The 243,793-nt window shown below is 42.4% G+C and overlaps 1 protein-coding gene across 6 annotated transcripts; it reads right to left on the bottom strand.

Annotated features, from left to right (window-relative positions):
* Nucleotides 1–729: 729 nt before the first annotated feature.
* On the bottom strand, nucleotides 730–159,205 carry LOC140481305 (protocadherin Fat 4-like). 6 transcript variants are annotated; one of them, XM_072577269.1, is made up of 16 exons: nucleotides 158,840–159,205; nucleotides 144,736–144,967; nucleotides 137,298–137,645; nucleotides 117,112–118,022; nucleotides 109,795–109,969; nucleotides 89,874–90,054; nucleotides 85,592–85,842; nucleotides 77,888–82,240; nucleotides 76,094–76,201; nucleotides 68,133–68,440; nucleotides 51,110–51,195; nucleotides 50,795–50,974; nucleotides 30,165–30,289; nucleotides 26,144–26,355; nucleotides 22,468–22,726; nucleotides 730–8,132 (listed from the first exon to the last, which is right to left on the bottom strand). In XM_072577269.1, exons 1-16 carry the CDS (start codon nucleotides 158,897–158,899, stop codon nucleotides 6,385–6,387), a joined length of 9,537 nt encoding a protein of 3,178 aa, XP_072433370.1. In that variant the 5' UTR covers nucleotides 158,900–159,205; the 3' UTR covers nucleotides 730–6,384. The 6 variants fall into 6 exon arrangements, with proteins under 6 accessions (XP_072433370.1, XP_072433371.1, XP_072433373.1 ...); XM_072577270.1 differs by having other exon boundaries at nucleotides 26,144–26,349; XM_072577272.1 differs by having other exon boundaries at nucleotides 77,888–81,859.
* Between the last annotated feature and the right edge of the window lie 84,588 nt (nucleotides 159,206–243,793).

Genomic DNA, 243,793 nt, shown 5'->3' with positions numbered 1-243,793 from the left:
TTGTTTCAAGAATGTGGCTAACACTGACATTAAGGTTGGCTAGTTGGCAGCTGTATTTTTTACTAAATCTATGTGATGTTAAGGAATTTGCTAAGTCTATTGGCATAGCCAGCCAGGTACACAGTTGGATGTTGTCCTCTGTGATGAAAATGAAAGCAGTCACCTTGCTCTGCTTTGAAATTAGACAATTAAGAGCTTTTTGTCACCAGACTAGGAACATGAAAGGCACCCTGTAGTAAGTATCCCGCTCCAACAATTTTGTCACTTTATTATTTTGATGACGACAAAAATGTACTTATTGTAAATCAGGCAGCTGGAACCTATTTTGTGCATGACTACCTTTCATTAAAATTGTCAGCTGATATGGCTGATTACAGAACAACACCAATGGCTTGCTTTCTGTTCAAAAGTCTGTCAGATAACAATGCTGCTCCTCAAAATACTCCAGGCAGTGCAGTCATGTCTATATATAAATCCCAGTTTCAATGCAGTTATCTGTTCTTGCAGGAGAAAGTGAGGACTGCAGATGCTGGACATCAGAGCTTAAAAATGTGTTGCTGGAAAAGTGCAGCAGGTCAGGCAGCATCAAAGGAGCAGGAGAATCGACGTTTCGGGCATAAGCCCTTCTTCAGGCTGAAGAAGGGCTTATGCCCGAAACGTCGATTCTCCTGCTCCTTGCATGCTGCCTGACCTGCTGCGCTTTTCCAGCAACACATTTTTAAGCTCTGTTCTTGCAGTTGACTTTAACGAAGCAGGTCAAGATGTTCAATGTAAGAATTCATTTTCATGGAAAAAAAAATCATTTATTAAAAGCCAACAACACATTATGCTATTAAATCAGCAGAAGATAATCAATGTAGATCAGTGTTTACACTAACGAGAGAATAGCCCCTTCAGGTGGAACCTTGTTTCTTTTTGGAGGCAGGCCTAAAAGTGAGAGATACTGCTCAGGGGTAGGTAGAAGGGATGTTCTGTCTCTGTTGGGATCTTCCTGACTCCAGCTTCTGGGTGCATATTCCAAAAGTACTGAGACAGCCCTTCACCCCCTGTGACACAGGAGCATTATTTATCACTGCTCGTCATCCACAAAAACCCCTCATGTTGTCAGGGATACAGCAAAATGGCAGCCCATTTTAAGAATGCCTCTCTAGAAGCTCTCCTCACGGTTGTCTTTTATAGAATCCCTACAGCGTGGAAACAGGCCATTTGGCCCAATAAGTCCACACCAACCCTCTGAAGGGTAACCCACCCAGTGTCTTTAGACAGTGGGAGGAAACCGGAGCAAACCCACGGACAACGTGCAAACTCCACACAGGCAGTCTGTCTGAGGCTGGAATTGAACCCAGGTACCTAGCACTGTGAGGCAGCATGGAGAGATGGGAAGCTTTTTTTCTGAATGGATGGCAACAGGAGGCCATTCTCACTGACCAAGGCAGCTTGGATAGAGCTGTCTCCTGAGTCAAATGGCCAGGGCTGCCCAATAGAACCTGGCTCCAGTGTCTCAGGAGGATAAATGGACTCTACGGGGGTATGTCCCACTGCCTACTCAATGCTTATGAGTGTGAGTTTGGTATAAGATTGTTACTGTGGAAGACAACTACACACAAAATTGGATGCCAGTTATCTCCATCAGATATCGTACATGCAACCAATATCTGTCACTTCATTACAGCTACCAATGTTGCACTCCTTTTACCACAGTGGGTCTGCCTCTCACACATCTGCCAGTGTTCATCATTAAAATATAAAAAGAGTGATAACACTTGGGAGCTCACACACCAGCAGCTCACTGACCTTTCATCACAACAACAATGTATACATTGCTAGCTTGTATGGGCCAAGGGCACAACTACAAAAATCTTGGGATGAAGATCTCACAGATGCCTCAGACATAAATCTATCATATTATACTTTGTTGTTTTTCATTAACAGTAGATCTTTGCTGGCACAGAACCAGGTATCATTCAATAATGCTCATAGACAATCACAGTATACGATTGACATCTTTATCTGTGGTGATCAGTGCAAGCACAGGGCTCATGCACCCATATTACTGACTCTTAATGCTAGCCCTTTGCAGGCGAAGAACATGCAAAAAAAAAGAGAAGGCCACTCGGCCCTTTGGGCCTTCTCCACCATTTTATAAGATCATGGCTGATCTGATTTTAATCTCAACTCTAACTTGCAGCATATCCCTAGTAACCTTTCACCTTCTTGGTAATCAAGAATCTATCTACCACTGCCTTAGAAATATTCCAAAGACTCAAACACTCTGAAAAAAAAGTTCCTCATTTCTGTTTTAAACATGTTTCCTCTTATTTTTAAGGTATAACAACTAGTTCTAGATTCTCTCACAACAGGAAACATCCTTTAAACATAACACACGGTCAAGTCCCCTCGGGATCTTATATTTAATTAAAGTCACCTCTGACTCTTCTAAATTCCAGAGGACACAGGCCTAGTCTGTCTTCCTTTCTTCATTAGGAGTTCCGACCACGCATGACATAATGCTCATGACTTTCTATAGGGAGAAGACTACCCATGCTAGCAGAAGAACAAGGGGAACATGAGATGAAGGATAATGGCAATCCACAGTCATGTAGTGAGAAATCCTCTAATCAGCTACTGCTACCAATATTTTAATGAAACCTTAGTTAAGGCTGGGGCAGCCTCAGGGTCCCACTTGTGAACCAGGACCAAAACATAAGGAGAGACCCAGCCCAGACTCATGTCTACCAGACTTTCAAACCACACCTTTAAGGAACAATCCCATCGCTCAGAGGATGCACCTTCAGGACCTTCCTCCCTACCTTTTACCAAAAAAGAGTCATCTATTTAGAGTAGGCTCAGAGTTGCATTCTGGTGAGCACAGCACTGACATGAGCCCGCAGCCAGAGGAGGAACTCTGGCACTTGGAGGACTGCTAGTGAACAGGCCCTTTCTGAGCCCAGTCAAGATGATGAACCTCTGGTCTTGGCTATTAAGGAACTGATGGTGTTGCAGAGGCAAAACAAAAGGGAAAGGTCTGACAGATGTGCCAGTGATCACACGCAGACTGGAGCAAAGAAGATAGGAGTCTATGCAAGTTGACTCTGACGTTGTGAGTCTCGCATCCAAGTGCCTTGTTGATGACCAGCATGGACAGTCAGGCCCAGCAGAACACTCAATATCTGCAGGATATATACAGGGAATACCACTCCATTTCTCAAGCCATGAAGGTATTTATACACCGGCAATGGCGGGTGGCTGAAGGAAGAGAACTCCCTACAGGGGCTCCATCCTCTCAAGGGGAAGCAGTGCCAATGAGCACTGATGGGGTACAGGAGCATCAAACTGGAACCCAGGATTTTCATCTCAAGATAGTGCAGAGGTACCCTGTGACACCACCTCCCTTCTGACAGGATTCAACAACTCCGTCAGTTTAGGCTGAGGAGGTTGTAGCTGCTTATGTGCAGGAAACCCATAGCAGGCCAGAGACTGCTAGGCCCAAACCGCCAGAATTATCAGATGAAGGCTGGCAAAGCAGCCAGCAGGTTTGCTCAAATATAGTCGTAGCTTCAAAGGTGGCAAAGGATCTAGTGGTAGGAGGAGGATTGAATAACATTGATTTCACTTTGGATGTATGTTTTACAACTTTATGTAGAAGGTGGGACTTGATACAAATATAGTCCCTTTATAAAGCAGTCTTGTGGTTTCTTGCAATCTATTAAAGTTTCTATGTTTTTCATGGAGATGACCCAGGGAGCACTGATGTCAGTCAGTGTAAAGGGTTCAGAGGTAATCATTCACTGCTGCCCTCCGGGAGGAGCTCAACCTCGAGAAAGCAGGAACATGATCGATGTTTGGCTTCTGGGAGTCAGTCAGCACTGTCCATACTCTTGACACCTCTGTAGTATATGAATGATCCTTGCAACTGAGGTTTGAATCATATAACAGCAGGCCACAAGTAATCCTGACTAAATCCATTCTGATGCTTTGTCCAGAAAACTGAATAGGAGGTAATTGCGCCAAGGGAGCAAATTAACTTAAAAGTAACGGCATAGTATCTGAATATTTTAAAGGTATAATCCAAGAATTTTCTTGAGAAAATGCTCTGTGCCATAATTTGCCCATATTCAGATTGCCTATTTTAGTCAATGCAAAGCCATTTGCTCTCAAATCCCTTGGCTATCAGGTTCTCTCAGGATTTTCTGCCTCAGCTCAGCACTACTCTGGCTTTTTCAGTGTTCTCCTTATCTACACTGGCTCCCTCAGCATCTCAATTAGACTCTCCTTCTTTCTCATTTAAGGAGACAAGTGGATTCATCTTCCCCACTACCTTCTTCCAAATTCTCCCCATGTTGTAGAATGAGGTTGTGCAAAATGCAGCAATCAAGCATCATGCTGGAGACCCTAATTGATGAATACTGGAGTACTCCTCCTGAACAATGCTCATCTTCAGAAGATGAATTGTCTGTTCAATGATGGCCCTGATGAATATATAGGATGTAAATGACTCCCTAGTACCTGGAAGAACTCAACAGTGACTCCAAATGCAAAAGCTCAGACACCTTGGTTTTCTGACTCCATGGTGAAATAGATAAACTGTATGACTTCCTTGTAAATGGCATCTGTGAACTCACGAATAAACTCATGGGCTGCCAATTGGCAGATACTACACATCACTAGTTGCAATTTCAAAGGAGCTGGTTAGTAGCAAGTTCAATCCTGCTGTGAAATTTGAGGCATAGTGCTGCTGCCCAGGTGTAGATCTGTCTGCTGGAGATGGTAGATGATGGTGATAGTATCCCTAGTCCTGTCAAAGTACCTGTCTCACTCTCTTCACTCATGCAAGTAGCTATAACCCCTCTGGTAGACCATCTCTTAAAAAGACCATTTGACAGAGATGAAAAGCCAGTTTCCCCACTTCAGGTACTGTCTGTTCATGCACATCAATGGCCCCCTGAGCCTCATGTCAATGGTTCTGTTGGCACTGAGTAACTCCTCATTCTTCTCCTCTTTTGTCTCAACCTCAACAATGCTAGCAGTGCTGCTGGCTTAAGTTGGTCAAACATCTGGCATGGAGGCACTGATCTGTGAAGAAATATCAGGAATGAAAGGTTTGTTTTCAGTTTAAAATCTTGACCTTATCAGACTACTCAAGTATTGAATGGTCTTACAAACATCTTTAAATGGCAATATTCATCCCCCATGACCCATGACTGACTTTCCTCTTTGTTACTCTGCCATACATGAGGTTGTGGTAATAATTTTGATCCTTACATTGCATTCCATGCAGCAATTGGCTTAATCAGACTCTTGGTGGCTTTCATTAACTCCCACCACACAGCCCAACAACCTTATACTGTAATCTACAGCCTGAAAAATTGGTTACATCCCATGTCCTCAACTTTCAAATACATCACCTTGATGTAGAAACAGAAGAATTTGATACACATACCCTCTAATTATTTACCATAATAGGTAGTATATATCAGACAAAACAAGATACTATTTATACCACTACATAATCAAAGGAGCTCACAAATATCCAATCTCACACTTCTGTCTCAGCTTATCCTGGCAACAACTGCTCCTTTTGATTCCCATTCTAATTTACCATAGGGCATTGGTGGTGTACAACAGGAAATTCCAGTTTGGATGCATAATTGCTTTTGGCATTTTGCCTCCACAGTCGAGAACTTGCTGCTAATTGCTTATGAGTAGGTGACAATTCCCTCCTTTATCAATAGGGGTGTTCCAGGATCACCTTTATCGTTCAGTCTGAGCCTATCATTGTATGCTATTGTCACATAGAAGGAGAAGGACAGGCAGTAGGGATGATAATCACATCATTATAAACAAGCTGGCACTTAGCGGGTGGATTACAGGAAAGGTCAATCCTTGTTAGAAAATTTAGTAAGATTCATTTCAGGAAATGGCAAATTGGCAGAAAAGGCTTCAACCCCCAAGCTGTTGATCAGGGGAAATACTTCACCTGATATTACACTGGAAAGTAAATCCACTGAAAATGATACACTTTTTAAAGTCTTATTCACATTGTTGACAAAATGGCACTTTTCTTATGGTAATAGAATCCATAACTTGACTGCCTATTTATCGCTTTGCTGAGATGGAAGGAGACGAGATAATAAGTAAATATCCTAAACAGTGAAAGCTGTTTAAATTTTGTAATAGAGCAAATAACAATGGAATATGAGGTAATCGGTTTTAACTTGCAAACTATGAAATGTTACTGTTCTTTCACACACAAAACCTATGCACAAAGCCATATTAAAAAAGATTGTGAAATTTTCAATGAACAGAACATTGCTAGTAAATGCAGCCATGAGAAGCACTAAAAAATATAGAAATTGCTCCATAAAATGATTTAGAAATAAAGTCTCACAAAAATTCTTCATGCTCACTCCCTCCAGCAGTGGAAAATTGATTTTCACTCCCTGGTTCACTTGGAAGCTCAGCAAGGTCCTTGAATATCTCAACATATATTTCAAATCTTGGTCCCCAGTTTAAAATATCACCCCAGTTGTGTGTTTTATTAACAGGGGAATCATCACACGGTTGCATGTTGTTATCTGAATCCTCCTCAGTAACAATTTCAGTCCCTATTAAACATGTGTCGGACGCATACCATTTTTCATGTCCTTCTAATCCAATCTCTCTTTCGTTTAACATCTTTTCATCCTCAACAATATTTCTCTTTGAATCTTGTTGAGCATATTTGTGCACAGATGAACGACTGCATGCTGGAAGTTCCCTTTCATAGTTATACTCTGAACAAGTAAAAGAACTATGGGAATCACTATCAGATGAAGTGTCTGTGGAAGGAAGGATCCCTGGATGGTTTTTCTGGGCTGACGGTCTTTGTGGAATTTGTGACAGTGAAATTATTTGATTAGTGTTCTCTACCACTTTATGAATTGTTGGTGCATTCAATCTTTTTATCTCTTCCACAGACAGACCAAGTGGAAGTCTCTCAACTATCTGGATCATTCTCCTGCTGGGTCTAGAGCTGGACATTAATATTGATGCAGCTGGTAAGCTTTCAATTTGATCATCTCCACAAAAAGCCAAGTTATCAATACCTCCTTTGCTTGATTTCTTGCTGTCAAAATGGCCATGTTGGAAATGGTCTGTTTCATAGTCAGTCAAATAAAGATCATTTATTAAATGCTTTCGCTCTGTAAATAAGACTGATGAAGGAAACCATTCTGATGAGCACATTTGAGTTAACTGTTGATTTGTAAATCCATTTCTTGGTCCTGGATTGTGACCTACAGCACTTTGTTGACTTGCAAGACATTGGATGTTTCTTTGATTCACAAAAGCCACAAATGGTTGAGATTTATTCTGCATGCTTCCATGTAGAATTGCCTTATTATAATGATCATTGTTGGCCTGGATCTGCCTGTGGTACTTAATTACATCAAAATCTGAAGAAGTCAAACTGGTTGCATTATCAATGTCATTGACCTCTAAGTCATAACCTTGACCATTGCTTTTCTTATTCTGCTCCATGCTTGTGGCAGTAATATATGTTTCATCTATGATATGGTAACTGTTTTCTGCCTTGAGGATATCTGGCTGCTTTCCTGCATTGTCAAGATCATTATCAACATCATCATTATGACCATCAGACATTTTCTCAGTAACTGCTTGGACAGATGCAATTATTTTTGTTCTCTTACTTTTCAAAGTAATATACAGACATTTGATGAACAAAGCTATCAGAGGTATTACTGCTAGAGTAGCAAGTATGATTACTGCTATGCTCCATTGTGGCAATTGAATATTGCCTTTCTGACAGGCTGCATGGTCAATAATTGTTGGTGTGCAGAATTCAGTAAAATCTTGTTTGCAAATGCAGTGATATGTGCCATCTGAGGAAGGAAGACATGTACTATCATGCTTACATGGGTCAGAAAAACAGGAAACTAGAAGACACTCATATGCAAGCCATAAATCAATGCCTTTCATTCCAGTTGGACAGGGGTTGTTTAAGCAGACATTAGGCCCTCTGCATTCAATCTGTACTGAGCTGTCTCTTGGCCGTACTTCAACTAAATCATTTGATCCGGTAAATGGCATCACATGATTATTGAATTTGAATATTTTGATGCATCCTTTAAAACCTAGAATGAAAGGAAAGTAAGTCAATAAATTGTACAGCTCATGGCAAATCAAGAATTGTGCCAAATTTCCATAGGTTTAGCTTATTGTTGTAATTCAGTTAAAGTTGGCAGCATTCATAAGAAATAAGTCACTCAACTTTGACCAAATATAATTCTTAAGAGGAATGATGATTTACTGTCTTGTTTGTGGTTCGTTCTAGATTACAGAACTCACTTCTGGCACATTCCTGGGACATGTGATATGTACTTACTCTAAGGTCAATTCAAATAATGTGCATTTTCGACTGTTTAGTTGTCATCACGTACCTCGTATTGTCCTATCAACCTTTGAGCTAAGTGTTTCACTCAAATGAATAACTAATCTGAATTGATCAGACTACATGGTGGTGACCCAATCTTACTGTGTAAACCTACGTTTGTGTAGAAAATACTGTTGTGAATCTCATAAAAATGAGAATATATGAGCCCATAAACTAATGTCCCAAGCATGATGTGGATTTGATTAACACACATTTGTTGTCATTAAAGAGATTGCTGGAAGGGAAAGAGGGTATGTAATCACAAATGCCATCAAATCAAGCAGTAAGGCAATTAAAGAATTAATCTTACCCAGATGGAGCAGGTATTAAGGGAGCAATTACATTTGCAAATTCAGTTTTCATTCAGATGTAAATAGACTCAAATATTCCTTACATAGTCTAGGTTTTTACTAAATACACAGAGCTACATTCAGTGTTCCATAAACTTTGCATAAGAATGCAGCAGAGAAAGAAAAAGCAATCAGGCAGCACAGTTGACTTATCGTTAGCTCTTGTGGTTTCCCCACATAATGGATGTACAGTAATATCATAGGCTCAGAAACCTGACTATGAGAACTGTTTTAAAGAGGCTGTAGTTTGGCAAGAAGACCACCAAATAATAAATTTCAGTTTAACAAGGATCTTGACCAGATGGGCCCATGGGCTGAGAAGTGGCAGATGGAGTTTTATTTGGATAAATGCAAGGTGCCTGCATTTTGGGAGTGTTGCTGAACAAAGAGACCTTGGAGTGCAGTTTCATAGCTCCTTGAAAGTGGAGTCGCAGGTAGACAGGATAGTAAAGAAGGCATTTGGTGTGCTTTCTTTTATTGGTCAGAGTATTGAGTACAGGAGTTGGGAGGTCATGTTACGGCTGTACAGGACATTGGTTAGCCACTGTTGGAATATTGCATGCAATTCTGGTCTCCTTCCTATCTGAAAGATGTTGTGAAACTTGAAAGGGTTCAGAAAAGATTTACAAGGATGTTGCCAGGGTTGGAAGATTTGAGCTATAAGGAGGTTGAATAGGCTGGGGCTGTTTTCCCTGGAGCGTCGGAGCCCGAGGGGTGGCCTTATAGAGGTTTACAAAATTATGAGGGGCATGGATAGGATAAATAGACAAAGTCTTTTCCCTGGGGTAGGGGAGTCCAGAACTAGAGGGCATAGGTTTAGGGTGAGAGGGGAAAGATATAAAAGAGACCTAAGGGGCAACTTTTTCACTCAGTGGGTGGTATGGGTATGGAATGAGCTGCCAGAGGAAGTGGTGGAGGCTGGTACAATTGCAACATTTAAGAGGCATTTGGATGGGTATATGAATAGGAAGGGTTTGGAGGGATATGGGCCAGATGCTGGCATGTGGGACTAGATTGGGTTGGGATATCTGGTCAGCATGGGTCTGTTTCCATTCTGTACATCTCTATGACTCTATGACTCAATTGCCAAAGTAAAACTAAAAGCTCATGAATGTTCTGAGGAAAGTTCACCAGCCTGAAATGTAAATGGACACCATGTCCACAGACATTGGCAACCCATCACCAATCTTGACCCTTTCTGAACTATTGTAGGTGGTGTCCTCATGGAATCAAACAAAGATTGAAGTATAGAATCCCTACGGTGTGGAAACAGGCCATTTTGCCGAACAAGTCCACACCAACCCTTCAAAGAGTAACCCACCCAGACCCATTCACCTACCTTATTACTCTACATTTCCCCCTGACTAATGCATCTAGCCTACGCATCCCCGAACACTATGGACTTGGAGGAACCCAGGGACCTGGAGGAAACCCACACAGACACAGGGAGAAAGTGCAAACTCCACATAGACAGTCGCCTAAGGCTGAAATTGAATCCCAGTCCCTGGCGCTGTGAGGTAGCAGTGCTAACTGCTGAGCCACTGTGCTGCCCTTTAGGTATAAGGGAGACAGAAATGGGTGGCACTGCTGTTACTGTGTGTATAGGTGGGAAGATGTCTCGAGTGAGTAAGTAAGCAGTGCAGAGGGCATGCAGTGTTACTGAGGTAGGGATAATGTAGCTGAGAACTAAATTCGGGAAGATGTTGCAGGCAGTAGTGAGAGTGGTCAGACATGGATATGAGGGGAGATGGGTACAGGAGCAAAAAGATAATGAAAGTGAGGTATTGGAGAAGTTGATGGTACTTATGCTCATGGACCGGAGAAGGTCATTGACCTTCTTTTTCCATTGCAGTGCATTCCTCCAGATGGCTAGGAATACTTTAACTGAGGTGGCAACTTGGGCCAGGCTGGCATGGCATGCCGTCATGGTGCCTGCTGCTGGTTCTGTTTCTGCACCAACCCCTTCACTAGGATTTCTAGGACCCTGCACATGGGTACCAAGTTCTCACTGTCTGCTATGTCTGAGGTAAATCTTAGGAACCACACTGGACAGCTCTGGATTAATGGTGTTGGTCTGGGTGTACAATGGACTTTTAAAGATGGTATAGGCACAAGGAATTCTAAAATATCTGCTGAAAGGTAACTTATTGTGGGAACAGCATGTGGTAAAATTGGGCCAGAATCAGTCAATGCAATGTGTTTGGTAAGATAATGCAGGAGAATTTGTCACATTTTGTACAACAAACCCTCCAAAAAAAGCTCAACACAACTCAGACTTAGCTCAAAAAAGTAAGATTCAGCTCTTCATATTCATTGGAGATTTCATTGAGCACTTGAAATTCTTAAGAGCTTTGGAAGAGTGATTAAGCAAAGATTATTTTTTCTGGCTTAGCTTCAGTGGAGATGGCTGAAATCAGAAATGATGGGGACATCAGGTACAATCCTCACTCAGACCTAAGTAATCTGACTGATTGATACCTCTGTCTGGTCTTCATCTCCACCATTGAGTCATCAAGTCATGGAGTCATACAGCATGGAAAAAGGCCCTGCGGTCCAACCAGTCTATGCTAACCATAATCCCAAACTAAACTAGTCCCACCTGCCTGGGCATAGTCCATATCCCTCTAAATATTTTTTATTCATGTACTTATCTAAAAGTCTTTTTTTAAAAATATATTTTTATTGGTAAATAGATTTTATTAATATTACAACAAATAGAAAACAATACTATTCAAAACAGTACAAAGAAAGAACACCAAAAGAAAATTTTAAAAACCCAAACCACCCTCGTGTACAAATGTATAAGTATGTATACAAAAAAAACAAAATAAATAAATAATAACTAACAACAAACTAATAGATAGTAATAATACAGCTCAGCCAAACAAAACACTAACTCTCAAATATCAAGAGAATTAATTTTCACCTATTCATACATTTGCAGTTCCTCCTCTCTGGATATTGGACTCATAAAGTACAATTGTTATGGCTACATAAAAGCCCTTATTATTGTGGCAGACAAATCTGTGTCCAGGTAGTCCAAAAAGGGCCGCCATGTCTTATAGAAATTCTCAGTTTTGTGGTGGACCATACTTGTGAAAAAACCCAAGAGGATATGCTCAAAAACAATCTTGCGCCAACGCAACAGGCCTGGGGGATTTTCAGATACCCAACCTAATAAGATATTCTTTCTTGTGCAGCAAGAGAGAATGTTAAAAAGTTTTTTTCTTATGTGCATTTATAGGGAATGCACTGGGCAGGCCAAGAAGAAGGGAGATTGGGTCCTTTTCCACCCCTTACACCCAAACTCCCCATCACTGCACCCGCCACAGTGCTCCAGTATGTTTGAAGCCTATCACAGGACTAGAGACAATGGGTAAGAGTGCCCATACCAACCTTACACTTGGGACATGCTGAAGATACCCTGGTCTAAATTTTGACAAACAATCCAGAGCCAAGTGGACCTTGTTGAGAATCTTCAACTATAAAGCATGGGTCCTATTGCCAATTAATATCTTTCTTATGTTTTCCAAAATATCTTCTCATGCCTCTGAGGAGACCTCAACACCTAGCTCTCTCTCCCACACTGCAGAGTCGATCAAACTCATCTGAAGAGGCACCACCCAATTGATGATATAAAGTGCTGACAGAAAGTGTACTCTTAGCTCTGAGCACCCTCCTCTCTCTGTCAGATTTGTAGGGATCAATCAAAAGTTTAGTCTTTTTTTGAATACAATCCTTAACTCGAAGAAAACAAAAGAGGGCCCTGTGAGATGGCTCGTATTTCTGTGCTAACTGATCAAAGGACGTCATTGTGTCTCCCTCAATTAATCGCCCATGCAAGACACACCCCTAGCTGCCCAATGCTTAAATCCTGAAACTATCATCTATCATCTCCAGTTGAAAACCTAAAGGTGTGAAAGAAGATGTTTTGCCAATATTGTCTTCCCTCTGCCGAATTGCCCTCTATGCTTTAACAGTATTGATAATTATTGGTATATGGCAATTTTCCCTAACTGTCCTCATTTTGTCCAAAAACAGCAAGCTAGTAAGGGGGCACCTTGGCTGAGAGGTTTCGATATCTAACCATATTGAAAGAGGGTTCCCACAGGCCCAATCACTCACGTAAGATAAAAGCAAGCTTAGTTGATAGTTTTTAATGTCCGGAAGGTCCACTCCCCCCAGTATGTGAGGCAATTGCAGTTTAGCTAATTTAATAAGGGGCCGCTTACCATGCCAAACAAAAGAGCTGAACCAGCAGTTCAGTCTCCTGAACATTTACTTATCGAAAATCTGGGGAGCATCGCATAGGGTACAACAAACGGGGGGAAGAATATTCATCTTAATAAACGCTATCCGACCTAACCATGAGACTGGAAGTGCCTCCCACTTTTGAAGGTCTTGTTTGATTTTGTATTAGCTTTAAACAACTGATCAAGAACTAGAGTGATGAATATGCCCAAATACACAAAACCCCCTTGTGACCACCTAAATGGGAATCAAAATTCACTCTTAAGACCTAGTACCTTCGTAATATCATCCATAGGCATAGCTTCTGATTTTGCAAAATTAATTTTGTACCCCAAAATGGTGCCAAACGAGCTGATGCATTGTATCAGGCGAGGCACCAAAACTGCTGGATTTGACAAAAAAATGAGGACATCTTCCGCGTACAACGGAATAGTATGTAATTTTGACCCCACTTCTGGAGTCGATATATTAGGATTCTTATGAATGGCCTCCACCAACAGTTCAATCACCGATGTAAAAAGCAATGGCAAAAGGGGACAGCCCTGCCGGCTGCCCCTAAAAATGTTAACATTGCTTGATCATACTCCATTGTGATGACCGTAGCAAGAGGGCCACAGTAGAGAACCTTTAACCATCTTATAAAGACTTCATCCAAGCCAAACCACTCCAGAGTATAAAAAGATAGAGCCACTCAACTCGGTCAAATGCCTTCTCTGCATCTAGAGAAATCACCAATCCCTGTATTGCCTGTTGTTGACATACTTGAGTTACATTAAATGACCCATTATGAAGTCCATCTGGTCTTCTTTAACAATAGAAGGTAACAGTCTCCAGCCTTAATGCAAGAGTCTTAGAGAGGATTTTAATGTCCACATTTGAATGTAAAATGGGCCTTTAAGAAGAACAGTCCTCTGGGACTTTCCCTTTTTTTTGGAATAAGCAAAATATTGGCCTCTCTTAGAGATGGCGAGAGACAATCATGGCTGCACTCTGAAGCTGCTTCACAGCCTCCTGCACCTCTTGCTCTGATAAGGGGGCATTGAGAAAAGACTCTTGTTCAGGGATCACACACAGGAGCTCCAGGTCCTTGAAAAAGGACTCCATCTTGGCCTGCCCTTCCTCACAACCCTCAGATATAATTCAAAGTAAAATCTCCTCATTTTGTCCAAAAACAGCAAGCTAGTAAGGGGGCACCTTTTTGGAATCACATTAGGTTCCCAGATCCTTCCCTAATCGATGAAATAGCTTGAGGGGCACTCCTTTTCCTGACGAGATATGCTAGATACTTGCCGACTTGTCACCATGCTCATATAACCTTTGTTTGCAAAAATAAACTCCTTCTTTGCTGTCTGCGTGAGCACGGAATTCAATGCAGACCACAGCGCTGTAATCTGCTGTAGCTTGGTCAATGAGAGTCTGTCAAAATAAGCCTTTTTGGCTGCCTTCAACTGTGCTTCAAGGAGACGTTGCTGCTCACCCTTCTGCCACTTCCTACTAACTAACCCTCTTAGAGAAGTACTCCACAAACTTATTATCCTTCAGGATAAAGGGATCCATTCGCCAGTGGCCCACTATAGTATCTTTAATGTTAACCAACAGGTACACTGGAGATGGTAATATTACCAATCGTACAAGATGCCACCAAGTCCAGGGTTGCCACGGGGGTCAGAAAAAAAAATCAATCCTGGTGTGACATCTGTGTGGATCGGAAAAAAATGTAAAATCCCAGATTGTAGAGTGAAGATGCCTCCAGATGTCTACCAACCCTAACTCCACACACAGGTCCACTAATTGGGGCAGCTTGGTGGCTCAGTGGTTAGCACTGCTATCTCACAGCAGCTTCTGCCACAACGACTCTGTGCTCTACCTCGTCCATCCTTTTCTCCAGGTCTCCCAGCTGCTGTTCATGCTTCTGCAGCATGATCGAGATTGGAGCCAGCTTCTCCTCTATCTGCTTGCGCAACATCTCACGAGATGTTGTGAGCTCCTTTGCCAGGAGTGGTGAGAAATTGAGCCTAAGGGCCCGACCTTGGATGTACCTCCTCCCTTCTTCAGCATCCCTGGATGGCGAAAACCGAGGTAAGTTGCTCTCTGACCATGTCCTGGGACTCCACGACCTTTCCAGAGGCCCAGGATACCACAGTGGTCCATGTAGGGTGGGTTAGGACTTCGTCCCACTTGCGATGTGGTGCGGAGCTCTGCAATGCAATCTTCCTATATTACCGCCATCTTGGATCCCTCTAAATGTCTTTTAAATGTTTAAATGTCCACCACTTCCTCTGGAAGTTCATTCCACACAGGAACCTCTCTCTGTTTAAAGAAAATTGCCCCTCATGTCTTTTTACAATCTTTTTCCTCTTACCTGAAAAATATGCCCCCTAGTCTAGAAAGCCCCCCACCCTAGGGAAAAGACAATGGCCATTCACCTTATCTATACCTCTCATGGTTTTATAAACCTCTATAAGGTCACCTCTCAACCTCCTATACTTCAGTGAAAAAATTCCCAGCCTATCCAGCCTCTCCTTATAAGTCAAACCTTCCATTCCAGGCAACGTCCTGGTAAATCTCTTCTGAACCCTCTCCAGCTTAATAATGTCTTTCCTATAACAGAGCAACCAGAACAAGACAAAGTATTCCAGAAGAGGCCCCACCATCATCCTGTACAACCTTAACATAATGTCCTATCACTTATACGCAAAGGTTTGAGCAATGAAGGCTAGCATGCTAAATGTCTTCTTAAGCACCCTATCTATACGTGATGCAAATTTCAAAGAATTTTGTACCTCAACCATTAGGTCTCTCAGTCCTAGAATACTTCCCAAGGCCCTACTTTCAATTGTATAAGTCCTGCCTTTGTTTGTTTTACCAAAATTCAATACCTCACATTTATCCAAATTAAACTCCACCTGCCACTCCTCAGGCCATTGACCCAATTGGTCAAGATTTTTTGAAATCTTAGATAATCTTCTTCACTGTCCACTATACCACCAGTCTTAGTGTCATCTACAAACTTACTAAACATGCTTTTTCTATCCGTATCTAAATCATTTATTTAATTGACAAGCAAAAGTGGAATCAGCACCGATCCCTATGGAACACGCTGGTCACAGGCCTCCAGTCTGAAAAACAACTCTCCACCATTGTTGTGTCTCCTGCTGTCAAGTCAATTTTGCATCCAATTGGCAAGCTCACCCTGGATCTGATCTGAACAAACTTAATTAATTAGTCTACCATGTGGAACCTTGTCAAAGGCTTGGTTCATTGTAGTTGTGGTACATATTATCAATGGATTAGGTCAAAGTCATGCAATTCTTTACCTAGCATTCCCATGAGATCACAATCAAAGGAGTACTCTGATTCGAGGAGAAGGACCACCACTAAGTTCTTAGGGCACAAAGGATGAGCAGTGAAGTGCAGTTTCAACCTTGTTACCAACATCCAAAAGCAAAGAAATTAACATAATACATAGAGATTATATGCCTCCTGTTCTAAGACTGTGCAGAACAGCTTGTATCTCTCAACTAGTACAGTTAATTCCAAAGTAATTTTACAAAGTAAACTGTTGGCTTGGATTTTCCAATTCTCTGTGAGATATTTAACTGCTTTGCTAATTGCAGATCACAGCTGAATTAGAGGATTAATGCTGTGACCTTTCCACTGGCACTCTGTATAGGAGGGAAGGAGCATACTGAAGTGGAACAACTAAAGTTAGTAACATTGCGTGTAAAGTACAATTAATAAATTCTGTTTGAAACCCACTGTTGGTACCTGCACAGCACCAGCAGGAATTGCAATGCCATAGTTATAAATCTTGTATTAGTTTCTCAATTTTGTGATATTTTAAATTTGTAATCTTATGTGTTTTTTTAAATTAGCCTCTTTTTCTCAGTGTCAAAAAGTGTGGTGGTGGAAAAGCACAGCCGGTCAGGGAGCACCTGAGGAGCAGGAGAATCGACGTTTCAAGCAAAAGCTCTTTGTGATGAAGAGCTCAACTCTTTTTCATTAGGGAGAGTTTATGCTCGAAATGTCAACTGTCCTGCTCCTCAGATGCTGCCTGACTGGCTGTGCTTTTCCACCACCACACTTTTTGACTCTGATCTCCACCTTCTGCAGTCCTCACTTTTTCCTACTCTTTTTCTTAGTGCCTCAGTTGAACATTATTGTAAAAATTTAATAATTTTAGATTTCTGTAAGTAGAAATGTAAATGTGCAAGATTGTTTCAAACCAGATAAATGTTATAGTTCTTTGTGTTTTCTGTTGACTCTGGGACATACAGAACACTTTCTTCTTAAAAACAAAAATGTATGTGTCAAAAAGGGCAATTCAGATACTGTATAAGTAGATTTGTCTATAAGAGGGCTTTCAAAAGCTGCTAATTCAGCACGTCTGCATGAGTTCCTTAAGAATAATAAAGCGTAGCAGAAAGGAGACACATGATTTAGTTATGCATGTTTCCCTGGATTCACTTAATACCCATCTTCTGAAAAGTATGCATCTTCATCCCTTTTTTAAGTGTTGCCTTGGACTATTGAGTTTTACACATAAAGAAGCAAAACCATATTTTCAGCCTTTTATAACAAGTAGGTATTTCATTTAGATATTTTCAACACTTGGGCAGTTACTTCATCAAATATACAAGCACCTTGACAAAATAAAAATTAAATCTATAGCATTTTAATGATTTGTTTCACTGTTTTGCTTGCCTCTTTACTTTAGTACCTACATTTGTAACCCTGAGAGTGATAAATATAGCATGGAAGAAAAGGAATAATTTTACCAGCATTCCAAAATAATATTAAGTGTTTGTGTACCTCAGTGTCAGGTATTTATTCACAAAAAAATTGTGAAAAAAATGCTGTGAAGCACCCTAATGTCATATATTCCAATGATTGCTTGACTATTAGAATCAGTGTTACAGCTCCCCTTTTGTATCACCCAGCATGCATTTCGAAGTCCTCGTGCAGTTGTGGTACAGTGTGGTTACAACATTTCTTTAGCACATGATATAAATATAGAATTCAAAGAGCAGAGGAATAAGCTTCTTTACAGTGATATAACCATATCCATTAAGCAGTCTACACTTAAGCATTTATTTATTTCCAACTAAAATAATAAAGGTTTTGGGTCTGAAATATTAATACTAATTAATTACTTAATTTATAGTTGAAGATGTTTGCATAAGGTAGAGCTGTGAGCTATGATCTGTTTCTCACTTGTTGAGTGCATATGCTTAGCTTTCCATGTTAACCCATAAATGGATCATAGCACTTGAATCCACACATTTTGATTCTCTGACCTGAATGTTGCAAATATTTTCTGTTATTGTTTAAAATTTCCAGCATCTGCAGTTCTTTTTACTTTCTCTTGTCACATATATTGTTTAAATCACATAATCATTTCATAGTTAAAATGTGACAAGTTAGACTTTAACTTTTGAATGTGTAAGTGGCAGTGATTCCTGGAATGTCCATGCATATTTTCACTTTTATTTTGCCTTTACTAAATAACACAATATCATGTCATATATTAGAGAATAAATGCTACTTTTAGGAGTCAGACACTACCTTAAATTCCTACAATGTTTATAAACTGCTCAAACATTCCTTTCATCACATATTTTAAAGTGCACCTATCTACACCTATCTATTTCCATCAATCCATTTTCACATTCTTCTCATTACTGTTGTTATAATCCACCATCGAACTTCCTAAGAAGATGACAGTGGTTTAATTGTGTTAGTTACTCCAGTAGCAATAGATAATTCACAAGATTTTCATAACATAAAGCTAAGTAGTTTCCATTTTCAAAATAGTGGGAATATTCTATCACAAAGACTTCCCGAGAGATTATTGCTTATATTGACTTGAAATGCTTTATTTCTCATGCACAAGAGGAATGTAAGTCTTAATTACTGATCATTTTGTCATTTCAAACTGTGATATTTCAAGATAGACCCCTAATAGTCAGAGGAAAATTAAAAAACAAATTTAAGGGATCTCAGTTATCTGTAAGTGTAATAGGATGGTTTTGACAGGGGATTTTAATTTTCCAAACACAGTCTGGGACTGCCATAGTGTTAAGGGTTTAGATGGAGATGAAATAACTGTGAAGTGTGTACAAGAAAATTTTCTGCTTTAGTGTGTGGATGTACCTACTAGTGAAGGTGCAAAACCTGACCTACTCTTGGGAAATAAGGTGACTGAGGTGTCAGTGGGGGAGCACTTTGGGGCCAATGACTGTAATTCTATTACTTTTAAAATAGTGATGGAAAAGGATAGACCAGATCTAAAAGTTGAAGTTCTAAATTGAAGGAAGGCTAATTTTGACAGTATTAGACAGGATAGAATGAGTGAATCCTTAGAAGAGTATAAAGAAAGTAGGAGTATACTTAAGAGGGAAATCAGGAGGGCAAAAAGGGGACATGAGATAGCTTTGGCAAACAGACTTAAGGAGAATCCAAAGGGTTTTTGCAAATACATTAAGGACAAAAGGGTAACTAGGGAGAGAATAGGGCCCCTCAAAGATCAGCAAGGCGGCCTTTGTGTGGAGCTGCAGGAGGTGGGACAGATACTAAATGAGTATTTTGCATCAGTATTTACTGTGGAAAAGGACATGAAAGATATAGAATGTAGGGAAATACATGGTGGCATCTTAAAAAATGTCCATATTACAGAGGAGGAAGTGCTAGATGCCTTGAAACACATAAAAGTGAATAAATCCTTAGGACCTGATCAGGTGTACCCTAGAAATTTGTGGGAAGCTAGGGAGGTGATTGCAGGGCCTCTTACTGAGATATTTATTTCATCAATAGTCACAGGTGAGGTGTCGGAAGACTGGAGGTTGGCTAACGTGGTGTTACTTTTTAAGAAAGGTGGTAAGGACAAGCCAGGGAACTATAGACCAGTGAGCTTGACATCGGTGGTGGGCAAGTTGTTGGAGCGAATCATGACAGACAGGATGTACATGTATTTGGAAAAGACAAGGACTGATTAGGGATAGAGAACGTGGCTTTATGCGTGGGAAATCATGTCTCACAAACTTGATTGAGTTTTTTGAAGATGTAACAAAAAGGATTGATGAGGGCAAAGTGGTAGATGTAATCTATATGGACCTCAGTAAGGCGTTCAACAAGGCTCCCTATGGGAGACTGGTGAGCAAGGTTAGATCCATGGGATACAGGGAGAACTAGCCATTTGGATACAGAACTGGCTCAATGGTAGAAGACAGAGGGTGGTGGTGGAGAGTTGTTTTTCAGACTGGAGGCCTGTGACCAGTGGAGTGCCACAGGATCGGTGCTGGGTCCACTACATTTCGTTATTTTATATAAATGATTTGGATGTGAGCAGAAGAGGTTTAGTTAGTAAGTTTGCAGATGACACCAAAATTGGAGGTGTAGTGGACAGCAAAGAAGGTTACCTCAGATTACAATGGAATCTTGATCAGATGGGCCAATGGGCTGGGAAGTGGCAGATGGAATTTAATTTAAATAAATGTGAGGTGCTCCATTTTGGGAAAGCAAATCTTAACAGGACTTATGCACTTAATGCTAAGGTCCTAGGGGGTGTTGCTGAACAAAGAGACCTTGGAGTGCAGCCGCAGGTAGGTATGATAGTGGTGAAGGCGTTTGGTATGCTTTCCTTTATTGGTCAGAGTATTAAGTACAGGAGTTGGGAGGTCATGTTGCGGCTCTACAGGACATTTGTTAGGCCACTGTTGGAATATTGCGAGCAATTCTGGTCTCTTTCCTATTGGAAAAATGTTGTGAAACTTGAAAGGGTAGAAAAGATTTACAAGGATGTTGCCAGGGTTGGAAGATTTGAGCTATAGGGAGAGTTTGATTAGGTTGGGGCTTTTTTCCCTGGAACGTCGGAGGCTGAGGGGTGACTTTGTAGAGGTTCATAAAATTATGAGGGGCATGGATAAGATAAATAGACAAAGTCTTTTCCCTGGGGTGGGGGTGAGGGGTCCAGAACTAGAGGGCATAGGTTTAAGGTGAGAGGGGAAAGATATAAAAGAGACCTAAGGGGCAACTTATTCACTCAGAGGGTGGTGCGTGAATGGAATGAGCTGCCAGAGGAAGTGGTGGAGGCTGGTACAATTGCAACATTTAAAAGGCATTTGGATGGGTATATGAATAGGAAGGGTGTGGAAGGATATGGGCCAGGTGCTGGCAGGTGGGATTAGATTGGGTTGGGATATCTGGTCAGCATGGACGGATTGGACTGAAGGGTCTGTTTCCATGCTGTACACCTCTATGACTCTATGACTCTAAGTGAAGCAGTACATCCATATTTCATCCATATTTTCTTTTCTTTTCCACACATTCTCCTGTATTTTCTGTCTTTTTTTCTAACACCATCTCCCCACATGCTGCCACTGCACAAGAGATTACCTGTTAAAGTTTTGACATCACTAATGTGCTTGGACATGCTTTCTCTGCCTCAATGATAAAAAACTACAGCTGATCCAAAATTTGCCCACATGCACAAAGTTCGTGATTTCCATCTATCATATGCCCTCCAAGTTCCATTGGCTCCCCTTTCCCTACCAATTCAAAATTCTTGTACTCACTTTCAAATCAATCCCTGATGTTATCTTCCCCTATCTTATGGATTCTGGTTGATCCATCCCTCCTCCTATACTAGCTTTCTCTTTTCCTCAATTCCAGTTAGTTCAGCCATTACATTATCACTGTCAATGTCCTGATCTCATTTTCTGTCTCCCTCCCTACTTTTGAAATCTTTTGCCTTTTGCTTCTCCCCAAATCTCTGAGTTTTGACTTGCTCAAGTTAAGCACTTTGAAAAATCTTAGCATGTGAAGAGCACAGGATTTACAGCATAAAAACCAGGCTTTTAGACCAATTAATGCACGTTGGTGTTCAGTGCTTCACAGGTACCACCTGACTTAATCTGCCAGTGTTAACTTGACCTAATTCAGTCGTCCATCACATGTGTGGAAATGTAATGGTTGGTTTTGTGCTGCAAATAGCGTTCATTGTACATTTGAACAGGTACTTTGTTTTCTATTTGACAATAGATCATAGAGTATGCAGATCATCTTACAGTCATAATCAATTGATATGTAAAAGTCAAACATGCCTCTTAATTTACTTTTTGAGCTTCCAGCTCGTCCATTTTGCAGACAAATAATATGATACAATGCACATCATTAAAGCAGTCTTCTTAACTTGCTATTACACTCATTAATAGTAATTAAAACAATGTGGCTTTTCAAAATAAAACTCCCTATACATATAATGCAAATATATACTTAATTCTCCCAGTAAGGGAGATGCAAGATCTCACAAATAACAAGTTAAGTTATTCTATGTGAGTATTGCTTTTTAGGAAAAGGACTTAAGTTGTTTTGTTGTTGACATCATACGTAGTTTATTAAAAAAAAATCCATTGCATTATATCAACAACACTTTACCTTGTTCATTTGGATTACCAAACTGCAGTAACGGTGCCTGTCCCAAAGATAAGGTGGAGATCTCAATCCCACCCACCCGCTGAGTGGGATGCGTGATGCTTTTGATGTGTTTTTTGTCAAGCATCAGTGTAGTGACTGAGTCATTACTCTCCATTTTGAAAGTATGCCATTTGCTATCAGAAATGGAGATATTCAAACGGTGCTTAATGTAGCCGACTGAGCTAGCATCGGAAATGTAGTTTATCCGCCCCTCCATAATCTGAAAATAAAAGGCAACATTAAATTTCAAGTGTCTTTAGTTTTGTTTTTAATAGTAGAACTTTTTTTGTGTCTCAGTATGTTACCATAAGAAGTAATTAATGCCAATTAAACTCCTTCAGATAATGGAGCACACCCCTCTGAGTTCATTGCTTTTCTGGTTCATGACTGGAAAATGGAAGTACTCTCATTTACTTTTAATTTTAGTTTCTGAAGAGTTCTGAAGAAGAGACACTCATCTTCCGCCTAGGAACCCTCCAACCACAAGGGATGAACTCAGATTTCTCCAGTTTCCTCATTTCCCCTCCCCCCACCTTGTCTCAGTCAAATCCCTTGAACTCAGCACCGCCTTCCTAACCTGCAATCTTCTTCCTGACCTCTCCGCCCCCACCCCACTCCGGCCTATCACCCTCACCTTGACCTCCTTCCACCTATCGCATTTCCAACGCCCCTCCCCCAAGTCCCTCCTCCCTACCTTTTATCTTAGCCTGCTGGACACACTTTCCTCATTCCTGAAGAAGGGCTTATGCCCGAAACGTCGATTCTCCTGTTCCTTGGATGCTGCCTGACCTGCTGCGCTTTTCCAGCAACACATTTTCAGCTCACATCAGACTTGAAAGTTAACCTTACTCCTCTCTCCACAGGTACTGCCAGACATGCTGAGTTGTTCAGCATTTTCTCTGTGTTTGTTACTCACTGATACAATGATCCCCAGGTCAGAGGTCAGACATCCTGTGGTCATAGATGAAGTCTACTGCTGTTTGAAGTCCTTGCTCTCTGACTGGAAGGCAAGCCTTTCAAGCAGGCTGACTTTCAGACAAAGAGCCTAACAAGGAAGAAAAGGCACACACACTGGAGATACAATCCCACAGCAGGCAAAGGAAACCAGATATAACTTCTTATCTACAAAACAGTTAATATCTAGACACAAATTCCAGTTTTTGGCCACTTGAAGCTGCCTGATCCAACTGGATACTTTAACGTTTATGACTAACAGACTTTTTTGAATCTCATCATCGCAGTGAACAACAAAAGATATGGTTTAAACACATTGGAAAATACAGGTGTGGTGAAGTGTTGCTTTAACTGTATAGAAGGAGAAGAAAGTGAGGACTGCAGATGCTGGAGATCAGAGCCGAAAATGTGTTGCTGGAAAAGCGCAGCAGGTCAGGCAGCATCCAAGGAGCAGGAGAATCGACGTTTCGGGCATGAGCCCTTCTTCAGGATCCTGATTCCTGAAGAAGGGCTCATGCCCGAAACGTCGATTCTCCTGCTCCTTGGATGCTGCCTGACCTGCTGCGCTTTTCCAGCAATACATTTTTGGCCCTTAACTGTATAGAATCTTGGATATGCTTACCTGGAGTACTGTGTTGAGTTTTAATCTCTCCTTACTTCAAGAAAATATTTTTACCATTAAGGGAATACAACAAGGGTTCACCAGAATTGTTCCAGTGATCCTATCCTGCGAAGAGGGAATGGGAAAACTGGACTTGCATTCTCTAGAATTTCAAAGATTGAGAGGTAATCTCATTGAAACCCACGCAATATTTTAAGGGACAGACAGGGTAGATGCAAGTAGGATCTACTAGACTCCCCAACCAGAACACATAATTTTAAAATAAGAATTGAGTTGAGGAAAATTTGTTTCTTTTCACTCAGAGGGTTATGAATCTTTGGAATTCTCTACCCCAGAGGGCCATGGATGCTTTCAGGATGTCTAAAGTAGAGGTTGATGGATATTTGGTTATCAATGGGAATTGTGTGGGTAAAAAGGATTGAAATGTCTGTTCAGTCATGACGGTGTTAAATAGTGGAGCAAGCTGGATGAGCTGAATGGCCCACTTCTGCTTCTATGTTCCTATATTCCAAACAAAAAAATCAAATCTTCACAATAAATAAAACAAATGAAGACTCACAGGTTTCATTAAAGTGTAACAAAAATAACAAATGCAGGTTTCAGCAGCAATTGGCCTGAGGCAAATAAAGGTGAAAGCACCATACTATAGGGTTGCTGTCTCTTTAGGGAGAAGGACTCGTGGTGGTTTACCTGAGGATCACCATGCCTCAGGTGAGGGATGAGCTTGAGAAGGATAGTACTTCACAGTAATCTCAGCTGGTGCAGGAACTGAGCCCACGCTGCACGTGTTATTCTCCATTGCAAACCAACTGAGCTAACTGACCCCTTAATTTCGAGATAGGACCAATGAGCGCATTAAGCTGAATAGGTATGCAGCTAAGGCAGCCTGAAGGTATTACACAGTCCTTCCCCTGGAACTCAGTACAGGTTGACATTGGATGTCAAGCTTCATATCACAGGGAATGGGGTGGAATCTGTGGTAACAGAGTTTAGATGGTGGTGGGGACATGGCAATGGCTTAATTCTTGTGAATACCTAATATTGTCTCAACCAGGACTGGAGGTCAGATAAACAGTCTGACTACATTAAAGCATTGGAGGAGTTGTTTGAGATGGTGGTGAGGTAGAATCAGATGTCAGTTGTGTACATGCAGAACCCGAGATTATAAGTTGGATCGTGTCTCTCAGTGGTTGCATCTGAATGAGAAACAGGAAGGGTCAAGGCCAGATCTTTAGAAATCCAGAGGTTGTGTTGCATGGGCAAAGGGCAGCTATTACAGATGATTCAGTAGCTATAGTGAGATCAGGAACTTCAAATCTTTGTCATCATTTTGAAGTCTGAAGCAAGCACTATGCATCCATCACTCATTGTTCCTGACCCCAGTCCCCCAATGCTTCTAATATAAACATTTTTGATGTTCGAATTCTGTCATGCCCTCATCTTTAAGACTATTAGAAATAGTAACAGGTGTAGGCCATTTGCCCCCTCCAGTCTGCTCCCCTATTCAATGGGATCATGGCTGTTCTTACTTTCTCACCTTCTGTTTCATAACACTTGATTTCTATCCTGATCAAGAATCCATCTACTTACCCATCTTTGTAAATTCTTCCAGCACTACAATCTTTCCTGCAGGATTATCCAAATCTTTTTCAACACATAAGTTTTGTCTTCCATCATCTAAACCCCATACTCTGGAAACGCTTTCTAGACTTTATCAAATCCCTCTCTTTACTTAAGACTTTCCTCTAAACCCGCCTCTTTGATCAAGCCTTTTGTTCTCACTCCAAACTCTACTTCTTTCATTATGGTTGTGCCTCTGATGTGACATAAATGTAAGTCATTGTTGTTGTTATGCATTTGGAACAAATGTGACACCAGATTGTTAAACTAAATTATGTTAAAAAGGCTTTTAGACATGGATGCAGCTGAGAAGGATTATGTTGTAATTCATTAATAGCACTTAGTACACGTAATGTGAGTTCATCAGCAATGAAAATCTCTGAAGGAAATTATTTATTATTTAGTTAATTTTATTGATTACAATATGAAAAGCAAATTTACCTTGACTGTGGTATAATTTATACTTCCTTGTATATGAAGCAGTATTCCTTCTGATGAGTCTGTTCTGAACTGTATTTCAATGCTCACGCTGTCTTTATCTTCTTTTTGGTTTTGTTTTCTCTTTATGTGGTTATTTAATAGTTGATCACGTTTATAACTTTCTTTGATGAAATAATCAAGATGAAATTGTCCATTGAAATTTATTGCTGTATCTGGGGAAATAGATATTCCCCAGTAAGATAACAAATAGTTAAATGCATCATAAGTGGGCATATAGCCATAATGACAAACACCCCAGCAAAAATCATACTCTCTCAAAATCAAAGAGTACACACATTAACACAGATTTGATGCTCAGGTCACATTTTCTAGTTATCTTTGGGTCCTTATGTCACTTTTCCAGGACGTAGAAATGTACATCCACACTCTAGCTGCTTGCATTCCTGTGGTGTCAATGTTTGCTTAGTAAACCCCCAGACTTATACAAACTAACCTCCTGTTTCTGAGACTTGCCTGTGCAGTTTACAGTCCCTACTGCCCATATATTGTCAAAACATCTACCAGTGAACTACAGGCGTAACCATCTGTATTCACGCTCTGCAACCCATCGTGTCTGTCCCATGCTTTTCCTTGAAAGGTAACAACATATTATTGTTATCACCACTCTCCCCACTTCTTATAAACTTGCTGTTTGCTACAAGTTTGTTGATGTCTATACCAAATAATTACATATGCTGGTATTTATAAAACAAGAGGGACAATGGAATGCAAAATAAAGAGGCTACGCTTCAGTTTTACAGGACGTCAATGAGATTGTATCTACAAGATTCTTGACAGTATTGATCTCTGAAAGGAGGTGGCTTCGCTTCTGAGGAACTCTGGGTGTTCTGGTGGCTCAGTGGTTAGCACTGTTGCCTCACAGCGCTAAGGACCTCGCTTTGATTCCATCGTCAGGTGACTGTGTGGAGTTTGCATGTTCTCCCCGTGTCTGCGTGAGTTTCCTCCTGATGCTCCAGTTTCCTCCCACAATCCAAAGACATGTGGGTTAGGTGGTTTGGCCATGCTAAATTGCCCATAGTGTCCAGGGATGTGCAGGTTAGGTGGATTAACCATGGAAAATTCAGGGGGATGGGTCTGCGTGTTGCTCTTTGGAGGGTTAGTGTGGACTTGAAAGGTTGAATAGCCTGCTTCCACACTGTAGGGATTCTACGTTGCACAGGCTAAGCCTGTGTCCACATCAGTTTAGAAGAGTAAGAGGTGACTTGATTGAAACATAAAATATTCCATGCAATCTTGGCAGGTTGGATGTGGAAAGGAAGTTTCCTATAGAGGGAGAAATGAGAGGAAGAGTCCCTATTTAAATGTAAGGGGTCACCCATTTAAGACAGAGATAAGGAGAAATGTTCTCTCATTGAAGATCATGAATCTCTGGAATGCTCTTCATCTAAAGGCAGTGAAAGCAGAGTTGATGAATATTTTTAATGCAGTGGTACATGGATGCTATTAAACAAAGTGGTGAAAGGTTATTGAGGATAGATGGGAATGCAAAGTAATCGGATCAGCCATGACCTTACTGAATGTCAGAACAGGCACCATGAGCCAAGTATTGCTTCTAATTCCTACATTTGTGTGGAAATAAGTTAAAGAATTTTTAAAACAATGAAATGCTTCCAAGCAAATATCTTACCCATTTCCATTGCTCTCTCAGCTCATTTACAACTGGATCCTATCATATTTCTTGTGTTAAATGGTAAATGACACAGATTAATTGCAGTGGATTAAATTTACTTGCAAGCCCATACAGGTTTAACAGCTCAAATTACAATTTACCATTACAAATAACTAAGAGTGAAATCTCCTTCCTCAATACTTCTGCTGGACTGCACATGGCAGTTGTCATTCTGGTCCTTGTCTCATTAGCATATCCAGTTCATAAGGCAACACAGCTTTTAAAGCAGTTATGCAACAAAGCCGTTATTGATGACTTGTCACTTCCAGACTCGGCTGTTCCAATAGTCCCTGGTTGGATTCCCATTTTCAGCTTTCTGCAAATTTCAGCTCATCTGAAGTTCAGCTGTGTTGATGGGGTCACCAATTTCATACTTGCTGGTTTGCATTGACTTCTTCTTGTTTATTTGTCCATGGGATATAGGTATCCCTGGTGAGGTCAGCATTTATTGCCATCACAAGTTGTCCTTAAGGAGGTGATTGTGAGCTGCTGCCATTTGGTATGGAATGCAATGATATTAGGAAGGAAATCCAAGGATTAAGCTCTTTTGTGCTCCACTGTGAGCCACTTGAATGTAATAATTTAAAGTTGTGTTGCCAAAGCTACATGGCATTCCAAATTTCATGACGTCAGGAATGTATTTTGAGATTTTGCAGTCAAGATATATCTAGTACCTATCTAATCCTGAATTCAGCTTCACAAGGACATGAAATAGCAGTGACTGATGAATAACCAAACCTAAATCCTAAATTGCTACCGCACAGTGGTTCATGCATTATTTCCCCATGTTCTTTGTGTCAGATTTAAACTGCTTTGAAAACCATTAAGGCCCAATATACTAAATTAACTAATGAACTGAAAGGTAGCACTTTAAGGAGGACTGTAACAAGAACAACTTCCAGAGGAAGCTTACCCTTACAGTAAATGGTTAGCTCAGTTGATCAGGTAGCTAGTTTGAAATGCAGAGTTATGCCAAAAGCATGGGTTCAATTCATACGTTATCCAATGTTACCATAAAGAACTCTCCCCTCACCTGGGGCATCGTGACCCTCAGGTTAAACTGTCAATGGTTCTGTGTGCGTGTGTGTCTGCCTGTCTCTCTCTCTCTCTCTGATGAGAAAAGAGCCCTATGCTCTGATAAGTCTATGGTGCTTTTACTTTTAAGAAATTTCTCAAGAAAAGGATTGCTAAGTCATTTCAAAAGGCAGTGAAGAGTTAACCACATTAGACCAGGTTAGGGCAGCAGATTTACTTCACTCAAGGACTTCAATGACCCAGATAAGCTTTCACAGCAATTGTTTTATGGCCACCCTTAGACTAATGTTTAATTTCAGTGTTATTTGTTGAAATCACATTTCATCATCTGTTGTGGTAGAATATAGGTGGGCTTTCTAATCCAGTGATAACACCACTGATCCATATCAGGACAAGCATTGGTTATTGTAAGATGCAGTTGGTTAAGTACTGTTGGAATTGGTGCTCAGTGTATGTAAATAGCTTGCACAAAGAAATTAAATGCAAGTTGAACAAAACTGCAGGCCATACTGAAGGTGGGAGTACGAGAAATCAACATAATCTGATGAAGCAGCTGATTACAAATGAAATTGACAGTGAGCTGAATTATGGTGGAGAAAATTTAGTGCTTTATTCTGGACATTGGAAAATCATTAAGAGTCCAGTTGTTTTCATAGGCAATGTGTTACTTAGACTGACTTATTTAGGCATCCAGCATTTTGCACCAACTGTGCAAAAACAAGGATCTCCTGAGCACTTAACTAGGCTTGCAAATATATTGCAGTTCTACTTGAAGCAATGCTGAATCTGAGTATTTTGGAACTGCCTCCTGAATTGTAACATCAGAAAGACTTCAGAACCAGAGCTGGTCATTTTTAACTTAATCTGCTTGGTGGGAAATTGAGAGTAACATCGATTGGTATGTACAATTAGTGGGAAAACTGAATGTTCCTTTATTTTCTGCTTTGGGTTAAATTGAAGTTGCCCCTTCCCTATGTTAATTTTGCATTAGTGTGAATATGGCAACATAATTGGCCATCGAAAATCTAATTTAGTCAATAAAACTCATGTCTACCACTTATACAGCTTAAACAAATACCTAGATGTCTCTCACCATTATCCAACTTACCACAAGGTACTAAGATTGAACTGTTTTGAAAAAAAAGGTGAATGGTATGCATTAATATGCTATCATAGTGAATGCATAATGGATATTATTTGTCATCACAACATGCTGTTTATAGCAACTACTGTTGCAATAATTTGAAAAACAGATACCTTTTTCACAGTGGGGTCCAGTAAAACCTTCTGGGCACTGGCATAAGTAGTAAGACCAACGATCAAGGCAAATTCCACCATTGAGGCATGTTTTGGCTTGACACATTCTGCCCAAACGAGGACAACTATAGGGATATAGAAACATTGAAAATCTGAAGGCTGGAAAAATTCATCAATCAAGCTTTTCTCACTGCTGATGCATTTCTTGAGATAATGTGTAATTTGGCCTGTACAAGATGAAAACCACTTACCTTCCAACCAACCTTAACAAACTATTTGAAAAAACTAACCATCTTCTCAGTGAACTCATACTTATTCCAGCCTGCCTGGAATTAATTATCTTCAGTTTACGGTCAGGTTTCCTTCTTCTACAATCCTGTCCCAAATTAGGTAACTCTGACTCATTTCTACATCTCTCTATTATTTCAAATACCTCAGTCAGAACCCTCTTCAATTGTCTTCTGTCCAAGAAGACCTCCAGGTTGACCTCCGGGAGGGGGGCAGGCATGGGCGCCAGTTGGCCGTTGGACAGTCTTTTGGGTTCAGAGGGGCAGCACGGTGGCACAGTGGTTAGCACTGCTGCCTCACAGCGCCAGAGACCCGGTTCAATTCCCGCCTTGGGCAACTGTCTGTGTGGTGTTTGCACATTCTCCCCGTGTCTATGTGGGTTTCCTCCGGGTGCTCTGGTTTCCACCCACAGTCCAAAGATGTGCAGGTGAATTGGCCATGCTAAATTGCCTGTAGTGTTAGGTGAAGGGGTAAATGTAGGGGAATGGGTCTGGGTGGGTTGCTTTTCGGAGGGTCGGTGTGGACTTGTTGGGCCGAAGGGCCTGTTTGCACACTGTATGTAATCTAAAAATCTAAAAAAAAAATTCCAATACTGGGACTGATGTATTTTATTCCCCTGTTCTCATCATTCTGGTAGGTCTCCTCTATACCTTTCCAGGTCTGTTATATACCACGCCAGTGAAAGTTCCAGGCAGCATGCAAGACGCTATATGCTGATTGATGTGGACTTCATAACTTCTACACTTTGTATCATTTTTATACCCACCAGCAATTCAATTTATTTGTTAACAACACTCTTAACTCGATGTTTGGAGCTTCTATTTTAACTTAACTTAACCTTCATCTTATATTTGAGGTGATGATACCAACACTTTATGAAAATGTTGAAGAGTTGGTCCAAGGCACTTGATGCTGCAATGCACCATACATCAGAACATTCCATCCAGGGCACTCAGTATGTACACAAACCCTCCACTATCCATTGACCAACTACAAGTTATTCCTTCTGTATATATTGGTATTGCCTACCAATTTTCTGAAAAAGACAACTGAAAGTTTGTCTAAAAGTCTAATAAAACAAATTTACTTTGTTCTCTCTATCTAGATCCCCAGGTATTAGTTTCAACAGGGACCATTTGTAAATTCATGTTGACTCTTACCAGTGCATTTACTGCTGAAAATTTCTGAGGTTCAGCAAGTTCTTACATGTCCTGAGGGATTTAGCAGAAAGCTGCAGATCTACAATTAGTGAGTTTACCCAATCAAATCAAAGGATCAAAAGCTGAGAGAAAAGCACTTGTGCTTTTTCAATAAGCTGCCTGTTGTGTATAAGGAGACACTGGTGGCCCTGTGGTCTTGGAGATCTCAACCTTTTCCTCTTTAATTGATAGTTGATTCCAGAAATTTTCCTCATAATGATATGAGACAAGCTAATCTTTACTGGATCCTTTTGCATTGTCCATAGTTCAGGGACCATAGCTTGTCTAACAAATTCCAGGATACATTTTGCCAGGAGTCCACTAACACACCCTTAAGTTCTCAAAGAACCTTTGGATGAGTTCCATCCAATCCAAATTCTTTACTGAGGAATGTGCAGAGATTGGCAGGAGTAGTGGAGGTGACATGGATGACAAAAGCAAGAGCCAAGGGATGATTGACTGGCATCATAACTCTTTGTAAGATCTTTGTAAGTGTGGTAGGATTACTGAAACTTTGGCATCCCTGCCAACACCAATGAAAGGCAGCATCATATAAAGACCATATTGACAAATACTAACAGTTTGAGGTGAGAAGCAATCAGCTCCATGCCTTACGCAGCCTATGAGACTTTGGATTTGTGAATTGTAGTCTGTGGTTAACAATTAAAGATTTCCTGTGATTACTTCTGCTTCATAGAGGTGACTGTCTTTCATCAGTAATGATCAATGATATGGTCAAGATTGCTTGTGACTAGGATTTGTATGCCACATCATTGCTCACATGCAGGATTCGCTGATTACCTGTACTGCAATTGATATAATTACCTGTTGAAGGGCATTACTCACAACTAGAGTCACATTCTCAAACAGGAAAAATACACTAACTCTGCCCATTCCTGACATGGTGGCAGCCATTTTCAACTTCCATTGCCAATTTGCAATTCAGATGAGGTTGGAAGAAACACAGATCATACCTGACACAGTAAGTTGCAGGGTCAGCCTGCTAATATAGGTGACTCCTTCTAAATCTTCCTGTTCCTTTCGTACTTTGGACTCACTGTTGGCCCCACCAGTTCTGAATCTTCACATGTTCCTAACCAACTCTTCCACTTAAATTTTCATCTCCAAAAATGATCCTTTAGTCCTAGGTCTCCAGCTTAGCCACGCCAACCATTGTAATACACTGTCCCTGTGTTAAACTCAGGGTGGTTGTGACCATCGATGACCCCTTCCTCCTACAGTAACCCATGTCTACCAAAACATAATCATCAAAATAAATTGAGTGCAGGAGAAGGGATGTGTTGCTGCGATTATACAGGGCCTTGGTGAGACCATACCTGGAATATTGTATGCAGTTTTGATCTCCTTACCTGAGTGAGGATACTCGTGCCCTACAGAAAATGCAGCAAAGGTTTACCAGACTAATTCTTAGAATGGTAGACTGATGTATGAGGAGAGGTTCAAAAGTTAGAATTCTATTCGCTGGAGTTCAGGAAAATCAGGGGGGGAATTCTCAAAAGAACTATAACAATTTAACAGGATAGATGCAGGAACAATGATGGGCGACTCCAGAACCAAAGGTTCAGCAAATGGGACTGAGATGAGGAGAAATTTCTTCACTCAGCGAGTCGTAAGCCTGTGGATAGCAGCCAAGGCTAAAACAAGAAATGATTTCAAGGAATTGGCTATAGAAATCAAAGGTTATGGGGGAAAAGCAGGAACAGGATGATCATAATGAATGGCAGAGCAGGCTTTCAGCGCCTACACCTTTTTCTATTTTCTAAGTAGTCGATATAGTCTATCTGCTACCCTTATATGTTGAATCATCCAGTCACAATTTTTACCCTTTCTGCATCCAACACACTGCCTCCAATCCCTCAAAATGATTTTCCAGGGTTCCCTACACAATGGTAGCCCCTGAAAACCCACCTTGATTTACCCTGACTGACTTGGAAGGACAGCTCTGACTGATAAATGAACAGATCCCTGTCTGATCTCTGCACCACTCTTACTGTAATCCTCAGACAGGTTACACAATACCTGCAGGACTGACTGGGGCTCACTCCCTGGGACTGTAATGTTATGGAACCCCGTGAAGCTGGCCACTCCATTCAGCCAGCTGACTATGTTCCTGGCCCTGTTCTGAGATCAGCGGTCTCAATGACTGACCATGTCGGGACCTCCTGACTGGTAATGGATCCCCATGAGTTCGCTGACAATTACCCTCTTTAAGCTTTGAGCTGTAGCCATTTGGTTGATGTACATGCAAGGTGTTTGTCACGTTATCACACTGATATGTACTGTAAGGTTACTTAGGAGAAAGTGAGGACTGCAGATGCTGGAGATTAGAGTCGAGAGTGTGTTGCTGGCAAATCACAGCAGGTCAGGCAGCATCCGAGGAGCAGGAGAATAGATGTTTTGGGCATAAGCCCTTCATATGGCTTATCCCAGAAATGTTGATTCTCCTGCTCCTCAGATGCTGCCTGACCTGCTGTGCTTTTCCAGAAACACACTCTTGACTCTGTAAGGTGATGTAGCAAGGTGCTGTACAGCAAAACAGCCGACTCTTAATTGATCACTGCTGACAACTCAGACAAGCTGCTAAAAGGCAAAACAAGACAGAAACACTGTCAGCTATAAGTATTGAATGAGGCAGCAAAGTCCTAAAAAGTGAGGCCGAGATACTGTGAGCATCTAAATAAGCATGAAGTGACTGAGTGCTAAGAGAGCAAGTGGCAAAGTCTGAAGTGAAATCTGTCCCTGCACAAAGTGGCCTGGCAGCAGCATTTCATTAAAAAGTGTCAGTGCGTTGTCACAAAGCATTAAGGCGCATAATGGTATTCTCAGTGATTCAGAAGTTTGCTGTGAAAATGTGGTTAGACTTATATATGTTCAAATCCAACCTCTGAGGATGGAGGGACTTCAGTCAGTCACTCCCCATGGAGGGTGCCCGAAGATGTTGAGAACTGTTGCCCCAGATAGAAACCCAGGGGAGCAAGCTGAGTTGGCATTGCAAGGCATCCATCCTGACTTTCATTATCGGGTTTGTCTCCAACGCATTGGAGGGTAGCAAACTACATCCATAATAATGAGATGTTAATGCATGCAAATGGGTCTCTCACCACTCAATAGTGACATTTCCTGTTTAAAATGGACTTGCAAACATTCTCGATGTTGAGAATCTCATTTTTCTAATCTGGCCACATATTTCCCAACTGAATCACAATTGTCCATGTCATTCAGGGGCTGCAAGAATACTGCCCTCTTTGTTTTCTGCACAACATCATTTCCTACCTATCTTTGTACTATTAGCAAATCTAATACCATTAGTTCCAGTCTCTTCACTACACATTGACATATCTTGAAAATAATAACACAGATCCCTCTGGTAAACCACTCATCACATCTTGCCATCCAAAGACAACCAATTTATGCATACTCTCTATAATTATTAGCCAACCAATTCACAATCCATGCTAATATGTTAACCCCTACAGCAGGAAGCCTTATTATATGGAGTAACTTTTGATGCCGCACCTTGTCAAATGCCTTCTGGGAACTTAAACACACTACATCCACCTTCACCTACATTGCTTGTTATCTCCTCAAAAAACTCCAATAAGTTTTGATTTCTCTTTGATTTCTCTTTCACAACAACATGTTGACTCTGCCTAATTGCGTTAGTTTTGTTAATTAGCCTGATGTAACCTCCTTAGTAATAGCTATCAGCATTTTCGCTATGACAGATGTTTATCTAATAGGCCTGTGCCAGTGCCAAGGATCCCAGAACATCCATGAGTAATGAATACATGCGGCTATGGAAATTGGGAGAACTGGGTAAGTATTAGATAAAAGCCACACAACAGGGGTGTTTTTAGGTAGTTATTGAGTTGAATTTGGGATCAAAAAGTGTGAGAAAGCTCACTGTACCCTCCATGAAATATGACAAAAATTACATTTTTCTAAAACATGGTAAGATTGAGCCCAATACATCTAGCTCAGCAGTCACTTCGAGTCATAGAGATGTACAGCATGGAAACAGACCCTTCAGTCCAATCCGTCCATGCCGACCAGATATCCCAACCCAATCTAGTTCCACCTGCCAGCACCTGGTCTATATCCCTCCAAACCCTTCCTATTCATATACTCATCCAAATGCTTTTTAAATGTTGCAAATTGTACCAGCCTCCACCACTTCCTCTGGCAGCTCATTCCATACACGTACCACCTTCTGCGTGAAAAAGTTGCCCCTTAGGTCTCTTTTATATCTTTCCCCTCTCACCCTAAACCTATGTCCTCTAGTTCTGGACTCCCTGACCCCAGGGAAAAGACTTTGTCTATTTATCCTATCCATGCCCCTCATAGTTTTGTAAACCTCTATAAGGTCAGCCCTCAGCCTCTGATGCTCCAGGGAAAACAGCCCCAGCCTGTTCAGCCTCTCCCCATAGCTCAAATGCTCCAACCCTGACAGCATCCTTGTAAATCTTTTCTGAACCTTTCAAGTTTCACAACATCTTTCCGAAAGGAAGGAGACCAGAATTGCACGCAATATTCCAACAGTGGCCTAACTGATGTCCTGTATAGCCACACCATTCTTTCAACTCCCTGAAGGGAAGCCCATCAGGGCCATGGGACTTGTCAGATTTTTGTTCTAATATTTTTATTGGTGCTTTTACCTGGTGATTGAAATGGTTTCAAGTTCCTTGCTCTCTTCCACAATCTGACTCTGGAAGTTATAATTATATCTTCTGCAGTGATTCTATGCAAAATATCTGCTTAATTTATCTACTATTTCCCAATTTTCTGACCAATTCACAAGACACTCACACATGAGGATCAATGCTCACTTTGTTTACTCTTTTCCTTTTTAAATACCTGTCGAAATTCTTACTATCTGTTTTATATATTTCCAACCAGCTTTCTCTCGGTCTAATTTACCCTTCCTTATTAATCTTTTATTTATTCTTTGCTGTTCTTTGTATTTTGGGGAATGGATCTGAAATAGCATAAAAGTCATCAAGGTTCGCAAATGTCATGCTTGAAGCAGGAAGTCAATAATTGGAGAGTGGGCCTTTTCCTTCAGTAGTCGAAGATGCTCTCAAGAAAAGTTAATAGAAAGCAATGGAAGCAGGTAGAGATCAATGCCACTGATGTATTCTAGAGGACCTGGATGTAGTTACTGATTCAAAGCCATAACCGAGTAATTGAGGTTGGCACTTTGTATGGGCCTGGGGAGTGCCACATTGTCAATGTGGTTTCTTTTTGGATGAAAATCTCTCAATTAGATGTAAAAAAAAATCACATATCTCTTTTTGAAGAAGTGCCTGACCTGGTAAACATTTGTCCCTCAACACAGCCCTTCAATCATTTGGGCCTTTTCTGTCCTCGTACCATGTATTCTTTATTGCTGGACTGCTGCAGGAAGTCAGTATCATGACAGCTGCCTGGAAAATTGCCAGTACCCATGAATCATTTCAGGACAGTAAGGAAGAATTTTGCAGTTCGTGAAGGGGTCAGCCTTGTTGACAGGAACTCTGATGACCACATCTGAGAATGGGATGACACCCTGCAATTCTGGGAACGCTATAATGGTTGCAAAGTCTCTCGCTTGTTTCCAGGGAACATGAGGAAATCATTCCGTTGTGAAAGAATGTGTCTGTGACCAGCTTGATACAGTTGCACACTGCAGGCTGACTAGTGCTGTGTTTACTTCCGGGTGAAACTTGAAATAACCTTGATGTACAACAATCCAGGGCTGTGTGGTACATAGCATATTACAGTTTGGTACAGACCTACTGCAACAATTGCCACTACACTGCTCCTCAGTTTGGTGTGTACTTAGATTTTCTGAGCCGGCAAGGCCATCCTAATACAAGATTTCTCTGACTAGATTATTTGCAGGACCATATGCTACTCTTGGAGGTCCAGCCCACCTGTTGTTCCTGTTCCGCCACATTCTGAAACTAACAAAGGATGGCTGTTTTACAGCAGCAGGAGTACAGCCTTGAGTTTGGAATATGGTTAGTTCATCAAAAATACAAAAAGGGAAACTCAAGTTGGGGACAACGGTTAAGACACACATCAATGATCTGAGTTTTCCTTTCTTCTGTTCAATGTCCTTTTAAACTGCAAAGAAAATATTAATTTCTCATGCATAGCCAGCAATAAGCATTCAATATATGAAATCTGATTTCGGTAAACACACTGGGCGTCTACGTTTGGCTCCAATTCAAAATGGATCTGGGTGGATCAGTCAATGTTTTTGGGGCTGTGTATCACGTGAAATCTTACCCAGCTGACATTTTCCTTATTACTAAAAACATGAATGTCTAATGTTGCCTTGCACCTAAATGTTTGCAATGACGCATTGTTATCTTTAGACAGTCATGGATTAACAATCAACAAATTGGAAAATGCCCAACAAATTTGTAAATAGGCTCCAACAAACCTCTAATTATTAATAACATCGCTCATCACAATATTAGATGGACCAAATGGTTCTTTGTAAAAAATACATTGGTTTAACAAGTCATTATATGAGGATATCATTGGTAGGGCCAACATTCATTGCCTATTCCTGATTGCCCCAGAAGTGACAGAAAGCTGTTTCTCGAATCCTCATGCTTATCCATGTGCTGTAGGTACAGTCAGGATATTAGCTAGGCCACCTTTGGAATACTGTGCTCAGTCTGGTCTCCTTGCTATATGAAAGATGTTGTTAAACTTGAAAGGGTTTGCAAAGATGTTGCCAGGATTGGAGAGTTTGAGCTGTCGGGAGAGGCTGAATATGCTGCGGCTATTTCCCCCGGAGGCTGACGGGTGACCTTATCAAGGTTTATAAAATCATGAGGGGCGTGGTCTATTCCCAGCTCTAGTCCAAAACTAGAGGGCATAGCTTTGAGGTGAGTGGGGAAAGAAATAAAAATGACCCAAGGGGTAACATTTTCACACAGAGGGTGGTGCATGTATGGAATGAGCTGCCAGAGGAAGTGGTGGAGGCTGGTACAATTATAACATTTAAAAGGCATTTGGATTTGCATATGATTAGGAAGGGTTTAGAGGGATATGGGCCAAGTGTTGGCAAATGAGACCAGATTAATTTAGGATATCCGGTCCATATGGATGAATTGGACCGAACGGTCTATTTCTGTGCTGTACCACTCTATGAATCTGTGACTCATTGTGCTTCCAATAGCAGTTTAATACAACTGAGTATTTTGCTGGGTCACCTCCAAGTGTGGTTAAGATTAAACCATGTTGGTGTAGGCCTGGTCATACTGTTGGATGGCAGATTTTCAGCCCTGAAAAAACTATAGTGAATGTGCAATCCAGTCATTTCATGACCATTACTACTGAGATTAGCTTTTCATTCTAGCTTTATAAATTCCACCAGTTGCCATAGGGGGATTTGAGCTCATGCTTACTGAAAATCAGTGCAGACCTTGGATTTTCTACTGTGCTCTTTCTTCCTCCCTTCAGAATGCAGTAGCAAAGGGCAGGATTTTTTTAACCATTTGATTCCACCCCTAACCCAAATGATTCCCCTAAATCAGAAGGCACTGAATATTCATTGCAGGATCCAGATGAAATTTCTGGCCTGCCCAGTCCTGAAGAGAGTGCTGCTGTGAGATTTAAATGGTAGGAGGATGCAGAAAATCAAGAAAGCTGCAGCAGTTCTCAGAAAGAAATTGAAGCCTGCATTGTTGCGTAAATGACAGCCTACATGGATGGATAAATGGCCATCTCCCTCCATTCTATCACCTTGCCATTGCTATTGTTTTGCCTCAGGTCAACTCCTTCTTTCAGACAGTCATCCAGGATAATGACAAATCTGATCTTGTGCAAAGGAAATGGACCAGACCACTATGGTCACATCCTTGCAAAAATATTTGTACGTGATTCGTGGGATAGGGAAGCCAGTCACAGTCTCAGTGAATTGGTCGCACTGTCTGATTTGACTTCATTATACACAGCTATTCCAAACTATTCTGGGAGGTAGCTCACAAGTGAATCTAGTCTTAAAGTTCAAACAATAGGTAATTCAACTTCATAAACTGGACAGTAGATTGGCTCAGTGATCAGCACAGCTGCTTCACAGTGCCAGGGACCCATGTTTGACGTTACCCTTGGGTGACTGTCTCCCCTTCTCTCCGTGTCTGCGTGGGTTTCCTCTGAGTGCTCTGGTTTCCTCCCACAGTCCAAAGATGTGCAGGTTAGATGGATTAACCAGAGGAAATGCTGGGTCACAAGAATTGGATAGGAGGGTGGGTTTGGATGGGATTCCCTTCAGAGGGTCAGGGTGGACTTGATGGGCCGAATAGAGGGATGCTATGCCAAAAACCACCAGCGTTCAGGATTGTTTCATGCATTCCTAAGATGATGTTTTATGTCTAGATGCAAGAGTAATCCCATTTTTAGAAATGCAGTAATGATAATGTTTTCCTGATCCATACTTAAAAGTTATGGAAAGTTTCCTCAGAGGTAATATAACTTACACATATGATAACCTAGCCAGAACATCAATTAGTCCTCTGCCAATTAATTTATAATGGCTGAGTCCATACATCTGGTTTAAAACTGCAAGTAATGTGAAACGCTGAGAGCATATATAAAAACCCTGAGCTAAATAAAGATTACAATGTTTAAAAAATTATTTGTTACATCATCTAGACTGCAGCATGCACATGTCTCATTAACAAAAGCAGTCTGATGGAACATGATCCAGTTCCTTTGTGACAAAGCAGCATTTTCAGTTTATATTCACAGCATAATGAATGGCAGAGAATATGCAGGCTTTTATCAGTCTATAATTAGTTAGCTATTTGTGAGCAAGTAATATTTCTTCAATTAGCAACAAATCTTTTCTTGTTGCTGGAGGTCTCAGAAAAAAGTAATGGATCATTTCAAAGCTATTAGAGACTGTTTCATTGTTTAAGCTCGAGCAATTTCACATCTCTGTGTAATATTTGTTTAGGCTTATTGATTCGGGAGGATGATGTTCTCTTGAAACAGGCTTGGTACACTAAGAATTAAATTGAAAGTTAGATGTTAAAATTTGATACATTAGACAGGAAAAATGATAAAACCGAATTTTAATTATAGACTTCATTTTTTTCAGCACTGGGAAAATATTTGTTTGTTGCATATGCCATGGTCATATTAATCTTTACATCTGGTGAAAAAAATTATTTTTAAAGTCAGTTCTCATCAATGAATGGGATATCAAACAATGTTACAATCTGGCACAGGAAGTGTTTGGCATATTCTTATTTTCGTTGCTGTCAAATGACCTTCAGTTCATACGCAGAAGGAATCTATTTGCACGTCAGAACTGACAGAAATCTGTTCATTTTTGCATATCTGAGGTCCTAGACAAAGGTGTACCAATTTTTCACCAAAGCATTGCTCAATGACACAAATGCTGCCCTAGCATTCCATACCAAGGAACACCTTCAGCAGTAAGTGGATAGAGTCTCTCAGGCCTATAAAGAGTTTGGTTTGATCAACAATGTCTTGAAGACAAATGTTATTTTTGAGGATGTTCCCATATTGCCATCTCTTAGCATTGACAAAGTGGTGCTAGAGGTTGTTGATAGAACATAGAACATAGAACAATGCCCTCGAGGTTGTGCCAGCCTTTATCTTACTCTAAGATCAGACTAATCTATGTACCCTTCATTGTACTATCTTCCATGTGCCTATTCAAGAGTCGCTTAAGTGTCCCTAATGTATCTGACTCTACTACCACTTCTGGTATGGCTTGACATATCTAGCCTCCACTATCACAAGCAAGGTATCTCTCATTTGATGCTGGAATCAGCACACACATTGAAAAACTGCAGCTGTTCTTTGAAAAGTGAGTTATAGAGTGTGGACTGACAGCAATCTGACTGAGAGCAGCAAACTTCAGGTCTTCAAGTCTGTCTTCTCAGTGGACTCCTTTACATATTGACAATCTGTACAACATCTGCTATGGAGAAGAAAAAGCTGAACAGTTTCCACCGTTGCTGTTTCACACAAATCCTGGGCAATTCTTAGTGGGACAAGGTTACCAACACACATGTCCTGGAGCATGTGAATTCCATCAACGTACACAAATACTGTTCCGCCACATTCATTTACCAGATTACAGCTGGATACTCAAAAATGTTTTGCATGGTAAACTGGCCACTTGGTCAGTTGCTGAACATCCGTACCTCTGTTTACAAGGACACCTGCAAATGAGATGTGAAGTTGATGAACATTGACACAGAGAAGTGGGGGATGCTGCCAGAAGGTGATGACCTCTGGAGACTCACTGTTCAAAGAGGCATTGGAAGACGAAAGGAGAAACAGAAAGCTCCGTTGTCGAAGAAGAGGGCCCAGAGAAAACAGAGGCCAAAAAATCGTGCACTGCATTTATAGCCCAGTGCCATCATCTGTAGCAAGTGCGGCTGAAACTGCCATGTTAGATCAGGCCTCCTGTGTTTCTCACAGAGATGACCTCCAAGGCACAATCTGTTGTCTGATCAGAGCAAACTCTGCCAAGGACACTGAGCACAGAGTTGATATTGTAATATTAAAATTTGATACATTAGGGATTTGAAATGTTAAAACAGTGCTTTAATTATAAATTCAATTTTCTTCCACCCTATAATTATATTTGTTTGCTACATTTGTAATTAGTTGTGTTAATATTTACATTAAATTGTGGTTAGAGTGAGCCCAAAGTGTCAGTGAGGGAGGTCCCCTGGCATCCGCAGTATCGAGAGCAGGAAGCCCAAGATTTTCCGGTCAGTGGTGCCAAAGTGGAGGAGACTGAGCCCATGCAGAGAGTACACTTAAAGGCTGTTGAATTTTTACCTTTATTCTTTTATTTTTCCACTTAATACTAGGAAGGACTCAAATATAAATTTTTAACTTTATTTCTTTATTTTTCTATATTAACAACAACAGTAATGCTTTAACTTTTAACTTTGTTTCTCAATGTTACTATTTGTACCTAAACTTTGTACCCAGGTACCTTTGTACCTAAGATGACTCTGTGTATAGCAACAAAACACACTTCTCGCTTTACTCCGGAGACAATAAAGTTTAAATCAAATCAAATAAAGTGTTCAAAGTTTGTTTTCATCAACGAACACCCCCCACCCCCACCCCCTTTTTGGAAGTGGACCTAATAAAGGATCCAACATTGCACAACCCAACAGTCAGTGACTTTTTTTATTAATTCATGGGATGCAGCCAGCATTTATTGCCTATTCCTAGAGGGCAGTTAAGAATCAACAACATGTAGGCAAGATCAGGACAGCCGTTTCCTTTCCTAAACGGCATTAGTAAGCCAGATGGTAAATGAATGTGGCGGAGCAGTATTTGTGTACGCTGATGGAATTCACATGGGATTTGAACCCAGGTCCTTCACCATTACCTGAGTCTCTGGACCTACAACTAGGCCATCACCTACTCAGTAAGATGGAATTTTCTTCATTTTGATCTTGGTTGTGCCATATATGCACATGGCCTTTAAATGAGTTCTCCATTAACGACTCCATGTGCTATGCTGGGTACAACATGCGAATCTGCCAGCTACTAGTCTGTGGTGCATCTGCCAGCTGCAAGCACAGAGATTAGTTGGGTTGTTGTGATGTTTGCTTTGTAACTTGTAATTTGTTTAACTTTGTGTTAAATAAACCAACCCACAGAGTTAATCAACCCCTGATGAGCAACTGATTATTAGATTTTTATCATTAACATCCTACTACATTTTGGAGAAGTAAAAGGATACAATAGGAACTTTGTACCGAGTTCAGAGCAGAGTGACTTGACACATTGAGCAAGGATGAAGAGATATAAAGATCTATATCATTATATGTTAAAATATGGACATCAGTACCACACAGACCTGCCTGGACATGATCCCAAGATCAAAGCAAATGTTAAAGAGAAGGGACTTTTACCCTCACACAAGATGAGGGAGGATCAAAAAGACAGCTCTGGTACTTCACAGCTGTGTGAAAGCAGACAAAAAGGTTATTGTACTGTTCGTAGATATGCAGATTGTGAAGATATTCAAAACCCAAGGAAGGACAAAGAGGTTATTGACAAAAACAAATCAAAAAGGGAGGAGACAGTCTTGCATGCTTGACCCAGAAAGATTATGTCAAAAGAAGAAGAAAAAGCAAGACTCGAAGAGTTGCTTGGAGGAAATGTAAGCTTGTGGACATATACCCGGAGATGAAATTTTATGATAATTTTTCAGCATTATTCCCATTGAGTGCCAAGTATATAACTAAAATGTTATAGTTTCATATATTTAGGACCAAGTTTTCTAACCTGGTACAAATTATGTGTAAAAGGTTAAGAACTACTGCAAACACACCTGAGGTGTAAAAATGCTCAGAAATTTTGACGCAATTCATTGCATCATTTGTCATAGATCCAGGTACAAGAGTAAAAAGCACATTAAAGATGATGCTGGATAATTGTGTGTAAGTGAAATTATCACAACAGAAAGCTGGTCTCACAATAGGGAAGTGGTTAGGGTGAGAGAGGAACCGAGCTTCTGAAAGTATTTAATTAGGGTGTAGGTTTGCTCGCTGAGTTGAAGATTTGATATCCAGACGTTTCATTACCTGGCTAGGTAACATCATCAGTGGCGACCTCCAAGTGAAGCGAAGCTGTTGTCTCCTGCTTTCTATTTATGTATTTGTCCTGGATGGGGGTTCCTGGGGTTTGTGGTGATGTCATTTCCTGTTCGCTTCGCTTCACTTGGAGGTTGCCACTGATGATGTTACCTAGCCAGGTAATGAAACGTCTGGATATCAAACCTACAGCTCAACGAGCAAACCTACACCCTAAACCTCAACCTGAGCTACAAACCTTCACAAGCCTTGCAAAAAAGTGTTTAATTAGGCCAAACCACATCTCAAATTACTGATAATCTTTGCCAAGATTGACACAGCAGAGCATTGACAAATGCAAATGAAGGCAAAGGAAATTTCATGTGTTGCTAGAGGCTTCTATAGGAAAATTCTATCTATTGGTGCGCCGGCCTCATAATGCCAGCTCACAGCAGCTATTGTCAATGACTTGTATTGTCCATATTTATTGCCACATAAAGTATGGATGTGTCTGTATCATTTGATTTTTAGCTTACTGGCAGGAATGGCGTCAGGCTTGGGTAAAAATCACTCTAGTATGCCTTCTTCCATGTCAGCTGTAAGGAGTTTGGAGCTCCTCTAACTTTAAGATCATTCAAGCCTACATGGATTATCTGCAACACTAGGTTGCTGTTGCAATGTATAATAACTTACAATTTAAATAGTGCATGGAATATTAAAAGGAGCAAGGCTGAATGGTAGCAGTCCTGCCTCTGAGGTGGGAGGTACAGTGTTTAAACATTTCTGCTGGCTTTTCTGATAAGTGCAGTCCAGAGCTCCAACTACAAGTTGAAATCCATTTACTTATTTGGTGGCTATCAGTGGACCTTAGTCAGTGGGCAATCCTTAAAATTCCCCTGCCATATAGAACAAACAATCCAACTGGTTCATGTAAAGATAATTCCCACCATGGAAGGAGTGACCATTTCAGGTTTTTAATCAGTCCTCAGTACCTCACATGATTCTTGAAGGGAAGGTCTGAAGTGACAAAAACAAAATCTGGAAGCGCTTCATAGTCATGTGAGAAAAAACGCTGATGTCAAGTCAAAACCAAAGAATGAGGAAGAGTGACCAAAAGCTTGATATGGAAATTGTGTCTTTAAAAAATTATGACATTTTTCACAAAAACAGAATCATAGAATCCCTGGTGTGCATAAAGAGGTCATTCGGCCCATTTGAGTCTGCACTGACCCTCCAAAGAGCATCCCACCCTATCCCCCTAATCCCACATTTCCCATGGCTAACCCAACTGGCCTGCACATCCCTGCACATTATGGAGAATTTAGCTTGGCCAATCCACCTAACCTGCACATCTTTGGACCGCAGCAGGAAACCAGAGCACCTGGCGGAAACCCACGCAGACACGGGCAGAACAGTGACATCTTGTGGTCTTTGCTGAGGACAACAGTGAAGCAGTGCACTGTTGTGAATAATTGTGAATAATTTGTGAATATGTACAACTCATATTTCTTAATGTCTGCAACTTTCTAGGCTCTTTATCAATTGATAATGACAATTAATGTGACATTCTAAACTATGGTTAACCTTGCCCTATCTCTCCCTTGTCCGTGACCCCATCACGACCTGACAGGCCAAAATCAAATGCACTGTCCTTGCCCTCATTGCCTCTGGTGATCTCTCCTCCACTGCCTCCAAACTCATAGTCCCCCAGCCCCGCACTGCCCGGTTCTACCTGCTCCCCAAGATCTACAAGCCCGATCAATTGTCTCCGCATGCTCCTGCCCCAACGAACTCATCTCGTCAGTCCTCAACTCCACCCTCTCCCCCTTAGTTCAGGCATTTCCCAACTACATCCATGATTCCAACCATGCTCTCCATCTCTACAGCAACTTCCAGTTTCCCAGCCCCCAGCCCCCAGCCCCCAGCCCCCAGCGCTTTATTTTTACTATGGACGTGTGTTCTTTATACACGTCCATATCCCACAAGGATGGCCTCCAGACCTTCTGTTTCTTCCTCTCCAATAGACCCATCCAATCCCCCTCCATCAATATCCTCCTCTGCCTCGCTAAACTGGTCCTCAACTTCCTCTAAATCCTCCCATTTCCTCCAAATCAAAGAAGTTGCCATGGGCACCCAGATGGGCCCAGCTACACCTGCTTCTTTGTTGGCGATATCGAACAGTCCCTTTTCAGTACCTACACAGGCACTGCACCCCAACTCTTCTTCTGTTACATTGATAACTTCATCGGTGCTGCATCCTGCACTCAGGCTGAATGTGTGCAGTTCATCGACTCCGCCCACAACTTCCACCCACCCTCAAATTCACTTGGTCCATCTTGGACACCTCCCTCCCCTTTCTTGACCTCACTGGCAACAGTCTACAGATGGATGTTTATTGCTAACTGCACAGAATCCCACAACTACCTGGACTACACCTTCTCCCACCCAGTATCCTTCAACAACTCCAACCCATTCCCCCAATTCCTCCGCCTCCACCACATCTGCTCGGACAAGGAGACATTCCACTCTCAAGCATCCCAGATGTCCATCAGTTTTGAGCAACGCGCTTTTCCTACCCCTCGTCTTCTAGATAGCCCTCCACTACACCACCTCCATTCCTCGATCTACTGCTGTAACACCCCCAATGCAATAAAGACAGAGGGCCCTTGTCCTCACCTACAACCCCACCAGTCTCCACATCCAATGCATCATCCTTAAACACCTCCGCCAGCTCCACCTAGACCCCACCACCAAGAGCATCTTCCCCTACCTACTCTTCTCTGCCTTCTGCAAGGACCATTCCCTTCGACAGTCCTCGGTTCCGCCACTCTCCCCAACAACACCCCCGCACCCCCAGGTACCTTCCCCAGCACCCAGCTAAGATGTAAAACCTGCTGGCACACTTACCCCCCTCACCTCCATCTTGGGCCCCAAACAGTCCTTCCAGGTGAGACAGAGGTTCACCTGCGTCTCTTCCAACTTAGTTTACTACATCAGGTGCTCCCAATGTGGTCTTCTCTGCATCAGGGAGATCAAACGTAAACTTAGGGAACAGTTCACCGAGCATCGCAGCTGGGCCCGCAGAGGCCAACCAGACCTCCCAATCACTGCCAATTTCAATTCCCCCAACCATTTCCTTTCCGACATGACCATCCTTGGCCTCCTCCATTGCCAAAACGAGCCATAGCGCAAATTGGGGGAACAATGCCTCATACCCCGCCTGAGCAGCCTACAGCTCAGAAGACTCAACATTGAATTTCAAATCACCTCCCCATCCCATGACTCCCTTCCCAGCCCCTCACCCTCCCTTCCACTGCTCCCTGCCACCAACTGGATTCATTATTCCCAATGACCAACCAGATCATACCCTCTACCTGTCTTCACCTATCCCCACTTCACCACCCTGCCCTCACCACCCCTTTATCTGAAGCACTCCCCCACTCCCACCCCAGTCCTGAAGAATGTTTACACCCGAAACGATGACTTCTCCACCTTCCAGTGCTGCCTGGCCTGCTGTGTTCTTCCAGCCTCCTGCCTGTCTATTTTGCATTCTAAACTATGGCAGCCTAGAAAATTCAATAAGCAGGGTTATAGATTACTCCCCACATCCACAAACATTCACTCCCTCCATCACCAACGCTTAGTAGCAGCAGTGTATACAATCTACAAGATGCACTGCAGAATCCACCAAGGCTCCTTAGACAACAGCTTCCACAACCACCACCACTACCAGGGCAGCAGATTCATGGGAATGTCACCATCTTCAAGTTCCCCTCCAAGTCACTCACCATCAGTTTTGGACACAGCTCCTTTAGTATTGCTGTGTCAAATTCCTGCAACTCACTCCCTAACAACTTTTTCAGTCTACCTACAATAAACATACTGCAGCAGTTGAAGAAGACAGCTCACCACTACCTTCTCAAGAGGAACTAACGATGGCTCAGGCAGTGACACACACTTCCCATGAATAAAATAAACATTTGTGACCATGACGTCCAATGATATCAAAGGCTCTCTTGGCTTTACTGAGCACCGGCCAGGCCAGAGCCTTTCTGTTCATTAGAATTAAGAGTCCAGAACTACAGGGCATAGGTTTAGGGTGAGAGGGGAAAGATATAAAAGAGACCCAAGGGCAATTTTTTCACATAGAGGGTGGGACGGGTATGGAATGAGCTGCCGGAGGAAGTGGTGGAGGCTGGTACTTGCAACATTTAAGAGGCATTTGGATGGGTATATGAATAGGAAGGGTTTGGAGGGATATGGGCTGGGTGCTGGCAGGTGGGACTAGATTGGGTTGGGATATCTGGTCAGTGTGGACAGGTTGGACCGAAGGGTTTGTTTCCATGCTGTACACCTCTATGACTCTAAGAAATTTAAAACAAATAAAAATAATAGAGGGCATATTATTGAGATAGAATATTTAAGCAATTTGAGACATGATTAATTGTAAGTGTAACAAGATCAGAAGGAACTGAATACTTCAATATTCCAAAACTTCCACCACTTCAATTTGTCGTGGACTAATTGAAACAGGCTGATTGTGATGATTAGTCAAGGATTGCATTGTGTCATTGCCCATATGGTAGAAAGTGAACTAACTGAATCTTGGTTGCAATTTTTCACCCAGCCCCTCCCATGTTTTTTATGAAAGATAGCAAGAGAAAGGAAATGAACGGGAACGGACATTTAAGAAATGTAGAAGTAATGATTAAAATGTTTGTTTAATTTTCAAGCATTTATTTTAAGTCTGATACACGATACTATTTATTTCTGAGTTTATCTAAATGATTATAATATGTATTATAAAGAATAATTTATCTATATTTTAATATCATGTTTTGAGTGTTTGAAATGGAGCTCAGAATTTGCTGAGCTCTATTTTCTGTAATCAATCTAAGATTTAAAAAGAGAAAATATTAAACCTATTTATTGACAAATTGATTTGTTGCATTTTATAGTATATCATATAATTTAAGATGTGAAGACATACAAATGTGTTTCTTATTAATAAATTGACACGTGGGTCAATATTTTCCCCTTCAGTTATCACTTATCTACTGTAGACTATTCACAGAGAAAACAAAATGCTCTGAGCTACACATATTTTCATGATAATATCCATTGAGGCTCCAATGGAATTAGCTAAAGAGCATATCAAGTGGAAACAGTTATGTTATATGTTTTCTTATCTGTTTGTCTAGAATATTTCAATTTGATATTCTAATATAAAGGGGATAGTATAGTAGTGATATTTCTGAACTAATCATTCTGTAGTCCCTGCTCTGGGAACCTGGTTTCAAAACCTATCTGTGGCTGGTGAAATTTAAATTCAATTAAGAAAATCTGCAATTGGAAGTTAGTCTTGGTAGTGATCAGGAAGCTATTATTGTTGTGCCGATAAAACATGGACTATCAATTTTCAACCTCCATCACCTGATTTTAATACCCAAGATTTTCATCAACAAAAATGTTTTTAGAAAGGAAGAGGTATAGGCTAAACTTGGTGCAAACTTGGTGATCAGAGGCAAGCTCTCAAAAAAGCAATATGGAATAAATAAAATCATTTGAATAGAAATTAGCATTTTATCTAAACATATTGAAACTATTCAACTGAGGTACACTTCAAGAAACTCACATTTTCTGTTTTATTTTACAATTACATGAGTAGTTAGACATATTGTCATAAGAGAGTTTCCTACAATGATACAATTTAGATGACAATGAAGCCTGACTCAAGAATACACAAATGAATCATATTTCAGAAGATACTTGGTAGCACAACATAGTCTTGGGCTTAGTAACAGGTGAAATTTCTCTTTTCTTCATTCAAGAAAATCTTGTGATTCACCCATTAATATCAGCTAGTTCTAGATTTTTAGCGAAGAGTAAAAGAGGTATGTGAAAAAAAAGAATTAAAAATATTTGTGACAAAATGGCTAAAAATAGGCCAGTCAATTTGCCTCATTATAAAAATCCCAGATAGTTTCGTAATTTCCTTTTGGGAAGTAAATCTGCTCTCATGATATAATTTGGACAAAATGTGACTTCAAATTCTCAGTAATATGATTAGCATTTGACTGACCTCTGAAATGACCACGGTTTATTCTAATGCACCCACCCAAAATGAATTTTGATGTTCATTTACATTGATCGTGTAGATTTCTTTCTCCATTTTGTTATGGGAGAAATCTAGTCTTCATGTAACACGTGCTTACACTAAATATGATTCAGTTCAAGGGAATTGGTGGTGCATGCCTCATCTGCTTCATATAGTGAGCTGAAAGACATCACTTAGTTTCTCCATGTTGATAAGGGTAGTCGACATGATAAAAATAAATGCACAATTTATCAGAATATATAGATTGTGTATATAGATTTCAGAAAATATTCACCACAATACGTGAACGGCTCATTCAATTATTATTTAAAATGCTGGCAAAAGCTACCAGTGGTTAAGTAACTCTCTAACATATATCTCTAGTAAGATAAAATAAGAGCTTGATTCTCTGTATCATTATTAACATGACACAGCAGTATTATGTACCTGGTTAAGATGTTGTTTGAAGACAGTACCTCAGCAAATTTAACGGGAATATTGTTCAGTCTAAACTCCTTAATGCAACCGATGAAGTCATGTGATTTTGCTTGATCTGGACGAAGGAGTATGGGTTCAATCAATTTGATTCCTCCAAATACCATTCTGTTTTTCTCCAGGTCCAGAGTTCTAAGAGTAAGATGAATTGAGAGTATTAGTTTATTGAATTTTCTTTGAAACAAAAAGTATGATTTTACTTTTGAAAGGCTACTTGAACAGAACAAAAAATATTTATTCAGCACAAAGCCTGATATTCATTGATACCTCTCCGTGCCTATGCCTGGGGTGCTTACAAAGCAGAACTGTGCTGGCTGATCATTGGTGCAATTATCCACTGTCAGGGATCCAACCTGCAAGTGTAGCCAAAAAAACAAGCTGGTTGTAGCTCATTTCAAGAACAATACCAATGAAGCAAGAATCTTACCACACCACCACCACCACCCCCTCATCCCACACACCCAGACACAGAAATCCTTCTCTTCTGATTTACAGTCTGCTTTTGTTCTTTGTTATAAATGTTTAGAACATTCTGGCCTAAATTTTAAGAGACTGTGCTGTGAGCAAAATGTTGACAGATATTATTTATAAAATGTTTCTTTGTGGCCTTTAATTTTCCACAATTGGCCTTTTTGACTGAGACTGGCAACCTTTTTTTGCTGTGGGTTCATGGCCATTAAATCAAGACAGCAATATTCGACATCCACAGAGTTACAAGGCGTTCATATCCCAGCAAGCCGGTTAGATTGCAGTTCAAGCCCAAAAGTAAAACCCTGTGTTGCTACTTTTTAAGCTTCCTTTTTGAAATAATTCCAGAGAGGCCGGAAACCTGTCCTCTCAGTGACCAGTGACCCTTTATTTACACGTTGCCACACCTAGCCACTGATCCAGCTCTGTCAGAACCAGCTCTTAGAATCACTGACACTTCTGTTTATATCTGTCAGCCAGGGCTCCCTGATTGAACCAGATGAACAGCTCCAATAAGGGAACTCAAATTCCATGAGTTCTATCTTCCTGACCTCATTACAATTACTACATCTCCCCCCCTTCTAAATCCAATGACAGAGGGTAGTTCCTGTTTTGTAGCACCTCCTGGGGCATTTGAGCACTGGGTATGGTTCCTCCTGCTCTGCCTGTGATATGGGCAGCGTATAACACACAGTAGCTCACCTCTTGCGTGCAGAGCATCTCAGAAGAAACTTAATCTCCTCTTCAGGTGGCAAAGGCATCAGGGTTGTGACATCTGCCATGGCTATCTCAGATTTTGAGATATCTTTAACCCTTGATGGAGAGGAAGAACCCACAGGCTCCAGAAAGGCTGTTGAGGAACTGGACACATTTTGCTCCCACAGTGATTGTGAGTTTGTAGTTTTGATATGGTCCACTTGCTTATTCAGAACCGTCACACCTACTCAAACCTGACCTCACATCGACCATGCCTCTTACCCATGCAGGGCCATTCCCATAATTCCTTTCCCAAACCTTGCCCCCAAAGTAAACGGTCGCTCTCGCTTGGTGGCGTCTTGTGTCCAGGATTGATATTCCTGGTACCGTTTCACCCTCTTTCCCAGGTCCAGGATTTAACCTGGTATAGAGTCTTCTCCGCATTAACAATTCTGCTGAAGCCATCCCGATGGATGCATGAGGATATATTGGTACAAACCTTTATGGGTATTAATTGCAATATATTTCTGGGAATCCTCAGCTAATTGCAATTGTATGTACACATGGCTCATATCCAGCTGTGAGAAGGACAGCCCCTTGCCAGCTTTGTGCATTAATCCTGTATTTGAGGAATTGGGTATTTATCCAGCTGTAAAAGGTGGTTTAACACTTGTTTAAAATCCCCACAAAGGTAAATTGACCTTTTGGACTTCACAATTGGTATGATTGGTGCTGCCTATTTCACAAACTGAACTGGTTTGACAATTCCTGCACTTTCCAGCCTTCTGATTTCTGCGTCTACTTTTGCCAGTAAGGCAAATGGCACTGGGCAGGTCTTGCAGAATCATGGAATCGCTTCCTTGTCAACATGCAACATGGTCTTGGCCTTTTAGTTAGTCCCTAGACCATCCTTAAAATATTCTGAGTACTTAATAATTAGGATTTCAGTCTGGCAGCCATTTTCTATTCGAAAAATATTGAGCCAATCTAGGTGAATCTTTCTCAGCCAATTTTGACTCAGTGTCATTTACCCGTAAAAAATAACACTTTCTAGCCACATACTGGGCTCGGTCTTTGACAGCAGAATCGAATGAGTTAAACATCCCAAATAACAGTATGCTGCCAGAAATGCTCACTCCAACAGAACGACAACAGTTGTGAAAAGATTTCTTCAGAAGTGTGCTTTTCTCTCATTGCCACTGAAATAACTCCGCATCACCAAGTCATGTTTTATTTACACGGGCAGAGTCCTTGACATTGATCCCACTCCCTCAGAGCCAGCTCTCAGAGTAAACAGAACCTCTGACACTCCTGTTTATATCTGTCAACCAGAGCTCCCTAATTGGAGCTGTTAACCTAGTCCAATTAAAGAACTCTATGAGGTCCAATTGGCTAACCTCATTACAATCACTATACGATTGGTTCAAATGTTTTTCCTTCATTCATGGTGCACCTAATCAGAGTCTTGTTTAAAAACAAGAAAACTCTAGCTGAGCCCATTCTAAAATAGTAATGAAATATTTTGCAGTGGAAAACCCCATTTCTATTTCATTCCATTTCTACCTCTGCAGCTCAAAGCTGATTCAGATGCACTTATAAACAACAAATATTAGCAAAACACATAGGTCTCAAAAGTAAACTTCCCTGAAAAATGTGAAATTTGATTTGCAATAGTATAGTCTTTTCAAAATTAATTTCCTTTTCACTTAATGCTAAGTAATTTATCTGTTTGTTAGCAATGTGATTATTAGAGTCATAGAGATGTACAGCATGGAAACAGACCCTTCGGTCCAACCTGTCCATGCTGACCAGATATCCCAACCCAATCTAGTCCCACCTGCCAGCACCCAGCCCATATCCCTCCAAACCTTTCCTATTCATGTACACAGCAAAATGCATTTTAAATGTTGCAATTGTACCAGCCTCCACCACTTCCTCTGGCAGCTCATTCCATACACGTACCACCCTATGTGTGAAAAATTGCCCCATAGGTCTCTTTTATATCTTTCCCCTCTCACCCTAAACCTATGCCTTCTAGTTCAGGACTCCCCAACCCCAGGGAAAAGACTTTGCCTATCTACCCTATCCAGACCCCTCATAAATTTGTAAACCTCTATATGGTCCGTCCTCAGCCTCCAACGCTGCAGGGAAAACAGTCCCAGCCTGTTCAGCCTTTCCCTATAGCTCAAATCCTCCAACCCTGGCAACATCCTCGTAAATTCTTTCTGAACCCTTTCAAGTTTCACAACATCTTTCCAATAGGAAGGAGACCAGAATTGCACACAACATTCCAACAGTGGCCTAACCAATGTCCTGTACAGCTGCAACATGACCTCCCAACTCCTGTACTCAATACTATGACCAAAAGCATACCAATACTATGACCAATACTATAAAGAAAAGCATACCAAACGCCTTCTTCATTATCCTATCTACCTGCGACTCCACTTTCAAGGAGCTATGAACCTGCACTCCAAGGTCTCTTTGTTCAGCAACACTCCCGAGGATCTTACCATTAAGTGTATAAGTCCTGCTAAGATTTGCTTTCCCAAAATGCTAACCTCCCATTTATCTGAATTAAACTCCACCTGCCACATCTCAGTCCATTGGCCCATCTGATCAAGATCCTGTTGCAATCTGAGGTAGCCCTCTTTGCTGTCCACTGCACCTCCAATTTTGGTGTCATCGGCAAACTTATTAACTGTACCTCTTATGCCCGCATCCAAATCATTTATGTAAATGACCACAAGGACCAAGCACCTCAGTTTTCTTAAGATTTACTGAGTTAAACATAAACCATCTCAGCTGAGCAGAATAAGGAGTATGACTAAATTACCAATAAGATACCAACAGTTAGGAGAAAGTGAGGATTGCAAATGCTGGAGACCAGAGTTGAAAAATGTGGTGCTGGAAAAACACAGCAGGCCAGGCAGCATCCGAAAAGCAGGAGAATCGACTTATCGGGCAGAAAGAAGGGCTTATGCCCGAAACGTCGATTCTCCTGCTCCTCGGATGCTGCCTGGCCTGCTGTGTTTTTCCAGCACCACATTTTTCAACTCAGATACCAACAGTTACCAATTACAAAATTACCAACAGTTGTGTAGTTGGCTTATCATTAAGCTCTTATGCCTTGCTGTAGGCTAATTAAGTTTGCGCACTCCATTAAATATGTAGTTTTCTCTGAAATAAGGACTATTCAAAAGTGCAATATTGCAACTAATCAGATAATGATGTTTGTGGATTTTCTCATTAGGAATGTGATTATCACCATCTATATAAGTTCCTGATGGTTACTTAGAAACAGACCAGAAGAGATTCTTAGCTTGTGCCACATTTCTTTTTGCTGCTATTACCAAGGTAACGAGGGACAGCAGCTGTCAAGAGGTGATATAGAGGCTGCAAAGGCACAAAGATGCCAAATATTTGGCAGATTTGATTATATTATCAGGGATAAGTGTACATTTGTAATTTGGCATGTATACTAAAAAGACCATATACCATTTAAATAAATATATATTGCAAAACTTAGTGGTACAGAGGGATGTTGTATCATGCTATATGAATCACAGAAAGTTAGCATGCTCTCACAGCAAGTGATTAGAAAGGCAAGTAGAATGTTGCCATTTCTTGCAAGGAGAATAGAATACAGAAGTAGGGAAGTTTTATTGCAGATGAGACAACATCTGGAATACTATGTAGTTTGGGTCTTCCTATCTGAGAAAGAATATAATTGCATTAGAAGCAGTTTGGAGAAGGTTTGCCTGACTCAGTTCTGATTTGAATGTTTAACTTATGAGGACAGATTGAGCTGTATCTGTTGGCATTTAGAAGAATGTGAGGTAATCTTGTTGATTCCTGAGGGGAATTGGAAGGGTGGATGCTGAAAGGATCTCCTCCCTTCTGGAGGAGATTAGGACTAGAGGTCACAGGTTAAAAATAAAAGAATTTCCTTTGAAGACAGAGAAAAGAATTCTTCTTCTGTCATAGCTAGGATGTAAAATTCACTGTCTCATAGGGGAGACTTGTAACTTAATTTATTCAAGGCTGTATTAGGTAGTTTTTGTTAGACAAGGGAATCGATGATAATGGGGAGCATAGGCAGGAAATTGCAAGTGAATCCACAACGAGGGTCAGCCATGACTTTATTGGGTCAGAAGTCACATGACACCAGGTTATAGTCCAAGAGATTTATTTGAAATCACAAGCTTTCAGAGTGCTGCTCTTCACTTCAGCCAGTGAAGGAGCAGAGCTCCAAAAGCTTGTGATTTTAAATAAACCTCTTGGACTATATTCTGGTGTCATGTGACTTCTGACATTGTCCACCCCAGTCCAACACTGGCATCTCCACAGCATGGATGTTATTGAGTGACTGAGCAGGTTTGAAATGCTGACTGGTCTACACTTGCTCAGGTGTTCCTTTGTTTCTATTCCTAAATCCTACATGTTTCTATGATCTTATTGCTTCCCATTATTGCAACTGTATTCTTATAAGAGCTGTACATTTTTGAGATGTGAAACTTTAAGAATATTGGGATGTTCTTCAATTTAATTTTCTAGCAGGAAACACTTAAAATTAATTTCATTTTTCTGCTGCAGGCTCATTTCAGTGCAGAACTGTATCAAGATAAGAGAGTGAAGGAATTATAAGGAGTGAAAGCCTTTCAGATTTGATATAGACATACTTATATCAAAACTGGTAGTGGGTGGCACTGTGGTTTGCACTGTTGCCTCACAGCACCAGGGACTCACTCTGTTTCCACCATTGGGCGACTCTCTGTGTGTAGTTATCTTCATTCTCCCTGTGTATGTGTGGGTTTCCTCCCATAGTCTAAAGATATGCAGGTTAAGTGGATTGGCTGAGTTAAATTGCCCATATTATCCAGGATGTGCAGGCTATGTGGATAAGCCATGGGAAATGTATGGATAGGATAGTAGGGTGGGTCTGAGTAGGATGTTCTTTGGAGGGTCGGTGTGACCTTGATGGACTGAGTGGCCTGCTTTTCTCCACACTGTAGGGTTGCTATTTCCTTCTATAAGTTAAGTTTGAGCATGTTGCATGATGCTCTGCAACATCTCCCTGAAGAATTTTCCATATCAGGATGACTCACTCTTGGATTTTTCCTTGGCTTGTGCAGCACTGTAATTGGTCACAAAGGAGAATCTCAAGGTGAATTATGCGCAAATTTTCCCTCCATGTTGAGATGTGTTTGGTCTCCACTTAACACTTTCCTTAGAGACTGGGGATTCATTGTGTGAGGAATCACTATAGTGAACTCCTGTTCGACTATTCCACTTCTCAGAACATTGATGCTTTAAGCTACTTCATCATCACTCTATTTCATAGCCATTACCTTGTTAACATTTTGGATTCATTGTTAGATTTCAAGAAGTTGAAACAGCCTCGTAAATATAACTGCATTTTACAGTGATTAAAAATATTGCTACATCATGTGATTAATACAGTGCACAGTTGTCTACCAAAATCATTTAAAAAGACCAAATCTCATGTGATTATGTGAGCTCAGTCTTGTGATCCAGTGGAGACTCATTGAATGTGATTACAAACTCTGTTATGCACAAAGCAGAACTAACATGATGTCATGCACATACAGAAATACCGTAAAAATATGTATAGAGGATATCAAAAGCCTAAAACCTGAAAATCAATGCAATTTAACTCAAACTACAGCAAAATGCAGGAATGATAAATATGTGGAAATGTTTGCATAATAGGAATAAAGTTTTGTGCAATTTATACCAGGCCTGCTTCTTGTTAAACATATACAAAACCTAGAGGCATGTCACATGAGCAGTTCTGTTTCCTGTCTGCAGTACAAGCAGTAATGTGGTCAGTATCATCATGATAACTATCCAGTCTTTATTAACCTTAGTGGATTGTGTTAAACCTGATAAGTACTGAAAACAGATTTTACTAGCTCCCTATGTTGTCTTTGTAAAAATACAACAAAATGAATAATTGCTGTTAAAGGCGTATTTTACAAGAAAATTATAATACCATTCATTGTTTTACAAAGAGAAACATTATAAACCTTTCTGTCGATCGAAATGGCCATGAACTGGCATAAAATTCTATGTGGAGAAAAGTATACCTTGGTGACAATTATAGAGTCACACAGCATGGAAATAGACCCTTCAGTCCAACCTGTCCATGCCATCCAGAATCCCAAACTAAACTTGTCCCACCTACCTGTATCTATGAATATCCCTCCAAACATTTCTTATTCACATACTTATCTAAATGCCTTTGAAACATTGTAACTGTACCTGCATCCATCACTTCCTCTGGCAGTTCATTCCTCATACACACCACCCTCTGTTTAAAAATATTGCCTCCATGTATTTTTTAAATCTTTCTCCTCTCACCTTAAAAATATGCCCCCTAGTCTTGTAATGTCCCGCTCTAGGGCAAAGATACCTGTTATTCACCTTAACTATTCCCCTCATTATTTTATAAACTTCTGCAAGGTCACCCCTCAACCTCCTATGCTCCAGTGAAATAAGTCCCAGCCCGTCCAACCTCTCCTCATAAGTCAAATCGTCCATTGCCAGCAACATCCTGGTAAATTTCTTCTGAACCTCTCCATCTTAATAATCTTCCTATAACAGGGCAACCAAAACTGGACACAGTACTTCAAAAGAAAGGAGGAGGACATGCCCCAATCTACATCAACCGAGCTGAGGTGGAGAGGGTCGAGAGCGTCAAGTTCCTAGGAGTAATGATAACTGACAATCTATCTTGGACCTCCCATGTAGATGTGATGGTCAGGAAGGCACAACAATGCCTCTTCTTCCTCAGGCTTAGGGAGTTCAGCTTGTCCATAAGGGCTCTCACCACCTTTTACAGATGCACGATAGAAAGCATACTGTCTGGGTTCATAACAGCCTGGTACAACAACTGCTCTGCCCAGGGCAGTAAGAAACTACAGAGAGTTGTATGCACAGCCCAGACCATCACGGAAGCTAAACTCCCTTCTATTCTCCATTTACACTTCTCATTGTTTTAGAAAGGCTGCCAACATCACCAAAGACCCTTCCCACCCTCGTAGTACTCACTTTTAATCTCTTTCATCAGGCAGAAGATACAGAAGCTTGAATACATACACCAACAGTTTCAAGAGTAACTTCTTCCCTGCAGTTTATTAGACAGCTGAATGGACCTCTCTAACTTCATATGATGTTGATTTTGCTTTGTAGTTGTAACCTTGTATGCCTCACTCTGTCTAAGCACCCTATGATCTGTACGTCCTTGTTTGCTATATCCTTGTCTGTATTGCTCGCAAGACAAAGCTTTTCACTGTACTTAGGTACAAGTGACTGCAATATATCATATCAAATCAAAAGAAGCCTCATCAACCTCCTGTATAACCTTAACATAACATCACAACTCCTATACTCAAAAGTATGAGCAATGACAACAAATGTGCTAAAAACATTCTTAGCCACCCTATTTTTAAGTGTTGCAAACTTCAAAGAACTATGTACCTGAATTCCTAGGTCTCTCAGTTCTACAAAACTACCCAAGGCCCTACTTTTAATTGTAAAAGTCCTGGCCTTGTTTGTTTTACCAAAATGCAATACCTCACATTTATCCAAATTAAATTCCCTCTGCCATTCCTCCACCTATTGACCCAATTGATCAAGATCTCTTTGCAATCTTAGGTAACCTTCTTCTCTGTCCACCACACCACCAATCCCAGTGTCATCTGTAAACTTACTAACCAAGCCTTCTGTATTCTCATCTAAATCATTGATATAAATGACAAACAAAAGTGGGCCCAGCACCAATCCCTGTGGAACACCACTGGTCACAGGCCTCCAATTATCTCGGCCACTTGAAGCTTTCAGTCTGTGGGAAGACTGTAAGTAATCAAATGCTTGTACCACCTGCATGCCCATCTTCTGCTGTCTTTCCGATTGGTATCTTGGTGGGTTATGTATCTCTTAAATGCACAAGTATAGTTCCAACATCATGGAAACAGTCTTGGCATATTCATCTACTCAACTGAATTCTCTGTGAGAACTCATGCAAGACAGGAAAAGGCAAGTCAGGATTGAAGATGAAGGTGTATTTTGTAAAGATGGTAATTTAAACAACAGGGGACAACTGTCTGTACTTCTCCATAATAAAAAAAGACAATGGCATGACGGGCTCTTGTGGCACAATACAAGTGTCACTACCTCTGAGTTAAGAGGCCTATGTTCAAGTCTCACCAGCTCTAGAGTTCTTTCATAACACATCTCAACAGGTTGCTTAAAAATCTAATGTTTCTGACTGGGTGGATTAGCCCATGAAACCAGGTGGGTAGGCAGTTAAATATCATCCAGGAATTTTACCAACAAGGCTCCATTCTCTTCCTCTAATCTTCCATGTGAACCTCCCCACCTAACCAGACCGGAAGGCTGCATGCTGTAAAACGGTGGGGTCTTTCTTTGAATTTTCATGCTGGGCTCTGATGACATCACTGTGCCTGACTGCTACTTTGAGGGGGATAAAATGCTATGGATTGCCTGACAGGTGAACTGCATCCAAAAGAGACAGCAACAGGTCAGGCCAGAGTAAGTAACAGCATATATCATGAACATGTGACATAAATTAGACCCTGATCGCTGTTTTCAGACAGACCTAGGTGTAGCATATGTCTTATCGTTTTTAACAGTTTTACTGACCTGAAAGCTGAATTGGTATTAATTAGTAGGGCAGAAAATTAACTTAGTAATTGCAGTTTGATATGAGTCATTAACTCTCTAGAAAAGTGGACAGAGTTTGCAAGAACACACAATAAGGAAAGTAACAGGGTGAGGTAAGGACTGAGCACATTGAGAAATGAACCCTAATGAGGAATTCAGTACATGGGACATGGGAAAGAGGTACTCCTTTTTTATCAGCCTCCAGTAGTTTGTCTTTTTTTTTTGGCCTCTAGGCTAGGGATTGTTGCTGTTATAAATAGGTATTGTTTCAGCCGTGTAAAGTAATAACTCATTGACCAATGAAAGACAAGGACAGCAAATTTCTTTCCCAAAAGGACATAAGAGAACTATGTGGGCTTTTAATGACAATGGCTACATTGTTGCCATTAGACTAGTTTTTTTAAGCCCCAAAATTTTATTGAATTCAAATTTTAACCAACTACCATGGCAACATTTGAACCCATGTACCTAGAGCATGATGTTCTAGATAAGCTGGTGACCTTACCATTCCTTCACCATCAGCCCTTAAGCCCTGCCACAAGGATGAATTTCTTCATTCAAAGATTTGTAAATCTTTGACATTGTCTACCCTAGCATTTTGTGGAATCTCCATCATTGTTTTTATTTCATGCTGAGATAGATAGGGATTTTTGCTTCTCAGGGATATGAGGAGCACTGGAAAGTGGAGTTGATATCCAGGATTAGACATGATAATGAGGCTTAAGACCAGCGGTATGCCACAAGGATTGGAGCTGGGTCCACTGCTTTTGGTCATTTATATCAATAACTTGGATGCAAATATAGGCTGTATGGTTAGTAACTTTGCAAAAGACACCAAAATTGGAGGAGTAGTGACAGCCAAGAAGGTTATGTCAGATTACAACGGGATGTTGATCAGATGGGCTGATGAGCCAAGGAGAGGCAGATGGAGTTTAATTTAGGTAAATGAGAAGTGTTGCTGACAACGAGATCTTGGAGTGCAGATTCATAGGTCCTTGAAAATTGGGTCACAGGGAGACAGGATAGTGAAGAAGGCATTTGATATGATTGCTTTTATTGGTCAGTGCATTGTGTATAGGAGTTGGGAGGTAATGTCGTGACTGTACAGGACATTGGTTAGGCCACTTTTGGAATACTGTGTTTATTTGTGGTCTCCCTGCTGTAGGAAGGATGTTGTGCAGTTTGAAAGGGTTCGGAAAAGATTTATAAGGATGTTGCCAGGGTTGGAGGGTTTGACCTACAGGGAGAGGCTGAATAGGCTGGGGCTGTTTACCCTGGAGCTTCAGAGGCTGAGGGGTGACCTTATAGAGGTTTATAACATCATGAGGGGCATGGATATGGTGAACAGCTAAGATCTTTTCCCCAGGGTAGGGGAGTCCAAAATTAGAGGGCATAGGCTTAAGGTGAGGGAAAAGTTTAAAAGTGCAGCATTTTCATGCAGAGAGTGGTGCATGTATGGAATGACCTGCCAGAGGAAGTGGTGGAGACTGGTACAATTACAACATTTAAAAGGCATCTGGATAAGTACAGGAACAGAAAGGGTTTAGAGTGCTATGGGCCAAATGCTGGCAAATGGGACTCGATTAATTTAGGATACCTGGTTGGCATGGCTGAGTTTGACCAAAGGATCTGTTTTGTGCTGTACATCTCTATGACTCAATGACTGTATGATCATATTGAATGTCGGGATAGGTTGGATGGCCCACACAGCTCTACTGCCATTGCTATTTCTTGGTTCCTTGGAAGAAGGTAAGTTTTAACTTATTTTTGTGCAGACAAGAGGAACTGAACTGTAAACAGGATGGCTGAAATGTCCTCCTCCAATTGCCTGCTGACTGCTCTTTCAGTTGAACAATACCAGCTTGATGTGAATAAGAAGGGCTTATGCCTGAAATGTCGATCCTTTGATGCTGCCTGACCTGCTGCGCTTTTCCAGCAACACATTTTTCAGCTTGATGTGAAGCCAGGCAACTGCATTGAGATGTTGCTGTTAATTCAGACCTCAGAATATTGCTGGCTTCTTGCTCTAGAGCAGTTGGTAAGTTAGCGTACTCCTCTAGGCAGCTATCAAAAATTAAAACCTGACATTTTGTTGTAACACATTTGATTCGCTCTGCAAAAATATCAATTGAGATTGAGATATGAACCTGCAAAATCAGTGAATTGGAAAAGACCAACTGCAATACTTTATTCTCATGTTTCAGCATACAATTTAAACCTGACTGTAAACATTCTGTTTTTATTTGGCTCAGGAGTTAACTTGTAACCCGTAACAACATTCCTGTTCTGACAATCTGAAAAATGACCCTAATCACTTTGTGCTTAGAAAGGCCAAGTTTTCTCAGTGAGGGCATGGTTGAGATTTGCACAGTGATACATGTCACTGATCAGATAATGCCATAAATAACAGTCCAGTAATTACTGGTCTTGAGTATCCCATTGACAGGATTTTATTTACTAAAGAAAACCTGAGGTTCTGGTCTGTTTGTGTTAAATTACATGATGTCAGACAGTGCGGTAGTGGGGCAGAAAAACTAGTCTGGATTGACTCACCTCCTTACACCTCAGATTAGTTAATCAATTCCCAGATTCTCCTCCTTCCTTAACCAGAGGCAAATTGAATATCTTTAGGGTTGCATTGCTCCCTGGTTGGCATGTAGTGTGTTGGTTGATTGGAACTGTGTCAGCTCTCTGAGGTAGTATTAGAAGAAAGATTTTCCTTAAGATGTGGTTGATACTTGCAAGCCATTATTTGAACCAGACACATTAAGATTCAACTGCATTGCATAGGACTGACTGTAACATATGTAGACCAGAAGAAGTAAGACTCGTAAGTTAGCTTCCCTGAAGGATGCTAGTGAGCCCAATTGAGTTTTTACAATAATCTCACGGCTTTCATAACCATTTTCTGGCACTTGGGTCAAAATTTAAAAATTCTTTGATACATGAGGTAGGTCTGAAAATCTCCAGGCCATTGCTGAAGATTACTGACTCGCTGTGGCTCATTAATTAGAACTGGGGAAACACAACTGGAAGCAAGAATTCTTTAAGCAGCTTCATGAAAACTCCTCTAAAAAGTTGGGTAGCTCAAATATGATAATGGAAGTCACCATTGTTAATAAATTGCACATATTCAAAAATATCTAAGATTTTAGATTAGATTACTTACAGTGTGGAAACAGGCCCTTTGGCCCAACAAGTCCACACCGACCCATAACCCACCCATTCCCCTACATTTACCCCTTTTACCTAACACTATGGGCAATTTAGCATGGCCAATTCACCTGACGTGCACATCTTTGGACTGTGGGAGGAAACCGGAGCACCCGGAGAAAACCCACGCAGACACAGGGAGAACGTGCAAACTCCACACAGTCAGTCACCTGAGTCGGGAATTGAACCCAGGTCTCTGGCACTGTGAGGCAGCAGTGCTAACCACTGTGCCACCGTATTTGGCATGTGTTAGATTGTATTTTAAAGAGAGGTTACACACTTCTTATCAGGAAAATAAAAATTCTTCCTATGAGGATTTTTCTATCTAGATCCAAAAAGAAGAGAACTAAAACCCAAAGTTTGGAAAGCTAGAACAAAATACAAAGTTGTGGGAATTACACACCATATCAACACAATAACTGTGAATGCAACACTAGCTAAAGTTGCAGCATTAATAGGTGCTGTCTTGCAGTGAAAATGAGTACATGATGCATGTGCACACTTGTGATGCTGGTCATACAAGACACTATTTTAGTGAGAGCATTAGTATGGCCACAGTGCACCTGCACATAAAGTGTGCTGAGTAAGCAGTTTGTGATGTCTATTAAAGTGCAAAACACTGACTGGATTCCAGCAGTGCCATGTCCAACCTGAACACTCCAACCAATCTTTGCTCATAACCGCACACAGTTTAACATCCATTCAACAGCAGGAAGGACTACCCACAACCACTATTTCAAGGAATCATCAACCACTTTGAGGTCAATTGTTTATTAATGTCTCCAGGTTAATGCTGAGTTTCTAGAAGTGTTTGGCAGTAATGTGATACTTAAAATGACTTGAAGTCTGCAGGCAGTGTTGTGGCAAGTAATCAAAGCCTTGTTTGTGACTTGAAAGACTCTGATCAAATTCACTTTCTCCCTCTCATGGGTGCTATAGGACCATAAGATATGGCAGCAGAACTACGCCATTTGGTCTACTCTGTCTGGTCCATTATTCATACTCTGATATGTTTCTCAGCCCCATTCTCCTGCCTTCTCCCCATAAGATTTGATTCCCTTATTAATGAAGAACCTCTGCTTGTGGGTGCTGTGATTTCTATTCTCCTTGACCTGGCCAACTCTGAGTGAACAGAACCCCTGACACTCCTGTTTATCTCTGTCAGCCAGGGCCCACTGATTGGACCAGATTAACAGCCCCACTCAAGGAACTCATTCTATGAGGTCCACCTGGCTGACCTTGTTCCAATCAGTGCAGTGTTGTCTACTTTTGCCATACTTTTCAACACCTCTTCTCAATCCTTTTGCACCCTTTTTAAATATAAGTGCTTTCTCACTACCCCATGACTGAGTTGAGCATTTTCACCTCCTCCTACCTGTTTAAAATAGATCTGTTTGTTCAATATTAAATATATCAAATGCTTCTCAGAGAAAACCAGCTCTTGAATTCATGCAGAGGAGGATAAACTATTTGAACAGTGAGGAAGAGAATAAGGTTAGGGAGAAAGACACACACCTAAGGACCATATCCAGCCAGGGGCTATAGGAAACAATTTCCAACCTCAACATCAACGATGCACAATCAGATGTTCCCACTTTTTAAACAGGACACAACTGAAATATGCCACTTCTTGCAGATAGAACACCAGCCACAGCGCAGGTCTGGGACAGCTGTGAAAATGACCATGACCATAAATGTTGACATATAAGATCCTTTCAACCTGCGCTTGAAGATATTTGCAAAATCTATTTGCAGTGACTTTTGCTTATGTGCGACCTTATCCTGCAATGGACAAGGAAGTATGTCAGTGAGAGTGGTCCGGTGTATTTGGGTGATGTGGCTGCCATGGTTAAATAACTGGCAGTATATCTAAGTGTGTGATGTGGATGTGAGCTTGCAGCAGTGATAAGCACAGTGATGGTTTGTTGAAGCAATGACTGTGAGGTATAAATTATGTTTGATAGTTAAGTGAAGTTAAGGTGGTGAATTAAGAAGTGCGTGAGGTTACAAATTCAATTGCAAGGATAGGGATTTTTAAGGTAAATTTACAGACCTTGACCAATTATATGGGATCATCAAACTTCTTGTGACACTGTATATTCTTGGATACTTGCTTTAACTTTTCAGATTTTTCCAAAGGCCTCTTTGCCTTCTGTGGTTAGGGCATCTGTCCTCATCATGCACCTCCTGCACCAAGACCTCTATTAATGCATTAGACAGCCTGGGACTATGCTCTCAGAGTCTAATCCCATTACTCACAGTTTCTCCTTCTCATAATGTCTTGGCCAGCAAATTCTAGCATCTGTTCCAGGATGCAACTTTCCTTGAAGAGATGCAGGCTGTCTTTGAGTGGTTCTTACCTTGCACCTCTGCTGATTTGTACGGCCATATTTAAGACTGGGCTACAGGCACCAGTCATGTGAACCAACAGACAGCATTATGTTTCCTTGTTACCCACATCACAAACAATGATCCTGCACCCATTTTCAGGGATATCCCAACTTTTCGCTTAGTATCTCCTGCAGGTCTACCTGTAACCCAGCTTGTAGAAATTCAGATCTTTGTTACTTTCCCATACTTTAGACCGTTTCTACCTACTCCTCTTCATTTGATTTTCTCTTTGGTATTTGGAACAATCTGCAGAGGCCAGTATCACGTTACCAAATTACCCTTTAAACACACGCACAATACTTAATACTGGTCTGACGTCGTCAGAGCCAGCTCTCAGAGTGAACGGAACCCCTGACACTCCTGTTTATCTCTGTCAGCCAGGGCTCACTGATTGGATCAGATTAACAGCCCCACTCAAGAAACTCATTCTATGAGGTCAACCTGGCTGACCTTGTTCTATTCAGGGCAGTGTTGTCTATTTTTGCCATACTTTTCACCACCTTTTCTCAATCCTTTTGCACCCTTTTTAATATAAGTGCTTTCTCACTACCCCATAACTGAGTTGAGCATTTTCACCTCCTCCTGCCTGTTTTTAAAAAAAATCTGTTTGTTCAATATTAAATATATCAAATGCTTCTCAGAGAAAGCCAGCTCTTGAATTCATGAAACCTAAAGCTTGCGTCAGTTCTATGATAAATATAGCTCTTGGTTTCACTGTGAATCACAATAGAATTTAAAGTGAAAATTCAGATTAATTTGGCTTTGAGATATTGAATTCCTCATCCACTGGAGAACAAGAATCTCACCAGACTTTACGTCAATCTTTCTGAACTTTGTGGACATCTTTTATTAGAGTGTTGAAATGCTCAAGGGAATAACTTCACCAACAGGAATAAGATCATGGTTGAAAGTAATTTTCCACTGTCTTCATTTGACATGAGCTGTTTGTACTTTTCCAAAATTCGAGAAATACAAAAGATGACATTGGTCCTCACCAAATTTTAAATAGTTTTGACTAAACATCAATAAATTGGAATGTGAAATCAGAAACTGAGAAAAGAGGCTTTTTTTTTCTGTTTCCAACATTTCCCTTACATTGATGGTTTAAATCTTTTGCAATACATTGATTCATTTTGATGAAAGTCATCATGGTAGCACATATGGCTGCAGGAAATAGAGAACAGGTCAGTTCCAAAGATCAGGAGCAGGCAGGATGTGGAGTAAATTTAAAATTTATAGGGAAAGCAGAAAGGTGTAGAGAATCTAAAAACAAAATGAAATAATTTATCAGTATATCTTAAATGGAAAATTAAAAATTTAAAGTTGAGAATTCACATAAGCAAGGTGAAAAAGCTCTCAGACTCAAATCTTGGAGAAACAGAGTCCGAGAGATATACAGCACGGAAACATACCCTTCGGTCCAATTTGTCCATGCTGATCAGATATTCCAATCTAATCTCGTCCCACCTGCCAGCACCCGGCCAATATCCTTCCAAACCCTTCCTATTCATATCCATCCAGATGCCTTTTAAATGTTGCAATCGTACTAGCCTCCACCACTTCCTCTGGCAGCTCATGCACATTTTGTTCACAAATGTGCTCCATAGTGAAATTTTAAATTACAATTTATATCGAAAAAAATCCATTAGAAGTGTACATCTGGAAATTTATAATGAGGAAAATAGTTTCAAAGATAGGACATTAACTTGAGGATAGTCAGTCATGAGATTCATACTGGAAGCAAGTACAAAGGTAACCTTTTTTTAAATATGATAAAGTTGATAGATTTATTAGTTCATAAAAATGTTCTTACCTTCCCTGTTCTTGTTGCAAAAATCTTGTGAAACTCTCCATCTGCTACATATTGATCAGTTACCAGCTGAACAATTCCACTTCCAAGATTATAAGAAAACTCAATTTTACCATTTATTATTTCCAGTGCAAGAAATTCACCGTCTGCACCTTCTTTGTTGTCGTAGTTATATAAGAGCAGGGAATTTTCTCTTATTGTGGCAAGTTCCACATAAATGATATTGTTTGTAGGATCAAGAGAAGGAAGTTCCATGTAGGAGAGCTCTTCAAATCCAAGGCTGCTACCATCGCATTCATTCCCACTTGTTCCTGTATGGGAATAGATGGGATAACATATTGGGAAAGTTACACAGAAGGATAATGCAATACAATTAGAGTCATAGAGATTAGAGTCACAGCACGGAAACAGACTCTCTGGTCCAACTCGTCCATGTCCTAACTTAATCTAGTCCCATTTGCCAGCATTTGGCCCATATCCTTCTTAACCCTTCCTATTCATATCCCCATCCAGATGCCTTTTAAATGATGTAATTGTACTAGCCTCCACCATTTGCTCTGGCAGCTCATTCCATACATGCACCAACCTCTGCATGAAAACGTTGCCCCTTTGGTCCCTTTTAATCCTTTCATTTCTCACCCTAAACTCTAGTTTAGAGTCCTCTAGTTCTGGACTCCCCCACCCCAGAGAAAAAAATCTTCTCTATTTATCCTGTCCATGCCCCTCATGATTTTATAAATCTCTATAAGGTCACACCTCAACCTCCAACGCTCCAGGGATAACAGCCCCAGACTATTAAACCTCTCCCTCTAGCTCAAATCCACCAACCCTGGCAACATCCTTGTAATTCTTTTCTGAACCCTTTCAAGTTTCACAACCCTTTCAAGTTTCCGATAGGAAGGTGACCAGAATTGCATGCAATGATATTTACATTGGCAGTGGCAAATGTTTATATTGAGGTATTAGAAACATGAGTCATAGAGTCATACTGCATGGAAATAGACCATTGGGTCCAACCAGTCCATGCCGACCATGTTCCAAAACTAAACTTGTCCTACCTGCTTGCGTTTGGCTCAGTTTCCTATTCACTACTTATCCAAATATCTTTTAAGTATAGTATCCACTACTCCCACTGGCAATTCATACCACATACCAATCACTCTCTGTGTAAAAGGTTCCCTTTTGTGTCCTTTTAAATCTTTCTCCTCTCACCTTAAAAATATGCCCTCTAGCTTTGACATCCCCCACCTTACGGAAAAGACTTCTGCTATTCACCTTATCTATGTCTCTCATGATTTTACAGACTTCAGTAAAGTCATCCCTCAACATCCCACACTCCAGTGAAAGAAATGCCAGCCCATCCAGCCTATTTGTGTAACTCAAACCCTCCATTCGCAGCAACGTTCTGGTCAATCTTTTCTGAACCCTCTCACGTTAAATAATATCCTTCTTATAACAGGTGACCAGAGCTACACACAGTACTCCAGAAGAGGCCTCAGCAACATCCTATACAACCTCAACATGACCCAACTTGTAAAGGCTAATTGGTTTATATGGCTGGCTACTACAGCCACTAAATATCTCAAATATTAACCGAAAGAATTGCAGATGCTGTAAATCAGAAACAAAGACAGTTATTGCTGGAAAAGCTCAGCAGGTCAGACAGCATCTGTAGGGAGAAATCAGAGTTAACATTTCAGTTTAAGTAACCCTTTGTCCGAATATTCTGAAGAACGGTTACTCGATACAAAACATTAAATCTGATTTCTCTCCAAGGGTGGTGCCAGACCTGCTGAGCTTTTCTTGAAATTTCTGTTTTATCTCTTAAATATTTTACACCAACAACTAAAGATCTTGAATTCTATCATTCATAAACATACGTGCATAAATATATTATGATGTTTTTACAGTCCCATTCAAGTTGCGGAAATCTTGAAAAACTGTCAATATGTGATGAGCTTAGAGCATGGATCAGGTGCTATGATGTTGTGGCCATAACAGAGACATGGGTTTCTCACAGGGGCAGGAATGGTTGCTGGATGTTCCAGGGTTTAAAACATTTAAAAAGAATAGGGAAGGGGAAAAGAGGAGGGGGTGTAGCACTGCTAATCAGAGAGGGTATCACAGCGACATAGGTTATCATTGTCGAGGAGAGTCTGCCTACTGAGTCAGTATGGGTGGAAATTAGGAACAGTAAGGGAGCAGTCTCCTCATTAGGCGTTTACTATAGGCCCCCCAATAGCAACAGGGAGATTGAAAAAAGCATAGGACAGCAGATTTTGGAAAAGTGTGAATGTAGTAGGGTTGTTGTAATGGGTGACTTTAACTTTCCCAATATTGATTGGAACCTCCTTTGAGCAGATGGTTTGGAAGGAGCAGTTTTTGAAAGGTGTGTTCAGGAGGGTTTCCTAACGCAGAACATTGACAGGTCGACGAGGGGACAGACCATTTTGGATTTGGTGCTCTGCAATGAGCCGGGACAGGTGTCAAATCTTGTGGTGGGAGAGCATTTTGGTGATAATGACTACAACTGCCTCACATTCTACATAGCTATGGAGAAGGAGCGAAGCAGGCACAATGGGAGGATATTTAATTGGGGAAAAGGAAACTATGATACTATCAGACGTGTATTGGGAAGCATGGACTGGGAGCAATTGTTCCATGGAAAGGGCACTATAGACATGCGGAGACTGTTTAAGGAACAGTTGTTGTGAGTGATGCATAAATGTGTTCCTGAGACAGGTCAAGAAGGGGTAAGGTAAAGGAACCTTGGATGACGAGAGCGGAGGAGCTTCTCGTCAAAAGAAAGAAGGCAGCTTACGTAAGGTGGAGGAAGCAAGGGTCTTGCTCAGCTCTAGAGGATTACAGGCAGGCGAGGAAGGAGCTCAAAAATGGTCTGAGGAGAGCCAGGAGGGGGCACGAAAAAGGCTTGGCAGGAAGGATTAGGGAGAATCCAAAGGCATTTTACACGTATGTGAGGAATAAGAGAATGATTAAAGAAAGAGTAGGGCTGATCAGGGGTAGCATAGGGAACTTGTGTGTGGAGTCTGAGGAGGTAGGGGAAGCCCTAAATGAGTTTTTTGCTTCTGTCTTTACAAAAGAAAAGGACCTTGTAGTGAATGAAACCATTGAGGAGCAGGTAAGCAGGCTGGAACAGATAGAGATTGAGGAAGCTGATGTGTTGAAAATTTTGACAAACATTAAGATTGACAAGCCGACAGGGCCAGACCAGATTTGTCCTCGGCAGCTTTGGGAGACAAGAAATGTGATTGCTTCACCGCTTGCGAAGATCTTTGCATCCTCGCTGTCCACCGGAGTCATACCTGAGGACTGGAGGGAGGCAAATGTAATTCCTCTCTTTAAGAAAGGAAATAGGGAAATCTCCGGCAATTGCAGACTAGTCAGTCTCACGTCTGTCGTCTGCAAGGTGTTAGAAAAGATTCGGAGGAATAGGATTTATGAGCATCTGGAAGAGCATGGCTTGATTAAAGGCGGCCAGCATGGCTTTGTGAAGGGCAGGTCATGCCTCACAAATCTTATTGAGTTCTTTGAGGATATTACTAGACAAGTTGATGAGGGTCAAGTAGTGGATGTTGTGTATATGGACTTCAGTAAGGCATTTGATAATGTTCCCCATGGTAGGTTCGTTTAGAAGGTCAGGAGGAATGGGATACAGGGAAATTTAGCTGTCTGGATACAGAATGGGCTGGTCGACAGAAGACAGCGAGTGGTAGTGGAAGGAAAATATTCTGCCTGGAAGTCAGTGGTGAGTGGTGTTCCACAGGGCTCTGTTCTTGGGCCTCTACTCTTGTAATTTTTATTAATGACTCAGATGAAGAGATTGAAGGATGGGTCAGCAAGTTTGCAGACTACACAAAGGTTGGAGGTGTCGTTGATAGTATAGAGGGCTGTTGTAGGCTGCAGCGGGACATTGACAGGATGCAGAGATGGGCTGAGAGGTGGCGGGTGGCGTTCAACCTGGATAAATGCGAAGTGATTCATTTTGAAAGGTTGAACTTGAAAGTTGAGTACAGGATTAAAGACAGGATTCTTGGCAGTGTGGAGGAACAGAGGGATCTTGGTGTGCAGGTACATAGATCCCTTAAAATGGCCACCCAAGTGAACAGGGTTGTTAAGAAAGCATCTGGTATTTTGGCTTTCATTAACAGGGGGTTTGAGTTTAAGAGCCGTGAGATCTTGTTGCAGCTCTATAAAACTTTGGTTACACCGCACTTGGAATATTGTGTCCAGTTCTGGTCGCCCTATTATAGGAAAGATGTGGATGCTTTGGCAAGGGTTCAGAGGAGATTTACCAGGATGCTGTCTGGAATGGAGGGCTTATATTACGAAGAGAGGTTGACTGAGCTTGGACTTTTTTCATTGGAAAAAAGAAGGAAGAGAGGGGACCTAATTGAGGTGTACAAGATAATGAGAGGCATAGATAGAGTTGATAGCCAGAGACTTTTTCCCGGGGCAGAAATTGTTAACATGAGGGGTCATAGTTTTAAGCTGTTTGGCGGAAAGTATAGAGGGGATGTCAGAGGCAGGTTCTTTACACAGAGAGTTGTGAGAGCATGGAATACATTGCCAGCAACAGTTGTGGAAGCAAGGTCATTGGGGATATTTAAGAGACACTGGACATGCATATGATCACAGAAATTTGAGAGTTTGTACATTAGGTTTACCTTACATGAGGATCAATGGTCAGCACAACATCGTGGGGTGAAGGGCCTGTTCTGTACTGTACTGTTCTATGTTCTATGTTATTTTCTTATCAGTAATATTACAATGGAACTGGCTGTTGTATAATACAACTTAATATGTTTACAGAGTGGGCTGTACTGTACCAGGACTGGAAGCTAGTAAAATAAATTCTCTGTATCAAAAATATATAGATCTACTGCTGTTCAACAGTGGGTCAACATGGAGTTTAAGTAGATATATCTTTCACTTGATGTACCACTTCAAAATCAATCAAACATTCAATATGTTCATCAATCAAATGTCTCAGGAACTTTAGTACATGTAGATCAGATAGGGTGAAGAATGTGTTAGATGTTTGCTCATTATTAGAGAGTTCAAATCCAGCTCCTATGGATAGGAAGAGACAAAAAACTGCAGATGCTGGAATCCAAAGTAGACAAGTAGGAGGCTGGAAGAACACAGCAAGCCAGGCAGCATCAGGAGGTGGAGAAGGCAACATTTTGGGTGTACGGTGAGTCCTATTACAATGCTGGAAGCATCTTGCACCATCTTTTATGCTTTTTCATCTGTGGTGAGGTGAGATTCTCGCTAAACAGTAGTGAGATGCCAATTGGCAAGGATTAATAATTATTAAATGCCTTGTTCACAGCACCATTTCATCCCTTAATTTTCAGACTTCCAACTTACCAAACCCATCACCAAGCACAATGTTAGGAAAACTCAACAAGGAAATCAGAGCAAGCACCAGTGAATTTGATTCACTACTTACTCTGAATGACACTAGGCACCAATATTTCAGGGGATGCTCCATGGGCACCAGTCAAATATACCACCACGTTCAAGGAATTGGCATTCAACATGTGCCATCTTCTAAGAATCCTTATGGCACATCTCCAATCCATTGCAGGATGCTTTTGTACATCAATGCTACACCTTGGGCTGCACTGGCAATTCTCATTGTAATGCTGCAGCAAGGACACTGTGTGCTCAGTCACACACACCCAGCTTGCGGACTGAACCAGGCTGCATTACTGGGCTCTTCATTCACTGCCATAGCACTCACTCACGCTGAGCCTACCTGAGCATTCCAGCCTTACCTTGTCTTGCCATTTTGTTCTTTGTCCCCTCAGCCAGGATTACCACGTGCATACTACAGCTGTCTTGCCATGTCATTTAGCGCAGATGCAAAGCCCAGAAGCTTGTCATATTTGTCAGCAATCCTCAGTCAAATCTGGGGAGATAGCCTATGCTCAGGGGATCCCAGTCGAGAGTGTAGTGTTGGTAAAGCACAGCAGGTCAGGCAGCATCTGAGGAGCAGGAGAATCAACGTTTTGGGATAAGCCTTTCATCAGGAATTCCTGATGAAGGACTTATGCCTGAAAAGTCGATTCTCCTGCTCCTCAGATGCTGGCTGACCTGCTGTGCTTTTTCAGCACCACACTCTCGACTCTGATCTCCAGCATCTGCAGTCCTCACTTTCTCCTCAGGGGATCCCAGCACAGTAGGTATGGGAGCCTCCCATACCAGTCCAGATCCCGCTCGGGGCAGTCAGAGTCAGGAACTTACCCTCAAAAGAGGAGAGGAGCCAAAGGATAGGCAGCCTACCACCTGTCAAGAGCCTTTCTGTCCTGCTGTGGGCTTTCTGCCCAGAATGAGAGAGAGGCAGGTATTCTGGGAGATGAACGTAGATGGCAAAGCTGTTATTGTTGATGCAGGTGGGTAGATGTCCCAAGCATGTGAGTAGGCAGTATACAGTATGCAGGGTTAGAAGTGTTGGTGGTTGGTGTGAGTGAGAGTGGGTGAGGGACATACTGCAAGCAATAGTGAGAGTGTTAGGACATGAACCTTTGTTGGAGTTGGGTACAGAGCAGAGAGAGAATGAGTGTGGAGTATCAGACAGAAGATGGCAACACTTAATCTATCAGAGTGGCCATTGACTTTTCTCCCATAGTGCTGGGAATTCCTGCATAGGACTTATACTGCTTTAACCTGGTGGCAAAGGCAGACCAGGCTGGCATGGTCTGATCTCATGGCAGCTATTGCTGGTGTTGAGGTAAGAGGAAGTCCCATGTTTGCACCACCCTGTCCAGTAGGATTTCCAAGACCTTGCCCATAAGTAGGGTACCAATTTTCCCCTGTCTGCCATCTCTGGGGCAAACATCAGCAACTGCTCAGGGCAGCTCTGGACTAACAGTCCTTGTCCGGGTTCACACTAGGCATTTAATGATAACACAGGCACAACAGATTGTTGGTGAGTTCTGGAATATTCAATGAGTAGTGACTCTTCCTGGGAATGGTGCGTGGTAAGACGGGGTAGAAATCAATTTTAATTTTAACTTATTCATTTTTTGTGGGATTTGGATGTGGCTGGCTGGCCAGCATTTATTGCCCATTCCTCATTGCCCTTGAGAAGGTGGCTGTGCGCTGTCTTCTTAAACCAATGCAGGCCGCCTGCTGGGTTGATCCACAGTGCCATTAGGTATGGAATTTTGACCCAGTGACAGTGAAGAAATGACGATATATTTCCAAGCCAGAATGGTGACTGGCTTGGAGGGGAACTTGAAGGTGATACTATTCTCATATAACTGCTGCTTTTGTCCTTCTAGATGAAAGTGGTCATGTGTTTAGAGGGTGCTGTCTGCGGATCTTTGGTGAATTTCTGCAGTGCATCTTGTAGATAGTACACACAGCTGCTACTGAGCATTGGTGGTGGAGGGAGTGGATGCTTGTGGATGCAGTGCAATCAAGGGGGCTGCTTTGTCCTGGATGGTGTCAAGCTTTTATAGGAAGATGCTATAGGATTGGGGTAGATCTTTAATGAAGTGAGTTTGATCAGGTGCAGCAAGAAAACGTCATGGTGAGGCACCATCCAAGAGACTCAACATAATGAGGACCTAGCCAAAAATATTCAGCCCTATGTGATTGACTTTTCATGACTTCAGGACAGCTAAGGGTGAACAATTAGTTCTATTTTACCAGTGTTACTATGTTACATGATATAACAAAGAACATTTTACTGAAAATGTGTTTGGGGGATCTGTATCCATTTCTGAATAATCAAAATGTACACCACTCTCAGGCAGGAAGTGGAAAAAATGTTTTCTGGAGTTAATTCTAGTCTGTGAGCTAGAAGAAACATAATGGGTTGAATGGTCTTTCTCCATACTGTGTGATTCTCTGATAATGTTACTTTTGATAGCATCTACACTCATCAATATACAATTCAGAAGAAGATAATTGTGATGTAAGAGAGAACTTACTGAATGGGCAGCTACAATTGTATTCAGTGGGAAGGTTGACACAGGATCCATGGTTCAAGTGACCATGTGACATTGCACAGTAGTTCACAATAGTTTGACACAAATTACCTGTAACAAAACCTCATTTTATTATTGATGTAGCATGATATAGTCTACTTTTTCTAAAATAACTTTAACATGTTCATGATAATACAATATTGAAAATAAACATTCTGGATCCTGCAAAATTATTGTAAAACATTCATGTCAGCTATGTGGGAGATGTAAGGTAAAAGTTCATGCCAATTAATCATCAAACTGAGAATTACTGCTCAGGGTTACAGCAGTTGAGTGAAAGTGGAAGGAAACCCAGAAAATGGATGGCAGTCAGAACACTTCTTTTAGAATTCATAGCAAGTGTCTGAACAGTAACAGAAAAATCTATCTTCTCAAGTGGGGAATTGCATTTATGAAGAAAGAGAGTTTAAAGAGTTTTCTTTTAAAGGAGAGATTGATAATGGCTTGTAAGGCTAAACAGAAAATATTGACTAACATTAGGACTAGGAAGGCAAAATGATTGATCAGATTGACTTTCTGAGAATATTAAGAAACTCAGATATTGTTATAATGAACTTTCTTGAAGGCTGAGGACATAAGGGAGTGAAAGTTTAGAAAGACAGGATGATGCCAATAAAGTGATTGGGAGATAAGCCAAAGGCTGAGGCCAGAGAAAGGAATAAAGTCAAATGGACTGACCTGTGTATATGGTGACTAACTTGATAAAGAAGGAATCAGTTGGCCTCACACACTTGATCCTGAATTCTCAGTGAGGCTAGTGGGTGTCTGAAAATTTTCATGGCTCAGTCAATATGCCTCAGAGGAAAGTGCCCACAAGAAGGAATTTCATTGTTGAATGATGGGTCAGGCTTCTGTCAGGCCTGTTGTCCCTAGAATTAAGTTGGAGGAGCCACAAGGGCTGCTGTGGGTGCAGGTGAGTTCTTTAAAAGATCTGCTCTAATTCTGTTGGACTTCATTCCAGTTCAATAAACGTTACATCCTCTCAACATCACCACCCCTCCCAACCCCCACTAGCTCATCAAGCTCCCTGATGCCATCACATGCCCCCATCCACCACCCTTCTGACTATTAACATTCCCCATGCCAGGCTATGGGGAATGCCAGGCTACACTCCATCCCTCTTCACGTCAAGCGATGGCATTCCCATCCCATCAACCACTATATACATTTCGTAGAGTCAGGGGATTCTATAGTGACTGTAGGATGTATTTTTTAAAAAGTTTTTTAAAAAATTGTTAATTGACTTTCCACATTCCATAAAAAATAAACTCGTTTTCATTACAGCCAAATAAAATATCTATCGGTAATAACTTAAAACTTTTTAACCTTGCATAAATAAACTTGTGAGGATAACTGAATCAAACAGGGGTTCAAGTATTTCAACTGAATAATGGATTTCAGGGTGCTCAGGCAAGAATATATAATGAGATATAGTATAGGCTGAGGAAGTGATCTGAGATAATCAACACAACTGTCTGTATTTGAACATATTAGTAATGTATCTATATTAGTCACAATAGAATTACATTACACATGCAAGAAAGCAGAATGAAAACACTTAATTTCAAAAAAGCAGTTTTGAATATACTTCCATTATGGTCAAAGCATGAACTTACCATTGTGGAAATGTATATTCAATAAACAAATTTAACGTATTACACAATAAAGCCAGTAAATATTCTCTATATTATTAGCTTTGGTTGTCTTTTAAAAAGTTTTAGTTATTGTGATTATTACCTGTATAACTTGGAGGACATTTACATAGAAAGGCTCTAGGTAAATTCAGGCAAGTCAATCCATTCTGGCACAGGTTTTGTTGGCATTCACTTCTATCTGCTCCACAAAGGGGACCAGGTTTATCTTCAGGACAAGGGCAAGAGAAAATTCCTGGATAGTTCAGACAGGTTCCATAGCTGCTACATGGGGCAGCCTGACATTCATCAATGTCCAATTCACACAACTGACCAATATATCCATTTGGACAGATACAGTTAAAAGGTTCCATTAGACTGTGACTCAGAAAATTGACAGAGGAACTTTCTAGAAGTAAGGTGTCTATATTGACACTGATTTGCTTTGTACAGACAGCATCATGGTGACAAGGATTTGTTGCACATGGATCATAAGTAACTGCAGAAATTGTGATTCCAGTGTGAGTTCTCAGCCATTGTTTATGAGTGGTGAAAATATCTATTAGAGTACTTCGAGATAGAGTCTGCCCATTGCTCTTTTCAATAGCTGCCAACAAGAGGACATGCCTACTCATGGGCATCATTCCGAAAACATAGAGTTTTGTGTTATTTTTGCGTATGAGGTCATCGACAGTCTTTACAAAATGCAAATACTTTTTGTCCAAAAACTCTCTAATGGAGACTCTGACCAGAAGAAGAACACTATTGTCAATTGTAACATTATTAAAATGTTTGTATTTTATATAAATATTGCTGGACACAGGACTATGAAAACCATTGTTTGCCCGGACTGTAAGATTGAAGTCCTTTTCGAAAAGCTGTTTTCCAGATTGCAGTTCACAGGTGTCTGTTGTGATAGTGAAATGGGTGGTAGAATTGGTTACTATGCTGCAGTTGAATATATTTGACACATCCAGATCCTCTGACATTACATTACCTACCTTTCCACCAGGGAAATATTTGCCATAATAATTGATTTGAATATAAAGGTTTCTCGGCTGAGAAACATTGTCATTTTGATCTAGTACAAGGACATGAAAAATGCTCACTGAAGACATAGATGGAATTCCAGAATCATGCACAATTATAGGCAGATACAACTCACTGATGATTTCCCTTTCAATCATTTTCTGAGTTGACAAAACACCAGCTGGAGACAATGTAACAAAACTACTGGCGTTACTGTTATCTGCTAGCTGGTACCTGAATGGCCCTTGATTGGGGAGTGAATCTAGATCCGTAGCATTCAGGTAAATAAGTTGCGTACCAGGCGGTTGATTCTCCATTATGTATCCTTCAGTGTTAACAAGAATAGGGCCATTGTCATTCACATCATCAACTATGATCATCAGTTGTGCATTCCCTGTTGCTGGGCTGGTCCCTCTACCAAAAGCAGTAATGGTCAAGTTATAAAATGGCGTGGTCTCCCGATCAAGTGAAGATGCAATAAACACTTCACCTGTTTGAGAATTCACAGAAAATGAATTATTTTTGTTTCCATCTTTAATTTGAATCTCAAACTGTTTCCATTCTGGAATAGTGCCAGAGTTATCCGCCATCAGAGATATGACTGAAGTGCCAACGAGTGAATCTTCTCTCACATGTGTCTGATAGATGGCAGATTTAAAAATGAGGGCATTACTATCTTCGAGAATAGTAATATTAATTAGTGCTTCATCCACATCAAAACCACTTATGCTTCCAATATTCTTAGCAAGCACTTGAAGAAGAACATGACTACCTCTGTTTTGTTTCATGTTCCCAGAGACAACTACCTCCCCAGTGTTCATATCGATCTGAAAGCCTCTGTCTTTGCTTTTTCCTATAAGTAAATAGTTAACAATGCCATCAAAACCAAGATCGCAATCAGTTGCAGTCACACAGCCTACAATAGTTCCATTGAGTGCATTCTCTGAAACAGAAAAATTATACAATGTTTTAGCAAATTGAGGGATGTATTCATTCACACCTGTAACATTAACATACACTTTAGCCAGACTGAACTTACTGCTGTCATGAGTGTTAAATGCTCTGACCGTTACTTCATAAAACTGATGCAGCTCAAAATTTAAAATCTCTTGCACAGTAATTATTCCAAACTGTGGATCTATAAAAAATTCAGGGTGTCCACCCTCTATAATGTAATTTATCTCAGCATGGATTCCAGAGTCATTGTCTGTGGCATTAACTTTAAAGACTGTAGTACCACAGGGTGAGTTCTCTGCCACAGTTGCAAAAAATACCTGGCTAAAAAATACTGGAGGATTGTCATTAGCATCTTTGACTTGTATAATAACATTAACAGAACCAGTCTTTGACATCCATCCACCATCTTCAGCATTAATCTGAAGAATGTAAACAGAATCCATTTCAAAATCCAAACTTCTCAGTAAAGTGAGCAATCCAGTTGTGTTTTCAATAGAAAAATATGCTCCATCATTGCCAGCTACTATTGAGTACATGATTTGGCCATTTACCCCTTGGTCATTGTCAGAGGCAGTAAGATTATCTATAACTGAACCAGCAGACCAGTCCTCAGGAATGAAATAACTCAGTTGCTGTGAGAAAAATTGTGGGGCAAATCTATTTTCTTCAGTGACTATAAAGTTGACTATTGTACTAGAAGAAAGGGATGGTGTGCCTTTATCATGTGCTGTTATTGATACAGTGAAAACTTTGTTCAGACTTGAAGCTAAAGAGTTTGCAATGAAAATCCAGCCACTATCTTGCTCAATGCCAAATAGAAATGAATCATTGTTTCCAGTGATATAATATTCTAGTTCTCCATTTGAATATGAGTCTTCATCAACTGCAGTTAGTTTAATCACTTTGGTGCCAAACTCCAAATTCACAGGAACTGGAGTTAACTGTCTATGTGGTAAAAATATAGGGGGATGATCATTGCGAGCTATGATAGTAATTGTTACAGTTGTCTCACTGAGATTTGGTGGCTCACCAAGGTCTGAGGCAGTTAGAGTAAAATTAATTTTGTTCCAGTCAGCACTAGGGTTATCTAAGATTTTAAATGGAATGAGTTGCTTCGTGAAAATCTCACCAGTAGTTGCATTCACTCTGAAGAATTCATGTGGAGGCTGAAGCAAGTAGAAAATGTTTCCATTGCTTTCCAAATCAGGGTCAGTGGCAGATACTTGCAGAACAAACATTTCTTTCTCCTTAGGTTCTGGAATGGTTAAACTGTAAAATGGCTCAGTAAACTGTGGTACATTGTCATTTGTATCAATGACGAATATGGTGACATCTGTGTTTACATCCCATGCTGAATCATTGGCATGTACTCGTACAATGTACCAATCTGTTGTCTCTCTGTCCAATAACCTTGTCACAATCAAATCTCCGGTGCTTTGATTCACACCAAATGGCAGACTTGCAGTCTTACCTGGAATACTGTATGTACTAATTGCATTCATACCAATATCGTCATCGGTAGTTGTAATCCGTACAATGGTAAAGCCAACTGGAGCGTTTTCAAGAACATGCGCAAGGAAGATTTGGGAAAACCGAGGAGCATTGTCATTTTTGTCAAGAACAGAAATAATGACTGTTGCCGTGCCTGTTTTGGTGTTGCTTCCTTGGTCTTTTGCTTTAACTATTAAAGTATATAATGCCATCCGTTCTCTATCCAACATCTGAACGGTTCTTATGACTCCACTGGAACTATTGATCTTAAATGCATCATTAACATTTCCAGCAACAATACTATATTCTATGAATCCATTCAGACCAGAATCCATATCAGCTGCAGACACGTTGCAAACATCACAGGCTGGAACATTCTCATATACTTCACATCTGTAGATACTCTGTTTGAATTCAGGAAAATTATCATTTACATCTGTAATATTTATGTCTATTCTGGCATAAGAAGAAAATGGTGGTGAACCTGAATTCCTGGCTTCAATCCAGAGCTGGTAATATTTTACAATCTCAAAATCCAGTGTGTTTTTTATCTTCAATTCTCCTGTTAGTTGGTCCATTTGAAACACATCTCCAAAGTTGCCTGCCGCAAGATAAAAGAGAATAGGTCTAATTTTTCCTTTCACGTTGTCAAAGGCACTGACCTTAGAAATCACAGTATTGACTGCTTGATCTTCAGGATAGACATGCATTTTGTTATCCACGAAGAATTGTGGGAAGTCATTGGTACTTTGAAACCGCACTGTAAGAGTTGTACTGTCCATTTTTGGATTGTCTCCTCCATCAATTACATTAACAATTACTGTAATGTCCATTAATCCTTTCAATATCTGTTTTGCAAAAATCACACCCCTAACTGGATCAATAGCAAACTTGTTTGCATTTGGGCCATACAAGGAAAAGCTCAGGTCAGCATTTATTCCTGTATCTCTATCTTTTGTTGTTACGGCGTAAACAAATGAACCTGTGGGAATAGTTAAACACAGTGATTCATTAAAAATATATCCATAAAAGCTGCTTTTTGTCATTTGAAATGTGTGCATTGCTAGCAAGGTCTGCATTTATTGTCCAATCCTAATTGACCTTGGGATGGATGGCTTAGAGGGCAATGAAAAGTCAAAAACATGGCGGCTGAAGCCACTTGTAGGTCAGGCAATAGATTTCCTTGGCTGAAGGAGTACAGGACATCCTCCCATGAAGGAAGGATATTCATAAACCATGTGGGTGGCTCCAATAATCCTGTACTTACATGATTTGTCCTCTCTTTTTATTTATTTGGGGCCAAGGGCATTGCTGACCATTACAGCATTTATTGTCCATCCCTATAGTCAATCACATTTGCTGTGGGTCCAGACCCAAGTCTTATGGAATCCCTACAGTGTGGAAGCAGGCTATTCCGCCATCAAGTCCGCACCAACCCTCCAAAGGGCACTCCACCCAGATCCACACCTCTACCCTATTCCCCGTAACCTTTCATTTCCTATGGCTTACCCACCCAGCCTGCATATCCCTGGACACTATATGGGCAATTAGCATTGCCTTAAATAGTTAAGTAAAGGACACTTTAGATGCTCTCCTTGCTATTCTACCGAATTTGTGAAGGGATCGGGGGAAAGATGCCTCCTATTTGGTTCCTAATGCCCCACACAAGGCCGTGCCGATGAAATGGTAGGCCACCTCTCCCCCCACCCCAACGACCCCTACCATTCTCTCACTCCCTTCAAACCCTCCCTGAGGCCTCTCTGACTGGCCCTGGCTTGGCTGCCCTACATGACTGAACTCTGGGGCCACCATGGCTTTTCCAGATGATGACCTCCTACACTACTAGCAGTAGCCATTATTTGTCACTCTGAGCACCCTAGGGATTCCAACAGCAGGAAGGGAAGTGCCTGATTGGAGTCCAATCCCAACCAGGCTTCTGGAAGTGGCCATGGTGGTGCTGCTACCAGCTGACTTAGCCATTGAATTCATACCCAAGTGTTTGAAACACTTATTTAGTGCATTGTATTACTAGTCTGGCAAATTTACCGCTAACACCCTCATATGTGTTTTACAATCAGTTTCAGTTTTACAATCAGTTTATTTCCCTGCCCTACATTCCTGCAGATAATGATTGATAAGCTATCATTCGACTTCAAACATATCATCCGAAATGTTCAATGATTGCTGCATTCAAGATTTCTACTGCCCTTACTACGTACCAAAACTTTGAGGCTTGGTCAATTACTTCTGTAACCCTTTCTGGATTATTTAGAGACTTGCCGTAACTCTAAATGGTCATGCTCTAAAGATTTCAAGATTAGGAGCAGAATTTCTCATGCCCCTTATAAAGTCTTTGATGTAAGAGGGATCTGACTGTGAACTTTGGGGTTTCTTGCCCTGGCTTATCTTAGAGAGGTCAAACTCATTGGCAGCTATGGGATCCACCTGGAGTTCCCAACAGGGATTGTGGGTTGGAACTAAAAATCTGTAGACAACATTTTTCCTGCAATCTTTAATCTGGACCTCGTCATAATTGTTTTTTTTAGAATAATTTTTTAAAAAATTTCTCAGTTATAATGTCCAATGAAAATTCTGAGGGAAGGAGGTGACCAACATATGCTTTTAACCTGGTAATGACATTCAAGTCATCAAATCTCACCCCGGCACCGTGAACTTTAGTCGATGGGTGACAGAGTTTGGATTTCATCACTATTACAGTAAGAGAGGAAAAGAAACATCATACATCAGACAAATTTCTTAGCAATTGAAATTACTGACTGAAGTAAATGATAATGCAGGAAGCAATGCTATTCAGTTCAACTTCTTCAGAAAGTTCAGGATGGGTTGCCTTTCTAATGAAGCCTTTTTTTTCACAACTTCTCTTTTCAATTTTCTGTTGCTCACATATCAAGTTATGAATAACATTGCCTATGACTGTGATTATAATACATTTCTACCAGTCCTCCTTGACTTCTCCATAGCCTCCAATATGACCAAACATTTTTTTATCCAGCAATATCTTTTCTCCATTATTCTTCCCTGTGGAACTTTTTTCACTTGTCTACATTCTTAATTGTCACACTGTAGCCAAAACCCTACTTTAAAAACTGCTTCTCTTCCTAGCTGTAAACTGCCACATCCAGCGAGTTCAATTTTATGCCTTTTTGTTCCTCATCTACTTGATGTCCTTTAATGATGTTATTCAAAATTATGAAGGTCAGCTTCTGCATGTACACTGATGACCAATGACAATCACTGGCTCTATCCTATCAGAGGTTCTGACTAACATACCTTTCTGGACAAACCCAACATCCTTCAGCTAATCTTTGGGAACAATGATGTATTGCTTTTGGTTGTTGCCATGAGCTCATTCCCTCACCATAGATTGCCAGCTTCCCTGGCTATTGTTTCACCTTTCCCAGATGGTTTGAGATCTATTTGGCCTTGAGCTGTGCTTTCGTCCCAATATCTGATATCACAAAGGGAGAATGGGTGCTCTGGTTTCCTCCCACAGTCCAAAAATGTGCAGGTTAGATGAATTGGCCATGCTAAATTGCCCGGAGTGTTAGGTGAAGGGGTAAATGTAGGGGAATGGATCTGGGTGGGTTGCGCTTCGGCGGGTCGGTGTGGACTTGTTGGGCCAAAGGGCCTGTTTCCACACTGTAAATAATCTAATCTAATCTAAACACTTCTATCTACATAATATTTTTTCCTCCTCAGTCCATCCATTGTCATTGGCGTCTCATACTCTGACGGCTTGGTTCTCCTATTTGTCCCTTACCCTTTGACATATCAAATTCTGTTCACCCATCAATCTCATTCTTGTTAATCTAGGTCAGTATTCAATCTACGCATGTTTCAAATTCAAAATTGGCATCCTTGTCTTTAATTCCTCCATAATCTCAGTAATTTTCACTAGTCTTAAACTGCTACCAAATTCTCTGATCCTCCTCCTCTGACCTTTTGTAGCATTCACCTACCCCAGCACCCTGACCACACCACACCCACCAAATTTACTCACCTAGTTCCTGATCTTTGGAAATTCCTACCCTTTATTGCTTTGCCTCTTCACTGTTCTCTCCTCCGTTAAGAAACATTTTATACCTAGCTTTGTGATTTCTATCTTGGGTTAGCATTCATTTCAAACTGTGCCCTTAAGAAGCCTTAAAATGTTTATTTCTTCAAGTCCAAGTTGTCGTTCTCAATTACTTTTTGAGAAGAGATTAATATTGCAAAATCATATGTAGCATCACTAGGAATGATAAAAGACTGCAATTTGGTTAAAAAAAAGTCCTGTTTGATATGAATATGGAAATATATTTCAGAAACTTACCCTCATTTAGAATTGCAGGGACATTTGCGACATATGGATCATTCAGGAACTCGGGTGGCTCATCATTTACATCCTCTACTATGACCAACACTAAGGTTGAACTGGACAATGGCTCCATGTGATTTTTGTCAGTAGCTAGTACAATCAGTGTATAACTTGTCTGGATTTCCCTGTCCAAAGTAGAAGTAGTAACAATTTCTCCACTGATTGGGTCAATAGAGAATGGAGACTCTCCAAAATCCATTGAGTAGCTAAGAATGAAAAGAGCACAATTGGAATCATTTAGTTGTAGCACTTACAAGTCACAATAGCTTTTCTGTAAGTCTTCAGTATAAGTCACACTTTCACACAACTTTATATTCTGTGGGGAGCCATCACTGTGGCATCACTGTTTCATGATTGCTACAGTCCAACAGAATTCTGAATTAGTGTAGGCATTGTAAACATCTCTGATTGAGACCTTGACCATTGAAGGTTAAGGTGTGGATTGAAAGACCTACAGCAGCTTAAAGGGTCAGAGATCCTGGAATTGTTTAAGCTGCAGGAACCTTTATGATTGCTTTCTCCCTGCAGTGAAGCATAGCTTTTAGGGGGAAGACGCTCTACTTTGCGGATTCAAACCGCTACTTCAGGATGTTAGGCCAAGTTTTGTATCTGACAAAAGAAACAAAGGTCACTAGCAGAGAGGAATTACAAGACCATAAGATAAAGGAGCAGAAGCAGGCCTTTCAGCCTGCTCTGTCATTCAATGAGATCATAGCTGAGCTAAAACTCCTCAACTCCACCTTCATGCCTTTTCCCTACAACACTTGATTCCTTTACTGATTCAAATACTGCCGATCTCAGCCTTAAATATGCATAACGACCCAGCCTGTATAGCATTCTGGGGCAAAGGATTCCACAATATAACAACCCACTGAGAGAAGAAATTCCTCCCCATTTTTGTCTTAAAAGGATGAATACCATTTGAGTTTCTCCCACATAACAACTCGGTTAAGAGTTAGGTTAAAAGTAAATGATACCCAAGAAGAAAACAACAGACTCAAAACAGCTGGAAGGATTATAAAACCTTGCCAACCTAGAAATACATTTCTGCCTTCTGAGGCAGATCAAATGGAAATCTGATGAAACATCTTGTTTGCCTTTAGCTGCCCCAGACACTCCACTGGCCAGTGGAGAAGGCAATCAAAATAGGATGAAGAAAATAGAGGGTAGAATTCCAATAGAATGGAACTCCTGCTCACTGTGAAATCACATCAAATTGTTTAATTGGGAAAGGAAAACTCAGATTATCAGGACTTCAGAGCCTTTATGTAAAATATGTCAATGCACAGCGAAAGCAGTTTATATTTATGGACAACACATAGTGTAGATACAGTAAAAGAACTGCAGATGCTGGAAATCTGAAACAAAAATGGAAATTGCTGTAGAAATTCAGCAGATCTGGCAGCATCCGTGGAGAGAAAGCAGAGTTAATGTTTCAAGTCAAATGACCCATCTTCAGAACACATTGTTTAGATTTCACTATAACAACACTTTATAACACAATGAACAATGCAATGTCATAACTTTATCTACAAAGCATAATGATACATTTCATTACAGGAACTATAAAGTTTTATCAATATAAATTAGCCGGGGAAATGATAGCATAGTGGTAATGTCAGGGGACTAGGAAACTAAAGACCTAGGTTAATGTTCTGGATACATGGGTTCACATTCCACTATGATATATGGAATCATACAGAGCAAAAGAGGCCCTTCAGCCCAGCAAGGCTGCACTTTCCAGCATTTGACCTATAGCCTTGAATGTTATACTGATAATATTAAAATTCAATTAATAAATCTGGAATTGTAATCATTGAACTAGTCTCGATGATGGTGACCCATTATAACTTTTTATTTAAAAACAAACACCTAATTCACTAATGTCCTTTAGAAAGGGACTACTGCTGTATTACCTGGCCTACATATGACCCCAGACATGTAATGATTGACTGTTAACTGTGTTCTGAAATGGTTTTGCAAGAGTTCAAGGACAATGCAAGACAGGCAACAAGTTCTAGCCTAGCCTTGCCAGTGATGGCCACATTCCACAATGGAACTAAATAAAATCAACAATCAGCAAGTAGCTTGCAAGTTGAAGGTTCAATGCAAAATTGAATCAATTGACTGAACTAAAAAAATAGACAAGTTGTAAGTGTGTATGCTGTTGAAGAAGGATGTGTGTATGTGTGTCCAATTATTAGTAATGAATGAAGAAATATCTTTAAAATTATATAAATTTGTCAGTTTTGAACAAAACAGCAATGAAAATTCAACTTCTCAACCAACTGAAAGAGATTAATGGTGAGATGTGGGCAGTTACAACAGTTCAGTTAAGAGAAAAATGATAGAAATGAATTTATTAAAACAGTTTCCTAAATCTCAGGCATTCTTACAAATGCAACGTATATTATTAAGCATTAGTCAAAGATTGGTGAAGGGTTTTTGAGTGACTGCATTGAACTAAGTAGAATATACAGCACAGAAACCATTCAGACCACCTGGTCTCGGCCAGGCTTTCTGTTCCAGCAAGCTTCTTTGTATCCTTCTTTGCCAAATACTGTCAGTACTAACTTCTATTATTTTCACTTTCATGTCATCTCAAACATTTATGTAAAATCAGTGTGCAGCTAAAACAGTTTGTATGCATGGACAACACAGTTTGAATGTCTCTATAATGAAAGGTAAAGGTAAAGTCGCCATGGATCCAGAAGATCATGCTCTCTCGTTAGAGAGAGAGAGAAAGAAAGAGAGAGAGAGAGAGAAAGAACTACTATTGTTTTGAACTGAGGGTGCACAAGCCTCAGGTGAGGGGTGAGGTTGAGAAGAGGGAACCTTCATTGTAGAGTCATAGAGTCATAGATTCCTATAGTGTGGAATCTGACCTAGTCCCACATGCCAGCATTTAACCCATATTACTCTAAACCCTTCCTCCTCATACATGAACCCAGATGACTCTTAAATGTTGTAATTGTATCCACCTCCACCACTTCCTCTGGCAGCTTGCTCCATACATGCACCGCCCTCTGTGTGAAAAAGTTACTCCTCAGGTCCTTTGTAAATATTTCCCCACGCCTTAAACCCATGCCGTCTTGTTTTGTACTCCACGTTCATTATAAGTGTATAATGTAATTAATAGTGGACTGTTATTATTTTACCTAGGAAATATAAGTTTCTTCTCACCTACGAAGTAGGTTTCTTTCTAAACGTTGCTTTCTAAATAACCATCTTTCCGAAGAAGCCCAGAACTATTGAAGTGAAACAACTTGATGAGATTCATGAAAATCTCAAAATAGCCTCTGCATTAGATTTGTGAATAAGACATATAAGTAATCCTATATGTTACTTGTACTTTAGACTGATGTAGATGGGATCAGGAAACTTCAATGATTTAAATATGAAACTAATGTTATGTTTTAACAGTTTTAAGGTGATATAATGTTTGCTTTGAACACATAAACGTTAATTCTTGAGGAGAAACCCTGGACAGTATTCTCTCTTATGTTTCATAACCCCCAAATACAGGGAGGAGTTAATCATCTCCCTTCTGAATTAATCAATTAGTGGGAAGATGGTGGGCTTGCATTCCAAATAAGGATGGAAGGTAGCTACTCAAGCCTGGTGAGTCATTAGGAGGCCATGAAACATTGAAGACATTTGTTTAAATTCTAGTGAGACAGGGTTCAAGTCCCACCTGTTCCTGAAATGTGTATTGATAAATTGAGGGGGAGTGGCTCTTCCAAAGGGATTCCTCTGGCCACAGCTGAGGCCAGGCAGGCTGTGAAACGTGCCTCAAATGGGGAACTGGCAGCCAACTACAACTTCCAGACTGCCTCTGACAAGAGGCCTCATTTGAGCTTCACTACAGGAAGTGTAGTACACTTTAATTACTGGTGGGTGACTCCACTAACTCCTATCCTGCCTTCAGCAAAAAAAAAGGCCAGGAGGCAGGATGGAGCTACCAAACTAGCCACTGCTGAGCAGTGTGCAACTTCATGTCCTCCTGCCTCTGTGCTCTCCCCCCATTAGAGTGGGGAGATTGGCTAAAAAAAATCCTGCCCCATTTTCCATTAAACAGAAAATAAGCATCTTCTTTTCAATTATTGTAGTTAATATTAGCAAGCAAACAAATAGATGGAAAAATGAAGCAAGTCCTTGTGAAAGCACAGATCTTAACAAATTTATTATCTTCCAGGTGGTTCTGTGTGTTGTTTAGCGAATCTGTATGCCATCATACCTGACTTGCCCATTCCCTCCAGCATCTGGATCGACCGCATGGACAGTTAAAACCTTGAAGCCAATGGGGGCAGCTTCACTGACTGTGACACTGCATTGACGTTGGTCAAAAAGAGGAGTGTTATCGTTGAGATCATCAACAATTATTCTGATTGTTCCAGATCCAGTAAGTGGTGGATCACCTAGAAAAACAAAGGAAACCTGAAGGTTACAATCCATTATTCCATTACTGATATTGAGTCATTAACATACATATTTTTCTTTTTTTGAACTCCTCTCAAAATTTGTTCTCATAGAGTCATAGAGATGTACAGCACGGAAACAGACCTTTCGGTCCAACCTGTCCATGCCGACCAGATATCCCAACCCAATCTAGTCCCACCTGCCAGCACCCATCCCACATCCCTCCAAACCCTTCCTATTCATATACCCATCCAGATGCCTTTTAAATGTTGCAATTGTACTAGCTTCCACCACTTCCTCTGTCAGCCCATTCCACACACGCACCACCCTCTGTGTGAAAAAGTTGCCCCTTAGGTCTCTTTTACATCTTTCTCCTCTCACCTTAAACCTATGCCCTCTAGTTCTGGACCCCCCCCCCCCCCCCCCCAGGGAAAAGACTTTGTCTATTTACCCTATCCATGCCCCTCATGATTGTATAAACCTCTATAACGTCACCCCTCAACCTTCAACACTCCAGGGATAACAGCCCCAACCCAATCAACCTCTCTCTATAGCTCAAATTCTCCAACCCTGGCAACATTCTTGTAAATCTTTTCTGAACCCTTTCAAGTTTCACAACATCCTTCCGATAGGAAGGAGACCAAAATTGCATGCAATATTCCAAAAGTGGCCTACTGAATGTCCTATACAGCCACAACATGATCTCCCAACTCCTGTACTCAATACTCTGACCAATAAAGGAAAGCATATCAAATGCCTTCTCAGTAACAATTGCCTTTACTAGCCCTCTTTAAACAGCAGATGGAATTCTAGCACTCTGAGCAACTGATACTGAAGTAATGGAGATATGTGTTCAAGTCAGGATGGTGTGTGACGTGAAGGGGAAATGGAGATTGTTATATTCTCTCAACATTGTACCTTTCATCCTATTTGGTATTTGAGATTAGGGAGGTGGGAGCTTATCGTGATATAAACCAGGTGACTAGTGGGACTGCCTCTTAAAAATGATACCTCCTTCACAACATACCAAAACCGGGATAGATATTGAATCTGACAATGGTGACAGCAATTAACTGAACTATTCTGACCTGGATATAGAAACAGACTTAACATTTTGAGCACACTGACCCCTCTGCTTTTTCTCTACAAATGCTGCCAGATCTGCTGAGTTTCCCCAACAATTCTGTTTACATATTTTTTTCTTTTTCGTTAAAACTTTACTAGGAGAAAGTGAGGACTGCAGATGCTGGAGATCAGAGCTGAAAATGTGTTGCTGGAAAAGCGCAACAGGTCAGGCAGCATCCAAAACTTAAAACTTTACCCCATACTACTGCCTAGCTGTGGTAGTGCTTATTTTTCCACAGCGCCCATGTTGTGTGTGCAGGTGTGAGACAGATGAAAGATGACAGCTGTACAAATCTTTATTCAATTTCCACCACCAGGAAGAAAGGAAACACCAGGGTGGCCAATGACAAGCACTGCCCTTCACATCAAAAGGCAATGCTGTGTGATCAGAAAAAGTGAAAGGGAGGGCAGGGGTTAAATCAAAATGGAGTTGGAGGGGGAAATAAAGTACTCCACTCCCTGCTGTGCCCAGCTCTCCCTGAACAACTCAAGGGACACCCGGGCTTGGACGTAGCTGCGGAAAAGGAGTAGGCAATCGGCCATAATGACCCTCTCTATAGCCTGCTGCCTGGACCTGTTTATGGCCAGTTTGGCCATGCTCAGGAGCAGACCTACAAACAATTCTGTTTATATTTGTCACAGCCAATTATCACTCCATCAGTCTACTCTTGATCATCAGTAAAGTGGTGTAAAGTGTTGACAACAGTGCTATCAAGCACATGCTCAACAATAACCTGCTCACTGACCCTCAGTTTATGCTCCACCAGGGCTACACAGCTCCTGATCGCATTACAGCTTTAGTTCATGGAGAAGAGCTGAATTCCATAGGGGAGGAGAGAGTGACTGCTCTAGACAATGAGGCTACATTTGATCAGACATGGCAACAAAGACCCCCTAACAAAACTGGAGTCAATTGGAATGGGGAAAATCTCTCTGCTTGGAGTCATACCTGGCACAAAACAAAATACTTCTGGTTGTAGAGGTCAGTCAACTCAGCTCCTGGATATCTCTGCAAGAGTTCCTCAAGGTAGTGGTTTAGGTAGAACCATCTCCAGATGCTTCATCAATGACCTTCCCTCCATTATACGGAGAGAAGTGGGGATGTTCGCTGATGATTGTATAATGTTCAGAACAATTCATGATTCTTCAGATATTGAAGCAGTCCATGTCCAAATGCAATAAGACCTGGACAATCTCCCATCATGGGCTGAAACCTGACAAGTAACATCTATTACACACAAATGCCAGAAATGGCCATCTCCATTAAAAGAGAACTTAACCTCCACCCCTTGACATTCAACGGCATCACCATCACTGAATCCCACAGTCTCCACATCCTTGGGGTTACCATTGAGCAGAAACTGTACAGGACTCATCCTATACATAGTGCGGCTACAAGAGCTGGTCAAAGGCTCTGAATCCTGCAGCAAGTAACTCACCTCCTGACTCCCCAAAGCCTGTCCATCATCTACAAGGCACAAGTCAGGAGCATGTTGGAGTACTCACCATATTCCAGATGAGTGCAGCTCCAACAACACTCAAGAAGTTTGAGACCATGAGGATAAAGCAGCTGGCTTGATTGGCACCATATCCACAAGCATCCATTCCCTCCACCACTGATGTTCAGTGGCAGCAGTGTGTAATATCGACAAGATACATTCACCAAAGATCTTTAAAGACCTCCTTCCAAACCCATGACCACTTACATCCAGAAGGACAAGAGCAGCAGACACACAGGAACAGCACCACCTGCAAGTTCCCCTCCAAGCCACTCATTATCTTGACTTGGAAATATATTGCCATTTCTTCAGTGTTGCTGGTTCAAAGTCCTGGAATTCTTTCCCTTACAATATTGTATAAGTCTACCTACAGCTCATGGACTGTAGTGGTTCAGGAAGGCAGCTCACCATCTTCTCAAGGGCAACTAGGGAAGGGTAATAAATATTGGGCCAGCCTGTGATGCCTATGTCCTATAAATGAATAAAAAAATTACTATGCAACTTTCAATCTTATCAAAGGGAGTAGTCAGCGTAGACAGTGAGTATTCTAAAATGTGGAGTGAGTACTCGGCAACTTCTGCTTACCACTTGCTGCAAAGGACCTCCATGGCTACCAGGCACCAACAACTCTCAGCATGCTCTCTGGGCACTGGACACACAAACTCCACATCCATGGATTTGATAAGCTGTAAGAACCTTCTTGGCACATATCTGATCTATGTACAGGGCACTTCTACATTTGTGTAATGCACTTCAGTCTGCACCAGCAACTAGAATTGTAATGCAGCAACAAGGACTGTTTGCACTCTGGACCACACTGCATCTCCAGCCTGGTTGCTGACTTACTCTGAGGCTACTTGGATGCTTACAACATTCTGGGTCTTATATTGCCCTGCCTTATCTTTTAGTGCTTTGCCCACTCAGCCAGACATACCTGTGCACACACAAAGCCATGATTGTTGTAGTTGTCAGTAGTCCTCAGTCAAATGAAGGACGATAGTGTTCAGTCAAGACACAGTAAGTGAAAAGCAGCCCATGATACCAATCTCGGGGCTGAGACACAATCAGTCAGATTCTCCATGTAGTCAGTGTTAGGATCATGTCGACTTAAGGGGTAAGGAGCAGAATGTCAGGCAGCTCTCCTACCCGTTTTGATCCTTTCTGTCCTATTGTGGAAATGAGAGAGAGAGAGAGATATTAAGAGTGATAAAAGTGAGTGGTACAGCTATTTGTCCAGGTGAGGTGTTCCAAGTGATAAACGCACAGAGGGTACGGTAAGCAGTGTGGGATGTTGGTGTGGATGCGAGCAAGTGAGGGACACATGGGCAAAAGTGAAAGTGGTAGAGCATGAACTTTGGAGGGAGGTGGGTATCCAGCGGTGCAGTTCTGGACTCACAGAGCTTGTCTGGGTGCACAACAGATCATTGGTGCCAGTACCAGTGATGCTGGTCAATTCTGACATATCCTGACAGTGGCAGGTTGTTCTGGGCATGTCACATAGTAACACAGGGCTAGAATTCTTCAAGAGAGATGCTATAGGGGGGTTGGGGGGGTGGAGGGGGAATGGGGGGTGGTGGACCTGGTTATGAAGCATGTTTGGTAAGATATGATGACAAATTGGATAGGCCTTACAGTGAGAATCTCCTAAAACCCAACAAAACTAACACTATGCCAAGATGGTGGCATATTCCATTTCTAATTTGATGCCAAGATGATCTTTCTTTGTTCCTTTAAACCGTTAAGCATTTGTAGTATTTTAGTTGGATTTCAAAGGTAGACGGTCTCACAAATCACTGATTTTTACATAGTCTCCCAGTTCTTTCTTCAGCTATTGTCTCTAATATATTCCTCATCATTCATCCTGTTTCTTCTGATGTTCATGAATATTTTACTTTCCCTCAAAGTTGTGCTCAAAGCAGTATAACATTATTCATATCAGATAATGTAACAGGCCTAGCTCATTGTTCATGATGGATGGGAGGAGATCAGAGAGAATTAACTCTAAAGAACCTGAAACATGACCTCAATGTGCTTCTGACATTTATGTGTTTGGAGGAAGCGAATGGTGTGAATGTTCTGTCTTGGAGAGATGGGATACGTCATGAGCATATCTAAATCAATCTCAAACCATTAGACAGGGAGTTTGATTTTGATGTTATCATTGCTAACTCAGTTACACTAGACTACCTGCTTGCTATAATAGTAGAACAGCCTGTAATAGTCAGAGCTGGGAAATAACCAATGAATCAGATCTTCAATCCTATCATATCCAGTTGTGAATGGTGGTGGACGATTAAACAACGAACAGGAGGTGGGCGCTGCATAAATATTCCCATCTTCAAATATGCAGGAGGTCAGGATATCAGTGTCAAATACAAAGCTGAAGCTTTTGAATTCCTCCTCAGCCAGGATAACCAAGTTGATGATCTATCTTGACTTCTTTCTGAGGTTCCCAGCATTCAGAATGCTCGGGTTCAGCCAATTCACTTCACTCCATATGATATTGAGAAGCAGCTAAAGACAATGGGCACTGAAAAGATTAGGGGCCATAACAACATCTTGGTGATAGTCCTGAAGAACCGTGTGGCAGAATCAGCTGTACATCTTGCCAATTGATACCAGTACAGCTGCAATGCAGGCATCTACCCACCATTGTGGAAAAGAGACACATGTGAGCATCACTGGTTAGGCTAGTCTTATTCCCCATCCTTAATTGGTCAGAGGGCAGTTACAAATCATCCACATTGCTCTGAGTCTGGAGTCACATGTAGGCCACACCAGGTAAAGGTTGGCAGTTGCCATCTCTGAAGGATAATAATGAACAGATGGGTTTTTCCTGATGATCAACAACAGTTTCATGGTCATCATTAGACTCTTAATTCCAGATTGTCATTGAATGTAAGTTCTACCATCGACATGACTGGATTTGAATTCAAGTTGCCAGAACATTGCCTAGGTCTTTGGATTAGTAGGTCAAGCCATATCCAACCTAACTAGTTGCAGCACAAGCAAAGTGATGGATAATGTCATTGATAGTGCTATCAAGCAATGCTATCAACCCACCCATTGATTCTCAGTTTGGGTTCCAACAAAGCCACATAGCTCCTGGCCGCATTATCACCTTAATCCAAACATGGACAAAAACACTCAACTCCAGAGGTGAGATAATAATGACTGCCCTTGATATTGAGATAACATTTGATCGCATATCATCATAGACCCAGCGAAACTGGAGTCAATGGGAATAGGGGGGATATCTCTCTACCAGATGGAGTTATTCTTGGCAAAGAAGAAGAACATCAATCATCTTAGCTCCTGGACATCATTGCAAGATTTCCTCAAGGAAATTTCCTCGGCTCAACTGCCTTTAGTTGCTTGTTGCAACTTTCTAATAGCGTTGTGGGTCAGCCTGCACAACATGGGCTGCTGCAATTCAAGAAGACAGCTCACTACCACATTCTCAGTGGCAAAAAGGATGTGCAATAAATGCTGGCCCAGCTCACAATGCCCAATCCCAATTAATCATCAGTAAAAAAGTTTCACAGGGTTAGGAAAACTAGACAGTAAAAGGGAGCTGTGAATTAATGATCTTTACAACATTTTTCATGGGTCTGGGGGAACAGGAGTGCTCGCTCCAGCTCCTCGAGCAAACCATTTGACTCCCTTTGGCCCATTGTGACCTCTCATTAGCCTCTATTGTTTGGTGTCCTCTGCTCTAAGCTGATTTGAAGGCTGTCCTCATGCCAGTTGCTGGTGACTGACCAGGGTGGGAAACTGAATGAAAATCTCATACCAAGTTTTTGTGTTAAATTTGGGCAGAACTGCCACACTATAATCTTGCCACGTTTGTAAATTGGTTTTCCCTGTGAGCTGTTCCTATCAGATTCTAAATTGTGTAATTTATCTGAACAAAAGAATTCAAATGCCATCCGTTAAAGTGAGTAAGCCACTCCTGCTCTCAATTCATGTGTTTGTGTTGTGGGATAGAGAGGAAAGTGAAGATCACATTAAATGGTGGATCAGGCTAGAAGGAATAAAAGACCTCCTGTTCCTGATTTGTTTTTTTTTGTAAGTATGCTCATATGAATGGCTTTTTGGTGGAAAAAAATACACTTTCTTGTGAGGACAAAGTGTAGTTTATGTAACCAAATCAAGGAATGACATATGAATCAGGGTCAAAATGAGAATTCTTTGCTATTGTAAGCGACCAAAATAGTCATTTTATGTAGCCATACACATGGACAAGTACAGCACAAATCACTGTTGAGTAGAAACCTTGTTTATGATCCTGGAGAACAAAAATGGCCAAAGAAATGTACTCCTTTAAGTTTTTACTGGACTGAGAATCCTTTGATATTTTTCCTGCATATCTTATTTAACATCACAGTAAATTCAACCAACATTAGCAGTTTTCCATTTGTAGCATTATTTTCCTTTTTAACTACTCTAAAGTTAAAAGTATTACTCATAAATTTACTCACAAATGTTATCAGGGGTTTAATAAAATTATCTTTGACACAAGTAACATAAGGAGATGTTTTTCAGTTATATAGGACGTTGATAAGACAATATCTTGAATAACATGTGCCGCCTAGGGAAGGAAGGGAGTGCATTGGAGGCAGTTCAGAAGAGGTTTACCTGATTACTACCTGGAACCAGCAGGTTGCTTTATAGGATTGGATAGGCTGAGCCCATTCCCACTGGAGTTTGAGACAATAAAACTGAAGCTGCTGGAATCCAAAGTAGACCAGCAGGAGGCTGGAAGAATGCAGCAAGCCGTGGTGGCATCAGGAGGTGGAGAAGTCGGCTACTAGAGTTTAGCAAAGTGATATGTGATTGAACTGTATAGGATTGTGATTGGGCTTGACAAAGTGCACCTAGAACTAGGAAGGACTGCTTTATAATGAGGGGCTGCCCTTTCAGGACAGAAATGGGGAAAATTTGTTTCTCTTAGAGAATTATGTGACTTTGGAGTTCTCTGCCTAGGAAAGTAGTGGGGGCTGGTCATTGAACATTTTTAAGAAAGAGATCAATATATTCGTAGGGTTCACCAGTTATTGGGGTAGATAGAAATGTGGAATTTGAAACACAAATACATCAGTAATGATTGTAATGAGTAGCCTTGTTACAATCTGAAGTCCCCAGCTGCTTCAAGAAAACCACCGTCATCCTGGTGCCAAAGAAAGCATATGCAACTTTTCTCAAGGACTACTGCCCGTGAATCTGACCTCCATAATTATGCAGTGCTTCAGGAGGTTAGTCATTGCTCACATTAATTCTCACCTCCCAGCCTGCCTCGATCCCTTGCAATTTGCTATCGGCACATCAGATCCACGGCAGACACCATTTCCCCAACCTTACGCTCATCCTGGAACATCTGGATAATAAGGATACCTATGGCAGGCTTCTATTTAATGACTACAGCTCCTGCTTCAACACTACAATCCCACCCAGACTAATCTCCATACTCTGAGACTAGGTCTCTGCTCCACCCTCTGCAACTGGATCCTCAGCTTTCTGACCCACAAACCACAAACAGTGAAGATAGACAACATCACCTCCTCCACGACAATCCTCAACACTGGTGCCCTGCAAGGATACATACTCTGCCCCCTACTGTATACTCATGGCTGAGCGGCCAAATTTTGCCCAAACTCCATCTACAAGTTCACTGATGACACCATCGTTGTCGGACGGATATCAAACAATGATGAGACCAAATACAGGAAGAAGATAGAATGCTTGGTTACATGATGCAAAGATAACAATCTCTCCTTCAATGCCAGCAAAACAAAAGAGCTGATTATCGACTTCGGGAAGCAAGGAGGAGGGCATGCCCCTGTGTATGTCATAGGAGCTGAGGTTGAAGTGGTCAAGAATGTCAAGTTCATGGAGTGATGATCACAAACAATCTGTCCTGGACCACCGACCTTGATACCTCTCCTTCCTCAGGAGGCTAAGGAAACTCAGCATGTCCATAAGGACCCTCACCAACCTTTACAGGCGCACCATAGAAAGCATGCTGTCTGGTTGCATCATGGCTTGGTACACCAACTGCTCTGCCCAGGACTGTTAGAAGACTGCACAAAATTGTGAACACAGCCCAGTCCATCACACAAACCAACCTTCCATCTATTGACTCCATCTACACACCTCGTTGCCCCAGAAAGGCAACCAATGCCACCGAAGACCCCTCCCACACTAGTTATGATCTCTTCCAACCTCTTCTGTCAGGTAGAAGGTGCAAAAGCTTAAACACACAAAACAACACATTCAGGAATAGCTTCTTCTCCCCCGTTATTAGACTTCTGAATCAGCCTCTCAAATTTCAAATCTAATGTGGGTCTTGATTTTTGTGCACTTTCTCTGCAGCCATAACTTTATATTCCTCACTCTGTTCAGTCACCCTATGAATGTTGTATGATATGGTCTGCCTGTACTGGACGCAAACCAAAACTTTTCACTGTACCTAGGTACATGTGACTATAATACATCAAATCAAACCAAATCAAAAGTGGCGCAGGCTTGGGGTGGCTGAATGATCCAGTTGGATGAGAATTTTGTATATTTGCAGTCTGAAGCTGAGCAAATGCCTTGTCAAAGATATGAGTTTAAGGAATCTGTGACAAAGCTGCTCCTTTAACAAAGTTATGCTGTCCTTGGTTTTTTTCAGAGGGGTTGTAAACAACACAAGTTCCAAAGGGTTTGACTTTTGATGGGTTTTAGGGCCAATTTGATAATAAGTAACAGATACTGCCTCAGGCAGAAAGCTTTCAAGTTAAAAAAACACGTGTATAATGACAGGGGAGTGGCCAGTTCACCCTGCTCAGCTATTCTCTGGTTTGGTTTGGTTTTAGCAGTAATAGTGAAGAAAAGCTGCTGGAAGCAAGCTCAGGCTGGTCCTCTCTCTCTGACTTTATTCCTGTAGGAACTTGTGTTTGATTTTACCTTTTGTGACAAGGGGTGTTTATGGGGATTATTGTAAGTATTTTGGAACAGCATTATTAAGTCGGCATAGTCTGTTGGGTTTTCGGAAAGGATACGTTATTCAGTATTCTGTTTTCAGTTCTTTGCTTTTCATTCAGTAATCTTATAAATAAATTCTGATTTGTTTAAAACAAAGTGGTTTGACCAGCTGGTTCTCTATAGGAATATTCACTGCTTAAAACAACTAGCAAATTTCGGGTCTAGGCTATCCTTCTTGAAATGTTTTGAGGGGGTTGGCCTGGTCCATAACAAGCCTTTTAAAGGAGATACGAGAGACAGTGAAGAGTAGGCAGAGAATTCCAGAGCTGTTGGCACAAAAAGCTGTAGGGATGGCAACCAACAGTGAAGTGATTAAAATTGGGTTGTGTACAAGAGGCCAGATTCAGAATATGGTAATATCTTTGCGCAGTTGGAGGGTCATGTAGAGATAGAAAGAAGTGGGTTCAGGCAGAGACTTAAAAACAAGGATAAAAAATTTACAATAGAGGTGTTGTTCAGTCAGGAACCAATGGAGGTATTGCAATTGCTATTTGATCACTACATTTCTTTCTGCACTGCAACCATGTTTAAAGAACAAGCATTCCTGAGATGATTGCCACAGCTATTTCTACATGCTGTTTTCAGAACATGTTCCTGGGGATCCTCCTGCCCTGCAGGCACATGCCCTTTCTCCTCTATTCCACCTCCTCCACCAAGACCTCCAAGCATTCTCAGGAAACCTTGATGCACATTCTCCAGCATGTTCAGCATTTTCTTTTCATCCTTTTACAAGAGATATTCTGACATTGTGCATATTCCAGCCACCATATTCCTACACTTAAAAAGGCACTGGCTTTTAAAGAAGAGGTAGGCAGTCATCTATTCCCAGGATGCAGGTGTCACTGGCTGGGACAGCATTTATTGCCCATCCCTAGTTGCCTTTGCAAAGGTGATGAGCAGATGCCTTTTTGAACTGCTGCAGTCCATTTTCTGCAGGTACATTACAATGCCATTAGAGAGGGTGTTCCAGGGTTTTGACGCAGTAATGGTGAAGCAACAGCGATATACTTCCAAGTCAGGATGTTGCACGGCTTGGAGGGGAACTTGCAGATGGTGGTCTTCCCAAGAATCTCCTGCCCTCACCCTTCTAGATGGTGCCGGGCATGGGTCAGAAAGGTGCACTTACTCTTACAGAGCACAAAAGATCATTGACTTTTTTTGTGCACTGTTTTGCAAAACATCACGCCTGCACACTGCACTGACTTAGGTTGCTATCTTGGGCTATGCTGGCTCAGTCAGTGGTGAGGCCTCTTTTGCCAGTCAGCAGGATATAACTGTGCCCTCCTCTCACCATTCCATCCACGAACATTTCAAGGTTCCTGTCACCAACAGAGGGAGGATTCTGGGTAATCCAAGATGGAGGAGGGGAAAAATTTCTGGCTGAAAGAGCTGCTCCTTTTTTTTAAGGTATTTTAGGCGTTGGAGGTGATTTCCTTGAATTCCAGGAGCAACAATTACTGTTTTATATGCTGTTGCATTGTTTTGGAACTTAGGAAAAACAAAGTCAAAACAACAGCAGTTTAAAAGGGAGAAGAGCAGACAAAGGAAGCACATGGTGAGGACAGTGCAGGAGAGAGAGAGAGAGAGAACCTGCACAGCTACTGCCTTTGCTGTTTGAATTTGTGTATCACTGGACATCGGAGTGCATCTGGGAAAATTAACAAACAGTGAAATTCACAACTAATCTTGGAGGAACTGTTGGGCAAAGTTCACATCACAGAATCAGATAAGTTAATTGTTGTTTTAAGTCTGTCCAAGAGAAAGGCTGCAGTAGAGAGTGTAGTGGATTCTTTTTTGATTATATGTTTTTGGAGATAAGTCTCTTGATTAAATTTAAAATATAAGCCAAAGCTATTAATTTAACCTGGAGCAGTGTTTGTAGAGAAAATTTTCTGGGTCTGTAGATTATGAAGGAGCAAAAATGGCCTTTGCAGTGATATGTACTTCTTGTCAGATGTGGGAGTTTAAAGAAAGTTTAAGGGTTATTGCGGATTATATCTGCGATAAATGCTGTTGGATGCGAATCTTATCAGATCGAGTGGATCAGTAGGAGAGACAGATAGAAGCGATGAGGAAATTGCAACTGCAACAGTATGTGATGGATGGCAGTTATAGGAAGTGGGGGGGAGTCTCAGATACAGTTACATAGATGGGTTACCTCCAGGAAGGGTGAGAGAGGTAGGCACCTAGGGCAGGAGTCTTTTGTGGATATACCCATTTCAAACAGGTATGCTATTTTGGAAAATGTAGGGGGTGATGGATTCTCAGGGGAACGTAGCACGAACAGCCAAGTTTCTGGTATTGAGACTGGCTCTGATGCAACGAGGGGTACGTCGGCTTCCAAGAGATCAATTGTGTTAGAGGATTCTGTAGTCAGAGGTACAGACAGACATTTCTATGGCCAGCAGAGAAAAAGCAGAATGGTGTGTAGTTTCCCTGGTGCCAGGATCAAGGATGTCTCAGAGAAGGTGCAGAATGTTCTCACGTGGGAGAAGGGTCATTGTCCAAATTGGAACCAATGATATAGGAAGGGAAAAGGTTGAGATTCTGAAGGGAGATTACAGAGAGTTAGGCAGAAATTTAAAAAGGAGGTCCTCAAGGGTAGTAATATCTCAATTACTCCCAGTGCTATGAGCTAGTGAGGGCAGGAATAGGAGGATAGAGCAGATGAATTCGTGGCTGAGGAGCTGGTGTATGGGAGAAGGATTCACATTTTTGGATCATTGGAATCTCTTTTGGGGTAGAAGTGACCAATACAAGAAGGACAGATTGCACCTAAATTGGAAGGGGACTATTATACTGGCAGGGAAATTTGCTAGAACAGCTTGGGAGTATTTAAACTAGTAAGGTGGGGCGGTGGGACCCAGGGAGATATTAAGGAAAGAGATCGATCTGAGACGGGTACAGCTGAGAACAGAAGTGAGTCAAACAGTCAGGGCAGCCAGGGACAAAGTAGGACTAATAAATTAAACTGCATTTATTTCAATGCAAAGGGCCTAACAGGGAAGGCAGATGAACTCAGGACATGGTTAGGAACATGGGACTGGGGTATCATAGCAATTACAGAAGCATGGCTCAAGGATGGGCAGGACTGGCAGATTAATGTTCCAGGATACAATGCTACAGGAAGGATAGAAAGGGAGGCAAGAGAGGAGGGGGAGTGGCATTTTTGATAAGGGACAGCATTACAGCTGTGCTGAGGGAAGATATTTCCGGAAATATATCCAGGGAAATTATTTAGGTGGAACTGAGAAATAAGAAAGGGATGATCACATTATTGGGATTGTATTATAGACCCCCCAATAGTCAGAGGGAAATTGAGAAACAAACTTGTCAGGAGATCTCAGCTATCTGTAAGAATAATAGGGTGGTAATGATCGGGGATTTTAACTTTCCAAACATAGACTGGGATTGCTGTAGTGTTAAAGGTTTAGATGGAGAGGAATTTGTTAAGTGTGTACAAGACAATTTTCTGATTCAGTATGTGGATGTATCAACTAGAGAAGGTGCAAAACCTGACCTACTCTTGGGAAATAAGGCAGGGCAGGTGACTGAGGTGTCAGTGGGGGAGCACTTTGGGGCCAGCGACCATGATTCTATTTGTTTTAAAATAGTGATGGAAAAGGATAGAACAGATCTAAAAGTTGAAGTTCTAAATTGGAGAAAGACCAATTTTGACGGTATTAGGCAAGAACTTTCGAAAGCTGATTGGAGGCAAATGTTCGTAGGTAAAGGGACGGCTGGAAAATGGGAAGCCTTCAGAAATGAGATAACAAGAATTCAGAGAAAGTATATTCCTGTCAGGGTGAAAGGGAAGGCTGGTAGGTATAGGGAATGCTGGATGACTAAAGAAATAGAGGGTTTGGTTAAGAAAAAGAAGGAAGCATATGTCAGGTACAGATAGGATAGATCAAGTTAATCCATAGAAGAGTATAAAGAAAGTAGGAGTATACTTTAGAGGGAAATCAGGATGGCAAAACGGGGACATGAGATAGCTTTGGCAAATAGAATTAAGGAGAATCCAAAGGGTTTTTACAAATATATTAAGGACAAAAGGGTAACTAGGGAGAGAATAGGGCCCCTCAAAGATCAGCAAGATGACCTTTGTGTGGAGCCACAGAAACTGGGGGAGATACTAAATGAATAATTTGCATCAGTATTTACTGTGGAAAAGGATATGGAAGATATAGACTATAAGGAAATAGATGGTGACATCTTGCAAAATGTCCAGATTACAGAGGAGGAAGTGCTGGATGTCTTGAAACAGTTAAAAGTGGATAAATCCCCAGGACCTGATAACCCTGAGAACCCTGTGGGAAGCTAGAGAAGTGATTGCTGAGCCTCTTGCTGAGATATTTGTATCATCGATAGTCACAGGTGAGGTGCCGGAAGACTGGAGGTTGGCAAACGTGATGCCACTGTTTAAGAAGGGTGGTAAAGACAAGCCAGGGAACTATAGACCGGTGAGCCTGATCTTGGTGGTCGGAAAGTTGTTGGAGGAAATCCTGAGGAACAGGATTTACATGTATTTGGAAAGGCAAGGACTGATTCGGGATAGTCAACATGGCTTTGTGTGTGGGAAATCATGTCTCACAAACTTGATTGAGTTTTTGAAGAAGTAACAAAGAGCATTGATGAAGGAAGAGCAGTAGATGTGATCTATATGGACTTCAGTAAGGCGTCCGACAAGGTTCCCCATGGGAGACTGATTAGCAAGGTTAGATCTCATGGAATACAGGGAGAACTAGCCATTTGGTAAGAACTGGCTCAAAGGTAGAAGACAGAGGGTGGTGGTGGAGGGTTGTTTTTCAGACTGGAGGCCTGTGACCAGTGGAGTGCCACATGGATCAGTGCTGGGTCCTCTACTTTTTGTCATTTACATAATTGATTTGGATGCGAGCATAAGAGGTACAGTTAGTAAGTTTGCAGATGACACCAAAACTGGAGGTGTAGTGGACAGCGTAGAGGGTTACCTCAGATTGCAACAGGATCTGTACCAGATGGGCCAATGGGCTGAGAAATGGCAGATGGAGTTTAATTCAGATAAATGTGAGGTGCCGCATTTTGGGAAAGCAAATCTTAGCAGGACTTATACACTTAATGGTACGTTCTGAGGGAGTGTTGCATAACAAAGAGACCTTGGAGAGCAGGTTCATAGCTCCTTGAAAGTGGAGTTGCAGGTAGATAGGATAGTGAAGAAGGCGTTTGGTGTGCTTTCCTTTATTGGTCAGAGTATAGAGTACAGGAGTTGGGAGGTCATGTTGCGGCTGTACAGGACATTGGTTAGGCCACTGTTGGAATACTGCATGCAATTCTGGCCTCCTTCCTATCGGAAAAATGTTGTGAAACTTGAAAGGGTTCAGAAAAGATTCACAAGGATGTTGCCAGGGTTGGAGGATCTGAGCTACAGGGAAAGGCTGAACAGGCTGGGGCTCTTTTCCCTGGAGCGTCGGAGGCTGAGGGGTGACCTTATGGAGGTTTACAAAATTATGAGGGGCATGGATAGGATAAATAGACAAAGTCTTTTCCCTGGGGTGGGGGAGTCCAGAACTAGAGGGCATAGTTTTAGGTTGAGAGGGGAAAGATATAAAAGAGACCTAAGGGGCAACGTTTTCACACAGATGGTGGTACGTGTATGGAATGAGCCGCCAGAGGATGTGGTGGAGGCTGGTACAATTGCAATATTTAAGAGGCATTTGGATGGGTATATGAATAGGAAGGGTTTGGGGGAGATATGGGCCGGGTGCTGGTAGGTTCGGACTACATTGGGTTGGGATATTTGGTTGGCATGGGCGGGTTGGACTGAAGGGTCTGTTTCCATGCTGTACATCTCTATGACTCTATGACTCACTTATCATTCTGGGCTATTACCTTGTGGGTAACAGTGCAGAACCACAACGTGAAGGGCAATTCCTGGCTTGCAAGCTGTCGAGCTGCAGTTTAAAGATAAAGTGTAAACATGGCAATATCCCTGAAGCAGCAGACTGTTCTGTCTGTCCTGTCACATGATTCCACCAGACAAGGCACAGTGGAAGCTGGGTACATAATTACGCTGATGAAAAACGGAAGATTTAACAAGAAATGTGTCCATGACCCATGGTGGATTGATCATCATGAATCCCATTGGAGAATAAAAAACTTTGCCTAAAAATGGGAAACTTCATGCTGTAGTCTAAAAATTTTACATTCTAAAAACAGCATTCAGGAATAAAATTAGGGAAGAGTTCATCAAAATATTTTCGAAAGTTTGGAACTATCTTCCAACAAATGGTAGTTGATGCTAGATGCTTATGAACAAATGTTCCAACATTTTCTGTCACTACACTGCCTGAAGCTTGGTGAGATCATAGAGGCATATTGCTCCCATTATGTGGGGGTATTTTGGTGAGACTTACACAACTGTTCCATAAAACAAGATGCTTCTATATCAATGCATAGTGCTACTTACTCTATTGCCCTCTGGCTTATCGTTTATAATTAAATTTTAAACCTGAGAATGATTGATCTTTGTTATCCAAAGTTATTAAGAGATATGAGGTGAAGTCAGCTGAAACATTATCTCATAAAACAGTGAAACAAGCTCAAGGGGTTGACATATTCTTATGGCCTATGTTCTTATGGAGCCAGTGAGTAACACAAAGAACATTGGCTCATGCAGTAGTCAGGGAGGAAGTGAGCACTGCAGATGCTGGAGATCAGAGTTGAAGAATGTGGTGCTGGAAAAGCACAGACGGTCAGGCAGCAACCGAGGAACAGGAAAGTCAATGTTTTGAGCATAAGCCTGATGAAGAGCTTATGCTCAAAATGTCAATTCTCCTGCTCCTTGGATGCTGCCTGACTAGCCATGGTTTTTCAGCACCACACTCTTCGACTCATGCAGCAGTCAGTTAAAACGGCAGCAGCTCAATCCTGACTTGCTCTTGCATTACAAGAAATGGACATGAGTTAATTGAACAGTCTGATTTTTGAGCCTATTTGGTGTTGATGATGCTGGGGAAGTGTCATTCAATTTCACCCCTCTGCATGGAATTTGAAAACATTACTAACACCGGTAGATTTGTCAGGAATTGTTCTGAGGTTACATTTCAGAACCGCTTTGAAAATAAAGTGAAGCCGAACGCTGTGATAGAGCATTAAGTGCAAGTGTTCACCCTGAAAGCAAACACTTTAGATCCATTATCACAGCATATCCTTAATGCAATGCACTTAAGACCCCAACATCGGTATCTGCTTTCCTGATGAAATTTCCCTCACCCATGAAATTGTATTTAATGCAAATTTTAATGTACTTGGTTGCAAGTGAAATGGTTTTCAACATATTAAACTTTCCTAATGATGCTTTGTAGGACTGTTTCTATTTGCTTCCATTAATTACTTTGAAAGGATGTACATATTTGCTGATTAGGGATTTCAAAGTTATTCCATTTAACTGGGTAATTAATTATTATAGTTTTGGAGTTAATCACATTCATATTAAAAATGTTCAAGAGGCAGCTCATAAGTGCCCATGTGAAAATCATTGGACATTTTCTCCTTTTTGAGTTGCTACAAACTGCATGAAGGATTAAAACAATATCCATCATAACTTAAAAGATCAGCAAACTAACCTCATTTCTCAGCCCCTTCATAATGAACCAGCCTGCCCATAAACTCACGTAAATCAAATTACTCATTGGTACCACGGGACAGCTGATGTGTGTGAGACCCAATCCCAACAAGAATCAACACAAAAGGGATGGGGTCAATCTTATAAAAAGGGGTAAAAATAGGAATTAAATATTTGGCTTAGGGCAGGAGGCTGCACAGTACATTAATGCAGCAAAAAGCTGCTTCATGGAATATGACCTTAAGACATAGGTGCACAGGTAGGTCATTGATCCCAACAAGTCTGCTCTGCCATTCAATGAGATCGTTACTGATATAATAATCCTTCACGCCCCTTTCCTGCCTGTTTCCCATATAACCTTTGATTCCCTTACTAATTAAAAATCTCTTGAATATACCCACATTTTCAACTGGGCCATTGTTACCACCTTCTAATTTGGTAAAGACAGAAACAAAGTACTGTTTAGATACCTCTGTCATACACTTTGTTTCAGTGAGTAGCTTACCTTGCTTATTCCTTATGAGCCCCACTCTATCCTTCACTAACCTTTTATGTTAATATGCTGGCACATGGTGACAATGTTGTAGACACTGCTAGACAGCAAGGTGTTTGCCCCTTGACTGAGGACTGCTGACCAGCCTGGCAAGGTGTCTCTTTTGGTGACTGTGCTAAATGGCACCATAAGACAAGGCAAAGCAAGTCAAGACAGGGATACTGACAACATCCAGGTAAGCAATATGTGAACGAGTATTAACAGAGCAAAAGAGCAATGCTGAGATACAACCTGGATTAATCCTTCAGCTGGGCACATCTGTATGCAGAAAGTGTCACCACAGACGCCTTTCACTTTGATCACATTAAGTTCTCACCGGGTCTTCCACTGTTGGTGTTTCTTGACTGTTGTCAGGCTCTGAGTTGGCAGCAAGAATCTCACTGTACATTGCAATCAAACCCTAATTCAGGAAAATAGGTGAGGACTGAGGCATAGACAGAGGAATGGGTGAAGTTACCAAAACACAAAACTACTTCTTCAAGAAGGAAAAGAAAGACAGTGAGTTTATTGGCTGTAAACAGTTTTGCATCTGTGTCCTCTACATCTGTGAGGTGGAGATACCAGTGTTGCTCTGGGGTGGACAAGGTCAGCAGTCACACAGCACTAGGTTAGAGTCCAACAGGTTTATTTGAAATCACAAGCTTTTGGAGAGCTGTCCGTTCACCTGACGAAGGGGCTGTGCTCTGAAAGCTTATGATTTCAAATTAACCTGTTGGACTATAACCTGGTGTCATATGACTTCTGACATCTATACTTGTAGCAGTCTGGTGATGAGATAACGATCAGTCAGCAAACACAATTCTGATTTAGAATTTGATGACAAAGAAATTATTGACTTGTCCTAAGTATGGGTCAGAAATCTATTCCAAGAACACTGATATTCTCAAGCCTTATTAATACTTTCAACACTACAAAGAGGTTTGACCAAAAACCTCTTCATCTCTCTAGCCCTCTAATCAATGTATGGCAGTGTTCCAATGGCATAGTCAAAAGTTATCTTCATAAATTCAATTTCCATTGCAATGCAATTCAACTCTGAATATGAGTGTCTATAGCTTCCAATAATGTGGCTTTGTGTTTTAATGCAGAACAGCGGGGCTCATTTTAATTAGTCTGATACACACAAGTATGCTATGCTTCAGTTGAGAGGCTGTGATTTCCGTTGACACCTCGTACAGCAAGACATCGTCTAACACACCTAAATTGCTGGGTGTCCATGCAAGTACCATCTCTTGCTGACTGGTCAGTTGCAACAGCTGCACAAACTCACCAACAATGAAGAAAAGAAGCCACACTTTAAATTGACCGTCAGAAAACAGACGTCCCGAGCTGTCAGTCTGCACTGGAAACATGTGGGAAACCTTGCCCAGAAGACTCGAAGGGGGAGCCAGTCATCAAAATTAGGGGCGACATGGTGGCTCAGTGGTTAGCACTGCTGCCTCACAGCACTAGGGACCCGGGTTCGATTCCAATCTCGGGCGACTGTCTGTGTGGAGTTTGCACATTCTCCCTGTGTCCTCCGGGTGGTCCGGTTTCCTCCCACAATCCAAAAATATGCACGTGAGGTGAATTGGCCATGCTAAATTGCTCATAGTGTGAGGCACATTAATCAGGGATAAATATGGGGAGTGCATCACTCTTTGGAGGGTCAGTGTGGACTTGTTGAGCTGAGGGGCCTGTTTCCATACTGTAGGGAATCTAATCTAAAATGGTTGGGCTGTTTAGAATATCCAAACTGTGGTGGTAGTAAAAATTTTGTAAACAATTAAACTGTAATTGCTGATCCATTCTGCCTTGGTGAGAGATGTAAGATGGAGTGATAAAAACTATCTCGTTGGGTGAATGGAGTAAAAAATATATTAGATATTTTTGATTGCAGAAATCATAAATCCTTGCTTTTAAGCGATTTTGTTAAGTAGTTTTCTATTACCTGCATCTGTGGCAGTCACCACCAGCATATATTCTGCTCGAATCTCTCTATCTAGACTCTGCACGAGGCTGAGACTTCCATTTGCTGAGATTGAGAATTTGCCATCTTCATTTCCAAGGTTAATCTGGTAGGTCAGCTTACTGTTGGAACCCAGATCATCATCACGTCCCAGTACCTGGGAAACACAGCAGGGTCAGACCAAGTAACTGTCTCCAATAACAATGTTTCAGAAGTGTTTCTGCACCATGTCAATGCATTTATCCTGAAAGTCCACTGCTTATAATATTTCATTGAATGTTTGAAGTGTTTTGTCATTTCTATCTACAGTTCAATCAGAGAATGATTTGTGTTAAAATATCAACTTCCAAACGAATTGATGCAAATGTCATAGTATTTTGACAGGTCTAAGACTCCTTTATAGTGAATTGTTTTTGTTACACTGTTACACAGACTTTATCTAATTTGATACTGAATACATATTGTGTTGATTTAAGTCACAGTCTACATTCTTGAGTAATCTCATTGTGACAAAAATGGCAAATCACCCTTAAGACTCTTCCATGTCACCTAACAAAAATAACAAGAAGCAATTCAACAACTGTATGTCTCTTTACAAATGGAATTCAGACTTTATGAACGGAGTTCTCAAAGGTATGAAAACTATTATAAATGCCTTTTGGAAATGGCTGCATGTTCACTAGCAGAGGATGGATAATAGTAACAAAAACAGAAATTGCTGGAAAAGGTCTGGCAGTGTCTGTAGAGAGAAATCAGTGTTAAAGTTTCGGGTCCAATAACCCTTCTTCAGAACTGATGGTAGCTAGGAAAAGGATGGTTTTTATACAGAAGATGATAGGTGGAGATAGAGGCCAAGGAGAGAGAAAATCAGTTGGACAGATGAAGGAGTGAGGCTTAAATATCTAGGAGAAAGAATAGCGCTATTAGTCTGGAGAATTGTGTGTGGTAGCAGTCTGGCAATGACAAAGCCTGGTGTGTTGGAGTGGGTGAAAATATGGGGAAAGGTGCTCAAGCCCTAAAATTGTTGAATTCGATATTCAGTCCAGAAGGCTGCAAGGTTCCCAAGTGGAAAATGAGGTGTTGTTCTTCCAGCTTGCATGGAGCTTCATTGGGGCACTGCAGCAAGCTGACGACAGAGATGTTGGTTAGTGAACAAGGTGGTTATTGAAGTGGCAACAACTGGAAGCTCAGGGTCTTTTTCACAGACAGACCGTAGATGGTCCACTAAGTGGTCACCAAATCTATTATCCATTTCCCCAATGTGGAGGAGACCACATTGTAAGCAATTATTAAAGTAAACTAAATGGAGTGAAGTGCATCTGGAAGGTATGTCTGGGGCCTTGGATAGCGAGTAGGGAGGAAGTAAAGGGTAAGGTGCTACACCTTCTGTGGTTGCAGAGCAAGGTGCCATGTGGCTGTAGGGGGGTTTGGGACTAGAGGAGGAAGGGATCAGGGTGCTCCATAGGGAACGATCCATGCAGATAGCTGACAAGGGAAGGGATGGGCATGATCATCTGGTGGTGATGTCTCACAGGAGGTGGTGGATGCTGGTGGGATGGTAAGTAAGGACAAGGGGGACCCTAATGCTATGGTGGGAGGGAAGAGAGGTAGTGAGGGCCAAAGTACAGGAGATGGGTCGGTCCTGGCTTAGGGTCCTGTCAAATACTGTGCAGGGGAGCCTTCAGTTGAAGAAGAAGGTGGTCATTTCGGAGGCCCCCCTATCAAAGTTCATATCATCAGAACAGATGTAATGGAGATGGAGGAACTGGGAGAATGGAATAGAGTCTTTACAGGAAGCCGGGTATGAAGATGTATAGTAACTATTAGAGTTGGTGGGTTTGTAGTGGATATTGGTGACCAGAAATGGAAACAATGATAGCGAGGAAGGGAAGGAAGGAATCAGAGATGGATCAGGCAAAGGTGAGAGCGGGTGGAAATTTGAAGTGAATTAGATAAACTTTTCTAATTATAGAAGAGAGAGGGAAGCAGCATTGATGATGTCATTGATATACCGGAGAGAGAGTTGTAGGTGGGAATAGGACTGGAACAAGGAATGTTCCACGTACCCAACAAAGAGACAGGCATAACTGGGGCTCATGCAGGTACCCATGGCCAGCCCTCTGACCTGAAGTGGGAGGAGTTAAGAGAGAAGTTATTCAGGGTGAGGATAAACTGGACCAGGCAGAGCAGGGTGTGATGGGTGGGGAATGGTTCAGGCCTTTATTCCATGAAGAAGCAGAGAATTCTGAACCCATCTTGATGGGGGATGGACATGTAAAGAGAATGAGCGGCCATGGAAAAGAGCAGGCGATTGGAGCGATATTGTACAAGGTGATAGTCAGGCCACAAACTGAAAATTCTGAAACTTCAGAGGAGTCATGGATTTAAGTGGGATGGGACTGGACTAGGGGAGAAAAAACTGATTGGAGATAGGAAGAGATGAGTTCTGTGGGGCAGGAACAGGCAGAAAGAGTGGGTCTGTTTGTGGATTTTGTAAAGGAGATAGAAGTAGCCTTTCTGTGCAGGACTGAGGGGCCTCTGTACTGTCTGCAGAACCACTTCAGATTAAGCTTCCTTAGACAGATATAAAAGATTGCATTATTCAAAGGCAAGTTGCTGTCCAAGTCCAACATTTATATTTCAACCAACATCTAAAATAGATTATTTGATCACACATCTTATTAATGTTCATGGGAACTTGTTATTCGTTAATTGGCCTGTTGTGTTTTTTCAATTAGCTGGAAGCATTTCCTTTCTTCATTATAAAAATGATGTAATTATGAAGAGAAATGTGATGCACAGTTTACGAAGGTAACACCTCAGACCAAACTAATGTTTCAGCTCAATATGCTTTTGGCCATGTTTTTTTTAGAAACTTTAGCATCTGAAGGAGCTGTCAAAAAAAGCTCTACTTGATGGCAGATACTCACGGTTGAAATGAAATTTGAACAGAAGCCTGAAAACATGCAACATGATGAAAAAAATCTTGAGGTCAAGCATCAGTTTAGCGCAAGGTGTTATCTTGGCAAAGGAGTTGAAGCTTTTGCTCGGAACAACCAACCAGAAAATCATTAAGGGATTGATTGCCCTTTAAATCACCTGTGAGCATTCACTAAAGTGGTTTAATGGCATTTCAGTCAACAATACTTAACCTTAGGGATATAGACAGGTTACAGGAATGGGCAAGTGAACTATAATGTAGGGAAATGTGATGTTCTGCACTTTTACAGGAAAAGTTAAGAAATGAATGTCATCTAGATGGAAAAAGACTGCAGGAAGCTAAAGAACAGAGGATTTGGGATTTCTTGTCTGTGAATAATAAAAAGTTAGCATTCATGTTCAGCAGGTAAGAGGGAAGGCAAAATGGAATGTTGGTCTTTGTTTCAAAAGGAATGGAGTGTAAAAATAAGGAGGTTTCGCTAAAGTGGTACAAGGCAATAGTCAGGCCACAATAGTCAGGAACATTGTGAACAGTTTGGGCCCCATATCAAAGGAAATTGGATGCAGTCCAGAGAAGGTTCACTAGGGGCTGATGCCAGGTATGGAGGTTGAGTAGGTTGGGACTGTACATGTTGGAGTTTCGAAGAATATGATGTGAACTGGTTGAAAGCTCCTTAGAGTACTTGATGAAGTAGATGCAGAAAAGTTATTTTCCCTTATGGGAGAGTCTAGGACCAGAGGGCATACACACAGAATATGGTGTCACACTTTTGAGACAGAGATGAGGAGGAATTCCTTCTCTCAGGGAATTGCAAATCAGTGGAATTCCGTACGACAGAGGGCAGTTGAAGCTGGATAATTAATTATATTCAAGGCTGAGGTAGACAGTGTTTTAATTTGGAATAGAATCAAAGGTTGTGGGGAATAGGCAGGAAAGTGGATTTGAGGATTATCAGATCAGCCATGATCTCATGGAATGGCAGAGCAGATTTGATGGGCTAAATTGCTTACTCTTGCTCCTTTGTTTAATGGCCTTCTATCTTTATGTCCTTCCCAACAACAAGCAGCTCTACTAGGAATAAATAAGCTGTGGCTGAAGATTTTGAGTGCTCCTTAAAACTATACCACATTATACTGTTGACTCAGTGCTGGAGGTTTGAAGAACACTTTTCAAGCACTTTGGAAAATTTCCTGGGAAACTTTATCAAGGTTTCAATACAATCAAGATTTCCTGTGGGCATCACTGGAAAAGATCAAGTCCTCAATTGTAACTTCATAGACAACTAATATGAGTTACCAAGAAATTGAGAGTGCTTATCATGGACATTTTGCGAGGGATCCCATCTAGTGTACAAGAGGAATAGAAGGGGGATGAAAGTAGGCAGATCAAAAGCAGCTTAAAAATGTGTTGCTGGAAAAGCACAGCAGGTCAGGCAGCATCAAAGGAACAGGAGAATTGACGTTTCGGCATAAGCCCTTCTTCAGGAATGAGGAGGGTGTGCCAAGCAGGCTAAGATAAAAGGTAGGGAGGAGGGACTTGGGGGAGGGGTGTTGGGAATACGATAGGTGGAAGGAGGTTAAGGTGAGGGTGATAGGCCGGAGAGGAGGTGGGGGTGGAGAGGTCGGGAAGAAGATTGCAGGTCAAAAAGGCGGTGCTGAGTCTGAGGGTTGGGACTGAGAAAAGGTGGGAGGAGGAGAAATGAGAAAGCTGGAGAAATCTGAATTCATCCCTTGTGGTTGGAGGGTTCCTAGGCGGAAGATGAGGTGCTCTTCCTCCAGGCATCGTGTTGCCATGGTCTGGCGATGGAGGAGGCCAAGGACCTGCATGTCCTTGGCGGAGTGGGAGGGGGAGTTTAAGTGTTCAGCTACGGGACGGTTGGGTTGGTTAGTGCGGGTGTCCCAGAGGTGTTCTCAACACGGATGTTTACTAAAAACCGACTGACTCCCACAGCTACCTAGATTACACCCCCTCCCACCCTGCCCCCTGTAAAAACGCCATCCCATATTCCCAATTCCTTCGCCTCCACCGCATCTGCTCCCAGGAGGACCAATTCCAATACCGAATAACCCAGATGGCCTCCTTCTTCATAGACCGCAATTTCCCCTCAGATGTGGTTGACAATGCTCTCCACCACATCTCCTCCACTTCCCACTCCTCTGCCCTTGAGCCCCACCCCTCCAATCACCACCAGGACAGAACCCCACTGGTCCTCATGTACCACCCCACCAACCTCCAGATACATCATATCATCCTTCGTCATTTCCGTCACCTCCAAGTAGACCCCACCACCAAGGATATATTTCCCTCCCCACACCTATCAGCATTCTGGAAAGACCACTCCCTCCGCGACTCCCTCGTCAGATCCACAGCCCCCACCAACCCAACCTCCACTCCCGGCACCTTCCCTTGCAATCGCAAGAAATGCAAAACTTGCGCCTTCACCTCCCCCCTCAATTCCCTCCAAGGCCCCAAGGGATCCTTCCATATCCATCAGAAATTCACCTGCACCTCCACACACATCATTTACCTCATCCGCTGTACCCGATGTGGCCTCCTCTACATTGGGGAGACAGGCCGCCTACTTGCGGAACATTTCAGAGAACACCTCTGGGACACCCGCACCAACCAACCCAACCACCCCGTGGCTCAACACTTTAACTCCCCCTCCCACTCTGCCAAGGGCATGCAGGTCCTTGGCATTCTCCATCGCCAGACCATGGCAACACAACGCCTGGAGGAAGAGCACCTCATCTTCCGCCTAGGAACCCTCCAACCACAAGGGATGAATGCAGATTTCTCCAGCTTTCTCATTTCCCCTCCCCCCACCTTTTCTCAGTCCCAACCCTCAGACTCAGCACCACCTTTTTGACCTGCAATCTTCTTCCCGACCTCTCCGCCCCCAACCCCTCTCCGGCCTATCACCCTCACCTTAACCTCCTTCCACCTATCGTATTCCCAATGCCCCTCCCCCAAGTCCCTCCTCCCTACCTTTTATCCTAGCCTGCTTGGCACAACCTCCTCATTCCTGAAGAAGGGCTTATGCCCAAAACGTCGATTCTCCTGTTCCTTTGATGCTGCCTGACCTGCTGCACTTTTCCAGCAACACATTTTTAAGCTCTGATCTCCAGCATCTGCGGTCCTCAATTTCTCCTAGATCAGAAGCAGCTACTGTTGAAGAGGGAGAACAGAGGAGAGGGGGATATGAACTCCTTCTCCTTTAAGGATACCCTCACAAATTTCCAGCCACCAGAGAGATATGTGCAAGAATCCCTGCTCACTAGATTCCAAATCCACACTGAAGTCAGCTGATGTGAGTTAGCCAATGGAGTCCACACATTAATTGGGGGTGCTTATTGTGTAGTGATAATGTCCCTACCTCTGGACCAGAAGGCCTGGGTTTAAGTCCCTTCATTCCTGATGAAGGGCTTTTAACCGAAAGGTCAATTTTCCTGCTCCTCGGATGCTGCCTGACCTGCCATGCTTTTCCAGCACCACTCTAATCTAGACTCTGGTTTCCAGCATCTGCAGTCTTCACTTTTGCCTGGGTTTAAGTCCCACCTGCTCCAGAGGTGTATCAAAACATGGTGCACAGGTCGATTAGGAATATCCACACCTTCATTGGAGTGAGTGTGATGAACCTGCAAATACTCTCCACAAATAAGCACTTGAGGGCTAAGCCTGTAATTGTCACCTTTAGCTCCTCCATCCACGTTCAAGTTGTGGTAATAAACAATTAGAACCAAAATTCATGCTGAAACCAGACTTCTTCCATTTTAATTTAATCCCTTACCTCTCTTCCAACCCTTCCTTATTCCTGGTGGCCATGTGTCTTAGTTTATTGTATAGCTGATTACTTGGGTGATTTGATGTTGGTTTAATTTTTTTTATATAAATGTCAAGCCCTTGTGGACCTTTGTGGCTCGGTGGTAATGTCCCTAATCCTGAGATAGGAGGTCTGGATTCAAGTCTCATTTATACTGGAGGTGTGTAATAAAAAGAAAAAGACTTTCAAATAAGTATTTTTTATGAACACAGCAACTATTTAGCACTTCTTTTACTGTGTCCTGCTGGACACTCTAACCACTTCCTATCAGCTTGATGATCTTTATAAATTCTTACATGCAGTTGTGGTCGAATTGACCAGGAGTGAAACTGACTAGACCATTGTATACTTCAACACCAGAAATTTTACAGAAATTTGCCTGACAATACAGTAATTGCTAAAATAGATTTCACATAGCTTGAATATCACTTTCTTTAGTTGGATTAAATATAAATAAAGGCAAGTATATTAAGAATCAAAATAGCTGCCACAGTACGCAAAGAAGATATTTTTCAAAAGTTAACCTGCTAAATACCTGATGCACAATTTGTGGAACTGTACTTGTATTCTCCATGAGATGAAAAGTCACTTGCATGGGCTGGATGATGGGTGCAAAATCGTTGAAATCCCTGAGTATAACATTGACAGTAGCTGTCCCTGACTTGGGACTCTTTCCATCATCCAACGCAAGTACCACAAAGGAATACCATGGAGTTTTTTCACGATCCAATTTTCCAGAAACTGAGATTAATCCCGTGACTGAATCAATGCAAAAGTCCTTGCTGCTAATAACATATCGAACTTGCCCATTTTTGCCTTCATCAGAGTCAGTAGCTGAAACGATGAGCAAATCTGAGCCACGAGGTATATTTTCATCCACTGTGACAGTATAAATGTTTTCCATGAAGCTAGGACTGTTGTCATTAACATCAGTAATGATTATTGTAATGCTTATTGAGGAAGATAGTGGTGGCTCGCCTTTATCTGAAGCAATCACATCTATCATAATCCTTTCTACTAGTTCTCTATCAAGATCTCCAATGATGCTAAGTTCTCCGCTTGTTGTGTTGATGCTAAACTTGTTCCTTGTGAGTTCCTGCAGAGAGTATTCAATCTGGCCATTGAGCCCACTATCCAGATCCACAGCAGAAACTGTCATTATTACTGAACCAATGGAAGTATCTTCTGGAATGTAGATAGTGTTCACAGTTCTAAACTCAGGTGTGTTATCATTTACATCATTGAGCGTCACCGTTATCCATGCACTGCTTGTGAAACGTGTCGAATCACATTGAGCTTGGTCAACAGCTTGCACAATTAAAGCATAGACAGATTGGTGTTCTCGATTTAATTTCTTTTCGACTGTAACTACAGCATTTCTGTCAACTGCAAACTGCCCATTGAGATCCCCTGAGATTATCTTAAATGTCAAAGCAGCGTTTGGACCTGGATAACAAACAAAATAAGAAACATTAAACAACATTTAATCATTCATATAACATTCGTACAGGGTATTTCCTACCCATTCCAAACTTCACTGCAAGACTATCAACGATCTCTATATATAGGCGATGGTGGTGTCATGGGAATGTCAATGGATTAATGATCCAAAGATCCAGGTTAATTCCCTGGGGCCTTGGGTTCAAATCTCTTTCATGAGAGCTGTTGGAATTTGATGAATAAATGTGTAATGTTAAAGCTAGCATCAATAGCTCTTGGTTATTAATGATCTTCAGGGGAGAAACTCCGCCATCTTTCTGACTCTCATGTGAGTCCAGACCCACAGCAATGTCTCTAAACCAGCTACACCTCAAAAATTGGAGCAGAGCAGGCCAGTCAGCTCTTCCAGCTATTCAAGGTGACATGGTGGCTCAGTAGTTAGCACTGCTGCCTCACACCACCGGGGACCCAGGTTTGATCCCTGCCTCAGACAACTGTCTGTGTGGAATTTGCACATTCTCCCTGTGTCTGTGTGGGTTTCCTCCAGTTTCTTCCCACAAGTCCAAAGATGTGTAGGTCAGATGAATTGGCCATGCTAAATTGCCCATAGTGTTAGGTTCATTAGTCAGAGGGAAATGGGTCTGGGTGGGTTACTCTTCGGAGGGTCGGTGTGGACTTGTTGGGTCAAAGGGCCTGTTTCCGCACTGTAGGGAATCTAATCAATATGATTGTGGCTGATTGTCGAACTGAATACCCTTGTTCCTTTTTTTTCCCATACCATATGATCCCTTTGGCTGCAAGAACTATATCAAACGCCTTCTTGAAAACATTCAGTGTTTTCACCGCGGCTGCTTTCTGTGGCAGCGACGCCGCTTCTAGGTGGCTCGAAAAGCACATAAGCACAAACAACAACCTGACATCATTCAAAAGCAATGGAGAGCAGCAGCCAGTCTCAAACATGGTGCTCCTAGAAGTCGTATAGTCAAAGGAAGAGGAAATGAAAGTTAAAAGGATCACAACAACTCATAAATACTGGAATACTAATATGCTTTTGAAATCACAATCACCAGGACATGTCAGCACATGACTGATCAAACTGTGCCAGGCCTGCTCCCAGTAGGATTAAACTGTTCTCCTGGAGTTTAAATTTGATGACAACAGCTGCATTCAATTTATGGATTATTGAATTGAATTTATTGTCACGTGTACCGAGGCTTAGTGAAAAGCTTTGTCTTGTGAGCAATACAGGCAGATCACACAGTTAAATAGCATAGATAAATGAATAATAGGTAAACAGCGGCAAAAAAAACAAAACACAGACACAGGCGAATGCTAAGGGTTTGTGAATCCATTCAGCATTCTAACAAGAGTAGAGTAGAAACTGTTAAAAAAAAAACTGATGGGTATGTTCAGGCTTCTGTACCTTGTCCCCAATAGTAGAGCTTGTAGAAAAGCATTACCAGGGTGGGATGGATCTTTGAAAATGATGGCGGCCTTTCCTTGACAGCGGGCCTGATAGATGAATTCTATAGATGGGAGGTTGGCCTTTGTCATTGTCCGGCCGGAGTTCACCACTCTCTGTTACTGTCTCTGATCTTGAATGGTACAGTTGCCATACCAGGTAGTGATACATCCAGACAGAATGCTCGCGATGGCGCACCTGTAAAAGTTTGCCATCATGCCAAATTTTCTCAGCTGCCTGAGGAAGAAGAGATTTTGTCGGGCGTTTGTAACCAGTGCGTCCACATGAAGAGTGCAAAAATGCTTGTTGTGGATGACCACTCCCAGGAGCTGACACTCTCCACTCGTTCCACCTCTGTGCTGTTAATGTGTAGGAGGGCATGAGTAACATCCCACCGAAAGTCAATAATGAGTTCCTTGGTTTTGCCAGCATTAAGGTTGTTCTCAGTGCACCATTTTTCCAGGTCTTCCACCTCCCATCTGTTTCATCGCCAAATGTGATTCGACCGACTATGGTTGTGTCATCGGTGCAATTGTAAATGGCATTAGTCTGGTATTTGGCGACGCAGTTATGCGTATACAGTGAGTACAGTAGGGGCATGTGTATGCATCCCTGGGGGGGGCTCCTGTGTTGAGTGTTAGTGAGGATGCACTATTGTCCCTAATCTTCACAGATTGTCACCTGTGGGTCAGGAAACAGGATCCAGTTGCAGAGAATGGGGCTTAGTCCGAGATCACTAAGTTTAGTAATCAGTCTCGAGGGGATAATACTTGAAGGCTGAACTGTAGTCAATGAGTAGTACTCTTATGCAGCTGTTCTTGGTGTCAAGATGTTCTAGGAATGAGTGAAGGGCAAGTGATATGTCGTTCTGATGTGGGTCTGTTGGTCCGATAGGCAAATTGGAGTAGGTCAAGAGTAGTGGAGAAGTTGGAGTCGATTAATGCCATGACCAGTCTGTCAAAGCACTTCATGATCACTGAAGTTAGGGCCACTGGGTAGTAGTCATTGAGACATGCTGCATGAGTCTTCTTAGGCACAGGGATGATGTTGGCCTTCTTGAAACAGACAGGGTCAGTGGCCTGCTGCAGGGTGTGGTTGAAGATGTCTGAGAAGACCTCTGCCAGTTGATCTGTGTATGCCCTGAGTGCACGGCCTGGTGCTCCGTCTGGTCCCATCGCTTTCCTTGGATTCACACAAAGGAAAACTGATCTGACCTCTGATGCAGTGACTGTTGGGATTAGATACAGTCTGACAGAAGTTTTAATAAATGAGAAGAAAACAAGAGTTTCACTGTGCCTTTGTTTTATAGGTCAAGTAATTGAAATTCAACATTTTCGAACTGACTCCAACCTCATTATACTTATCCCTCAGCTGATTTATTTCCTTCTGACTGGTCACTTTCATTGCTTTTCTAGGACATTGTGTATCCCCAACCATTACAAGATACATGCAAATAGGCACAGGCAGTTCCATTGGCATGTCAAAAATAAGTCAACTTGGAAGATCAGAATTGGAAACTGAATACTTAATCATAGATGTTTGCATAGCTGGTGCTTTTGTGATTTTGGTAGAGATTTTTATTACATTATAAAAAGACTGCAATTTAATACACTATAGGATAAAGATACATGCCATGTTAATTTCACATTTCTGTATCCAAATGACCAGGTTGCATTGTTGACTGATGCCTAACAAGTGGAGGCCAGCAAAAGCAGTCAACTCTATCTTTCAGATTCTGTTATTTCTGGACACAAATGGTGATGGTGATAATGTCACTTGTAAAGTCCGGATATGCATAAGGTTGCTGTAAAAATAGTGTTCAAAGGCTAAGGAGGAGGAGTGAGTCACACCAGCAGCTGTCAGGCAAGCAAGATTTCCTTTTAATGTGAATGAATAGTTACTCATTCCAGTATCCAAACATGAATAAACCAAAGTGAGAGACACAACCTGCCGGTAAAGATTTTGTTTCCTCTGCACAGGCAACTATAGCAGCATTAAACATTCATAGGAATAGCACCAACAGAATTGAAGGCATTGACATTGTTATCCGTAATGATTGATACAGTGTGAAAGGAACATGCTCCCGCTAAATGTTCAATTTCCCCCCCCCATCCGACTCTTGTACACTATTTTGTTGACGAGATGGACAGGCATTATAATGTTGATGACAACACTCCCTCCCTTCCCACTACTAATATGAACTTCATGAAATATGGTGGAAGAGGAGGCTGGAGGGTGCAGACCACTTTTATCTTACTCAGTCCTCCCCTTTGTCTCATTATAAGCATAACTGGCCCACAATGCGCTCTAAAGGATCAAGACAGATGACAGAGGGGTCTTTATCAAACTCCTCAATCCACATGAGGTGCACATTTTTCATCAAGTCGGAGAAGAGAGCAGACATTCATGTCAGGACAGAGAGACAGCAAAGCAGCCAACCCAGAAAGCTTCATTGTGTTGTGCTGTACTGCTCTCCCATTAATACCTTATTCCTAAACTGCACAAGCTTTTATCCATCTTTAACAACAAATTCCCTCTCTTCTCTTACACAGGTATCACAGGCACAAGCCAACTTTCACCAGGAAGAAGCTAACTTCATCTCCTCTTCCGACTCTAATGAAGAAACAACTGAAAGCCCAGAGGATGCACCAAGATGGTTTTCACCTGCACCTTCCACCAGCTCAGACACTTGCACCTCTGTGCATACTCTTAGGCTTGGGAATACAATCTGATGAGCACATTCCTGACACTGGTGAAATTTAACTTTAACCAAAAAAATACTGGAATTAAAAGCTAGTTTAATGGTGAACATGTGACCATTGTCAGTTGTCATAGAAAAAAGGTCTACTTCTCTAATGTCCTTAAGGGAAGCAAATCTGTTATTCTTAACCACTCTGGTCCACAGCAAGGTGTTTAACTTTTAGCTGAAATGGCCTAGCATGTCACTCAGTTCGAGTCCCATAAGGAATGGGTAATAAACGCCGGCCCACCCAAAGATGCCTACATCCCAGGAACAAATTACAAAAGAACACTGTGCAAAATTGTGATAGAAGCTGGTCTGCACACACCATTCCACATTTACATTCAGTTTGTGAAGGAAAGTACTGTATTAAGATTTCACACATCTCTGGAAGGAACGTTTAATTCTATGTTTCAGCTTTTTCAGGCAGCACACTGCCATTCAAGGTTGGGAGATGTACTTTGGACACGTTATGTGTGTGCACTCATAGTGGTTTGATCAGACAGAGGAGCTACATAAATCACTGACTCACACAAGTTCAGGACCATCCTAAGGGATTGTCAAGCATTCCAGGGCAACTTAACAGTCTGTTCACACCTCAAAACATTGAAGGGTTATCGATGAGGGAAATGTCAAAAGGAGATTCCACAGGGTTTCTCTCAAGCTGCCGGCAATTGTGAGAAATTTCACTGCAAAGTATTCAGATGTGAAACCCCAAGAGCAGCCTAAACAGTGACTTAACCTTGGTGCCATGCGATGCCAGTACATTGTCTCACTGACCGCTACTAGTATGAAATGTAATAAGCAGATAAGACTTCAGATAAATCAGATCAACCAAAAATGTCAATTGTGCAATCAGATGGATGATGAGTCATTTAGCTGGTAAATTTAAAAAAGTCGAAGACTGATTTTTAAAAAAGGCCCACATATCCTTTGTACTAAGCAGGGGCTGCTTGCTAGATTATCAACAAAATATTAGACAATTAAATGAAGTCCAAATCTAGTTCATTCATCCTGAAAGCAGGTTAGAATGAGGTTATCTCAAAGTCAATGATACCATTATCAAAAGATTGCTACCATAGAGTCATAGAGTCCTACAGCGTGGAGACAGGCCCTTTGGCCCAAACTGGTCCATGCAAACCATTTCCCTGCACTTGGCCTATATCTTTCTAAGCCTTTCCTATCCGTGTATTTTTCCAAATGCCTTTTAAATGTTGTTAACATAGCCGCCTAAAACACTTCCACTGGCAGCTCATTCCATATGTGTACTACCCTCTATGTAAAAAGGTTGCCCCTCAGGTTCCCTTTTACTCTTTCCTCTCTAACCTTAAACTGATGCTCTCTAGTCTGTGATTGCCCAACCCTGGGAAAAAGACTGAGTGCAATCACCCTTTCCATAGCTCTCATGATCTTCTACACTTCTTAAGATTCCTCCTCAGTGTCTTACACCCTAAAGAAAAAGTCCCAACCTTTACCAACCTCAGACCATTGAGTCCTGACAACATCCTTGTAAATTTTTCTGCATTATTTCCAGTTTAATAGTATCTTTTCTATAGCAAGGTGACTAAGCCTAACCGCAATACTCCAAGTGCAGCCCCACCAACATTCTGTATAACTTCCCAACTTCTGTACTCAGTGCCCTGACTAGTAAAGGCCAGTGTGCCAAAAGCTTTCTTCACTGCCCTGTCTACCTGTGACTCCACTTTCAGAGAACCATACACCTGAACCCCAAGGTCCCTCTATTCCACTACACTCCGTAAGGCTCTACTATTCACCATGAAACTCCTACCTTGATTCGACTTTCCAAAATGCAAGATCTCACACTTAGTCTCTATTAATGTCTATTTGCCATTTCTCGACCCATTTCCCAGCTGATCAAAGTTTTGCTGCAATTTTTGATAACCTCTCTCACTGTTCATAATACCGCCTATTTTAGTGTCATCAGCAAACTTACTAATCATGCCTTGTACATTCTCATCCAAATCATTGATATAGATAACAAACAGTAATGATCCCTGAGGCACTCCACTAGTCACAGGCCTCCAGTCAGACAAGCATCCTTCCACTATCACCCTCTGCTTCCTACATCAAGCCATTTATGTGTCCAATTTGCCAGCACCCCATGGACTCCCTGTGATCTAACCTTCTAGAGCAGCCTACTGTGTGGAACCTTATCAAAGGCCTTACTAAAATCCATATAACTGTGTCTACCACCCTGCCCTCATCAACCTTCCTGGTCACTTCATCAAAGAACTCTAAAAAATTTGTGAGGTATGATCTTCCTTGCGCAAAGTCATGCTGACTATTCCTAATCAAACCCTGATGAAGGGCTTTTGCCCGAAACGTCGATTTTACTGCTCCTCAGATGCTGCCTGAACTGCTGTGCTTTTCCAGCACCACTCTAATCTAGACTCTGGTTCCCAGCATCTGCAGTCATTGTTTTTACCTAATCAAACCCTGTCTTTCGAAATTCATTTATACCTTAACTCTCTTCTCAAGTAACTTATCTAGCCCAGATGTTCGACTTACTCATCTATAGTTTCCAGGTTTTCCTTGCAGACCTTCTTGAATAAGGACACAATATTCGCTACCCTCCAGTCTTCCTCACCCATGGCTAATGATGATGTAAAAATATTAGCCTGGGCCCCCACAATTTCCTCTCTAGCCTTTTCCAATGTTTGTGAATAAATCTGGTCAGGACCAGAAGATTTATCCACTTTCATGCATTATCCATTTAATACGTCCAACACCTCCTCTACTGTGATATGGACTGTCCACAAGATGTGACCGCTAACTTCCCCAAGTTCCCAAGTCTTCATGTCTTTCTCCAAGGTAAACACAGAGGAGAAATATTCCTTGAGGACCTTTCCTATCACTTGCGGTTCTACACATACATATCCAGTTTGGTCCTCAAGAGGTCCTATTCTCTCTCTAGTTATTCTTTTCCTTAAATATATTTAAACAGCCTCTTTGGATTCACCCAAATGTTCACAGCCAAGGCTATCTCGTACTCCTTTGCAGAATTACATTTTATTTCGCTCAAAAACTGCATGAATCCATGTAAGATTCTGTAAATCCATCTTTTAGATGAGAATTAGTCTGAATATTGTGGCACAGACAGTCTCACACAGGGCACCTCACATCTTCAATGCAATATCTGGGTCGACATGACACCAATTGTTAAAGTTCACTTGAAAATTTAACTTTAAAAAAGTTCTGTGATTTACATATGAAAGAACTGAAATCAACATGGTCATTCTGAAAGATGAGAGATTTAACAAACAATCCAGGTCTTTTTCAGTGTATAATTTCAGTTCCATCACACTGTAAACCTTTGCTATAAATTCTGCATCTTACAATCTTATTCTCTACAATCACCTGATGAAGGAGCAGCACTCGGAAAGCTCGTACTTCCAAATAAACTGTTGGACTATAACCTGTTTTGTGTGATTTTTAACTTTATTGACCGTATCCTCCTGTTTTTGGTCTCACTTGCACATGGCACTGAAAGTAGTCCGGAGGTTACCATCGACGACGTCCTTGTTTTTTAACTTTTTTCCTAGCTCTCTATAATCAGTCGGCAGGATCTCATCCCTATTTCTACCTATGTCATTTGTGCCAAAGTGTACAATGACTTCTGGCTGCTCACCCTTCTCCTTGAGAACAGCTGCTGCTAGACATCCTGGACTCTGGCACCCAGGAGACCACAGAACTTCCTGTCTCTCCCCCTAACTATCGAGTCTCCTGTCGATTCCCCAGTTCATCTGCATCCAGGATATCCCCACTTTGTTAGCTCCAGTTGTGAAGCATGTGACAGTGATGCAGGACCCCCATTCTGGGCTATACTGCAAAGCTCTACCAGAGCAGTCCAGAGGTCAAACCCCATCTTAAAGAGCTGTATGATCTGTTCTACTAAGGCCTGGTCAAAGCATGAGCAGTATTGTGTCTTCATTTTGCATCAGACTGATGGTTACATAAAGGTTTTATGGTCCATGTTTGGAGAAGGTCTGTGAGGGACAAAGATGAAGTAGACAAGAAAGAGCTTTTCCTCTTGCTGAAGGGATCAATGACCAGGGGATATAGATATAAGGGAAGGGGCAGAAGATTGTCCAGAGTGTTGTAGGGGCCTCAAACTCCATTCCTGTAAAAATGGTAGAGACAGAGACCCTTGTAACATTTAAAAAGCATTCGGGTGTGCACCTGCAATGTCAAGGTTTACAAGGCTGTGGGCCAAGTGCTGGACAATGGGATTAGAATCATTAGATGGTTGTTTTTGACCAGCAGGAATAGAATGGACTGTAGACCCTTTTCTGTGCAAGGGATATCTATGATCCATTGTCTCCCAGAAGCTATGGTATGGCCTGAGGACATTGGACAGCCCTGAACTATCTAATGCAGAGCTCCAAAATTTGACATTGATGGTCACATAATTTATACATTGATGGAGATGGAAGCCTTTTCAGTTGGCAAACTGCAGTCTGGAAATACTCTCTAAACAATGGGGATGCAGTGGGATAGGATTGCCACCCAGTCCTTCTGAATGCACTTCCTGCTCCAGCAGATGTCACAGTTTGGTGATAATGTCTGAGATATTCTTAATCGGTGCCTGCATTGTCAATCAGAGAATTGAAGAAAGCGACAGTGAGGCTTATAGATGCTGTGTCTCCTTCTCCCCTACTTTCTTGGTAGACCTTCACCTGCTACCTCTGCCTCTGAGGCTATGCAGCAGCTGCTGGAGGTTATGGTTCTTGCTGAGCTTACTGACAAAGTAAACGTTGTCTTCTTTTACATTGTCATCCGAGTTGAAAGCAGGCCATGAAGATCTCCACATGAAATGCATGGGAAGATAATCTGTGAGGAAGTTCAGAAAAATGATTGAATTTTATTGAAGGACGGCCTTATCCCTCTCATTCATCACGATGAAGTCCAATGTCTTGTCCTCACACAGTGTGGCATGGAAGATTCCCAAGGAGGTTGTTGTCAGGTCTTCATAAAGAGCCCTGAGGGGTGTCAAATCCAAGCAAATGTTGCATAACTACATTTTTCATGTTACGTTAGAGAAGTCGAATTCTTTCAGTAAGCCTTGGAGATAGAATCTCCCATCCTCAAAAAAGGCTGCCTTCCACAGACCATTTCCTTGAAAACCTACAATTCAGTGTATGAATGTGTTGTCTTCCAGCGTGAGTTATGAAATGTATTTGTGAATCAGAAACTTCAAATGCCATGGTTAACTGCCTTTGGCTGATTCCATTTGCTTAGCTGACATGATAAGAAGGGAATAGTCCACACAATGTAATGGTCATGACTTCTTGAGGTCATTGTTGTGAACGTGCATTCTAGGATAATAAATGATCTAGATTTTTTTAATCAATCTGGTCAGACCCTCTTCCTGGACCTGCCATTCCTGGCTCAGAGGAAGGGACACTACTTTTGCGCCAGAAGAGCCTTTTTTAACAATAAATTAATGCAAATTGAAGCCAGATAGTTGGCATCACTAAAAGACGCAATTGCTGCAATTTTCCCTGGCAGGACCTCAAATTCCAAAGGTTTTATTCTGCCTCTGATGAAGGAACCTGTACCTTACCCGGCTATGCTGCATGCGATGTCAGTCATTCTGAGGATTACTATGCAGCTGACTTTTAGTCTGACGTGTTAAAATTCCAATTTCATTTCAGTGTGAGCAACTTGCAGGACTTGCCTGTGATGTATGAACTTCCCCCACCCTTCATGTTCCCTTCAGTGTCGCTGTCCCTCTGGCCCCAGTGACCTTTCTACCCCCTTCTATTTCTGTTTCCCATTTATAACTATTCGTGTGCCCAATTTACCTCCAGATCCCAAGACCTTGGAGATTTCCATGTTCCTGTTGGTGCTACACCCTCCTGGGATATTTGGCCCATGTAAACCATCTCCCTTTTGGAGCTTCCAGTTCTACCTTATTCATTATGAGGCCTTACCCTACTATCAGAAAGTGAGGACTGCAGTTGCTGGAGCTCAGAGTTGAGAGTGTGGTGCTGGAAAAGCACAGCAGGTCAGGCAGCATCCGAGGAGCAGGACAATTGACATTTCAGGCAGAGAACATCTCTGGGACACCCGCACCCACCAACCCCACTGCCCCATGGCTGAACACTTCAACTCCCTCTCCTACTCCATCGAGGACATGCAGGTCCTGGGCCTCCTCCACTGCCAAACCGTTACCACCCAATGCCTGGAGGAAGAATGCCTCATATTCTGCTTTGGGACCCTGTAACCACACAGGATCAATGTGAATTTCAACAGCTTCCTAACTTCCCTTCCCCCCACATTATCTCAATACCAAGCCTCTAACTTGGCACCACCTTCTGGATCCATCCATCACTCCCCCCCCCCAACCTATCACCTTCTCCCTCACCTTCATCCATCTATCACTTTCCCAACTACCTTCCCCACAACCCCACCTCCCTCTCATTTATTTCTCAGCACCGACCCACAAGCTTCAATTACTGATGAATGGCTTATGCTCAAAACATCGATTCTCCTGCTCCTCAGATGCTGCCTGACCTGCTGTGCTTTTCCAGCACTACACTCTCGACTCATACTGTACAATCGCCAGTTGCCCCATCCAATCTCAATTACCTTAGTGACCCAGTACCATGAAGCCCATCCTCAGAGTTGTCCAATTTCCAGAGACTCTATGTACTTCCCACAATAATGTCCCTGACCATTTCTAACCAAACACCCAGGACTGACCATGGGTTACCCTCCAGTTTGATGTCTCCACAACATGCTAGCTAACCCACTTATAATCTCTGCAATGAGTGCACTTGACCTGCAGGTCTGATAATAACCCAATCCCAAAACAGCAAGCACAGGGATTCTGAACTCTGCTAGGATTAAATGTCTGACTGAGTGTGGCCAATCCCCTGGGCCAGGATCAGATCAGCCCCATGACTTGCAGTGATGGTACTTTTTGACTGACTGTAGTCACCCTTTGTCCCATAAATGACAGCTACCCTTTAACTTTCACCCATGGCCATTTGCTTGCAGCATGCATTGCATTTGCCATGTAAGTTTGGATCACATGCTGCCAGATATGGCACAATGAAGTAGCCCAGTGACTGTTCAGTGTGCCACACTGTGACAGAGGATGTCTCCCTCTCTTTGTGCACTCAAAACTAGGGCAAACCACAGAGGGGGTAGCTGCAGCTGAGCACTGGAGAGCCTGTGCAATAAATACCAATACCAATACTGAGGCTGACAACCTCCAAGTAAACATAAAGGGAGTGAACACAAAGAAAGCAAGCTAAGAGCCATTAGCTGCATTTTGTGGAGTTGCATTAGATGAATGTATGTCGCTGCATTTAAAGGAACCTGGCAGAAGCATGGAAGTTCTCAGTGTCCCTGAGTTCCAAAATAAATTGTTGAATGGCTGATGACGGTCTCACCTGGACTGTGAGCAGGCATGACAATGGGCTGTGGCTGGTGGTTTGTCGAAGCTGAGTGGATGAAGCGTTGAGAAACATGGTGTCCATGGAACAAGCAGCAACGTGTTTTTGAAGAGGTAGTCGGGTGTAGGCCAGGACAAGCATTTAGTCGGCTGAAGCCGCTAACTACCCTCTCTGAAGAATTTGTGCCATTGAGCTCCTCAGGGAAGGAGATTAAAATTGGAAGGGCCAGAGATTCGCAGAGCCGTGGAGTATTTCAGAACAGAAAAACTTTCTTCAGCTCATCATATCTATGCTAACAAACACCTACTTGGTTTAATTCCATTTCCCAGCACTTGGCCCTTGCTGTACTATAACTGTTCACCTAAATGCTCCTTAAACATAGTGATGGTTCTTGCCTCTACCAGCTTTCAGGCAGTGGGTTCCAGATACTCATCACCTTCAAGCTGAAACTAAATCCTCCTTAAAACCCCTCGAAAATCACTTGCCCCTTACCTTACAGGCAGAAAACTAGCCACCAGGATACATGAACACCAACTAGCCACAAAACAACATGACCCTCTTTCACTAGTATCCTTACATACAGATAAGGAAGGACACCACTTCGACTGGGACAACACATCCATCTTAGGACAAACCAAACAGAGACATGCACGAGAATTCCTAGAAGCATGGCATTCCAACTGAAACTCTATCAACAAACACATCGAGTTAGACCCATTTAGACCCTGAGAGAAAAAACAGGAAATGACATCACCACAGGAAATGACAACACCAACCCAAACATATAAATAAAAAGCAGGAATCATATACAGTGCTTCGCATGAGGCCCACTGAAGATGTTACCTAGTAGGGTGACGAAACGTCTGGAAATGAATCTTCCAACTCAGTGAGCAAACCTACATCCAGAACCTTAACCTGACCTACAAATCTTCTTAAAACTCGCTCTTGCCCCTTACCTTTAATCTATGACCCATGGTAATTGGTTCTTTTACGAAGGGGAAAGGTTTATTCCTATTTAACCTATCTCTGATCATCATATTTTTGTATACCTCAATCAGGATTCCCCCTAAGCCTTCTCTGCTCAAAGGAGAATAATTCGAGTCTATCTAGTCTCTCTTCATATCTGACTAGCTCCAGCCTTGGCCATACCCAGGTATACTTCTTCTGCACCCTCTCCAGTTTAATGGCATTTTCCGATAGTGTGATGACAACAATTGTACACAGAATTCCAACTGTAGCCTGATCAATATCCTATACACTTTCATTGTAACCTCTTTGCTCTTGTATTCCAAAGCCTCAAATAAGAAAGGTTGGTCTCCTGTATGCCTCATAACCACCTGCCCTGATGTCTATGGATGTGCATACCAAATTACTGCTGATCCTCAGTACTAGCCAGAGTCTGGCCATTCATCATGCATTTCCTTGTCCTGTTAATTCTCCCAAAATGTTTTGCTTCACACTTTTCAGGATTAAATTCCATCTGCAAGTGCTGTAGAAATTAGGCAAGTTGACGCATGGCTACAAGATGGTTTCCATCAACGGCAGATTCCAAAGTGATCGTTTAAGGTTTAAATGGAAAATTACAGAAGTTTAAGTTTTCTGATTTTTTTTCAATCTCTGAATGTTTCTACCTACCCTGCCATTGCTCATGCCCAGGGAAGGGTAAGTTCCCTACAACCTTTAGCAGAAGAAGTTGCATAAAATAACTTCCATTTCTTTAGGGCATGGGAAGCACTTTGCACCAAATAACTTGGTTACAAAATCACATTTTATCTATCATGACAGACAAATGTCCAAAGAACAGCAACCAATGGCAGCAGTGAGCAAAATGAGCAGTTAATTTGTTTTGGAAGTGCAGTAAGAGGGATAAAGACAAGTGTGGAGAATTTCCCCATTGTACTCTGTCAGATCTTTCTTGGCTCCAAAAAGTCAGGAAATATCATAATTTAATTTTTCTCACCTTCACTTCTGTTGCACACTCTCAGCACAGGAATAAACTAAACCTGAATCCTTCCAAGTGTGTCATGAACCCAGAAAGTTCTCAGTTCATATTTCACACACCCAAACTCAGACCTACATTCAATGCATGTCTCTATGATGTCACTACCCTCCTTAGCAATGACATCATCATAATGAGATAAGGAGTTCCGATTTATGACCCGAAGTCACAAGGTCTTGCATTTTAACCTTTAGGGAGATGTTGGCATAGTGGTGTTACTCGATTATTAACCAAGGGACCTGGGTAACATTCTGGGATTAGGTTTGAGTCTCATGAAGTTTGATGGTGGAATTTCAATTCAATAAATAAAAGTTTATTAATAACAACAATAAAACCAGTTCCAATTGACAGTAGAAATTTATCTGGTTCATTAATACCCCACATTAGCATTATCATGCCTCTGTTATTCTTGACTAGTCTGGCATACAGTGATTCCACACCCACAGTAATGTGGCTGACTGAAATGGGAACTTAGTTGTACCAATCAGTAGAAAGTCTCAAAAAAGGAATGAAACTGGATGGACCACCTGCTATTGACCTAGACACCAGATACAACAACAGTGAACACAGCCCTGACAAACCTGCAAAGTGCTCCTTATTCACATCTGACAACCAGTGCCAAAATTGGGACAACTGTCTCACAGACTAGTCAAGCTTACCTAGACAAATGTATGGAATCATACCATACAGACAATGTCCTGGAAATCGCTATCACTTTCATTGGGCAGATAGGCCCAGAAGAGGTGCTGGCACAGTGATATGAAGTCAGGAGTGAGTTGCCTGGGGATCCTCAACATTGACCTTGGACATCATGAAAAATCATGGCATCAGGTGCAGATGAATCTGTCTATTTACGTATAAGTGAGAGTGACCACTGTACGTCCTTGTGGAGACAAAGTCCCATCTCCACATTGAGAATATCCTCCATCGTGTGGCATGGCACCATCACTGTGCTAAATGGAACAGACTTCGAACAGATTAGCAGTTCAAGACTGGACATCCATGCGGTGCTGTGGGCCATCAACAGCAACAGAATTGTACTCCAGCACAATTTGAAACCTGATGGCCCAACACATCCCCTACTCTATATTACCACTAAGCCAGGGGATCAAAAACAAACACAGAGATTGCTGGAGAAGCTCAGAAGATCTGGCAGCATCAATTGAAAGAGAAAAAGTATTAGCATTTCAAGTCCAATCTGACTCTTCTTTGGTACCATTCAGAAAATTTAAACAACTCATTGGAGGAGAAGACTGTACAAATATCTCCATCCTCAATCAGCAGGGAGCCCAGAACGTCAATTCAAAAGATAAGGCTAAAGCACTCACATCAATCTTCAGCCAAAAGTGCCAACTGGATAATCCACCTTGGCCTCTATACTGAAGACGTGTGCTCCAGAACCTGTTGCCCCACCTAGCCAAGCTCTCCAGTACAGTTGCATGATCATGTGAAATATTTCCCTCCTGCTCAGCAATAACTTTCTCAGTGAAGTCAGCTTGGGTTCCACCAGGGCCACTCAGTTCCTGACCTCGTTATAGCCTTTGTTTAAATATGCACAAAAGAGCTGAATTCCAGAGGTGAGATCTGAGTGACTGTCCCAACATGAAGGGCACATTTTACCGAGTGTGGCATCAAAGATCCCTAGAAAATCTGCAGTCAATGGGAATCAAAAGGAAAATTCTCCACTGGTTGAAGTCATAGAAAGATGGTGGTAATTGTTGGAGGTCAGTCATCTCAGCTCCAGGACATCTCTGCAGGGGTTCCTCAGGTAGTGTCCCAGGCTCAACCATCTTTAGCTGCTTCATCAATGACCTCTCCTCCATCATAAGCTCAGACATGGAGATGTTTGCTGATGATTGCACAATGTTCAGCAGCATTTGCAACTCCTCAGATACTGAAGCAGCCCATGTTCAAATGCAAAAAGAGCTGGACACTACCCAGATTTGCCTGAACTTGGCAAGTAACATTTGCCAGGCAATGACCATCTCCAACAAAAGAGAATCTAACTATTATCTGTTGGCATTCAATGATGTTACCATCACTGAATCCTGCACAATTGATATCCTAGTTGTTACCATTGACCTGAAACTCAACTGGACACATCAAGTACATAGAGTGACTACAAGAACAGGTCAAAGGCTAGCAATCCTGCAGCAAATAACTCACCTCCTAACTCTCCAAAGCCTGTTCAACATACACAATGTATAAGTCAGGAGTGAGATGGAATACTGCCCACTTGACAAGAGTCGTGAGGTGATGTTGCAGCTGTACAGGACTTTGGTTAGGCCACATTTGGAGTACTGTGTGCAGTTCTGGTCGCCTCACTTTAGGAAAGATGTGGAAGCTTTGGAGAGGGTGCAGAGAAGATTTACCAGGATGTTGCCTGGAATGGAGAGTAGGTCATACGAGGATAGGTTGAGAGTTCTCGGCCTTTTCTCGTTGGAACGGCGAAGGATGAGGGGTGACTTGATAGAGGTTTATAAGATGATCAGAGGAATAGATAGAGTAGACAGTCAGAAACTTTTTCCCCGGGTACAACAGAGTGTTACAAGGGGACATAAATTTAAGGTGAAGGGTGGAAGGTATAGGGGAGATGTCAGGGGTGGGTTCTTCACCCAGAGAGTGGTGGGGGCATGGAATGCGCTGCCCGTGGGAGTGGTAGAGTCAGATTCATTGGCGACCTTTAAGCGGCATTTGGATAGGTACATGGATGGGTGCTTAATCTAGGATAGAAGTTCGGCACAACATCGTGGGCCGAAGGGCCTGTTCTGTGCTGTATTGTTCTATGCCTACATCTCCAACAACACTCAAGATGCTTGACACCATCCATGACAAAGCAGCCCACTTGACTGGCATCACATTCATTCTGTCCACAATCAACTCTCACAAGTTGCAGTGTACACCATCTGCAAGGTGTATTTCAGAAATTTACAAAAGCATGGTGGCTCAGTGGTTAGCACTGCTGCCTCATAGCACCAGGGACCTGGGTTTGATTCCAGCCTCAGTCGACTGTCTGTGTGGAGTTTGAACATTCTCCCCATGTCTGTGTGGGTTTTCTCTTGGTGCTTCAGTTACCTCCCACAATCCAAAGATGTGCAGGTTAGGTGAATTGGCAACGCTAAATTGCCCATAATATTCAGGGATGTATAGGTTAGGTGCATGAGTCATGGATAGATGTAAGGGAATGGGTTTGGGTAGGGTACTCTTCAGAGGGTCGGTGTGGACTCATTGGGCCGAAGAGCCTGTGTCCAGACAGTAGGGATTCTAATTCAGCATCTTCCAAATCTATGACCAATTCCATCTAGAAGGATAAGGGCAGCAGATATATGGGAACACCATCACCTGCAAATTCCCCTCCAAGCCACTCACCATCCTGACTTGGAAATATATCACTGTTCCTTCAGTGGTATTAGGTAAAAACTCTGAAATTCACTCCCCAATAGCAATGTGGGTCTATGGTCAGCAGCAGTTCAAGAAAACAGCTCACTACCTTCTCAAGAGATGAGCAATAAATGCTGGCCAGCCACTGATAGCCATGGCCCATGAATGAATTTTAAAAATGGTCATTCAATCTAGCATTTCTGCACTGGGTCTCTGAATGAGCAATTCACTTAGAGCCAGTTTTCCAACTTCTCTCTCTAACCCTGCACGTTCTCACTTTTCAGGTAATGTACCAATTCCTTCTTAAATGCCTCAATTGAACCTGCCCAATGCTCTCCAAGTGGATGAGGTATTCCTACCATTATTACATAGTCACAATAAAATCCAACTTATATCAAGAAACTTGTATATCAGTGTGAAGCACTGAATCATCTGTCTGAATATTTCCTTATATTTTGTTTGATAATGCTCCTGTGTAGAACTCTAGGGGGCATCTCAGTAGACTAGAAACAGTAAACAAATGCAAGTTCTTTTTTGTCAAAGAGGCCTAAAAGTTTTTATATAATGGAATTTGTCACAATAGCATTTCTTACAGAGTAGGTGGAACACAAAGCAAAAACTTTAGCAGAGTCATTGACAGGTTTCCACACTGAGCTCAGTCTTGGTATCACTCTTGGAACTATGCCATCTTCAACCTTTCAAGTCACTATCTGATTATGTCAATGTTTAAACTTGGTACCATAAAATTTAGAGTGAGAGCAAGTTTTATTTGCCTTTTCTAAGATTGCTATCGAGGATGGGTGTTTTTTGAATTTTACCTATGTTCCCTTTAAGTATTAATAGTTTAATAAAAAATACAATGTCCATGTTATTGTTTAAGTACTAATACGGTCAATAGTCATCCCCTCAGGTTTTGATGAACATCTTTCCCATTCTACCATGGAATCTCTGAAAGCAGCACCATAGCAACAGTTATTGTGTTCTCCATCCAGCATAATAAAAGAAAGCACAAGTGTGTTCTGAAAGCCGTGTAACATTCTGGAAAGAAGGTCTACAGGACTGCAATGCAATCATTGGGCAGCTTTATTAGGTGTGGGGTGGACAAAGATTTTACTATTATTATACAGGTATTATCAAACAAGAAAAAGTCATTGATTGTAGAATTAGTTTGATGGTGAGCTCAGTGAATGCTGTGCCTTACTAATTAATTAGTAATAAAATGTGTGAGGGAGATGGTGAGCTAGTGAGGCCACTAGACTTGTAATCCAGACACCTAGGTGAGTGCTCTGGGGAAAGTGGATTTGAATCCTAACGTATCAATCCTAACTTATCAAGCACAGTGGCTCAGTGGTTAGTGCTGCTGCTTGACAGTGGTAGGGACGTAGGTTCAATTCCCACACTTGGAGTGACTGTGTGGTGTTTGCACATTCTCCTTGTGTCTGTGTGGGTTTCCTCCCAAGATGTGCAGCTCAAGCAAATTGGTCAGGCTAAATTGCCTATACTATTGGATGGGTTGGTGTGGACTTGTTGAGCCGAAGGGCCTGTTTCTATGCTGTGGGTAATCTAATCAAATGGTGGAATTTAAATTAATAAAATCTGGAATTTGAAGCTAGTTTCTGTAGTAATGATTACTAATGCTCTTTAGGATTGATAATTTTCACATGGTCTGGCCCAATGTAATTCAGATGCAGTGGAGTGTGGTTGACTTTTAATTGTCCTCTGAAATAGCCTAGCAAGACAGTTCAAGCACAATTAGGAATAGGCATCAAATGCTGGCCTTACCAGCAACACTCATATTCCATGCAAGAATAATGAAATAAAGTACAGTGTGATGAATGAGGTGATTGATATCTGTCAGATCAATTAATCAAAAGGTGCCTGGACTTTGATGTGACTTCCTGGAGATGCTATGATTGTTTTGTGGCTTTTGTGAAATTCCTGTGTGCGTGCTGACACATTGTTCATCTAACATGTGAATGATGAAACAGAAGAATACAGCATGAGGAATCACTTTGGATTATGAAATAGAATCTGACTCAGACCATGCTACAAGTAGAAAGGCAGTGGATTAACTTTTGTTATCGAAAACATATGTGCTGTTATTTTAGTTTAAGTATATGCGTTTCAGCAATTATTCATTGATATTACCGCCCTCTCTTGACAACTTTGTTGCAAGTATATTGCAAAATTTGTCTTAGCGCGCAGGTCCATATATTAATGTCATATGAAGTAGAAAGACAAACAAACCTGAGAAAGAAGCCTCTATACATCTTACCTTCATCAGCATCAGTTATATTCAGGGTTAAAATACTGGTGCCAATGGGGACATTTTCCATTATGTTAATACTGTAGGAATCAGGATGGAACACTGGAGGGTTGTCATTGATATCCAACACATTGAAGTAAGCCCGAATCAAATTGAATTGCTCATCTGTACTCAGAACTTTCACAGTGAGAATGTAATACTTTGCAGACTCAAAGTCTAAAGAACGAGTCAGGGTAAAATTTCCGGTAACTGGATTAATAACAAAGAGACCATTCCCGTCATCTTCTTGAATTGCATAAACCTTGTCATCGACTCCTTGATTTGGAGCAGAAGCTGTTACTAAGCCCACCTTAGTACCTGGTTTGAAGAAAAGAGAAAATGTAATGTATACTTTCATCTGATACAGTTATTCATGTGCTTCACTGTGAAAGCCTACATTTGGTGCAATACACCACAGTTAGAAAACCTTCACACATTTTTTTGATCACATTATTCTAACTCAATGTAAAGTGAAACTAAGTCAGAGTTGAGGAAACTTTCTTTTTAATATTCTCTGTGAATCACATAGTTAGAAATGCTTTCCAACATTTTAAAGAATATGGTAACATATCACATGCAATCATTGCTTTGTCACCTGCATTTACTATTAAAACTAGAGTTTGAACAGAATGAATATATAAATTAGCAAGATGCCTTAGACAGAATGCAGTAAATAAAAAAAGAAATTGCGGAATGAGAAAAAATATTCAGTTGATCTCCTTTCATCATGATTGAGTTTTTAAAAGAAGTAACAAAGAGGATTGAAGAGGGCAGAGTGGTGGCTGTGATCTATATGGACTTCAGTAAGGCATTCAACAAGGTTCCCCATGGGAGACTGGTTAGCAAGGTTAGATCTCATGGAATACAGGGAGAACTAGCCATTTGGATACAGAACTGGCTCAAAGGTGGAAGACAGAGCATAATAGTGGAGGGTTGCTAGAGGCCTGTGAACAGTGGAGTGCCATACCGATTGGTGCTGGGTCCACTGCTTTTTGTCATTTCTATAAATAATTTGGATATGAACATAGGAGGTATAGTTAGTAAGTTTTTAGATGACACCAAAATTGGAGATTTAATGGACACCGAAGAAGGTTACCTCAGATTACAACAGGATCTTGATTAGATGGGCCAATGGGCTGAGGAGTGGCAGATGGAGTTTAATTTAGATAAATGCGAAGTGCTGCATTTTGGAAAAGCATATCAGAGCAGGACCTATACACTTAATAGTAATGTCCGAAGAAGTGTTACTGAACAAAGAGACCTTGGAGTGCAGGTTAATTGCTCCTTGAAAGTAGGGTCGCAGGTAGATAGGATAGTGAAGAAGGTATTTGGTATGCTTTCCTTTATTGGTCAAAGTACTGAATACAAGAGTTGGGAGGTCATGTTGCAGCTGTACAGGACATTGGTTAGGCCACTGTTGGAACATTGCATGCAATTCTGGTCTCCTTCCTATCAAAAGGATGTTGAGATACTTGAAAGGGTTCAGAAAAGATTTACAAGGATGTTGCCAGGGTTAGAGGATTTGAACTGTAGGGAGAAGCTGAACAGGCTGGGGCTGTTTTCCCTGGAACGTCGGAGGCTGAGGGGTGACCTTATAGAGGTTTGAAATCCTGATGGGCTTGGATAAGGTAAATAGACAAAGTATTTTCCATGGAGTGGGGGAGTCCAGAACTAGAAGGCACAAGGTGAGAGGGCAACATTTTCACACAGAGGGTGGTGCGTGTATGGAATGAACTGCCAGAGGAAGTGGTGGAGGCAATGGTACAATTGCAACATTTAAGAGGCAATTGGATGGGTATATGAATAGGAAGTGTTGGGAGGGATATGGGCCAGGTGCTGGCAGGTGGGAGTAGATTGGGTTGGGCTATCTGGTCGGCATGATCGGGTTGGACTGAAGGGTCTTGTTTCTGTGCTGTACATCTCTATGACTCTGTGACATGCACACTCAGCAATATGACAAAGGCTGCTGCGCATATATAATCAATCCCTTGTTGGAATCTTGTAAAAAGCGTCCGCAGAATATGCCTCAATCTGAAGGTAATTCAGCAGTGTTCCACAATGTCCATTAATCAACTCCATTATTCAAATCTGACTAATTGCTTTTGACGCATGGCATTCTTTAGCCATGTGGATGGGAACTACTGCATTCATAGAAAAATCTAAAACAAGAACAGGAGTAGGTCCAGTCAGCTCTCCAAGCTTGCTACATTCTTCAATATGACTATGACTGATTATCTAACTCAGTACCCTGTTCCCACTCTTGTCCCATATCCTTTGACCACTTTAACCCTAAGAACTACATGAATCTTCTTCTTGAAAACATTCATGCTTTGGACTCAACCACTTTGTGTGGCAGAGAATTCCTCAGGCTCACCATTGTCTGGCTGCTCAGATTTATCCTCATCCTAGTCCAAAATACCCCATATCCTTAAACTATGGCCTGCTTCTAGCCTCCCCAATAATCGGGAACATTCTTCATGCATTTAACCTGTCATGTCCTTTCAAAATTCAAAATGTTTCTATAAGATCCCCACTCCCTCCTCATTCTTCTAAACTCCAGTGAATGTATTCCTTGAAGCTTTTTGATTTTCTTTGCCTCTGGTTGACCTTAACACCTTCAATCCCATTAGACAAGATATATAAATCAATTTGAAGTTAATGTCATTAGCTGCTGGGTATCCATTTCAAATATTCCAGGAAAACACCATTCTTCGCAGTGTTTAAGAAACATCTGGATGAACACTCAAATGCCAGGGCATAGTAGGCCATGAACCAACTCCAGGTAAATGAGATTAATGTAGCGTGGTGTTTGTTGGTCAGTATCAAGGTAGCCAGCCAAAGAGCCTGTTTCTGTGCTATATGACTCAACGCCAGCAGATTAACTTTCCAGGTTTTAGACAATTCAGGCATGATGGATGTTGAAGGGAGTTGCATTTCTGATGAAGGAGAATATCACAACTACACTTAGAGAGGACTCCTTGGAGCGCTTATCCAGTGAGGCCATTTGGGTAGAACTCAGGAATAAAGAAGGTGCAATCACAGTGATGGGATTCTAGTATTGGTCGCCCAAGAGCCAGCAGGAGATGGAGGAACAGCTATGTTGACAGATCATGGAAAAATATAAAAACAACAGGTTTGTTGTAGTGGGTGATTTTAACTTCCCCAACATTGACTCCCTTAGTGCTTAGCTAAGGCAGCATTAGTTAGATGCATGTAGGAGGGTTTCTTGAAAGAATATGAAGATAGTCTAACTAGAGTCATACTAGACCTTTTGTTTGGGAATGAATCTGGCCAGCTGATTGAAGTTTCAGTGGGGGAGTATTTTGGGAACAGTGACCATAATCCTGCATGTTTTAAATTAGTTATTGATAAGGAGAAGATTGGTCCGGGGGTGAAAGTGTTAGAATGGGGGAAGACTAATTACAACAGTATCATTGATTGATTTATTGTTGATACATGTACCAAGACACAGTGAAAAGTATTGTTTTGCATGCTACACAGAGCAGATCATACCATACAAAGTGAATCAGGGTGGCATAACAGAGTGCAGAATACAGTGTTACAGTTGCAGATTAGGTGCAGAGAGAGAGAGATCAGAATCAACATTTGAGAGGACTGTTCAAAAGTCTGATAACAGCAGGGAACAAGTTTGAACGTGTATTCAAAATTTTATATTTTCTGGCTGACAGAAGAGGGTGAAAGAGAGTATAACCAGGGTGAGAGGGGCCTTTGTTTTTGTCGTCTTTTCTGAGGAAGCAGGAAATAGAGTTGGAGGCAAGGATTGGAGAAATTAGATTGGCTGCAGCTAGTTGAGGGTAAATCCATATCTGACATTAGGGTATCTTTTAAAGGACAGTTGATCAGAGCTCAGGACTAGCATGTCCCTGGGAGGATAAAAGATGAAGATGGAAGATTCAAGGATCCTGGATGACAAGCGATATTGAAAATTTCGTCAAAAAGAAAAAGGAAGCTTATGTAAGGTTAGGAAACTGAAATCAGACAAAGCCCTTGAGGAATATAATGGAAGTAGAAACAAACTTAAATAAGGAATTAGGTGGGCTAAAAGAGGATGTGGCAAGTAAGATTAAGGAGAATCTCAAGACATCTTAAATGTATGCTAGAAGCAAGATGATAGACAAAGAAAAGGTAGGTCCACTCAAGAGCAAAGGAGGGAATTTATGCATGGAGCTGGAGAAAGTGGGTGAGGTCTTTAGTGAGTACTTCGCATTAGTATTCACAAAAAGAAAAGAACATGGATGATGATAAGGTTAAACAGGGTTATGTTGATATTCAAGGGAATGTAGGTATTAAAAAGGAGGAGGTGTTAGATGTCTTGAAAAACATTAAGACAAGTGAAATCCCCATGGTTTGATGGGATATATTCCAGGGCACTGAGGGAGGCAAGGGAGAACATTGCTGCGAGGTAGACAGAGACCTTTATATCCTCTTTAACCACAGACAAGGTCCCAAAAGACTAGAGAATAGCCAATGCTTTTCCCTTATTTAAGAAGGGCAACGGGGATAATCCAGGAAACCATAGGCCGGTGTGCCTTACTGCAGTGGTAAGGAAAACTAGAGAAGGTATTTAGGGACAGGATTTACTCACAATTGGTAAAGAATGGGCTTATTACAAATAGTCAGCATGGCTTTGTTAAGGGAGGTTTTGTCTCACAAATTTGATTGGGTTTTTGGAGGAAGTGACAAAAGTGATTGTACAGGGTAGGGATTTTGTCTACATGCACTTTATTAAAGCACTTGACAAGGTCCAGCATGGTAGGCGTGTCCAGAAGATTTTCACATGGGATCCATCGGGCATTGGTAAGTTGGATACAAAATTGGTTAGGTCATAGAAGACAGAAAGTAATTGTGAAAGAGTGATTTTTTTGCCTGGATGTTTGTGACCACAAGAATCAGTGCTGGGACCTCTGTTGTTTGTAATATATACACACACAAATGATTTGGATATAATTGTAGGTGGCCTCATTAGTAAGTTTGCAGACAACATGAACATTGGTAGAATTGTGGATGGTGAGGAAGACTGTCAAAGAATACAGCAGGATATAGATCAGTTGGAAAGTTGGGCAAAGAAATGGCAGATGAAGTTTTAATCCAGACAAGTGTGAGATGATGCATTTTGGGGGGTCAAATGCAAGAGCTAGGTACAGAGGAACCTCGATTGTCCAGCATTTGATAATCCAAATTTTGTATTATCCGGACAAGATCGCAAGGTCCCAATGCTTGGCTAAACTGTGTTATCCACCATTCGATATCCAAACATTCGATTATCTGAACAGAATACTTCCTGCCCATGTCATTCAGATAAGCGAGTTTCCCCTGTATATAGTAAGTGGCAGGACCCTTGATATACAGGAACATTGATATACAGTGGTATCTTGGGGCGCAAGACCATAGCTCCCTGAAGATAGCCACATAAACGGATAAGTAGTAAAGAAGGTATGAAGCATGTTTACCTTCATTGGTCGGGGCATTGATATAAAAGTTGGCAAGTCATATCGCAGCTGTATAAAACTTTAATTAAGTCAAGTTTGTAGCGCATGCATCCCTCACACTACATGAAGGATGCGAAGGCATTTGAGAGGTTATCAGGATATTGCCTGAATTGGAGGAGTGTTAGCTGTCGGAAGAGGTTGGACAAACTTGGATTGTTTTCACTAGAGTATTGGAGGCTGAAGGGGTGACCTGATAGAACTATATAAAATAATGAGACGCATGGATAAAGTAGATAGAGTCTTTTTCCCAGGGTGGAAATGTTGAATACAAGGGAGCCATAGGATTAAGGTGAGAGGGGAAAAGTTTAAAGGAGCTGAGTGAGGCAGGTTATATAGAGGGTGGCAGGTGCCTGGAACATGCTGCCAGGGGTGGTGGTAGAGACAAAAAAAACTGCAGGTGCTGGAATCCAATGTGGAGAATCAGGAGGCTGGAAGAACACAGCACGCCAGGCATTATCAGGAGGTGGAGAAGGGTTACACTAGAAACGTTGACTTCTCCACCTCCTGGCTTGCTGTGTTCTTCCAACCTCCTGTTTGTCTACCAGGGAGGTGGTAAAAGCAGAGACGATGGCAATGTTTAAGAGACACTTAGACAGACACATAAATAGGCAGAGGATGGAGGGATATGGATCATGTGCAGGTAGCTGGGATTAGTTTAGAATGGTTTTGTGATCTGCACAGATATGATGGGCGAAAGGGTCTGTTCCTGTGCAGCACTGCTCTACATTCTTCGTTCTCATGTTTAGTCTTATTTGAAGCTAGCTAATGTTAAACTTTGCACCTTTAACAAGTGCTCCTCGCTTTTATATGGAATTTATTTCATAACATTATGAATAAACAGAATGGGTCCTTTTGTGATTAGTTGTTCTATAATGAAACTAATAAGCTCATTTTTTTAAATGAATTAAAAGTCCAAAATCCTGGAGTAATGTTCCTCATTCTTCTCACATCTCTTTACCAATGCATTGATATCATTCATTCAATGTTTCAAATACTGTATATATTTGGGTAAATGTCAATCTCATGTAGAAATTGACCCCCTATTTTTGGCAAAAAAATCTGGAGTTTTCCACATGTCTTGTGTAAAAGTCAAGTCTAGCCCTTCACAGATAGCAGATCGACATTTGTGAGTCAAGGTATTATCTGGTGCATAAATGTTACAATGAGGAAATGACATTTCTCATGCTATTATATGTTTTGGTACTTCAACTTCAATTTTTGTTTGTATTAATAAAAGCTTACTAATTCCTTTTTGTTTCTATTCCCTTACTCTGTAATTACTGTAGCTCATTGTGTCTTTTTTCTTTATTTGTTTAGAGATCAGTTGGGCCTCTGCTAATGATTTGGTATTTTGGACTGCGGCATGAATTTCAGTCCCTCAAAAATAATATCCATGTAATAGTCGACTCCATAAATTTAACCTGAAAAAACAGTCTAAAAAATTTTACTCTTACACAAGTGTATACGGTATGATTTCACTATCATAATTCGCAGTATTTTACAGTGTTTTCAGTGTTTTACAGATAATACAGTTTATTTCTTGTGCATATAAACTGCACTTTAGTCTACATCCAGTAGGGAGACAGTATAGACAAGCCCACAAGTCTTTAATAGTAGTTCGCTCCAGATCATAGAACAATGAAAGTTCACCACAAGGCCCTAAATCCAGGTCAATACTAAATACAGCTCAAAGACAAAGGTAATGGGAGAGTGAATCAACAATGGAAAAGTCAAATCCTCAAGTAGTTGTTACTACCTGGGTATGGCTTCACTTTTATTAAAACAAATCTATTTCATGGACTGAGAAAGCAAGTTATTCCAAGGCAATTCTGCTGAGATTTTTCATTTACATGCCCTGTGAAAGTTAACACACTATCACATGGAGTTAATCATATTACCTGGCATTACATTTTCTGGGATGTCAAAGCTGTAAACACTCCTTGAAGAAATCAGCCTGTTGTCATGGATATTCCTGAGATTATTGCATGTGGTCGTTTGTGAAGATTCAACGTGGTTTGTAGAAGAATAAGGTTCATGGTTTCGATTTATGGTTCCCAAATCTTCCCCACTGGCAAAATTGGTGAAGATGCCATCTGCTGTATCACACACTGTTACACTTAGATTCAAATTCTGGTGAAAATATAAAATTTGATGTATTTTTGAATTAGAGACTTTTTTCTTGAAAGTAACAGTAATTTATCATCTGTATTGGTTCACATTGTACAATAATTATTTTTTTCCCACTGTTTAGCTACAATTTTATTTTTTCTTCTTCCCCTTAAGTCGTGATGGCAATATTTTTCACGTCATCCCCCGGGAGTGAAAGCAAAGAACTGTGGGGATGAGGTCTAGTATGTTACACCATTTACATCGCACACGAGTTTCCTCTTGACTCCTCAGGGGAATGAGAACTCCCAAATCAGGATTAGCAGGTCTTTTGTTTCAAAGATGTAGGAGAGATCTAATGAGCCCTCCGAGCTCATTTGGAGTTTGAGAAAGTGGAAGACTCTCGTTTAGTGCAGCACCCAAGGGGAATGAGCTGCCTTGTTCAAATGGGAGGACGTGAGAAAAATCCGAGTCCCATTTAATAGGAAGATGCTAAAGTTAAATATATTATTTGCCAGATGCTGGCGGAGAATTGGAATTGAGGTCTATCCCCCTGCTGTTTTTGGACAGGGTTTGGAAAACACTGAACAAGAACAGTCACTCTAATTGCTCAAGGCTCCTCAGATCTACAGAATATGTCTTTCTCGAGTTTTTGAAGCTAAGTCCTGTCAGAGAATACCTATGCCAAGAGAAAGCCTTAGTGGATGTAAATAGTTTCCCCCCAGAAGTACAGATGGATTTCACTTTTATCAGACATTTTAGATGTGTATTTTATTGTATTTGTATTTTAGATGTGTTCCATCTGATTAGCACACAGGCACCTCAGTACAAAGGACCTGATGCTTGCTGAGAAACAGCGTCACTAATGCTTGCAGATGTCCAATACCTCATTCAACTAATCTTTTTTTATGCGTGTGCCTAAACAAAACAGTTTGCTCACAGGACGCATCATAACTAAGCCCTCACCTGACATGCTGACAAGCAATTTCCAGAAATAAACAAAGGATGATGATCAGCAGCAGGAATCATGAATGGGAATTTTATCAGGGGTTCTTCTGAGTGTTCCAGTAGAGAGTTAATGGAAACCTTCTTCTTTGTCCATCTAATGTGAGTATCACTGCCCAAGCTAGCACTTGTGACTCACCCTTCAAGTAGCCAGTGTTCAGCTGCCTGCTTGAACTGTTACAGTCTACATGGTCCAGGGACACTCATAGTGGAGGCATTTCTGGACTTTGATCCAATGACTGTGAAGTAACAATGGTATATTTCTATGCCAGGATGGTGTATGATTTAGAGGGGAGTTTGCAGGCAGTGGTGTTCACATGGTCCTGCTACCCTGCCCATTTTTAGTGATATTTTTGCGTCTCTGGTGAGCTTCTTTCCAGTGGCTGATTAATGAGGCAGCTGGAGCTGGTTGGGCCACGGACAGTACCCTGGGAAACTCCTGTAGAGATGACCGGGAGCTGAGGTGACTGACCTCCAAAAACCACAACCATCTTCCTACATGCCAGCCATGACTCCAAAGAACAGAGAGTTTACCCCTGATTCCCATTAATTCCACTTTTGCTTGAGGTCATTCATGCCATTCTCACTCAAATGCAGCCTTAATTTCGAGGGCCGTCACTTTTACCCCATCTCTGGAATTCAGCTCCTCCATCTATGTTTGAACCAAATCTGTAATGAGGTGAGGTGCTGAGTGACTCTGGTGGAACCCAAACTGTGCATTAGTGAAGAGGTTATTTTTAAGCAAGTGTTGCCTGATAGCACTGTTAACGATATCTTCCATCGTTGATGATCAAGAGTAGACTGATGAAGTGGAAATTGCCCTGTTTGGATTTGTCTTGCTTTTATATATAGGATATACTTGGGACAATTTTCACCTTGCTGGGTAAATGTCAGTATTGTAGATCTATTGGAATAGCTTGGCATGGGTATGGCAAAAGTCTTGAACACAAGTCTTCAGTACAATTGTTGGAATATTGTTAGGACCTAGAGCCTTTGAAGTATCCAGTGCCACCAACTGTTTCTTGCTATCACATGATGTGAATCCAATCAGCTGAAGACCAACATCTGGGTCACTGGGGATCGCTGGGGGAGGCTGAGATGGTTCATCCACTAGAGTGCTTCTGGCTAAAGATCGTTGCCAGTACTTCAGCCTTATCTTGATGTGCTGGGCTCTCCCATCATTAAGGATGGCAATATTTGTGAAGACTCCTCCTCCAGTGAGTTGCTTAATCATCTCCCACCATTCACTACTGGATGTGTAGGACTGCAAAGCTTAGAGCTGATCTATTAGTTGTGGGATCTCATACCTCTGTCTATCACGTGCTGCTTACGCTGTTTAGCAGGCAAGTAGTCCTGTTTGGTAGCTTCACCAGGTTGACACCCAATTTTTAGTTATGCCTGATGCTGCTCCAGGCATGCCCTCCTGCACTCTCCATTGAATCAGGGTCGATCCCCTAGCTTGTTGGTGATGGTTGAGTGGGGAATATGCTGGGCCGTGAGGTTACAGATTGTGCTGGAGTATAATCCTGCTGCTGTTGATGGCCACCTCATGATACCCAGTCTTGATTTGCTAGATAGTTTCAAAGTCTACCCAATTTAACATGATGTTAGGACCACATATCACAATGTAAGTAAGGTATTATCAATGTGAGGGCAGGTCTTTGTCTCTGCAAGGATTGTGCTGAGTCACACTTACCAAAACCAAAGCTGGCAGGTTGGTAAGAGTGAGGTCAAGTATGTTTTTTCCTCTTGTTGATTCCCTCAACACCTGCTGCAGACCCAGGATAGCAGCTATGGCCTTTAGGACCCAACCAGCTCAGTCACACTGATCACCTTGGATACATTCTGCACTTATCCACCTTCAGTGCTTTCTCTAAGTCCTGTTCAGCATGGAAGAGGACTGATTCACAAGCTGAAGGTGAATGGAATGAGGTAATCAGTAGGGAGGTTTACTTCATGGGGTTTCATGGGATTTGGAGTTAATGTTGAGCTCTCCTTTGGCAGTTCCCACATTACTGGAGGATAGCAAAGATGATTCTTGATAGGAGTGAGAGATGCAGGGTAGTTGTCATGGGGGACTTCAACTATCCAAATATTGACTGGGATCACTACAGTACGAGTACTATAGATAGGTCAGTTTTTGTCCAGTGTGTGAAGGAGGGCTTCCTGACACAGTATGAAGACAGGCCTACAAGGGGCGAAGCCACTTTAAATTTAGTACTGGGTAACGAGCCTGGCCAGGTGTTAGATTTGGAAGTAGGTGATCACTTTGGAGACAGCGGTCACAATTCTGTCAGGTTTACTTTAGTGATGGAAAGGGATAGGTGTACGCCACCGAGCAGGAGTTACAGCTGGGGCAAGGGAAATTACGATGCAATTAGGAAAGATTTAGCAAGTGTAGAATGGGGAAGGAAACTGCAGGGGATGAGGACATTAAAAATGAGGAGCTTATTCAAGGAAAAGCTCCTGTGTGTCCTAGATAAGTATGTACCTGTCAGGCAGGGAGGAAGATATAGAACGCGTGAGCCGTGGTTTACTAAGGAAGTGGAATCCCTGGTCAAGAAGAAGAAGAAGGCTTATGTTAGGACAAAATGTGAAAACTCAGTTAGGGCACTTGAGGGTTACAAGGAAGTCAGGAAAGACCTAAAAAGAGAGCTCAGAAGAGCCAGGAGGGGACATGAGAAGGTGTTGGTGGATAGGATCAGAGTTAACCCTAAGGCTTTTCATAGGTATGTCAGGAATAAAAGAATGACGAGAGTTAAATTAAGGCCAATCAAGGATAATAGTGGGAAGTTGTGTGTGGAGTCAGAGGAGATAGGGGAAGCACTAAATAAATATTTTTCGACAGTTCACTATAGAAAATGAAAATGTTGGTGAGGAAGATACAAAGATACTTGCATCGAGACTAGAAGAGATTGAGGTTCACAAGGAAGAGGTATTAGAAATACTACAGAGTGTGAAAATAGACAAGTCCCCTGGGCCGGATGGGATCTATCCTAGGATCCTCTGGGAAGCAAGGGAAGAGATTGCCGAGCCTTTGGCATTGATCTTCAAATCATTATTGTCTACAGGAATAGTGCCTGAGGACTGGAGGATAGCAAATGTGGTTCCCTTGTTCAAAAAGGGTAGTAGAGACAACCCTGGTAATTACAGACCAGTGAGTTTCACTTCAGTTGTTGGTAAAGTGTTGGAAAAGGTTATAAGAGATAGGATTTATAACCATCTAGAAAAAAATAATCTGATCAGCATGGTTTTGTGAAGAGTAGGTTGTGCCTAACGAATCTTATTGAGTTTTTTGACAAAGTGACCAAACAGATAGGTGAGAGTAAATCAGTTGAAGTGGTGTATATGGATTTCAGCAAGGCTTTCAATAAGGTTCCCCACAGTAGGCTATTATACAAAATGCGGAGGAATGGGATTGTGGGAGACATAGCAGTTTGGATCAGTAATTGGCTTGCCGAAAGAAAACAGAGGGTTGTAGTTGATGGAACATGTTCATCTTGGTGTCCACTTACTAGCGGCGTACCACAAGGGTCGGTGTTGGGTCCACTGCTGTTCATCATTTTTATAAATGACCTGGATGAGGGCTTAGAAGGGTGGGTTAGTAAATTTGCGGACAACACTAAGGTCGGTGGAGTTGTGGATAGTGACGAAGGATGTAGTAGGTTGCAGAGAGACATAGATAGGATACAGAGCTGGGCTGGGAGGTGGCAAATGGAGTTTAATGTGGACAAGTGTGAGGTGATACACTTTGGCCAGAGTAATCAGAATGCAAAGTACTGGGCTAATGGTAGAATTCTTGGGAGAGCAGATGAACAGAGAGATCTCGGTGTCCATGTACACAGATCCCTGAAAGTTGCCACCCAGATTGACAGGGTTGTTAAGAAGGCATACAGTGTTTTGGCCTTTATTAATAGACGGATTGAGTTCCGGAACCAGGAGGTTATGCTGCAGTTGTACAAAGCTCTGGTACGGCCACACTTGGAATATTGCGTACAGTTCTGGTCACCGCATTATAAGAAGGATGTGGAAGCTTTGGAAAGGGTGCAGAGGAGATTTACTAGGATGTTGCCTGGTATGGAAGGAATGTCTTACGAGTAAAGGCTGAGGGCCTTGAGGCTGTTCTCATTAGAGAGAAGAAGCTTGAGAGGTGATTTAATAGAGACATACAAGATAATCAGAGGGTTAGATAGGGTGGACAGGGAAAGCCTTTTTCCAAGTATGGGGATGGCAAACACGAGGGGACACAACCTTAAAGTGAGGGGAGATAGGTATAAGACAGATGTCAGAGGTAGTTTCTTTACTCAGAGAGTAGTAAGGGTATGGAATGCTTTGCCTGCAATGGTAGTAGATTCACCAACTTTAAGTACATTTAAGTCATCATTGGACAGACAAATGGACCTACAGGGAATAGTGTAGGTGGGATGGGCTTCAGATTAGTATGACAGGGCGGCGCAACATTGAGGGCCGAAGGGCCGGTACTGCGCTGGAATGTTCTATGCTCTATACTGCATACCATATGCCACCACTTCTATTGGAAATGTCTTGTCAGTGGTACAAGTAAAGGTAAAGTTGCCACAGTCCTACCAGACCATAGGCCTGCACTTTCACTAGAGTGAGGTGACTGGTGGTACTTTAACCTGAGGGTCATCATGCCTCAGGCAAGGGGAGAGGTTGAGAAGAAGATTCCTCCATGGTAATCACAGCCAGTGCAGGAATTGAACCAGTGTTGTTGTGTCAGTCTGCATAGCGAATCAGTCATCCAACTGAGCTAATCAAGCCCCTTAATAAGACATACCCAGAGGTATGATAGTAGTATCTAGGACATTTTGTGAAGGTATGATTTCCTGAGGATGACTAATTCAGGCTATTGCTTGCCTAGTCTGTGAAACAACTCTCCCAATCTTCCCCAGATGTTAGGAAAGAGGACTTTGCAGGCTTGAGAGGGCTGTGTTTGCTGTTGTTTTTTTTCCAATGCCTTTGTTAATGCTTGGTGATCCATCTGTGTCTGGAGGTACATATATAGCAGGTCCTTTCACTTTACAGGGATAAGTGAATCATATGGGGTTTTATGACAAATGACAAAGTTTAGTGGTCATCTTGGGCTTACAATTCTAGATTTTCCTTTATGAATTTAAATTCTACTACCTCCCATTGTAGGATTTTAACCCAAGTCCCAGAACATTACCTAAATCTCTGGAGTACTAGTCCAGCAACAATACCACTCGTGCCCCCATGAAAGGGTTATCATCTCTATTGGAAATTTCCATTTTTTAATGTAAAACATAAGGCAGATTACTGGTAGGTTACATTTTGTCTGCAGTCACCCAGTATACCTCATAGATATTAAAATATAGAAACTTTATGATTTTCATTGTGAGGAATCCTTATCCATCACAGAATCTGGTGTGTAATATGCCCAAAGCCAGAGGATAATTGTTAATCGCATAGTGTACTGACCCACTCACAGCTTATAACAGAGCTTTTCAGTTTACAGAGGGCTAAGCTGTGTTAATGTTAACAGTTTACTCACCTTGAGCACAAAACAAAAGTATTGAGAAGAATTCCTAAACCAGAAAAAAACAGATTATCCAACATAAAGCAGAAAAACTACTATTTACATCAACTATCGAATAGTTTATAACATCTTTACATCAAAGACACAATGTGACACTTTGGTTAATGAAATAAACAGTTCAGCCTTTGTCACACAAGCATTGGAAAAGGAAATTTTTCACTTGTTCCTAAGAATACTCAGTCAGGCCTGATTTAATGATGATGATCTGTGGGAGTAGGTCACATGTACCAGAAACATCCTTTTGCATCTGGCAAAAAAAGGTGAAATATTGAAATTACAAAGTATTGTAATGAACGATATTTCAATTTTCACTTTTAGAAACTGGATAAACCCCTTTTCAGACTAAATGTTATATCATTCCATACAAATCGGTACTACAGTAAAGTCAGCATTTGTTTTTGTACATGGTCACTTATTTTGTGCTGGCCGTCTGTGTATATCAGATGTTTCTGGGATTTGTGTCGTTGATATTTGGGAGGTGATTACTTCAAGGTTTCTTCCGTAATCCATGTAGGGTATCACGAATGCAGATCAGTGTGTTAGCGATTGAGTGTAGGCCCTATCTCCAAACATATGTGCACGTGTGAACACAGCTCTCCAATGATACTACAGAATTGTAGAGCTACCCCTTTCATTTCCTAATTATCAGGGCAGCACCCATTGCTACTGGTGATATTTGTGTTTGTTTTGGAAAGCAATTGTTTCTTCACAGTCCAATTTCGACAACAGTCTTACTGACAGATAATATTTCCTTGATAACGATTAAGCTTTTAAGCACAGGATTTCTTTAAGCATTACCAAGACAAACCTAGTTTTGTAAAATAGAGAACATGTAATAATAAAAAGAGCAGGTATAATTTTTACCCGAAGTCCACCATACCCTATGATATCAATCCTAATGGGGATCCTTTTGTGCTAGATCAATCCTGTATTGAAAAGTGGTGCAAACTTTCTGAACCACTAGAAATTCTTTCACAACTTCAGGGAGGCAGCACATGAAAGGAACAACTACTTTTATCGAAGGGCAGCATTCCTAAAGCATATGACCTCCGTGGTGGCATTATCTAGGCTCTAAGTGACTACAGTAAGGTAAAAGTGCCACAGTCGGAGCAGACCATGGGCTCTTCTGTCACGACAGAGATGACTACTGGTGGTTTAACCTGAGGGTCACCTCACCTCAGGCAAGGGGCTAGGCTGAGAAGGTGGGATCTTTGTGGTAGCCTCAGCCAGTATAGGAATTGAAGCATGCTGTTGGCTTTACCCTGCACTGCAAACCAGCCATCCAACCAACTGAGCTAACTGACCCCCACCCCCCCCACCCCCCCACCCCCGTTAGTGACTATGTCACAGTTGATTTAAAGAAGGAAAGATTTTATTTTACAAATTTAATTTAGAAGTAATTAATTAACACATCTTGTCAGAGAATATGGCATAGTTGTAGGGAAATCACAGAGCTAGAAACTTTAAGGCTGGCAGAAGTGGATACAGGGAGTAATTCTTTCAATGGAATGGATAGATTCAGGGTGCAGGGAGCTCTCTGGTGATCAGGTTTTGATGGCTGGGCTGTTTCTAGTAATGGAGGTAGGTCCTTAAAGAGAAACAGGATGCAACTAGGCGTGGTCATGATTGGGAAAGGGAAACAGAAGATATATCAGAATATTAGAGTGACCAGAATTAGAAGTAATCCACAACTGCGGCAAAGGGTATTCAGGCAGCTGGAATGTGACATGGTATAGGATGGGACTTGTGGCCAGAGATGAGGCATGGAGGAGGCTAATGGTTAGACTAGTAGGCCAAGATTGCAGTTGCACAAGTAAAGGTAGAGATTATGAAGAAGGTCAAGTTGGTCATGGTGGCAGTTAGCAAGGGGGTCTGAGTGGGGGTTAGGAGAGGATTCCCAATGTGGCAATGTGGGGGTTGGGGAGGTGAGGTGGTGGAGTTAGCAGAGACAATGAGGCAGCTGGGAATGTGTGGAGGTGGTAGGTGTTTTTTGAAAGGGACTTTGCACAGATCATGGAGGCAGTTGGGAGAGCATTGAGGAATTGAATCTAATCAGCGAATGAACAGGTCACTTCTGGAGCATCATCAAAGTGAGCAGCACAGGCAGGAGGAACAATGTGAACACCTCAGGCTGTGGGCAGGAAGAGGCCCCACCAGGTTTTGGCCTCAGTGAGGAAATGGGGTAGACTGTCAGCAGCAGGGAAATCCCAGGACATTGACAATCTACTCCAATTTAGTCAACTGCTCAGAACTGGTGAACTGCTTATAGATATCCCATTGGAAATCCCTGCCTCCAAGGTTGTTGGCCAGTATGGTGGTTGGGAGGGGACAAGGAGGTGTTTGGGAGGTTAGGCAGGTGGTGGGAATAAACCAACAGCAGCCCTACAGTTTTATTATGGAGCCAGGAGAAGGATAGCTACTCCTCTGGATTCTACTTTCAGATCAGTATTTCATTACGCATTTACTTTGTGGTTGTTGACCTACACTTGTTTACACAAGTCTAAGTCAATTCCTGTCCAGGACTGACAGGTTATTGAATAGTAATTTATACATTGTGTAAAAAATGTTAATCTAAAGAAAAAGACGTAATGGAATTTATTTTTAGATATTTCACAAATAAATGATGGACTAATTACAAGTCTTCTGTTTCAAATTGTTCACACAGAATATCTCAAGGATTTATTTTTATTATTTGCTATCAATTTTGCTCAACACCTTACTAAAAACTAATTCGGAACTACAAGCACAGAATGAAGTCACATGATTGGATGATATTTTATTTCTGCAGACAGCTTTACCTTTGGAAACTCAACATTATGTGTGCAGCCAGAAATATAATTACTGTACAGAGCAAAACAAAAGATCCACCTTTCTACAAGGATATAACCAGAAGCATCAAATTCCACTTTCTCTGACCTCAACACACTCACCAAAGGAGAAAATCAAATTAGATGGTGTAGTCATCCTGACATCAACATATCTGTCAAACAGGAGGTAGTACCTGAAGTAAATTAAATCTAAACCCTCATTGCGCTTTCAATAACTTACTCAAACTTAACATACATTCTTCACATTTGAAAGAGAAAAAGTGCATCAACTGCTCAGTTCTCAAACTTGGCTGATTTTTAAGAAAGTGCAAGTGCGGAAATGATGGTCTTTCAACAGCCATTGGCCTTAGACGTCAATTCTGTTTCTCTCTCCACAGATGCTGCCACACCTGCTCAGTTTCTCCAGCATTTTATGTTTTTGTTTCAGATCTCCAGCATCCACAATATTTTGCTTGTACTCAGAAAAGATATTTAGGATTGAGTTGATTTTGTCCAAAAAAATCCAAATGATGGAGGGGATTCTACCTCTCCCTCTTCATAATTAAAATGGAGGAAATTTGCTTTGTATTTTCCACGTGCCCATCTCTGACTTCAATAAGGTTATGACTGATCTGATTGTACTCTCATATTCACTTTCCTGTATACCCTGATAACCTTTAACTCTGCTTTAATAAGAATTTATCTGACTCTGCCTTAGAGTTAGTCAAGGATTCAACTTCCACCATCTTTCAATAAGAGAGTTTCAAAGACTTACTGACCCTCTGACAGAAAAAGAAATCACCTCATCCCTGTTATAAATGGTGACCCTGGCTTTAAACAGTGACCATAAAGTAAAGATGTGTCCTACAAGAGAAATTATCCTCTCCACATCTACCCTGTCAAGAGCCTTCAGAATTTTATGTATTTCAATCAAATTACCCCTTACACTTCTAAACTCCAGCAGCTGCAAATCTAGCCTGTCCAACACAGAGGACCATCTGCCTTTTCCAGGTAGTGGTCTGATAAACATTCTCTGAACTGCCTCCAATGTGTTTGCATCTTTCCTTAAATAGGTAATAGTCATAGAGTCATAGAGGTGTACAGCACGGAAACAGACCCTTCGGTCCAACTCATCCATGCCGACCAGATATCCCAACCCAATCTAGTCCCACCTGCCAGCATCCGGCCCATATCCCTCCAAACCCTTTCCTATTCATATACCCATCCAGATGCCTTTTAAACGTTGCAATTGTACCAGCCCCCACCACTTCCTCTGGCAACTCATTCCATACACGTACCATCCTCTGCATGAAAAAGTTGCCCCTTAGGTCTCTTTTATATCTTTCCCCTCTCACCCTAAACCTATGCTCTCTACTTCTTGACTCCCCCACCCCAGGGAAAAGACTTTGTCTATCTATCTTATCCAGGCCCCTCATGATTTTATTAAACTTTATAAGGTCACCCCTCAGCCTCCGACGCTCCAGGGAAAACAGACCCAGCCTATTCAGCCAGTCCCTATAGCTTAAATCATCCAACCCTGGCATCATCTTTGTAAATCTTTTCTGAACCCTTTCAAGTTTCACAACATCCTTCCAATAGAGACCAGATTTGCATGCAATATTCCACAAGTGGCCTAACCAATGTCTTGTACAGCTGCAACATGACCTCCCAACTCCTGTACTCAATACTCTGATCAATAAAGGAAAGCATTCCAAATGCCTTCTTCACTATCCTATCTACCTGCGACTCCATTTTCGAGGAGCTGGTCTCTTTGTTCAGTAACATTCCCCGGGACCTTACCATTAAGATTTGCTTTCACAAAATGCAGCACCTACATTTATCTAAATTAAACTCCAAATGTGACCAATGTTATGTACATACACCAGACATAGTCAAACCAGTGTCCTGTTTAATAGAAGCATAACCTCCCCACTATTGTATTCGTTTCCCCTCACATCAATGGAAATATTCCTTTGTAATTGCTTGCTGGATATGAATACTAACATATTGTGATGCATGCAGGTGGACACCTGGATCTCTCCACATCTCAGAACCCTAATTTCTCACCATTTAGATACTTTTATTTTAATTTTTACTGCCAAAATGGAAAATTTCACATTTTACCACGATACTCAAGTTGCTGCTCATCTTTGCTCACTCATTTCATAAAGTGGAAAGTTGCCAATGAATGATATTCAACTGAACTTAAATTCCTCAGCTATTATGATGGATTTTAATTTCACATCTCTGAATAATTGGTTCAAGTTTCTGAATTACTCGTTCAGTAATGTGTGCTAACTTGACCCCCATCGTTATGCTGTTTGAACTGAGGCTTCAGCAGGACAACAATCGGTGGAAAAGAAGAAGGGGAGACCTAAAGTAAGTGCACAAGTTACTTTCAAGGTTCAGTGGAAGGGAAATCTGCAACTGGGGTCACTCAAAGCAAGTCATCATGTCCAGTCTCCCTTCTCTCCTACAAAATCCTCCCAAAGACCATCCTCATCATTAAGCTGCAAGGCCAAGGACAACTTGATACTCCCCTGCTTTAGTTGCCCTCTTCTCTCTCTCTCTGCTCAGAGGGGATTTATGTGGGGATCATGAATTAACAAGCCCCAAAACTGAAACTTAAGCCAGCCATTACTTTTTATACTGAGGCAAGCTCACCTCCCACCTACCTCAATCTTCACATTCCAGTTACTCTTCGGGTTGGAACTAATGTGGTCTCCATGCCTTTGAGACAGCATTAGTTCAGTTAAGAATATTAATTCTTCTCTCTGATAATAACTTTGCTTTCATGGGTGCCATTAGCTTCTATTCCTGCAAGCTGTAAAACAACAGAGTCATCCCAGCCACATCCATTATTGCCTCCTCCCAGTGCCTTCAGACACTGGACAGTGGTTTTGAGCTGATAGGTTGCTTATTGTTTTGCTTGGAATTGTGGCACTATGCCATCCTGCTGCTCGAGGGAAGCTACCTCAGCACAGATTGGGAGAAAATCCGAAACATTTCACACCTGTGTGGCTCAGTCCACATGGGATACTGTATTTGATATGAATCCAATTTGGGAAGCAAACACAACATGAAAAATGGAAGCAACGCAACATAATTATCTGGAATTGGAACACCTGCTAAGTTAAATGCAGGGTCATTTGAAATTAATTAGAAAGGTTATTTTACCAGGTAAAAGTAAATTGTAAATTAGCTCATTTTGCCCATATCAGCATCCCTATAATGGAATTGAACTTTTTCTGGTATGAACCTAAAACACAGATTGCATCAGTTTTAGATCAACAGTAAATAGCTACCTTCAATCAACCAGCTGATTAATATTGTTTTTCTACTGATAAGGATGGCTATTTACTGAATTGGACTAAAAAGGTTATTGTGTTCAAAGTTTATAAATGCCAGAAAATGTTAAAAAGGCAGTGTTTTTCCTAAACATTTAAATCTGAGCTTCTAAGAAATGAGAATTGGTGCAAAGCCATAAACCTATCTGATATTTTTTGATTTCTGTGTTTAAACAACCAGCCAGATCCAGAGTTTCAGTATCAGCAACAGCATCGGAGTGAATCTGCAGCAGTCCATCAAGTTTGCATTCAACCAACTTTATGACCATGTGACATTTGTCACTGATTCGAAGTGGAAAATTACAGTAGAAGAGATAAGAAGTTACTGTTTTGATGCAATAATTAGTCAGCATCATCAGATTTTCATTCAAATCATATAGATAGATTGGCATGTGCCCCATTCACTTTGAGCGGTCCTGATCCTTCTATTTCTAGTTGAACTCTTCAACTTAGCATTGCCACAAGCCATGAGAGAATAGCAGCCCTCAAAGTGTTGTCATGATCAAATGATTCTATGAATTCAAACAGGTCAAGGTTGGATGAGTGTTACGTAACAACATCTAGTTTTACTCTGCTCACCAGCCATGGCAACCATCAACAAACTGAATTTCTGCAAAGCACAGGAATGAGACAAGGAGATGCAACAAATGCAGGACCAACAGTAAATTACTATTACCACAACATACATGATGGGATTGTATAAAATGTAATCTTTTTCCCATTCTCTTTCCAATATATAATCTACTTGGGTTGATCTAAAATTATCAGAACAACAAATAAGTCTGAAACAAGTCTAAAACATTAGAAGTCCAAAGAACACCACATCAAGGCACCAGTTTAAAAACAAAGTCTCAGAGCAGTATAATATTGAATCACTTTTAAAATGATTGGCATTGATTAGCTGATTCTTACAAGTCATAACATGCACCAGAACTGAGGTACAGCTTATTAATGCACTTAGAAAACTAATTAGAGCTAAACAGACAACGCACAGAACTGCCTGTTGCAAAAGTAAAACAAAAGAGCTGAAGTACTGGCCTTGCATGCAGAGGTACATGACATACTGGTAAGGCACATGACAAAGGAAGTTAAGAAATTAGTTTTGACAATGTTTTCTGATGAGCAATCTGATGTTATAATGTATAATGAAAGTACTCACCTGAAGAACCAGTAGAATGAGAATTTTCAGACTTATACCACAGCATCTCCAGCTATCCATTAGTTCTGTTGAATGAACACTGATTGCGTTCAAAGCTCACACCTTCCCCGTTCACCTCTATTAAGCTTTCCAGTGCGTGTTAAAATTTCAGTCATAACTCAGAACTGTTTGAGAGTGTGCCATTTCCTCCTGCACTGGGTCTAATCCTGCCAAGCAGTGTGGATCTGAATAAGCCTGTGTAATTGCTGAAGGAGTGAGGCACAAGGCAGAGTAAATTCTAAGCAAATAAACTGTTTGCTCTGGGCATACAATCCTACTGCAGTAACAGTGAGCAGTACCAGGGATTCAGCATCCGTGGGTCCAGTTACAGTTCTTTCAGTCAATGGCATACCTCCCACGAATGCAGACATTTATTTACATATTCAAGTATTCACAATTGAATAGATGCACGATCAGGATGCAGCTTTTAATGCTATTCAGAGCACATAAGTCTCCAGGTCGAAAAAGTAACCACAAACCAGCTCTTTAGTGCTGAACACATTCTGGTGCATGGAGGAGGTTGCCATTCCATACAAGAAAAACTTTGACACACTTGTTTCTGGAAAAAATACCCTTATCTGTTTTCCTATCTGTGGTCCATTGAACAATCTTTTCCTATTCATTTAGCTGAATTGCACTTATAATTACAAAACCAGTCTGGACCATGGGAACTCTCTTTGATTAATGTTCTGCCTCTATTCTAATGCAAATTTCTGTCACAAACTTCTGTAGCACAAATCCCAAATTCTGATCAGGTTGGACAATACACAGTTTGAATTCCTGCCATTTTATAAGCTGTTGGCTGTGCATGGATTTATTCAAAAGGAGAAGGTGCTTAGTTTATTTTTCATAACATTGTTTTTAAAGAATGCCAGTCAGAAAATGGTATCAAATACAAGAGTGTGCTAATAATTAGTTAATTATCCTCAATGGTGAGGAGGACATTCGAAGAGGAGAATGTTGCCTTTTCTCTGAGATGCAGGATATTTGGAGGCAGTGGTCTGTCCAATGGGATTAGGACACGCAAGGGTAATAGAAAATGCAGGATTCATTTGCCCCTTCCAGTTACTTTATACTGCTTTGCTGTGTGCATCGGTGAATGTTGTGAATATATTTGAATGATGTCATGGTTGAATAGCTGGCATGTGCGATTTGGGAGATGAATGTGAGGCTCTTAGCTATACAATGTGTGTGAGGTTGTGTTTGAACATATAAGATTCAGATATGAGTCCTAACTGTACAGATTATTAGCAAGTAAGTGTTGCAAGTGAGCAAAGACTAAGGCTAATATTGCAGTTAGTAAGAGATGAGATTTGAAAGTGCATTCATTGTGCATTCATGTGAGCTCAGTGCAATCAGGTCTTTGAGACACTGAACTCCATGACAATCTGCTCCCACAGTCTTATAGCATGTCACAGACTCATAGAGTCCTAGAGATATGCAGCATGTAAACAGACCCTTTAGTCCGACTCATCCATGCCAACCAGATATTTAAATTAATTTAATCCCATTTGCCAGCGTTTGGCTCATATCCCACAAATATTTCTTATTCATCAACCTATCCCGATACCTCCTAAATGTTATAATTGTACCAGCATCACAACCTCCTCTGGCAGCTCATTCCATACACACACCACCCTTTTAAATCTTTCCTCTCTCATATTAAACCTATATCCTCTAGTTTTGGATTCCCTTAACCTGGGGAAAAGGCTCTGGCTATTTACCCTATCCATGTCCCTCATGATCATCTACATAGCCTCCTGATCCTTCCTTTCCAAGAACTCCAAGTGCCCCATCTGAAAACTTTGGAACCTGTGCTTTCCCCTGTTTTTCAACATTTGCTGTGTTAGAGTCTCTTCCTGTATGACTGCCAGCAACAGATCCTGTTTCAGTACACCTTTGTTGGGGGTGCGGTCTGGCTTTAAGCAGAGCAGGCTGGCTTGGAATAGAATGAGTCTTCACAATATTGGTCTCCTGCTGATATGTAAAGCTAATCCACAGTCCAGTTAGTGTCCACTGGGAGCTGTAATCATTGATACATGGGCTGCCTGTAGTGTATTAACACACACTCTGATACCTGCATCTCTTTTCAGGGACTATCAATTTAAGGCTTATCATCTTTTATGAAAAAGATTAATAAATTACAGTGTCCTTTGGGTTGAGTGATATGGTTCACAATGACTTAATTCCCTACAGTGGTACTTCTACATTGACATTACTTTAGTGAGCTACACGAGAAAATATGACTGTGAAAGCCACTTTCTAAAAAGAGTATTTTTAGTTGTTTTTTTTCGAACTGAAAGGAATATAGGCAATAACGTTGTCAGTCATCAGTATCTTAAGGAGGAATTAATTACATTTTGTAGCTGTCTGAATTGACAATAAATTAGATTTGGGATAAGAATGAATTTTTTTCCAAGCAGTGAACTGAAAGATGCAGCAGGTTAGATCACAGTCCCTTTTCACCAGATTTAATTCAACCCAGACTTTTATGATAAAAGATTTCTTTCCCTGTCACTGTGTGAAATGAGCTTGCAGGGCTCGGCCTAGCTTCACGTTACTGGGGCAGGCCCTTTGCACCAACCTTCCCATAATTCATGCTGTTGACAGACTCACTGAAAAAGGCCATAAGAAATGGAGAGGAGAGATGTCACAGTTATAAAGAGGAAAGAAAGATTTGTATTTAAGTAGCATCAACTCACATCTCTCAGAAACATCTCGAAGCACTTCACAGAGAGTGAATTACTTTGAATTAAAGTAAAGGTTGTTATGTGGAAAACATTTTGTGCATGTTAAGAGAGATGAATGATTCATTTCTGTATTGTTGATAGCACCTCCCACCACCAACATGAGATTTTTAAAGTCTACCTGAACAATAGGATGGGTCCTTTTCTAAAATTTTAGCTACAGGATGGCATCACAACTATGTTGAAGGGCACCACCTTAGCAGTACTCTGGCAGGGGAGAGGGTCTCCCATTTCAAAGAACTCATTAATATTTCACAGAATTGCTGCAGCCAAAAATAGGCCATTCAGCCCATCATGCCTATCCCAATGCTATTAACTAGTGACAATCTCCCACCTTTTCCCCATACCCCTACAGGTTATTTCTATCCAAACAATCATCCAATGCCCTCTTGAATGCTTCAGTAGATCCTGCCTCTGCCACATTTCCAGACAGTGCCTTCCATGCCCTAACAACCCACTGTGAGAAAAAAAATTCTCAAATCACCCTTCCTTCAGTTGCACCTCACTTTAAATTTATTTCTTCTCATTTTTCTTCTGTACGCAGGAATAGCTTCTCCCTATCTGTTCTATCTAGCCCACTCATGAGTTTGAAACCTCTATTGAATCTCCTCTCAGCCTCCTGCTCCCCAAGGAGAACAATCCCTATATTTGTTCCATGTATATCAGAATGCCCCATAATTTGTTTGAAGGTATTCTTTAATTAGAACAGAACATTTCCTGGAAAAGACATGGCTTTTTTTTAGGGAAATGCTTAAACTTTACACTGCTATTACAGGCTGTGGTGCCTAGTCAATTTTGACAATATGAAAAATATGGCTTATTTTACTAGCCAAGCCCAGCACATTTTTGTGGAGATTTGAAACTAATGTTATGAATCATGTTGATACTAAAAACACAGAAGAATGTTTTGAAAGAGCAAAGGAAATGCACAAACATAAAGAGACACTCAACTCTTCTAAATACATGCACTGAGGTAGATTTGCAATATATCTAATTTAGTTTTCACCAGTAACCCTCTTGATTTAGCAAGCATTACCAACTCTACAATAATAGTATCCAAGTAGACAATTACTGTATGTTTAAAATACTGTGCAAATGTTTGATATTAGGCTATTCATATAGTAATAGTGAATTTAAAATAAAAATCACCTCTGGATCCAGATTAATAGCTGATGTAACCTTCACTGGAGTAAATGGCAACACATGGGAATGAATGTTTTATGAATGTGAACCTTTGAGTGGAGCTGCATGCAACAGCCTCGACTGCTAACCTAAATAAGCTCAGCAAACCGAAATAGTTTCCACTGATGTTTTGGTATGTCTTTGGGTACAATAATTTTTCTGAAAAGTAGTTTTGTATGTTTTCCATTCCAAATATGAACATATCTGGGCATGGTGTTACATTACAGCATTCACCTTCTTTATAATCAGTAATTTTCCTTGCTGGCAAATGAACTATGTACATCAATCAATTGTTTCAATGTCGTCATCACTAGTTTATTTGATGCCAATCCTGTTACATTAAACCCCCAGCAGCAATAATATGAAACATAATTCAGTTCAGGGTCTTGGATGCAATGAATTCTACAATAATTATCATGTATAAGTCTACAAATCAAGCAGAATTTAATACTGAGAAAGAAATGGGAAATCTGAGACAATTCTCGTTTCCAATCAGATTTGCAGGAAGCGTTGTTATCTCCAGGTTTTGGAGTTTGAGTAACAGCTTATGTCATTGCAATGTTTCGGTGAGGTTCAGAGCTTCATGGATAACGCATTTACAGATGTGGGTAACCACAACTCAAGGATGTTCAAGGGAAATGAAATGGATGACCACCAGAATAACCGGTCAGGTACTGCAGAGGCCCCTGAGTACATTTCAATCTTAACACAGTCTACAGATCTGAATACTGAAGTAAATAATGGTTCACCTGGGGAATGTAGTCAAAGTAAAGAGCAGGGTACCACATCAACATTACAGGGAGCACAAAAAAACTGAAAAAGCAATGGCGATAGGAGCTTTGATAGTGGAGCAGACAGTCAATTCTGTGCTTACAAACAAGAATCCGGGATAGTAGATTATTTCCTTAGCATCAAGGAGCAGTTGCAAACCACCCTAACCAGGAAGGATGTGCAGCCAACAAGCATGGTCCACATTGGTACCAAATGCCTTGATAGAAAGCAGTATGTGCAAGTTCTGTGGTCATAATTTAAGGCACTAAGGAGGAAATTAGAAAGAAGACGACAACATGTGCATCCCTGGTTGGAGAGGTGGTACAGAAGGTGGTACTTTAGATTCTTGGGATAGTGGGATCAATTATTTGGTAGATGAGACTTGTACAAGCTAAACAATTTACACCTATACAGAGTTGGAACAGTTTTCTTTCAGGGTGATTTGCTATTTCTATTAGTGAGTCTATTAATTTGACAGAGATATGAGAACCAGGAAGTAATACTAGAGACCAATTCCAAGCTGTAAAGAATATTGGCAGAGTTACTAGAGTAGAAAATTATAAGATATTCAGTTGGTTCAATATAGGAGGGAAGTTTAATTTTGTTACTTATTCATGGGATATGTGTGTTTCCAGCTGGACCAACACTTATTACCCATCCCTAGTTACCCGTGACTTTTGGCTAGTGCCATTTCAGAAGGCAGTTAAGACTCATTTGGTTGTGGGAATGGAATTACATGTAAGCCAAGTTCGATAATGACACAGATCTCCTTTCCCTTAAGGATGTTAATGAACAAGACGAGTCTTTACAATAATTGACAGTGATATTTGGTTGCTATTAAGCTGACATTTAGCTCCAGATATTTTATTCATTTGAAATTTTGCTATCTGCCATGGTGGGACTTGAACCCACGACCCCAGATCAATAGTCTGGGTAATAGATAATGACCCCAATGCCATTACTATCATGCTACTATCTCCACCACCACTGTCCCACCCTCCCACAATTTAAATTCTAAATTAGGATCATTGTGCAGTTAAATGACAATATGCACATTGTATCAATGTCTGCTTAAGAGGGTCTCATACCAAGTGAATTTGCAAGTGGGGAAGGAGGCCAGCCCAGGAAATTCATTTTCATCACTATGATGACATGGTCAAAGAGGCCAGAACGTGAGTTTGCTATGCGTAATAGGTAGGAAGTGTACCAATTAGAATATGTGGCCAGTTTCTGGGATGAAACTGCATGGGGACGGGAGAGTTCGCTGCCTCTTGTCATGTTAATAATTCTCCAACTGGTCAGGCAGATACAGATACAACCAAAGCCAAGGAGAGATCCAAGTCAAGATGAGGAGTCGCTGAGCTAAGAATAGCATACCTTTGGAACAGGAGACCATAAAGACTACTGAGAATGAGGGAGTTTGCAGACAGTAAAGCTGGGCAACCAGTCCATTGGAAGGGCAGCTCAATATTAGCACAATGGAGACATTGGTAAAATTGTGATTTCCTGATAGACTGAGATGACCTTATATGCTTTTCTTGTTGTTCTCCATTGTGTATCATTGTCAAAGTCAATAGTGCCAACAGGTAAGTGATGAACAGTATGAATTTTCTCTTCCTTATCCTCCACCATCGCCTTTTTTAAAATTCATTTGTGAGATGAGCCAGAAATAATTCCATATCCCTAATTGGCCAGAGCACAGTTAAGAATCAGTCACATTGCTGTGGTTCTGGAGTCACATGTGGGCCAGGTAAGGACAGCAGTTTCTTTTCATGAAAGGCATTAGTGAACCAGATGGAGTTTTCTGACAAACAATAATGATTTCATTGCCATCATTAATGAGAGGGAGGAAAGGCCTCTATAGATTTTCCGATAATCACAAGTACATAGCTACAATCAGAAGATGTGCTTACAGTCAGATGTGAATACATTGTGGCATGATTATAAAGTCATGTGCATTCGTTTGATTATGAGTAGATAATATAGTCAAGGAGTCTGTTATTTAAGCTAGAATGTAGACTGTGTGAACACTGATAGAGACATGGGTGAGAAATGTTTAACCTTTTGATATTACCCGTAGAATTTGTTGATTATCAATAGAAACAATATATAGCTATTGTTTTTGTAATAAAGCTTGAGTTGTATACATCTTTAATAAGTATATCCCCCATGCTTGCAGAAATAAATGTTTGAACAAAGCAATCTGTTCAATTAAACTACTAATTCCAGGTGTTTTAAAAAATTTAAATTCAACCATAGTAGGATTTGAACTTGGGCCTTCAGAGCATCATTTGGACTTCTGGGTTAATAGTCAAGAGCTAATACAGCTAGACCATCACCTTCCCACTTGGTTGCACTCACAAAGCTTTCTGACAGTGTATGTGCAGAAACAGGGGAGCATAGCTTTACTGCCATGTGCAAATCCAGGTTCCTTTGAGAGAGACAAAGGAGTTGGTCCTCCCATTGAACAAGAAACTTTAGATTCTTCACTGGACAAAGTGACCAGGCATAACATGGACAACATTCTTCACAATGATGTGGAATTACTGATAAAGATTACACCTTTGGAAAAGCTAATCTCCTAGTGACAAATGTGATGACAATGCTAGTTTAGGTAAAACTGCAATCTGATAAAAGGATGGAAGGCCCCAAGTCTTATTTATTTTACTAGATCCAGGGCTTTGACAAAACAGACTGATCGGCATCACTGTTCTAGTTTTTCAAGAAATAATTAAGAGAACCATTTCTTGGATATTAAACACACTCCCACAGTCACACACACACACACTCCCACAATCACACATGCACCCTCTCACAGACTTAGACACATTACACTCACTTATACACTCTGTCACGCTCACAATCCCCCACCCCAGAGACACAGATGGACAGCCACACGCAAACACAGATGCACACATATGCATATACGTTTGTGGGGTGAATTTGTACTTGCAGAGTTACATTGTATTTTGCTCAAAAACTGCAAGAATTCATGTAAGACTCTGTTAACTCACTTTTTAGATTAGAATCAGTCTAAACATTATGGCACAGGCAGGGAACACAGGGGGCTAACACCTTCAACATATTATCTGGCTAACACCAATTGTTACAGTTAACCTGAGAATGTAACTGTTAAAAAAAAACTGTGATTTACGTATGAAAGAAGTGAAACTATCATGGTCATTCTAACAGATGAAAGATTCAACAAACAATCAAGGTATTTTTCAATGTATACTCTCAGTTACATCACACTGTAAACTTTTGCTATAAATTATGTGCCTTACAATTGTGTCCTCCACAACCACCTGATGAAGGAGCGTCGCTCCGAAAGCTAGTGCTTCCAATTAAACCTGTTGGACTATAACCTGGTGTTGTGTGATTTTTAACAAAATTGGCGAAGTTACAGATAGTGAGGAGGATACAGCAGGATAGGGATAGGTTGTAGATTTGGGCAGAGAAATGGCAGGTGGAGTTTAAATCTGAGCTATGCAAGGTGATACATTTGGATGATCAAATTCAGATGTGATTTATACAATTAATGACAAAACCCTTAGGAACATTGACATACAGAGGGATCTGAGCTTACAGTTTGACAGATCCTTGAAAATGGCATCACAGGTGGATAAGGTGGTCAAGAAGGCATACAGTATGCTTGCCATCATCAGCCAGAGCACCGAATAGAAAAGTTGGCAAGTTATGTTACATTCGTGAAAAAGGGCTTATGCCTGAAACATTGATTCTCCTGCTCCTTGGATGCTGCCTGACCTGCTGCGCTTTTCCAGCAACACATTTTTCAGCTCTGATCTCCAGCACCTGCAGTCCTCACTTTCTCCTAGTTATGTTACAGCTGTACAAAATTTCAGTTAGGCCACATTTGGAATATTGTATGCAGTTCTGGTCGCCAAACTACCAGAAGAAGGTGGATGCTTTGGAGAGAATGCAGAGGATCTTGCCTGGTCTGGAGGGTTTTAGTTATGAGGGGAGGTTGGATAAACTCAGATAGTCTTCAGGAAGAAAGACAGAGGCTGAGGGGCGACCTGACAGAGGTCTACAAAATTATGAGAGGCATAGGTAGAATGGATAGTCAGAGGCCTTTTTCCAGAGTGGATAGGTCAACTGTAAGAGGTCACAGGTTCAATTTGAGAGGAAGAAAGTTGAGGGGGAGAAATGCAGGGATAATCTTTCCTACAGAGAGTGGTGGGTGCCTGGAACACACTGCCAGTGGAGGAGGTGGAAGCAGGCAGGTTAGCAACATTTAAGGCATTTCGTGATAGACACATGAATGTGAGGCAAACAGAGAGGTAGAAACCTCGTGGGCCTAAACAAGGATTATGAATCAGTGCAGGCTTGGTGGCCCAAAGGGCTAGTTCCTGTGCTGTATTGTATTGTATTCCAGGCACCATGAAAATACTAATATAGACACCCATGAAAACACTTGAAATTTTGGCTTTTGTCTTGCTTCAAGTTGGTATCAAAAATCCCATTCACTGCTTAAGTATTGTGCTTGGATTTCAAGCGTTATGATAGACCTGATAGAAGACCTTTCTAGCAAGATAAATGGGGCTGTTGTTCCAGGTGATCAGTATGTGAAGAAATAATGGCTTGGAATCTGTGATACTTGGGTTAACAAGTTCTCAATGTTGTATGCTTTATAACTCTGATTTCTAACATCAGTCATGAAAGCAGCAGATAGATTGGCTTATCTTATTGTTAATTTGGTTATTAAGCATAATAAAATGTTTTCAAAACTACTTCAACAGAATGTGCTTGTTATTGCAACTTAAATGAAAGGAATTGCTGGGTTATTATATTGTCTTCGAAATTGCTTCTCCTTCACCTTTCACACATTTTAGATTGGGAAATACTTTTCTAAAAAGTTTTATAGTTTCAGGGAACCTATGTGCTGTTATAACATCAACTGTGAAATTTCCCTCCCTTAAAGTATCAACAAATTAATCATATACTGCATGCAGAAAGCAGGAGATCAGTCCTCATTGCGCACAGGGTTTGTATTTTATCCATTAGTCAATTGTTTGTAATCAACCAAAGTGGATAGGCAAACAGGACTTTCTCTGAGCTAGGAGACCTTTGTTGACCTGTTTTGGCACCAATGTTAGCAAAGCCGTATTTAATCACTTAAACATGCTGAAAGGCGGAGAGCGAAATCTGGTTGCTTTTGAGCGCGCTGACAGCCATTGTATGAATAGAAGCAGCCCTTTCTTCAGCTGGAGAAGCAGTGTGAAATCTGTTCCAATTGCTTTCACATGAATAATTAGCACCTCAGCATCTCCCTGAATTAAGAAAATTCCTTTCTGCTTGGCTCACCAATTGACCTTGCACCTTTTTCCAAATGGCTCTGAAATAAAAGAGGGTCATAGAAAAAGAAATATGATATGGTGTCCCTTCTTATCCCTCTTTCTGAGCCTTTCTCGAATGTTCGCTGGCTTCAGTCAATGGAGTCACAGGGCAGGGGTCACAGTTCCCAATGAAATTAAGCTGGGTCATCCAAGTGTACTCATGCCCTTTACAAAATATGGTACAAAAAGTCTGGCTGAAACTGGGGAATAAGCAAATATAATGTTTCTCCCTATTGTTCTGGCTGAATACTGCTAATGAGTTTCAGGTCATAACTACTGTCCCATTGTTAATATTGGAATCACATAACACCAGGTTATAATCCAACAGGTTTATTTGGAAGCACTAGCTTTCAGAGCGATGCTCCTTTATTAGGTGGTTGTGGAGCTTGACTACTGCTATTGGTGATGCCAAGCTTCTCCAGTTTGTAGTTTTTGGTGTGCATGTCCATGGTGTAGTTCTGTTGCCATGTCTGCTTGGCAATGTCACGTAACTGTACTGCTGTGTCCAGAGTGCAGGCTGAGAGTGTGGACTCTATCTTGATTTCAAGATTATGGCACCTGCTGTAGTGCTGGTGTACGAGATGATTGAGGAGTTTGTGAGAGGTATGGCAGCAAAGTCTCTCAATGTGGTCTGTGTTGTAGGTCAATTTGAGTGGGTTTGTGATCTGAAATCCTTTTGCGATCGTTCCTGCTTGCTTGCATTTCTGTGTCGCTCTGCATAATCTTCTTGGAGATCCTCTCCACTTTGAGCCAGCAATTAGTGCTGTCAATGGTCATGCTCTCTCTCATGCGCGCACACACACACACACACACAAACACACACAAACACACACACACACATACACACACACACACACACACACACGTAAGTCTATGGGGTGAATTTGCATTTGCAGAATTACATTTGCAGATACATTCTATTTTGCTCAGAAAGCACAAAATCTGCAGGTAGTCAATCCATGTAACATTTTATGAATTCCTACTTTGGAAATAGAACCAGTCTGGCTCAAGATTGGAATACAGACAGACTCTAACCTCACACCTTTGATGCATTGTCTGAGCTGAGATGTCACCTTTTTATAAAAAAAAGCTTAAGTTATCTCAAGAACGTGACTTAAAAAAAGTTCTGTGATTTACATATTAATGAACCGAAACCTGCAGCCTATTCATAAAGATGAAAAACTTGACTGCAATCTAGGTTTGTTCAACATATCATTTCAGTTGCATGACACTGTCATCTTTTGCTATAAATTCTGTGTCTTATGATCCTGATCCACAGCTACTTGATGAAAGAGCAGCACTCTGAAAGCTAGTGCTTCCAAATAAATCTGTTGGACTATAACCTGGAGTAGTGTGTGATTTTTACTGTTGTTCACCCCAGTCCAACACCAGCTCCTCCACTTCTGTTCAATATACAATACAGGTCTGGGCTGATCCTTGGTTGCTTTTGCTATGGTAACCTAGGTCTGCTTGTATTCTATCAGTCCTTGGTTGGAGAAACTGTTTAGCCAATTTTATGTCGGGCCTCGTTTCTCAGGCCTTAGGTGACTTGGCCACACTGAATGTTTAATGTGATGGATGAGGTAATGATCCAACAGACTCTAGCACCTAGATGGTGTCAAGCTTCCTGAGTGCTCTTGGAACTGCTGTCATTTATTTAAATGAGAAATATCCCATCACACCCTTGCCTTATGCTTTTGAAATAATGGACAGGCTTTGGGCAGTCATGAAGTGTGTTATTCACTGCAGAATTCCCACCTGTGATCTGCTTTTGCAGACATTGTACTTAGATGGCTAGTCCAGTTCAGTTTCTGGTCAATGGCAACACCAGGATGTCAATAATAAAGGATTTATTGATGGTAATGCCCATTGAATTTCAAGGGGAGGTGCTCAGACTGTCTCTTGTTAGAGAAGGTTATTTCCTTGTGCTTGTGTGGTGTGGATATTACATAGTAGTTATCAACCGAAGTCTGAATATTGTCCAGGTCTTGCTACATGTGGACAGGGAATGCTCAGTAACTGAAGAGGAACAATTATTATTGAATATTAAGCAATGACCAGCCAACAGCCCCTCTTCTGACTTAATCACAGAGGTCAGGTAACTGATAAAATATCTTAAAATATCATAAAATGCAGTTGGTTTAGTAAGATACAATGAGAGAACTCATTAGGCCTCATTGCAAACAACTCTCCAAACAATTGTTCCATGAATTTGCAGAAACTTACTAAAGATCCTTAGGCAGTACCCTCCAAACTCACAATCACTACCATCGAGAAGGACAAGGGCAGCAGATACCATGGAGGAATACCACCACCTGGAAGTTCTGCTCCAAGCCACTCACCATCCTGAATTGGTTTTGAGAGTATGGAAGGTGTTGCAGTGTGATTGGGTGATGTTTTGCTCTACCTTGTGAGTGCGGCTGATGAATCTGGCATTTACACATTTCCTGACAGTTTGAGCAGACATGACAAGCCCAGGGCAGCCACCCTCCGGAGGGCTGCAAATCCAATCCTTCTTTAGTCGTTCCATTATGGATCTCTCTGATGACTCTTCCAGTTTGTCAGTTGGCTCATGGGGATCACTGCTGACATCTTGGAAGAATTCCTGGAGTCTCAATCATCAAACATTGCTGTTCCATCAATGCTGTTGGGCGCAAAATCCTGAAATTCCCTCCGTAATGGCATTGTGGGTCAACTTACAGGACATGGACAGCAGCGGATTAAGAAGGCTGCTCACTATCACCTTCTCAAAGGCAACTAAGGATGGACAATAAATTCTGGCCCAGCCAGCGACACTCACATCCAACAAGTGAATACTAAAAAAACTTAGCCAAGAAATATAAGATTCAGCCCCTTTGGGGCCACAAAACCACATTACCTCTGAGTCCAGCAACATGATTAAAAAACTCTCATTCTTGTTTTCAACGCTGTTAATTAGCATGATTCAGTCAATCTATCTCTGCCAACCCCCCTCCGATCTAACAATGCTCTGAAATATCTATGCTTCTCCAACACTGTCCTCTGGCAATCTCAATTTTAATTGCTCCATCAACATTGGCTGTGCTTTCCGTTCTCAAATTTCTAAGCTTTGGAATTCCTTCTGCAAACATTTCTACTCTTTCAAATCTCTTTCCCCCTGTAAGAGGCTCCTGAATACTTACCTCTTTGATTGATAATTGCCCTAATATTCCCTTAGTTGGGTGCCAAGTTTTATTTTAATGGCAAGTGCCTTATGATGTTTAACTCTGCTAAAGGGACTTTTTAAATGCGAGTTTCTGTTGATTGTTCTTGTTGACCACAACGAGGATTTCACAAACTTTGAAAAAAATTATTATTCATAAAGTTGAAATCCCAAATGAATATCATTACTAAATGACTTTATGCAGCAACGTTTTGCAATGAGATCAAGACTGTCACCAACTCAATAAAAGATTGATTCAATTGTCAGATTCCATCACACTGGGTGCAGCAATATTACACGTTTTTTAATCAAAAGGATGAAGAGAGAATCAAAAATATGTTTTAGCTGTTCATGAGGAAAACTGATGAGTGGGTCAAATCACTGTGTGCAACTTGAAAATATTGTAATTTGTAATCTGCAGTCAATTACTTTACCTTTATTTCATACCTAGAGCATGTGCCAGCAGCTTACACAGCAAACACATTGAGTGGGCCAATTAGCTAAATAGAATCTAGGGAGGACTAGTCAAGTCCAGTGGTCCATTGACTGTTGTCAGTAGAGGGTCCTGGCACAATATAGCATCTGATCTCAGAGCAAGAATATAGACAGCCAGCTGCTTGGGGCAGTCAGGCCAGCAGTTTGGTATCACTACTCTTTGAAGAGTGGGCCCTGGTCAGTCCTCCAGGTCCAGTTCAACGAGCTCAGAGATTTACAGTAAGTCATTCGGGGACCTACACAGAGATCAGTCAATGGTCCAGTCGCTCATCAGGCAAGACTGCCCTTCCAAATGGGTTGAGCCACAGTTAGGCAAAAGTGAGTACTGCAGATACTGGAAACTAGAGTTTAAATCAGAGTGGTGCTGGAAAAGCACAGCAGGTCAGGCAGCATCCAAGGAGCAGGAAAATCGACATTTTGGAACTGACCTTCTTGAGCCACAGTTAGTCCTGGGGGATAATTCAGAAAGGTCAAAGACCGTGTCAGTGGTCATTACACATTGAAACAGAAGTGGTCACATGGGAATTGAAGTGTCGCCTGCAGATTACAATACTCAGAGACATCCTGGGCTGCAAAAGACCACTGTGCTGTCAGCCTGAACTGTAAGTGTTTACCAATATGTTCCTATATGCAATGCTGCCTATCTTGGGTAATGCTTATGGGGTGGGGTGGGGTCGACAATGTTCCATTAATCCTACCATACTAACAATCTCCTCCTATATCTGTATGCCTTAGCTTATACTCCATACATTGGAGAAAGTCTGCTTTGTTAAAGCTTCAGATCCATGCATTCCATTGGCCTCAGGATTTTCCATGCCCCATCATATAGAGGAGTATTTTTCTTTCATTTGTTCATGGGATAGCATCATTGCTGGTTGGGTCAGTATTCATTTTTGTAGGCGGCACGGTGGCTCAGTGGTTAGCACTGCTGCCTCACAGCGCCAGAGACCTGAGTTCAATTCCCGCCTCAGGCGACTGCCTGTGTGGAGTTTGCACATTCTCCCCGTGTCTGTGTGGGTTTCCTCCGGGTGGTCCGGTTTCCTCCCACAATCCAAAAATTTGCAGGTTAGGTGAACTGGCCATGCTAAATTGCCGGTAGTGTTAGGCGAAGGGGTAAATGTAGGGGAATGGGTCTGAGTGGATTGTGGGTCGGTGTGGACTTGTTGGGCCGAAGGGCCTGTTTCCACACTCTAAGTAATCTAATCATTGCCCATCCCCTAGTTGTTTGAACTGAGTGGCTTGCAAGGCCATTTCAGAGAGCAGCAGGGAGTCAACTACATTACTATGGGTCAGGAGTCCCATTTAGGTCAGAGCAAGTGAGTCCGGCAGATTTTCTTCCCTCTTGACCACATCACCAGTCTCTTTGGCCATGGAAGACTAATTCTTTAGCATTCAATTTCTCCTGCACTTTATATATTCATTCATTCACCTACATATTCACTCACCCATCTACTTAACCATTTGTTAACATTCAAAGATTGCAACTTCAAACGTAAACTGCTGGAGCAATTAAAAGGGGCTGTGTCCTGTCTTGCCCCAACTCTGCTTTATTTCAGTGGAGTTCCCTGCAAGACACTCTGAACTTCTGTGATGGACTGGATCAAAGGAACCAGAAGAAATATGCAGTAGTGTTGAGTCTGGGTGAATTTACAAAGGCAGTGGCAATATGCTTGTCATTATCATCAGTCAGGAGAATTGAGCTGTTAACTCTTTCTTTCCCCACAGATGTCACCTAACCTATTAAGTTTGTAGAACAAATAATAAATCTGCCTGTTTCTTTACTGGCTGCTTTAATTCACAATGGGACATTACATGTTAAGTACATTATTTGAAGTATGGTGTTTGCATCCAAAGCTTACATCTCCACACGGGGACATTTATTAATAGCAGTAAGGTAGTTTCCACCAGCACCTGTTTTGCAATGGAAAGCTGCATTTGCCCCTTCGCTTCAGAATGCCACCTCTGGTATCCATACTTCAGCAGCAATGCAGTAAAATAAAGAACATAAGAATTAGGAACATGAGTAGACAAGTCAAAACCTTGAGTTGAGAGTCTGTTGCTGGAAAAGTACAGCAGAATTCCTGAAGAAGGGCTCTGGTCTGAAACGTCGATTTTCCTGCTCCTCGGATGCTGCCTGACCTGTCTGTGCTTTTCTAGTAACACACTCTCAACTCTAATCTCCGGTATCTGCAGATCTCACTGTCTGCTAGTTGAATTCAACACCTTGAGCCTTCTCCACCATTTAAAACAAAATTTCCTGACCTTATCTTGGTTTCAACTCTACCCTCCTGCCTACTCTCTATCACACTTCAATAACCTTGTTGGTTCTGCAAAAGATTGCTTCAACAATCAATTTCTAACGTATTCTATGATCTCTCTTTCGCGTCGACCCTTGTCAATGTGATTACTTCAGACCATATGTTTATTAAAGTTCTTATAGAGTGTTTGGGAAAAGCACTGCTTCCTATGACTCATGCTTCTGGTCATGACTTCTCGTGCTGTCAGCAGACTGATGTTTCAGACTGTCTGCCCAATTCAAGCAATGGCAGGTATCAATTACTGTGTGGAATTTGCTCAGCCACAATGGAAGATCTATTCCACCTCTGTAATGGAAGCCAAATGGTTATGAATGTTTGAGTTAACTTGTACGACTGTTCTTTAAGAAAGGAAATCTGTCCTCCTTACCTGGACTGGCTTACAGGTGACTCCGAATCCAGAGAAATGTGGCTGACTCTTAACTGCCTTCTGAAATGTCCTAGAAAGCCAAACAGTTCAAGGGCAATTAGGGATGAGCAACAGATGAAAGAATTAAGTAAAAAGTACTTAACAATTTCTTTGCTGTCCTTTGTGTGATGCAATCCACCGCAATATAATGTAAATGACATAGGTTTCGTGTCAGTGTGATGCATAACCAGTCTGCACTGAGGTAAACATTTAGCCCTATTAGTTTGTGGTCTTAATCAGTGCTGCCTCATATTCTGACATAGAAGAAGCTTCACAATAGTCCCTTGCTACGAAATACAGTGCATTCTCCAGAGCAATGTAAAAGAATGGCCCTTCTATTGTACATAAATAAAAACCGAAAGAACTGCAGATGCTGTAAATCGGAAACAAAAACAGAAATTGCTGGAAAAGTTCAGCAGGTCTGGCAGCATCTGTGGAGTTAACATTTTGGGTGAAGGTTCTGAAGAAGGTTCACTCAACTGGAAACGTTAACTTTGATTTCTCTCCACAGATGTTGACAGACCTGCTGAGATTTTCCAGCAATTTCTGTTTTTGCTTCTATTGCACACTTTCTTTGAAAATTCTACAGTATTCAATCTAAACATTTTGATTTTTTTCCTCATACAAAGTATTTGTTTCTGTGTAAGAAAGTGAAAATCATTTGTTGTTACAGAGTGAGAAATAATTATTTCCTTCATTGTACCGGCCTCAAATATTGCTAAAAAGAGACACAAAGTTGAACCTTTTCATTTTGCATGCAATAGGATTGTAATAGAAGAATGCAAACGTAGGAAGAGAACAATAATTTACACAGCTTGAGAAGATGTGACACCCTTATTCAAAAAAAGAGTGAAGGCAAAAAGTGGGCAACGATAGACCAATCAGTTTGACCTCTATGGGGGGGGGTAGTTGCTGGAGTCAGTCATAAAGGAGGAGATAACCTAGTATTTGGAAAACAAAGCTCAATTCAACAATGTCAGCACAGTTGCATGAAGGGTAAATTTTGCGTGACAAATTTGCTACAGTTTTTTGAGAATGTAACCAGCGAAGTGGATCATGGGTATCTATTGGATGTGGTATACCTAGACCTCCAGAAGGTATTTGACAAGGTACCGAATGAAGGACTGATCCAGAAGGTTAGATTACAAGAGGCTAAGGAGAAAGTATTGGCTTGGAGAAAGGATTGGCTGACTGACAGAAATCTGTGGGTTGGAATAAATGGGTTCTTTTCTGGATGGTGAACTGTAACTAGTGCTGCAGAGTTCAGTTGTCCAACCTCAGTTATTTATAGTCTATATAAATGATCTAGAAAGCAGGGTCAGATTGTAACATAGCAAAGTTTGCAATGGTACTAAAATAGGTGGGAAAGTAGGCAATGATGAGAAGATATTTTGCAGATGGATATTGATAGACACAGCGGAAGGAGTTCAAAGTGGATAAATGCGAGGCTGTCCATTTTGTCCGAAAAAGAAAAGGACAAATTATCATTTAAATGGGAAGCAGATTCAAAGTGCATCAGTGCAGAGGGATCTGGGTGTCTCTATGCATGAATAGCAGAAAATGGGTATGGAGGTGTAGCATATAATAAGAAGGGCAAATGGAATCTTGGCATTCATTGCAAAAGGACTAGATTATAAAAGTAAAAAAGTATTGTTACAATTATATAAGATGTTGGTGAGACCACACCTAGAACATTGTGTCCTAGTTCTGGTCCCCTTACTTAGGATATATGGGTAAAAGCAAATTACTGCGGATGCTGGAATCTGAAACCAAAAAAGAGAAAATGCTGGAAAATCTCAGCAAGTCTTGCAGCATCTGTAAGGAGAGAAAAGAGATGACGTTTCGAGTCTAATTGACCCTTTGACAAAGCTTTTCCAGCATTTTCTCTTTTTTGGTTTAGGATATATGGGCACTGGAGGCAATTCAAAGGAGGTTCACAAGGTTGATTTCTGGGATGAAAGGGTTGTCCTATGAGGAGCAGTTAAATAACTTGGGCTTGTACTTGCTGGAGTTCAAGAAGAATGAGGGGAGATCTGATTGAGGTATATAAAATACTAAAGGGGGATTGATAAGGTGGACGTGGAACAGATATTCCCCCATGTGGGACAGTCTCGAACAAGAGGGAATAGATATAGAGTGAGAGGAGGTAGGTTCAAAACATGAGATGAGGAGAAACTATTTTTCTGAGAGGCTTCTAAATCTGTGGAACTCACTGCCACAGAGTGCAGTGGAGGCAGAATCAATCAACAGACTCAAGAAAGAAATAGATGTTTCTGATAAAAAGCGGGATAAAGGGCTAATGGAAGCAGGCAGGAATGTGGAGTTGCAACCAGGATAAAAGCACCCATGATTATGTTAAATGGTGCAGCAGGCTCAAAGGGCTGAATTATCTACTCCTAATTCCTACGTTCCTATTTTTCTATGTGGCCTGGCCTGGCCTCAGTTTAATGAGCTAACAAATATTGACAAATTACAGCTCCTGCAGTATCTCCACACCAACCAGGTTCCAACCAATTAGCACTCTCTTTTCATGATGCATAAATTGTTATTCCCTTTTGTTCTGAAGAAACGTCATTGGAATTGAAATGTTCATCTGCTTTCTCTCTACAGTTGCTGCCAGACCTGCTGAGTTTTTCCAGCAATTTATGATTTTGATTCCTTTTCTAAGTTTGATTTCCTGAGCCCATGTCTTGATGAGTGCAAGAAAAATTCTTCAACCTTTTAGCATTGTTTGAAAGTAATTGTGGATGGGGGTTAATGATTTCCTTTTGAATGATAGGAAAAAATTCATTTATCATAAACATTAGCATTGTGGATCATTTTTTTCAAAACAAACATAATGCAAATTCTGTGATTGGAACATTTAATGACATATTTATACGGTTGTGCTACATTACTTTTAATAATCCATAACCTTACTTCCAATTCTATTTTAAAAGATTGCACAGAGAATCAATTGCCTGTCCAGTCAAATCCTAGAATCACACACTGTAACAAATACCTATGTTTTATATATTCACTCATGGGTTGAGGGCATTGTTGGTTAGGCTAGCATTTAATACCCATTTCTAATTATGCCGGCAAAGCTCCATTCTTGAACTACTGCAGTTCTTCAAGTGTAGAGAGACCTCGTGTTGGATGTAAGAGAGTTCCAAGATTTTGGTTCAGTGCCAGTGAGGGAACAGTAACACAGTCCCAGGTCAGAATGGTGTGTGGCTTGGAGAGAAACTTGCAGGTGATAGTGATCCATGCATCTGCTGCCTTTGTCCTTCTAGATAGTAAAGCTCATAGATTTGGATGGTAATGTCAAAGGAGGTTTCGATTAATACCCCATCCACTATTTTTAGCATGCATTCTTCTGACCACCCTTGACAATAACAACAGTGTATGCCTTCTACAAAATTCATGAAACCTCCTTTGACATTATCATCCAAATGATCTTCTTGAGTGTTGTTGGAGCTGAACTCATCTAGATAAGTGGAGGGTATTCTATAATACTTCTGACATGCCATGGGTAGGCACTAGGGAGCCAACAGATAAAGTACACCCTGCATTGACCTGCTCTTGGAGCCAAAGTGCAGTGATGCACTTGGAGCTGAGATGACTGATCTCCAACAACCACACCTTTGTGCCGGTGTGATGACAAATATCTTTTTACATATACTTCCACAAATGACTGTTGACATGAGGGCATTTGAAGCAGCTGGAACACAGTGTGTACAGACACAAGGTGAGAAGGATTTGCTTGAGTAAAATTATTATTAACCAATAGCCAAATATTTAATCAATTCAGTTCACACTAGTGGGAAGAAATACTGATGGTGGTTGTGTCTTCCTTGTCATCTGATCTGATGCTCTGTTGTCTTAAATGTGCTTGACTGATGCTCTCCACTGATACTATTTGATTAGTAAGTGTACAGCAGTATAGATGGATTGCTTAAGAACTGGAAAAGAAACTGACAATGTGGCCATTCAAGTCCATATCTGATATTCACACTCTGATCTACTCAGTTTTATAACGTTACAACTAACAATTAAATATTCAATATTTTGATTGGACAGTGCTTTAGAACACTTTGAATGTCCAAAATGAATGTGAGAATATCAACTGTGAAATCAAATGAGATATGTTAACCGAAAGAGTTGTAAATACATCTCTATCCATTACTGCTGTTAAAATTAAGGTTTCAAACTACAGCTGTTTTTGTATTCATGTTTTTTATAGAGAAGGTGAATAACCAAAGATGTGTAGGATTTGACAACAAGCTTTGGAAATGTGAGGCTACTTTAATCATTCTATATTGTAAAGCGTATTATACTGAAACTATCTATCTTCTCCATTCTTATTTGTCTAAATATCTTAATATTGCATCATTTAAGATTTTCATTTCTACTGTGAATAACTGGCTACAATGGAATATAATTTATAACATGGGATTAAATTGAAAATTAGGGTATGATTTTCAGCCAACTGTGACAATTAATTTATGTAAATTTATTTAACACTGTGCTAGTGTTGTACCATGCAAGAATAAATTGCTATTCATGGTATCCAGTATCACTAAAAGACAATTCACGCTTTGTTGTAAGAAAGTTCATGTTTTCTTAAGATTGATAATGAAACAGATTAATTGTAATCCCTCACAGGAATGACAAAATTACAAATAAACAAAATACTGTGTTTTATCTGCAAAACTTTGGATACAATACTGTTTGACAAAATCATCTTAATAAGAACGAATGTAATACTTAAAGTCAATAAGAACCATACAATGCCAGATGAAGAGGAGACTTAGTAACATTCATTGCTGTGCTGCATTGCATTCACTTAACCTTATTACAATTATGCAGCTCTTTCATGAGGCTTTTCCTTGCCTAGGTAATACTTTGTAACTAAAAAATGATTTTAAAAAAAATTAATAGCTTTAACTGAGGAGGCTCAGAGGTCATCCACATCAAACAGCATTTGAACATACAAATTAGAAGCAAGAGTAGGCCATTCAGCCTGTCAAGCCTGCTTCCCCCATTTTCTTTTTATTCACTCACGGGATATGGACTTTGCTGGAGGGCCAGCATTTTATTGCTCGTCCCTAGTTGTCCTTGAAAAGGTGGTGGTGAGCGAAATTCTTAAACCACTGCAACCTACATGCTGTGGGTTGACCCACAATGCTGTTAGGGAGGTCCAGGATTTTGACCACAACAGCGAAAGAACAGCAGTATATTTCCAAGACAGGATGAAGAGTGGCTTGGAGGGAACTTGTAGGTGGTGGCGTTCCCATGTACCTGCTGCCCTTGTCTTTCTAGATGGAAGCAGTCGTTGGATTAGTAGATGCTGACTTTGTTGAATTTCTGCAGTCCTTCTTGGAATTGGTACAAACTGCAGCTGCTGAGTGTTGGTGGTAGAGGGAGTGCATGCTTGTGGATGTGATGCCAATCAAGTGTTCTGCTTTGTCCTGGGTGGTGTCAAGCTTCCTGAGTGTTGTTAGAGCAGCACCCATCCAGGTAAGTGGGAAATATTCATCACAGTCCTGGTAAGATCTTGGCTAATCTGATTGTGAACTTTACTGTCTACACACATACCAATCGATCACCTTGTAAGTCAAGAATCTATTTTGACTGGTCTAAAATATGCCCTGAAAGCTTTGCTCACATTTTGACAGCTGTGACAGAATCCACCACAGCACCTGAGAAGATTCACAAATTTCTAAAACAATCAACAACATTATAAATCAACAAACTCATCACATTCTAAAAGACCAAGTTAATTCTCTCTAATCCCAAGGTTAATGAAGCCTTTACAAAATTCCAAGATCTGAATATGTGTAGAGTCATATAGTCATACAGCATGAAAACAGACACTTGAGTTCAACTCATCCACACCAACCAAACATCTTAATTTGACCCAGTCCAATTTGTCAGCATTTTACCCATATCCCTCTAAACCCTTCCTATTCAAATACCCATCCAGATGCCTTTTAAATGTTGTAATTGTGCCCACCTCACCATTTCCATTGGCAGCTCATTCCATACATGGACCACCCTCTGTGTGAAAAGGTTACCCCTCAGGTTCCTTTTAAAATTTTCTCCTCTAACGTAAAGCCTTCATCCACTAATTTTGGACTAATCACCCCTCATGATCTAGTAAATCTCTGTAAGGTCACCCCTCAGTCTCTGACATTCCAGGGAAAATAGCCCCAGCTTATTTCTTCCTAACTATGTAGCAAGTTTCCCTGAAATCTGTAAATTAGCTTTTGAAGTGTATTGTTGACCTACAGACTAACAAGGAGAAAGTGAGGACTGCAGATGCTGGAGATCAGAGCTGAAAATGTGTTGGTGAAAAAACGCAGCAGGTCAGGCAGCATCCAAGGAGCAGGAAAATCGACGTTTCGGGCATTCCTGAAGAAGGGCTCATGCCCGAAACGTTGATTCTCCTGCTCCTTGGATGCTGCCTGACCTGCTGCGCTTTTCCAGCAACACATTTTCAGCGACAGACTAACAATCAATGGTGATGGTAGAGATTATGTCTTTGCAAAATAGTCACTGGACCAAAACATTGACTCTGCTTCCATAGATGTTGCCAGACCTGCTGAGTTTCTACAGTTATTTCTGTTTTTGTTTCAGATTTCCAGCACTCCCACAGTTCTTTGTTTTTTGGGGTTTTTTGAGGAACATAGAACATAGAACATAGAAAAATACAGCGCACTACAGGCCCTTTGGCCCTCGATGTTGCGCCGATCCAAGCTCACCTAACCTACACTAGCCCACTATCCACCATATGCCTATCCAATGCCCGTTTAAATGTCCATAAAGAGGGAGAGTTCACCACTGCTACTGGCAGGGCATTCCATGAACTCACGACTCACTGAGTAAAGAATCTACCCCTAACATCTGTCCTATACCTACCACCCCTTAATTTAAAGCTATGCCCCCTCGTAATAGCTGACTCCATACGTGGAAAAAGGTTCTCATGGTCAACCCTATCTAAACCCTAATCATCTTGTACACCTCTATCAAGTCACCCCTAAACCTTCTTTTCTCCAATGAAAACAGCCCCAAGTGCCTCAGCCTTTCCTCATACAATCTTCCTACCATACCAGGCAACATCCTGGTAAACCTCCTCTGCACCCGTTCCAGTGCCTCCACATCCTTCCTATAGGTGACCAAAACTGCACACAATACTGCAGATGCGGCCGCACCAGAGTCTTATACAACTGCAACATGTCCTCAGGACGCCGGAACTCAATTCCTCTACCAATAAAAGCCAGTATGCCATATGCCTTCTTCACAGCACTATTTACCTGGGTGGCAACTTTCAGAGATCTGTGTACATGGACACCAAGATCCCTCTGCTCATCCACACTACCAAGTATCTGACCATTAGCCCAGTACCCCATCTTCTTGTTACTCTTACCAAAGTGAATCACTTCACACTTACCTACATTGAACTCCATTTGCCACCTTTCTGCCCAGCTCTGCAACTTATCTATATCCCGCTGTAACCTGCCACATCCTTCCTCACTGTCAACAACTCCACCGACTTTCATATCATCCGCAAACTTGCTCACCCAACCTTCTAGCCCCTCCTCCAGGTCATTTATAAAAATGACAAACAGCAATGGTCCCAAAACAGATCCTTGTCGAACACCGCTAGTAACTGCACTCCAAGATGAACCTTTACCATCAACTACTACCCTCTGTCTTCTTCCAGCCAGCCAATTCCTAATCCAAACCTCCAACTCACCCTCAATGCCATACCTCCATATTTTTTGCAGTAGCCTACCGTGGGGAACCTTATCAAACGCCTTACTAAAATCCATATATACCACATCTATCGCTTTACCCTCGTCCACCTCCTTAGTCACCTTCTCAAAGAATTCAATAAGGTTTGTGAGGCACGACCTGCCCTTCACAAAACCATGCTGACTATCCTTGATCATATTATTCCTATCCAGATGTTCATAAATCCTATCCCTTACAATTCTCTCTAAGACTTTGCCCACAACAGAAGTGAGACTCACCGGCCTATAGTTACTAGGGTTATCTCTACTCCCCTTCTTGAACAAGGGAACCACATTTGCTATCCTCCAGTCTTCTGGCACTATTCCTGTAGACAACGAAGACATAAAATAAAAATCAAGGCCAATGGCTCTACAACCTCCTCCCTTGTTCCCAGAGATTTCTAGGATAAATGCCATCAGGCCCAGAGGACTTATCTATTTTCACCCTTTCCAGAATTTCCAACACCTCTTCCCTACATACCTCAAAGCCATCCATTTTAATTAATTGTGACTCAATATTCACATCGGCAACAATGTCCTGTTCCTGAGTGAATACTGACGAAAAGTATTCATTCAGTGTCTCCCCAATCTCCTTCGCCTCCACACGCAACTTCCCACTACTATCCTTGACTGGACCTATTCCTACCCTAGTCATTCTTTTATTCCTGACATACCTATAGAAAGCCTTTGGGTTTTTCCTAATCCTACCAACTAAAGAGTTTTCATGTCCCCTCCTTGCTGCTCTTAGCTCTCTCTTCAGATCCTTCCTGGCTACCTTATAACTCTCAATCGCCCCAATTGGACCTTCACGTCTCATCTTTACATAGGCCGTCCTCTTCCCTTTAATAAGGGATTCCAATTCCTTATTAAACCACGGCTCCCTCACACGACCCTTTCCTCACTGCCTGACAGGTACAGACTCATCAAGGACACTCAATAGTTGCTCCTTGAACAAGTTCCACATATTGATTGCACCCGTCCCTTGCAGTCTACTTTTCCAAGCCACGCATCCTAAGTCATGCCTCACCGCATCATAATATCCCTGCCCCCAGCTATAACTCTTGCCCTGCAGTGCACACTTATCCCTCTCCATCACTAGAATACAACACTGCTTGATTCTTCAGCACCTTCTCTCTAAGAAACTTCGTTAAAGCTTCCCATGTTAGAACAAGTGCACTGCATGTCAAAGTTGTCTACAGTTTAAGAAGCTTATGAAAGATGCCAGAGACAAGACACCCTTATAGACACACACACTCCCACACACACATGCACCCCCTCACAGAGGAGACACTCTGCACTCACTACACACACACACACACACTTTCTCACACTCACAACCCCCACCCCAGAGAGACACACACACAGACAGACAAAGACCCACATGCACACATATATTTTATGTGATGAATTTTTTTGTACTTGCAGAGTTACATTGCACTTTGCTCAAAAACTACATACATTCATGTAGAACTCTGAGCTCAAAAACTGCATGAATTTATGTAAAACTCTGTTATCTCACGTTTTAGATTAGAATCAATCTAAACATCAAGTCATAGACAGAGAACACAGGGGGCTAACACCTTCAACATATTGTCTACCTATCACCATTGTTAACAGCTAACCCAAGAATGCAACTTTAAAAAAAAGGGTTTTGTGATTTACACATGAAAGAAGTGAAACTATCACTGTATTCTAACAGATGAAAGGTTAACAGACAATCAATTTTTCAATGTATAATTTCAGTTACATCACACTGCAAATTTTTGCTATAAATTCTGTGTTACGATCGAGCCCTCCACAATCACCTGATGAAGGAGCGTCGCTCCGAAAGCTAGTGTGCTTCCAATTGAACCTGTTGGACTATAACCTGGTGTTGTGTGATTTTTAACTTTGCCAGAGACAAGACAGGGAAGGTGACCATGTATATCAAACCATGACTGCAGGATGGAAACTTCGATGGTCTGAGTTTATTTACTTAAACCAAAACAAAAAAAAAATTATCTTTTGAGTGGTCATATTGGTCAATATCATTGGTTAATAGTATTGGAAGAGGCATGATTTAAAAGTTCAACATGATTTTCCAGAATGGGAGTCAGAAGCTATACCCATAACCTAGTTATCTCTGAAGAAGAAAATGCTAGATGCCTACTGTTACAACAACTTTGAAGAATATTATCAGTAATTGAACATTATTTTTGTGATATCAACAGAATTGAGGATAACTAGCTGCCAAACAATTATTCATTTGGTGTCCAGACAGTGGTGACTGTAAGGTAAGTGCTTGAGAGATGGAAAACAGATGTAGAAAGAGCTGGTGAAATGTCACAATGAAAGGGAAAATAACCTGGGTCATGACAGTGACAGGATATCTTTAGTGATAAATGAATTGTCTGATTTTAGTATTTTTGAGGGAAATTTAAGATTCTGGGATTCAGGGATTAATTTAAATGAACCATCTAATGAACCACTCATAAAGCTCGAAGTTACTGTAAATTGTAAGTTAGCTTCTAGTTCTTCACATTCACTCAGTTTACACTATGTGTGGAATTCCAAATGTAGGGTGCAGCATCAGAAACAAAAACACATCTCATGATCCCACCTCAATAAAGATCAGCAGTTTAGGTAATCTGTGTGAAGTTTGCATAACGGTGAGTTTTAAACTGGCTGTCATCAACATGTGAACCAAAAAACAGAAAACAGCAAATACTGGAAATCTAAAATAAAAGCAGATTTTATGATGCGTTTATCCATTCATGGAATGGGTACACCACAGAAAGCCAAACAATTATTATCCTTCCGTCTTTACACCTGAGATAGTCATGGGAGCCACCTTCTTGAACCGTAGGTGTATATCTGCCGTGATTTTTCAATCATCCGAGATTTTAACCTAGCCACAATGAGAAAATGGCGATAGGACATGGTGGTGTGAAGGTTAATGACTTCAATCCAGACACACTTCTTTCTCAGCTAGCCATGAATTCAAAATTTCACTCATAGTGTGAGGTATTGAGAAGTTTTGCCACACCATGTATCAGACAAGATAAAATAAATTCTAATTTAAGATGTCAATCTTTCAATAGAATTTCTTGAATTCAATTTGTTACAGTGAATTCAGTATCACAGCTACACATAGTTGTAAAGAGAAAGAATGAAGAAGTTCGATTTACCTGACATCTCTTACATTTTCCTCTCATCTTCTAAGCAAATCAAATAGGGAAATTCTGATTGGGAAATCCATTGAGATCAAGATTTGAATTGTTTGTTTGATGAGTTTGCATATCACTGGCTAAATCAATATTTGTTCCTCTAGTTATCCTGGGGAAGGTGGTAATGAGCTGCCCTCTTGAACTGTTGCAGGTACACTGATGGAGTTCTGAGGAAGGGAACTCCAAGATTTTGGCACAGCAATAATAAGGGAATGAAATAGTATTCCAACTGAAGATGGTGCATGGCTTGGAGGGGAACTTGCAAGTGATGGAATAATACTGTGACAAAAAAAAACAGTACAAAAACTCAAGAAAAGCAGAATTAGGAAAATAGTCAACAAAATCAACACTATTAGGAGAAATTTGATTGGCACTCCATGCAAAATCTTTGACATCCATTTCCTTCACCACTGCTGTGTGTCATCTACAAGATGCACTCTATTAACTCACCCAAGATCCTTCAAGATTCGGAGATGCCGGTGTTGGACTGGGGTGTACAAAGTTAAAAATCACACAACACCAGGTTATAGTCCAACAGGTTTAATTGGAAGCACTAGCTTTCGGAGCATCGCTCCTTCATCAGGTGATTGTCACAATCACCTGATGAAGGAGCGTTGCTCCGAAAGTTACTGTGCTTCCAATTAAACCTGTTGGACAATAACCTGGTGTTGTGTGATTTCTAACTTAAGATCCTTCAAAATCACCTGCCAAACCCATAACCCACTACCGTCTACAAGGGGAAAGACAGCAGAAATGAAAGAACACCATCATCTGAGATCTGCCTCAGATCCTTGACTTGTGCTGGGTCAAAAACCTGGAACTCTGTTACTCACAGTAGGATGCATATAATGGCCAATACCCTGACTGCCCACAGACTGCAGCGATTCAAGAAGGCAGCCCATCGACACGTTCCCAAGGGAAATTAAAAATGCTCGCCAAGCCAGAGATGATCACAACACAGGAATATAATTTTTAAAAATTAACTGAGCATTGTGAAATCCTCGACAAACAGATTGCTAGGTCTTAGCAGGCAGCTTTCTTTGAGGTCAGCGTTGTGTGCAATCACTTCATTGCTAACTGCAAAATTCAGGCCATTAATTACAATGGAAATTGTTGTTCAGTATTCATGTCATGCTTCAACTGCATGTCTTCTTCAATCATTCAAAGATGTTTATTGGATTACATTACACATTACACATATTGCAATCCCCTGCTCTGTAATTTAATCTGATGAAGTTCCTCAGTAATGAAAAACAGGAGAATTCCTGGTTTATTCTGTAATTAATGAGCTGCTACCAAAAGTTGTGGGAATCTAACTGCAATTACTAAACGCAATTTTGTTAACAGGTTATTAATTACATTCATTAAAGAGGAACATTATCCTATTTGGTTTTAGCAATTATTAAGCAAAGAATAATTTATCAAATATTTCAATAGTGGAACCTAGTTCTGTGCCAGAGGATTAATTTATCAGATGAATAAAAGCACTTTCAATTAATAATCTATCGAACTCAGTTATAGTGTACTTATAGCAAGTAAATTCACCTCAGAACACGTGCAGTTATTGCATGTTAATGTATTGCTATCTCCCTGAATCACTTTAACAATTCAGCAGTCAAGTAAAACATCTAATTGTTTAAATGTGTGAGGAAGAACAATACAGCGAAGTATTTAAAGAGTGACAGGATGGTGTAAGGGCTTTAATGAGATAGGTATTCAGTTACGTGCATGAAAAGGGCAACACATTTTATACAGATGTTGTAGAATTACAACAAAGATTTTTTGGATTTGAGAAAAAGATGGTTTCCCTGATGTTTGTCAACTAGCTCCAGGTTAAATGGAAAACTGTCAATATAAATATCAATGGTGTGTTTAATTTATAGCAATTTACAGCACTTTATTCAATATATTATTTCACTACTAAATAGGGCATTGTATTTAGTGCTTGAATGTGATGCATCTTCAGACAACCAATTGTGTGGGTTTCCATAACTTATATAGTGGAGCTTGTTGCCTAACTCTGCAATGTTGCATAAAAATGTTCTGCAGAAAGCAAAAATGCTAATTACTGAGCAAGCCACAGTAATAACATATGACTTAATGCAACTTTACATTTATCTTACCCATATCTCAACAGTTACAAAGTGCTTCAGACACATTTGTTTTCCATAGCTAAAGTAAGATCTAACTAAGTCAGTCTAAGACACATTCAAAATGTGCCACTAGTTTAAAATAGATCAATTAGCAATAAATTAAAAAGTATTGACAGAGATGTGAAGACATAGAATCTTAATAAGGTTTTCCTGTTTTTTTTCCATTCTGACAATTATTAGTGACCAACTGGTGTTTTGACTTATTTTACTGTGTAGTACAGAGAGCATGCCGCACTCTAGCTTTAGGTGAGACATTGAAACAAGTGCCTTCACTCATGTGCATGGGAATAATCCTGTGACACTACCTGGAGATAGATTTGCCCAGAGACGCAGCCATCATTTATCCCTTACCTGACATCAGTAAAACATACTATTCAAACATATATCCCATTATGTTTGTGGAGCCTTTCTGTGCACAGATTAGCTACTGAATTGCTTTATGTTATAACAGTGCCTTCACTGGGCAGAGCATTAGCTATGGAGTGGAACGTCATATTATATTTGTACAGGACATTGGTGAGGCCACTTTTGGACTACTGCATATGATTCTGGCCATACTGCTATAGGAAAGATGTTATTCAACTGAAAAGGGTGCAGAAGAGATGTACAAAGATGTTATTGCGACTGGAGGGTTTGAGTTATAAGGAAAGGATGGATAGGCTGGGATATTTTTCTGTGGAGTGCAGGAGGCTGAGAGGGTGACATTATATAGGTTTATAAAATCATGAGAGTCATAGACTGGGTGAATAGTCAACGTCTTTTCCCCAGGTGGGGGAATCCAAAACTAGAGGTCATATATTTAAAGTGAGAGGGGAAAGATTTAAAAGGGGTCTGAGGGGCAACGTTTTCACTAAGAGGGTGGTACGTGTGTGGAATGAACGACTAGAGGCAAGTACAATTACAACATTTAAAAACATTTGGACAGGTACATACATAAGAAGGGTTCAGAGGTATATGGGCTAAATGCAGGCAAATGGGATAATTTGGCCCAAAGGGTTTTTTCCATTCTGTATGACTCTAAATCACTGAGGGGGCTGTTAAATGACAATTTAAGGGGCCTAAATGCTGGTAAATTGAGAAGGTTGCCCATGGGCATTTTTGCCCAGCACTTGATTGATGAGTTGATAAGTAAGGACTGAGCATCTCTCCAAGGCTAACTCACCCAATTATTGTTCTTCTCATAAACTGCAGGGAGGGGATAATTACATCCTCCATATCAGGAGCATTAAAGTCAAAAAATTACCTTTATACTTCTGTATTGTAATAAGGTCAAACTGGAAACGCAGAAACATGGAGGGAAAAAAGAACAATTTTATCAATACATGTAAGTGAGCACACAAATCTCTTTATTCCTCTTCTTTGTTCTTTATTACTACATTTGCACCAAATATTAGGCAATAATGTAGCTTCATGAATATTGCAGCATGTTTTAGTTTAAAACAAGAAAATAGAAAGTTGATTAAAGTCTGAAGCGTAGCCACCTTCGACAATTAATTCAGGATCTCCTGTTACAGCAGTTAATATTTTTGACACTGACCGTTGCCAAGAAAATATAGAATGTGTATTCAGCAAAAAGCCGACTTTGTAGCACAGTCACACTGCTTTAGACTCAAGTATTCAACATAAAATAGGACTTTGCTGTATATTGTATAGATACATATCCTATGCTGGGAAATTTTATTTTTAATTAATTTTTTAAAACAATATTGCCTACAATTCCTGTCCAAGCCAGTCATCATCCTGGATTGAAAACATATAGTTGTTCCTTCACTGATGCTGAGTCAAGGTCCTGGACTCACTCTGTAACAGCATCGTTGGTGTGTACCAACAATGTTGGTTTGACAGTAGGTGACAGATGCTGGTGGTAGAAGGTTATTTTTCAGACTGGAGGCTTGTGACCAGCAGTGTGCCACAAGGATTGTTGTTGCATCCACTGTTCTTCATCATTTATATAAATGATTTGGATGAGAATTTAGGAGGTACCTTAAATAAGTTTGTGGATGACACCAAGTTTGGTGGTATAATGGACAGTGAAGAAGGTTAGCTGAGAATGCAGTGAGACTGTGATCAACTGGGCCAGTGGACTGATGAATGGCAGATAGAGTTTAATTTAGATAAATGCAAGGTGTTGCATTTTGGTGGGTCAAACCAGGGCAGGACTTACACTGTCAATGGTTGGGCCCTAGGGTGTGTTACAAAACAATGAGATCTAGGGGTATAGGTTCATAGCTCCTTGAAAGTGGAGTCCCAGGTAGACAGGGTATGAAGAAGGCTTTCAGCATGCTTGCTTTCATTGGTCAGAGCTTTGAGTATAGGAGTTCAGACATCTTGTTGCAGCTGTAAAAGACATTGAAGAGGCCACATTTGGAAAACTGCATGCAGTTCTGATCACCCTACTAGAGAAAAGGTATTATTAAACTAGAAAGAGTGCAGAAAAGATTTACTAGGATGTTACCTGGACTGGATTGTTTAGATTATAAGGAAAGGTTGGATAGTCTGAGACATCTTTCCCTGGAGCATGAAACACTGAGGAGTGACCTAATAAGGATTTATAAAATTGTGAGAGGCATAGATAAGGTAGATAGCCAATGGCTTTTCCCCACTACCACATTCTTATGGGCAATTAGAGATGGGGAATAACTATTGGCCCAGCTATGGAAGTTCACATATGATGAGTAAATAGTAAATCATAAGTCAACATTATTAATGCCATTGAATGCCAAGGGGAGATAGGTACAGAGTCAAATAGTCACAGAGTCAGAGAAATGTATAGCATGGAAACAAGCCCTTCAGTTAAGTTCATCCATACCAACCAGATATCCGAAATTAATCTAGACCCCATTTGCCAGCACTTGGCCCATATCTGGCTAAACCGTTCCTATTCATATACCCATCCAGATGCCTTTTAAATGTTGTAATTGTACCAGCCTATACCACCTCCTTTGGCAACTCATTCCATACGTGCACCACCCTCTGCATGAAAACCCGTTGCCACTTCAGTCCCTTCTGAAACTTACCCCTCTCACCTAAAACATTTGCCCTCACCCCAGGGAAAAGAACTTGTCTGTTTATCCTATCCATGCCCCTTATGATTTTACAAACCTCTACGAAGTCTCCCCTCAGCCTCTCCCTACAGCTCAAATTCTCCAATGCCAGCAACATCCTTGTAAATCTTTTCTGAACCCTTTTAGGTTTCACAACATTCTTCCGATAAGAAGGAGACCAGAATTGTACGCCATATTACAACATTGGCCTTGCCAATGTCCTGTACAAGCGCAACATGACCTCCTAACTTTCTAGAACTATTGTCTTCATAAAAGGGAGCTATTTCAGCTATTTGTTCAAACATCCATAAAGTATGCTCAGATTTTCTTGATTCTATTAAAGCTGTCTGGGAGACAGACCTTGAAGAGGTAATTCTGGATGTGTGGAATGAGGTTTCACAAAGGGGCAGAACTTCTACCTGTGCAAAACATTGTTTTATTCAATGCAAGATTCTACATCACACCCACTACAGAGGAATCTTGATTATCCAAACGAGGTGGGCGGGCACTATTTCGTTTGGATAATTGATTATTCAGTTAATTGATTACCTCTGGAGCTTGAAATTTGTGAGTCTGCTGCCCGTTCAGAGGACTAGGCAGCAGCGAGCCCCCACCCCCACCTGCCCCCAACCATGTCTGCCCCCACCCAGCCCCCTCAAACCCTGTCTACCTCAACCCCACCCACACCCCCAACCACCCCACCCGCCGTCCACTCCATCCACCCCCGTCCGCACCCCACCCGGGGGGCAGTCGGACTGGACACCAACAGTAAGACTGCTGCTTCCTTTTGGGGTTGAGTCTCCAAATAGCATGCACACACACGCTTTACTGCAATGTTTTGACAGGTTCCACCTCTGCCCTGTACAGGACAATGTTAGAGATTATCGGGGAAGGGGGGTTCAGGGTTCACCCCTGACTGGCTACTCTAACAAATGTACAAAAATTTGGAATCCTTTTTTTTCATGCTAATGGTATTGTCTTTTTCACAGTTCCAGACTGCAGTACCTTCTGTTGTGGTGATTTTTTTTCTTGCTTTTTTTTTTCCTTTTTCTTTTATTAATGCAGTTAGCCTACTACTAATTTAATTTATTATGTTGTGTGCATTGTATGTGTGTATATTTGTTATGATTGCTTGTCATTTTTTTCTTTATATTTTTGGGGTGGTATGTGCCATAGGGAGGGTGGAGGTTTTGTTTGCTGTTGTTTATTGCTTGTGATTGTACCTTGTTTTGCTGTCATTTTTGGAGAAAAATCAATTAAAAAAAACAAAGAAGTAGTGAACCATGTAAGGCACCAGTCAGGCTTCAACTGAGTACGGTGAACAGTTTTGGGCCCTGTTACCGAAGCAAAGGTATACTGGTATTAGAGGCAGTCCAGAGAAGTTGACCAGGATGATATCAGGTATGGAAAAAATGTCTTATGAGGAAAAGTGAATAGGTTGGGCCTGTCTTAATGGAAGTTAGAAGAATCAGAGGTAACCTTATTGTCACATACAAGATTCTGAAGAGACTTGACAGGCTAAATAGAACAAAGAACAGAGAAAATTTACAGCCTAGGAACAGGCCCGTCGGCCCTCCAAGCCTGAGCCAATCCCAAATGCACTGTCTAAACCTGTTGGTCAATTCCTAAGCATCTCTATCCCTCTGCTCCTCACCTACTCGTGCATCTGTCCAGACGCATCTTAAATGAATCTGCCTCTACCACCTCTGCTGGCAACGTGTTCCAGACGCCTCACCACCCTCTGTGTGAAGTACTTGCCACGTGTATCCCCTTTAAACTTTCCACCTGTCACCTTGAAAGCGTAACCTCTTATTATTGAATCCTTCACCCTGGGAAAAAGCTTGTCTCTATCCACCCTGTCTATACCCTTCATGATTTTGTAAATCTCTATCAGGTCCCCCCTCAATCTCCTTTTTCTAATGAAAATAAACCTAACCTACTCAACCTCTCTTCATATGGAAGGCTGCACCTTCCATACCATGCACCATCCTCGTAAACCTTCTCTACACCCTCTCCAAAGCATCCACATCCTTTTGGTAATGTGGCGACCAGAACTGTACACAGTATTCTAAATGCGGCCAAACCAAAGTTGTGTACAATTTTAACATGACTTGCCAGTTCTTATACTCAAAACCTCGTCCAATAAAGGCAAGCATACTACATGCCTTCTCGACCACTCTATCCACCTGTGCAGCAACCTTCAGGGTACAATAGACTTGCACTCCCAGATCTCTCTGCCCATCAACTTTTCCCCAGGCTCTTCCATTCATTGTATAATTCGCTCTAGAATTATTCTTGCCTAAATGTATCACCTCACATTTGTCTGGATCGAAGTCCATCTGCCACTTTTCCGCCCAACTCTCCAGTCTATCTATATCCTCCTGTATTCTTTGACAGTCCCTTATGCTTTCTGCTGCTCCACCAATCTTCATGTCATCTGCAAACTTGTTGATCATACCAACAATACCATCTTCCAGATCATTTCTGTATATTACAAACAACAGTGGCCCTGACGCTGACCCCTGTGGAACACCACTGGTCACCTTTCTCCATTTCGAAAAACTCCCTCAATTACTACTCTCTGTCTCCTGTTGCTCAACCAGTTCTTTATCCACCTAGCTAGAACACCCTGCACACCATGTGACTTCACTTTCTCCATCAGTCTACAATGGGGAACCTTATCAAACGCCTTACTAAAGTCCATGTATATGACATCAACAGCCCTTCCTTCATCTATCAACTTGGTCACTTCCTCGAAGAACTCTATTAAGTTGGTAAGGCACGATCTCCCCCCGCACAAAATCATTTTGCCTATCACTGATAAGCCCATTCTTTTCTAAACATAAATAGATCCTATCCCTCAGTACCCTCTCCAGCAACTTTCCCGCCACTGACATCAGGCTCACTGGTCTGTAGTTACCCGGAATATCACTACTACCCTTCTTGTACAGGGGGACAACGCGAGCAACCTCCCAGTCCTCCGGCACCTCACCTGTATTTAAGGATGCCACAAAGATATCTGTCAGGGCCCCAGCAATTTCCTCTCTCATCTCCCTCAGCAACCTGGGATAGATCCCATCTGGCTAAGTCCTGCTAAGATTTGCCTTTCCAAAATGCAACATCTCATATTTATCTAAATTAAACTCGACCTGCTACTCCTCAGCCCATTGACCCATCCGATCAAGATCCCATTGTACTCTGAGATAACCTTCTTCGCTGTCTATTATACCTCCAATTTTGGTGTCATCTGCAAACTAACGAACTATTCCTCCTGTGTTCACATTTAAACCATGTATGTAAATGATGAAAAGCAGTGGACCAAGCACCAATCCTTGTGGCACACCGCTGAATATAGGTCTCCAGTCTGAAAGGCAGCCCTCCACCACCACCCTCTGTCCTCTACCTTCAAGCCAGTTCTGTATCCAAATGGTAAGTTATCCCTGTATTCCATGCGATCTAACCTTACCATCCAGTCTACTATGAGGAACCTTTTCGAACACCATACTGAACTCCACAGAGATCACGTCCACCGCTCTGCCCTCATCAACCTCTTTGTTGCTTCATCAAAAAACTCAATCAAGTTCATGAAACATGATTTCCCATGCACAAAGCCATGTTGGCTATCCCTAATCAGTCCTTACCTTTCCAAATACATGTAAATCTTGTCCCTCAGAATTCCCTCCAACAACTTGGCAACCACTGATGTCAGGCTCACCGGTCTATAGTTCCCTGGCTTGTCCTTACCAGTTTTGATAAATAGTGGCACCACATTAGCTCCCCTCCAGTCTTCCAGCACCTCACCTGTAACTATCGATGAGACAAATATCTCAGCAAGAGGCCCAGCAATTACTTCCCGAGCTTCCCATAGAGTTCTAGGATACATCTGGTTGGGTCCCATCTTTATGTGTTTTAGGACATCTAGCATCCCCTTCTCTGTAATATGGACATTTTCCAAGATGTCACCATCTATTTCCCCACATTCTCCATCTTCCTTGTCCTTCTCCATGGTATACACTAATGCAAAATGATCATTTAATATCTCCTGCATCTTCTGCGGTTCCACACATAGGCGGGCCTTGCTGATCTTTAAGGCTCTTTTCTCTCACTAGTTACTGTGTTGCCTGAATGTGTTTGTAGAATACTTGTAAGAATCTCTTTTGTTGGTGATCATCATTGCATGGCCCCAGTGTGGCATGAATCGTAGTTTTGACTTATCAGTCGAGGACTGAATGTTATCCAAGTCTTGATACATAAGGAAACAATGTCTGAAGAGTTATGAATGGTGATGAACATTGTACAATCATCAGTGAATTTCTCCACTTCTGACGTTATAACAGAGGGAAGGTATTAGATGAATCAACTGAAGATGCTTGGGCCTGGGGCTTTAACCTGAGTAACTCTTGTACAAATGTCATGAGGCTAAGGTTATTAACCTTCAACAACAGAACCATCTTTCTATGGGCCAGGTATGACTCCAACCAACAGACAATTTTCCCCTTGGTTCCCATTGTCTCCAATTTTGCTAAGACACAGTGATGTCACACCTGGTCAAATGCGACTTTGCTGTCAAAGGCAGTCATTTTCAAGGCAGTTCTTTTCTTCATGTTTGGACCAAGGTTGTAATGAGGCCAGACATTGATTGGCCAAACTGACCATCATTGGACAAGCTATTTCTTTGCAAGTGTTGCTTGAAAGCATTGTTGATGGCAGCTTCCATCTCTTTACCAATGATCAAAGAGTAGGCTGATGGAGCAGGAATTCACTGGGCGGATTTGTCTTGCTTTTATGTACAGGACATCCTTGGGCAGTTTTTCATATCGTTATGAGAAACCACTATAGTAGCTATACCGCAACAGCTTGGCTTGGGACCTATCTACTTCTGGAACACAACTCTTCAGTATTATTGTCAGAGCATTGGCAGGATCCACAGCTTTTGCAGTAATCAATGTCTTCAGCTTTGTGGAATGAAGCAAATTGATTCAAGACTGGCAACTGGTATACAGGAGATCCATGGAGGAGGCTGACATGAATCATCAATTGACCCACCACTGACTGAAGATGACAGCAATAATTCAGCATTGCCATTTTCATTGATGTGCAACATTCCCGTCATTGAGAATAACGATATGTGTGGAGTTTCCATCTCCTGTTGCATTGTGTAATGAAACCTCCAGTGACAATCGTGAGGAGGGTGCTCAACAGGGAGCTCATACAGCTGTGCTGGGATCTCCAGCAACAGGAGCTAATGGTGGAGGAGCTCGCACAATTGTAATGGGATCTCCAGTAACAGGAGCCAAAGCTGGAGGAGTTCGTACAGTTTTGATGGGATCTCCACCAACAGGGGCCAGTGGTGGAGGAGCTCGCTCAGTTGTGATGGGATCTCCAGCAACAGGAGCCAACGGTGGAGGAGCTCACATAGATGTGATGGGATCTCCTGCAACAGGAGACAGTGGTGGACGAGCTTGCATGCTTGGATTGGGATCTCCAGCAGCAGTAGCCAATGGTGGCGGAGCTCACATAGTTGTGGTGGGATCTCCAGCATCAGGAGCCAATGGTGGAGGAGCTCACAAAGTTGTGATGGATTCTCCAGCAACAGGAGCCAATGGTGTAGCACCTCATACAGTTGTGAGGGGATCTCCAGCAACAGGCGCTAATGGTGGAGGAGCTCACACATTTGTGATGGGATCTGCAGTAACAGGAACCATTGGTGGAGGAGCACATACAGTTGTGATAGGAACTCCAGCAACAGGAGCCAAAGGTGTAGCACCTCGTACAGTTGTGATGGGATCTGCAGCAACAGGAGCTAGTGGTGCAGGAGCTCACACATTTGTGATGGGATCTCCAGCAACAGGAGCCAATGGGGGTAGAGTTCACACATTGTTATGGGATCTCCAGAAACAGGAGCCAATGGTGGCGGAGCTTGTACAGTTGTGATGGGATCTCCAGCAACAGGAGCCAATGGTGGAGGAGCTCATACAACTGTGATGGAATCTCCAGCAACAGGAGCCAATGGTGTAGCAGCTCACACAGTTGTGATGGGATCTCCAGCAACAGGAGCCAATGGTGTAGCACCTCGTACAGTTGTGAGGGGATCTCCAGCAACAGGCGCTAATGGTGGAGAGCTCACACAGTTGTGATGGGATCTCCAGCAACAGGAGCCAATGGTGGAGGAGCTCGCACATTTGTGATGGGATCTGCAGTAACAGGAACCATTGGTGGAGGAGCACATACAGTTGTGATAGGATCTCCAGTAACAGGAGCCAATGATGGCCGAGCTAACACAGTTTGATGGGAGCTCCAGCAACAGGAGAACAATGGTAAAGGAGCTCGTACAGTTTTAATGGGATCTGCAGCAACAGGAGCCAATCTGAAGGAGCTCACACAGTTGTGATGGGATCTCCAGCAACAGGAGCCATTGGTGGAGGAGCTCACACAGTTGTGATGGGATCTGCAGCAACTGGAGCCAATGGTGGAGGAGCTCACACAGTTGTGATGGGATTTGCAGCAACTGGAGCCAATGGTGGAGGAGCTCACATAGTTGTGATGGGATCTGCAGTAATAGGAGCCAATGGTGGAGGAGCTCACATAGTTGTGATGGGATCTGCAGTAATAGGAGCCAATGGTGGTGGAGCTCATATTATTGTGATGGGATCTCCAGCAACAGGAACAATGGTGGAGGAGCTCCCATGGTTGTGATGGGATCTCCAGCAACAGGAGCCAATGGTGGTAGAGCACACACATTGTTCTGGGATCCCCAGCAACAGGAGCCAATGGTGCAGGAGCTCACAGAGTTGTGATGGATTCTCCTGCAACAGGAGCCAATGGTGTAGCACCTCGTACAGTTGTGAGGGGATCTCCAGCAACAGGAGCCAATGGTGGAGGAGATTACATGGTTGATATGGGATTTCCAGCAACAGGAGCCAACGGTGGAGGAGCTCACACAGTTGTGATGGGATCTACAGCAACAGGAGCCAATGGTGGAGGAGCTCGTTCCGTTGTGATGGGATCTCCAGAAACAGGAGCCAATGGTGGAGGAGCTCGCACATTTGTGATGGGATCTGCAGTAACAGGAACCATTGGTGGAGGAGCACATACAGTTGTGATGGGATCTCCAGCAACAGGAGCCAATGGTGTAGCACCTCGTACAGTTGTGAGGGGATCTGCAGCAACAGGAGCTAGTGGTGCAGGAGCTCACACAGTTGTGATGGGTTCTCCAGCAACAGGAGACGAGTGGTGGAAGATCTCACACAGTTGTGATCGGATTTGCTGCATCAGGAGCCAATGGTGGAGGAGCTCACATAGTTGACGTGGGATCGCCAGCAACAGGAGCCAATGGTGGAGGAGTTCATGCAGTTGTGATGGGTTCGTTAGCAGCAGGAGCCTGTGGTGAAGGAGCTCACCCAGTTGTGATGGGATCTGAAGCAACAGGAACCAATGGTGGAGGAGCTCACACAGTTGTGATGGGATCTGCAGTAATAGGAGCCAATGGTGGTGGAGCTCGTACTATTGTGATGGGATCTGCACCAACAGGAGCTAATGGTGGAGGAGTTCACACAGTTGTGATGGTATCTCCAGCAACAGGAGCCAATGGTGTAACACCTCGTACAGTTGTGAGGGGATCTCCAGCAACAGGAACCAATGGTGCAGGAGCTCACACAGTTGTGATGGGATCTCCAGCAACAGGAGCCACAGTGGATGAGCTTACACAGTTGTGATGGGATCTCCAGAAACAGGAGCCAATGGTGGAGGAGCTCACACATTTGTGATGGGATCACCAACAACAGTAGCCAATGGGGTTGGAGCTCACACATTGTTATGGGATCTGCAGTAACAGGAGCCAATTGTGCAGAAGCTCACACAGTTGTGATGGGATCTGCAGCAAATGGAGCCAATGGTGGAGGAGCTCATACAACTGTGATGGGATCTCCAGCAACAGGGGCCAATGGTGGAGGAGCTCACACAGATGTGATGGGATCTCCAGCAACAGGAGCCAATGGGGGAGGAGCTTACACAGATGTGCTGGGATCTGCAGTAACAGGAGCCAATTGTGCAGAAGCTCACACAGTTGTGATGGTTTCTCCAGCAACAGCAGCCAATGGTGTAACACCTCGTACAGTTGTGATGGATTCTCCAGCAACAGGAGCCAATGGTGTAGCACCTCATACAGTTGTGAGGGGATCTCCAGCAACAGGCACTAATGGTGGAGGAGCTCACACAGTTGTGATGGGATCTCCAGCAACAGGAGCCACAGTGGAGGAGCTTACACAGTTGTGATGGGATCCCCCGCCACAGGAGAAAGTGGTGGAGGAGCTCGTTCTGTTGTGATGGGATCTCCAGAAACAGGAGCCAATGGTGGAGGAGCTCACACAGTTGTGATAGGAACTCCAGCAACAGTAGCAAACGGTGGAGGATCTCGTGTGTTTGTGATGGGATCTGCACCAACAGGAGCCAATTGTGGAGGAGCTCACACAGATGTGATGGTATCTCCATCAACAGCAGCCAAAGGTGGTAGAGCTCCCACAGTTGTGATGGGATCTCCAGCAACAGGAGCCAATGGTGGTAGAGCAGACGCCATTGTCGTGGGATCTCCAGAGACAGGAGCCAATGGCGGATCAATTCGTACACTTGTGATGGGATCACCAGCAACAGGAGCCAATGGTGGAAGAGCTCACACAGTTGACGTGGGATCGCCAGCAACAGGAGCCAATGGTGGAGGAGCTCATGCAGTTGTGATGGCTTCGCCAGCAACAGGAGCCAGTGGTGAAGGAGCTCACACCATTGTGATGGGATCTGCAGCAACAGGAGCTAATGGTGGTTGAGCTCGTACTATTGTGATGGGATCTCCAGCACCAGGTGCCAATGGGGGTAGAGCTCACACATTGTCATGGGATTTCCAGAAACAGAAGCCAATGGTGGAGTAGCTTGTACAGTTGTGATGGGATCTCCAGCAACAGAAGCCAATGGTGGTAGAGCAGGCACCGTTGTCGTGGGATCGCCAGCAACAGGAGCCAATGCTGGAGAAGCTCGTACACTTGTGATGGGATCTCCAGAGACAGGAGCCAATGGTGGAGGAACTCATACACTTGTGATGGGATCTGCAGGAACAGGAGCCAATGGTGGAGGGGCTCACACAGTTGACGTGGGATCGACAGCAACAGGAGCTCATGCAGTTGTGATGGGTTCGCTTACAACAGGAACCTGTGGTGGAGGGGATCACATGTTTCTGATGGCATCTCCAGCAACAGGAGCCATGGTGGAGGAGATCATATGGTTGTGATAGGATCTCCAGCAACAGGAGCAAATGGTGGAGGAGATCATATGGTTGTGATAGGATCTCCAGAAACAGGAGCCAATGGTGGAGGAGATCATATGGTTGTGATAGGATCTCCAGCAACAGGAGCCAATGGTGGAGGAGATCATATGGTTGTGACAGGATCTCCAGCAACAGGAGCCAATGGTGGTAAAGCCTGCGCGGTTGAGATGGGATCTGTAGAAACAGGTGCCAATAGTGGATGAGCTCGCACGGTTGTGATGGGATCTCCCGTAACAGGTGCTAATGGTGGAGGAGCTCACACAGTTGACGTGGGATCGCCAGCAACTGGAGCCAATGGTGGAGGATCTTGTGCGTTTATGATGGGATCTGCACCAACAGGAGCTAATGGTGGAGGAGCTCACACATTTGTGATGGGATCTCCAGCAATAGGAGCCAATGGTGGTAGAGCTCACACAGTTATGATGAGATCTCCAGCAACTGGAACCAATTGGGGTAGAGCTCACACAATTGTCATGGGATCTCCAGGAACAGGAGCCAATGGTGGAGGAGCTCGTACGGTTGTGATGTGATCTCCAGCAACAGGAGCCATTGGTGGAGGGGATCACACGGTTCTGATGGAATCTCCAGCAACAGGAGCCAATGGTGGGGTAGATCATACGGTTGTGATGGGATCTCCAGCAACAGGAGCCATTGGTGTTAGAGCTCACACAGTTGTGATGGGATCTCCAGTAACAGGAGCCAATAGGGGTAGAGCTCACACAATATCATGGGATCTCCAGAAACAGGAGCCAATGGTGGAGGAGCTTGTCCAGTTGTGATGGGATCTCCAGCAACAGGAGCCAATGGTGTAGCAGCTCACACAGTTGTGATGGGATCTCCAGCAACACGAGCCAATGGTGGTTGAGCTCACACAGTTGTGATGGGATCTCCAGCAACAGAAGCCAATGGTGGTCGAGCAGACACCGTTGTCGTGGGATCTCCAGAAACAGGACCCAATGGTGGAGAAGCTCGGACACTTGTGATGGAATCTCCTGAGACAGGAGCCAATGGTGGAGGAACTCGTACACTTGTGATGGGATCTGCAGGAACAGGAGCCAATGGTGGATGAGCTCGCACAGTTGTGATGGGATCTCCAGCAACCGAAGCCAATGGTGGTCGAGCAGACACCGTTGTCGTGAGATCTCCAGAAACAGGACCCAATGGTGGAGAAGCTCGGACACTTGTGATGGAATCTCCTGAGACAGGAGCCAATGGTGGAGGAACTCGTACACTTGTGATGGGATCTGCAGGAACAGGAGCCAATGGTGGATGAGCTCGCACGGTTGTGATGTGATCACCAGCAACAGGCGCTAATGGTGGTGTAGCTCACACAGTTGTGATGGGATCGCCAGCAACAGGAGCCAATAGTGGAGGAGCTCATGCAGTTGTGATGGGTTCACCAGCAATAGGAGCCAGTGGTGGAGGATCTCCCATGGTTGTGATGGGATGTCCAGCAACAGGAACCACTGGTGGAGGAGCTTGTACAGGTGTAAAAGGATCTCCAGCAACAGGAGCTAATGGTGGAGGAACTCACTCAGTTGTGATGGGATCTCCAGCAACAGGAGCCAATGGGGGTAGAGCTCACACAGTTGTGATGGGATCTACAGCAACAGGAGCCAATGGTGGAGAAGCTCACACAGTTGTGATGGGATCTACAGCAACAGGAGCTAATGGGTCGGTACTTGCACAGTTGTGATAGGATCTCGAGCAACAATAGCCAGTGGCACAGCCACTCGTACAGTTGCGATGGGATCTCCAGCAACAGGAGCCAAAGGTGGATGTGCTCTCACGGTTGTGATGGGATCTCCAGCAATAGGAGACAGTGGTGGAGGGGCTCGTACAGTTGTGATGGGATCTGCAGCAGCAGAAGTGAATGGTGGAGGAGCTCCCATGGTTGTGATGGGATCTGCAGCAACAGGAGACAATCTGGATGTGCTCACACAGTTACGAAGGGATCTCCAGCAAAAGGAGCCAATGCTGGAGGAGATCAAATGGGTGTGATGGGATCTCCTGCAACAGGTGCCAATGATGGTTGAGCGCGTACTATTGTGATGGGATCTGCACCAACAGGAGCTAATGGTGGAGGAGCTCACACAGTTGACGTGGGATCGACAGCAACAGGAGCTCATGCAGTTGTGATGGGTTCGCTTACAACAGGAACCTGTGGTGGAGGGGATCACATGTTTCTGATGGCATCTCCAGCAACAGGAGCCATGGTGGAGGAGATCATATGGTTGTGATAGGATCTCCAGCAACAGGAGCAAATGGTGGAGGAGATCATATGGTTGTGATAGGATCTCCAGAAACAGGAGCCAATGGTGGAGGAGATCATATGGTTGTGATAGGATCTCCAGCAACAGGAGCCAATGGTGGAGGAGATCATATGGTTGTGATAGGATCTCCAGCAACAGGAGCCAATGGTGGTAAAGCCTGCGCGGTTGAGATGGGATCTGTAGAAACAGGTGCCAATAGTGGATGAGCTCGCACGGTTGTGATGGGATCTCCCGTAACAGGTGCTAATGGTGGAGGAGCTCACACAGTTGACGTGGGATCGCCAGCAACTGGAGCCAATGGTGGAGGATCTTGTGCGTTTATGATGGGATCTGCACCAACAGGAGCTAATGGTGGAGGAGCTCACACATTTGTGATGGGATCTCCAGCAATAGGAGCCAATGGTGGTAGAGCTCACACAGTTATGATGAGATCTCCAGCAACTGGAACCAATTGGGGTAGAGCTCACACAATTGTCATGGGATCTCCAGGAACAGGAGCCAATGGTGGAGGAGCTCGTACGGTTGTGATGTGATCTCCAGCAACAGGAGCCATTGGTGGAGGGGATCACACGGTTCTGATGGAATCTCCAGCAACAGGAGCCAATGGTGGGGTAGATCATACGGTTGTGATGGGATCTCCAGCAACAGGAGCCATTGGTGTTAGAGCTCACACAGTTGTGATGGGATCTCCAGTAACAGGAGCCAATAGGGGTAGAGCTCACACAATATCATGGGATCTCCAGAAACAGGAGCCAATGGTGGAGGAGCTTGTCCAGTTGTGATGGGATCTCCAGCAACAGGAGCCAATGGTGTAGCAGCTCACACAGTTGTGATGGGATCTCCAGCAACACGAGCCAATGGTGGTTGAGCTCACACAGTTGTGATGGGATCTCCAGCAACAGAAGCCAATGGTGGTCGAGCAGACACCGTTGTCGTGGGATCTCCAGAAACAGGACCCAATGGTGGAGAAGCTCGGACACTTGTGATGGAATCTCCTGAGACAGGAGCCAATGGTGGAGGAACTCGTACACTTGTGATGGGATCTGCAGGAACAGGAGCCAATGGTGGATGAGCTCGCACAGTTGTGATGGGATCTCCAGCAACCGAAGCCAATGGTGGTCGAGCAGACACCGTTGTCGTGAGATCTCCAGAAACAGGACCCAATGGTGGAGGAGCTCGGACACTTGTGATGGAATCTCCTGAGACAGGAGCCAATGGTGGAGGAACTCGTACACTTGTGATGGGATCTGCAGGAACAGGAGCCAATGGTGGATGAGCTCGCACGGTTGTGATGTGATCACCAGCAACAGGCGCTAATGGTGGTGTAGCTCACACAGTTGTGATGGGATCGCCAGCAACAGGAGCCAATAGTGGAGGAGCTCATGCAGTTGTGATGGGTTCACCAGCAATAGGAGCCAGTGGTGGAGGATCTCCCATGGTTGTGATGGGATGTCCAGCAACAGGAACCACTGGTGGAGGAGCTTGTACAGGTGTAAAAGGATCTCCAGCAACAGGAGCTAATGGTGGAGGAACTCACTCAGTTGTGATGGGATCTCCAGCAACAGGAGCCAATGGGGGTAGAGCTCACACAGTTGTGATGGGATCTACAGCAACAGGAGCCAATGGTGGAGAAGCTCACACAGTTGTGATGGGATCTACAGCAACAGGAGCTAATGGGTCGGTACTTGCACAGTTGTGATAGGATCTCGAGCAACAATAGCCAGTGGCACAGCCACTCGTACAGTTGCGATGGGATCTCCAGCAACAGGAGCCAAAGGTGGATGTGCTCTCACGGTTGTGATGGGATCTCCAGCAATAGGAGACAGTGGTGGAGGGGCTCGTACAGTTGTGATGGGATCTGCAGCAGCAGAAGTGAATGGTGGAGGAGCTCCCATGGTTGTGATGGGATCTGCAGCAACAGGAGACAATCTGGATGTGCTCACACAGTTACGAAGGGATCTCCAGCAAAAGGAGCCAATGCTGGAGGAGATCAAATGGGTGTGATGGGATCTCCTGCAACAGGTGCCAATGATGGTTGAGCGCGTACTATTGTGATGGGATCTCCAGCAACAGGAGCCAATGGGTGTAGAGCTCACACAATTATCGTGGGGTCTCCAGAAACAGGAGCCAATAGTGGAGGAGCTGGTACACTTGTGATGGGATCGCCAGCAACAGGAGCCAATGGTGGAGGAGCTCATACAGGTGTAAAAAGGATCTCCAGCAAAAGGAGCTAATGGTGGAGGAACTCACTCAGTTGTAATGGGATCTTAAACAACAGGAGCCAATGGGGGTAGAGTTCACACAATTGCCGTGGAATCTCTAGAACAGAAGCCAATGGTGGAGGAGCTTGTACAATTGTGATGGGTTCGCCAGCAACAGGAGCCAGTGGTGGAGGAGCTCACACAGTTGTGATGGGATCTGCAGCAACAGGAGCCAATGGTGGAGGAGCTCGTACGGTTGCGATGTGATCTCCAGCAACAGGAACCAATGGTGGATGAGCTCGCTCGGTTGTGATGGGATCTCCAGCAACAGGAGCAAACGGTGGAGGAGATCGCACGGTTGTGATGGGATCTCCAGCGTCAGGAGCCAATGGTGGAAGAGCTCACACATTTTTGATGGGATCTGCAGAAGCAGGAGCCAATGATGGAGGTGCTCGTACAGTTTTGATGGGATCTGCAGCAACAGGAGCCAATGGTGGTGGAGCTTGCATAGTTGTGAAGAGATTTCCAGCAATAGGAGACAGTGGTGGAGGAGCTCGTACAGTTGTGATGGGATCTCCAGCAATGAGAGCCAGTGTGGAGGAGGTAACACAGTTATTATGGGATCTCCAGCAACAGGAGCCAATGGTTGAGGAGAACCCACAGTTGTGATGGGATCTCCAGCAACAGGGGCCAACGGTGGAGGAGCTCGTACGGTTGTGATGGGTCGCCTGCAACAGCAGCCAATGGTGTAGCAGCTCGTTCAGTTGTGATGGGATCTCCAGCAACAGGAGCCAATGGTGGAGCAGTTCACACAGTTGTGATGGGATCTCCAGCAACATGCGGCAATGGTGGCGGAGCTCATACAGTTGTGATCGGACCTCCAGGAACAGGAGCCAATGGTGGAGGAGCTGGTACACTTGTGATGGGATCTCCAGCATCAGGAGCCAATGGTGAAGGAGCTCGTACGGTTGTGATGGGATCTCCAGCAACAGGAGCCAATGGTGGAGGAGATCACATGGTTGTGATGGGATCTCCAGTAACAGGAGCCAATGGAGGTAGAGCTCGCGCATTTGTGATGGGATCTGCAGCAAGAGGATCCAGTGGAGGAGGAGCTCGCACAGTTGTGATGGGATCTCCAGCAACAGGCACAAATGGTGGAGAAGCTCACACAGTTGTGATGGGATCTCCAGCAACAGGAGACAGTGGTGGATGAGCTTGTACAGTTGTGATGGGATCTGCAGCAGCAGAAGCGAATGGTGGAGGAGCTCCCACAGTTGTGATGGGTTCTCCTGCAACAACAGCCAATGGTGTAGCAGCTCGTTCAGTTGTGATGGGATCTCCAGCAACAGCAGCCAATGGTGGAGGAGCTCACACAGTTGTGATGGAAACTCCAGCAACAGATGCCAATATTGAATGAGATCACACGGTTGTGATGGGATCTCCTGCAACTGGAGCCAATGGTGGAAGAGCTCGTACAGCTGTGATGGAATCTCCTGCAACAGGAGCCAATGGTGGAGGTGCTTGTACAGTTGTCATGGCTTCTCCACCAACAGGAGCCAATGATGGTAGAGCTCACACAGTTGTTGTGGGATCTCCAGAAACAGGAGCCAATGGTGGAGGATATCACATGGTTGTGATGGGATCTCCAGCAACACGAACCAATGGTGGAGGAGCTCACACAGTCGTGATGGGATCTCCAGCAACAGGAGCTAAGGGGGGCTGTGCTCACACAGTTGTGATAGGATCTCAAGCAACAGTAGCCAGTGGCACAACCACTCGTACAGTTGTGATGGGATCTCCAGAAACAGGAGCCAATGGTGGAGGAGCTCGTACAGTTGTGATGGGATCTGCAGCAACAGGAGCCAATCTGGAGGTGCTCACACAGTTATGAAGATATCTCCAGCAAAAGGAGCCAATGGTGGAGGAGATCACATGGTTGTGATGGGTTCTCCTGCAACAGGTGCCAATGATGGTGGAGCTCGTAGTATTGTGATGGGATCTTTAGCAACAGGAGCCAATGGTGGAGGAGCTCGCGCATTTGTGGCGGAATCTGCACCAACAGGACCTAATGGTGGAGGAGCTCACACCATTGTGATGGGATCTCCAGCAACAGGAGCCAATGGTGGAGGAGCTCGTACAATTGTGATGGGAACTGAAGCAACAGGAGCCAATGGTGTAGCAGCTCATTCAGTTGTGATGGGATCTCCAGCAACAGGAGCCAATGTTGGAGATGCTCATATACTTGTGATGGGATCCCCTGCAAAAAGAGCCAATGGTGGAGCAGTTCACACAGTTGTGATGGGATCTCCAGCAACAGGGGCCAATGGTGGTAGAGCAGACACCATTGTCGTGGGATCTCCAGAAACAGGAGCCAATGGTTGAGAAGCTCGTACACATGTGATGGGATCTGCAGCAACAGGAGCCAATGTTGGAGGAGCTCACACAGTTGTGATGGGATCTGCAGCAACAGGAGCCAATGGTGGAGGAGCTCACACAGTTGACGTGGGATCGCCAGCAACAGGAGCCAATGGTGGAGGAGCTCATGCAGTTGTGATGGGATCTGCAGCAACAGGCGCTAATGGTGGAGGAGCTCACACGGCTGTGATGGGATCTTCAGCAACAGGAGCCAATGTTGGTAGAGCTCACACAGTTGTGATGGTATCTCCAGTAACAGGAGCCAATGGTGGTAGAGCAGACACCATTGTCATGGGATCTCCAGAAACAGGAGCCAATGGTGGAGAAGCTCGTACACTTGTGATGGGATCTGCAGCAACAGCAGTCAGTAGTGGAGGAGCTCACACAGTTGTGATGAGATCTCCAGAAATAGGTGCCAATTTTGGAGGATCTTGTACAGTTGGGATGGGATCGCCAGCCACAGGAGCCAACAGTGGAAGAGCTCATACAGTTGTGATGGGACATTCAGCAACAGGAGCCAGTGGTGCAGGAGCTCATACAGTTGTGATGGAATCTACAGCAACAGGAGCCAATGGTGTAGCAGCTCGTAGAGTTGTGATGGGATCTCCAGTAACAGGAGCCAATGGGGGAGGAGCTCAGACATTTGTGATGCAAACTGCAGCAACAGGAGCCAATGGGGGAGGTGCTCATACAGTTGTGAAGGGATCTCCAACATGAACCAATGGTGGCAGAGCTCACACAGTTGTGATGGGATCTCAAGCAACAGGACCCAATTGTGGAGGAGCTCACACGGTTGTGATGGGTTCTCCTGCAACAGGAGCCACTGCTGTAGCAGCTCGGACACTCGTGATGGGATCCCCAGCAACAGGAGCAAATGGTGGAGGTGTTTACACAGTTGTGATGGGATCTCCAGCAACTGGAGCCAATGGTGGAGGAGCTCGTAAGGTTGTGATGTGATCTCCAGCAACAGGAGCCATTGCTGGAGTGGATCACATGGTTCTGATGGAATCTATAGCAACAGGAGCCAATAGTGGTAAAGCCTGTGCGGTTGTGATGGGATCTCCAGCAACAGGAGCCAATGGTGGAGGAGCTCACACAGTTGTGATTGGATATGCAGCTACAGGAGCCAATTGTGGAGGAGATTGCACGGTTGTGATGGGACCTCCAGCATCAGGTGCCAATGGTGGAGGAGCTCACACAGTTGACATGGGATCGCCAGCAACAGGAGCTAGTGGTGGGGGAGATCGCATGGTTGTGATGGGATCTCAAGCAACAGGACCCAATTGTGGAGGAGCTCACACGGTTGTGATGGGTTCTCCTGCAACAGGAGCCAATGCTGTAGCAGCTCGGACACTCCTGATGGGATCTCCAGCAACAGGAGCCAATGGTGGAGGAGCTCGCACAGTTGTGATGGGATCTCCAAAAATGGGAGCCAACCATGGAGACGTTCGCACAGTTGTGATGGGATCTGAAGCAACAGCAGCCAATGGTGGAGGAGTTCGTACAGTTGTGAGGGGATCGCCAGCAACAGGAGCCAGTCATGGAGGAGCTCACACGGTTGTGAAGGGACCTCTAGCAACAGGAGCCAATGGTGTAGGAGGTCACACTGTTGTCATGGCTTCTCCACCAACAGGAGCCAATGATGGTAGAGCTCACACAGTTGTTGTGGGATCTCCAGAAACAGGAGCCAATGGTGGAGGATATCACATGGTTGTGATGGGATCTCCAGCAACACGAACCAATGGTGGAGGAGCTCACACAGTCGTGATGGGATCTCCAGCAACAGGAGCTAAGGGGGGCTGTGCTCACACAGTTGTGATAGGATCTCAAGCAACAGTAGCCAGTGGCACAACCACTCGTACAGTTGTGATGGGATCTCCAGAAACAGGAGCCAATGGTGGAGGAGCTCGTACAGTTGTGATGGGATCTGCAGCAACAGGAGCCAATCTGGAGGTGCTCACACAGTTATGAAGATATCTCCAGCAAAAGGAGCCAATGGTGGAGGAGATCACATGGTTGTGATGGGTTCTCCTGCAACAGGTGCCAATGATGGTGGAGCTCGTAGTATTGTGATGGGATCTTTAGCAACAGGAGCCAATGGTGGAGGAGCTCGCGCATTTGTGGCGGAATCTGCACCAACAGGACCTAATGGTGGAGGAGCTCACACCATTGTGATGGGATCTCCAGCAACAGGAGCCAATGGTGGAGGAGCTCGTACAATTGTGATGGGAACTGAAGCAACAGGAGCCAATGGTGTAGCAGCTCATTCAGTTGTGATGGGATCTCCAGCAACAGGAGCCAATGTTGGAGATGCTCATATACTTGTGATGGGATCCCCTGCAAAAAGAGCCAATGGTGGAGCAGTTCACACAGTTGTGATGGGATCTCCAGCAACAGGGGCCAATGGTGGTAGAGCAGACACCATTGTCGTGGGATCTCCAGAAACAGGAGCCAATGGTTGAGAAGCTCGTACACATGTGATGGGATCTGCAGCAACAGGAGCCAATGTTGGAGGAGCTCACACAGTTGTGATGGGATCTGCAGCAACAGGAGCCAATGGTGGAGGAGCTCACACAGTTGACGTGGGATCGCCAGCAACAGGAGCCAATGGTGGAGGAGCTCATGCAGTTGTGATGGGATCTGCAGCAACAGGCGCTAATGGTGGAGGAGCTCACACGGCTGTGATGGGATCTTCAGCAACAGGAGCCAATGTTGGTAGAGCTCACACAGTTGTGATGGTATCTCCAGTAACAGGAGCCAATGGTGGTAGAGCAGACACCATTGTCATGGGATCTCCAGAAACAGGAGCCAATGGTGGAGAAGCTCGTACACTTGTGATGGGATCTGCAGCAACAGCAGTCAGTAGTGGAGGAGCTCACACAGTTGTGATGAGATCTCCAGAAATAGGTGCCAATTTTGGAGGATCTTGTACAGTTGGGATGGGATCGCCAGCCACAGGAGCCAACAGTGGAAGAGCTCATACAGTTGTGATGGGACATTCAGCAACAGGAGCCAGTGGTGCAGGAGCTCATACAGTTGTGATGGAATCTACAGCAACAGGAGCCAATGGTGTAGCAGCTCGTAGAGTTGTGATGGGATCTCCAGTAACAGGAGCCAATGGGGGAGGAGCTCAGACATTTGTGATGCAAACTGCAGCAACAGGAGCCAATGGGGGAGGTGCTCATACAGTTGTGAAGGGATCTCCAACATGAACCAATGGTGGCAGAGCTCACACAGTTGTGATGGGATCTCAAGCAACAGGACCCAATTGTGGAGGAGCTCACACGGTTGTGATGGGTTCTCCTGCAACAGGAGCCACTGCTGTAGCAGCTCGGACACTCGTGATGGGATCCCCAGCAACAGGAGCAAATGGTGGAGGTGTTTACACAGTTGTGATGGGATCTCCAGCAACTGGAGCCAATGGTGGAGGAGCTCGTAAGGTTGTGATGTGATCTCCAGCAACAGGAGCCATTGCTGGAGTGGATCACATGGTTCTGATGGAATCTATAGCAACAGGAGCCAATAGTGGTAAAGCCTGTGCGGTTGTGATGGGATCTCCAGCAACAGGAGCCAATGGTGGAGGAGCTCACACAGTTGTGATTGGATATGCAGCTACAGGAGCCAATTGTGGAGGAGATTGCACGGTTGTGATGGGACCTCCAGCATCAGGTGCCAATGGTGGAGGAGCTCACACAGTTGACATGGGATCGCCAGCAACAGGAGCTAGTGGTGGGGGAGATCGCATGGTTGTGATGGGATCTCAAGCAACAGGACCCAATTGTGGAGGAGCTCACACGGTTGTGATGGGTTCTCCTGCAACAGGAGCCAATGCTGTAGCAGCTCGGACACTCCTGATGGGATCTCCAGCAACAGGAGCCAATGGTGGAGGAGCTCGCACAGTTGTGATGGGATCTCCAAAAATGGGAGCCAACCATGGAGACGTTCGCACAGTTGTGATGGGATCTGAAGCAACAGCAGCCAATGGTGGAGGAGTTCGTACAGTTGTGAGGGGATCGCCAGCAACAGGAGCCAGTCATGGAGGAGCTCACACGGTTGTGAAGGGACCTCTAGCAACAGGAGCCAATGGTGTAGGAGGTCACACTGTTGTCATGGGATCTGCAGCAACAGGAGCCAATGGTGGAGGAGCTCACACAGTTGTGATGAGATCTCCAGCAACAGGACCCAGTGGTGGAGGAGCTCACACAGTTGTGATGGGTTCTCTTGCAACAGGAGCCACTGCTGTAGCAGCTCGGACACTCGTGATGGGATCTCCAGCAACAGGAGCCAATGCTGGAGGAGCTCATTCAGTTGTGCAGAGATCTCCAGCAACAGGACCCAGTGGTGGAGGAGCACGCACAGTTGAGATGGGATCTCCAGCAACAGGAGCCAATGGTGGAGGGGCTCACACAGTTGTGATGGGATCTGCAGCAACAAGAGCCAATGGTAGAGGAGCTCACACAGTTGTGATGGGATCTCCAGCAACAGGAGGCAATGGTGGAGGACCTCACACAGTTGTGGTGGGATTTCCAGCAACAGGCGCTAATGGTGGAGGAGCTCCACATAGTTGTGATGGGATCTGCAGCAACAGGAGCCAATGGTGGAGGACCTCACATAGTTGTGATGGGATTTCCAGCAACTGGAGCCAATGGTGGAGGAGCTCGTAAGGTTGTGATGTGATCTCCAGCAACAGGTGCCATTGGTGGAGGGGATCACATGGTTCTGATGGAATCTCCAGCAACAGGAGCCAATAGTGGTAAAGCCTGTGCGGTTGAGATAGGATCTGCAGCAACAGGAGACAATGGTGGATAAGCTCGAACGGTTGTGATGGGATCTGCAGCAACAGGAGACAATGGTGGCGGAGCTTGTATAGTTGTGCAGGGATCTCCAGCAACAGGACCCAGTGGTGGAGGAGCATGCACAGTTGTGATGGGATCTCAAATAACATAAGCCTATGGTAGAGGAGCTCACACAGTTGTGATGGGATTTCCAGCAACTGGAGCCAATGGTGGAGGAGCTCGTAAGGTTGTGATGTGACCTCCAGCAACAGGAGCCATTGCTGGAGGGGATCACATGGTTCTGATGGAATATCCAGCAACAGGAGCCAATGGTGGAGGAGCTCGCACAGTTGTGATGGGATCTACAGCAACAGGAGCCAATGGTGGAGGAGCTCGTAAGGTTGCGATGGGACCTCCAGCATCAGGAGCCAATGGTGGAGGAGCTCGTAAGGTTGTGATGTGATCTCCAGCAACAGGAGCCATTGCTGGAGGGGATCACATGGTTCTGATGGAATATCCAGCAACAGGAGCCAATGATGGAGGAGCTCGCACAGTTGTGATTGGATATGCAGCTACAGGAGCCAATGGTGGAGGAGATCGCACAGTTGTGATGGGACCTCCAGCATCAGGAGCCAATGGTGCAGGAGCTCACACAGTTGTGATGCAATCTGCAGCAACAAGAGCCAATGGGGGAGGTGCTCGTACAGTTGTGAAGGGATCTCCAACATGAACCAATGGTGGCGAGCTCACACAGTTGTGATGGGATCTCAAGCAACAGGACCCAAGTGTGGAGGAGCTCACACGGTTGTGATGGGATCTCCAGCAACAGGAGCCTGTGGCAGAGGAGCTCACACAGTTGTGATGGGATCTCAAGCAACAGGACCCAAGTGTGGAGGAGCTCACACGATTGTGATGGTATCTGCAGCTACAGGAGCCAATGGTGGAGGGGATCGCACGGTTGTGATGGGATCTCCAACAACGGGAGCCAACCGTGGAGAAGCTCGCACAGTTGTGATGGGATCTGAAGCAACAGGAGCCAATGGTGGAGCTGTTCGTACAGTTGTGAGGGGATCGCCAGCAACAGGAGCCAGTCATGGAGGAGCTCGTACGGTTGTGATGGGATCTGCAACAACAGGAGTCAATGCTGGAGGAGCTCACACAGTTGTGATGGGATCTCAAAAAAAACATAAGCCTATGGGAGAGGAGCTCACACAGTTGTAATGGGATCTCCAGCAACAGGCGCTCATGGTGGAGGAGCTCGTAAGGTTGTGATGTGATCTCCAGAAACAGGAGCCATTGGTGGAGGGGATCACATGGTTCTGATGGAATCTCCAGCAACAGGAGCCAATAGTGGTAAAGCCTGTGCGGTTGAGATAGGATCTGCAGCAACAGGAGACAATGGTGGAGGAGCTCACAAAGTTTTGATGGGATCTGCAGCAACAGGAGCCAGTGTGGAGGAACTCACCCAGTTGTGATGAGATCTCCCCCTACAGGAGCCAATGTTGGAGCTTGTACAGTTGGGATGGGATCTCCAGCAACAGGAGCCAGTGGTGCAGGAGCTCATACAGTTGTGATGGGATGTCCAGCAACAGGAGCCAATGGTGTAGCAGCTCGTACTGTTGTGATGGGATCTCAAGCAACAGGACCCAATTGTGGAGGAGCTCACACGGTTGTGATGGGATCTCCAGCAACATGAGCCAATGGTGGAGGAGATCGCACGGTTGTGATGGGATCTCCAGCAACAGGAGTCAGTCATGGAGGAGCTCACACGGTTGTGAAGGGACCTCTAGCAACAGGAGCCAATGGTGTAGGAGGTCACACTGTTGTGATGGGATCTCCAACAACAGGACCCAGTGGTGGAGGAGCACGCACAGTTGTGATGGGATCTCCAGCAACAGGAGCCAATGGTGGATATACTTGCACTGTTGTGATCGGATCTCCAGCATCAGGATTCAATGTGGAGGACCTCGCACAGTTGTGATGTGATCTCTTGCAACAGGAGCCAATGATGGATGAGATCACACAGTTGTCATGGGATCTCCAGCAACAGGAGCCAATGCTGGAGGAGATCACATGGTTGTGATGGGATCTCCCGTAACAGGAGCCAATGGAGGTAGAGCTCGCGCGTTTGTGATGGGATCTCCAACAACAGGAGCCAATGGTGGAGGAGATCACATCGTTGTGATGGGATCTCCTGCAACAGGTGCCAATGGTGGGGGGTCTCGCGCATTTGTGGTGGGATCTGCACCAACAGGAGCTAATGGTGGAGGAGCTCACACAGTTGTGATGGGATCTCCAGCAACAGGAGTCAATGGGGGTAGAGCTCACACAATTATCGTGGGGTCTCAAGAAACAGAAGCCAATGGTGGAGGAGCTGGTACGGTTGTGATGGGTTCTCCTGCAACAGCAGCCAATGCTGTAACAGCACGTTCAGTTGTGATGGGATCTTGAGCACCAGGAGCCAATGGTGGAGGAGCTCACACAGTTGTGATGATATCTCCAGCAACAGCAGCCAATGGTGGTAGAGCAGACACCATTGTCGTGGGATCTCCAGAAAGAGGAGCCAATAGTGGAGAAGCTCGTACACTTGTGATGGGATCTACAGCAACAGGAGCCAATGGTGGAGGGGCTCACGCAGTTGACGTGGGATCGCCAGCAACAGGAGCCAATGTTGGAGGAGCTCACACAGTTGTGATGGGATTTCCAGCAACTGGAGCCAATGGTGGCGGAGCTCGTAAGGTCGTGATGTGATCACCAGCAACAGGAGCCATTGGTGGAGGGGATCACATGATTCTGATGGAATCTCCAGCAACGGGAGCCAATAGTGGTAAAGCCTGCGCGGTTGAGATGGGATCTGCAGCAACAGGAGCCAATGGTGCAGGAGCTCACACAGTTGTGATGCAATCTGCAGCAACAGGAGCCAATGGGGGAGGTGCTCGTACAGTTGTGAAGGGATCTCCAACATGAACCAATGGTGGCGGAGCTCACACAGTTGTGATGGGATCTCAAGCAACAGGACCCAAGTGTGGAGGAGCTCACACGGTTGTGATGGGTTCTCCTGCAACAGGAGCCAATGGTGTAGCAGCTCGGACACTCGTGATGGGATCTCCAGCAACAGGAGCAAATGGTGGAGGTGTTTACACAGTTGTGATGGGATCTCCAGCAACAGGTGCCAATGGTGGTGGAGCTCATACAGTTGTGATCGGACCTTCAGCAACATGAGCCAATGATGGAGGAACTCACACGGTTGTGAAGGGACCTCTAGCAACAGGTGCCAATGGTGTAGGAGGTCACACTGTTGTGATGGGATCTCCAGCAACAGGAGCAAACAATGGAGGATCTCGCATGTTTGTGATGGGATCTGCACCAACAGGAGCTTATAGTGGAGGAGCTCACACAGTTGTGATGGGATCTCCAACAACAGGAGGCAGTGTTGGAGGCACTCGTACAGTTGTGATGGGATCTGCAGCAACAGGAGCCAGTATTGGAGAAGCTCGCACACTTGTGATGGGATCTACAGCAACAGGAGCCAATGGTGGAGGAGCTTGCACAGTTGTGTGGGATCTCCAGCAACAGGAGCCAATGCTGGTAGAGCTCACACAGCTGTCGTGGGACCTCCAGCAACAGGACCCAATTGTGGAGGAGCTCACACGGTTGTGATGAGTTCTCCAGCAACAGGAGCCAATGATGTAGCAGCTCGTACAGTTGTGATGGCATCTCCAGCAACAGGACCCAATTGTGGAGGAGCTCACACGGTTGTGATAGGATCTATAGCAGCAGGAGACAGCGGTGGAGGTGCTCGTACAGTTGTGATGGGATCTGCAGCAACAGGAGCCAATGGCAGGAAAGGGCAGCTGATGCAGTTAAATGCATCCCCTTCAAGTGAAGAAAGATCTGTTTGGAGGTTGGAGGGCTCATGTCAAGAAGCAGGCAGGCAAAGGATTGCTCAACCTCATGCAGACCGTAAAAATACTGTACATGTTTGTTTAACCTTAATTTTTCTGCATGTGTTTAATGTCCTGATGCAGGTGAACAAAAAACATTGACTTACCGTGTGTGCAAATCTAATGCTGTATTCCGGTGTAGACAAGTTTCTACAGCACAGGCATCAACTCCTGCTGAATGAGTATGAAAGTTTGAGATGGAAAGAATAGTGGAGTAGTTAAAACTCGCAATGTCTGTAAGGAAGGCTGAAGCTGCTGCAGAATCATTTGGGCGGACAGGAGTTGTTAATGGGAATCAGACCTTTGGGCCAAATCCAGGCAGAGGCTCTGCATTTGTTCAATACTATGAAAGAAAATGCAGTACTCCTGGTCAGATATTCTATGTATTAATGAGTGGGAAGCTAGACAGGTCTGGGGGAAGAATGGAATCTCTTGAGAGTCCGTCATCGGGAACCTCAGATCCTTGTTCTGACTGAAGTAAATTTGCTCCATTTCACCCCGTTTTACAGTAATTCATATCAAACATATCACAACAACATCAACCCCTTTCCTGTTGCTCTGAAGAAGGCACATAGGATGCTTGCCTTCATTAGCTGGGGTGTAGAATACAGGAGTTGGGAAGTTTTGTTGCAACTTTATAAAACATTGGTTAGGCCACTGATGGAATATTGTGTGCAGTTCTGATCACCACTCTATCAGAAGTAGGTGATTGCACTGTAGAGAGAGCAGACGAGATTCATCAGGATGTTGCCTGGGATGAAAAGTCTCAGTTATGAGGAGAACCTGCATAGGCTGGGTTTGTTTTCCTTGGAGCAGAGGAGGCTGAGGGGGGGATCTGTTTGAGGTACGTAACATTGTGAGAGGTTTGGAGAGGGTAGATCATGAGAATCCATTTCCCATAGCAGATGTGTCTCAGACCAGAGGACATAAGTTTAAGGTGAGGAGTAAATGGTTTAGAGGGGATCTGATGAAAGATTTCTCAGCCAGACTGTGACACAAATATAGAATGTGCTGCTTGAGAGGGTGGTGGAAGCAGGTACACCCACGCCATTTAAGAAGCATCTGGACAAGCACTTCAATTGCAGGGCTTATTCAACTATGGGCCAAGTGCAAGTAAATGGGGTTAGTGTAGTTTAGTGTTTATTGGTTGGCATAGATTTGATGGGCTGAAGGGCCTCTTTCTATGCTGTATGACTGTATGAGTCTATCTCCCTCGCTGTTTGGAAATGGCACTAACGCCTGCCCACAGATGGGCATAGGTTTGAATTTTTAATTTCCCTCCTCAGTGGAAACTCAGGATAAGCACAATGGCCAGTTTCCAATACTATTACATTAGATGGTCAATTTCCTGACTGCATCAGGCAATAACAGGCAATGGCATTTCCTTGCACAATTGTTCTGTAATATCCTTCATTCTAAGCCACAGTCTGAAGTTAACCCATCTGAGTTTGTGCTGAGGGTTGGCTTTTATTTGCAGCACCACATATCGGGGAATCCAGGTTCCTTTTCATATTTCATGAAGTCCACTTGGAGGAATTTCAATCTTACATATCCTAGGAAAAACTTTGCTGTACTGATTCAATTTGATTTGATTTAGTCATTGGCACGTGTACCTAAGTACAGTGAAAAGCTTTGTTTATGAGCAGAACAAAAGGAGTATAGTAAGTGAGGACATAAGGTGAGAAAAAAAACTTAGAGGCACACCAGGATTCCAGAGGTGAGATGAGGGAGCCCTTGACATCAAGGCTGCATTCAATCAAGTGTGGCTTCAAGGAGCCCTGGCAAAACTGGAATCAATGCGTATCAAGAGGCAAACTTTCTGGTGTTTGGAGTCATACCTGACACATAAGAAGATGATCACGGTTGTTGGAGGTCAGTAATGTCAGCCCCAGGACATCTCTGCAGGAGTTCCTCAAGGTAGTGTCCTTGGCCCGACCATCTTCAGCTGCTTCATCAATGACCTTCCCTCCATCAGAAGGTCAGAAGTGGGAATGTTTGCCAATGATTACATAATGTTCAGCACCATTCACCACTCCCCACATTCTGAAGCAGTCCACGTTCAAATGCAACCACCACACTCTTCGATTACCATCCACAAGTCACAAGCCAGGAGTGTGATGGAATACTCCCCACTTGTCTGGATGAGTGCAACCTGCTTTATTGGCATTGCCTCCACAAGCATCCACTCCCTCCACTACCGACGCTTAGTAGCAGCAGTGTGTATTATCTACATGATGTACTGCAGAAATTCACCAAAGGTCCGCAAGCAGCACTTTCTAAATCCACGACCACTTTCATTGAGCAGGACATGGGCAACAGATGTGTGGGGACACCACCACCTCCAAGTCACTCACCTTCTTGACTTGGAAATATATCACCATTCTTTCACTGTTGCTGGGTCAAAGTCCTGGAATTCCCCCCTTGATGGCGTTGTGGGTCAACCCACAGCAGGTGGACTGCAGCCATTCAAGAAGGCAGCGGGCCATCACCTTCTCAAGGGCAACTAGGGGATGGGCAATAAATGCTGGCCAGCCAGTGAGGTCCATGTCCCACAAAACAAATTTAAACAACACAGGTTACATCACATGGGGTGTACACTAGGCAAAATCAATATTAGCAAGATGAGCATTATTTGAATTAGAGAGTCCATTCATCAGTCTAGTAACAGCTGGGATGAAGCTGTTCCTGAACCTGCTGGTGCGTGTGTTCGAGCTTCTGTATTTTTTGCCTGACAAAAGAGGAGAGCATTACTGGGGTGCAATGGGTCTTTGATAATTTTGGCAGCCTTTCTGCAGCAGTGAGCCGTGTAAACAGAGTCCATGGATGAGAGATTGGGCTGTGCACACCACTTTCTGTAGTTTCTCACTATCCCGGGCAGGGCAGTTGCTGTACCAGGCCGTTTTACACTCAGACACCACGGTGCATCTGTAAGGGTTGATGAGGATCCAGCGCAAATAAATCCTTCCTTAGACATGAAGACCAAATTGTGTGTGACAATTTTATGTCTGTAAGGGGAAAATGTAAAAGGATGTTGGGGCGAATCTCGAGTGACAGGAATGCTGCTGGTCAAGTGATGGGGATATGGTATATTGATCAGTGTTGAAGGTGGGTCGTCAGTATGGGATGTCATGTACAGATATATTTACTCAGCTTATCCACCTGAGTGAAGTTATTAAACTTTTTCTGTCAGTGTCATGTTCTCGGGGCTATCTGCTAGACACTGACAACCCATGCCACGTGCTCCCATGACCTGCTGAGAATCAATATTTACAGCTTCTGACCCCTGGCAGAAATATATCTCTTCTTGCCTCCATCCCTCAGCATAGAATATTCAAAACAGCATCACTGAGATGGGGAGCACTTTCGTTTACTTGGAGAGCCTTCATCTTTTCTATCAATGATTAACTAGCAGCCTGCAGTGAGTTGATGCAAGTTCCCTTTTACAGATATTGTGCCTTTCAAAGGGATGGGTCCCCGGAGTCTGTGACTTCTTTACAATGCTGTTCTATCCTTTGCAATGCTAACACAATGGAGTCCAACGCAGTGTGGGAATTGCTCCCAGCAATGCTACTATCAGGAAATAAGGTGAGTGCACAGATTGTACAGGCTGCTTCCTTGTTTCCTAAAGCTTGCAAATCAGGGCCCATGTTTTCAATCAAGGCCTCAGAATGTCACACTCTCTGTGCAAAAAATACACATGTAACAAAAATAAAAGAATGATGCTTAGGATTAGATTGATCACATCCCTCAATTTCTAAAACATTTCATCTGCTTAGCTGGGAACTTGTTCCGTTTCCCATATTCTGCAGCAGTGTGTCCTGATAAGGAACAACCTGTGACATTCTGTCCAGTTATTGGAATTCAGGCATGAGATTGACGTGAAATCCTTTTGCACTAATTGGATCTGTAATTGATCTTTTATAATTCATAAGGAAGTCTGGCTGACTTGATTCCAAACAATTCAACATTCAGTCCTTGCAAGCCACCACCCTGTCTGACCCTCCCTTTCTTTTTTAAAATCCTTTGTTTAAATTCTCACTTTCCATATCTGTGCCTGGTCTTCCCGCAATTCTGTCCTTCAATCCTTTCAATCAGATTTCTGCGTCCCTCACAGCACAAAGTGGGCCCTAAGCAAAGCCATGAATGATAATTGGTTTAATTGTTACCATGGTGTGTGACCTCTCCTTACCTATCCCATCTGTGGTGTTTGATAACCCTTTGTCTTTTATTCCCTCTCCTCCATGATTCACCTCAATGGATTGGCCCTCATTCATTACCATTCTTACTTTCTTGATGATAATCAGAGCATTTCCACAAAAAAAAGTTTCACTTTTCATCCCTGCAAATCACCTTCACCTTGACACTCCTTTTTCATCTTCTTGCTGACACGTTTCTATTGATGTTGTTCCTGTCAGGTCACCACTGTTGACTGTTTCACTGTCGCTTTTGATCAGATCGCTCTTCCAGCATCTAAAATGCACTTTATTTTTAAAGTTAAAAATCACACAACACCAGGTTATAGTCCAACAGGTTTATTTGGAAGCACTAGCTTCCGGACCGCAAAAGATCACAGAGTCACACAACTGATATGATATATTGAACAAATCCAGATTGCTGTTAAGTCTTTCATCTTTTAGAATGGGTTGCAGGTTTCAGTTCATTAATGTGTAAATCCCAAAACTTCTTTTAAGTCACATTCTCGAGATAACTTAAAGTTTATAAAAAAGGTGAAATCTCAGTTCAGATAATGCATTAAAGATGTGAGATTAGAGTCTGTCTGTATCCCAATATTGAGTCAGACTGGTTCTATTTCCAAAGTAGGAATTTATAAAATGTTACATAGATTGACTGCCTGCATTGACTGCTTTTTGAGCAGAATAGAATGTATCTGCAAATACAATTCTGCAAATGCAAATTCAGCCCATAGATTTATATGTGGGTGTGCGTACATGAGAGAGAGAGACAGGGAGAGAGAGGGGCGTGTGAGTGTGTGCATATGGGTGTGAATGCATGAGTGTAAGTGTGTGTGAGAAATGTGTGTTTGCGTGTGTACATGCTTGGTAAAGTGTGTGCGTGAGTGTGATGGAGTATAAGCCAGTGAGAGGGTGTGTGTGGGTGTGAGTATGGGGGTGAATGTGTGTGTGTCTCAGAGAGAGCATGTGTATAAGAGAGACTTTGCATGAATGTGTGAGTACGTAAAAGTGTGTGTGTATGTATGCTTGAGTGTGTGTGAGTTTGTGAGAGGGACAGCGTGTATAGTGTGGTGGAGTCACCTGTAGTGTGACCCAAACCCAAGGTCCGGGTTGAGGCCATCCTCATGGGTACAGAACTTGGCTATCAGCCTCTGCTCGGCCACTCTGCGTTGTTGCGTATCCCGAAGTCCACCTTGGAGGATGGTCACCTGAAGTTCTGAGGCCAAATGTCCCTAATCGCTGAAGTGTTCCCTGACTGGGAGGGAACATTCCTGTCTGGCGAATGTTGTACCATTCATCCATTGTTGTAGTACCTGCTTGGTCTCACCAATGTTCAGTAAGAAGTGACATGGAATCCTTTCTAATATACTTCATCACTCACGAAATGAGAAGTCTCCATTGTGGGCACAAAGAGAATCAGCAGGATGCATTGTATTGAAGGAAGAGAGGGCACCCAGGTTAACAAGTACCCTTGATATTGTTTTTCTATGTCATTTAATTAACTGTATGTGATATGCACAGCACAATTTCATGACAATCACTAATTCAGCTGATGAATAGTCCACATTATCAAGTCAGATTCCCTCTATCTGTTTTAAACAAAACTTCAACTTTTCCAGAGTTACTGTCAAAATATTTTTATTCCTGAGTTACATGGCTTGATGTAGACAAGAATACACATTCCTTGAACTTAACAGTAATTTTTTTACAAACCCATGACTTTTCTAATGATTAGGTCATCATCAAGTTCCATATGTTTCTCCTTTGCATTTCATTCTAATTTCAGTGCATTTCATTTCAGCTAACCCAGCAAATTTTAGATTAATATCAACACTTCCCATCCACGTTTCATACCTTTGCCATTTATTCCATTCTCCTCCAGGACTATTCCATTATTATAGCTTTGAAGGTGATTTTTTTGCTTAATATTGACTATAAAAGGTACTGGAAGAACTGCCCTATTCAAACTTAAACAAACTTTCAATCCCTATATCCTCTTCATCATAAAGACCTCCGCATCCACCTCTGGAATATGCCTTCATCTGCAGCTCCCTCTTTTTGCCTTAACGTTGGTAACCATGCTTTCAGATTCTTGTGTTCTGGAAGCGCCTCTCCAAATCCATCTGCCTCTGTGCCTTCCTCTAAGCTTCTAACATCAAAGAATTCTTGTGTCTTGGCATCTATTTTCTATTCACACTTTATGAAGAAACCAGGGATACTTTCTATTCTGAAGATATTATATAAATATACGTTTCTATTGATGGTATATACAATTCTATTCTAAGCATTATTTTATATGAATCCAAGTAAGACTGAAGAACACACTACTTTCAAGAATTTCCTTATACACTTTCAACTAACTGTGTTACACTTCTCTTCAGGCATCCTATGTTAGTTATTTAGCAGCTGTGCATTACCCGTATATTAAACTTTTCATATCCTCAAATAACATTGAACGTACATTGAACTTTACAAAAACACTTTGCATAGAAATCTCACTCAGTTAAACTAACATCTGAAGTGGAAGCTGTCTACAATCTTACCATTATACCCAGAATACATTTGATGAAGAAGTGATAATGACTGTCCTTGGACATAAAGATCAACAAGACGATCAGGAAAGCAGCCTCAACTCTTGCTCATGACTCAAGTATGGACAAATCCCAAGCTGAAAGTGAAGACAAAAATGTCAGTCTACAATGCCTACGTCATGAGCAGACTGCTGTACGGCAGTGAAATGTGGAATATGCCAGACAGGAGAGAAGATTGAACACCTTCCACTTGAGGAGTATCTGCCATATCCTGGTCATATCCTAGCAAGACAGAGTGTCCATCGCAGCGGTCCTACCTCATGCTGGCCTTCCCAGCATGTACACTCTGCTCTTGCAGAGGAGACTGCACCGGCTGAGCCACGTCCACCGCATGGAGGACGGCCGCATCCCAAAGGATATCCTCTCTGGAGGGCTTGCATCCGGGAAGAGATCCACAGGGCATCCTCTGCTGCACTACAAGGACTTCTGCATGAGGGACATGAAGGTGTTTGATATCGTTACGGAGTCCCTGGGAAAGGCTTGCAGCTGACCACACAAGTTGGAGAAGCACCCTGAACCAACACCTCAAAACAAGGGGAAAGGAAGCTGATGAGTGCTGCAGCAGGCAAGTGGGCACAAAGGGAGGAAGTCTACAGTTCCAGCAGATCAACAACCACATACAGAGGTGACCTCTGCAACTGGGATTGTCACTCCAGCATTGGTCTCTACAGTCACAAGCGATGTTACTTCAGGGAAGCAGAAAGCCAAACCAACAAGGATGCAACCCATGGTCTTAAAGTAAGGGAACCTTTAGGAAGCAGCGATCATAATATGGTAGAGTTCAGTCTGGAGTTTGAAAGAGAGAAGGCAAAATCGGATGTAATGGTGTTACAGTTAAATAAAGGTAATTATGAGGGCATGAGAGAGGAAATGACAAAAATAGACTGGAAGCAGAGGCTTGCGGGGAAGACAGTAGAGCAAAAATGGCAGGAGTTTGTGGGTATAATTAAGGACACTGTACAGAGGTTCATCCCCAAGAAAAGAAAGATTATCCGGGGAAGGATTAGACAGCCATGGCTGACAAAGGAAGTCAGGAAATGTATTAAAGAAAAAGAGAGATCCTATAAAGTGGCCAAGAGCAGTGGGAAATCGGTTGTTGGTAAAATTCTAGAATCCATCATTAAGGATGAGGTTTCTAAATTCTTAGAAGAGCAGAGTCTGATTAGAACAAGTCAACATGGATTTACTAAGGGGAGGTCATGCCTGATAAACCTGTTGGTATTCTTTGAAGAGGTGACAAGTAGGTTAGACCAGGAAACCCCAGTCGATGTGGTCTATCTAGACTTCCAAAAGGCCTTTGATAAGGTGCCACATGGGAGGCTGCTGAGCAAGGTGAGGGCCCATTGTGTTCGAGGTGAGCTACTGGGATGGATTGAGGATTGGCAGAGAGTTGGGATAAAAGGTTCTTTTTCAGAATGGCAGCCGGTGACGAGCGGTGTCCCGCAGGGTTCAGTGTTGGGGCCGCAGCTGTTCGCATTATATATTAATGATTTGGATGAAGGGACTGCGGGCATTCTAGCGAAGTTTGCCGATGATACGAAGATAGGTGGACAGGCAGGTAGTACTGAGGAAGTGGGGAGGCTGCAGAAGGATCTAGACAGTTTGGGAGGGTGGTCCAGGAAATGGCTGATGGAATTCAACGTGAACAAATGCGAGGTCTTGCACTTTGGCAAAAAGAATAAAAGCACAGACTACTTTCTAAACGGTGAGAAAATTCGTAAAGCCAAAGTACAAAGGGATCTGGGAGTGTTAGTCGAGGATTCTCTAAAGGTCAACATGCAGATTGAGTCTGTGATTAAGAAAGCGAATGCAATGTTGTCACTTATCTCAAGAGGGTTGGAATATAAAAACACCGTTGTGCTACTGAGACTTTATAAAGCTCTGGTTAGGCCCCATTTGGAGTACTGTGTCCAGATTTGGTCCCCACACCTCAGGAAGGACATACTGGCACTGGAACGTATCCAGCGAAGATTCACACGGATGATCCCTGGAATGGTAGGTCTAACATATGAGGAACGGCTGAGGATCCTGGGATTGTATTCATTGGAGTTTAGAAGATTAAGGGGAGACTTAATAGAGACGTACAAGATAATACATGGCTTGGAAAGGGTGGATGCTAGGAAATTGTTTCCGTTAGGTGAGGAGACTAGGACCCGTGGACACAGCCTTAGAATTAGAGGGGGTAAATTCAGAACAGAAGGAGACATTTCTTCAGCCAGAGAGTGGTGGGCCTGTGGAATTCATTGCCGCAGAGTGCAGTGGAGGCCGGGACGCTAAATGTCTTCAAGGCAGAGATTGATAGATTCTTGTTGTCTCGAGGAATTAAGGGCTACGGGGAGAATGCGGGTAAGTGGAGTTGAAGTGCTCAGCAGCCATGATTGAATGACGGAGTGGACTCGATGGGCCGAATGGCCTTACTTCCACTCCTATGTCTTATGGTCTTATGGTCAGCCCTGATCGAAAGGGGCCTCACTCACACTCCCGATAATAACATCCTGATCCACAGAGATAATGTAGTGTAACATGTAGATATATTCAGGACAAAACATTTCACCATTCAGAAGTAGGGAATTATGTGTGAGTAAGTCATTGAAATGTTCAGCTAGAAATTAGACCTTACTCCCATTACCCAGATACAAATAGGTAAAACAATGGCTAATTTTTGGATGTTATTGAAAATATGACTTTAAGTAGAAGATTGGAAGGCAGGACTGCAGTCCACTTCCATTTAGGCATTTGCTAAATGGCCGATTAAAGTTTCCTAAGAAACATTCCTGAAAACAAATCTCTTTTAAATCAGATCATCAATTAGATTCAATAACAACTATTTGCAAAAATCCATTAATGTTGGAAATCCATACTGTCAGAGGGACAACTGGAGTCCCATGAAGACAGATATTGTCTGACAGCAGACAGTTGGTACAATGCCCAGAGACCTTCCAGAAAAATGTTAGTCTCACATAGAGAAATGTCATGAAGGATGTGGCAAATGTTTTATTACTGTCCTGTAACAATGTACCACTTGTATTTGAATCTGTAACATTGCCCAACTTAACAACAGGGTTTCCACTCATTTCCTGTTGCCGTTCAGACTGAGGAGATTGAGGCAATGGTATCAAAAAAGATGGTTTGCATATCGAAAGGACATAGCCTCATCTGAATTAATTAAGGTGATTATTTCAATCAGTTACGGCAAGAAGTTCAACTAAAGTCACCCTCATTACCAATTGCACTCAAGAAGGTTGTAGTGAGCAGCCTTCTTGAACTAGGCAAAAGTGATGCTGGAGATTAGAGTCAAGAGTGCGGTGCTGGAAAAGCACAGCAGGTCAGCAGCATCCGAGGAGCAGCAAAATCAATGCTTCGGACAAAAGCTGTTCATCAGGAATGAAGCTGGGAGCCCCAGGGGTGGAGAACTAAATGGGAGGGGGGTGGGGGTAGGTGAGAGTACTATAGGTGGATGGAGGTGGGGCCTGAGCTGATAGGTCAGAGGAGAGGGTGGAGCAGATAGGTGGGAAGGAAGATTGACAGATGGGACGGGTCATAAGGACGATGTTGAGTTGGAAGGTTGGAACAGGGGTAAGGTGGGGGGGTGGGGAAATAAGACAACTGGTGAAATCCACATTGCTGGCATGGGGTTGGAGGTTCCAGATGCTGCCTGAGATGCTGTGCTTTTCCAGCACCACATTCTTGACTCTTGCCTTCTTGAACTGTTGTAGTCCATTTGCTGTAGGTAGACCTACAATGTTATAAGGGAGGAACTTCCAAGATTGTGACCCAGCAACAGTGAAGGAATGGTGATATATTTTCAAGTCAGGATGGAGAGTGGCTTTGAGAGGAACTTGCAATGTGTTCCCATATATCTGCTGCCCTTATCCTCCCATTATTATTACCCTGGGTATTACTCTTGACATGAAACTGAACTAGATCAAACATGAATACTTTGCTCAAGTACAGGCCAGAAGCTAGACATTCTGTGGCAAGTAATTCACTTCCCAATTCACCACAACTTGTCAACAAGACACAAGTCAGGAATATGATGGAATAATCTCCATTTACCTGAATGAATGCAAGAAGTTGGACAATCCTGGTAGGAAATTAGGAACAGGAGTAGGCCATTCAACCTTTCCAGCTTGCTGTGCCATTCAATATGATCATGGATGATCCTCTATCTCAAAGTCATGTTCCCAGTTTCTCTTCATACCACTTGATGCCTTTTGAATTAAGGAAAAAACTATTTCTTGAATGTGTTCAGTGACTTGGCCTCCATAGCTTTCTGTGACAGGCTCACTACCCTTTGAATGAAGACATATTTCCTTACCTCAGTCTTAAACTGTCTACTCTGTATCCTGAGGCAGTGTCCCCAGGTCTAGATTCCCCAGATAGGAAAAAAATCTCCCTGCATCTGGTCTGTCCATCCCTGTTAGAGATCTATATATTTCAATGAGATCACCTTTCATCTTTCTAAACTCTGGTGAATGCAGACCCAGTCAAACCTCATAGGACAGTCCTGCCATCTCAGACATTGGCCTCGTGAACCTCAGCTGCAATCCCTCTGTAATACGTGTGTCCTTCCTTAGGTAGGGACACCAAAACTGTACATAATACTCCAAGTGTAATCTTATCAAGGCCCTGTATAACTGCAGCGAAAAATGTCCCAAATCCACTTGCAGTGAAGGCCAGTATACCATTTGCCTTCCTATTTGCTTACTGCACCAGCCTGTCTACTTTCATTGACTGATGAACAAGGACACTGAGATCAATATGCATATACATACCAATATATCACCATTTAAATAATACTTTCCTTGTGTTTTTAATACTATTTTTACATTTATCCACATAGTATTGCATCTGCCATGTATTTGCCCACTCAATCAATTTGTCTAAATCCTCTTGATACCACCATGCATCCTCTTCACAATAGAGTTATAGAGTCATAGAGATGTACAGCATGGAAGCAGACCTTTCCGTCCAACTCGTCCATGTCAACCAGATACCCCAACCCAATCTAGTCCCGCCGTCCAGCACCGGGCCCATATCCCTCCAAATCCTTACTATTCATGTACCCATCCAGATGGCTTTTAAATATTGCAATTGTACCAGCCTCCACCACTTCCTCTGGCAGCTCATTCCATACACGTACCACCCTCTGCATGAAAAGGTTGCCCCTTAGGTCTTTTTTATATCATTCCACTCTCACCCTAAACCTATGCCCTCTAGGCTAGACTCCTCCACCCCAGGGAAGAGACTTTATCCTATCCATGCCCCTCATGATTTTATAAACCTCTATACGGTCACCCCTCAGCCTCTGATGCTCCAGGAAAAACAGCCCCAGTCTGTTCAGCCTCTCCCTGTAGCTCAAATCCTTCAACCCTGGCAACATCCTTGTAAATCTTTTCTGAACTCTTTCAAGTTTCACAACACTTTCTGATAGGAAGAGACCAGAACTGCATGCAATATTCCAACAGTGGCCTAACCAATGTCCTGTACAGCCACAACATGATCTCTCAACTCCTGTACTCAATACTCTGACCAATAAAGGAAAGCATACCAAACACCTTCTTCACTATCCTATCTACCTGTGGCTCCACTTTCAAGGAGCTATGAACCTGCATTCCAAGGTCTCTTTGTTCAACAACACTCCCTAGGGCTTTGCCAATAAGTGTATAAATCCTGCTAATGTTCGCTTTCCCAAAATATAGCACCTTGCACTTATCTAAATTAAACTCCATCTGCCACTTATCAGCCCATTGCCCATCTAATCAAGATCCCATTGTAATTTGAGGTAACGTTCTTCACTGTCCACTACAACTCCAATTTTGGTGTCATTTGCAAACGTACTAACTATACTTCTGATGCTCACATCCAAATCATTTATATAAATGATGAAAAGTAGTGCACACAGTACCGATCCTTGAGGCACTCCACTGGTCACAGGCCTCCAGTCTGAAACACAACCCTCCACCACCACCCACTATCTTCTACCTCTGAGCCAGTTCTACATAGAACATAGAACATAGAAAAATACAGCGCAGTACAGGCCCTTTGGCCCTCGATGTTGCACCGATTCAAGCCTACCTAACCTACACTAGCCCACTATCCTCCATATACCTATCCAATGCCCGCTTAAATGCCCATAAAGAGGGAGAGTCCACCACTGCTACTGGCAGGGCATTCCATGAACTCACGACTCGCTGAGTAAAGAATCTATCCCTCACATCTGTCCTATACCTACCACCCCTTAATTTAAAGCTATGCCCCCTCGTAATAGCTGACTCCATACGTGGAAAAAGGTTTTCATGGTCAACCCTATCTAAACCCCTAATCATCTTGTACACCTCTATCAAGTCACCCCTAAACCTTCTTTTCTCCAATGAAAACAGCCCCAAGTGCTTCAGCCTTTCCTCAAACGATCTTCTTACCATACCAGGCAACATCCTGGTAAACCTCCTCTGCACCCATTCCAGTGCCTCCACATCCTTCCTATAGTATGGCGACCAAAACTGCACACAATACTCCAGATGCAGCCGCACCAGAGTCTTATACAACTGCAACATGTCCTCAGGACTCCGGAACGCAATTCCTCTACCAATAAAAACCAGTACGCCATATGCCTTCTTCACAGCACTATTTACCTGGGTGGCAACTTTCAGAGATCTGTGGACATGGACACCAAGATCCCTCTGCTCATTCACACTACCAAGTATCTGACCATTAGCCCAGTACCCCATCTTCTTGTTACTCTTACCAAAGTGAATCACTTCACACTTACCTACATTGAACTCCATTTGCCACCTTTCTGCCCAGCTCTGCAGCTTATCTATATCCCGCTGTAACCTGCCACATCCTTCCTGACTGTCAACAACTCCACCGACTTTCGTATCATCCGCAAACTTGCTCACCCAGCCTTCAAGCCCCTCCTCCAGGTCACTTATAAAATTGACAAACAGCAATGGTCCCAAAACAGATCCTTGCGGAACACCGCTAGTAACTGCACTCCAAGATGAACCTTTACCATCAACTACTACCCTCTGTCTTCTTCCAGCCAGCCAATTCCTAATCTAAACCTCCAACTCACCCTCAATGCCATACCTCCGTATTTTTTGCAGTAGCCTACCATGGGGAACCTTATCAAACACCTTACTAAAATCCATATATACCACATCTACCGCTTTACCCTCGTCCACCTCCTTAGTCACCTTCTCAAAGAATTCAATAAGGTTTGTGAGCACGACCTGCCCTTCACAAAACCATGCTGACTATCCTTGATCACATTATTCCTATCCAGATGTTCATAAATCCTATCCCTTACAATTCTCTCTAAGACTTTGCCCACAACAGAAGTGAGACTCACCAGCCTATAGTTACTAGGGTTATCGCTAATCCCCTTCTTGAACAAGGGGACCACATTTGCTATCCTCCAGTCTTCTGGCACTATTCCTGTAGACAACGAGGACATAAAAATCAAGGCCAATGGCTCTGCAATCTCCTCTCTTGCTTCCCAGAGAATCCTGGGATAAATGCCATCAGGCCCAGGGGACGTATCTATTTTCACCCTTTCCAGAATTTCCAACACCTCTTCCCTACATACCTCAAAGCCGTCCATTCTAATTAATTGTGACTCAATATTCACATCGGCAACAATGTCCTGTTCCTGAGTGAATACTGATGAAAAGTATTCATTCAGTGTCTCCCCAATCTCTTCAGCCTCCACACGCAACTTCCCACTACTATCCTTGACTGGACCTATTCCTACCCTAGTCATTCTTTTATTCCTGACATACCTATAGAAAGCCTTTGGGTTTTCCCTAATCCTACCAACCAAGGACTTTTCATGTCCCCTCCTTGCTGCTCTTAGCTCTCTCTTTAGATCCTTCCTGGCTACCTTATAACTCTCAATCGCCCCAATTGAACCTTCACGCCTCATCTTTACATAGGCCACCCTCTTCCCTTTAACAAAGGATTCCAATTCCTTATTAAACCACGGCTCCCTCACACGACCCTTTCCTCACTGCCTGACAGGTACATACTTATCATGGACACTCAATAGTTGCTCCTTGAAAAAGCTCCACATATCGATTGCACCCTTCCCTTGAAGCCTACTTTTCCAAGCCACGCATCCTAAGTCGTGCCTCACCGCATCATAATTTCCCTGCCCCCAGCTATAACTCTTGCCCTGCAGTGCACCCTCATCCCTCTCCATCACTAGAGTAAAAGTCACCGAATTGTCTTCACTGTCCCCAAAGTGCTCACCTACCTCCAATTCTAACACCTGGCCTGGTTCGTTACCCAGAACCAAATCCTGTATGGCCTCACCTCTTGTTGGCCTGTCTACATATTGTGTCAGGAAACCCTCCTGCACACATTGGACAAACACCAAACCATCTAACGTACTCGAGCTATAGCTTTCCCAGTCAATATCTGGAAAGTTAAAGTCCCCCATAACAACCACCCTATTACTTTCACTCTTCTCCTGAATCATCCTTGCAATCCTTTCTTCTACATCTCTAGGACTATTAGGAGGCCTGTAGAAAACTCCTAACAGGGTGACCTCACCTTTCCTATTTCTAACCTCAACACAAACTACCTCTGATGGCGAGTCTTCATCCATCGTCCTTTCCACCGCTGTAATACTATCTTTGACAAGCAATGCCACACCTCCCCCTCTTTTACCCCCATCTCTGACCCTACTAAGACATTTAAACCCTGGAACCTGCAACAGCCACTCCTGTCCCTGTTCTATCCATGTCTCCGTAATAGCCACAACATCGTAATCCCAGGTACCAACCCACGCTGCAAGTTCACCTACCTTATTTCGTATACTTCTCGCATTGAAGTATACAGACTTCAAGCCACCTTCCTGTTTACAGGCACCCTCCTTTGAGATTGATGCCATGTTCCTAACCTCCCTACACTCCAGGTCCTGCACCCTAAAGCTACAGTCTAGGTTCCCATGCCCCTGCAGAGCTCGTTTAAACCCCCCCAAAGAGCACTAGTAAACCTCCCCCCAAGGATACTGGTGCTCCTAAGGTTCAGGTGTAGACCATCCTTTTTATAGAGGTCCCACCTTCCCCAGAAAGAACGCCAGTTATCCATATACCGGAATCCCTCCCTCCTTCACCATACCTGTAGCCATGCATTTAACTGCTCTCTCTCCCTATTCCACGACTCTCTATCACATGGCACAGGCAACAAACCAGAGACAACAACTCTGTTTGTTCTAACTCTGAGCTTCCAACCTAGCTCCCTGAAAGCCTGCCTAACATCCTCATCCCTCCTCCTACCTATGTCGTTGGTGCCAATGTGGACCACGACTTTGGGCTGCTCCCCCTCCCCCTTAAGGACCCGGAAAACACGATCAGAGACATCACGTACCCTTGCACCTGGGAGGCAACATATGGGTGGCACGGTGGCACAGTGGTTAGCACTGCTGCCTCACAGCGCCAGAGACCTGGGTTCAATTCCCGACTCAGGCGAATGACTGTGTGGAGTTTGCACGTTCTCCCCGTGTCTGCATGGGTTTCCTCCGGGTGCTCCGGTTTCCTCCCACAGTCCAAAGATGTGCAGGTCAGGTGAATTGGCCATCCTAAATTGCCTGTAGTGTAGGTAAGGGGTAGATGCAGGGGTATGGGTGGGTTGCGCTTCGGCGGGGCAGTGTGGACTTGTTGGGCCGAAGGGCCTGTTTCCACACTGTAAGTAATCTAATCTAATCTAAAGTAATCTAATCTAATCTAAACGTGAGTCTCTCTCCCCCCCACAAAACCGCCTATCTGTGCCCTGAACTATTGAGTCCCCAATAACTATTGCTCTGCTCTTCTCCACCCTTCCCTTCTGAGCAACGGGGACAGGCTCCGTGCCAGAGGCCTGAACCCCATTGCTTACCCCTGGTAAGTCTTCCCCCCCACAAATATCCAAAACGGTATACTTGTTCTTGAGGGGAACGGCCGCAGGGGGTCCCTGCACTGGCTGCTTCCTCCCAGTCTCCATCACTGTCACCCATCTGTCTGCAATCTTTGGAGTTACAACTTCCCTAAAGCTCCGATCTATGACCCCCTCTGCCTTCTGAATGATCCTAAGTTCATCCAACTCCAGCTCCAGTTCCCTAACACGGTCTTGGAGGAGCTGGAGATGGGTGCACTTCCTGCAAGTGTAATCAGCAGGGACGACCATGGCATCCCTCACCTCAAACATGTTGCAAGAGGAACATTGCACTGCCTTCACTGCCATCCCTCTAAAAGTAACCTTTTTAAAAAAACAAACTAGGTCTAAACAATAGAACAAGCAAAATGCAGCACTTACCTGCTTACCACAACGGGTCTTATTATTAGGTTAGAGGAGGAGGCCGGGTGGGAGGCACTACCCCTGTAGTGCCTCAGGTTCCTCTCCTGTTCACCTTTATAGGAAAAAACTTACCCAGGTAAGCTTGCGTTGCACCAGCTTCCGGGTCCGCTCCGCGCTTTTTTTTAAAAAAGCACTTTCAAATTTAAACCATTAAACAAACGTCACCGAGCCTTCAAGCTGCCACTGCCAAACAGCCCTTATCTGCTCCGCTGAGAGAGCTAGTTCTCCCTTTATTCCGTGAGATCTAACCTTGCTAACCATTCTCCCATGGGGAACCTTGTTGAGTACCTTACTGACATCCATACAGATCACATCCACCACTCTGCCCGCATCAATCCTACTCACAATCTTGTCTACTTATTCGTTGTCAGCAAAGTTGGAAATGTTTTGGTTCCCTCATCCAGGTCACTTGTGTATATGGCAAATAACTGGGGCCCCTGTAATGATACTTGAGGTACCCTATTGGTCACTTCCTGCCTCTCAAGAAAAAGACTCATTTATAACCACTCTCTGTTTCCTGTCTGACAACAAATTCTCAATAAATGCCAACATATTGCACATATCCCATGTGCTTTCACTTTGCCTACTGTCATCATAGGAAGGAACTTACCTAAATCCTTCTGAAAATCCAATTATGCATCTTTTGGTTCTCCATTATCAATTTTACCAGTTACATTCTCAAAAAACTTCAAAGATTAATTGAGCATAATTTGCCTTTCATAAACCCATGCTGGCTTTGTCCAATCCCATGCAAGTTTTGTGATTGTTCTGTTATCAAGTCTTTTATAATGAACTCTAGCATGTCTCCAATACTGATATTAAAGTAACTGTCAGCCTTAAACCTATGAATTTCCCCAGCACCATTTTCCCCAAACTAATGCTGACTTCATTCGATTCCATCCTCTCAATACATCCTTGATTTCCTAATATTTCTGACAGGTTACTTTCGCCATACTTTTTTGAAGACTGACCAAAGTATGTTTTCAATTCTTCTGCCATTTTTTTGTTCCCCGTTTTAGTTTATTTGGCTTCTGACTGCAAGAGGTCTACATTTGTCTTTACTTTTTTTTTCAATTTACATATTCATCCAAGCTGTCAGTTTCTATATTCCTTATAAATTTACTGTCAATCTCTTTTTTTTTCCCATTTTGATCAAATGTTTTTGTCCTCTTTTGCTGAATTTGAAAATGCTCCCAATCTTCAGATTTGTTACTTTTTCTAGCAATTTCATTTCTCTCCCATTTGGATCCATTACTCTCCTTAAAATTCTTTGTAAGCTGAGTTGCCTCCCCTCAGGAATGAATAATTGTTATACTTCATGCACATGGTTTTTAAATATGAGCTACTGCTATCCACTACCAACTCCTTGAATAAGGTTGCCCAAACCATCCTTGCCGATTCATGCCTCATACCCTCATAGTTCCCTTTAACTATATTCAAGACCCTTATTTTGGATTTAACTACTTCACTTCACACATTTAATAAAGAATTCTATCATATCATCATTGTTCTTTCCTAAGGGACCTTACACAGCTGGATTGTTAATTCATCTTTTATCATTGCACAGTACCAAGTCCAGAATAACTTGTTTTCTGGTTGATTCATTAATGTATTGGTCTAAAAGAAACACACACATTCCAAGAAATCCCACTCTGCAATATCATTGCTTGTTTGGTTTGTTCAATCTATTTGTAAATTAAAGTCACCCATGATTGTAGTTGAAACCTTATTGCATACATCTCTGATTTCTTGTTTAATCCTTTCCAATTACTGTTCGGAAGCCAACAAACAACCGCAAAAACCTTTTCTATAACATGTTTTTCCAAGCCAAAATTCTTCTTTACTATTGCTTTGATTTTAACCTTTACTAACAATGCAACCCACCTCCTTTCCTGTTTTGTCTGTCCTTCTTAAATAATGAATACCCTTGAAAGTTCAGTTCCCATACTTGGTAACCCTGCAGCCATGTCTCCATAAACACAACTTTATTATAACCATTTATAACATTTTGCACTGCTAATTCATCTACCTCATTGCGAACGTAAGACACAATGACACATTAAGACACAATGCCTTAGATATGTCTTTTTAATCTTGTGAAGCCATCGTAGTTTTATTTTCACCATGACCCTTTTTGTTATTTGTCCTTGTATTCCTGCCTTCCATTTTTGCTTCTTATCTTCCAGTTAGTTGTTTTGAACATCGTTTATCCCTCCTCGGTCTCCCTGCTCAGGTTCCCATCCACCTGCCATTCTAGTTAAAGCCCTCCCCGACAGGACTAACAAACAGGACAAGGCAATCAATTTGATTGCCACTTCATTCACCACCTCGAGCATTCAGTCCCTTCAAGACCTGGGCAAGGCCAGCAGTGTATGTAACTGTCAAAATTGTTACAGACTGTTATAACTATCAAGCTGTACAAGAATTGGAACACCTGTGAAAGTTGTCAAAGCTGCCTAACAGCTGAGAATACTAATGTTAATCTTTATAAGAAATTAGTTGAAGAAATTTCAATGTAAGTTTTTAAAATAGTGACATCATAAATAGATACATAGTCATGTCAGCATGACTCCTGAAGTTTGCTCATGATGGATATTAGATGAGTTGGCATGGATAATGTTATGACATGGGGTAAATCCTTTTGCTAATTTAAACCAGCAACACAGAAAAAGATTCACCCCGTGCTGTAATCTGTTTAAATTCAAGAGGCAAAAAAACTATCCCAGAGGTAAATATCTAAAGTAAAAGTTCACAACTTTTTTTTTTAAGTCCAACAGAAAATATTAAAACTAACAACTGTTTACAACTCCTTTCTCTTAAACCTATCTTTTACCTCCCACTCTACAATACTAGCCCCATTTAAAAAAACCTGGTTAAGATTTATGAACAAAATCACGTTTCAAAACCAGTCAGCTTTACCGAGCTTCCTCTGTAGATTTTTCTCTGTAGATTCTCTCCAGGTCAGTTTCAATGTTCTGCGGCACAGACACCCCATAGACAGGTAAGTCTCAGACAGCTCTTGAGCTAGCAGCCTACATGTGATTGTCTTTTGATAGTTGTCTCTCAACTGTTCAAAATGTCTGGGTTTTATACCCCAAAACATCAGATCGTTTCATTGGTTTTAATATTATCAAAATATTAAATTCAAATTTGATTGGATTTTGGTATCTTGGGGCATAGTATAAACTGATTAGCCAAATTTGAATAGATTTTGTCTCATGGCAACCCAGCTACTCTATTTGTGTTGACCATGTTCTATATTGTTACCTTGTTCAGAACACTTTGTTCTGTGTCAGGCAGTTTTGCTAGCTTTTCAATTCTCTTAAAGGTACAGGACCTCAATACCTTCATAACAATAAAGAAGAGCAAAAGTAATATAACCGCAGGACATAATTGCCACAAGTTGACATTAAGATGGGTAAGTGGGTTATGATAATAATTACAGGGCCATGGTTTTACAAAGGGTACATGAGGGATGATGGAGGATGAATGAATGGATATACCATGGCTTGTATGAGGGGCCATAGGGAATGGGTGGAGGAAACAACATTGCATAGAAGGAATGAGGTGGCATGAAGTTGGCATGGGTGGGCATCAACCATATGGGTGAAAAGGGTATGAAAGGTCAAGGCAAGAGAGATGTTTTTGGTTTCATCCTTTTTTAATAATACACTGTAATATAGTGCAGTTTTATGAAGGTTGAACATGCCCATTAGGGTTCCACAGCCAGTGGCCCCTCCATCTCATTCTGGGGTCACCACCAAACCCACAGTTAGACATGATCATACTAAAGGGCAAAACAAACTTAAGGGATCAAATGATCTACTCCTGCTCCTGTTTCATATGATCATATGATCTTAAATTAGCACTATGATTGCTTCAATGATTGTTCTTTCATTATTTATAATCAATAGTTCCACAAACAAAAATCTATAAAGTAAAAGTTTCTCAGTAGACGCTCACTTAGAACTTAATTTAATGTTGTTAATGCACCTTGAATGCATCAATAAGAATAAGGAGCATGCAATCGCTTCTCTGTGGAGAGCACACTCTGCAGTCAATGCTGCTGCATTCCAACTTTGTTGCTAAGGTGCTGTATGAATTCAATGCAAAAAGAAGCATAAAGGATTCATTTAAAGCTAGCCATGAATTTCAGAGGCCTGTACTGGCCTTTTGTGTCCTCACTCCAGTCTAGTAAGGAAGAAGGATAAAGTAAAGTACTTCTGAAAGAGATTTGACAGAGATGGTGACTATGATCAAAAATGAAGCATTTTCTTTCTACCTTGAAAACTGAATTGTAGGGGTTTTATGATTTTGGCAACATCTGATGAATGTCATTGTGCTGTAACTGAAACAACTTTCAAAGCTATTGCACCAGTTTTGTACCATTATGTTCTTCGAGTGAAAGTTTCTTGTTTAGCATTGAATATGAAAAGTACTTTTTCTAACTTTATTAATTGGTATAATAGTTATTAATTTGAAAGAAAATTCTGTACTATACACTCAATCAGTTGAAAACATTGCCAACTGCCTGTTGAGGCTGACTTTTTAATTAATTTTGCACCCTTATCTCCCCTTTTTCCTATCTGATAGACTTTTCAATGCTGCAGAACTAATTATAATAAGCTGTTTAATTCAGTTTTGTATCTCTTACTATTCTGCTAATCCCTATATAATAGATGCTTTATACTCTAGTTCTCTGTAGGACTTTGGGCTCTTTGGTTTCCATGTCATAACTATTGCTTACACCCAGAATTGTTAATTGCAAAGTTTTTGATGCTTTTGGTTTGCAGCCATTCATTTACATGGGTATCAGAAACTGAATGCAGTCACTGAAAGAATCCCACACATTCTTAATCTTTCAGTGAGCCATGACACATGATCAAATTTAATTGTTCTTTGTTAATGTGCAGCACATACCCGTAGATATCACTGTTTGCGCTATTAGTAAATGTTATCATGTTATTCTGCTCTTTTAGCAGAGGTATTAACTTAATTATTTTAAGTGGTCTACTGCATCTATTCACCTACAGGACTGAGGATTAAATAGAGCTGTAATTGCCAATCTGTGGAATCATATAAATCTTTTAAAAATGATTATATAGCAATATTACAATATCCGGGCAGACTATTTGTAATCAGTCATGTTTTTCACTGGTCTAATGATGAATTATTTCAATTATTAAACACTTATCAAGAGTTGTTTTTGTTTGACTCTGATCCCCAAGTAAAAATAGGGATTGTGAAATCAATTTTATAGACCTGCTACCCTGAATCACAATGCACTGTATTTAGCACAAAGAGAGACTTGAAGGGTGGAAGGGAGTTTTCAGGTCAGAGTCTGAGGGACTCTGGGGAGGGTATGAGAGTTAAGTTGATTCAGTTTAATAGTTACTCAGGCAATAGAATTGGTTTTAAATATTCTAACATTTCCTAGGTAACTATTTACTTAACTGCAGGGGAACCCTTTGAATTCTCCAATGTAAATGGATACTCCTGGAGGGTTCCATGCATTGCAGAGTTTCCCGGCAGAATTTTCAACTTCCCATATACTTCCTTTGGAGTCTGTTATGGTGGGGATTCCGCAGAGTCCCCATGTGCAACTCCCATCCATGGTTCAGAAACAATTACCTAACCATTTGAAAACCTAAGATATTCACTGTAAGCATGAGCAGCAGATTAATAGCAAGACTCAGGAAAGGAGAATAGATGCTAAACATGGGAGCATCCAAATTCTCACTCCTTAACTGCTTCAACAGACTCCAGGTCAAAATACAGATAATTTAGAACATAGAACATAGAAGAATACAGCGCAGTACAGGCCCTTCAGCCCTCGATGTTGCGCCGATCAAAGCCCACCTAACCTACACTAACCCACTATCCTCCATATACCTATCCAATGCCCGCTTAAATACCCATAAAGAGGGAGAGTCCACTACTGCTACTGGCAGGGCATTCCATGAACTTACGACTCGCTGAGTGAAGAACCTACCCCTAACATCAGTCCTATATCTACCCCCCCTTAATTTAAAGCTATGCCCCCTTGTAATAGCTGACTCCATACGTGGAAAAAGGTTCTCACTGTCAACCCTATCTAACCCCCTAATCATCTTGTACACCTCTATCAAATCACCCCTAAACCTTCTTTTCTCCAATGAAAACAACCCCAAGTGCCTCAGCCTTTCCTCATAGGATTTTCCTACCATACCAGGCAACATCCTGGTAAACTTCCTCTGCACCCGTTCCAGTGCCTCCACATCCTTCCTATAGTATGGCGACCAAAACTGCACACAATATTCCAGATGCGGCCGCACCAGAGTCTTATACAACTGCAGCATGACCTCAGGACTCCGGAACTCAATTCCTCTACCAATAAAAGCCAGTACGCCATATGCCTTCTTCACTGCACTATTTACCTGGGTGGCAACTTTCAGAGATCTGTGTACATGGACACCAAGATCCCTCTGCTCTTCCACACTACCAAGTAGTCTACCATTAGCCCAGTAATCCATCTTTTTATTACTCTTACCAAAGTGAATCACTTCACACTTAGCTACATTGAACTCCATTTGCCACCTTTCTGCCCAGCTCTGCAGCTTCTCTATATCCTGCTGTAACCTGCCATATCCTTCCTCACTGTCTACAACTCCTCCGACTTTCGTATCATCCGCAAACTTGCTCACCCAACCTTCTAACCCTTCCTCCAGGTCATTTATAAAAATGACAAACAGCAATGGTCCCAAAACAGATCCTTGCGGAACACCGCTAGTGACGGCACTCCAAGATGAACCTTTGCCATCAACTACTACCCTCTGTCTTCTTCCAGAGAGCCAATTCCTAATCCAAACCTCCAACTCACCCTCAATGCCATATCTCTGTATTTTCTGCAGTAGCCTACCATGGGGGACCTTATCAAATGCCTTACTAAAATCCATATATACCACATCTACCGCTTTCCCCTCATCTACCTCCTTAGTCACCTTCTCAAAGAATTCAATAAGGTTTGTGAGGCACGACCTGCCCTTCACAAAACCATGCTGACTATCCTTGATCACATCATTCTTATCCAGATGTGCATAAATCCTATCCCTTACAATTCTCTCTAAGACTTTGCCCACAACAGAAGTGAGACTCACTGGCCTATAGTTACTAGGATCATCCCTACTCCCCTTCTTGAACAAGGGAACCACGTTTGCTAGCCTCCAGTCCTCTGGCACTACTCCTGTCGACAAAGAGGACACAAAAATCAAGGCCAATGGCTCTGCAATCTCCTCCCTTGCTTCCCAGAGAATCCTAGGATAAATTTCCTGAAGTCTGAACTGTATTTTAGATTGGTGCAAACATGTTGGGCCAAATGTCCTTTTTCTGTATTGTAGGGAGGCTATGATTTTAGAAGATTCTCTGGTGGCACACAAGAACTGTTGCTGGTTGTGAGGGGACTTTCTCTAAGACATCCAGCTATTTGACATTATTAACATATCCAAGTCATGTGCTCTGTGGCAAGGCAACATTTTTCTATACATGAGTATATTCTAATACAGTCCCACTTCATTTATAGTGAGAGTTCTCATAACTGTACTATCCTATCTGTCAAACTACAAGCTTATTGTGAACTCTCATAAAAGGCATTCTTCTACTTCTATATGAGTGATCATAGAATCATACAGTACGGAATGCCCCTTGGACAACTGTGTGTGTGCAGGAGTGCCTCTGTGTGTGTTGCGTGTGTGTGTGTATGTGTGTGTGTTTGGTGCAATGGTGGTCACCTGTAGTGTGACATGAACCCAAGGTCCTGGTTGAGGCCCTCCCTATGGGTACGGAACTTAGCTATCAGCCTCTGCTCGGCCACTTTTAGCAAGGTTAGATCTCATGGAATCCAGGGAGAACTAACCATTTGGATATAGAACTGGCTCAAAGGTAGAAGACAGAGGGTGGTGGTGGAAGGTTGTTTTTCAGACTGGAGGCCTGTGACCAGTGGAGTGCCACAAGGATCGGTGCTGGGTCCATTACTTTTCATCATTTATATAAATGATTTGGATGTGAGCATAAGAAGACACCAAATTTGGAGATGTAGTGGACAGCGTAGAAGGGTATCTCGGATTACAACAGGGTCTTGATCAGATGGGCCAATGGGCTGAGAAGCGGCAGATGGAATTTAATTCAAATAAGTGCGAGGTGCTGCATTTTGGGAAAGCAAATCTTAGCAGGACTTTTACACTTAATGGTAAGGTCCTGGGGAGTGTTGCCGAACAAAGAGATCTTGGAGTGCTCCTTGACAGTGGAGTCGCAGGTAGAAAGGATACTGAAGAAGGTGTTTGGTATGCTTTCCTTTATTGGTCAGAGTATTGAATACAGGAGTCGGGAGGTCATGTTCTGGTTGTACAGGACATTGGTTACGCCACTGTTGGAATACTGCATGCAATTCTGGTCTCTTTCCTGTCAGAAGGATGTTGTGAAACTTGAAAGGATTCAGAAAAGATTTACAAGGATGTTGCCAGGGTTGGAGGATTTGAGGTATAGGGAGAGGTTGAATAGGCTAGGGCTGTTTTCCCTGGAGTGTCGGAGGTTGAGGGGTGACCTTATAGAGGTTTATAAAAGCATGAGGGGCATGGATAGGATAAATAGACAAAGTATTTTCCCTAGGGTCGGGGAGTCCAGAAATGGAAGGAATAGGTTTAGGGTGAGAGAGGAAAGATAATGAAAGAGATCTAAGGGGCAACTTTTTCAAGCAGAAGATGGTACGTGTATGGAATGAGCTGCCAGAGGAAGTGGTGGAGACTAGTACAATTGCAATATTTAAAAGGCATCTGGGTGTGTATATGAATAGGAAGGGTTTGGAGGGATATGGGCCGGTGGCACTAGATTGGGTTGGGATATCTGGTTGGCATGGACAAGTTGGACTGAAGGGTCTGTTTCCGTGCTGTATATCTCGATGAGTCTATAAGTAAGTTTTAGAGGTTGTGAGGTGTTCCCCCCTCAACTACCCTCCCCAGATTGCATTCCAAATTCCTACCACACTCTGGGTGAAAAAAGACATTTTCTTCAAATCCCTTTGAAATCTCCTGTCTTTCACCCTAAAATTATGCCTCTTTGTTATTGACCCCTCAACTAAGGAGGGCAGCTGCCTTTTATCCACCCATTATAATCTTATACATCTCAATCAGTTCCCTTTCAAACTTCTCTACTCTATGGAAAACAACTCAATCTTATCCAGCCTCCCTTTAGAACTAAGCTGCTCCAGCACAGGCATCAAGCTGATGAAACTCCTCTGCACCCCCTCCAGTGGACTTCATCTACTTTTACCTTCTGTATCAGTCTCCATGTGGGACCTTGCCGAAGGCTTTGCTGAAATCCATAGAATTGCACGACCTTTATCTACACACATGATCACCTCCTTGAAAGGTTCAATCAAATCTGGTAGGCATGACTCCCTCTGACAAAACCATGCTGACTGTCCCTGATCAAACTTTGCCTCTCCAAATGAAGTTGAATTCTCCCATTCAGAATTTTCTCCAATAGTTTTCCTATCACTGATGTGACACTCACTGGTCAGTAATTGCCTGATTTATCTTGATCACCTTCCTTGAAAAGTGGAACCACCTTCGCTGTCCTCCAGTTCACTGGCACCTCCCCAGTGGCCAGACACAAATTAAAAATGAGGATCAGAGCCCCTGTAATATTATTCTTCATCACCCACAGCACTTACAATACAACCTTTGAGGTACTACTCTTTAGGCAACTGCCCAGTTTCTTAAATTCTTGATGCAAGAGCTCATCCCTCATTCTGATTATATCATTGGTGCCCATGTATACCAGAACTTCTGTCTTGTCATCCTTCCCCCCCATCAGAGTGCCCTTTAGCCACTCAATGACATTCCTACTCCTGACACTAGGGAGACAATACACCATCCTGGAGTCATGTCTGCAACTGCAAAAAAACCTGTGTGTTTGTCAAACTAATTAATCCTCTTCCACTGTCACTCCTGCTTTTTTCTTCTTCTTCCCCTTCCCCTATACGGTCAGGCCCTTGCAGTACCAGAGCTTGGCTTTGTCTGCACTACCCTGAGGAACCAGCTGCAGAATGGAAAAATATTTGTAAGCAGGACCAATGGGACTCCTGCATTACTGGCTTGATTGTTTGATGCCTGGTGGTCACCCATTTCATTCTTTCCTCCAGTCCCTGCAGCTGCAGTGTGACCACATCTCTAACCATGCTACCCATGATTCGGAG

The sequence above is a fragment of the Chiloscyllium punctatum genome, chromosome 9 (genome assembly GCF_047496795.1).
Source record: "Chiloscyllium punctatum isolate Juve2018m chromosome 9, sChiPun1.3, whole genome shotgun sequence".
NCBI classification, from domain to species: domain Eukaryota; kingdom Metazoa; phylum Chordata; class Chondrichthyes; order Orectolobiformes; family Hemiscylliidae; genus Chiloscyllium; species Chiloscyllium punctatum.
This window is presented reverse-complemented; position numbering and strand designations above follow the sequence as displayed.

Coding starts and splice junctions, on each gene's coding strand:
- LOC140481305 (XM_072577269.1), bottom strand. CDS start 158,899: ATGGATAGCTGGAGATGCTGTGGTATAAGTCTGAAAATTCTCATTCTA. Junction 76,202..77,887: donor ATGTCCTCCAAGTTATACAG/GTAATAATCACA, acceptor GTTTTGTTACAG/GTAATTTGTGTCAAACTATT. Junction 68,441..76,093: donor CAATTGTAGCTGCCCATTCA/GTAAGTTCTCTC, acceptor ATTCCCATACAG/GAACAAGTGGGAATGAATGC.